This window comes from Stenella coeruleoalba (assembly GCF_951394435.1).
Source record: "Stenella coeruleoalba genome assembly, chromosome: 13".
Classification (NCBI taxonomy): Eukaryota; Metazoa; Chordata; class Mammalia; order Artiodactyla; family Delphinidae; genus Stenella; species Stenella coeruleoalba.
Genome location: NC_137159.1, coordinates 26,778,752 through 27,067,109, shown reverse-complemented (window position 1 = coordinate 27,067,109; position 288,358 = coordinate 26,778,752). Strand labels below are relative to the sequence as shown.

General features: G+C 38.2%; 2 protein-coding genes across 16 annotated transcripts; one reads left to right on the top strand and one right to left on the bottom strand.

Moving 5' to 3' along the window:
* Positions 1-48,373: 48,373 nt before the first annotated feature.
* LOC307195711 (uncharacterized protein) lies at positions 48,374-172,026 on the bottom strand. Of its 11 annotated transcripts, none has more exons than XR_013830929.1 (10): positions 171,836-172,021; positions 169,608-169,671; positions 167,237-167,478; positions 165,183-165,273; positions 99,535-100,123; positions 97,788-97,887; positions 76,555-76,698; positions 74,704-74,744; positions 73,099-73,908; positions 51,960-52,119 (listed from the first exon to the last, which is right to left on the bottom strand). XR_013830929.1 is itself a non-coding variant. In XM_079940073.1 (8 exons), the coding sequence occupies exons 5-7, from the start codon at positions 99,730-99,732 to the stop codon at positions 76,601-76,603; spliced, it is 396 nt and encodes a 131-aa protein (XP_079796199.1). In that variant the 5' UTR covers positions 99,733-100,123; positions 165,183-165,273; positions 167,237-167,478; positions 169,608-169,671; positions 171,836-172,021; the 3' UTR covers positions 70,172-73,232; positions 76,555-76,600. The 11 variants fall into 11 exon arrangements, 4 of the variants coding, with proteins under 4 accessions (XP_079796199.1, XP_079796198.1, XP_079796201.1 ...); XR_013830931.1 differs by lacking the exon at positions 51,960-52,119 and adding an exon at positions 70,172-71,670; XR_013830930.1 differs by lacking the exon at positions 51,960-52,119 and having other exon boundaries at positions 70,172-73,908.
* Positions 172,027-189,330: 17,304 nt separating this feature from the next.
* LOC307195715 (uncharacterized protein) lies at positions 189,331-287,706 on the top strand. 5 transcript variants are annotated; one of them, XR_013830936.1, is made up of 7 exons: positions 189,337-189,518; positions 191,683-191,746; positions 193,876-194,117; positions 196,081-196,171; positions 261,219-261,808; positions 263,456-263,555; positions 280,420-287,706. XR_013830936.1 is itself a non-coding variant. In XM_079940080.1 (7 exons), the coding sequence occupies exons 5-7, from the start codon at positions 261,611-261,613 to the stop codon at positions 271,014-271,016; spliced, it is 306 nt and encodes a 101-aa protein (XP_079796206.1). In that variant the 5' UTR covers positions 189,337-189,518; positions 191,683-191,746; positions 193,876-194,117; positions 196,081-196,171; positions 261,219-261,610; the 3' UTR covers positions 271,017-271,490. The 5 variants fall into 5 exon arrangements, 1 of the variants encoding a protein (XP_079796206.1); XM_079940080.1 differs by lacking the exon at positions 280,420-287,706 and adding an exon at positions 271,009-271,490; XR_013830934.1 differs by having other exon boundaries at positions 189,333-189,518; positions 261,219-263,555.
* Positions 287,707-288,358: the final 652 nt, after the last annotated feature.

The window sequence follows — 288,358 nt, the reverse complement described above, 5'->3', positions numbered from 1 at the left end:
AGGTGTCTTTTTTGTCCCCTATTTCTTGTCGGCGAGACTCCAGCCTCCTTGACCTTCCCTGAGTTCCAAAGGGCAGATTCAAACAGTTGCTAATCAAGGGAGGAGGAGCCAAAAAACCACTTGAGGCAAGATTAAAGGGAGCAGAGAAGCTCATCTAGATTAGAGACCCACCACTGAGACCCTGCACACACCCTAATCCTGTCAGCAACCGCACCCTTGGGAAGCATTGTTATAAAACTCCTTATCAAATCCTCCTGGGTGGGGACACACAGTTTTTTGAGGCAGAAGCCCCCTGTGTCCCCCTTTGCCTGACAAAGTTATAAAGCTGTCCTCTTCTATCTCATCCAAAGCTCTGTCTCCGAGGTTCGATTCAGCACTGGTGTACAGAGAAGCTGAGCTTTCGACATCACAGGTAACTGAAATGACCGTATCTAATTGTAAAACAACTTTAACTGCAGCATGAACATCTATGTATATATCCCTGGTAAAACAAACAAATAACAAAAATATCACTATGCATAACTTCTCCTATAACATAGCAATACATTTTGCATGGAATTTCTTGATCCTTCTCCCCTCCCTACCTCTAAACCCAAGGGTTGGTCCTACCATCTAAAATATCTCTTCTTGTTTATAAGTTTTTATATATACAAACAAAAACAGCAAACAACATGAACGTTCTTAAATGGTAAAAATGCTGAATAAATGATAGTACATATAAATACAGAAATATTACCGTTTTTATATGTGACTTGTATGTCCATCCTCACATGGTATCTTGATTGATGTTTAAGTGGGAAATGCGGGTTTCAGAGTACTGTGCATAGTTTGCTTCCATTCTTTATAGAAGTAAACAGCAAACACATCTACATATGTGTTTGTGTGTATGTATGTTTTTGTATGGGTGCGTGGTATTGAAGCCAAATCCAGCCTCTGTACCCTGACACCGAATTGAATCTCAGAGACAGAGTTTTGGGTGAAGTAGAAAAGAATAGCTTTATTAATTTGCCAGGCAAAGGGGGACACAGCGATATAATGTCCTCAAAACTGTGTGTCCAAAAAGGGAGGGGGTGTTGTGAAGAGTCTTATAGTCAAGGGGGCAGGGTTGCTGATAAGGATCGGGCTGTGCATTCCTTCAATCCAAATATCATCTGGCATCAGGTGGTGATGGGCAAACTGTTACCTTCTCTGGAATGAAGAGTGCTTCAAGTAGTTAACATATTCCATTTGGTGAGGGTTTTAGTTCTGCAGAAGAGCTCAAAGATATTGTTATGAATATCCTTTGAGCGGGTGGGGTGGGGGGGGACCAGGACCCTGCCCTCAAGGCTGTACTATTGTTTCTAGACTGCTCCTCCCTTGTCTCTGCATCCCCCACTCCCCCTCCTGATTAGCAACTGTTTGAACCTGGCCTTTGGAACTCAGAGAAGGGGATACAGAAAGGCTTTTGTGCCCAGGAGCCCCATAGGGTCCTGCTGGGTTTCAGTATCTTTTTTAATTCATGAGGAAAGATGCAATAAGTTATATATATTAAAAAAAAAACTCATTGCTTGAAGGAGCTAGAAAATGTTTTATGTCTGTGATTGCATTGAACTTGTATTATTTTGCAATACAAATATTTAGTACTTAAATTGCATTACATTCCAAAGTAGTGTTGTCAAAAAGTATTTATGTTTTAGTCAGTTTTCTCCAGAAAAACAGAGCCTGCAGCAGATATAAAGATATGCAGAGAGAATTTTTTTATGAAGGTGACGTGATTATGGAGGCTGAGAAGTTCCGCGATCTGCAGTTGGCTTGCTGGAGGCCCAGAACACTGGTGACGTAGTTCCTCTTCAAACCCAAAGGCTAAGTGGAGGGGAGCCAATGGCGTAGGTCCCAGTCTGAGTCTGAAGGCCTGAGGACCGAAATCATTGATATCTAAGGGCAGAAGAAGGACCTCCTGGCTCCAACAGAGAGTAAATTCACCCTTCCTCTGCCTTCTTGTTCTATTCAGACCCTCAGTGGATTGCGTGATGCCCCCCTCCATTGGTGAGCGCCATCTTCTTGACTCAGTCTACTGATTCAGATGCTAATCTCTTCCAGAAACACCCTCACAGACATACCCAGAAATAATGTTTCACAAGGTATCTGGGCATCCCTCAGCCCAGTCAAGCAAGTTGACACATAAAATTATCTATCACAATTTAGCATAAGCTGTGTTTTGCTATTTACGTATATATGTACATACATATATAGTTTTTTTATATATAAATTTATTTTCCGTTTTACTGACCTTATCTGTGTGATTAATTTTCTTTTTCTGAAAAAAAATGTATGTACTTTATTTTTTAATTTTTATATTTCTTCAATATATTTGTTTTTTTATACTTGCATAATTAGTTACAGAGTTGTGTGGGACTCGAGGGACATTGTTCCAGCTAATGATTAAGAACTCTCCAGACAATAGGGGCTTCTTAGACAATGGGTGAATTTCCAGGATGTCCGGCCCCCTTCCGAGAAGGAGGGAGATAAACAAAATGTAAAAAAGGTATCTGTCAAAGAACCAATCAGGAAGCCTGGGACAGGTTCCCTCTCTGGTCCGAACAGAAGTTAAGAACCTATCATTAAAAATCACAATTGAATCCACACTTTGCATAACAGGAAGTTGAGACCTATAAAAATGCATGTTCACGCCCTGGGGGGATTCCTTCTTCGACCTCCTGCGTGAGGACCAAGGAACCCCGGTGCACCGGCCTTCAATAAACCTCTTGCGTTTTGCATCGACTTCCGACTCTTGTTGTTTCCTGGGCGAGTCGAAACTCCTAGGAGACCGCGAAGGTCTAACATTTGGGGGCTTGTCCGGGATTCCACTCGCCCTGGACCACAAGAACATCGGGAGTTGGAGGTACCAGGTAAGCTCGAGCTTGATTGTCTGTTTGTCCCTTGTTCTTTGTGGGCCATTATCAGAGGAAAGTTGTAAGAATCGGCTTATTATGGAATCTGTATCGGACCTCTGGCTAGGCAGACGTGCTAATAGCCGGCGTCCATGAGCCCTAGGGGACGCCCTGGTGGCTCATCTGGAAGGAGAGGCAAACTCTGTCTCCCCTTCACTCGGTTTCGGCAGTTCCCTTTGTGATAACTGCCATCTGAAGAGGTTTCGGTTTTGAAGCGAGCTCGCGGCAGCCCATACGTATATGTGTTTCATGGAGTTTTAACTGTTTCTGTATTGTGGTCTATTCTTCTTCTCTGACGGACGACAATGGGACAAACTATGACGACTCCTCTTTCCCTTACCCTAAGCCATTGGACCAAAGTTCGGGCCAGAGCCCATAATTTTTCAGTAGAGGTAAAGAAAGGAAAGTGGCAGACTTTGTGTGCCTCTGAATGGCCAACATTTCAGATAGGATGGCCCCCTGAAGGATCCTATTCATTAGACAAGATTAGGCTGCTGAAGTCTAAGATATTTAATATAGGACCCCACGGACATCCAGACCAAGTACCATACGTCTTGGTCTGGGAAGATTTAATTCTCTCCCCACCTCCGTGGGTCCGGCCCTTTGTTTCCTCAACAGGTACATCCGTGCACACATCAGCAGCGTCGGAGATATTAGCCCTAAAGAAAAACCCCAACACGGAAAAGCTACCCGGTGCCCCAGATCCACCGAAAGCGATTTATCCTGACCCGCAGTCCGATTTGCTTCTTTTGGATTCCCCACCCCCTTATCCTCCGGCCCCAAATCCCCTACCACCTAGAGGACCCCCAGCTCCACTGCCCTCGGCACCAAGGGGACCATCCATGATGGAAGAAGAAAGGGGTCCCTCAGCGGGCACTAGGAGCCGGAGGGCTATCTCCCCGGACTCCACTGCCCTACCTCTTAGAGAATATGGCCCCCCCCGACGGCCAAGGGAATAGACCTCTCCAATATTGGCCCTTTTCCTCTGCAGATCTTTATAATTGGAAAATGCATAACCCAACTTTTTCCGAAAATCCACAGGCCCTTACTGCTTTAATAGAATCTCTTGTTTTCTCCCACCAGCCCACATGGGATGATTGTCAGCAGCTGCTTCAGACTCTCCTAACGACTGAGGAGAGGCAATGGGTTCTTTTAGAAGCCAGAAAAAATGTATTAGGTGCCAATGGGCAACCTACCCAGCTGCCTAACGAGATTGATGTTGGTTTCCCACTCGTCAGGCCAAACTGGGATTTCAATGCCCCGGAAGGTAGGGAGCGCCTGAAAATGTATCGCCAGGCTCTGGTGGCGGGTCTCCATGGAGCGGCCAGACGGCCCACTAATTTGGCTAAGGTAAGGGAAGTCACTCAGGGGCCCCAGGAATCGCCAACTGTGTTCCTGGAACATTTAATGGAAGCCTTTAGACGCTTTACCCCTTATGATCCAACTTCGGAGGAACATAGAGCTACTATAGCAATGGCTTTCATAGATCAAGCGGCCCCTGATATTAAAAAAAAATTACAGAGGCTAGATGGCTTGCAGGGATTTTCACTTCAGGAGTTAGTAAAAGAGGCAGATAAAGTATATAACAAAAGAGAAACAGAGGAAGAGAAGGAAGAAAGAAAGCAGAAAGAGCAGGAAACCCGTGAAATAAGACGGGATAAGAGACAGGAGAGGAATTTAAGTAAGATACTGGCCACTGTGGTTGGAGGAAGAAATATAGGGGATAGAAATAGGCAGGAAGGGCGAATGGCAGACAGAAGGCGGCCATTAGACAAGGACCAGTGTGCCTACTGTAAAGAAAAAGGACATTGGGTGAGAGAATGCCCTAAGAAAAAGAATGGAGGAAGGCCAACCAGAAACAAAATCTTAACATTGGAAGAAGAAGACTAGGAAAGTCAGGGCTCGAACCCTCTCCCCGAGCCCCGGGTAACTCTTAAAGTGGAGGGGGAACCTGTTCAATTTTTGGTAGATACCAGAGCCCAGCACTCCATCCTTCTCCACTCAAAAGGTCCTATCTCAGCTAAAAGGTCATGGGTACAAGGAGCCACTGGGAATAAACAATATTCATGGACCACACGAAGGACAGTAGATCTTGGGATTGGACGAGTAACCCATTCATTTTTGATTATTCCGGAATGCCCCTATCCTTTGCTGGGAAGAGACTTGCTCTCCAAAGTGGGGGCTCAAATTCACTTCCAACCAGAAGGTCCCACCATAACTGACAATAAGGGAAGATTACTCCAAATATTGACTATGAGATTGGAAGATGAATATAAATTATATGAAAAACGTTCATCTCTACGGGTTAATGTCACAGATTGGGTAACTCGGTTCCCGCAAGCCTGGACAGAAACCGCTGGTATGGGGATGGCTAAAAATCGGCCCCCAGTACTAGTGGAACTCAAGGCAACTGCCACCCCAATAATGGTTCGTCAATACCCCATGAGTAAGGAAGCCAAAGACGGCATCCGTCCTCACATACAGAGGTTGCTGGAATTGGGCATTCTGGTAAGATGTCAATCCGCGTGGAATACCCCTCTTTTGCCAGTTAAGAAACTGGGAACTAATGATTACCAACCAGTGCAAGACCTGCGTGAGGTAAATAAACGAGTGGCGGACCTCCACCCCACAGTACCAAATCCTTATAATCTCTTAAGCACTCTTCCGCCCCAACATACATGGTATACTGTTTTGGACCTTAAAGATGCTTTTTTCTGTCTAAGACTTTCTCCCCTCAGCCAGCCCTACTTTGCCTTCGAATGGAAGGACCCAGCATCAGGAATATCTGGCCAACTGACATGGACTTGTTTACCTCAGGAATTTAAGAACTCCCCTACCATCTTCGATGAAGCTCTTCATCAGGACTTAGCGTTATATAGAGAATCAAATCCACAGGTAACGCTACTTCAATATGTTGATGACATCTTATTAGCTGCTGAAACCCAGGAAGATTGTATCAAGGGAACTGAAAAACTGTTAACAGAGCTCAGAACCCTGGGATATAGAGCTTCAGCCAAGAAAGCACAAATATGCCAACAACAGGTCAGTTACCTGGGGTACCTGTTAAAAGGGGGACAAAGGTGGCTCACAGAGAGCAGAAAGGATACGGTGGCCCAAATTCTGGCTCCCAAAAACGCCAGGCAGGTTAGAGAATTTTTGGGGATGGCCGGATTCTGTAGACTATGGATTCCAGGGTTTGCCGAGCTGACAGCCCCATTGTACCCCCTAACCAAAAACAGCACTCCTTTCGTTTAGGGCAATAAGGAACAACGGGCTTTTGACCAAATCAAACGAGCTTTACTTTCAGCTCCAGCCCTAGGACTGCCAGATGTAACCAAACCTTTTCATTTATATGTGGCCGAAAATAAGGGCATTGCAAAAGGAGTATTGACTCAGAAATTGGGTCCCTGGAATCGCCCAGTTGCTTATTTGTCAAAAAAAATGGACCCTGTGGCATCAGGATGGCCCACCTGTTTAAAGATAATCGCTGCAGTAGCCGTTCTGGTCAAAGATGCTGACAAACTAACTTTAGGACAAAATCTAACGATAACAGCTCCTCATGCCCTGGAGAATGTAATCCGTCAACCACCGGATAGGTGGCTAACTAATGCCAGGATGACCCATTACCAAACCCTGTTGCTAAACTCAGATCGCATCAAGTTTGCTCCAGCCACAGGACTCAATCCAGCTACCTTGCTAACTGATCCCGATTTAGAAGGCTCCACCATCATCCATGATTGTCAGGAAGTGTTGGCTGCAGCACACGGTAGTAGACCAGATCTGACGGACCTACCCCTTCCTGATGCTGATTTTACTTGGTTTACTGATGGGAGCAGTTTCCTGGAAGGAGGTAAGCGTCGGGCTGGGGCAGCCGTGGTAGACGGAAAACAAGTCATCTGGGCAGCTGCGCTACCACAAGGGACCTCAGCCCAACAAGCTGAATTAATTGCCATGACAAGGGCACTGGAGATGGCAGAGAATAAAAAGGTAAACATCTACACGGACAGTAGATATGCATTTGCTACCGCTCATATCCACGGTACCATCTACCAACAGAGAGGGTTGCTAACCTCAAGTGGCAGAGAAATTAAAAACAAAGACGAAATTGTGGCTCTATTGGTTGCACTTATGCTTCCCACTAAAGTTAGCATCATTCACTGCCCTGGACACCAGAAAGACAATACCCCAATAACTAGGGGTAATAATATGGCTGACAAGGTGGCCCGAGAAATGGCATCGGGAGAAGTCATTTTAGGACTGTCAGATAAAGTTCCTGAAAAACCAGGCAGCGACGAGGAAATCATCCCGACCACAACCAAAGGAACTTTGTCCCCTCAGCAAGTAGAATCCATGTTACAACAGATTCATAGATGGACACACCTGGGGACTAAAAAAATGATATCCCTGTTACATAAAACCGGGTACGGAACCCCTGGATTGACAAAATTAGCTGAACAAATTGTACAGGAATGTGTTCCATGTCAACAGGTAAATGCTCACAGGGGAAAACTTGAAACTGGAAAAAGGCTCAGGGGAGACCACCCAGGAACTTACTGGGAGGTGGACTTTACCGAAGTACGTCCTGGAAGGTACGGTAATAAATACCTCCTGGTTTTTATAGATACTTTTTCAGGATGGATAGAAGCCTTCCCAACGAAGAAAGAAACAGCTGCTGTCGTAGCCAAAAAGATCCTAGAAGAAATTTTTCCTCGATTTGGGGCGTCAAAGGTAATAGGGTCCGACAATGGTCCGGCCTTTGTCGCCCAGGTAAGTCAGGATGTGGCCAGATATTTGGGGACTGATTGGAAATAACATTGTGCATATAGACCCCAGAGTTCAGGTCAGGTAGAAAGAATGAATAGAACTCTAAAAGAGACCCTAACTAAATTGTCCTTGGAGACTGGCGGTACAGATTGGACGGTGCTCCTTCCTTTAGCCCTGTTCCGGGTTAGGAATACACCTTCCCGGTACCATCTTACTCCTTTTGAGGTGCTATACGGGGCCCCACCTCCCCTTCTCACCTTAGGAGAAGAAATAAAACCAGACTGTCAAAATAACACTGACTTGTATGCTAGGCTATTGGGACTCCAACTGGTCCAAAAGGAGATATGGTCCCAACTCGCCGAGGCCTACCAACCGGGAACACCGGGAGAAACTCATCTTTTCCAAGTCGGAGACTCCGTATACGTCCGTCGGCATCGAACCCAGACGTTGGAACCTCGATGGAAAGGACCATACACCGTCCTCCTCACCACCCCAATGGCCATAAAAGTGGATGGCATCGCTGCCTGGATTCATGCTTCACACGTGAAAGCTGCACCAGCAACGGCATCATCAGGATGGCGGGCCCAAAGAACCGACAACCCGCTCAAACTCAAGCTTCTACGAACCTAAGACTTATAATTTTGATTTTACTGCCTTTATTGACTGTAAGTGATTTTAGCCCTCACCTGCCCCAACGTCTAACTTGGCAGGTAATTTCTCAAACTGGAGATGTAACTTGGTCCATTAGCCATACTGCACCTCCCTGGACCTGGTGGCCAGACCTTTTTCCTGATGTCTGTAAACTGGCCATAGGAGCTCCCTATTGGGATCTAGAGGGTTATTATGATCAGCATAATGCTCCGTCCGAACTTCTAACTAGAGCTGATTACTCTGGAGAGGGTTGTAAAAATCAGGTCCGAAGAAGTTGGCTCAGAACCCTCTCCTTCTATGTATGCCCCGGGTTCCATCGCCCCCGATCCCTGAATTATAAATGTGGGGGAACTGAAAATTTTTATTGCCAAAACTGGGGATGTGAAACCACAGGAGATACTTATTGGAGACCCACCTCAACTTGGGATTTTATTACAGTAACAGCCAACTATACTCATACTTCTTATAGGGGTCCCCAACCCGTCGCCCCCGAATGTTCAGGATGGTGCCACCCCCTCAAAATTTCCTTTAGTAATCCTGGAAAAAGGGATAAAGAATGGATAAATGGCCATTCATGGGGCATTAGATTTTACAAGAATGGATATGATTTGGGAATATTGATGACCCTTAAGCTAAAAATTGAGACTCCCGCTCCTGTGTCGATAGGCCCAAACCCTGTACTTGGCCCCCCCATTACCCCCAAACCCTGTACTTGGCCCCCCCTGTTACCCCCAGCCCCTAAAAATAACGGGACCTCTGGGCTGAAAGAGACAACGATTAAGCCCGGAACCCCCCAGGATAGAATGCTTTCTTTGGTGCAGGCAGCATTTACAGTCCTTAATGCTACAAACCCGGAGGCTACAAAATCATGTTGGCTCTGTTATGCTGCCCCTCCCCCTTATTATGATGCTATAGGATATAGTTCTAATTATACTAATGTCAGCTCCCCGGACCATTGTCGATGGAAACAGGAAGGGAACAGTAAATTAACTCTGTCTTCGGTTTTTGGAAATGGTACTTGTGTAGGAACACCTCCCCAGTCCCATCGACACCTTTGTCATGATTTTAGCCTCCCTTCAGGCTCAGGATATCTTGTACCTCCCCAAGATGGATGGTGGGCATGTAACACGGGGCTAACCCCTTGTGTTTCTCTAGAAGTTCTCAACACTTCAGCTGATTTTTGTGTACTAGTGCAATTAGTTCTTAGACTTATCTATCATTCAGATTCGTCCTTTCTGGATGAATATGAGGGAAGAAAAAGATGGAAAAGAGAACCTATAACCCTCACGTTGGCCATGCTCCTAGGACTAGGAATAACTGCTGGGATAGGAACAGGAATCACAGCCCTCATACAACAACCCCAGTATTATGCAAGTTTAAGACAGGCTGTAGACATCGACCTTCGAGCATTAGAAAGTTCCATAACTCAACTAAAGGAATCACTCACCTCACTTTCAGAAGTGGTGTTGCAGAATAGAAGAGGCCTAGATTTGCTGTTTCTTAAGGAAGGGGGATTATGTGCCGCTCTAAAAGAAGAATGTTGCTTTTATATTGATCATTCAGGAACCATTACCAAAACCATGGATAAACTCAGGGAACGCTTAGATAAAAGGCAAAGGGAGAGAGAAAACGAAAAAGGATGGTTTCAATCATGGTTTGATAAATCCCCCTGATTTACCACCTTAATCTCTACTCTGTTGGGACCTCTTATTGTTTTATTGTTGATTTTAACTTTTGGACCATGTATTCTAAATCACTTGATAACATTTATTAGAGAACGTATCAGTACTGTACAAGTTCTAATGCTAAGACAACAGTACCAAAGTTTACGAACAGAAGATTGAAATTCCATGATTGGAATCAATAGTCACAAGAAAAAGGGGGAAATGTGGGACTCGAGGGACATTGTTCCAGCTAATGATTAAGAACTCTCCAGACAATAGGGGCTTCTTAGACAATGGGTGAATTTCCAGGATGTCCGGCCCCCTTCCGAGAAGGAGGGAGATAAACAAAATGTAAAAAAGGTATCTGTCAAAGAACCAATCAGGAAGCCTGGGACAGGTTCCCTCTCTGGTCCGAACAAAAGCTAAGAACCTATCATTAAAAATCACAATTGAATCCACACTTTGCATAACAGGAAATTGAGACCTATAAAAATGCATGTTCACGCCCTGGGGGGGTTCCTTCTTCGACCTCCTGTGTGAGGACCAAGGAACCCCGGTGCACCGGCCTTCAATAAACCTCTTGCGTTTTGCATCGGCTTCCGACTCTTGTTGTTTCCTGGGCGAGTCGAAACTCCTAGGAGACCGCGAAGGTCTAACAGTTGTTTTTGCAATATCTTTTTTTTGACCACACTTGCACACATCGCTATATTGTTTTGGAGAATGGGGTCATCTCTCAGTACATGTTTTATTACCTCATCAAATAATAAAGAAAATGTGACTTTTAAAGTGTAAATATTCCTTTTCTCTAGGAGTTTGTAGCAATTTATTATTATTTTGTTTGTTCATTAATTTTGTCTGAATGTTTCAGATGAAAGCATCATCAATCTTAACAGGGTTTTGGGGGTTGTTTTTAATTCAGTGATATGTTGTACTATTTATTTATCTAAATACCTTTTTCTCTTATATTCTCTCTATCCCTTAGTAGGATATATGTTACTGAGGTTGCATATGCACTTATTTTAAATTCCTAAGCTCCCTTAAAGAAAAGTTTCATATTCATATTTTGCAGGAATGCTATCTTCTCAAACATTACTAAGCATATTTATTAAGTTATTTGTGTTTATTTTCCCATTAATTTCTTTCCTTAATAGATAGTTCTTTCATTAGCTCCAGTTCTTTCATTAGCTCAACTATGTCCAAGTGTTCCTCTTCTATGTTCCCCTCAGATATTTGGTCATTATGGATTTTTCTGTGTAAATTTATAACAGTAGTTAGCATTGATCAATAGTAGTTGTTTAAGTGGCTTCTTTTTATTCACTCAGCACAACACTAAACATTTTTCTTTTCCAAACAGCAGATGCACTTTTACTTTATGTGATTTCTAGCTGTGGTTGTAATTATGAACTTGAGTCTGGTCTGGTTTTTCTGTTGAACAGGAAGAAATAGCCTTTTCTATGGTGATGACCAGAAGTTTTCCTCAGCACACCTCTCAGCTTCTCCTTCCAGCTTCAACACTTTGGGAACCTGCCATACTTGATCTCTTTGGAGACGTATTCTGGGACAAATCCTCTAGATACAGAAAATGTTAAGAGGTAACTGGCACAGAATTAACAGCTTTCATACTTGGCTACAAGACAGTCTTCTCTAGTTTCCCATATATTTCTTGACCTGATGTATTTAAGGACGTTTGAAATCACATTATTTTGAAGTGTCTTAATTTTGCTTATATTGGGTTGTGGAAGTTTCAGATTAGGTTTATCCTCTCAAGGCAATCTGATCTTATTGGCTCTGTATCCTTCAGAAATAACTGAACAATTGATTCTTACTAGGGACTTTTCTTGGTTTTTCAGGACCTCCAAGTCTTTAACTGTTTATTTACTATATTTTGTGATTTCTATAATCTCAATGGGATTTTTGAAGGAAGAAGAGATTAAAACATGCCCTTAGTCAGCCATTTTGAAACCCCAAGTCTCTCTTTTTTTTAGATAATATCACAGTGAGGGAACAGAAAAAACAGTTAATAACAATCAGAGTTTAATACAGAGTATGGTTCTATGAGTTATACATGGACATATAAACAGCAGTTGAAATCTAATCCCTATTAGAAGGAAATGCACATTCTTAAATGTGATTATTTTAACTTCATTATGATTAATTTTAATAAAATTACATACAGTTTTCTGGAATCCAGTTTATCATTAATTAAAATGAAAGGTATGATTAATACATCCACATTAAAAGTGTTTTTAAAAATTAAGCAAGAAAAAATACACTAATAAAGTAAATGTGAATTTTATTAGTAAATAAGGAAAGTTAATTGGTTTGAAATAATTAGAAATAGACATATCCTAGATTTAAATTGGGTGTAGAATAGAAATCCCACAGAGAATGTAACTTTAATTCAAAAGGTAATACAGTGAGTTTTACAAATCATAACTTGAGTGTGGGTGGAAAGTCACCTCAGTTTCTTTTTTTGTTTTTGTTCTTTTTTTGCGATACACGGGCCTCTCACTGTTGTGGCCTCTCCCGTTGCGGAGCACAGGCTCTGGACGCACAGGCTCAGCGGCCATGGCTCACGGGCCCAGCCGCTCCACGGCATGTGGGATCTTCCCGGACCGGGGCACGAACCCGTGTCCCCTGCATCGGCAGGCGGGCTCTCAACCACTGCGCCATCAGGGAAGCCCTCGGTTTCTTTTTAAAGTGTGCATTCCTGGTGCTCATTTCCAAATATCCTAATGAGATTCACAAGAAACTAAATTCCTAACAAGAATCCCCAGGTAATTCTAATGAGGGACACTGTTCCAAGAGAGTATGTACTCATTTTACCACTCAATAAAAGAACTCAACAGAAATAGTTAATCAGATTTGATAATGCTGCAGCAATGCTAACCATGAGAGTAATAGTAATAATAACAATTACAAGAGCAAACAAATAGCTTTATAGTTGTCAGTCTGCTATGAACTTTCTTTTAATGGTTTCTACTAATCCTTATAAAAATCTGTTCCTACAAATTAAGTTTATACTTCTGATAAAGAATTTAGTCTAAGAAAAGAGAAGCTATTTGTCTATGTCCTGTAAGTAGCAAGCATCAGCACTCTCTGACAGCAGAGACTTCTCCCATAATCCTCCCTGCTAGACACTTCTATTTAAAATCATAATTTTAATAGTGCAAGTTGAAAACAACATATATTTATATAATTACTATGTACCATGTTAATGTATCACATGACTAATAGAAAGACACCTTTCTGATGTTGATTCTTCCCATACAAGAACAAGGTATTTACTTCCATTAGTCATATCTTTTTTGAAGACTCTCCAAAATGCTTCACTATTTTATCTATTGAATTTCTAAAATGTATTGAATGAGTTATTTCTAAATATGTAAATTTTTGTTCTATTGCAACAGAGTTTTTTTTTTTCTTTCTATGATGTTTCTTATCAATTTTTATTAGGAGAAGTAATTTTGGTATATGATTAGATCACCAATTTAACACATTGCTTATTTTAATTTTTTGTTACATTACTAAAATTTTCTAGGTAATGTATCTGTAAATTGTTAAAATTTTATACCACTTATGCCTCTCATATAATCATATGATAATTGAAAAAATGTATATTAATCAAGAACTCTGTCAAGCACTGCATTGAGTGTTGGAGTGAAAAAAACAAAAAGCAAAACCTTGCCTCATCAAACTTACAATTTACTGGTAATCTCAGGCATTTGCCAAATAATCATACAGAAATATAATTCCAAATTGGATAGGTTCCATTAAGAAAATACAGAAAGTTTTTTTTTCAATAAATTTATTATTTTATTTATTTATTTTTGGCTGCATTGGATATTCGTTGCTGCACACAGGCTTTCTCTAGTTGCACGCAGGCTTTCTGTAGTTGTGGCGAGCGGGGAATACTCTTTGTTGCGGTGCGAGGGTTTCTCATTGCAGTGGCTTCTCTTGTTGTGGAGCACAGGCTCTAGGAACGTGGGCTTCAGTAGTTGTGGCTTGCGGGCTCTAGAACGCAGCCTCAGTAGTTGTGGTCTACAGGTTTATTTGCTCCGCATGTGGGATCTTCCCGAACCACGGCTCAAACCCGTGTCCCCTGTATTGGCAGGCAGACTCTTAACCACTGCGCCACCAGGGAAGCCCAAGAAAATACAGAAAGCTTTTAATGTATGCCACGGGGCATGTGATTGGCAGTTCAGATTTTAGAGAAATGCTGCAGTTAACTAGAAGTGTTACGGAATATTATTTTACATGGGTGGCACTATTTGAAAGCTCCAGGCATGAGGGAAAACAGGGCACAATGGAGAGCCTAGGGCCTGGTGACTGAGGCAGAGACCACAAAGGGGAATGAGATAGGAGAGTGTATTATCTACTGCTGTGTAAGAAATTACCTAATTTTAATGGTTTCTAACAATAAAAATGTATTTTCTAACAGTTTTTGGGAGTCAGGGATCAGAGTGTGACTTAGTTAAGTGCCTTTGTCTAACATCAATACTGAAATTATAGTCCGTAGGCCACCTGGGGCTCTGGTCACACCTATAGACTCAAAGTGAGGAGGGATAAATCCAGTTACAAGTCCATTCATGTGGTTGTTGGCAAGTCTCTGTCCCTTGACACATGAGTCTCCTACAGGGCTGCTCGACAAGGTGGCCTAACATGGTGATCAAATCCAAGAAAGCATGAGAGAAAGCAGCCAAGATGGAAGCCAGTCTTTTTACAGCCTAATCTTGGAAATGACAAGTCACCCCTTCTGCTGTTCTATGTTACAAAGGACTCCATAAGTCCAGCCTCCACCACCCACAGCCCCTCCCTCCGCGACCCACACCACCACACACACACATGCACGCTCCATCCTTCCGATCTTCTCCATCTCACTGTCTATTGTTTCTGTTCCCAGGGTGACCATAAGCTGGGGCTGAACCATAAAAATCTTCACGTACGCACAAGCTGACAGTGCTTTGCAAAACTCCCATACTGTGCCCCTCTTACTCCCTGTCTGATGACTTCTTTGTTTGAGCTGTTACAGGACCTCTTGGCACATTCCTTTGCACAACCTGAAAGTACGTGGGAGTTAATGTCCCAAGGGATAAACTTTGAACAGTAGGATTCAGTAATTTGTGGGTAAATTCAGTCCTATTTATCCCTTCCAATAGAGGGACCCAAAATGAAGCTAGTATGGATTTTTGAGAGTAATCATGGTATTCTGCAATTTGTCTTACTTAGTGGTAGGCAGTTCAATAATCTATACTTGTATCATCTCTCCCTTCCTCCTTGCCACTTTGTCTTTCACTTCTGCTCCCTAGAAATGAACATAACTCCTCTGCCTCAGGCTCAGCTTTCTGGAAAGACTAAGCTACCAGTTTGTACTTAGAATGCTAATCTTCAAGGTGGAATTTCGGAACTGAATTTTACCCTCAACTGAAAGCAATAAGAACACCATGTAACAGCACAATCACTAAAGATTTTATGTGTCATTTGGATGAGGTATAGGTGGAAGGTGAAGAGTTCAGATTTATAATGGCTAAGGCACTTGAGCAGTATGACAGCAAAAAATAATTATAAGAACTGTGAAGTGGGTTGGCTTTTTATAAACTGCTAACCATAAGAATGTACTGTAAACCGTTGTTATTTTTAACCCAAATTTTAATATAAAAATATGTGACCTTCAAAAATTAGAAGTTTGCATTCCTATATCCCTTACCTAGAGTTTCCAGGTTTCATTATTTGCTATATATCCTTTATCTCTCACCCTCGGTCTACCTAAACATACACTCACAACAATACACATTTTGATTACATATTTATCAATTATTTAAAACTAAGTTTCTGATACTTCACACAAATATTTTAGCTTGTATTTCATTTTTTTAAAAGATATTTTATCTAACTGTAATGTAATTATCACATCCAGAAAATTTAAGCCTGATATACAAAATGTTCTTTAATATTTATGTCATGTGTTCAATATAACAATTTCCCCCAAATATGCCACTGAATATTTTTCTAGTTGTTTTTATTTCTTAGTTCTGATCCAAGATCTAATAAAAGATCACATATTGAATTTTCTGGTCATCTAGAACAACCCATATTCCTTTTATTTTTATAACAACGTCTTCACAGTTGTGACTGAGAATTATCTTCACTTACTTCCAAATACCAGGAATGAACTTGACTAACGGCTCCAAATCCACCACTCTGAAATCCAACTCTGTGATAACACTGAGGTCACAGGCTATCTACGGGACTCCTCTTAGAGCTGATGTTGCCAGTAACAATGTCCCTTTATTTTCCATTCTTGATATTGAAATTTTTCATTCTTATAGGAAGCTCTTCTCCCTTTTTTCTTGGTCACTGTAACTAGAAGTTTGTCAATTTTATTGAACTTTTCAAAGAATATGCTTTTATTTGCATTGATTTTTTTATTTTTCTATTTTCAATTTCATTAATTTCTTCTCCATGCTTTATTACTTCTTTCTACTTGCTTTGGGTTTAGTTTTCTCTATTTTTCTTTAAAAATTTCTTAAGATGGGGCTTCCCTGGTGGCGCAGTGGTTGAGAGTCTGCCTGCCGATGCAGGGGACACGGGTTCATGCCCTGGTCCGGGAAGATCCCACATGCCGCAGAGCGGCTGGGCCCGTGAGCCATGGCCACTGAGCCTGTGCGTCCAGAGCCTGTGCTCTGCAACGGGAGAGGCCACAACAGGGAGAGGCCCGTGTACCACAAAAAAAAAAAAAAAATTCTTAAGATGAAAAATTAAATTATTGATCTGAGTCACTTCTTCTTTCCTAATATAAGTTTTCAATACTATGAATGACCCTGAAAGCACTGCTATAGCTGTATCCCTCATATTTTGATGTGTTGTATTTTTATCTGTATTTCATACAGACTTTTTTCATTGGTTTTAGACTTCCCCTTTAACCCTGGGTTACTTAGAAATCGGATGTTTAATATCTAAAGATTTGAGAATTTTTTAGATTTATTCCTGTTTGACTTATAGCTAAATTCTATTATGCTATTAAAATGTAGCTATGATTTCTACTCTTTTAAATTGTTTGAGATATTTTTATTGGCTTATTATATGGTCTATCTTGTTGAATATTCATATGTCTTTGAAAATAACGTGTATTCTACTGTTGGGTGAATTGTTCTATAAATGTCAATTAGGACTATTTGGTTGATAGTGTTCCAATCTTCTGTACTCTTACTGTCTTTCTGCCTATTTGTTCTATCAATTACTGGGAAAGGATTTTTGATGTCTCAATTATAATTTTAGAACTGCCAACTTGTTTTACTAACTTCCATTTTTGTCTCATTTATTTTGATGCTCTGTTATCAGTAATATATATATACATACATTTATGGTCATTATGTCTTATTGGAGAATTGACCCTTAATGATGATATACTGTCCCATTTTATTCTGGATAGTATTCCTTGTTCCAAAGCTGGCTTTTTCTGATATTAACATAGCTATTCAAGGTTTTGGGGGCTATTTTCATGGCATATCTTTCTCCATCCTTTTACTTATCTTTATCAGTATATATTAACTGCATTTCTAATAGACACAGTAGAATTGGATTTGCTGTCTGATCCAATCTGACAATTGCATTCTTAAGAAAGTTATATTTAAGCCATTCATAAGTGACGTGATTATGGATGTCGTTGGATAAAAACTTTACTAAATTGCTAGCTGTTTTGTATTTATTTAATTTATTATATACTCTTGCTCTGCCTTCTTTTGCATTAAATAAACATTATATAGTATATCATTTTACCTCCACTATTGACTTATTACTTATACATCTCTTATAAAGTTTGTAGTAATTTCCTGCTAATTTGAAATATACATTGTTATATTTTTAATGAACATAACTTTAATTAATCAGGTTCTACCCTCAAATGATTGTTTCACCTATCATGTAAGCTCGTTAAACCTGGCCTTAATATACCCTAAAGCCAGTAGTGTCACTGTTCTTTCTGATTAAAACTTTTGTCTTATGGAAATAAAGAGGAAGCATCAGGATGCATATACTTGTCCCACCCACATGACTGTGTTCCCCTCTCCAGTCTGTATCACCATAGGCACTTCTTAGTTGATTTTTCAGACCCTTTGCTGTGAGAGGCCAATGGGGTTCATGAAGAAAGAGTCCTTCAGGGCATGCAGACTCCTCCAGTTTCTTCAGTGCAGTGTTGTTTCACATGGCATTGCCAGCCTGCAATCATCCTTCTTCAAGTATCTGCTCTTCTAGCATCCTACCAATTTTGTTTTGTTTTGTGTTGTTTTAAGAACGTGTTTTTTTCTGTATATAGCAGTACTATTGTATTATTTGGAACATTAGTCTTCTCTTAGATGTCACTTTCTAAGAAAGACAACTTCACATCTGACTCTGACAAACTGTAAATTCTTAAGTATGTATTACCTGCTTGAATTGTCACGTAATAGTAAATGTTACACTGAAAATATTTTATGATGAAAGACCTTTGGAATAAAATACTCTTGGAATATTGTAAACAAAGTTTTAACATATTAAACAGGGAAATTTTTAAACAGAAGTACTTAGTAAGTTTCTCACAACTTGACATAACCTTAAATACATACCTGACTTAGAATGATTGCTTCTATCATAGAACAGTCCTATGCTGAGATCTATACCATTATTGAAATAGCTGAAAATCAATGTGTTATTGGGAGATATATAGCCAGGTGTATATTCACATTGTCAGTATGCTTTATAATAAATGCTCAAGGACTTAAAATTATTATAGCTAAGTGATTTGCCCTTGACATTCAGGGATTACTGTTATGTATTTTGATTCTTGTATTTTATATAATAGTAAGTTCATTTGGTTCAGAGCCCTAAATGTTTCCAAATGACTACAATTTTTTCAATGCCAGCAGTTTGGAAAATAATTGCTTTGAATCTCATTTTTTTTTTATTACCCATCATCTACACTATGCCACCCGGACAAGAGAACAGTGAAGTAAAAACACATTGTTGATTTTTTTGTTACATTACAAAGTCTTCCCATTAACGTATATTGATATGGAGTTTTTTTAAGTGCAAGGACTAAGATCACTGAAAGTACAAAATAACATGCCTTAAATTTTGTTGTTTCTGGTAGATAGGCTCTGCTATAGAAATGCTGATTTGAAGGATAGTCACAAAAAGTCACAAAATCAGATATGTAAATTTTACATGGATTAGAATATACGAGCTCAAATTTAACTTAATCCTAATTTTAGAAAAGCTACAGAACTTAACAGATAGTCAAGTTAAAAGCTTATTATAATTTGTGATAAGACAAAAGATCATATATTCATACCATTCCACACTTCACAATATATAGGGCATGGAATTTCTAACACTCTTGATGTCTTTGGCTTAATCCCATAAAGTTAACATTAAAAACTTCAATATTTTTTGAGAAAGATTAACAATTTAAACAAATATTACATATGGTTTAGGATCTACTAAATGAAAATTGAAATTCCATTCTGAAATTTAGTGATTATTGATTTCTTCAATCCACATAAAATTAATTTCAGGACACCAAGGCACAGTTCGGTCAGATGAGCACAAATTTCCTTATTTTCTCTGTTCAATGTTAGACAAGAAATATTCAAATATAAACCATACTATCCTCTGTCTGATGATAGTGTGTCAGATACAATGGTGTTCATCAACCCAATCTATTCAGCCCCACTGTTTTCCTAGTCTTCTTTCATCTAAGGAAAGCAATGTAGCATGGTTCCAACAATTAGATGGAAACAAGTCACTGAGTTGAGCTTTTGGGAATGTTTTGAAGAATGGTGAGGCTCCATAGGCAGGCAGTTATGCTTTTACCCTTAGGCACTTTATGTTTTTTCCACCCTTCTTCTTTATGCTTGGAATAATGGCAGGTTGTTAGAAGATTATCAACCATACTATGAATGGGAGAATGGAATCCACATGCTAAAAATGGCAAAGCAGGAAGATAGAATGTATCTGGGCCTTCAATGGCATTGGTCAGAAGCTGCATGTTTAAGAAAAACTTATAACAGCAACAAAACAACTAAGAGAGAAGAGGAGGATGAGAGAGAATGAGAGAGAGAGAGAGACTCAGAATGAAGAATGTTCTTTTATGTTTTTCTCCCTTGTTTGTACTCTTTCTTTGAAAAAGAAAACCATCATAGGATAAAGTGCTAAAAACGTTCTCACTATTTACTTAGTTAACTTATTCAATATACTTTCCAGAAGAAAAAAAAATCATTACATGAAGTGGTTGACAGAATTGTAAAAATATCTCCCCAAGATTTTTTGTTTCCTAGCTGTTCAGTAAAGCACTGATACAGGTACTGCTGAGAAGAGTCTTTCACATGGAATTAAGGTTACTAATCAATTGCTTTATATTAGGAAGGTTATCCTGGATTACCTGAGTGGACCTAATGTAATCATATGAGCCCTTAAAAGCTAAAGAGGAAGACAGAATCATCAGTCAAAGAGATGAAGCTTGAGTGACTTGAGGCATGAAAGGGACTTGACCCACTCTTGGTTTGAAGATGGAGGAATGGGGCCAGGAGCCAAGGAAGGCTAGCAGCCTCTAGAAGCTGAGAAAGATCCCTGATGTCTAGCCAACCGGCAATACCAGCAAGAAAACAGGGACTTTAGCCCTACAACCACAAGGAAGTGAATTCTACCAATCACTCACAAAAGCCAGGATGTGGATTCTGCCTTAAAGCATCAAGAAAGGAACACAGCCATGTAGACACCTTGATTTTAGCCTTCTGAGACCCAAGGAAGCTAGACTTCAGACTGTGAAGGCACTGTGAGATAATGCCTGTGTTAAGTCTCTGAATTTGTGGCAATTTGTTATGACAACACTATGAAACTAATAATCATAGTAATACAAGAGAACCTGTTTAGGACATTTGCAAAAAATGTCCTGACATATTAACCTTTCAAAAATTACTTTCATCAAATTATAAGGCACAGATCAGAATTACTACTCAGAACTCAGTGTTTTAGTGGAGGCAGGGAAGTAAGGATCATGAGATGCAATCAGGGTAGATAGTGTGTGGCTCTGTGGATGGTCCTTTGTGATTGAGTTGCCAGTTGGAAGTTTGAAAAATAAATGCCAAAAAACTACACTACTTCAGAGTTTTCACTAGTGTCAGTTTCTAAAAAATCTTACATGAATTACTATAATTTCAACAAAACATTGATTTTACTAACATTTTATATTGTTGTAACTCTAAGATTTGAACAATAATGTTTACTGTGAAATATAGGAAATTTATAATTATGTGTTTTTAACTTTTTTGCATGTAAAAAGTAGGTTGATTGAGACTATGCAATCCCATCTATTCACTCTTTGTGATTATGCTGAAGTGCCATTCTCTTCAAAAAAGAAGAAAATATAGAGAGCTCAGCTGAAATGAAAGGATTATAGTAGTATGAATTACTCATTCATATTAGTGATATATTCAACCAATCCAAAATATTAATTGAATAACCATTATATCCAATGCTTTTTATACATAAATTTACCTATATTGCCACAACACAATGCATATTTTGAATGCATTTAAATTATTTTACACACATATACAAAATAAGACTGCTGATGATTAAATTTCACCTCGAAGTATCTTATTAGGTGATTAAATAGTAGGTGGCACAGAGTACAGTGAATAGTACCAACTATTATTTCATCACTCATTTATAATAAGAAAACATTGAATAAAGAGTCAGTGTTGTATTTATCTGAGTTTCCCAAGCAAACAACAAAATACCTAATACGTAGGAACATAAAAATGCTGTTGGAGTGAACTGTATGTTAATAGTTACACGATTTAAGCAAGAACATGACCAAGGATAAATGCATAACTGAATAGTTATGTTCTGTCATTTTGATAAAAAATTTCAAAATAACACAAAAATATCAAGTTTTATTCTCAATTATTTGCTATCGTTCATTCTCTAAACAAATATTACATGAGTACTTGCCATGTAGCAAGTATCCAAGACATTTAGGGAATGGAAACGAACAAAGAGAGTCTCTGGCTTTAAGAATTTCCTGGACATGTTAGAATGTTTGCCACATGCAATACCTGAAGATGTTTATCAGAGCTTTATTCGGTATGCAGCAAAGGGCAGAGGAGGAAGTGCTTAACTCAAGGTAAGTTGTTTATCTGCTGGGGGAAAATCAGTGAAATCAGCTGAGAAAAACTGTCACGTGATATTATGGTTTAGTTATTCTGAAATGGGAAATAAAAGAATATTTTATACAGAAATATTAAATTATTTTATGGTGTGCAAATTAAATTCTTTGCATTGAGGTTTTTTAAAATGGCAATGTTAATCATGAACTTAAGAAAAAATATAGGCGAAAAAAGAGAAATGAGTTCTATTTTTCAGGATTGGGCTGAGGGGAATATATTCCAGGCAGTGGCAACGGAAGATGCAACTTGCCGGGCTGTGAAAACTCATGGAACTTTTGAATGATGACAGGGAGTTCAGAGCCAGAGCAGAGAGGTTTTGTAGGCAGACAGGGATGAGTCTGAGAAGCAAGCAGGAGTAAGATCAAAAAAGTTCTCAAATATATTGCCAACAAGTATTTGACTTCAAGCTAGGCTCTGGGAACTCAATGACAGATGTGAATTGCAGAGGAATGACCATATTTCCATTTCAGAACAATCACACTGGCAACAATGTGGAGAGTCAGAAGGGAGGCCAGAATGTGAGCACTCAAATGAAGAAAAAATGAGCATGAGCCCAATGCCAGCAGAAATAGGGTGGAGGAGAGGGCTTCAAGAAAGGTTTAGGACGTAGAGTCTGTAAGACTTTCTGATTGATTTGAAATGAAGGGGAGGAACTGCCAAAGGAAGATTCAAGGACCACCCCAATTTACTGGTTAGCAAAACTTAACTTATCACACATACTTGTGATAACTATAAACTGAGATTTTAAACAATCTTATTTATACTTGAATTTCAGAGTTAACCTAAACATTTCCTAATAAAACTTGCCTATAATTATGATTCCTTCTATTTTTTTCCTAATACTCAAAAGCAGTGATTTTACATTTCATGTAATCATGGTATAAGTGGCATGAGAAATACTAATTGCAGAATATTTACTTCAATAAGCCTTTTTCTCATGTGTTTGAATATTTCAAAACATAGTTCGTGACATTAAAGAAAAAATAAAAAAGATATAGTTAATTCTAAAAGGCACCATGAAATGCAAAAGTGCAACCTATACTTAAAAAACATGAAAACATTGAGTATTTGTCCACATACACTGCCCACTGATTTGCAGCAGCAGTAATTCATGTAAAAGCTATCATGTAATATACATGAGGTTGCTTTTCTACAATCTTGCAGAAAGGATACTTGGAAGTATCCTTTTGTACCAAAACTGGAATCATTTTTCTGATGATAGGGTAAAGTAAGGTGAAGCTTTGCATTTCATGAGTAGTCAGTAAATGTAGGTGGGTGAAATCATTTATTCCTTTCAAACAGATCACAAAATGTGTTATTCTTGATGATTTCCAACAATATTGTAAGTCCTTGAAGTAGCACATGTATTTGCAGAAAAAAAAATAATATACACATAAGCAAAGCAGGGTGAAAGAAACAAAAATTTACCCATGATCCCAATAGCGATTATATATATATCTGAAAGAGAGAGAGAGAGGATGCTAGCTAACTGACTAGGTAATCAGACTCCCTAAGCAAAGTCTACCATTACAGGGATTCTAGGAATCTAGGGGTGGGCAGGAATATAGTGATTCTAGTACGTCATAGTGCTTAGTCACTGGGGAAGCAGTCTGGCAAGAACACATTGGCCAATCTTGGGGCAGCTGGAGGCTGTCAACCAGCTATCCTTCCTACAGAAGTCTTCCTTGAATAGAGATGTAAGCAAGACACCTCCCATCCATCCCTTGCTTCATACAGATTCTCTTCTCTGTGCATGAGGTTTGGAAAACAGCTCCTTCATCATTTTCTTTTTAAGCTTTGTATATGCATTTTTCTTTTGAACCAGAATCATTTTTTTAATTAATTTTTAAAAAATTTTGGCCGTGTCCAGTCTTTGTTGCTGTGTGCAGGCTTTCTCTAGATGCGGCGAGTGGGGGCTGCTCTTCATTGTGATGAGCGGGCTTCTCATTGCAGTGGCTTCTCTTGTTGTGGAGCACAGACTCTAGGCACACGGGCTTCAGTAGTTGAAGCATGAGGGCTCAGTAGCTGTCGCTCACGGGCTCTAGAATGCAGGCTCAGTAGTTGTGGCACACGGGCTTAGTTGCTCCGCGGCATGTGGGATCTTTCCGGACCAGGGCTCAAACCCGTGTACCCTGCATTGGTTGGCGGATTCTTAACCACTGTGCCACCAGGAAAGTCCCTCCTCCATAGTTCTTGTCTGTGTTTCTGAGGAGAAACTTATGAGAGGTTAGTGGGAAGAGGTACAGACACCATTGCTGCAGGTAGGTTCAGGGTACCATTAATACTCATCCTCTCCCTCCTCAAACACCTATACTAATTTCCTCCTACCCTGAATTATTACCACAGGATTTGGTAGCTTACCTGGCTTTATGACCCAGGATTAGCTATATAATTTTCTGTGTTCAGTGCAAAATGAAATGTAGGACTCCTTGTTCAAAAATTACTAAGAATTTCAAAACAGTGACAGCAGAGCAATAGACCAAGCATGAGGTTCTTTTAAGTTTGGGGCCCTTCATTTGACCTGTGGGACTGCCCAGGTCAAATGCCCATGAATCTGGTCCTGTTGTGGCCCAAACTTAAATTTCTAAAGGGACTGAGACCTTGGTAATCACCCCTCTGTCTGACTGGGGTTGCTGCATCCATCCACTCACAGGTACAACTGGGTAAGTTCCAAATTTCATAATGAGAATGCATAATCATTACTGAACTGAGCATGAGGAATTGGATTAATATCCAGATTTTAGGTGTGGAAATGGTAAATAGGAGCTTAGAATTCACTAAATTATAAAACTGAAGAATGTTTCAATGTTTATGCCAGTTGAATGGTATTCTTTTAACAATGTTACTTTGTTTTCATATGTGATGGGAACCTCCTAATTCCTGAAAAGACCTGTGACTTCTGAAAAAAATAAACAATATCTTGAAGTTTTGTGACTTCACACCTACTTTGTAAACTCATTGAGCTGAAGATTGGTGTTTAAAATTCTTGTGTTCTCGAGTGGACAGCTTGTGAAAAAAATTGAGGAAAAAATAATACTTACTGGAAAATAAGAAATTTATTTGGTAAAGTATAAAAATATTCTATTGGAGAAGTGAATATGGCCTGTGCATTACTTATTAATAATAATAAATATTTACAAAGCACCTTCTAGGCACTAGGAAAAGTTCTAATTGCTTTACATTTTTTTATTATATGATAAATGCCCCCATTTTATGGATAAGGAAACAGAATAAGTAAATATAGGTAAAAATTTAAGAGTTACAGTCTTAATCAGTTTTTAAAATTAATTACAAATTAATAAAATTCATGTTCTGGTATAAATTAAATTGTGTTTTGAATCATTTACTTTTAAAAATTTTGTTTTAATTTTACTCAAAGAGAAAAAATATACTCCTGAGTTTGATTAGAGAGAAAAGTGGTCACATTTCAGGAACTAGGTAATATATGATCTTTATATACAATGCCAGCACCCAGGAAGAGACTGCCTATCATAAGTTGTTTTTTCTCAAAATAACAGCTTTATGGAAATATAGTTTACTTACCATACATTTTACCACTTTAAAGTGTGCAATGTTTAGCATTAGTGGTTAAGTGTTCATTGTTTGGTGTATTCACAGAGTTCTGCAAGCATCACCACTATCTCATTTTGGAATATTTGCATCACCCCAGGAAGAAATCCTTTAGCAATCTCTCCCCTGTCCTTCCTCTTCTTAACTCCTATTAAACTCATAAGTTTTTCAAAATTGAAAAAAGTTACATTGAATCCTAACCTGAGGCCCCATTTTTTGTTTGTTTGTTTGTTTTTAAGCTGTGAGAGACTTATTTGTTTGAAGTTTATGATAATTTTGTTTTTAAGAGATTTACAATGCCAAATTACTGAGTGTTTGATAGTAATGTTAATTTAAATGTGTTACACTAGATATAAAAAATTCAGATTTTTCCTTATGTAGTATGTTTAAGATGGGTTGCTTGTATATTTTAACCCCTTAACATGACTCTGCATTGAATTTCTATGGCAACTGCATTTCTGCAAAAACATAAAAACATTCAGAGGCTGTGCCCTCTCTCTCCTTTTCCTGTTGCCTTTCAGATCAGGAGAACATGTCTCTCCAGAAGTCACTGGAATGCCCTACATACATTTATTATTATTGCTATTTCCATCCCCCAAATTAATATCAAAACTACCATGATAGATTTGTAAAGAAACCATTTAGGACTACTCATGAGAAAGAAAATTATCTTGGATAATGACAGAAAAGAAAAAAATACAGTTAGAAGATAGGAAGTCAAATTCAAACTGTTTGGCCTAATCCTGAATGTATCATTTTCATTATATAGTCAACTTCTGCTGTGCCCACTTGACTTTATGGCTTAATGATATGATTATGCCCAGTTGATGATGAGTAGCTCTGGTCACAGGATCACCCAAAATCCTAGTCATGTTTAAATAGAACATAGTGGTATGTGAGAAGCTCTTACTCAAACTAAGAGTAATTTACTGTCACAGCAACCAAGACTTTGTCCCCCAACTTCAATTAGGCTATGATGTTTTATCATAATATTTCATTCTTCTCAGATTTCCTATCTTTGGTTATAGGACCAGATGGTTTCACTGGTGAATTCTACCAAATATTATAAGAAGTCATACCATTCCCTCTCAAACTTCTCCAAAACACAGATGAGGAAAGAACACTTTGAAATTCATCTTACAAGGCCATCATTACCTGATACAAAAGCCAGACAAGGATATACAAAAAAATTAAATTACAGGTCAATATATGTGATGAACATAAATGCAAAATTACCCAATAAAATATCAGTAAATCAAATTCAACAGTACATTAAAAGGATCATACACCATGATCAAGTGGGCTTTGCTTCTGGGATGCAAGGATGGGTCAACACTTGCAAATTAATCAATGTGATTCACCACATTACAAAATAAAGGATGAAATCCTGTGATTATCTTGATAGATGCAGAAAAAGCATTTGACAAATTCAACATTTTTTCCTAATAAGAAACTCTTAACAAAATGGATATAGAAGAAATTTATCTCAACATAATAAAGGCCCTATATAACAAGCCCACAGCTAACATCATAATCAGTGATGAAAAGCTGAAAGCTATTGCTCTAAGATCAGGAACATGACAAGAATGCCTGTTCTCACTATTATTTAACACAATACTGGCAGTCCTAGTCAGAGCAATTAGTCAAGAAAAAGAAATAAAAAGCATTCAAATCAGAAAATAATAATTTAAATTGTCTCTGCTTGCAGATGATATGATATAATATTTATAATAGACTTCACCAAAAGACCGTTATAACTAATAAACAGTTTCAGTAAAGTTGCAAGATACAAAATCAATATACAAAGGTCAATTGTGTTTCTATACACTAATAATACCTATCAGAAAGAGAAATTAAGAAAACGATCTCATTTACAATTGCATTAAAAAGAATAAAATACTTGGTAATAAGTTTGATCAAGGAGGTGAAGGATTTGTACACTCAAGAATTGTTCCAGATTGAATGTTGAGCATCTTTTCATGTACCTGTTGGCCACTTGGGTGTCTTCTTAGGAAAATGTCTACTTAGTTCTTCTACCCATTTTTTAGTTGGATTATTTTGTATTGAGTTCCTTATATATTTTGGACATTAACCCTTTACTCTGTATATGGTTTGCAAAAATTTTCTCCCATTCTGTAGGTAGCCTTTGCATTTTGTTGATTGCTTCTTTAGCTGTGAAGAAGCTTTTTAGTTTGATATAGTCCCACTTGTTGATTTCTGCTTTTGTTGCTTGTGTTTTTGGTGTCAAATCCAAAAAATCATTGCCAAGATCAATGTTAAGGAGCTTTCCAAAGGAGAAACTAACGCACCTTTGTAAGCAATTATACTCCAATAAAGATGTTAAAAAGAAAAAAACCAAACAAACAAAAAAAGAAACATCCTCACAGATACACCCAGAGTAATGTTTGACCAAATATCTGGCCACCCTGTGGCCCAGTCAAGTTGAGGCATAAAATAAACCATCACACCTTCCATAAAACTCATTTCTTTGAAGAACAATTAGCAGAACAGGAATGTTTTTGAAACCCATATACACTGGCAGAAATATATAATAATAATTTATTCTAGTGACAAGACCAGTGATATTCTCAGGATGGAAGCTATTCAAAATAGTTAACTTGTTACCAGGTAGATAGTAAATCTCAAGAAATTATGTAATTTTGGAGCTTGGTTTTGGTCTCTTTTTCTTACAGGTTGGACGTTTGGCAGTAGCAGTAGCTAGATTAGCCTTAGTTAGTGAGAATCCATGCTGTTGGCCTCTCTCTCTGCCATCATGACCACTCCATCCTCTAAACAGGGTCTCATGAAGGCCTTCATAGTACTAACTATTTGAAGAGATTAACATGCTATCCTGAAAGCAATGGATTCATGTGCTGCGCTCTGCAATGTTTAGATAGTCCGAGATCCCTTTGGATTACATTAGAGCAGAGGAAAAGGAATTACAGCTCAACAGCAAAATTTGCAAGTGTTTATTACACATTTGAAGTGAGCAAAAACTCTCCCTGATCCTCTTTTCTTACTGAAATAGAAAAGAATGCACATGCCAAAACAGTGTCCATATACCAGAACCTGAGGCTCTATCTGTTCTAACAAAGTTACCACATCCATCATGGCAACTTCAATCAGGGCAACTACTGGGTTGAACTTGCAGCGGTCTACAGTCACCTTCCAGGATCCATCTGATTTTTGCAAGATCATTGCTAGGTAACTTAACTGGGGATGTGATAAGGACCACCATCCTTGCATCTGTTAGAAACTCATGGCTGATATAAATCTCCTAAATTCTATATAATACATATATGATACAATTTTTATTTATATATTTTTACTTACTTTCTCATGACAGGAACAGTTTCAGAGGCTTCCATGTGGCTTTCCCTATTTTGGTAGTTATCTACAACCAAGGACCCAATCTGGAAGTTGTACTAACTTCCAAGTATGTTAATACCAATTAAACATTCAGGGTCCAGGGAAAAGACCATCAGGTGGTCTATGTAAGTGATTTATTACCTGTCTCCCATATGCCCCCATACATATAGGAAGGCCACAATAATGTTTCAAAGTATTCGTAGTTCAATATCACAGAAAGCCTATAACCTATACCAACAGTGTTAAAAATATGAGTAATCCCCATCTCCCATTTTATAGTCAAGTGAGTAAATGGCCATAATTTTCTTGAGGAAAAATGCAGCAAATCATTGTTTTGTATACATGCTATGGTATTGCAATTGTTCCACTTGGAACCACTGTTTAGTGGGCTCTGATTCTGAACAATGGTCCCCAGTCTGAAACCTATGCAAGGAATCATGACATATTTATTAGGGTGGCTATCCTCAGACACCCAATCACCAAACCTTGATTTCTTCTGCTGGTTCAAGCTGAGTAGCGACTTTGTCAGCCACCAATCTATTTTGCCCCTAGGGAGGTCATATTCTATTAACCATCCTTGTAAGTCCCTGTGTATCTGGTTCCCAGGGCTATTACTCCAACTTTGCTAGTGATCACAACATATGTGGTTAAGTACCACCTGGTTACTGACAGTTAACTGCTGTCACCTAGACTCTACTATTTTAAAGTCCATTCATGGACATTGTCTTCAGCTAGATAAATTCTGTAACAGTATTTTCTATCTCCAGCCCTAAAATGAAAAGTAGAGACACTACTGAATTTTTTTTTTTCTGTACACGGGCCTCTCACTGTTGTGGCCTCTCCCGTTGTGGAGCACAGGCTCCGGACACACAGGCCCAGCGGCCATGGCTCACAGGCCCAGCTGCTCCGCGGCATGTGGGATCCTCCCAGACCGGGGCACGAACCCGTGTCCCCTGCATCGGCAGGCAGACTCTCAACCACTGCGCCACCAGGGAAACCCCTGAGCTTTTTAATGATGCTGCTTCCTGTCTCACCAGGCCATTCATATGGCCTTGATAAATTTTGTGTCCTTGGGCCTTCCCAAGGAACATAACCATCATGCTTATCTTCTGACTGTACATATTACATCCATTCTAACATGTCTACTTCTCTGAACTTTTTAATTTCTTTATCCATCATCTGACATTGCAGTTCATGCACTTCAATTTTGCTCAGCTTGGCCACTGTGTGTACCATGCCATGTACTGGGAGCCACCTTATTAGTTTGTACGATCTCCTGAGGTTCTTTCCAGGACACTAAATCTTTTATCTCCAAAGAATATTCTCAGGTAAATAAATTCTTCCCTTTCCAATTCTATGTTCCAGTCCCTTTGATAAAGAATCTTCTAACACAGTGCCACTCATACATCCCAGATGGCTACTGATACATGTCAGATAGGTTTGCAGCATCTTTAAATTACACTACTTTGTTTATGAAGCCAAGTGCATCCTCAGTTGCTTGATATTGTGACTTAAAACCTAGGTATAAGCCAAGTGGCCAGGAGGGAAAGTGAGGGCAGATCTTGAGTGGTATATCTGCTGCCTTTCAGGATTATTGAGATGACTGCTCTTAGCAAAAAGGAATGGAACACTTCTGCAGGCTTAGAAGGTTCAGAAGAGTCAGAGGAATCAAAATCTTCAGGAGCAATCATCCGCATGTCTAGATTCAGTGTGTTAAAGCTTCAGATTTTCCCAATGGGGGCAATGCCCTTGGTATAACAAATCTGCCAAGTTTAACCTCCTTTGAAGTTAGTTGCACAGACTAATAAATCTCAGGCCTCACATTTGGCTTTCTCTGCACTCCTGCTGCAAAACGAGGGCTTCTCTGCCTCTACCAAGGAGTCCCTTTGGCTTTCACATCTCATTTTTAATTCATTCTTATTTTCTTTATCATTCTGTAGAGAAATTATAGCCCATAAGAGTGTGACAGAGAGGGGACTGGAATTATAGAAATTGAGGAAGGTATTAATGGTCTCCTTGCTCCTGGATGAATTCATGTCCATGTTCATAAGAGTGCACTCTCACTTGTGAATCCCATCATATCACTTCCTTTCCCTAATCTCTTCAGGATAAACCATATATATATATAACAAGACTGTATTATCTATTCCCCACCGAAATAGTAAACTCATTTCCCATTGCTCCCTTTTGTGGCATTTTAAATTCTCAAAAAATATACAAATATAGAGAAGATCAATAATTATCAACATATGTCCAATCGTGTTTTGGCTCTGCCCAAAACACGATTACTTTAAGGTTACTTTAGGATTACTTCAGAGTTACTTTAACCCCTGAAAAATATACATGAAAATCCTAAACATAACATTTCATCGGGGAAAAAATAGCATAAGGACTAAAATAATACAAAATAAGACAAAAGCTTTTCCAGCTATCCACCCACAAATTTAACAATAAACCCTTAATATTAAAAACTCTAGTCAGTGTATATATCTGCATGATGTATCATAATTTATTTCCAAAGTTGTTTTATTGAAATCAGAATCCCAACAGGGCTCAGAATATTGATAGCTTGGTTGATTATTCTCATCTTTAAATCTATATGTTGTCCCTCTCTCTTTCTTCCATGAAGTTTATTCTTCCTTGTGGGTGGTCATTTGCCTTGTAGAGTTAATAAAATTTTGCATTTTTCTGTGTGTATTCCTGTTTTATTTTTAACATATTTCTCCGATTTTCATGTTTTTCTTTTTTAACAAATTAGTGATTGGGACCTACAGTTTTGATTCAGATTTGATTGGTAAGAGTTCTTCATAGTTGATGTGCTACACTTCTTATTTTTCACATTAGGGAGCACATAATAACTGGTTTTCTCAAGTTTTATGTTCTTAAAATTAATCACTAGGTTCATTCACTTAAAATCCCCCTTGATGTGTTATGATTCTTAAACACTAATACATTTAGATGTACTGTTTTCTCTATGGTTTTGAGTGCCCACAGCATACTTTACTTATATAGCATTATAATAATTATTTTAAAGAAATAAAGCAATTAACAAGGATTAATGTGCAAGAATGCTTATTATGGAATGTTTGGGGATAGAAGAAATTAGAAACACATTTAATATCAAGTAATAAAGGCACAGATAAATTATGTGGTACTTGCATAAGATGGAATGTTTTGTAGGTATTAACATGCTTTCAAAAAATATTTAATAACATGGAAAATGTTCTTAATGTAATGCTACATCAAAAAGTGCTGAAGACACAGATTGTTCCTTAAAAAAATACAAAAGCTTATCAAATGTAATTTCAAAAGCAAAGAAATAATATGTAATTTTAACTTCCTAGTGTTTCTGAACGTCTGTAAATATACTAAATTTTAATTTAGGATAATGGATAATAAGAACCAATATTACTAAATATCAACAAACTGATTTGTAATTATATATGGCTGAATAAAGTTGTTTCTTTTGCCCTTTTCTCAGTAATTTGGTGCCAACAACAAAAGTAAAAATTAATGAAAAATATTTTAAGTGCATCTTCAGTAAGAATAAAAAAATACTTTTTTACCTCTCAAAAGAAGATTTTGCTAGCATAAGGAAATATGACCAAACTGAGGAAGAACCGTGAGATCATAAGATTAACAATACAGATCTCAATAACACAAAACAAAGTTCTAAAATTAGGTGACTATCCTTGTGTTTCCTGAATTAAAGTTTGGGAAAAGGAGCAGGTTTCTTCAGGAGAATTAATGAGTGCTAAGAAAACACATCGAAACCAAATTGTATGGATAAGGTTTTCTTGTATAGAATTGCTGGCATAGCAACCAAGTGAGGACAACTTGAAATCCCCATAAGAATGACAAATAAATTATGAAGAATCCAGAATATGTGCTATGAAGGTATTTTGAAAAAGTTATAAATCTATAAACAGATATGAAAAAGTCTCTAAATCTTACCATCAAATAGAAAGCAAAATCCAAAACAATTCAGAATATTAGTCCAATGTTTATATTTCCATCAATTTAAATAGTTTACATTTAACAAATTTCATGAATTAAACATATAGACAAAACATTCATATTATTTTTATTTTAAATTTTGTTTTGTTGAACACTGGTTAGTTTGAGAATTTCGTTGTATTTATCACATTTTTTACATTTGCTTTCCTGAATTTCTTCTTCCTGGCATTTATTCAATATATTTACCTTTCTTTTTTAATGAAATCTCTTGCCCCTATATTGATTATTTTGCATTGCAGAAGTTATTTCTCTATTTTGAGATTTGTTTAAACTTTTTGAAGCTTTTGGTGTTTAACCAAATCATTATGTCTGCTTTTATTGTGTAGCTCAGAGTTTGTTATCTCCTGTATTATTTCAGTAATTTTATGCTCTATATATTTAAGTCCTTATTCCATCTGAATTTTATTTTGATTTGTATTTTAAAATCTATATAAGGAGACCAACCATCTGCTAACTAAAATGTACATATGTATTTTGCATTATCATATCATGATATCTGTGCCCTACAGAAATCTCTGAATAAAGCATACTACTGTAGTTGAGGGGACGGGCAGGGGGACAGCGTGTCCTTAAAGAGAATAACTTACCATCAAGAGAAGAGTAGGTCCTTCGAGAGAAAACAGAAACCTAACAGAAAATGTTAACTTCCTGGACAAGAGAAAACACGTTTCAAGTTTCTCCTTAACCACTATTCTACAGAATGCCAAGCACTTGAGAGTATTCACTTTTGACAGTAGGGGATAGAGTGTATTAAATAATTTTGATACTCACTAGCTGATCCCATGAAGATGGGCTGCTGCTTCGGTTGCTTTGGAAAACCATAAATATCTATTTAAAACTCAGTTTGTGAACATCTGTGGTTAAGTTAACCAAATATTATATCAACGTTTCTTCATGCATTCTCAGTCCCATGAGGTGAAAACGTCTTCATTTATCCCCCCTCAGTCCACCATTCCCCAGAGGAAAGTTCTCCTTCGTTTGCAGCATTATGTTTTTATCAGATCAAATATTGGGCAATTATCAGCTTCATCTTGACTTGTGTCTTCAGAAATGTTGAAAGGAATCTGAAACTAGTAACTGACAAATAACTATGTCACTTTCTGGATTAAAAAAAAATCTTGTAATTTGTAAAAGTGACTGTTTCATGAAGTTACAATTTTCTGTAGATTGGATTTTATTTTCCACCTTCTTTCACTTAACTATTTTCTCATCACACCTAGTTTCTATTATTTTCTTCTGAATTCTGAGAAAAATTGAGTATGTATATATGCCGAGTATGTATTTCATTGCATTGATTTTCTAAGGAATATAACTTGCTGCTTACTGCTATCACAATGATTTTAAATTTGATAATTCTGTTTTTAATCAGGAATAATAATTTCTTTATAATCTCTAGAATAATAAAGAGGCAATGATAGCTTTGAATCAGGTCGAAAATGGAGTGGTGGCTAGACTCTGGGTTTCTGGGGTTCTAGGTATGTCCCAACCACATCTGGGGCTTCCCATGTCTAGAGGTGCCTCAAGCAAGGAGGGCGTAGCTCACACTTGGAAGGCCCCTATTTACTTTGTCACGTTCCCCAGGGTGGGAGTCAGCTTGCTGAACGCCTTCCTGTTTGCACCAGAGAAAACATAAGAACCCAAGTTTTTGCCTATCCCCATCTCTGTGTCAGGTCCAAGCACTTTTCCTAGAGATATGGTAACCATTCTTTATTCCATAACCCTCATTTGAAGCCACTTCTGACCTGCAATGAAGATGAATAAAGAAAACCTGGACCATTGTTCTGCATCATGGGCCACAGCTCAGATTTGGACTATTCTTGCACATGGACCAGTAAAATGTATAGGACCTTAAGCTCATGTTCTTTATTTGCATCAAATGATGACCAGTAGACTGATTTTCCATCATTTTTCTTGTAGCAGGAGATGAATTAAATAAATAACTTAGGTAAAAAAAGAAAAGGAGAGAAAAAAAGGTAAAGTTAAGAGGAAGACAATGTATCACTCCCCCTTTTCTTGTTGCCCTAGATTCCATCCTTCCAAGCAAGGAATCATAACATTTATATATATATATATATACACACACACACACACACACATACACACACATATATATATATGTACACACACACATATATATATAACATATACATGCACATATATATACACACGTTATTTATGTTTTGTGCAAATAAACATTCTGCACACTATATAAAAGACAAAAATTGATCAGTTACAATTAAAGTTCCCACTACTCAGCACTGTGCAAAGAGAAAATTGGAAAAATCAGTTCAAGATTAGTTCTCACTTTGATGCAATGGTCTCAGCAGAGGTGGATCTAGAGGAAGTGTAAGGTGGCAGGTCTTCTATGATGAATGGCTTATTAGAGGAGAGTATGAATTGGTAATAAAAAACATGGGATTTCAGTTCACAATACTGATATAATTTGTGAGGTGAAAATAGCTAAGAATTTTTCAAAAATAATGACAGACACCAAACCATAGATCAAGGACGCAGAGGAGTCCAAGTGGGATAAATAATAAAAAAACTTTCACCTGGCATGTTGTGTTCAAACTACAGAAAATCAAAGAAAAAGTCTTGAAACACACACACAGAAAAACAACACCTTACCTATGAAGAAAGAAGTATAAGATTTATAGCAGACTTCTTGTCATCAACAATGCAAGCAAAAAGAGAGTGGAGAGAAATATTTAAAATGTTGAAATAAAGGAATCACCAAGCTAGAATTCTGTATTAAGGAAAATTGTTCCTCAAAAATGAAGGAGAAATAAAGACTTTCTCCAATGAACAAAAATGAGGAATTTTTCACCAGTAGATCTGCCTTTCAATTAAAGAAGTTTAATTTTTTTAAAGTTTAGAGAAAGAAAATGATGCAGGTTAGAAACTGAGATCTACATAAAGAAATGAAGGGCATTAGAGAGGGAACACATAAAGGTAAAATAAACCCTTTTCTTTTTCTTACTTGATTTAATATATAAGTGTTCAAACTAACAACAGCAACAATATATTGGATGAGTATAGCTTATTGATAAGTGAAATGAGTGACATCAATGTTAGAAGGGATGAATATGAAATATTTTAAGGTACCTACACACTCATAAAGTAATATAGACCTATTTAGAAGTGGACTTGTAAATACATGTTGTAAATACAGGTTTTAAATACATGTTGCCATCCTTAGGGCAACCACTAAAATCATTTTTTAAAAAGAAGTATAAGTGATTTGCTAAGAAATGAGAGAAAACAGAATCATATAAAATGCCTAATTAAACCAGATAAGGCAGAAAAGGGGTAGAATATTAAAAAATAAGAAATAAGAAGTGCAATGAATATAGAACAGTACAGAAAGGGGAGAAATTAATGCAACTATACACATAATCACTTTAAATGTGAATGGATTAAATGCAACTATAAAAATTAAAAACAGAAAATGACAGAGGGGATAAAAAAAACAACTGACTATATGTTGTCTTCAAGAAACCCACTTTAAAAAGAAAGACATAGATTATAAGTAAAGTGATGAAGAAAACTATACCACAGTAACACTAATGAAGGGAAAGCTGGAGTAGCTATATTAATGTCAGGCAAAGCAGCCTTCAAACAAGGAAAATTATCAGGGATAGAGAGAGGCATTACATAACGATAAGGGGGTCAATTTTCTAAGAAGACTTAATCCTTAATGTGTATGTGCATAACAGCAAAGTACCAAAATAAGTGAGGCAAAAACAGATAGAATGGCAAGATGAAATAAACAGCTCTATTATTATAGTTGGAGACCTCAACAGACCTCTATCAGTAATTGACAGATTCTGCTTACAGAAAATCAGTGAGCATACAGTTGAACTGAACCACCATCATTATCAACTGTATCTAATTGACATTTATAAAGTACTTATACAACAGCAGAAGATTACAGTCATCCCTTGGTATTTGAGGGGGACTGGTCCCAGGAGCCCCTGCATATACCAAAATCTGCTGATGCTCAAGTCCCTCATATAAAATGTAGTAGTAAAATGAATGGAAATTTCAATCCAAGTTGATTGAATCCACAGATGCGAAACCCAAGAATTTGAAGGGCTGACTATATATTTCTTAAAAACAATCCAGGTATAAGTGGACCTGCCCAGTTCAAACCCATGTTATTTAAGAGTCAACTGCACATTCCTCTCAAGCTCACATGGAACATTCACCAAGATACATCACATTCAGGGACATGAAACACACCTCAAACACATTTTAAAAGAATTGAAATCATCCAAAGTATGCTCTCAGAACACAATAGAAATAAACTAGAAATCAATAACAGAAAGTGGTTAGAGAATCCCAAAGTATTTGGAGATTAAACAAACAACACACTTGTAAATAACACATGGGTCAAAAAAGAAATGCCAAGAGATATTAAAAATAATTTGAACTTAGTGAAAATTGAAATAAAACCTATCAAAATTTATGAGATGCAGTGAAAGCAATGCTTAGAAGGAAATTATAGCATTGAATGCATATTTTTTAGAAAAATAAAGATCTAAAACCAAAAATGTAAGCTTTCACCTTAGGATACTAGAGAAAGAAGAGCAGTATAAACCAAAAGAAAGAAGAAGTAACAAACTTAAAGCAGATATTAATGAATCTTAAAATAAGAAATAGAGAAATATCAATAGAGAATGAGAAAATTAATGAAACAAAAAGGTGGTTCTTTGAAAACATTAATATAATCAATAAACTTCTAGCCAGGCTAAGAATAAATATAAAGACATAAGTTACCAACACCAGAAATGAAAGAGGGACCATCATTTAAAAATATAGTAGACTATTATGAAAAACTGTATGATCCCAAATTTGACAATTTGAATGAAATGGACTAATGCTTGAAAGACACATCATACCAAAACTGACACAAGGAGAAACAGATCATCTTAATAGGCCCATATCTATTACAGAAATTCAAACAATAATTATCCTTCCAGAAGAGAAAGCACCAGGCCCAGATTTTTTCACTGGTGAACTCTACCAATCATTTAAGAAAGAAATGATCCCAAATCTCTTTAGTATCCTCCAGAAAAGAGAAACAGAGGGCACACTTCCTCACTCATTCTTTGAGACCAGAATTATCCCCATAACAAAACCAGAAAAAGACAAGAAAACTACAGTCCGATATATCTCATGGGTAGCTGCAAAAATCCTAACCAAAATTATAGCTCACTGCATCCAAAGATGTATAGAAAGAATGTACTCCATAACCAACTAGGATTATCCCAGGTATTCAAAGCTGTCTAAACATTCAATAATCAGTGTAAATCCATTGCATCAAAAGGCTAAAGAAGAAAATTTTGCAGCAGTATTACCTCAGACATGTTACCTTGCATTCTCGTGTCTCATTTTTCACATTTGTAAAGTATGGTTTATAATAAGACACACCTCAAACAAGGCAGGCCGTGAGGAGTAACTGCTGATTCCTTTTTCTCATTCATTTTAGGAGGAGACCACCAAGCACTAGTCTGAGTCTAGCAGGGGAATCAGACATGGCTGTCATAGAGTTCAGGAAATGATGGTACAGAGATACAAATACAGGCCTGGAATACAGTAGGTAATTGCTAAGTGTTTGTTGAAGGAGTGACAAAATGAACACAATACTATGGGGACTCAGATGAGGGGCAGCTAACTCTTTCTGGTAGTTTCATGAAAGACTTCTTGGCAAAAGTGATTTTTGAGCAGGTCTTGAAGGATGCATAGGAAGCTATCCAAAGGAGGAGATGTATATACCAAATTTCATAGTCAAAGAGCAAGGGGAGTCCCAAGTGACAGCAAGCGAGGCAGTGAGGCCAGGAATAGCTGTAATGCCCCTCCCTCCCTCCTTCCTTCCTTCCTTCCTTTAGGTTTATGGCTGGTATAGATTTAGGGCTTTACAGTTGTTGAGATTATCTGGTCTGGGAAACTTGCATTGTATCTGTTTCTGTAACATAATTTTCTTCCCATTGTGTAACATAGCAAGACTTCAGGTACTCAATCTAAACGTTTTGTCTTTGGGCTGAGCTGACATTCTGTTTTAGAAATACCACTCTAATATTTAGGTGTTATATAGTTATGAGCACTGTTTACTACTGTCTCCTCTCATTTGCCAGGTCTGAGTTCTACCAGTTGTTACATATTTAGAAAATCACAAGATAAAAATACTAATTTTGATGCAAAATTTTGGCCAAGTGTAGACAACAGTATCCATTTGATATGACTTAAAAATCTTCTGCTTTTACTTTTATTTTCTTTTGCCTTTATTTTGACTGTGTAAATATTTCCAAAATTTTGATATTTTTACAAAGAAAAAATACATGTATAGTTCCATCCATTTTGTAAGTAGACTTTTAATTTTGTGTTTATTTCCAAGACTTCTTCTTTGAATACCACCAATTTGTCATTGAACTATCCAAACTATGTGAATTAAAAATTTTTTTGATTATATATTTATTAGTAAACTTTATTTTTTAGAACAGTTTTAGATTTACAGAAAAATTGTGACACTGGTACAGAAAGTTCCCAAATAGTTCATATTCAGTAGCCTCTATCAAAGCATCGTAATTAATATGGTACACTTGTCACAATTAATGAACCCAAATTGTTAATTATTAAATAATTATTAACAAGTTCCAAACTTTATTCAGATTTGCTTAATTTTTACTTAATGTCTTTTCTCTCTTCCAGGAACTCACTGAGGATACCACATTACATTTAGTTGTAATGTCACCTTAGGCTCCTCTTAGCTGTGACAGATTATCATACTTTTATTGACTTTTGATGACCCTGAAAGTTTATTTTTTAAAAATTTTATTGAAGTGTAGTTGATTTACAATGTCATGTTAGTTTCAGTATCTGAACAGTGATTCAGTTTATATATATACATAAACTGAAGTTTATATATATATATATATATATATATATATATATATATATATATTTCAGATTCTTTGGCCATATAGGTTATTACAAAATATTGAGTATAGTTCCCTGTGCTATACACTAGGTCTTTGTTGGTTATCTATTTTATATATAAAATATATAACTATGTATATGTTAATCCCAACCTCCTAATTTATTCCTCTTCCTCACCTTTCCCCTTTGGTAACCATAAATTTGTTTTCTATGTCTATGGGTCTATTTCTCATTTGTAAATAAGCTCAATTGTATCTTTGTTTTTCAGATTCCACATATAAACAATATCATATGATAACTGTCTTTCTCTGTCTGGCTTACTTCACTAAGTATGATGATATTTAATTCATCCATGTTGCTGCAAATGGTGTTATTTCATTCTTTTTATGGCTGAGTAATATTCCATTGTACATATACCATATCTTCTTTACCCATTCATCTGTCAGTGGACATTAGATTGCTCCTATGTCTTGATTACTGTAAATAGCTCTACAATGAACATCGGGGTGCTTGTTTCTTTTTGAATTATAGTTTACTCTGGATATATGCCCAGGAGTGGGATTGCAGGCTCATATGGTAACTCCAGTTTTAGTTTTTTAAGAAACCTCCATACTGTTCTCCATAGTGGCTGTACCAATTTACATTCCAAACAAGAGTGTAGAATGGTTCCTTTTTCTCCATACCCTCTCCAGCATTTATTGTTTGTAGAATTTTTGATGATGGCCATCCTGACTGGTGTGAGGTGATACCTCATTGTAGTTTTGATTTGCATTTCTCTGATAATTAGCAATGTTGAACATTTTTTCATGCACCTTTTGGCCATCTGTATGTCTTCTTTGGAGAAATTTTTATTTAGGTCTTCTGTCCATTTTTTGATTGGTTTTTTTTTTCTTTTTTGATATTGAGCTATGTGAGCTGTTTGTATATTTTGGAGACCTTGACAGATTTGAAAACTGTTCAGGTATTTTGTAGAATATTCCTAAATTGAGAGTTGACTGATGTTTTCTCATTAGACTGGAGTTTGGGATTTTGGGGAAGGAAAACTATAGAAGTAAAGTGACACTTTCATGTCATATCAAGGGTACATATTATGAACATGACTTAGCACTGTTGATGTTGACCTTGACCACCTGGCTGAGGTAGTGTTTGTCCAGTTTTTCCACTATAAAGGTTTTACTATTGAAAAACTTTTATTTTAACTGCCTCCTTTCCTTGCTCATCTGTAAACTGCCACTCCAATTACATTCTTACTTTTCAAAAATAACACATATAAAACATGGAGAATACAAATGTATCAAGAAAACTGAAATTACTAAAAACCTCCCCACAAACAATACATCAAAGTAGTCTCAATTTTTTTTTCTGAACATAAACAGCTAAGATTAAGTTATCAGTTTTCTAGGGTGATTACTATCATAATAGTAGTCATGGGAAATTTCCCATATCTAATGGAATGTTTGGTTTAAAAATAATTAATCCATGTTGTGAAATCTAAGAAACTTGCTCCAAATGGAAAAAAAAGCTCATCTTTTTGCCCCCTTCAACACATCTGCATTTTAGCAATAGTAATAGCTACCATGAATTTCAATGAATCTTACATACCAGGTATCATGTTAAGTACAATGCACATATTATCTTCTATAATACTCAGAGCCATCCTTTAATTATTTCTCTCATTTCACAAAGGAAACACCTGAGTTTTGTAGAGATAGAATACATTGTCTCATATCATAGTAAGTATGCAGCAGAAAACTGAGTCAAACAGAGCAAAAAACTCATTTCTTTACCACTCTTTTATATGACATCTTGCATTTTGGTCCTCTGTTCACCACTAGTACATTTAGAAACTACAACTGAACTGTATTGCTGATTATTTTAGTCATATAGAGTAGGTCAACATGATAGTGCCCTGAAATGTAGCAACAGTATGTACAATTATTGTATGTGAACTTTACAGTTCAGAGATTATAGATATACTTTTATACATTGAATACTTAAAAACTTCTGTCAGGGTCACTGGCTAGCTCTAAAGGGGAAACCCAAATTAAAGGAAGTGTTTGATTATTTTCTGTCTCTATGCTAGAATGAAGTTCTATGAGGGCAGGGAGTTTATTTTATTAAGAGATCTATTCCTAAGTCCTAGAAAAGTTCCTGGCATGAAGATACAACGTTAAACATTGCCAAATATTTGTGGGGAAGTATAAACTTAATATAGAGTTATTTTTCAATGTAATGCTACCAGATTTTGCTCCTATTTGTATAGATGAACAAAACCACAGCAACAAAATGCTGCCTTCATAGAGCTCAAATTTCAGGAACTCATAATCATTCCTTCTCATTTCACTGAGGATCCTTTCAATTTATTCATTTCTAGTGATATTTTAATGGAATTGGTTGATCTCAATAAAGTATAGTCTTAATTATGTTGAGCTCTTAAGAATACAATGGCCACTTCATTTCATAGTTGTGAATATCTTCACAACAAAAAAGAGTATTTAACATATTTTAATCCTGGTTGGAATAAATGAAATGAAATGTGCAATACAAAATCATTTACAAAGTTCTTTTAGGAACTAAAATTTTGTTTCCATTTTGGTTTTATTCAGCTAAGAAAGTTAATTTTCTATTCGGAAGTGCTGTGTGAAACAGGTTATAAATGAACTGAATTTCATAAGCCAAATGAACCTGCAATTCTTGTCCAAGTTTAAATAAAAATGTGGTATATAATACACATGCAATTAAAATAGTGAAATCGTGCAGGGCATATATTATTGGCTCTATATCTAAATACATATATCATACAAAATTGCAATCCAGAGGTACAGTGTACTTATAGATGGAATTATGTCTCCCCTAAATCCACACATTGATGTCCTAACATCCAATGTGCCTGCATTTGGAACTAGGGACTTTACGGAGGTAATTAAGGTTAAATGAGATCATAAGGATGGGGCCCTAATCCAATAAGACTGGTGTTCTTATTAGAAGAAGAGAAACCAAATAAAAGGTCATATGAAGACACAGAAGGCAGGAAGCCAAGGAGAGAGGTCTCAGGGAGAAGCCAAACTTGCCATCACCTTGACCTCTAGCCTCCAGAACTGTGAGAAAATACATTTCTGTTGTTTAAGTCATCCACTCTGTGGCATTTTGTTATGACATCCCTAGTTGCCTAATACCACTGCCTAAACCCTAAAGACACAAGGAAAAAATCCCCTAAGGAAAACTTGATAGTGCATGTAGAAAGCTTTTTTCATATATTTAATAGTTTTAGGGTTTATGTGTGCATGTGTGTGTGTGCGTGTGCTTGAAAATACAGCTCATGCAATATATACATTTCTATGTATATACACACACATATACCCCAAGCAACTTAAAATCGGCAATATGTATGCTTTTTTTGTATGCTTTTTTTATTTTGTATATTTAAGAATGAATAGATATTACTTTATAGGTGTTATACAAATGAGCCAAAGATGTTCTCTGTTTACTGTGGCCCCCATGTTTTTACTTCATCACAGCAGTCTAGACTGTTAGCTCAAAAGCCTACTGGTGCTAAATTCTTACACATCCAATTGCTTTAAATATAGCCCCAATAGGCCTATTTTTAGTCATTTAGAAGCCAGTCTTCTCTGCAAACCCCAAGAAACTGCACCCAACATCTACTAGCCATAAATAAGGTAAACCATGGCCCTTTAAAGATCCCAAGTCTCTGCTGGCTTTGAAAGCTCTCTGACCCAGGCATCACCTAGACACTTAAGCCTCCTCTCCAGCTCTCTTCCCCAGTCATTTATTTGTCCTCTCCCCTTTATGGATGGTGGACCTAGGCTGCTGTGTCTAAGAGGTCTCCTGCTGTGAGGGATCTCCCCTCACATGCATCCTGTCCAAGTGCTGCCCACAATGCAGCTCCTTGTGTGCTACTGCCACCCCCTAGCTTATGTCTTGTCCTTGATTAGCCACCCAAACCTTTAATTCAGTGCAATGGGTATGAGTATCTTAAATATGGATAAGCTTGTAGTCAAATTTAGAAATACATATGAATCAAATAGAAAGCAAACATTTATTAGAAGTGGCAAAGCTCTTATAAAGTACAACTATCTCAAAAGGGTGTTGGGAGGAGTAATTAATGTAAAATAGTTAGAATAAAGCTCGAAACACAGCAAGTACCTAATGATATTAAGCAAATATTAATAATCTTGTCAATCTAGGCTCAAAAATGTGGATTTAATTTATTCATCTGTTTTTACTCTGCTAACTTTTTATTATCATTTTATAACTTATTCAGCAAACATATTTGAGTACTTTCATTGTGCCAGGTCACTACATGGTAGGAATTTTCCATAATTGTTCCTCTTAATTTAAATAGAGTATTTCACATGGAACTTTTTTATTATATAAAGAGAATTTCCTGTCCAGATTAGTCAATTTTAATCATAAATCATTTAAGAGATTGTTCTATAATCACTGAAAAAAGCTGACTAAATACATGTAGATTAAATGAGTTTAAAGTCATTAAAGTTATAATGTAAGAGAAGATGATTCTAGGACAACTTATAAAAGCCTATGCTTTCCTTCCATATTATTTCCTTTTGTGATCATGTTTACTATTTCCTTTGGGTTTGAGGTTTCTAGGGTACTGAATACACTGGTTTCTTTGATTCTTCAATTTTTATCAAAACTTATCTATTATGTCTATTTGTCTATAATGTATTAAAAAACATCAAACCCAAAATGTATAAGAATTTTCATATGTTAAATTCCTTTGGAAATGAGAGTCAATGTAAAAGACACATGGATTCCAAGTTGTGTCAGCACCTTGTGTCCAGGAATGTGTTAAACTTTATCTCAATTAACAGAGATATTTATTAAAAAATTAATAGCAGTTAACACTGCTGTATGATATATCAGAGAGTTGTTAAAAGAGTAAATTATAAGAGTTCTTATCACAATGAGAATATGTTTTTCTTATTTCTTTTCTTTTTATTGTAGCTATGAGATGATGGATATCAGCTGAAACCACTGTGATAATCATTTCAGAATACATGTAACTCAGACCATCATGCTGTGTGCCTTAAACTTATACAGCAATATATGTCAATTATTTCTTAATAAAACTCGAAAAGAAAATAAGTGGTGGTTTTAAAAATTTACCAAAGTGAAATTTACTAATGGGAAACTAGAACAGCAAAATAATGAAATAAAAGTTCCCACATGGCAGTGTGAATTTTCTCTTTGCTACCTCTCTTCAAATATCAATATTTAAGCCTTTGAAGAGAAGCTTTATAAACAACTTAACTGTGTTTAAAAACATAGAACTATTGTGGTAGAAAGTCCTTTATATTTTGATTACATCATGTTCAGACTGAAAAACCAATAATTAAAGAATAGATAATTAGGAGGTTAAAAATCTTCAGGTTTGGGGGCTTTTACTGAATTGCAGTGCTTAAAAAGGAAGTTTACAAATAAGAAGATGCTGAAGTGTACCAGTATGAAAGTAAAGTAAGGAACAATCTATGTGACCTTGAACTTGGTGACACATTTTTAGATGCAATACCAAAAGCACATTCCATGAAAGAAAAACTTGGTAGGTTGGATTTTTAAAATTAAAAATTTCTAAGCTCTGAAGTAAACTTTTAAGGGAATAGAAAGACAAGCCATAGGTTGGGATAAGCTATTTGGAAAACCCATGTCTGATAAAGGTATTGTATGCAAAATACAGAAAGAAATTTTAAAACTCAACAATAAAAAAAAATTAAGGCAAAATATCTGGATACCTCACCAAAAAGGACATACAGATGGCAAATAAACAGGAATATGCTGAAAATTATTTGTCATTAGGGAACTGTAAATTAAAACAACAAAGAGATATCACTACACAACCATTAGAAAGATTTTAAATCCAAAATTTTAACAATACCAATTGCTGACATGGATGCAGAGCAACAGGAACTCTCATTCACTGACGGTGAGAATGCAAAAGGTTCAGCCACTTTGGAAGACAGTTGGCAGTTGCTTACAAAGGTAAACATACTCTTACCACACAATCCAGCAGTCATGTTCCTAGATGTTTACTCAACTTACTTTAAAACATATTCACAAAACCCCTGCAGACTTCAGGTTTTTGATCTACATGAAAGAAGCTTGTCCTAACAACCAGTAAAACGCTGAACAGACTGGAAAATCAACAACTCTTCTTGAATTCATAACAGAGGGGGAGGACACAGTGCAAACTGCTGTCTCCAGGACTGGAAAGTCAGACAAGTGAATACAGAGAGTCATGACTCACCTGAGCAGAGTCTGGCGGGCAGAAACTGGCAAGGGAACCAGTGCCGGAGCAGGAAAACCTGAACTGGAATTGTCTAATTGCTGGAGGCTCAGTGTGGACAATCCTGACGGTTAAAAACTCCAGGGGAGCCCAGTCATAGTGGAGCTCCCACACTCTAGTGAGTTTTACCTCCAGGAGCTCAACTGGATTCTCACAGTAAGTGTCAGAGAAAAATCCCCTTGTGCTGTCAGCAGCAGGAAGGGAAGAGGAACCATTTTGAAATACGCCAGAGAGCAGGATGTTCTACTTAACAAGGCCAGCGCTCAGGAGAAATTAATTAACCGGAGTCTAATTGGCTGCGACATTAGCAGAGCCTAGCTCACCTGGGAGAAGGGAAATACCCAACTCTAGTCAGCTGTAGCCTTCCACATAGGAGAGGGGGAATACACAGCTCTAGCCCACTTGAGCCATCCTCATTCACCTAAGGAGAGAGACAAAAACTGAAAAACACTCGTGAAGCTCCAGGGGCACTGGCCCACTAAACAACTGAAAGCTAGTTATTAGAGATTACAGAATTATAGGTATAGAATTATAGAACACTTCCCCTCCCCCCACACCTTACCACCACATTACTAACGGCCTGGTTACAGCAGTTCTTTGTTCAAATCTGGCTGTCAAGAAAAATTACAAGGCATAGTAAAAGGTAAAGAAAACACAAGAGATAGAAGGAACCACACATCGCAGGGATTGGGAATGATCATACCAGGATTTTGAAAGAACTATAATTAATATGTTAAGAGCTTTAATGGATAAACAGCATGCAAAAACAGATGGATAATGTCAGCAGAGAGATGGAAATCCTAAGAAAGAACCCAAAAGAAACACTAGAAATGCAAAACACTGCAACAGAGATGGGAAGAAAGCCTTTGATGGGATTATTGGTAGACTAGACATGACAGAAGAATCTCTAGAATATCCAAGGTCTGTGGGACAACTACAAAAGGTGTAACATACACGTATAAGAATACCACAAGGAGACAACTGAAAATAACAGAAGAAATATTTTAAACAATAATGACTGAGAATTTCCCCCAAATTAGTGTCAGTCGCCAAATCAGATCCAGGAAGCTCAGAGAACATCCAACAGAATAAATATCAAAAGATTACATGTAGGTGTATCATTTTCAAACTATAAAAAATCAAAGATAAAGATCCTAAAAGACAGCTTCATGCAAATATTTATAGCAGCTTTACTCATAATTGTCAAAAATCAGAGGCAACCAAGATCTCCTTTTAACAGGTGTGAATAAACAGTTGTGGTACATCCCAACAATGAGATATCATTCCATGAGAAGAAATGTGGTACCAAACATGAAAAGATATGGATAAATTATAGATGCATATTGCTAAGTGAAAGGATCCAATCTGAAAAGAATCATGAAAAATTGTATGACACTCTGGAAAAGGCAAATCTATAGAGATAATTTTAAAAAGTCAGTGGTTGCCAGGTGCTTGGGGACTGAGAAGTGTTAAATAGGTGAAGTACAGAGGATTGTTTAGGGTAGTGAAACTACCCTGTATGATACTGTAGTGGTGGATACATGATACTGTGCATCTGTTAAAACCCACAGAAATTTATAGCACGAAGAGTGAACGTTAATATACATAATTTAAAAAAACATTCATTTAGATATTCTGGAGAATCCACAATGGAACACAGAATGTGACAAAACATCTAACTGTATTAAAAGTAGGAAATAACTTCACTTAAGAAGTTTTGGGGAAAATGGTGTTGACCTAAGTAGCTGTGGAACTGAGTGGAGGCTGTAAAATGAAAGCCAAAATAAACTATATAAAAATGCTGTAAAAAATTAATGAATAGACACTTTGCTAAGAAAAAATAAATCAGATAATATATTTACTCAAATTAAAGCATAACATCATTGATATTCCCAGTCTCTGACTAAATTGGCACTGAATGACTTACCCTGGATTGTCACATCTGTTGCCTTTGAAGTCTGTGAAACACCAGTGTCTCAAGCACATGTTTAAGGCTTTACTTGAGATTTCACATACACTGATCTCAGGGACAAATTTACCTAAAATGGGATTTTAAAAATGTATAAATGTATTAAAGCCATGTAGGATCTTTACTTTGGTGCTGCCTGCACTCAAGTTGCAGATTCCCTTAAGACTCTAAATGTACACTTACCACAGCTGATGGGTTCAAGCAGACGTGTTGGTTGCAGAAGCTCAGAGACGAGAGAAGTTGAAGAAACCTGCAGAGATTTCTTGGAACCCAGCTCCTATTCACTAAAACTAATGACAAATGTAAAGCAAATAGGAGGTGACAAAGGTTGCAAAGACATTCCGTGTTTATGTTTTCTCTAGTGTGTGCTGATTGCCAGGAGTCCGTTCCCTCTGTCATCCATTCCCCAATGCGGCATGAGTTAGAAATTTTATCAGTAAATGTTTTCACTCTCAATATTCAACCTGTTCTAATAGACCGTTAAAGACAGTTTTTAGATTCACAGCTTGTCATCATTTGTCTATACCTGTGGCAAGGAATATGGAATAAGATGCTCTCAGCGCTTTTTGCACATTAAACTAAGGTGACAAACGCTGTGTATCAGAATGATCAGGTACATAAAATTCAGAGACCCAACTGGCATGCTGTAGATATTTGGATTTTATTTTTAAAATGTTCATGATAAAGGGTTATAAGTCCAATATTATAAAGTCAGGTATACATTATAATGAAATGAACTATATGAATTAGCAATATGCACAATACAACTTATTCTTTGATCCTGATTTTTAGAATTCATGTTATGTTTATCAATTTATACATTAGAGTTTTTCTATTTAAATACAGTTAAACAGAGCTGTAATAAAAAGCATGATGTTTTATAATTGGGATGAGCTTTCTCAGTAGGCAGAGGGAAGGAATGTGACTGACATCTTTATTTTCTTCTATGTGTAAAGGAAAATCACTTTATTTTGACATGCCTCAGTATTAAAATCAGCATTATAAAATATTCATTGTAATCCCTAATTTTCATACTGATAGTCAAGATTTAACAGAAGTTATAAAAATTGCACTGATATAGATTTATGGTACTCCAAATAAACATCAAATATGGGCTGTGAGCTAAAAGAGCCTATGTCATAATGCTTAGGTCAGCTTCAGAAAGACATAGATTTCCAGAATTCTTCAGCACTATAAAATATGCATTGTAATCCCTAATTACAATGCAGATACAAGTCTGTCGATGCCCTTTCACATAAAACTCCTTTAATCGCTGCTTCAGATATTGGCAAATCATGATTTACAATTAATGAAAATTTAAAATTACACAATTATTAATCAAATAGTGTACTATCAAGCAGGATGGATTAAATTATGATGTGATAATTTACAATCACAAAATCTCACTGGATTAACACAGTCACAATTTATTTCTTGCCAATTAAGCATATCTATTGTGGTACTGCAGCGGCTTTCTGCTTATAACTGTCACTCAGGAATCTAGGGTGATACAGACTCATTCTGGACACGTAATTCTACAACCACTGCAGTAGGCAAAAGGTTAGATGGCAAGTTGCACCTGTATTTCAATTTTTCCAATTGGAAATCCACATAATACTCTGTTCACATTTCACTGGCCAAAGCAAATCACATGGCAATTCTTAAGTTAAAGATAATGGAAGAGGAATAAACCTGGGATGATTCCAACACCAATCATAAGTGCTACAATTATTGAGGAGGCCTCCCAGTGCACTTTACAGGCATACCTATGTTAAATTTATTCTAGCCATTAGCTTCAGCTGAGTGCACAAAGAAAAGCTGGAGCTCTTGGCAATCAAACTACTACATGGTAAAGATTACAGTCAGCAAATTACCCAGGGCTGGCCCATGACTGTTCCTGTAGGTAAAGTTTTCTTGGAATCAGCCATGCCCACTCCTTTATGTATTGTTTATGGCTGCCTTTATACAACAACAGAAGAATTATGTAGTTACAAAAAACTCTGTATGGTCTGAAAAGTCTAAAATATTTACTCTTTGGAGTTTTAAAGAAAAATTTGCTGGCTACCAGTGTAAGTGCATACATGACAGATGATAAAGATTTTATTTTTGTTTCTTCCTCATTTTTTCTTTCAGTAGTGCTTGTTTCTGATGTAATACTGTACATGTGAAAATTCAAGGAGGTCCCCACAGGAGTCTACATTATTGATTAATGAGTGTGAAAAGCATCAATCCATACTTACCACCAGACATTACTGAGAAAGGTTGAGTTTGTAACTGTGAAAGGATAAATATGAAGTTATGCATGCCTTTTGATAAACACATTATTTTTATATATCTTGTGTATTTTTAATTAAATATTATTTCATTAATACTTTTTCATTTTTTTCTATCGTGGCAAAATCCACAATTCTTTTCACTTCAGCTCTGTGGCATTAAGTGTACCCACATTGCTGAGCAACCATCACCACCATCCATCTCTAGAACCTCTCCATGCTCCCCAACTGAAATTCTATACCCATTAGATACCAACTCCCAATTTCCTCCTCCCCACAGCCCCAAGTAACAGTATCTGTCTCCATGAACCTGAGCACCCTAGCTATTCCCTCACAAGTGGGATGTTGCAACATTTATCCTTCTGTGACTGGCCTACTTCTTCTAGCATAACATCTTCAAGGTTCATCCTTGCTGTAGCATATGCCAGGATTTCCTTCTCTTTCAAGTCTGAACAATAGTCAACAGTATGCATAAACTATATTCTGTTTATCCTTTCTTCCTTGGATAGACACCTAGGTTACCCCCACCTCCTGGCTACTGTTAAAAATGCTGCCAAAACATAGGTGTACAAGTGGCTGTTCAAGTCCCTACTCCAAACTCTTTTGGGTATATACCCAGAAGTGGAACTGCTGGATGACATGGCAATCGGTGTACAATTTTTGAGGACTAGACAGTCCTCCAGAGCCACTGCACCATTTCATATTCCCATCAGCAAAGCACAAGGGCTCCAATTTCTGCATATCTTTGCCAACACCTGCCATTGTGTTTTGTTTCAACAACAGCCATCCCAAGTGTGTGAGGTGACATGCCATCCTGCTCTCAGTCTGAATTTCCCTAAAGATTAGTGATATTTAGTATCCTCTCATATGCTCATGCACTACCCATACAACTTCTTTGGAGAAATGTCCACTCAATTCCCTTATATTTAATTGGACTGCCCTGTCTTTTTATTGCTGAGGTGTAGGACATCTTTTGGTATTTTTGGTATCAATCCCTTATGCAGTATATGATTTGTAAATATTTTCTCCTATTCTGTAGATTACATCTTCACTCTGTTGATAGTGTCCTTGGATGCACAAAAGTTTTAAATTTTGATGAAGTCCCACTGATCTATTTTTTCTCTTGCTGCCTGAGCTTTCAGTGTCATATCCAATAAAGCATGATCAAATCCAATGTCATGAAATTTTGCCATGTTTTCTTCTAAGAGTTTGATAGTTTTAGCTTTTACATTTAGGTCTTTGATCCATTTTCAGTTAACTTTTATATATGTTAAGAGCATAACTTCCTTTCTTAATGCATGTAGATCATCTACTTCTCCCAAAACCACTTGTTGAAAAGATGTTTCTTTCCCCATTGAATAGTCTTGGCATCCTTGTCAAAAACCAGTTGACTACTTGAGGTCCCTTTAAATTCCATGTTAACATTAGGATGGGTTTTTCTATTTCTGCAAAAAAAAAAATCATTGTGATTTTAATCGGTATTGCATTGAATCTGTAGTTTACTCTGGGTAGTGTTGACATTTTAACAATATTGAATATCCCAATCAATGAATATGGGACATCTCGCCATTTATTTGTGTCTTTTTAAAATTTGTTTCTCTAATTTCAGTGTAAATATTTTTTCTACTTGGTTAAGTTTATTCCTAAGTATTTTATTCTTTTTGACGCTATTGTAAATTGAATGGTTTTCTTAATTTCCTTTTTGATTGTTCATCATTAGCATACAGAAATGCAACTAATTTTCATTGTTGATTTTGTATCCTATAACTTTGCTGAGTTCATTTATTAGTTCCGTTTTTTCTCTTTTTGGGGGTGTAATTGTTTTGGTTTTCTACATATAATGTCATGTCATCTGTGAACAGAGATAAGATTAATTCTTCCTTTCTGATTTGGAATGTTTAAATTTCTGTTTCTTGTCTAACTGCCCAGGTTGACTTCCAGGACTATGTTGAATATAAGTGTTGAAGAAGAACATTCTTCTTTTGTTCTTGATATTAAGAGAAAAAGTTTTCCATCTTTTATCATTGAGTATGAAGTTAGCTATGAGTTTTTCATATATGGCCTTTATTATGTTGAGGTGATTTCCTTCTATTCCTAGCTTTTAGAGTGTCTTTATCATGAAATGTGTTAAATTTTGTCAAATGCTCTTTCTTAATCCATTGAGATGATCATGTGTTTTGTTCTGGTTTGGTTTGGTTTTTTCTGCTAATGTGATGTATGAATATTACATTGATTGATTTTCATATGCTGAACCACCCTTGCGTTCCAGGAATAAATCCCACTTGGTCATGGTGTAAGTAAACAGAGTGTTTATGGGGAAATTTAACAAATATTTTTAAATTATAAAAATTTTCAAATACTTACAAAAGAATAAAGGTCAATAAATCTTATGAACTCATCATGTAGCTTAAAAAAAAAACATGTTTTAAATCTATCCCCTAATATTTGTTCTTTAAACCAAACAACTTTAAAGTTAATATGAATCTCAAAAATAGTAATAAAAATATTTATTACATAAACACAATTACATTAGCACTTGTTACAAATTTAATTATTTATTAATGTCATGTAATAATATTCAATTCATAATCAATTTCCTTTACCTTCTAAAAAATGTATTTTCACAGTTTTTGATAACATCAGAATTTTAAAAAATCACGCAAAATCCTCCATTTTAATTTTTTTCAATTCTATTAAAATTTTAAAGAAATGTAGGCAATTATTCTATACTACACTCCAAATTTTGGATTTTATTGATTGCTTCCTCATGAGGTAGTTTAACTTTTTCCCTGTTCTCCATATTTTCTGAATATTTTAGTTAGATATAAAGGTTTGACTATATTAAACTTCAAAAATTTTGTCAAGAATACTGTGTAGGGCTTTCCTGGTGGTGCAGTGGTTGAGAATCTGCCTGCCAATGCAGGGGACACGGGTTTGAGCCCTGGTCTGGGAAGATCCCACATGCTGCGGAGCAACTAGGCCCGTGAGCCACAACTACTGAGCCTGCGCATCTGGAGCCTGTGCTCCACAACAAGAGAGGCTGCGATAGTGAGAGGCGCACACACCGCGATGAAGAGTGGCCCCTGCTTGCTGCAACTGGAGAAAGCCCTCGCACAGAAATGAAGACTCAACACAGCCAAAAATAGATAAATAATTATTTTAAAAAAAAGAATACTGTGTACATAATTTTGGGTGATTCAATTGCATAACATGGAGAAGCATAGTATGTTTGTTTGTCTCAGGACTAGTGATTCTAATCAGGAATAAGTCTAGATTAGTTAAGGCCTGAAACTTTTACAATTTGAAGTCTCTTCTTTAACAAAAAGCCTACAGAATTACAAAAAAGGTGACAAATATAAATGTTTAGTTAGAATAGTAGAGAAATTACAGACACAAAAATTAAAATTCATAAAACCTAACTAATTTCTTCAAACATCATACATTGTTCTGGCCCCTCCCAGAGCTTGGAAGTGACATAGGCAAATAAGGGAACCTGAAGCTGAAGCTTAGTTACCTTCATGGTAGCCTGCTTCTGATACTAAGATTGATTACTGCATTCCAGTCATGACATAACTCCTTCTTTATAATTCTTCCCATTAGCATTCCACCTTAGTACAATGGTAAGAGCCATCATACTGTTGCCTAAATCCATTATTTCAATATAGATTGCAAAAAGTTATTTAAATTTGATCATTTCTTCTCCATTTTTGAGATAGAATTCATTTTTAAGAACAGTGACCCTCAGAGCTATTTGACTATCTAAAATACAGTTCCTACCATAAAGATAGTAAAATGTGTATTTCCTTACCATTATCTATTTTGAGAGTAATTAGTTGATGTTTAAGCAAACTCTAATGCTTTTATCATTTTGATATGTTACTTTTTTCTTCTTTTTATCACTATATCTATGAACTCATTTTCTACATTTAGAGTTTTAATCAACTGTGAGGTCATTAAAAAATTTTTTTTAACTATCTTATCATTGGCTTAAAGATTCTATTCAAGCTGACTGACTGTTGGGTCCTCTTGACATGACCCCATTAGTTTGGAGTAGCCAATTTTTCTGGTGTTTTAATATGTGTTAGATTCATCTTATGCATTTCCTGCCTCAAACACAGAACCAGTCATTTCCCCCAAGCAAATCCCAGGCCCCCTTAATTGGGTACATTATATTACAGACAACAATCTTGTCATTGGGTATTATATCACTGTAAAAAGTGGCATCTCCTGCTTCTTTACAAAAATTACATTTCAAATTATATCACACCAGACCAAGTAAAATGATTGCCTGCAGTCTACTCTGATATAATTTTATTAGTAAATATAATTTGGATGTATTTTTCTTTTGACTCTCAGAAAACTTGCATTTCTAACCAGATACCCAACTCACTATTTTTATTTTTAAGAGCCAAGGATTACTACATTGGTTTACATGTACATCTTCTATAATAGGGTTACAAACAGAAAAATACCTTCTGAGTTTACTAAATATAGACAAATCATATGTGGTGATACATACAAATTATGTGTGTCTAATATTTTATACATAATTTACTTATGGCTGAATAAATAGATATTATCATGGCTTAGCTGCAAGTTACAGTTTCCTTATTTCTAATGACAAGTCCTATAACAAGAGAAAGTCAAGGATATTTCTGTACATAAAATGTGTAGCATTTTTCCAAAACTCTTCCCCTCCAGGGCTGCCTTATTCAGAGTATCCCAGTATCCATTATCAAATGAGCTCCTCAATTATCAATTCAGAGAAACGTAAATTTCACTTTCACTTGGTAAAAATAGAAAAGGATTGTCATAATCTTTGCTGAGAATGCATTCAGTATTCCCCACCCTTCATACCCATGCCTATTACTCAACAAGTTGACTGTCATAGGAACATGTGGTAGCAACACTGGTGCACAGCTTCTGCTTCATACACAGTAATTACTTCTACTTAGAATCTGTGGCATTGGAGAATGAGTGCCTGTCATGTCTGTCATCAAGCTTGCCCTTAATTGGAAAAAATGATGGACTGATGGATAGACAGGAGGCAGGAAGATGGACAGAAAGACGGAAGGCAGCAAATAATAACAGCACTGCACAGATTAAAATATGTTAAGCTTTGCAAGCACTGCAAGAGGCCCGACAGCTTGAAAGATGCTTATGTTCAGTTTACAGATTTATGACTTGCTCTCTCCAATATTCATGAACATGGAGAGTATTTGCCTAAGGCATGATACAGTGGCAAAGCATTAAAATTGACAATAATTGCCTAACACAATGAACAACATAATTATAGACTTTGGGCCATTTTATCCATGGAATTCAAGATACATTTACTAAACTTAAATGTATCTGTGTGTACATAAATGCATTCATCTGAAGCAGAGGTCAGTTGCCTACAAGATTTTAAAATCTTTTTCTCTTAATTAATGCTGCTTTTTCCCCTTTCATTTTGTTTACAGCATGTAAGTTGCAGTTTTACTTAATTCAACAGATCCTTGACTAACTGGCCGTCAGTTCCACTGTGAATGTTACATTCAATAAGCTACAATTATAAATCCTTAAGAGTCTTCTTATTATTCAAAGGAAGGTGAACACACACACAAAAAAACATTATATTTTTACATTTAACCAAGATTATTGGTTCTTTGCAGCAAGGTTTTCAGACAATAAAAACAACTGATGTCATTTATCTCCAAATATCTTTTACAGAGCAGGGGAACTAATGTTCTTTTGTTCTGCTGGCCAATTTCCTTGCTGTTGTGTAAACATTAGTTTACTTTTAAATAAAAAAGATTAAAAGAAAGAAAGAAGGAAACAATTCATATTGACTATATGTTCCTTTCCAGGTAGACTGTATTTTCTTCTACTCCACAGCCAAACTTATTGAAGGAACTATCTGCATACAATTTTTTTTTCAAAGGATCACCTAAACACTACTCAACTAATCAACTATAGTTTGGCATCGCTCCTCTTGCTGTATTAAAAGTGGTCTTTGGAGGACCCCACCAAACCCCACGTTGCCAAATCTAAGGATAACTTCACCATCAATGTCTTACCAGAAATGTCAGTACTTGATTTTTCTCAAATCCCACTCTGATTTCTAGTTCAACACAAGCCCTGGGCTGCCTTCTTCTTCCAATCCTTCACGATTGTGGTAATAAATACTTTTACGTCCTAATATTGGTAATCACATTCACCGTCTCTCCCTTTTCTTAAATAGTCATGTTAGGAGTCTATCAATTTTATTAACTTTTTTCAGGAAAAACAACTTTTGTCTCTATTAATTGTATTTATGTTGAGTAGTTTTTTTTATTTCACTGATTTCTTTTCTCACTATTTATTTATTTTGTATTGCCTGGGACAGTTATACCATATACTGTAATTATTTTGGCTTAATACAGATAGTTGTTCTTCAACTAAATTAAGAGCAGGAAAAATGCTGTTTTTTTTTTTAATAACAACAATTTCTGTTTTCATTTCGTCTATACATGAGTTCCAATGGGCGGTGTTTCCCTTCAGCCTGAAAAACATCCTTTAGTATTTCCTTTAATACCATTCTACTGGCCAGAAATTCTCTCAGCTTCAGTTTTCCTGATTTTGTCTTTCTTTATCCTCATTATGATTGGATATTTTCTCTGTAGATTCTGAGTTTGGTTTGTTATTTGTTTTACGCTATATTACACATTAAAATCTAGAAGATTCTCACATAACCATTCTCTGAATAATTTTGGTGGCTAGTTAAGGTGCTCTGACCCACCGCCAACATCCCGGGCTCAAAGACTGGAGGCTCCTTGTAATAAAATTACAGAGGGAGCTATGATTGAAAGTAGATCTCGGAGGGGGTTATGTCCCTACCACAGTGGATCAGACTCCACTGAAGGGACTCCACTGGAGTTAAACTTCTTGGCTTCTAGAACCAACCTTGTCTGTCCCCTTCCACATGGACTGTGTCCCAAAGCCTAGTTCCCATGAAGCATGTTTAGGAGTTGAGCTAGTTTTCAGAAAACTTCTCCTGATTCTTGGTGTATTGTCAGGCCCACTCTCCAGCCCCCACTTCCTTTGCCAGCACTGGACAGTTTCCCCCTTCTCCTCATGCCTTGTTTGTACATAAGTTTCTCCTCACAATCAATAAATAGTTCCAAGTTTGTAAACAAACAAACAAGGAAAACTTTCACATTGGCATAAAGGTCACAGCATAACACTAAAAATTGATTTTAAATTGGAATCACATTGAATTTTAATATAATTTTGGAAAAATAGACGATTTCATAAACATGTTATGTTTCCATCAAACAATACGGTACATTCCTTCCCTTTGTTCTGGTCTTGTTTTATGTCCTTCAATAAAACTGTATTACTTTCTTCATAAAAGTTGGGTACTTTCCCTTTAAGTTTATTCCAAAGTATCACAGCTTTTCTACTGTGTTGAATGGATTATTAAAAAATCCTATTACTACTTCTAATAGGAAAGACCTAATTATAAATTATATTTTACATCCCTTCAATTTTCCTAGATCCCTTAATAGTTTTTTTTAAGAATTGACTTGTCTCTTAGTTTTTGGTAGGTACAAAAATACATCATCAAAAAGATATATTTTGTCTCTTCATTTTTAAAATTTATAAAGATTATTTCATGTTATCTTATTGGTTGTAACTGAAAATTTATAATAATATTGCATAATAATGTGGATGCTATCCCTCTCTGTCTTAATCCTGGTTTCTCCATGTTGACGATTTAGAGACCTGTTATCTAAAGTGTTGCTTGCTATTAAAATTTGATAAACGATTTTGATTACAATTTCCATTTTGCTTGGAGATTTTATTAAAAACAAATTTCAAATGATACCAAGAAATTTGCCTGGATATTAGAGAAAATATTAATGTTTTATTTTATGAGATGTATTGATAGGATTACTGTTATTGAGCTAAATTATCAGTCTTGCAATATATTCTAGTTTATCATAATATTATGCTTTCAGAACACTGTTTATTATATTATTTATATTGTATATATAAACATATCAATTACATTTGATATAGAACTGGGCTTTAACATTAATCTTTTTATGTTGCTATATTTTTATTTTACAAAATGAATAAAAAAGTTTTACATCTTATTTCATGACTGAAATGGGTTCAATATCATAAAAGTTACTTATCATTTAAAGTTTGTAGACGGGGCTTCCCTGGTGGCCCAGTGGTTGAGAGTCTGCCTGCCGATGCAGGGGACACGGGTTCATGCCCCGGTCCGGGGAGATCCCACATGCCGCGGAGCGGCTGGGCCCGTGAGCCGTGGCCACTGAGCCTGCGCGTCCGGAGCCTGTGCTCCGCAAAGGGAGAGGCCACAACAGTGAGAGGCCCACGTACAGCAAATAAAAAAAATAAAGTTTGTAGACAAATTAACTGTCCAAATATCTTTACCTCATTTCTTTTCTGTTATTTTTTCCAGCTTTACTAAGGCATAATTGACAAATAAAAATTATTTATATTTAAAGTGTACAGCTTTGTTTTGATATATGTAAACATTGTGAAATAATCACTACACTTAAGCTAATTAACATATCTATCACCTTGCATAGTTATCATTTGCTTTTGTGTGTGTGCGCCTGGTATGAACCCTTAAGATTTACCCTCTCAGAAAATTTCAAGTATACAATACAATATTGTTAACTATAGTCACACTGCTGTTCATTAGAAATTATTCATCTTACATGACTAAAACTATGTACCCCTTGACCAACATCTCCCCCTTTCCTCCTCCCACCCTGCCTCCTGGAACTCACCATTATACTCTCTGTTTCCATGAGTTCCATGACTATTTTAGATTCCACATATTAAGTGAGATCACACAGTACTCGTCTTTCTGAATCTGGATTATTTTATTTAGCATAATATCCTCCAGGTTCCTCAATGTTGCCACAAGTGTCAGGATTTCATTCTTTTCTTAAGGCTGAATAATCTATTATATATCTACATTTTCTTTACCCATTCATCCATTGATGAGCATTTAGGTTGTTTCCTTATCTGGCTGTTGTGAATAATACTGCAACGAACATAGGAGTGCAGATCATCTTGAGATACTGATTTCATTTCTTTTGGATATACTGTATATGTAGAAGTGGGATTGCTAGATCATAAGGTACTTCCATTTTTAATCTTTTGAGGAACCTCCTTACTGTTTTCCATAATCGCTATATGAATTTAAATTCCTACATACAGTGGGCAAAGGTTCTTTTTCTCCATATCCTTCCAATACGTGTTATTCTTTGTCTTTTTTGATGACAGTCATTCTAACAGGTATGAGGTAATAACTCATTGAGGTTTAAATTTGAATTTCCTTGATTAGTGACATTGAGCAGCATTTAATGTAACTTTTGGCCATTCTGATGTCTTCTTTTGACAAAGGTCTATTCAGGCCCTTGGTCCATTTTTTAAATTGGTCTGTGTTTCTGCTATTGATTTGTATGAGTTCCTTACCTATTTTGGATATTAGCTCCTTATCAGATATAAGATTTGCAATATTTTCTCCCATTCTTAGGTTGCCAGTTCATTCTGGTGATTCTTTTGCTGTGCCAAAACTTTTTAGTTTGATGTAGTCCTGTTTGTCTATTTTGCTTTAGTTGCCTGGGCTTTTGGTGTCATATCCCAAAACTCATTGCCAAGACCCATTTCAGTAAGCTTTTTCCTTATGTTTTATTATTGTAATTTTATAGATTCAGGTTTACATTTAGTACTTTAATCTATTTTGAGTTGATTTTTGTATGTGGTATAAGTGTCCAATTTCATTCTCCAGCATGTTAATATTCAGCTTTATTAGCATTACATATTAAAGAAAACTATCATTTCCTCATTGTGGGTTCTTGGCAGCTTTGTTGAAGATCAGTTGTCCTTAGAAACCAGAAACCTGGATTTATTTCTGGCCTCTCTACTCTGTTCCTTTGTTCTACATGTCTGTTTTTATGCTAGTCCCATACTGTTTTTATTACTGTAGCTTTGTAATGTATTTTGAAATCAGGAAGTGTGATTCTTCCAGCTTTACACTTCTTGCTCAAGACTGCTTTGGCTATTTGGGGCTTTTTGTAGTTCCATATGAATTTTGGTATTGTTTTTTCTATTTCTACAAAGAGCGTCATTGGGATTTTGATAGGGATTGCATTGAATCTGTAGATCTCTTTGGGTAGTACAAACATTTCAACAGTACTAATTCTTCCAATCTACAAACACTGGATATCTTTCCATTTCACTGTGTCTCACCCCTTTGGTTAGGTTTATCCTCAAGTATTTTATCCTTTTGGTTGTTACTGTGAATGGGAAATTTTTCTTAATTTCCTTTTTGAACAGTTTATTGTTTATGTGTAGAAATATGACTGATTTTTTTCAGTTATGATAGACATATAACACTATATTAGTTTCAGGTGTACAATGTAATAATTCGATATTAGTATATATTGCAGAAAGCTCATCACCATAAGTCTAGTTAACAACCATCACCATACAAAGTTAAAAAATTTTTTTCTTGTGATTAGAACTTTTAAGATCTACTCTTAGCAACTTTTTTTTTTTTTTTTTTTTTTTTCCCGGTACGCGGGCCTCTCACTGTTGTGGCCTCTCCCATTGCGGAGCACAGGCTCCGGACGCGCAGGCTCAGCGGCCATGGCTCACAGGCCCAGCCGCTCCGCGGCATGTGGGATCTTCCCGGACCGGGGCACGAACCCGTGTCCCCTGCATCGGCAGGCGGACTCTCAACCACTGCGCCACCAGGGAAGCCCTCTTAGCAACTTTTAAATATGCAATACAGTATTATTGACTATGGAAAATGTGACTGATTTCTGTACAGTGATTTTGTACCCTGCAATTTACTGAATTTATTATACTAACAGATTTTTTTATTGAATCCTTAGATTTTTCTACAGATATGACTGTATTATCTGAAAACAGAGATTATTTTATTTTTTCTTTCTTATTTGGATGATTTTTATTCCTTTTTCTTATCTACTTTCTCTGGCTAGAAATTCCAGTACTATGTTAAATATAATTGGCAAGGGTGGGCATCCTTGCCATGTGACGGATGTTAGAATAAAAGCTTTCCATTTTCTGCCATTAATTATTATATTAGCTGTGGGCTTCTCATATACAACATTTATTGTGTTGAGGTAAGTTCCTTCTACACTTTGTTGAAAGGTTTTATTATGAATGAATGTTGAAAAAAAGGTGCAAAATCTTTTTCTGCATCTCTTTTCTAAGGTGATTGATCTATTCAAGTGTCCTAATTAATTTAAAATCAAGATTGGTATTTTACACATAAATCATTATTATGTTTTCAAATTTATTGAAATAGAGTTCCAGATAACACTTTGTAATTAAATTTCAATCCATCTGTGGAGTTTTGTCTCATTCTTTTACCTATATACTATGTCTACTTCAATTCTACAACGGTAGATTTCTAGAGTTGAGATAGAAGCCATATGGCTTCAAAACCTAAAATATTTATTTTCTAGGCCTTTATGAAAAATGTTTGCTATTATAAAGAAATACATAGAAAATCTAATCATTATTACTTTATTGTATTTTAGTTTCTTCACTTGGAATTTTCCAGTAGACCACTACTGTATCAACACACAAGGCTCTTCTGTTTTTCTCTATACTAAATATTATACCACATTTCATTTTCTTTCTTCAAAATCAAATGCTTAATTTCTTTGTTACAACCATTCCTCTGCTTTTCCTATCCAGTTATACACATCAGAAACCTGGGCTCCTTTTGGGTACATTCTCCTCCTACACACTGCAGCCAAACTATTATTTATAAATTTCTTAGACAAATAACGTTGAGTTACACTATGTCTTGGTAACTAAGAATAATACTGTGTAAAATTCTAATTCCCTACACCAGATATTTTTAAGTATGTAGAAGTTATTATATTAAGCAATCTGTAATTGGTACACCAGTATATTCCTCACATAATCTGAGATTTGCATATTCTAGCTCCTTCCAATTCTTCATCTTGTGTACTTTCTTGCCTCTTCAAGCACAGTATATTTCTTCAAGCTTCTCTAGTGCAGAAAGCTCTTTCCGACACTTAGACATCATTGAAAAATGTTTCTTCTCCCTGAAAAGCCCACTCTCAACAACGCACTCAAACTTCAGTAAAAACATTAGTCCCGCTCAAAGGATTTTTTTGTTACTTTTTATTTCATTTTATTTTTTTTACACTTTTATTGGAGTATAATTGCTTTACAATGTTGTGTTACTTTCTGCTGTATAACAAAGTGAATCAGCTATATGTATACATATATTCCCATATCCCCTCCCTCTTGTGCCTCCCTCCCAACCTCCCTATCCCAGCCCTCTAGGTGGTTACAAAGCACCGAGCTGATCTCCCTGTGTTATGCAGCTGCTTCCCACTAGCTATCTATTTTACATTTGGTAGTGTATATATGTCAAGGCCACTCTTTCACTTAATCCCCGCTTAACCTCCCCCCACCATGTCCTCAAGTCCATTCTCTATGTCTGCGTCTTTATTCCTGTCCTGATCCTAGGTTCAACAGAGCCATTTTTTTTTCTGATTCCATATATATGTGTTAGCATATGGTACTTGTTTTTCTATTTCTGACTTACTTCACTCTGTATGACACACTCTAATTGATCCATGTCACTACAAATAACTCAATTTCATTTCTTTTTATGGCCGAGTAATATTCCATTGTATATATGTGCCACATCTTCTTTAACCATTCATCTGTCGATGGACACTTAGGTTGCTACCATGTCCTGGCTATTGTAAATGGTGCTGCAATGAACACTGTGGTACATCTCTTTTTCTAAATTATGGGTTTTCAGGGTATATGCCTAGTAGTGGGATTGCTGGGTCATATGATAGTTCTATTTTTAGTTTTTTAAAGAACCTCCATACTGTTCTCCATAGTGACTGTATCAGTTTACATTCCCACCAACAGTTCAAAAGGGTTCCCTTTTCTCTACAGCCTCTCCAGGATTTGTTTGTAGATTTTTTGATGATGGCCATCCTGACGAGTGTGAGGTGATATCTCATTGTGGTTTTGATTTACATTTCTCTGATGAGTAGTGATGTTGAGCATCCTTTCATGTGTTTGTTGGCAATCTGTGTATCTTCTTTGGAGAAATGTCTATTTAGGTCTTCTACCCATTTTTGGATTGGGTTGTTTATTTTTCTGACATAGAGCTGCATGAGCTGATTGTACATTTTGGAGATTAATCCTTTGTCAGTTGCTTCGATTGTAAATATTTTCTCCCATTCTGAGGGTTGTCTTTCCATCTTGTTTATGGTATCCTGTGCTGTGCAAAAGCTCTTAAGTTTCATTTGGGTCCCATTTATTTTTATTGCTATTTCTCTAGGAGGTGGGTCCAAAAGGATCTTGCTGTGATTTATGTCACAGTGTTCTGCCTATGTTTTCCTCTAAGAGTTTTACAGTGTCTGGAATTACATTTAGGTATTTAATCCATTTTGAGTTTATTTTTGTGTATGGTGTTAAGAAGTGTTCTAATTTCATTCTTTTACATGTAGCTGTCCAGTTTTCCCAGCACCACTTATTGAAGAGGCTGTCTTTTCTCCATTGTCTATTCTTGCCTCCTTTATCAAAAATAAGGTGACCATATGTGAATGGGTTTATCTCTGGGCTTTCTATCCTGTTCCATTGATCTATATTTCTGTTTTTGTGCCAGTATCATAATGTCTTGATTACCGTAGCTTTGTAGTATAGTCTGAAGTCAGGGAGCCTGATTCCTCCAGCTCTGTTTTTCTTTCTCAAGATTGCTTTGGCTATTCAGGGTATTTGTGTTTCCATATAAACTGTAAAATTTTTGTTTCTACTTCTGTAAAAAATGCCATTGGTAGTTTCATAGGGATTGCATTAAATCTGTAGATTATTTTGGGTAGTATAGTCATTTTCACAATGTTGATTCTTCCAATCCAAGAACATGGTATATCTCTCCATGTGTTTGTATCATCTTTAATTTCTTTCAACAGTGTCTTACAGTTTTCTGCAAACAGGTCTTTTGTCTCCGTAGGTAGGCTTATTCCTAGTTATTTTATTCTTTTTGTTGCAATGGTAAATGGGAGTGTTTCCTTAATTTCTCTTTCAGATTTTCCATCATTAGTGTATAGGAATGCAAGAGATTTGTTTGCATTAATTTTGTATTCGCTACTTTACCAAATTCATTGATTAGCTCTAGTAGTTTTCTGGTAGCATCTTTAGGATTCTCTATGTATAGTATCATGTCATCTGCAAACGGTGACAGCTTTACTTCTTCTTTTCCAATTTGGATTCCTTTTATTTCTTTTTCTTTTCTGATGGCTGTGGCTAAAACTTCCAAAACCATGTTGAATAACAGTGGTGACAGTGGGCAACCTTGTCTTGTTCCTGATCTTAGAGGAAATGGTTTCAGTTTTTCACCATTGAGGATGATGTTGGCTGTGGGTCTGTCATATACGGTCTTTATTATGTTGAGGTAGGTTGCCTCTATGGCCACTTTCTGGAAAGTTTTTATCATAAATGGGTGTTGAATTTTGTCAAAAGCTTTTTCTGCATCTATTGAGATTATCATATGGTTTCTATGCTTCAATTTGTTAATATGATGCATCACATTGAGTGATTTGCATATATTGAAGAATCCTTGCATTCCTGGGATAAACCCCACTTGATCATGCTGCATGACCCTTTTAATGTGCTGTTGGGTTCTGTTTACTAGAATTTTGTTGAGTATTTTTGCATCTATGTTTATCAGTGATATTGGCATGTAGTTTTGTTTGTTTGTGACATCTTTTCTTGTTTTGGTAGCAGGCTGATGGTGGCCTCGTAGAATGAGTTTGGGAGTGTTCCTCCCTCTGCTATATTTTGGAAACGTTTGAGAGGGAGATGTGTTAGCTCTTCTCTAAATGTTTCCTAGAATTCACCTGTGAAGCCATCTAGTCATGGGCTTTTGTTTGTTGGAGGATTTTTAATCACAGTTTCAATTCCAGAGCTTGGTCTGTGATTGGTCTGTTCATTTTTTCTATATCTTCCTGGTTCAGTCTTGGAAGGTTGTACTTTTCTAAGAATTTTGTCCATTTCTTCCAGGTTGTCCATTTTATTGGCATAGAGTTGCTTGTAGTAATCTCTCATGATCCTTTGTTTCTACAGTGTCAGTTGTTATTTTTCCTTTTTCCTTTCTAATTCTGTAGATTTGAGTCTTCCCCCTTTTTTCCCTGATGAGTCTGGCTAATAGTTTATCAATTTTGTTTATCTTCTCAAAGAACCAGCTTCTAGTTTTATTGATCTTTGCTATTGTTTCCTTCATTTCTTTCTTATCTGATCTTTATGATTTATTTCCTTCTGCTAATTTTGGGTGGTTTTTTTTCCTCTTTCTCTAATTGCTTTAGGTGTAAGGTCAGGTTGTTTGGATTTTTCTTGTTTCTTAAGGTAGGATTGTATTGTTATAAACTTCCCTCTTAGAATTGATTTTGTTGCATCACATAGGTTTTCGGCCATCACGTTTTCATTGTCATTTGTCTCTAGGTATTTTTTTATTTCCTCTTTGATTTCTTCAGTGATTTCTTGGTTATTTAGTAGCGTATAATTTAGCTTCCATGCATTTGTATTTTTACAGATTTTTTTCCTGTAATTGATATCTAGTCTCAAAGTGTTGTGATAAGTAAAGATACCTGATACAATTTCAATTTCCTTAAATTTACCAATGCTTGATTTGTGACCCAAGATATGATCTATGCTGGAGAATGTTCCACGTGCACTTCAGAGGAAAGTGTATTCTGTTGTTTTTGGTTGGAATGTCTTATAAATATCAATTAAGTGTATCTGGTCTAATTTGTTATTTAAAGCTTGTGTTTCCTTATTTATTTTCATTTTGGATGATCTGTCCATTGGTGAAAGTGGGGTGTTAAAGTCCCCTACTGTTCCTGTGTTACTGTCGATTTCCCATTTTATGGCTGTTAGCATTTGCCTTATGTATTGAGGTGCTCCTATGTTGGGTGCATAAATATTTACAATTGTTATATCATCTTCTTGGATTGATCCCTTGATAGTCTTTATTTTAAAGTCTATTTTATCTGATTTGAGAATTGCTACTCCAGCTTTTATTTTTGATTTCTGTGTGCATGGTGTATCTTTTTCCATCCTCTCACTTTCAGTCTGTATGTGTCCCTAGGTCTGAAATGGGTCTCTTATAGACAGCACATATATTGGTCTTGTTTTTGTATCCATTCAGACAGTCTGTGTCTTTTGGTTGGACCATTTAATCCATTTACATTTAAGGTAATTATTGATATGTATGTTCCTATTCCCATTTTCTTAATTGTTTTGGGTTTGTTATTGTAGGTCTTTTCTTTTTCTTGTGTTTCCTGCCTAGAGAAGTTCCTTTAGCATTTGTTGTAAAGCTGGTTTGGTAATGCTGAATTTTCTTAACTATTGCTTGTCTGTAAATCTTTTAATTTCTCTGTCGAATCTGAATGAGATCCTTGCTGGGTAGAGGAATCTTGGTTTTGGTTTTTCCCTTCAGCACTTTAAATATGTCCTGTCACTCCCTTCTGCCTTGCAGTGTTTCTGCTGGAAGATTAGCTGTTAACCTTATGGGCATTCCCTTGTATGTTACTTCTTGCTTTTCCCTTGCTGCTTTTAATATTTTTTCTTTGTATTTAATTTTTGATAGTTTGATTAATATGTGTCTTGACATGTTTCTCCTTGAATTTATCCTGTATGGGACTCTTTGTGCTTCCTGGACTTGATTATTTCCTTTCACATGTCAGGGAAGTTTTCAACTGTAATCTCGTCATATATTTTCTCAGACACTTTCTTTTTCTCGTCTTCTGGGACCACTGTAATTTGAATGTTGGTGTGTTTAATGTCCCGGAGGTCTCTGAAACTGTCCTCAATTCTTTTCATTCTTTTCTCTTTATTCTGCTCTGTGGCAGTTATTTCCACTATTCTATGTTCCAGGTCACTTATCCATTCTTCTGCCTCAGTGATTCTGCTATTGATTCCTTGTAGAGAATTTTAAATTTCATTTCTTTGGTTGTTCATCATCGTTTGTTTGCTCTTTAGTTCTTCTAGGTCCTTGTTAAACGTTTCTTGTATTTTCTCCATTCTATTTCAGAGATTTTGGATCTTTACTATCATTACTCTGAATACTTTTTCAGGTAGACTATTTCCCTTTCATTTGTTTGGTCTGGTGGGTTTTTACCTTGCTCCTTCATCTGCTACATATTTCTCTGTCTTCTCGTTTTGTTTCAGTTACTCTGTTTGGGGTCTCCTTTGTGCAGGTTGCAGGTTCATCATTCCTGCTATTCTTGTGTTTATCTCCAGTGGGTGAGGGTGGTTCAGTGACTGTGTAGGCTTCCTGGTGGAGGGGACTGGAGCCTGTGTTCTGGTGGATGGGGCTGGATCTTGTCCTTCTGGTGGGCAGGGTTCCATCTGGTGGTGTGTTTTGTGGTGTCAGTGAACTTAGTATGACTTTAGGCAGCCTCTCTGTTAATGAGTGGGGTTGTGTTCCTGTCTTGCTAGTTGTTTGGCATGGGGCATCCAGCACTGGAGCTTGCTGGCCATTGGGTGGAGTTAGGTCTTAGTGTTGAGATGGAGATCTCTGGGAGAGCTCTCGCCAATACTACATGGGCCTGGGAGGTCTCTGGTTGTCCAATGTCCTGGACTCGGCTGTCCCTCCTCAGAAGCCCAGGCACAACACCTGGCTGTATCACTAAGACCCTGCCATCTGCATGCCTTGAAAGAAAAGGAAGAAAAAAACCAAACAGATAGAACCCCAAAACAAATGGTAAAAGCAAAACTAAACAGATAAAATCAAACAAAGAAACATACAGACACACACACTCATTAAAAGAAAAGACACACAAGCAAACAAAAAAAACAAAAGTAACAGAAAAACGAACAGACAGAACCCTAGGTTAAATGGTAAAAGTAAACCTAAACAGACAAAATCACACAAAGAAACACACACACACACACACAATCATTAAAAGAAAAAAAAAAGAGAGCAACCAAACCCATAAACAAATCCACCAATGATAACAAGCACTAAAAATTAAACTAAGTTAAACATAAAACCAAAAACAAATCAGATGCAGAAAGCAAACCCCAAATCTACAGTTGCTCCCAAAGTCCACCATCTCAATTTTGGGAACATTCATTGTCTATTCAGGTATTGCACAGATGCAGGGTTTATCAGGTCGATTGCAGGGATTTAATCCACTGCTCCTGAGGATGCACGGAGAAATTTCCCTTTCTAACCTCTGCTCGCACAGCTCCTGGGGTTCAGCTTTGGTTTTGGCCCTGCCTCTGTGTGTAGGCCACCCTCAGGCATCTGTTCCCCACCCAGACAGGAAAGGATTAAAGCAGCGGCTTATTAGGGCTCTCTTGATCACTCAGGTCGGAGAGGAGGAAAGGTATGATAGTAATAATTGGAATGCAGGGTGAGCCTGCAGGGGGGAGAAGCTGACGTGACATTGCAACAGCCTGAGGCATGCCCTGTGTTCTCCTGGAGAAGTTGTCCCTGGATCATGGGACACTGGCAGTGGCGGGCTACACAGGCTCCTGGGGGAGTGTGGTAGTGTCCTGTGCTTGCCCACAGGATTTTTGGTGGCAGTGGTGGCATTAGTGGTCCGTGCCTGACTCTGGGGTCTGAGATGATAGCTGCGGCTCATGCCCATCTCTGGAGCTTGCTTAGGCTGTGCTCTGCCGTCTGTGGGCACACAGAGCAGGAAGCGCCTCTCCTCGCGCATCCCGAAACAACGGTTTCTGGCCTCTTAGGCAGGTCCAGACATTTTCCTGGACTCCCTCCCGGCTAGCTGTGGTGCACTAACCACTTCACACTGTGTTCACGCCACCAACCCCAGTCCTCTCCCTGGAATCTGACCCCCAATCCTCAGCTCCCAGTCCTCAGCCCCCCAGCGGGTGAGCAAAGCGTCTCAGGCTGGTAAGTGCTGGTCAGCACCGAGCCTCTTTGCAGGAATCTCTCCGCTTTGCCCTCTGCACCCGTTGCTGCACTCTCCTCTGTGGCTCTGAAACTTCCCCCACACACACCCCACCCCCGTCTCCGCCAGTGAAGTGGCTTCCTAGTGTGTGGAAACTTTTCCTCCTTCACAGCTCCCTCCCAGATGTGCAGGTTCCACTGCTATTCTTTTGTCTCTGTTTTTTCTGTTTTCTTTGCCCTCTCCAGGTACATGGGGATTTTCTTTCCTTTTGGGAAGTCTGAGGTCTTCTGCCAGCGTTCAGTAGGTGTTCTGTAGGAGTTGTTCCACATGTAGAAGTACTTTTGATGTATTTGTGAAGAGGAAGGTGATCTCCACGTGTTACTCCTCTGCAATCTTGAAGGTCTCTCTCAGATTTTTTCTTAATGGAAAACACGTTTGTTCTTTCACTCTTAGTCTCATAAAATACTATACATTTTTTGGATAGTATTCACCACAGAAAAATATGTTATTGTGAGATTTTATTTTGCATCTCTCTCCTCAGTACTTTGTAAGCTCCATGATAACAAGAATCAAATTTCCTAATGAATACCTAGTACTAAATTTGAAATACATAAGCATCTTGCTAAAATAGGAATTCAAAAATAATTCTATTGAATAATACTGATTTTGTATGAAAATGTTTATAGAGGCATTACTTACAAAAGCAAAGGACAATAAAAAATGTAAGTATAAAAACTGGGGAAAGATGGAGTAAATTAAAGTTTACACCTAGGATTGAATTCCAGTCATTCACTACACATAGTGTTTCAGAAGAAATATTTAACAGCATTAGTATGCTCAAGCATGAGAAAACATTATACTGTTTTGGTTATCATTTTCCTCTGGGCACACAACCCTCCCTATTGACAAAACTAAAATGAAATAGAATATTCTTATCATGAGCTGTCCAGACACTGAAATAAATACCCAGTGTAATTTTTTGCTCTTCAAGGAAACCTGAAGTCACATGGCTAAGTACCTGAATAGTCCAGAAATGGAGTACAGACATATATAGACCATCCAGTTTTACAGGGGGTTATCATAAAAGAGGACAGAATGGAATAAAAAGCACTTAGTTTTCTGTAAAACTAGGCCACAGAGATGCTTGATGTATGGAATTACTGTGGATACCCCTGGAAAACTGTCCTATATAGAATCTCTTCACAAGCACCCTCTAGGTTTTCCAGAGGGAATAGATGGGGAATACGATTATATTATTTAGAATGCTTTTGGATTAATTAATAGGAATTCTATATAAACTTGCTAAAACAATGAGATCATCTATTGTCTCATAAAACTGGAAGTTGGAGCAGATTTCTAAGCTCACTGAATACACGACTTAATGAGGTCATCAGAGTCATTGGTTTTATCTGTCTTTTATCTCTTTTGTCCTCAGGTTGGCTTTATGCTAAGACTGGTTGCCCTCAGGGTTACAAGGTGACTGCCAGTAGCAATCAGTTTTAGAGGCTTATTCCTGTTCTTACGTTCTTGACTGAAGAGCAAAGAAGAACTTTCCCAGAAGCCCTTAGCTGACTTCCTAATTCTTTTAATTCTCAGTAAATTCCATTTCTATTTTCCAACCAATCACTGATAGGTGTAAAGATAAATATTGTGATTGGTTTAGACTAAACGGAGCCCACTCAGTCTCTACTAAGTTATATAAGCTTCATAGAATGAACTGGATATTTGGGGAAAATGAATTCAGTTTCTAGTAGGGAAATGAAGGGGGCATATGGAATATAACTGGATAAGCAACAATTAAAATCCAATATTACAAGCTCTTTGGCTATCCGAGAACTTATTCCACATACATATTTTCATTCCACACATTCTACAATACATTTAAAAAAAATTCATGCCCACTTGAAATATGTCTTAATTCCTTCCCAAAGGGAGAAAATCCAAAGTCAATTACTGCATTTATTCTGAAGTACAAGATCTCTGGGTAGTATTCAGTCCTCTGACATGGCTCCCAATGGTCCAGTGATTTATCTTCCTTAACTGTACACAAAGTGGTAAAAAGCATGATAATTACAATAAAAAAACTCCCTTTTGTAAAGGTGGACAACGGGAAAATATGCAGTTGTCTATAATATACTTTACTTGTTGGACAGGGTTACAAAAACTTCCTGTTCTGTCAGTGAAGTGATTTTCATAGCTTGTGAATCAGAGAGCTTTTATTCTCCTCTCTCAGAGTATAGCCATGCCTGTTGTCTCTGTGACCTTAGAGTGGACAGTGTAAAATTTCTTTTCTGGGTCTGCACCACTTTAGCAACGTACTTTCTGTAGGTGAAAATTCTTGGGACTAGTGTTTACTTTAGAAGATTTAGCAATCATATACTCTAACCAGGCTTGGGGTCACTTTGGTATACATTTCTTTTAAAACTAGTTATACAGCCTACTTGTTTTCAATTAACTGCACGACTACTAATACACAATCAGCAATTATTTGGGCCTATGAATCTGGAAGTTTCTGGTTTATGATAACAAGCTCTGTGCTCTGTCTGTGCCATGAGACCTTAATGTAACACTTTCCTTTCCTCTTGGTCTCAGTTACCAGGTGATTTAACCAACTGCCTCTGGCACGAATATCGCTGCTTTAGACAGCCGTATCTTCACAATAATCAGACTGTGCCCTTCATCAGTCACACAATGCTTTACAGGAGGTGCTTGGAAGAGGTTTGGAGGGACAAGTGTTTTGTTCTAATCTTATTTTCTCTCAAATTCCCAAACGTTTAGAGTAACGTTCTTACAAGTCTTAGCTTTCCTAAATCATCCAGGCCCATGATTACTAAACTTCCAAATGTTTTGATTGTAATCATAAGTGAAGATGACCTCTCTTAGCAGAGACATATTTTTCTCGCTCAGATTTCATGAGTCACTTGCAGACAAAAGTTTTCTCCATATCTTAAGGTGTTATGTAATGCCAAAGAAAAGATTCAACCTAGTTCAATCTCATAAATATTTCCTACTAGGATTCATGATGACTCAGCCATCATCAAAAGTTGATACATCACAATATACAATAGGCAATAGTTAAAAAGAACTTTTCTGTAGAATAACTAGTATTTTCAGATTCCTGTGACAGAAAAATATTATCCTTATTGCCTTGTATCAATTTTACTCAATTCCATATTTTAGAATGTTATTTCCAGATTTCCATTTCTAACACAAATATTTTATTCATTTAGGATGCTGACTCAAGGAACTCTGATTCAAACAGCTTAACTATGATTGCTATGAATAAGCTGATACAGAAGAAGTCTAGGAGAAAGACAATCTTCAGAATTTATCAATTTAGGAGCTCATTAGTATTATAAAGGCTCAAGTTTTACTATCTCTCAGCTCTCCTGGCCACAGTATTGATGCCACCCTAAAATTGGTTCTGTACATACTTGTAGAATTACTGCCAAGAATGATCATGATTACCTGCATTTTCCTTCACATCAGTGATAGAAGAAGAAATGTTTCTGGAAATCACTGCTAATTACACAGAACTGATTTTTCCAAAAGCAAATTTCTTTATGATTCTCTGTGATCTGAATTTCACTGCATTTCTATTCCTGAAAAAAAAAAAGATCACTGACAAGTAGAATGACAGCTTAACCAGAATGTTTGATGAATGGCACATTATTGGTTTCCAATGTGTCATCCACAGCCTATGGATATCCAAGCTGCCTGTGGGAAGGTTGATACCTAATCAAAATCAGAGTTGTAAGTAAAAGGAAGCAGTGCTGTGGCTTAAGCAAACAACCATATCTACTGTAAGGACACTAGGAAATTACTGGATTTTTTGATTAAAAAATGTATTAAGGCTTAGGACATGAAGACTGATAGAACTGATGGAAATATAAGAGCAGTACTACCCCATAGGTAAGTACAGTAATCATAGGGACTCCATATATAGTTTTTCATGATTACAAGACATTCGGGAAATTCAACTAACTTTAGATGTATTTTCTTTGGAGAACTATGTTGTATTTCTTCTTGCATTGTTTTACTATATTATTAACAGATATTGTTCCCAAGAACACACATTAATAGCTCTACTACATACAAATCTCATCTTCTTCGAGTCTGTTTCCAAGGGAATTCTATCTGCTACAGAATCTGATTGGGTCAATTAGATATTATCTCATTATCCAATACATGGTGTTTCTAATAGGATAAGTTTCTGATGATGAATAAACTCCTGGTCTTCCTTATGCCTGTCTGTACATGGTGGATTTTACCAAGGTGCTAAAAAGAAAAAAAATTGATATTAAGAATAAAAACATACCTTTTACAAAATATATAAATAAGTGTATTAGAGTAGGTCTTAAAAAGAATACCAGTCCACAGTATTACTAGAGAGAGGATAAAATAACATAACAGTTAATACATTGCTGAGATTGTAAGATGATAAGGCAGGCAATTAATTTCTCCCACCAAAGAAATAAAACACAAAACAATAAAAATAACAAAAGATGACTTGTAATCAGAGAAGTGATTTTAGTCAAAGAAATCTGAGACTGTCTTAGAGGCAAATTCAATATCAGTTTAGGAAAAACTGACTAAATCATGGACTTGTGCTAAGTTGGGGATGAATCTTACACCTGTATATTAAGTGCAGAGTCTCACTGGGGGCTAAAACAGGAGGGTACAAAAATGTGCCTATCACTAATGGAAGGCTGTAAGAAATCATATTTTTATGCTGTGGCTGGGGGTTAATAATAATATACCCTGCATGTTTGCAATTACAGATCTCACTTGGGTCTGAAGTTCAAATTAAAAGTAGATCTCTAATCATAAAAATCATATATCGATAAATTGAAGCTAAGCTCAAGATAGTTTCCCAGGTTAATAGTGTTCCTTGGAACCCAGAAGAAGCACATTTAAACCTATCTTAGAGGAAATTATTCTCTACTTAAGCCCTCAGAATTTCAACAAACTAAATTGAAAAAAAAAATGACCTCAATATCAAATATGAACTGTAGATGAAATGAAGTCAAACATAAATAAAAGTCAGCTTAAAAAAAGAACTGATATACATACCATGTCTTTCAATAAATCCAGTGATTTTTGAAAAATCAGTTCTAAATGTAAAGAAATTATATAAAATTATTTTATAAAATAAAGACAAAATCAAGAAAAAGTCTATATCTATTTGCAAAATATCCAATGCAGTTCTTAAGAAAAATGTTAAAATTAAAATTACAATAAATACATTAAACGTAAGATTTAATTTAGCTAAATAGACGATTATTATTATTTATTTATGACATACCCAATTTAACAGGACATAGAAAGTCTGAAGTATAAGTGACAGAAAGAATCTAAGGGGAGAATACTGATCAAAAAGAAATGGATTTAGTTATAATAATATCAGAAAAAGAAGTCAAAAATACTATCAGTGATTAAAAGATATTTACTATGATCAAATGTATGAATCATTAAGAAGACCTAGTAACTCCAGCTTCTCAAGTTTCTATAAATATAGCAACTCAGTCTTCACAAGGGAAAATTGAAAATCCACAAACTGGGAAATGTTCTCACACTTCTTTCACTTAATGCTATGTCAAAAAATATTTATAGATATAGATAGGTAGATGACAGATAGATGGATGAATGGATGTGTGTGTGTGTGTGCACAAGCATATGTGTATCTTATAAGAGTCTTGAATCAGCAACTGAATTATTGAATCTGACACTGACCTGGGGTAACATTCAGACACTTCAAAAACATCTAGATAAGTGGTCTGAGGTATCAATAACATCTATTAAACAGAAATGATACGCTCTCAAGTTGTTAGCATGAGAGAGATGGATGTCAGGTGATAAACTGAGTTCTGACCCAAGCCCAACTCACAGTGTGCTCACCGGTTCATAATGAAATTTGTGGATATTTGTCCCGTTCCTGATATATAAGTGGAAAAAACACAGTTAGTGATAGAACACCCCTTGTCTTGCTTTTCAAATTTGTGTAGGAAAGCCAAATGAAACTGAACTGAACTCGTCTCCCATTCCAACAAGCTTGAAATCAACAGCAATACTGCATTTCTGGAATTACTGAAGAGATGTGTATTACTGTCAAAGATATGAAAAATGTAGTAGTCGTGATTCCTAGATATCCCCATTTAATTTGCTTACATGGCTTTAGCACAACAGTGATGGATCATGGCACATAAACATGGACTCCTGTATATTTAACAGGTGGCAGCCTGATTTTGAATTGAAACTGCTATGTCTACATATGATACCCTGACTAAAAAAGCTTATCATAGACATTACCATTGGAGATTTAGGTGTGCATCTATTGGTTTGGAAAATAATAAATAAGTAAATTTTCAATCTCCATTAAGTGTGTGTGTGTCTATGTCTGTGTGTTTATATGGTAAGGACCAAGGACGATAGTTCCATCTTCACGGTTTTATATAAGTATTATATCAACTCTCTTGCTTTCTACATAATACTGTATATAGGGCATTTATAATCTCAATAATCCATAGAAGATACCAGTAATTTGCTATATTGATTACATCAGAGTGCTCATTTAACCCCTTTGGGCCCCCACGGGAGTGGAGGAAGACTGGACAGAGAGGGAGAAGGGGCCATTGAAGGTACAGTATTTACTATGGGATTTAACTCCTCAAAGGCCTCCCAGTAGCTTCAGATCTGCTCAAGAATCCTTCATGTCCTCCTGGTTTGCAGCGAGTGGCTCACAGCTTCAAGGCCTCCTCTGTCAGATGGAGAACTATTTCAAACATCCTTCCTCTATTTTGTACTGTAGCAATGCAGACAGGAAACCTGACCCCATTTTCAGGTTCTAAAGAGAAATTCTAAGTACCTGAAAGACTGAGGAACATGGTGGCTTTTATTTAAGATGTGGAGACAGAGAGCACATACCTGGACTTGGGCCTACAGCAGCACCAAATTGCACCAAGAGTTCCCTTTATTTTCTCTCGCATCTCTGTTCCTCCTTTTCTCTCTGTTGGATTAGCCACGGGGGCTCCAAGTTCTTCATTGTGTGGTCCTGGTACCAAGGTTCTCCTGGGAATTATAGAGATATTCACCTTCTACATCGAGCACTTCTTATTTTTTCCCCAGCAACATAAGTCATCCTTAAGAGGGGTCAGGGTGCTAGCTCTTAAATATATTTTAGTCATCCCTTTGTACATTAAATTTTCTTTCTTGGAGACTGCTCCTGACATGGTGTTCACTGTGCTCTCAGCCGGCCTCCTGAAGTTCTGCCCTGCCAAGGCATTCCCCACCAGGTACAGTTCAGGAGCTGCCTACCTCAGGGTGATAGGTTATCTTCTAGTTGCTTTATTCTTCTCCGTTTTACATTTAGAGAGTATAATTGGAATACATAAACTTCTCTGTGACCACAGCTTTATTTGCAACCCACAGGTTTTGTTATGGCATATTTTCATTATCATTCAATTAATAAAATTCTAATTCCCATTGCGGCTTCATCTTTGACCTACATAATGATCAGAAGTATCCAACTATTTGGTAAAATATTGGTTATATAGGTTTAAATTTCTTGCTTATTCAGTGCCTTGTTTTATAACCAGAATATAGTCAATTTTATAAATGTGCCATGTGCACCTAAAAATTTCTGCATAATATATATATTCCATCATTGTTGGTGCAGTGTTTTATGTAAATTTAGGCCAAAGTTTTTAATGATGGTACTCAGATCTTCTATAATCTGCTCATTTGTTGTTGTGGTTCTATGTTCCTGATCTAGGTAATTCAGATTTTTCTATTTCTACTTAGATTTTTGGAATTTCCCTTCATATATTGCATTGAAGTTTAGACTTATAATATATTCCTTGTAAAGTAACAGTGGGTTTTATTATCCTGCCTTATCACCAGTGATACTTTTTGCTTTCAAATCTATGTTAACATTAAAAAATCTTCTTCAATTTTATTGTTGTTATGACATAATTTTTTAATCCTTTCATTTTCAATCTGACTCTTGTCTCTCGTAGGTGGCACAGAATTAGGTTTTTGGTTTGTTTCAATAATCCTTGTCCTTTAATTTCAGTATTTACAGTTAATGTATTTTCTTATAGACCGTTTACTCCTTGTTTACTATTTGTCCCACCTTGTTACGTTCCTTTTGCTCTTCTTTCTTCCTTTGAGATTTCTTCAAATTCCATTTTCCCTTGTATTAGCTTGTTATTTTTACATAAGTAGCAGTTACACGTGTACCATGACTTATTAGCTCTTTTACTGCTTCTCAAGCAATGCTGAGATCTTAAATTTCTTTTACTACTTTTTCCTCTTCCATTTGTTTTAATGCATTCTAATTTTTGATATATTTTATTATTACTCTTGTGTGCTGTTAGATTTTACTTAGGTTTATCCACTTATTTATCCTTTCTGTTATACACAATTCTTTATAAAGTCCTTATTTTCATCTGTGATAATCTTCCTTCTGCCTGCAGGTCTCCCTTTAGAATTTAATTCAGTCAGTTCTGATGAGAACATATTTTCTAAATTTTGTTTGTCTGCAAATTTCCTTATTTCATCTTTCCTTCCAAACAACATTTTCTCTGCCTCTAGAATTCTCAATGGGCAGTTCTTTTCTTCAGCACTTAAAAATGTTATTCCATTATTTTCTAGTATCCAGTCAGTTTCACTGAGAAGTAAGCTGTAATCTTAATCCTATTGTTCCTTTGAAAGTAATCTCTCTCTTTTTCCTCGGGCTGCTTTTAAGATGTCATGTTTTTCTCTGCTGTTCATGAATTGTACTGTGGTGATCTTAGGTGTGGTTTTCTTTGTATTTGTTCTTGTTGCTTTTTTTTTTTTAGTGCTTATTGAATTTAAGGCTCCATATATTCTTTTTAGTTTTAGAGAACTCTCAGCTGTTAATATTTCTGAAATATTGTTTTCATCCCAATCTCTCTCTCCTTTTTTCTTTGGACTCCAGTTTACACATATGATAAAAATGTTTACTGTGGCCCATATGTCTCAAATGCGCTTTTGTGTACTTTTTATTCTTTTCGTTTCCCATGCTTTAGTCTTAATATTGTTACTACTCTATCTTCCAGTTCACTTACCTCTCTTTACCTGTGCCCAATCCACTACCGAGTTTTAAATTTCGTATAATTTTTAATTCTATGAGTTCAACTTCAATCAGTTTATAGTTTCTAGTTGTCAAGTTAAATTCTTCACCTATTTTCTTGAACTTGATAATATTTACCGAAATATGTATGAACTTGAACGTTTGGGTCATCTATGATTCTGATTCTTTTTTGTTTTTTATTCTAATTCTCCTTTTCTTGGTAGTCTTGGTGGTTCTTCAGTGAATACCAGACTTGGGATATGACAAGTTGTAGAGAATCTGAATGACATTACAGTTGTCCTTTGAACAACCTGGGTTTGAACTGCACAGATCCACTTATACATGGATTTTTTTCCAATAAGTAATACAGTACTACACGATCTGTGGTTGGTTGAATCCTCAGATTCAGAACCACAGATAAGAAGGACCGACCATAAAGTTATATGTGGATTTTTGACTGCACAGGGAGTCAGCGTCTCTAACCCCTACATTGTTCCAGGGTCAACTGTATTTTCTTGAGGAGAGAATTTCCTATTCTTAGGTAGGGAGCAGAGGGGAAGATCACCTCAGTCACTGGACCAACTTCATACTCATTTTCCTTCTTTATAAGATTCAATGTAGATGTTGCATCAACCTTCCTAACACATAGACACACAGACACACACACACACACACACATATGTAGAGAATTCCAATGTCCTAATTCATATCATTAGTTTTCCATTGGGCCACAAATCTTTCATAGGTTCTGAACCCCAATTTTGTCTCTTCAGCATTATGAGCCAACTAAGTCTTTGCTTTGACTTCAGTTAGCTTTTGTTTGACTTCTTAGCATCTTGTCTTGTCTACCTATTATACATGGAAAATACTGCAAGGGAACACTGTTGCTGAATCCAGCTCCGTTCTCTGAATCTTTACTCTCTCTGTGATTTTGGTCCTTAAAATTCTAGCTGCCTTGTTATTTCTCAATTCCAACTCTGGTTTCCTTAGTCCTATGACATTGTCCTAAGATCTACTGGCTTTTCTACCTCTTAGGAGCCACATTTGGTTTCTCAGACTTTTGCTCTTCATCAGTAGTTTCTAAATGACTGGGCTAGAAACGCATGTGCAGAATATTGTTCTCACTTCAGTGAGTTTCTTTCTCTATTTTACTTTTCCAGGTCATAGCTACCTCAGTAGCTTTCTAACACTCACAGTCAAATGTTTCTTATGATTTATCTGGCCTTTCTAGTTCTGGGGTAAACATTTTCATACCTTCCAATCCAATTTGAGTAATGTATTGTTTTTACAGTGCATTAGTGGAAATTAAATGGTAAATTCAGTCAGTCATTTCATACATCAGAAAGGAAAATCAGTCAACACAACTGTCTGACTGAAATGAATGAAGAAAACAATTCAAGGTAAACAACTGTCCCAGTAGACTTGTATAAATACAGTAGTGGTGTCAGGTGCAGAATTAATCTTTCCTCACCCTTAACTGCAGAACACTCTGCCAGCCAATTCAGTCACTCAAATGATACTGAATTATAATATTCCAGTTTCATTTACTCTCAGTTACTGGTGACTGCCCTTCCTTCTCCTTCATCTGTCCATCAGTGGAGAATGTCAGAGCAGGAGAATAGTAATATTGGCATATTGTAATGCACTGTCTTGAATTCTACCGCTTCAAAATTCTTAGGCTAACTCAATGATCTTAAAGAGCCTGGTGCAGAAAGGATATGTGAATTAAATCCCAGACCACTGGCTGACCCTTCCAGCACTGACATCCCTTATTCCTGGTTCTAATATATCACAGAATACTCAAGAGGAAAGTTTTGAGTGGTCAGCAGAAATATGGCTCCAAAGCAGGCAGATGGAAAAGAAATGTTGTCAACTGTGAACCACCTGAAAGTTGACTTGTCTTTTACTCATAAACCAGATTCAGTGTGAATTCTATTCTGCTAACTGTTAGAGAATCTGTTGGAGGAGTGTGGGCAATTCTTCTGAATTTTTTACTATCTAACTTTTTGGTTTTTTAACATCTTTATTGGAGTATAATTGCTTTACAATGCTGTGTTAGTTTCTGCTTTATAACAAAGTGAATCAGCTATACATATACATATATCCCCATATCTCTTCCCTCTTGCGTCTCCCTCCCTCCCACCCTCCCTACCCCACCCCTCTAGGTGGTCACAGAGCACGGAGCTGATCTCCCTGTGCTATGTGGCTGCTTCCCACTAGTATCTATTGTACATTTGGTAGTGTATATATGTCCAAGCCACTCTGTCACTTCATCCCAGCTTACCCTTCCCCCTCCCCGTGTCCTCAAGTCCATTCTCTATGTCTGCGTCTTTATTCCTGTCCTGCCCCTAGGTTCTTCAGAACAATTTTTTTTTTTAGATTCCATATATCTGTGTTAGCATACGGTATTTGTTTTTCTCTTTCTGACTTATTTCACTCTGTATGACAGTCTCTAGGCCCATCCACCTCACTGCAAATAACTCAATTTCATTTCTTTTTATGGCTGAGTAATATTCCATTGTATATATGTGCCACATCTTCTTCATCATTCATCTGTCGATGGACACTTAGGTTGCTTCCATGTCCTGGCGATTGTAGATAGTGCTGCAGTGAACATGGTGGTACATGTCTCTTTTCGAATTATGGTTTTTTTAGGGTATATGCCCAGTAGTGGGATTGCTGGGTCGTATGGTAGCTTTATTTTTAGTTTTTTAGGGAACCTCCACACTGTACTCCATAGTGGCTGTATCAATGTATATTCCCACCAACAGTGCAAGAGGGTTCCCTTTTCTCCACACCCTCTCCAGCATTTATTGTTTGTAGATTTTTTAATGATGGCCATTCTGACTGGTCACACAAAAAACTCTGGCATGGTGTTCACCATCTAGCTAATCCTAACATGCAGACATTTATGAGAGTAAAGTCAGGTCTTTGCCAGAGTGGGTTGCGTATTTGGGCAACTGGGTCAGATCAAGAAGGGCAAATGTAGGCTGCCAGAGTAAATAAGGAGAGGAAAAACAAAAAGAGCGAGACATATCATTCATCAGTGATTTCCCCCCCAATATTCTTAGCCTCCACCTATCTCCATCTTACTGGTAACACAGGAAATAGACTGAAGAATCAGGTAAAAGGTCTCTACAGAAACTGAGGTAATATAGAAAATAAAAAAATGAAACATAAAATTGTAAATTTTCTTCCTAGGGATAATTGAGATGATACTTCAATAATAACATAAGATCAGGTGAAGTCTAAAGAAATTTTAGAAAACCCGGATAAAGTAAGAAGACATCTCTTCGCCAGCATCCGAATGTTAGAGAGACACCGAGACATGTGGGCCAAGTTCTGGAGAGAAGGGAAACACAGACACAAGCTTGACATTTGGTGCAGCTTTTCTCCTTGGGGCATTTGCTGATTCAACTCATACAACCTAGGAGCTGAAAAGCCAAGGAGTTCAAAAGACTCTAACCACAGAAGCCAAACGGCAAGAGCTCAAGCTAAAGGCAACAACTAATGGAATGACAAGCTACACGTATCCTTAGTCTCACAGGGCTGGGGGAACCATTACATTTAAAGCCTAACAAATACAAGGGTAGTTGGGAATAGGGAGAATCTAAACATTCACATGCTAATCCCAAAGGGCAACACCCGTAGAGGAAGGACAAGACAGAAATAGAGCAACCTGCACACAGAGTGAAAAACGGTTTTGAATGAGCTCAAACTGAGAATGGACTAAGGTTTCCAGTCCCTATAGTAACTATCTGCCATGGGCAAAAGGAAATCTTTTCAAGAGAACGATAACAACATCCTGAATGTGGAGGTATCTTTATAGTTTCCTAAAATAAGCCCAATTTTAATATAAAAATAATTGGACATACCAGGAAAAAGACTAAATGATCAAAAGCTCAAAAAGAAAAAAAACAGAAAGAAGGAAAAGAGAAAATATAAATAGACACAGGAGGACAAGAGTTAATAGGCCTTGGTTAAAAAACAAAACAACTACGATTAAACAAAGAAAACAGACACATGGCAAATAAGTGTATGAAAAGATGCTACACATTCCATGTCATCAGGGAATTTTAAATTAGAACAATAATGAGATATCACTACACACCTATTCAAATGTCTAAAACCCAAATACTGAAATACCAAAGTTGTTGACAATGCAGAACAACTGGAATTCTCATTTGTTGCTAGGAAGATACTTGGCAGTTTCTTACAAAACTAAACATACTTTTACCATACAGTGATCTAGTAATCATGCTATTTGGTATTTACCCATAGGAACTGAAAAGTTACATCCACATAAAAACCTGCACATGGATGTTTATAACAGTTTCTTTCATAATTGCCAAAACTTGAAATCCACCAAGATGTTTGTCAATAGGTGAATGGATAAACGAACTATGGTATATCGGTACAAAGGAATAGCATTCAGCAATAAAGAGAAAAGGCTATGTAGCCATGAGAAGACATGGAAGAAGCTTAAATGCGTATTGCTAAGTGAAAAAAAGCCAATCTGCAAAGGCTACATGCATATTATATGATTGCAGGTATATGAAATTTAGGAAAAGGCAAAAGTGTGGACAGTCGAAAGATCAGTGGTTGCCAGAGGTTGTGGGGAGGGAGAAAAGGATGGGTGAAGCCCGGAATTTTAAAGGCAGAGAAACTCCTGTGTATGGTTCTGTAATGGTGGATACAGGCTATTGCACATTTGTCAAAAATCATATAATGTACAAAACAAAGAGTGAAGTCTAAAGTAAACCATGGACATTAGTTAGTAATAATGTGTCAATATTGGTTCATTAACTATAACAAATGTATTACGCTAATGTAAGATATTAATAATAGGGGAAACTGGGTAGAGAGGTAAGGAGGTATGAGAACTCTGTCCTTTCTGCTTAATTTTTCTGTAAACCAGAAACGGCTCCAAAATAGTCTGTTAATTTAAAAAACAAATCTAGACCTGCATACAAAACTTGCACGTAAATCCAACCACAGCAGCATTATTCATAAGCGCCCCAAAGTGGAAATACCCCAAATGGCCATTTACTGTGAATGGATAGATGAAACATAGTAATATCTAGACCATGGAATATTATTCAGCCATAAAAAGAAATCAAGTACTGATGCATGCTACAACATGGATGAACCTTGAAAACATGCTAAATAATTGTATGATTCCATTTGTATGCAACGTCCAGTCTAGACAAATCTGTAGAGACAAAGTATATTAGTGGCTGCCTAGGGTTTGGAGAAATGGGGGAGTGAGTGACCTATAATGGATTCTTTTTCTTTTGGGGGGTGGATGAAAGTTCTAAAATTGATTGTGGTGGTAGATGCATAACATATTAAATTGTACACTTTAAATAATATGGAAAGTAAATTATATCTCAATGAAACTATTATGTAAAATTATGATTAATGTATTAAAAAAGGAAAACATGTACAATTTAAGCAAAACTTGTCTGTGAAATGCAACCAAAAGAAACTTCTAGAATTAAAAATGCTGAAATTAAGCACTCAGAAGATCGGTTGAACAGTACTTTAGTCAAACAAAAGAAAGGATTACAAATGTCAATTAAAAAATAACTACACTAAAATGTGGAAGGAAAATGATGGAAAACAGAGAAATAAGTACTTAAGACATATAGAGTATATATAAAACACTGTGTCTAGCCAGCCCCAAGTCACACAGCCTAGGGAGGAGACACACAGCCTACCTGAATCACAAGGACTTCTCCAAAGGAAAAATGAGGTTCTGATGCCAGAAGTGGATGGAATGAATTGCAAAGAAAAAGAACAATGGTAAAGTATAATCTAGATATACATCGGTAAATACATAGGTTCCCTGGGGTTGTGATCTGATACAAACAATAAAAAAAAAAAAAAGATAAGACTCATAGTAGAGGCTGCTAGATTCTGCTGAGGAAAATGTCCAGGGAGGGAAGAGTTGATTTATTTCATTATTTTTTTAGAGTCCACATATAAGTGACATCACGCACTATTTGTCTTTGTCTTATTTCACTTAGCATAGTGTCCTCCAGTTTTTTCCATGTTGACTTAAATGATAGGATTCTTCTTTTTTAAGGTTGAATAATATTCCATTCTGTGTGTGTGTGTGTGTGTATATATATATATATATATATACCATATTTCCTTTATCCATTAATCTACTATGGACACTTAGGTTGTTTCCATACCTTGGCTCTTGTGAATAATGCTACAATGAACATGGGAGTACAGATATCTCTTCTAATAATGATGATGTTTCCTTTGGATATATACTCAGAAGTGGGAGTGAGGAAGAACTTATGACACAAATCGACCATGTGTAAAAGACGTTGTAGGAATGCAAAAGTCTGAACACCTAGCCAGAGTGTGGAGTATTTGGAAAGGTCATTGTTCAAGGTCATACATAGTTTAAAATTATGACATTTCAGTGAGCCTGTGTGCATGAAGGCTTGCTTATATTTTGGGATTTGAATATAGTGCAAAGAAGTGTTGCTAAATTTTCGATCAACATCAAAAACAGGGTGGAAATGTTTTTTCTTTTATTATGAAACTGCAGGAAAGGCAAGCCTAGAATCCTAGGCCCACTAGAGTCTTCCCTGATGATAGTGCTAATTTAGGAGAAGAAGAAGGATCCAAGGCCATAGAACAATTTTGAAAGCAAAATAAGACTGCTGAGCCTTCACCCAGTGTATGAGATTAAGTTTTAATGGCATATGATGAAGTGGCCATGACACAGCCAGCAGAGCTCGTTGAGTTGTTGAAAATGGCTCTTGAAGCTACAGGAAATGAACAGTAGACATAGAAAAAGAACAAGGTAAATCCCAAAGAGTGGAAGGACAAAATTAATCAAGAGAAAAGTCAAAAATAGAGAAGAAAAGCAGTAAACTTGACAAATAAAACCAAAAGCTTGTTCTTTAGAAAGACCAATAAAATAAGCAATATTTGGCAAATATGATAGTGATGGGACTAGCTATAAAACAGAGTTTTTTTTTAATTACAAAAGAATACCATGGTAGCTTTATACCAACACATTTGAAAATCTGGACAAAATGGCTGATTATTGATTAGTTATGTGCAGCCATTATTTACTCCTGTTTTGAGTAGAGAATACAAGTAGCTTTATGAAAATAGAAAATATAATCAAAGATATACACCTTAGAAAGACATCAGTTATTTTCCAATGTATTAAAAAATTAGAAGAGTCCTAATACAAAAATCAGATATGGAAAATTTACCCAAAAGTAACTAGAAGCACATTTCTTTTAAGATCTTAAGTTCTACCTCATATTAGCAAATAGATTCCAGCAACATATTTTTAAAAAGTCATTATGATCAAGAGGGATTTATCACCATAAAGCAGATTTTTTCCCTAATTGGGATCGGGCAGATGAGCTATGGGACTTTTCAAATCTCCAAAAATAATGACAAGAATAGTGACAGAAAAATAGGAGGCTGCAAGCAAAAACATTCAGGAAATGAGGAGAAATGAATGAGATTTAATAGATGATTATGACAGCCAGGATAGTACAGTTCGTTGGCACATACTTCATACAAGCTAAGGCTTTGGTTTTTTTGTTGTTGTTTTGTTTTTGTTTTTCTTAATTAGGAGAAATGTCTTAGAAGCAGCACTGTGGAGGGGAAGAGAATGACAATCTAGTCTCTAAGCTCTACAACAGTTGTCCTTCTCTGAGGAGACAGTAAGGAAAGTTGTGTCATCAGGGGAAGTCAGTTTTTTTTTTTTTTTTGGCGGTACGCGGGCTTCTCACTGTTGTGGCCTCTCCCGTTGCGGAGCACAGGCTCCGGACGCGCAGGCCCAGCGGCTATGGCTCACGGGCCCAGCCGCTCCGCGGCACGTGGGATCCTCCCGGACCGGGGCACGAACCCGCGTCCCCTGCATCGGCAGGCGGACTCTCAATCACTGCGCCACCAGGGAAGGCCGGAAATCAGTTTTTTATTCAAGTCAGAAGATAAAGGAAACATTAAAGGAAAATACTGAAGATTGGGAATTTTGGTAATGACAGACTATATATTCTAAAGGATACACAGAAACTATTTGGGGAGTGAGAGATTGGAAAGAGACGGGAGATTAGATCAGATCAAGAGATGTAAGAGGTTATGGGGATAAAAATTAGTATTTAAATATCTTGAATGCTTGGACTTTTGGTAGTTACAGAGTAAAATGGGAATAAAAGCATGATGAGATTAATCCTGCTGGTCTTCTGGGGGAAGGTAAGTGGTGAAAACAGAGATATGGAGACACGCTGACTGCACTGGTGAGGAGTACTGGTTATACACCATACTGGTGGGCTTTCAAAACGCTAAATGGAGGTGGGGTCCTGGCTAGGGAAGGGGAAGTCTATATCGACTTGGACAACAGAATTTGGGGGGGTGGTGATTTATTAAATCCAAGAGAGTAAAATATATCAAAAACAGTGGAGGTCGGGAATCAGACAATGTGAAGAAGTTGGGGAGAGAGGAGGAATTGATTGGGGGTGGGCTGTCCCTGAGTCATTACCTGGTAGTGAGCACTCCTTAAAAGACAGAGCTGGGGAGTAGAGGTTTACCTAATGCAGCACTGGAATTAATTAGTTGAGGTAAAATATGTTTAGGAACATAGGAGTCTATCACTCACAAGTGTGGAAAAAAATTTCATCTCCCAGTAGAGACACTGCATTTTACACTTGCCATCAGGAAGATGAGTGTTGATGGGGGTCTGTATGATCATGGGCTGATGATCCATAACACATATAGTCATAAAGATAAATGGGTTCTAAGTGGATCTGGTGATAGATTCTATTCACACTTCTGGTACTTCTTATTAAAATGACTACAAACTCATTCCAGGGATGTATGTTCTTTGCAATTAAAGATGAAAACCAGGCCCCTTAATGAGCCCGTATAGGGTAATACATTGTCTAGTATTAGCATCATGCTATTGCCACTTTTCAGGGAGCACTGTTCGCTAGAGTCTTTTCGTAATTTTACAGATAATCATGAAGTGTAATGTAATCATGGGAAAGCATTTACAGGAAAACTTCATTTATTTGGCATGACTGGGAAATAAATGTTCCTACCTTATTATTTTAGATAACTCAAACATCCCCCTGGAGAATCCAAAATTTAAAGAAAAAAATCTGTTCTCAATGAACTTCTTTTACAATTTGTTGTTTCTTTAAATACGGTAAAAGAACATAATTTAATCCTTTCTTGACTACTTAGACTAAGCAGGCTAGAGTCATATCTGAAAGCTAGGTAGCCAAGGCCAAGATATTTAACTTCTCTCAACTTTCCTTTTCTCTTCTATAAAGTCAATACCAATTTTATAGGGTCATTATGAGAATTTAATGAGATAATGCAAAGAGAGCTTAGCTCCATTTCTGTCACACAGAACACAATCAAGTGTACCTATGATTATCAGTAGCCTCATCAGATCAGCACCTTAATTAGTAACATCAAAATCTGCCTCCACTCCAATCAAATGATGGCATCAGATCATATGACCCTCGACAAAATGACCCTAGACTACTGAGGTTTTGAATTACAGTTCCGTGTTTTTCAGTATCTTCACTCTTTGCTGCAGTGTGTGTGCCTATATACAACTGCATTAATTTTTCTCTTCAACCACTGGATTTTCTGTTTCTAATATATTCTGGTATAACAAACTTGATACCTGAATTTACTAGGACTGTGTAGACTAAGTATAAAATTAATTTTGAATGAGAGCCAGAGGGCCTCTGTCATAAGCAAAGTCATGGATATTAGTGTATGAAATTGGTGACATCCACGTTGGTTATTGAGAAACATTTCTTGAATTCATCTCAACTTTTCAAATATTTGTCAGGCATCTGTTATATAAAGTCTAGCTCACTGTCATAGCCTTTTATTTCATGATCAAATGCATTAGAGCACTTAATATGTTCAAGATGTGCTGCTGTACTAGGTATTAGGAATGCAAAAGTGATAAGCTAGGCCCTACTTTCAATTAGGGAGGCTGACCAGAATCTTCGCCATTGTAATATCTTAAGATTGGTACGGAGGATCAGGCTTAAGTTATTTTACCTAGACCTGAGTTTTCTAGGGGAAATGATATTTAACTTGGTTAAGTAAGAGTCAGACAAATAAATGAAGAGAAAGGCAGGGACATTGGAAGTGTAAAGGTCCAGAGGTAATAAAGAACTTGGAAAAGTTGATGACCTGAATAAAGCTCACTGTAGGCGAAACATAAAATGGAACCGGAGGATAATACTGAGTTGTAACGCTGAGTACGTACATTAAGCAGGGACACGGATATGCAGACTGTGTAAACCATGGTAAAGATTTTGGGCTTTTTTCCAAGGATTATGAAGGGCTGTTTAAAGGTTTAATCTGTGAAGTGATATACTCAGGCTTATGCTGAGTATATCATGTTTCAAAGGTCATTTTATGTTAACCACAGATAATGGATGGAGAGTACAAGTCAAGGGATGGGGGACGGTGAGCATGCTGCCCAGTGGTCCGGCGGGGAGACTGCAGTGACCCACACTAGAGCGTGGGCAGTACAAATGGTAGGGATTTTCACGAGGGAAAAACGGTAGGACTTGAAGACCAATAGAATAAAGGGAGTGAAAGAGAGGTAGGTGTCAAGGCTGACTTTGTGTTGCCCAACTTCACAGATGGTGGTACAATTTACTGAACAAAGGAATACTGACAAGGGACCACACTTGAAAAAGAAGGTCGAGAACTGAGACTCAAAACTTGGCAAATTTGAGGTACCTTTGAAGTATATACTTATCCCCTGGGAAGGGACCAAAAGGTGCCCCAACTCTCCTCCTTCAAAGATTCATTACTATGTGTATTCCAACCTCTTATGCTGTTCCATCAGTCAAAAGTCCTGATAGTATGTCCCAGCAAGGCCACTTCTAAATTTTTACCAAGAGGAAATGAAAGTATATCATCCACACAAAGACTTGTAGACAAATATTCCTAACAGATTTAGTCATAAAAGACAAGACTGGAAACAACCCAAATGCCCATCAGGGAGTGCAAAGTTAATTTGTGGTATATTCTTGTAGTGGAATACTATTCAGCCATAAATAAGTAAGTGAATAAATGGAGTAAGCTATTGATACGTTCAACGACATGAATGAATCTCAAAATCATTATGCTGAGTAAAATAACCCAGACCAAGAAAAAAAAAAAGCATAATGCCATTTTTATAAAATTCTAGAAAATGTAAACTAATATATAGTGAGTAAAGCATAGAGAGAAGAAAGAATTGCAAAGCTGCACAAGAAAACACTGGGAATTATAACATATTTGGTATTTTGATTGGGATAATGGGTTTGTGGGTCTACGCATATATTAAAACTCACAGTATTTAGTATACTTTAAATATGAACAATGTATTGTGTGTAAATTGTACCTCAATAAAGTTATTAAAAAGTCAACCCCCTGATCACCTGCTTCTAACCAGGTGAGCTCTCATTCCCTGTTCTATGTCCCATCATAACAACCTGTTTGATAATTAGCAGCATACCTGTTTGCTCCTTCTCTCCCTGTGGATTTCCAGCTGGGCGCCAAAAGAGATTAAGCCCCTTTTGTTCCATGTGTCTCTTACAAACCTAACACAGTGAATGAAAGGATGAAGCATTGGTAGTCTCACTCATGCTGGTAAATATCTGAGAATGAACACCTTTTCCTATCAAATCAGGTCCTACGAGGACAGGGCAATAGGGGATGGATCAATGGTGGATACTAGGAAAGGTGTCTGCTTACTGTGCTCTCATATGCAAGTGAGGGACAGGAGGGTAAACAGGAGAGGGAGTGAGATAGTTAGGAAACAATGCTTTAACTTGAGACACATGTAGAAACCAGTAAAGAAAAATCTACGTGGAGGTGGAACACAATACAAAAACTATCCCATTTAATTTATGCTACCTAGGAGACACCAAAGAACAATGCTTACATTTTAGGAATGGTGTTGGAAGTGCCAATCGAGAGGGAGATTTTGTGCATATGTTAGATGCAGCCGTCGGGGAATACCCATTCTGGAATGAAGCGATGTCACGTCACTTGGGGTTTCACTGTCATTCAGCTTCACTCTGAGCTCACTGCCCTCAGGAAGCTAGCAGGTTAGACGCTTTAACTGAGAAGGCAAAGCTTTGAGTCCTGGGAGATATTCCTGTAGCTGAGAGTTTAATTTTAACTAAATGGAAACGGCTCATGACATAAAAGCAAGATTGAGCCTTTATGGAACATTTTAGGATTGTACATGGCGGCAGTCCCAAGATGAAAAACCAGGGTACAAAGGTAATCTTAAAAAGATGCCTGTAGGGTCACGTAAAGCATCTGAAATGACCTACCATGGAAAATAAAATCCTAATGGGCAAATCCTTGTGCTTTATCTATACATACAAATGGAAAGTTAAATACGTATCTAGCTGTTTTTAGATATTCAGTTTTATGCAAACGATGTTATTCTTAATGGCATTTTTGTAAGGCCCTCATTGCATACCATTTTAATTAAATTTTTATTTATTTAGCCACTGTGTTCACTGCCACGGAGCTGTAAATTCTAATTTAAGATATAATTATTTCCTGATTTCAAGGATTAGCCTCTCCCTGCGCTACTTAAATAATACTTAAATAATATGATAGAAATTCTGTGATTCAACACTCAACTGAAAGACAAGAACAGTGTTTCAAGGGGGTTGGAAGCAGAGAGATCTATGTAAGCAATATGGAACAAGTAACTTTGCAAAGAAGAGATGGGCTTTGAGGCTACTCTTGAAGGATTCTTGAACTGGGGAAGTGATATAAGATAGAGAAGGGCATCCACATAGGAGAACAGGAGGAGTACAAGAAGATACCACAGAAAGCTCTCAGGTTTCCCTCCGTGTTAAAAAAAAAAAAAATCTTATGGTGTCTGAGTTTGTTCAAAGTCTAAGGAAAATATTAGCATAGCAGGGCTTCTCTATAATGGTGTAATGATCGAACCTGAAATAGAAACCACCTCAGGACAGAGGGAGGGTAAAAAGGCGTCAATTTCTCATTGTCTCCCATCAACACCCACTGTAGACATAGTTCATAGATTAAAATCTTTTTTGACTGTGGACCTCAGATTGGACTGCCTGGGAATATGGTGTTCCACAGCACAGGCTAGTTTTATCTGTTTCTGGATTTATTTTTATGCTTATTTTAAACTTCTGTAGTGAGAGATACACTAGCAGGGTACTAAATATCAAAATGGAATTCGTCTTTACTAATGGCTTTAAAGTTAATCTGGGTTAGTGATTATAAAATTATAGATATTAGTATTTCCCTACTGTGTGATGAAAGCAACCCATGCTATACCATGCATTTAAGAAATGTCACCACACAAATCCCAAGATGGTCTTCCTCCACAATTCCAATGGCCAAATCCTTCAGGAACAGAATGCCATCCTCTTCTTAAATAATAATGTTAGATATAGTACTATTTTTAGAGTTGCTTGAGGGTTTGTTTTCTTGGTTTTTTTTTTTTGTTTTTTTTTTTGCCGTACGCGGGCCTCTCACTGTCGTGGCCTCTCCCATTGCGGAGCACAGGCTCCGGACGCACAGGCTCAGCAGCCATGGCTCACGGGCCCAGCCGCTCCACGGCATGTGGGATCTTCCCGGACCGGGGCACGAACCCGTGTCCCCTGCATCGGCAGGCAGACTCTCAGCCACTGTGCCACCAGGGAAACCCTGTTTTTTTTTTTTGATGTTAACTATAACAGGCCAAGTAGGAGGCATAACCAATATGAGAGGCAGATCAACTTGCCTAGGGCCACAGATACCGCAAATAAAAGAAAATAATTTTAACACGTATTTAATATTTTATAGGTTCTAGGCAAGATTCTATGAACTTTCACATACGTTAAGATCACCGTAACAACTGTGTGAAGAGAATATTATTAGCCCAATTTTATGGATGAGGAGACCGAGGCTCAGTAAGATTAAAAGCTACAGAACACAGATATAAACTCAGGTCATCTGACCCCAATCCCAATATTCTGTGTAATCATCATGATTAAAGTAACATGTATTAGGTACTTGCTCTATGCCATCTTCTCTGCTAAGTGTTTTATATAAATCATCTCATTCCCAGCATAATGTCCCTAGAAAGGAATATCACTGGCTAACATTCACAGATTCAGAAACAGGTTGATCAAGGTCACACAGCTGATAAGTAACCCAGCTAGAACTTGAAATCTGAGTTTAGAACTAACACTCTTTATTAATATATTTTGCTGCCTCTTAAAGGATAGTGCAATCCTAAAAGTGAATTCAGTTACAGGTATTAGGACCTTATTCAGGCAATATCTATGTGATAAAGTGAGGGAGAAAATCCATTCTCTTGGGGAATCAGACAGCAAGCACACATTGAAATCTCATTAGAAATTAGTTACAGCAAATAATACGTTTAAATGTTTCAGTATATCATCCTCCTCCACAAAAAGGACACTTCCACTTTCGCTTAATATCCTATCCTTAATTAGCAATGACAAGAGCCTCAATTATGGATTGCTTTCTATATGTGCCTAAAGCCATGCTTAGCAATTTATATAAAATATCTCATTTAATCCTCACAACCAGACTATTAAGTCTATGATTCCTTCCTGTCAATCAAGGGAACAGTATACAAAGCTCAAAGAACTCGAACAGGTACTAACCTACCTAGTTAAGGGAAGCAGAGCAATTCTGGCCCACAAACACCTTGGAAGCTAATCATCTCTGCCTTTCACATGGAAGCCACAGTTGTGAGATTATTCAGCAGTCACCTGGTGAGATGTAATGCATTTTATCTGATACGACTGTGGGAAATGTGCTATAAAAATAAACCCAGTGTGCCTTGCTTGTTGTGCCAAAGAAACCTCCCTGGACAGTGTGAGTGGATAAAATATTGAAGAAATATTGCTGCCCATGATTAGAGTTAGAGGGATGGAAAACAATGAAGCATATATTTGAGAAGGGGATAAACAGCCACAGACTTCCTTACTTTTGTCCAGAGAATGTGAGCAATTCAGCAAAGAGCTCCTAGCCTTCGTCTGTGTAAAACTATTGCTAGATGTTAACTTGCCAGGGCTGCAGGACCCAGCACCTCCTGCATGTATACCCTGTCAATGGAATGTGAGCAAAGGTAATGAATGTCACTTCTGGGATGGAGTGATTAAGAGCAGAGCCTCTACACCCTTTTCTCCTCTGTCTTCCAACTACATTCCAAAGGCTTTGAGGCCCTAGGAAATAGAGTCAGGACATAGAAGAAGCCTGGGCTCCTAATTCACTTCATGGAGAAAAGATCTCAGCAAATAAAAAATATCATGTTGGATTATGTCCTTAAAAGTACAAACTCTATTAGATAGATTTCCATCTTGGGCAGGTGAATACTCAAATACATAATAAGACTAAATAAAATATTTTTCTCCTGATATTCTGTTCATAAGACTATAATGATACTTGTCCAACTGTACAATAATTATGTGTTAACCTCTATGACTCCCCTCAAGACTGGGAGACCCTCCAAGGTATTGATAATGACTTTTTCACCTTTCCAGCTCAGCACCTAGATCAATACCAGGTATAGTATCCACAGTAACAAATATTTTGTGAATATATGAATGATGTGTAAATAGATGAATACAAGTATGAATAAATGAGTGGAGAGACTGGAGTATACAGAGAATAAAACTATTTTCATAACAAGACCACACAAATTACTTTCCATTTGACTTTAGAATGCATTTTTGAACTTATATTTAAATGTGGGTGTGTCCAAATCAATTCAAAATCATTCAAATAATAGAATTAAGTCAAACCATGAGAGGTTAAAAAAAAGAAAAGGAAAAAGCTTGTCTCTTTTGTTCTTCATCCTCAATTTCTCTCCCTAAACCTTTCTGGCTTAGGCAAAGCACCAACCTAACTTGAATTGTCCTTTTTCATTCAAAGTGTGTTACCTTCCTGCTGAGTGTCTGAAGTAAAAGATAAAGAATAAATATGTTCTCAGCTCCTGTGAGGCTGCAGGTTTAGTCTAGGTAAAGAAAGGGTAAAATAGAGAAGTTTGCCATTTTTTATATTACTTTCAAAGTTCTTCAAGGCTGTTTTAAGTCACATACCTGAATCAGAGGGTACCAAGCAGTCTGCTTAGGTATACAGTTCTGAATCTAATGTTTGTAAGTGGGACATGAGATAATGATCCCCTCAACACTTGGGGCTGCCTGGTACAGCCTGGGTTACCCAGAACCCTGGAACTATTCACATTCAGCCACAAATAGCCTCTCTAGGGTCTCCCAGGAAGGTTACCCAAGAGAGAGAGAGTCAGACAAAAGGTCAAAAGTGGTCTCGGATGGCAGACACAGTGAGAACCGCCACACCCATGGGTCCATCAAAGTTCTCTCGCCATTCAACCAGCGGGCATCAACTTGTGCAACAGCCAGCGGCGAGTATGCCAATGCTCATGGTGAACAAGAGATTGCTAGGACTGCTACAAGAACTAATGATCCAGAGCAAAGATACAGCAGGTCAGGGGCGGGAGTCCCAGGAGACCTTGTCAGCGTGGGTTTAGGTGGTTACCCGCCCATCTCTATCTTCATGTAAAGATGATATGACCGCCTAGTGGATGTGAAGGCTCTACCAGTCTGTGCCTTCTACCATCATTATTGGGACATACCTTACAAAAGCAACCACCAACTTGGAACGAAATCAGTCTCATACACATCATCAGATGATACTGCAATGAGTTTTTGTGTGCCAAAGAAAGAAGAAACTAGATTCTTTGAAAAACACTGGCTTAAAATTTTTGATCGTAAAAATGATTAAAATTTTGTCTAATGTGACGATCAAAAATAGAGAGATGTTATTAAAGCATTGATTAGAATTACAGTCACAACTTCAAGAATAAGACCTGGTAAACAAAACAAAACAAACAGAAAAACCAAAAAACACTTATGTTTGTGGAAGCAACTACAAGTTTCTCAGTAAAAATCCTGAAAAGCATTACTTGAAAATTATGTAAATCAAGTATTTGATATCTTTCCCAATACTTTATACTTTATTATGGCTTGTTATTTTAAATTTTTATTTATATTAGTTGTTTTACTTTATCATTGTTTAATATAAAGGCTATACAATTTTTACCAAGCTCCATTTAGATCCCCTCTAGTTTATTCTAGTATAGCATACAAGTATCATTTAATAAGTGTGCCATGAAGTGAAAACAGTAAGCAGTAGTACCTACCTATATAAGCAGCATATTAATATTCACAACTAGACAACGCGTTCTAGAGTCGAAGGGGGCAGAACCCAGAAGATACCCTTAGCCTACTGATTAGGTAAATATTCAATTTAAGATGATATATTCCCTAGACCACACAAAAAATAGATACCAGTGTAATCATAAGATTTGAGGTCTGTAATTTTATCTAGCAATGTAGCCCTTAAGGCAGCAATCGCTGGTGTTTCATGAATTAATTGCCTACCGTGGAGCTTTTCAACATAGAATACAAATTAATCCCACACACCTTACTATTATAAAATTTACTTACATTTTTCATGACACATGCAGAATCTAAAGATTTATAAATATGGAGTAGATAATGCTTTCCATTTAAATTTGGCATCAAGCCATCGCTCTGAGCCCAAAATAACAATGCAGACAACGCTGGTTTAAAAAAAATCCCAGATTTACTTAATTTTGGCTGTTTGTTCCTTTACCTAAGTGTTTGTTTTTTCTTGTTTTTTAATCTTACTCTCTAAAGCCAAGCCAAAGTTCTTTCTTCGAAGAATCAGATTTTTTGACTGATGGTGAAGCAGATGGATCACAAAATTAGGAGGTAGGACAACTGGATATTTCTGATTACAACTCTTTTACAGATTTGTTTGCTTGAGTATGGTTTTTTGCTTCTTATTTGAGCTAGAGTTTCCTCATCACTAGAATGAAGGTTTTCATTAAATATTTCTGAGTGTTCTTTTGAGCATCATGTGAATTTGTGATCCTGTCTAACTTGTTGCAGAAAAAATTTAAATGTATATAATCTTAGCAGTATTTATACTAGTTATAAATTCAAACAAAGTAGGGATTTTAAACGCTGAATTATCCTGATTTTATGCCATGCTGCCACTAATAAACAAACAGCAAGTTCCCTGATAGTGATTCTCTATTATGGGATATTGATATATTTTGGGATTTGGAGGTTGGATTGACCTCCCCCTGTTTACAAGACACAACTTTCTGATTTGCCACCTGCTACGTCTCCTATTCATCTTTTTGTAAGACTTTTTAAACATTCAGCAAAACCCTCATGGTACAGAATTTCCCCCAAGTGGCCCACATTTGAACAGTAGAATTCAACTGAGACTTGAAGATGGGCCACACGCAGCACACCCTGCTGACATGTTCCTCTACCCACGTCCCTCCTTTTCTCACTGCCTGGTAATTGAAGTGTATTTTTGTCAGTGGTGTCAAAGCCCGTCTCCTAGGCTGTCTTATTATTTTTAAATCCCCGACAAGTCCACCGCAGTGATCCAGCTCCTTGCACTTTACAGGTGCTCAAGATCTATTGGCCAAGCCAACATGTCTCTCTCAGTTTCTCTAGACTTGCAGGTCCTTAACTGCGGACCCTAGGGTGACTGGGAGACACAGCAGCTGGCCTGGAAGAAACTGTGCATAAACCACAGATTTTTACTTATGCAGCTTTGTGCATTAATTCTGGATAAGCACATGATAGAATGTCATATGTGTGAATTTTATTTTTCAGGTGTAGTGATGGTGGGAAAGAGGCTGGCAATAGCTATTGTAGACCACACTGCATTATAAAAAAATCTGATAAATCCAAGCAATTCAATTCAAAATGGTCAATTAAGGGGAAAAATGCAGTCATTTAACTTGATAATTCTACATGATACATTAAGTCTCTCACAGACTCCACCACAATGAAAGCGAAAAGAGTTGAATGAAGGTAGAGGAAGATTTTCTTTAAGGTCCACTACTTGATTTCTTTTAGCTCCTAAATATGTGGGAAGCAGTAAAGCATGGTGCTCAGGCCATTGTACTCACCTGATCTTGGAGTTGGGCAGTGTAATTTGTGCACTGGCTGAACAGATGGATAACTAATCATAGGCAAATTCTTAACTTTTCTCTTCCTCAGTGTCTTCATCTGTAAAATGGGGATATTATTGGTACTTACTTCTTAAGAGCTTTGTGAGGATTAACTACACTAATCCATGGACAAGAGACATGTTGTCTACATAACAGGTGCCCAATAAGTTACAGTGACTGTGTTGTGTTTTTGATACTGCCCATGACAACAATGATGGCATATGTCTATTTTTATCATTATAGTGTGATTACACGTCATATATGTTGTATCTCCTTGTTCTGAGATTAACATAGCCTCTTTTAGAAACCACCAAAAGGCTCAACAGTATTGGTGAGAAACATCTGTGAGCAACAAACATTCAGACACAAACATTCAATTAAGACGACCGCTTCCAGAAGCAGTCTCTGAAGCATGTCTGATCTAGAAGGGATGCCCCCATGCACTTCCTGCTGGGAGAGAATCTTCTATTGTTGCCAGTCAGGATCATTCCCTGTTGGTTTAAATTAACCTGAAAGAGCCTCAGCAGTTTAGGTACGTTTAGCTCAACATCGCAGATTGTTTATACCTGTGATGCAGACACGTCAAAAAAAACCACCACTGAGCCACTGGCTTAGGGTTTCCAGCTGAAGCTACAGCGGTTCTTTTCTGTAAACACAGGAAATCAGCCAAGCTCAGTTTGCTTAAGACATTCAGGTAAACCGTTTGCTTTGTCAGAGCGCTCTCCCAGGAACGACCAAGATACTCCGAATCATTTACTTCTTTCCCATTTGCCATTCTTTTCATGAGGTGGATTCCCCAATCGTAAACACAAAGAAAGTGTTTAATCAGAAGCAGCCAGAAGTGATTGGTGATAACTGGGATTTAATGGCTCAATCTCAAATCTAGTTTCAGTTGTGTTTCACCAGAGATTTTTCAGATTCTTGCTATGAGAGTTTGGCAGAAGACAATAAAAATCATGATTTCCTCACATTTTTCTGATGTTTTGCTATGGCGCTAAGTAATATGTTCAGTATTCCCCTGGAAATATATAAAGCACTTGACGTGGTGTGTTCATCACTTGCCTCTGACTAAAATGTCCAAATGACTGAGAATTAATGAAAATCATTACGGATAGGAGCAAAGGATGTGTACCAAGATGTTCACTAAAGCATTGTCTACAATTGTGAAAATGAAAAACATATATTATAAACTGTATAACAATAGGCATGAAGTATTTACTACTACATGGACTACTATGAAACCATTAAAATAATGATGTAGAAACAAAAAAATGTGAAAAATGGGTTTTAAAATTAAACAATAACACACTAATATTAGATTATTTAGTTATTATTCTGTCTCCAACCAGAAGAAAAACAAACAGTAATTTGAGCATGGAAAGTGTAATGAAAAAACTATTAATTATGAAAGACGATTAGAGTAAGGAAGGAATGGCCAGCGACAAGTAAAGAGAACGCCAAAACACACAGTTAGCAGAAATAAGGAGAGCCGCTAACCCTCCAGTTGAAAAGAAGACCTCCTCCTCCCTGCCCACAGGACTGAGGTCCAGACCCGGTTGAAAAGAGCATGACTGTGGCTCACTGGATGGTAAAGAAGCTGCTGTGGTGCCTCCTGGTGGAACTTTCTGGAAATATGCCCTCTGTAAGTTGCTGGAAATCCACATTCTAGGGTTCCAGTAAAACTATGCACGGGGAGATTTCTCACCTGAGGCGCTACTCCAAAACTGCTTGATAGAAGATGCTGACGGAAGCTGTCGTCCACTGCTCTCTCTGCGCACTGCTGAAGCCGACTACCGGAGAAGTTGTGAGCCCCGGGAGCAGGGCTGAGGACGCCCTCGGAGCTGCAGGAGTGAGTGGGTGCTGAAGACGCCACCAAGAGCCTTCCCAGCAAGCACCGGGGCATCACGAAGCAACACCTTCCTCAGGTGCCATCAATTAGGAAAGCCTAACATCACACGAGCTGGCCAAGGAAAAACTATTTAAAGGACCCATAGCACTTTTCACAGAGCAAGTAACAAAAGAGTGAATTTCGAGCTGAGAGGCGGTAACCAATGTTACCTCAAGAAAAATTAAAGTAAAACGGAGATTTCTTTTTTTTTTTTTGCGGTACACGGGCCTCTCACTGTTGTGGCCTCTCCCGTTGCGGAGCACAGGCTCCGGACGCGCAGGCTCAGCGGCCATGGCTCACGGGCCCAGCCGCTCCACGGCATGTGGGATCTTCCCGGACGGGGGCACGAATCCGCGTCCCCTGCATCGGCAGGCAGACTCTCAACCACTGCGCCACCAGGGAAGCCCTAAAAAGGAGTTTTTATCACATAATCAGTGAAATGCAAATTCAAGCAATAAGATGCCATTTTTGACTAAAAAACAGACACAAAGAGTATATAATATTAAAACGTTAACAATGGCTCTCTTTGGGTGGGAAATTACCAGTGAATTTCTCATTTTTCTTGGAGCATTGCCATATTCCTACAATATAAATGTACATAGATTTCCAATGCACAAAAATAAATTATCAACTCAGCTACCCAATAAACTTAATATTCACTCAATAACTTTTACTCTATTTAATTACAGCATAAAATGTAAGAACAAATGCAATATGGATGCTGCATATTAAAGGGACTCGATCAGTCTTACTCATTTTGTGGAATCAAGGAAAGGACCATTCAAGCGTTTCCATGAGTTTCTCTTCCATTCTACCTAAAACTCCCTCTTGCTGGAGGAATTCTGTCGATCAAATTCTAGTTATCCAAATCAACACATTTAATATATCTTACAGGAGTATTAGTGCTTTGTGGGGGGGGGGGGGTGGTGGGTACAGGTGAAATAAGTTTAGGAAATGATCAATGTACCAATGGTGAACAGGTTTACATATTACTGTTTCTATCTGTACATACCACACAGGTTTGTACAGAACTGCAATAGTGTTTGGATCTAGCTAGAGCCTGGATATGATTCTGCTTTACCAACCCAACAAGGAACTTCTTCTGTGCACATGATTGAATCAAGGTGAATGAACATGTTTGGGGGAAGTTTTAAAGGCTTACACAAAGAACTACAGCTCTGTCAAGTGATGTAATATAATTATAAAAGTTCTTTTAAAAAAATTTACTGTTGCCTTTCAGTCTACCTTCCTGTATTTTACTACACTCTACCTTATTTTAAATGTGATTTAAGGAAATGTTTTGCTCCATACTTTCTTAGTCTATCCCTCCCTTTCTTCCTCTTTGCCTTATAAAAGAATATATATATAATCGAGCCAAAAAAAAAACCCCTCCAGCTTATTTGTACAAAAAAGCTTCAACTAGCAACCTAACTGTCCATCGACGGATGAATGGATAAAGATGTGGCACATATATGCAATGGAATATTACTCAGCCATAAAAAGAAATGAAATTGCGTTATTTGTAGTGAGGTGGATGGACCTAGAGTCTGTCACACAGAGTGAAGTAAGTCAGAAAGAGAAAAACAAATACTGTATGCTAACACATATATATGGAATCTAAAAAAAAAAAGGCTCTGAAGAACCTAGGGGCAGGACAGGAATAAAGACGCAGATGTAGAGAATGGACTTGAGGACACGGGGAGGGGGAAGGGTAAGCTGGGACGCAGTGAGAGAGTGGCATGGACATATATACACTACCAAATGTAAAATAGATAGCTAGTGGGAAGCAGCTGCATAGCACAGGGAGATCAGCTCGGTGCTTTGTGACCACTTAGAGGGGTGGTATAGGGAGGGTGGGAGGGAGGGAGACGCAAGAGGGAGGAGATATGGGGATATATGTATGTGTATAGCTGATTCACTTTGTTATACAGCAGAAACTAACACACCATTGTAAAACAATTATACTCCAATAAAGATGTTAAAAAAAAATAAGCTTTAAAAAAAGCTTCAACTACAAAGGGACATGTTACCGCCTGCTACCATCAATATAATACCTAACAATTTATCATTGACGCTGTAAGAAAGTTAGTGGTGTACCTAAAACCATCTTTTATTTTAAATATCCCTTGTTGTGCTAGTAATGATTTTCCTTTATTATCCCCAAGTCATATATTTAAACCTAAAGGACAAACCCAATTTCACTTCTCTAAATTATTCTACTGTAACCACATGTACCCTAACTGTAGGAGATGCTTGAGCCATTTTCTACTTAAAATTCTGAAAGACTCGTGCTCACATAATCCCCACTGACGCTTTTGCAAATGACCAAAAATTTCATCAAGGCCACTGGATCAGAACAATTAGTGGGTACATCAAGTAAAAAGCAATATAAAGGGTTAACACTAAGAATACCTTGAGGGAAAAGCCTAATTGTGTGCCTCTGTAGGTAAGACATCCATATTTCTTTTAAAATGCTTTTAGGGCAATACTACAGATGCATGTTAATATACCCTGCTTGATTTAAAAAAAAAAACTTTAATGGTGGAACATATCAAATTCAAATTGCACAAGTTGCAGCGCTTGATTTTTCTTAAAAGGTCCATTTTTACTCCTTACTCTTCAATCTTGACATCACTTTTGGAATGCATCCCCAACACCTTCCCCCTGATCCAGGCAGCAGTGATATTTCCTTACATCTATGTTTCTTTTATCACATTGCATCATAATCATTTACTTAATCAACTTTCTGCTTCACTACAATATGAGTTCTGTGAAGCCAGGATCCATATTTTATTAAGTTTGAATCTCCAAAGTTTAGTGGATTTGCTGTTTCAACAAATATTTATTAAATGTCTACTCTTTCCCAGATGTGTGTGCCGGGTATAAATAAGGTGGCTTGTCAAAAAGAGAGATGCGGTTCTTGGGCTCATGGAATTTAGAGTTCAGTGAGGGAAACAGTAAATTAACAAGAAAACATTCTAACAAATGATTACAAATTCATACAAGTTCTATAGTATAAAATAGAAAGACGTTGCGACACGTATTAACCTGGGGGAATTTCTCGGGATAAACAGGACAAGGCCACCCTTGGAGGCCACTTGGAAGCCACTTGGAAGTATGTGAGGCTCAACATAAGGGAATAGAGTGTGTGAAGTTTCTGAGTCCAGGAGAACTCAGCAGGAATAAATGGAGGAGTGAAGAAATAAATGATTTGGAAATGAACACTGTGGCAACATGATGGAAAGTTGAAACATTACCTGTGTCTCTAAGAAGCTTATAAACAGCAAGGAAATTGAGCCCGAGAATCCCCATCCTTTCCGTCCTGCAAGTCACTCAACCTATTTCTATTCTTTTTTCTTTTAACCAAGGCAGACATTGCTAATCAATCACGGCATTCTTCCCCCCAAGGCTGGACAGAGCTTAAATTTTTTTCTTAATTCAGTGCTTCTGCCAACCATTACCACTCATTCAAAATGGGCACTCAAGATGATACCCTTTTGCCCTTCCTGATGTAAGTGGTTAATACCATTTTTACCTAATTAATAAACATTTGATATTGGCTTGAGGGGGACAAGAGGTAGCAAACTGAGCTAATATATATAAAAAACAGTGAAGATTGTAAATGGATAAGCAGCCTGGCTCATTACAGGTGCTGAACTGATAGGAGTGATTATAATGATGCTGGGAAAATATGGGGCATCCAGTAATTGATGGGAGCTAGCATTTGAGGCTACTCCTGAGGGTGAGAGAAATTACCAAGTGGGAAGCACTGAGTCACTGAAGTCACTCCTTCATAACGCCATAGTTTTTAGCTAACATAACGTCATATGTTAGCTTGGGACAGCCAAGCTAATATTTTCTCAAAAATACAGAGAAAAGAATATCTTTACACTCAAGCAAAAAAAAAAAAAAAAAAAAGATAATCATCAGAAAGGATATATGCAGTTGGAAACTAGCATCTTGACCTAGTCCTAGTACATTTAGAAATGAAACCTCATCAGCTTTACTGACTTCACCACTTAGTCCGTGTACCAGAACTTCAGCAAGCCAGAGTTAGCCAGTTTAAAACATTGTTTTCCCCCACCTGCACTGAGTGAACCATGCATCTTAGGTATAAAATGATAGCATTTATAATTCAGTAAGAGCTAAACCCAGAAGTACTCTAACATATTATTAAGGTTGAAAATTTCTTAGAAACCAAAGAAATACAGAGGTTTAGTTCTTATGATGATATTAATTGGAAATACGTTGCATCTACTACATGTTGAGAATCTCCTTGGATATGAATTGATGCACTGAGACCTAGCCATAGGATATAGCTACCCAATCCACTGCCTACTTATAAGTTCTTCTGAATAAGATTTTATTATATATTGTTTCACTTTAGAACTGCCTATGTTGGGCAGAGTAGTCTTCCTGAGTTATAGTAATAGTTACCACTTTGAGTGTCTGTTTTATGTCAGTGCCATGCTAGGCCTTTTATATATATTATTTATAATGCATACAATAACCCAGTAAAGACTGACCTGATTTCTACCTCACAGACAAGGCAACTGCAGTTCAGAGAATTTAAGGAACTTGTTCAATTTACGTAACTAAATCAATGTTAGGGATGGGATCTGGATGCAGTTCTGTCTCACTCCAGAGCTCATGTCATTTTCACTACCCTTTGTTTGCACGTTAGCTCTATCTCATTCCACAGCCACACACAGATTACGGAAAATTAGAGGACCACCCCAGACACCACATTTGTAAGGGCCTGCCTTTAGGAAGGGGGAAAGCGAGCTAGCTTGTGGGGGAGAGAGTTGTTCCCATCTGATGCTAGGGCTTGTATAGCCTCCATCAGCCCCGGAATCTCTCTGACAGCACCTGAGCAATGTATGTGATCAGCACTTTCCACCTTCCTTATGGTTACATATGCTGATTAATTTTTCCTGGTATAGATGCTCATTTTAACAAGTCACTCGTTGTAAACAAGGCCAGGTGTAGGGCCCATTTCCTGCTCCACCCACTTTATTGAAGCCAAATACTCCATCTATATCCTTCCCGAGTTGTATCTCACAGTTATAGACAATAGGCACTGTGAGTCTTAAGCATGAATAGATTGACATAAAAGCATTCTCTCTTCACTAAAAGGAAAAAAAAAAGTACACTTACTGGGTGATAATATGGCAGGAAGTCTGCTATATATCTTTATAAACAGGGTACCGAGGTATAATTATTCCACTTTAGCTCACAGATGCTTTCACTCGTTTCCTGATTTTTGTTTTGTTTTGTGCGGCTCACGACAGACCAATCCATTTTTGCAGAGATCAGGCCCTGCAGCTCAGGGCCGACTCTCATAGATACTCTGAATCAAGTACAGGGATGAGCAGCTGGGAAGATGGGGGAGGCGGTCAGGGAGGCAGGGAGACCTGAACAGATGAGTAACGGGGACCAGGAAGGAGGACAGAGCCTCCATACATGATTAAACATGAATATGGGCCCTCTTGCCAACCAGATGCATCATCTTTATGCAACTGGAATGACCCCTTTTCCCACACCTCCCTACGCTACACAGAATGCTTTGACTGTTTTTTTTTTTTTTTGGCGGAGCACAGGCTCAGCGGCCATGGCTCACGGGCCCAGCTGCTCCGAGGCATATGGGATCTTCCCAGACTGGGGCATGAACCGGTGTCCCCTGCATCCGCAGGCAGACTCTCAACCACTGCGCGACCAGGGAAGCCCCTTTGACTGATTTTTATTGACAGCTCAGCATGTGCTATAACAGCAGTAGCACACCGAGTAGAACAGGTTGACAGTGTGGCAGATACCGCCATCCCTTTCCAATGTTTGTAGGCTTTCTGAGCAGGCCGTGGGCGTCCCGTGCACCTCACTCCTCTTCTAGCAGAGGCCAAGCGATGCAGACATTAACTATGCACCTAAATGAGACTCCTAATGAGACAGAGCAGGACCCTATGATCCTTTCCCCTAACCATGTCCTCTGCCTGCTTTTTGTCTGTGGAAAAACTTTAGCCCAAAATTAAGTTTAATCAGAGAAGTGAGAAAATGCAGAAGCAAAAAATAAAAGCAAACAGGACAAAACAATAATAATTTATCAGTAAGCAAAGTTAAGGACATTTAGTTCCTCCTCAATGGCTATAGATAATATTCTGAGCCATATCCTGTGAGCTGTGTGAAACCCCACTAGGTGAAGAAGTTAAGTACATGATGACCAGACTGTAGGCATGACATAAGCTGCCACAATTCACAATTCTGAGAACTGGCCTCAAAGAAATGAGAACGAACCGACCCTGGAACTGAAGACTAACTGTACTTAAAACAATCAAGATGACACTGGTCAGACCACCGATGACCAATTTCAAGATGACGGTCAGAGCTGACTGTGCTGTTTCTGCGTGTAGCCCCCCTCCCTCCGTCTATAAAAGCTCTTGCCCCCTCATTGGGTGGGTGCGGGGAGTTGGCCTTCGGACAGGCGTCCTCCCTCCCACACCCCCTGGTCGCCGGCACCCAAAACAAAGTAAACGTTCCTTTCCACCAACCTTGCCTCTTTACTTGCTTTTGAGCGGCGAGCAGCTAGACCCCACCTCCGGTTACACTAACAGCAAAGGCAAAGAGAAAAAATCATTTAAAAACATGATGTAGAGAACACAGATGTAGAGAACAAATGTATGGACACCAAGGGGGGAAAGTGGCGAGGGGAGGGTGGTGGTGGGATGAATTGGGAGATTGGGATTGACATATATACACTAATATGTATAAAATGGATAACTAATGAGAACCTGCTGTATAAAATAATAAATTAAATTAAATTAAAAAAAAAACGTAAGTGGCATTTTATGCACCAGTTCAAATAAAGGGGAACCTAATCATTGTGAATGATAAACCAGTTTGTGAAAAACCCACTGCTTATTAGAACAGCACGCTCCATGTAAAAAGAAATTTTCTAATGGTAAATATAGCAGAAGGCTACAATTACAACCGTTCAATGATTGCAATCCACAGAAAAGCCATTTAGTGATCAATTGGAGAGCAAGAGGAGATTATCACCTGTTTAAGCTTCCACTGATTCTATCAAGTTGTTTGCCTGGCAGTAGCTAGGCTATGATGGAAAAGCTGAGAAAAACTCATTTTTCCCCTATCTAAATATTATTAATTGCAAGCATTCATTTTGAAAGATTTGTGGCTCTTTGGGAGAAAAGGATCTGCTTGACAACTACTAATTATACTTAATAATAAATAATACTTATCATTTACATAATTATTTTCATATTTAAATCCTTTCACAGATTTTGTTTCCTCATATGGAATATCAGTGCAACTTGACTGCATATAATGTTATGATATTTCTGTGAAACCAGCCCCAAGTAGTAAGCTTTCATAAGAAAATTGGGGCCTTAATCTTATCTATATTAACAAGTGTTAACAAATCATTAGAATTTCCTTTTTCAGCACCTGAAGAGGCGGGCAGTATTGAACAACTATCTGAGGAACACTGAACTGACTTTTTGGCAAAACACCCAGTTAACGCCAAAACTGTGCAAAAATATTTAGAAGAGGCAGAGACATGAGGCAACAAGATCAATGAGAGACGTATTAAATTAAAAGAAATGCCTCTCTCTCTCTCTATCTGCCTACCTATCTATCAACAGGGTGAAAACAAAAGAGCGAAACAAATGAAATCAATATACTTAATATAGTTGTGAATGTAAAGGTCTGAATATAGATTTTTAAAAAATTGTCTGCACGAGTTGGTTATTTGACCTAGTGAGTACATGTGTAGAAATTTATTCTAAGGATTTCACAGAAATCTAGGTACCATGGCATTAACTGGAATACTATTTGTAAAAAAGAAAAACTTGGAAATAATTTGTTTCCAACAATAGGGCATTGTTTAAATAAGTGATATCATATGTTGAAATATTAAATAATTTTTAAATTTTCTAAATGAGGAATATTAGATCATGTGGGAAATTGTCATGATAACATTAGGTGAAAAGGTACTGGAAATAAAAATTATATAAACAGTATATCTTATCCTTATTAAATAATGTATGTATAAAATATGTAAATATACATGTTTATATAAATATATATGCACATACAAGTGGGAAAATGCAAAAATGGAAAAGATAATATTTATCTCAGAGTTCTGCAAGTGTATTTATATTTTTCCTTTACATTTTTCTGTATTTTATAATTTTTCTACCATATTAATTTAATTACTATGTATTTTTGAACAACTATTTTTTAAAATTGTTTTTACATATAGAGTGGTCACGTGTTTGCTTAACAGAGTGCAAGTGAAAAATAAAGGCTGTTTTTGTGGTTCTCATGATGTCTAAAAGACTAAAACAAGTTCTGAGACCTCGAAGTCTACTTTGGCCACACAATTCCACATCTAGTCTGGGAGCTCATCATAAGACTATCAAGCAACTGGGTGAAAAAGATATACGCTGCAACACTATTTATAATAGGAGAAACAAGGAACCAACATTAAGGTCTACCGAAAGGGGATTTATGAAATGAATGGTGGTACAACCACTGCCTAGAGCTACAGCTATTAAAATGATCATGTTCCGGGAACACAAATTCACCCAGGAGGGGCTGTTCTTGCAGGCTGTTTGCATCAAACAGGAAACGCTGACGATGAAGCTCTCGTTGGAGAACACCTCCCAGGGCATCAGATGTACCTGCGCTTCAACTTCCCCCACATCCAGGTAAGGCTGCACACCAAGTATCACCAGACTGTCCACTTTTCAGGAGAAGCTGCAACATGCCTAGGCTTTTCAGATGTTGTGCAGGCCCGGGGGTGGGACTGGGGGGGTGGGAAATAAAATGTCTATGGGCTGAATTTAACTAGTCAGCCAAGAGTTTGCAAACTTTGATGCAGAATTAAATTTATAACTATGTAATAATGTCCAATGCTTACATTAAATTTTAAAACGGGTTTAAAACATTATGTTTTTATTTAGGTTAAACTATGTGTATATATTAGTATGTTTGTGTGATGTTCACACAAATGAACATACACACAATATAGGGAGATAAAAAGCAGAGATGAATGGATCTGAAAGTACTTTTCTTTGGGTAATGGGTTATTTTGAATGACTTCAGGGGGTTTTTTCCATACTACTCTATATCTATATTCTATTATATAAAATATTGTATATTTATACTATTCTGTATTTTTATTTTTGAAACAAACACATGCAGATTTTATGATATAAGAATTAGACAATTATACTTAATAGAAATATAGATTTCCTTTTTTGCATATGTTGTCTCATTCTGTCTCAAAAGGACCATGTCAGAAGCACTAGATCCAGTTCTGAGCATTGCCCTTTTGGGAGTATTTTAGAAAACAAAAGCAAGTACAAACATCAATAAACAAGATGGGGAAGGGCCTAGACATACTTTCACAGGATTTTTAGGAAAAAACATTAGATGGTTTCCTGAAGAAAAGTAGACTTCAGTTGTGTGATAATGGACTACAAAGATGTGAAGTGCAAACATGGGTATTTGAAACTCAAATATTTTTCTCTGTAGTTCCATCAGGTCAAGCTAAGACCAATGGGTGACATGCTTCAGGAAGGCAACTATAAGGAAGTACTTTGTAGAAATTATAGCTGTTCGTATGCTGGATGACTTAACTCACCAAGTAGAGCATTCAAGATACGAGGAGTGCTCAAACAGAGGCCAGATTACCAGTACTTTTATAGCATGAACTCTTACATTGGATGAGGTGATAAAACAGATGACGTCAACTTCTAAAATCGAGATCATATTTCCCTTTGAGTCCTAACACTATGATAATATAATCTCAGTTATGGTATAAAGCAGGTAACTGATTTGAGAAGGGTACTGAGTTTGAGGACATATTGACTGATTCATTCCACAGATACTTTACTAAGGGACTATGCTAAGGGCCTGGGATCCCATGAAACAAAATGCCAGCAGAAGTGAATCTCTTTAATGAAGCAAAGTATGTGGAAGACAAATCATTAAATGCTTACTTACAGTAAAGCATGCAATGTATCCTGAAATAGGATATATAAATGACTATATGTCCAGGGCTTGCCCCAAGAGCAAGTCTTCTCTAAATGGATTCTTTTCTTTTCTCTTTCTTTACCTTGTCTTCCCCACTTATACCTCTACTCTCTGCTTCAGTGAAAGATATTTCTCCTTTCCACTTCTAGCTGAAAAAAAAAAACAAGTCTCAGGTGTCAATTTACTATGTAACTGTGGGTCCCTCTCTGTATTACAAAACAAGACTCAGGGGACAGTGAGTCCTGATATCATGACCTCCAAAAGGGTCACAAGGGATCTCTGAAAATTTCAATCGTTTTAGAGTCTTTTCTACATCTTTTCCAATGATTCAGGTATGGAGGTTTCTATATCTTGGGCCTAGAATTCCTTCTACTGAGTGGCGAGTCGATGTGGTTTTAGTGCTTATATCCTGTAAGTTCTTTTAATTAGTGTCTTATAGCCTCCCAAAGTGTTTATATATATATGACTGGCCACCATTTAAAATGAAAAAAATAATTTACATTGCTACTTATCCTCCTTGAGTTGCCCATTTAAGAAGCAGAACTGCACTGTCAGGGCATCCACTTTTGTAATACCTTAGCCATAGTATTTTAACATATATAGTAGTTCTCAATATTTACAGTGTATTGGAAGCACCATATTAGTCAGGGTACTCCAGAGAAACAGAACCAATAGGAGATATATAATAAACATAATGTAATCTATGTAATTGCTTTAACATATGTAATTGATATTAAACATATTAAATATATTGTATATTAAATAGAAGCTGGAAACTAGGAAATCCAGGGGTGTAGTTTTCAGAACTGACGTAAGCCACAGTCAGAGGGCAGGGGATCAGATCAAACACTCAGGCAGAGAGAGCAAATTCTCCTTTCCTCTGACTTTTTATTCTTTTGGGGCCCTCAAGAGATTGGATGAGGCCCACCTACACTGGAGAGGGAAATCTGCTTTACTCCATCTACCAATTCAAATGCTAATCTCATCTGGGAACACCGTCACAGACCCACCCAGAAATAATGTTTAGCAAAATATCTGTGTATCTCAGGATATAGTTGAGAGTTGACACTTAAAATTAACCATTACATTCTGCAAACCTTAAAATATACCAATGCCTCAGTCCAACCTCCAGAAATTCATATTTAATTGGTAAAAATTACAGGCTGGGCTTTAAGATTATCAAAAGCTCCCCAGGAGATTTCAATGAATCACCAAAAGTTAAGAACCATTAACATCATAGAACATTTCTTTCTTGATGAGAAATCAAAATGCTTCTCACTTTTAGCGTTGATGCCCTGGGAGAGATATTATCTACCTGTGTAAGGTGCCTTCAGAGTATCCCACTGTACCCCATGTAGTCAGTATTTTCAAACAGGCCACTGCAAACATGTGCCTCCAAGTCTGGTCAAAGTCAATCCAAATATTTTTCCCCAATATGGTAGTAGATGGGTAGAATTTCTTTTATGATCACCACGTTGTATGGTAGGCAAAATTATCCCCATGTAGAGGGTGAACTGAGATTCAGAGAAAAATAGGGGTGCATATTGCCACAAAGCTAGCAAATGTAAAAAAAAGGAAAAGGTCAAGTTTTCTGATCTGAGTTAAATAAGTAGTAGGTATCATTATTTTATTTATTCCACAGATACTACTGTCAGGGGTGAGTAGAAAAAAAGCAAATGAATAAAAATGTAGTCAGCCTATGAACGGGAAGATTAGCTAGCATCCTTCACACAAAAGACCTGATATGTACTCGGCCACTAGGGAGGTTTAGTCAGCTGTATTTTACAGTCCCATACATGGAAAGAAGCATCATGACAAAAGGAAATGCACTATGTACATTTACACATGTACTATGAATCCAGGAAAAAACACATCAAATTAAATAAATAATTCACGGGCAGAGCAAAGATTACAGAGTTGGCTCTGATAACAAAGTATCTAAAATAAATGGTGATGTGTTTCTCCAACCACACAGGCTGCCAGTCCAGGTGCAAAGGAAAATAAATAAAACTATTATAGATCTAGTAAGAGTTAAACAGACAATAAAAACCAACAATGGAGATGAATTTTAAGTTGGTGATTCTTTGAACAATCTTCAAAAGATTTCATTTGCTCTGTTAACGCAATGTCAAGTCCATTTTAGAAATAAAAGAACATTTTTCTGCTTGCTAGAGTTTAGACATAAATCCTCAAACTGTATTAAATCAAGATGCTGCTAGAATCATAGCGCTAAAGATCATCAAGGATTATTAAAGAACTATAGTCACTCCCTCATTTTACAGGTGAGAAAACCAAGGTGGTAAATGACTGTGTGATGGGCTGAAAGTCCACATGATTCCCATCAGTGGCCAAAACAAGATTAGAATGCAGGTCTCCCATTTCCTCTTCACTTAATTAGTCATCATTCTTTAGTCATTTTGAGCACAACTAGTGCACTGCTGTTTGAAACCTGACCTTTCCAATGGCAGTCAAAATGCCATACTTTAATAGTGCTTCCATTGTCTTTGACCAGAATATTAAATAACTGGCAATCATGTTCTGAGCTTCTTTCCAGATGAATTATATGTTAAGCTCTATTTCAATATTGATTTGTAATATACTTTAAAGCATGTTGATCTTCCTCTGGTCTCTTCTTACAGTTCTGAGCTACATGAATGCTAGAGTTCCTAAAATTTGTGATTTTCTGAATGGCCATCTCTACTATGTCCACCAACCCAACAATAGTCACTGCTTGTTGCTAGACAGAAAAAGAAAAGTTAATAAATTTACAAGTGAAATCCTGTGTTCGTTTTTTTTTAAATGAAAAACAGAAACCTATTTGATTTAGAATCTAAACCCTAGAAGCATACACAGGGCTTAAAGAAATGTATGATTCTTCTATGGAATATTGGAGAATTCTTGTTTAATCAATGGAAGCACATCATTAGTTTACTCAGGTCCCTAAAAAGGTGGAGGACCTCACTTAAAAGAAACAAGTGACTATCTTAGTTAATGTAAATAGAAATGCATTTCCAGCTTATTTATGGTTGTTCATTTCTATACCATACAGTGGTCTGTTTCTCAGGACATCAGTATAAAAGGCAAATTGATAGGTGAGAAGGATAAGTCGTATAATAAAAAAGTTACAAGCATGGGCTACCTGACATGGACAAGTTACTCAGCCTTTCTAATCTTCCATATGCACATCTATAAAACAGGGAATAAAACATATTACAAAGAGATATGCTTCTCCTCCCACCATGCTTCGGCCTTCACATGTTTGGGAGGCATAGGAGATCCAGTGCCTTTCCCCTCCATCCTATTCTTGGAAGAGGAATTGTTAATGTTATTGGTCAGTAACCAGAACATCTATGGAGCAATGGGTAGAATTATTACATTTGAAAGTGACAAACGTGTCACATGGCTCTGTCCCAGTAGCTCAGCTTATGATTCACAGAATAAGGCATGTTAGCTTAAGCTTGTCCCATGACCTAGTCATCTGTGATTTGGGGGCAAGAGAAAGAGAGAAGGAAAGCCTCAATTAGAATTCCAAAATGAAGTAACAGCGGCTAGCTCACTAGTAATAAATAATACTTTGGTCTTTTCTGATTATCGTTTCTTGTGTATGGATCCCTTGGCAGGAAACTTAACCACCCACTTCAGAGGTCTGTTATGAAGTCCGATATGGTATAAAAAGTGCACAGTGCAGTGCCTCATATGCAATAAGCTGTCAAAGAATATTATCTAGATGACCTTGGATTTGCACTTAAATGTTTGTTATTAAGTCAGTTTGCATGGGACTAGTATCCAGAGCCTCAGGATAAAGTAGATTCATGTGAGTTAATAAATGAAAAGCTCTCTGAAATTCTAGATGGCAGGTCATGCTAACTCAGGTAAGTGGAAGCTGGTGGCTGGGCGTTCCCTCAGAACACGTGTTTTGATGGAATGAGGACTCAGGGTGAAGAAACCAGCTTGGCAGTGGATGGTAAACCACTGCCCAGCACATGCTGCCTCCTGTTAAGCAGAAGGCTCTCATGCAAATTGCCTTCTGAATCATTAGCTGTCGGCAACCCTCATCTCTCCTCCTGCAGCTGTTCTTTCTGATTTTGCCTGCAAACTTTTCATATTGGGCAGGCTCCCAAGCCAAACAAGTTGCCCCTCTGCAGGCTTTGTTCCTGGGGGCGAGAAGTGAACCTCACAGATAAGTCAAAGTAAGGATGCACCATGGACTAATACACACTGAAGGAACAGACTCCTGCAAGCTAAGGTGATGAATGCCTTTGAAAGTAATTTTCATGCGGCTTCCTATGAGAATGTCAGCCAGGCTCCAGAAGTTATATGCTGCAATTTAAAAATTATCTGCCTCTGTAGACTTCTAAAGCTTCTATCAGCTAAGAAGTATCTTTTTAAAAAAAGAAAATATTTTTATACAATTTTAAAGACTACTTTCCATTTATTACAAAATATTGGCTATATTCCCCCTGTTGTACAATACATCCTGGAGCCTACTTTACACCAAATAGTTTGTACTTCCCACTTCCCAATTCCAACTCTTAAATTGCCTTCCCCCCCTCCCCCACTGGCAATTACTAGTTTGTTCTCTATATCTGTGAGTCTGCTTCTTTTATGTTATATTCACTAGTTTGTTTTATTTCTTAGATTCCACATATAAGCGATATCATACAGTATTTATCTTCCTCTGTCTGACTTGTTTCTCTTAGAATAATGCCCTCCAAGTCCATCCATGTTGCTGCAAATGGCAAAATTAATTTCATTCTTTTTTATGGCTGAGTAGTATTTATATATATGTATGCAAATATATAAATTTAAATTATATATATTTTATATATATATATATATATATATATATATATATATATATATATATAAAATCTTCTTTATCCATTGATCTGTTGATGGACACAGGTTGTTTCCACGTCTTGGCAATCGTAAATAACGCCTCTATGATGCTGCGAACATTGGGGTGCATGTATCTTTTTGAATTATAGTTTTTGTCTGGATATATGCCCTGGAGTGGGATTGCTGGATCATATGGTAATTCTATTTTTAGCTTTTGAGGGACCTCCGTACTGTTTTCCACAGTGGCTGTACCAATTTATTACATTCCCACCAGAGGAATGTGTGGGAAATCTCTGTACCTTGTGCTCAATTTTACTGTGAACCTAAAACTTAATTAATTAATTCCCAGCAGCATTAGCAAATAAGACCATGCATTTTTTTTAAAAATCTTTTTTGAAGGCATAGTAAATATTTGCTGAATAAAATGAGAAACTCTATCTCGATTGGGTGGATTAAATCAGCAGAAACTAAGCTTCACCTGTGATTTTAGCAGCTGAACTGGTTGAGAAATTCAAAGCAGAACAGGCACAAGTCCTCTCTGAACAAGGTAAGGTACAAGAAAAGGAAGGATGGATGTTGTAGGCAAATCATAACACTCTACCATGGCTAAATATAATATCAGGAATTAAATAACTTGAAATCATATAAAAGTTTCCTTTACTCGTATGCCCCCTCCCACATAAAGTGGAAGGTGAGCATAAATGTAAATCAAGCAGGCAGAGGCTCCCACTATCTTATATATGAAATCAAAAATTTAAAGTGTTTTCTTCAGAATCCCTTTTGCCTGGGTGCAGAAGAAAAAGTAGCTGATCAGTGCACCCAAAGGTAAAATGAAAAATAGTAAAAGAAAGTTTTTCTACATTTTTGAATTTAAAATCTGAAATACATTTCTTTAACACTCTTCTTATTTATACCCATGTACCTTAAAAACCAAAATTAAAATTAAATTGTATTAGAGCAGAGGAGCAAAAATTTCCAGCCAATCCAAAGGTTAAGTGGTGCCTGATACACTGTTTGAATAAAGTTACGAATCCATATCCAGACTCAGCTAGAAAATTAAAGCGTGCTGTGATCACTCGGTACGAAGAGGGGTCATGGCAATTGATTTTATTTATACACACTTTCATACATAATAATTTATCAAATTTGTCCTATGCCACTTTCCATGCTTATTTAATCCTCATTTAATCTCTACCAAATGAATACTGTGAAACATGTTTAATCATTATTCCCATTTCCAAGATGTGGAAACTGAGGCAGGAAGTATGGTACATCAAAATTCAGAAATTTTGTCACTCCAAATATCTCCAGGTCTAGCTCTTTAACCTGTATAATAGTCTTTTTCTCTTTTCCTTGCTGTGTGAACCTTTCATCTTCTCCCACTGTCAAATTCAAATGTTAACTCTAACCTCTCTTGACCTCCGCTATCCACTGGAGGATGCCTTCTGGCTTCCTAGAAAAGCCTCACCATTCTTAGCAGAGTACTTGAGATCTAGCAGGTGCTTTGTTAAGTAAATGAGTTAATAAACATATGAGAGAGCATTCAAATTGCCATTTAAGGGATGGAGAAACAGGCTCTGAAAGATTAAGTAACTTCCTTCATGGAAGGGGTCAAGCTGGAATTCAGATTCTGAAGCCCAAGTGATCATCCTCAGAATAATCTAAGTTATCTTCATTGGGATGGAATATGCTCAGTCTATATCCCTCACTAGACTCTAAGGAACAAGAAGGCAGTACTAGGTACCTAATGCACTTCATTTTGGGTAAATTTTTCATTTATGCAAAACTACTTGTGTAAAGATAGACTAAAGCCTTAAACTTTCCCTGCTGGATTCCCTGCTCAACTGTGAGTACTCCTGTGATGAAAACTCGCCTAATGCACTGAATGACCTTGACCAAGCAGCTTTCCTTTACAGCCTCCATTTTCTTTTCTGTAAAATACTGTTGACAGGACATGTTCCACCTGCCTCATAGAAATGCGTTTATAAAGCACTTTGGAAAGCATGAAGCTTTCTTCTTTTTTTTTTTTTTTCGGTACGTGGGCCTCTCACTGTTGTGGCCTCTCCTGTTGCGGAGCACAGGCTCTGGATGCGCAGGCTCAGCAGCCAGGGCTCACGGGCCCAGCCGCTCCACGGCATGTGGGACCTTCCCGGACCGGGGCACGACCCTGTGTCCCCTGCATCGGCAGGCGGACTCTCAACCACTGCACCACCAGGGAAGCCCAAGCATGAAGCTTTCTTCAAAAGCAAGCAAGTATTTTAAATGTCATTATTATAGGACTCCTTAAAAGGAGCCTTTTTATGGTGAAAAGAAACCTTAGCTTATCAATTGTGCAACTCAACCACAGAAAAGTTAAGGCAGAACATGCATGACACAATAATAATTCCAAATAAATCCTTCTAATAGTTAAGTAAAGAGAAGTCAAAATTCTTCTCTGGACTATTTTGATTTCATACAAAGGGCATCCCTTTAGAAGTTACGGAAGTTCAGATACAGAGCCTCAAACTCTAGACTGCAATGTGACATTTGTTTCTGAACTTCTGCTGCCAGTCTTGCTAACAGTTCACTTGCAATGTAATATATTACTGCACTTCATTTCTAGGCAAGAACATTATTTACTCACAGGAGAAATACTTTCCTGAGGAAAGACTGTCTTTGGAAACTTTCAAGGACATTTGAGAAATGCTTCAGCCCAAGCCACAAAATTATGAGCATGCTTTTGTGCCTCTCTGTTCCCAGGGCACCATTTTTAAAAATCTTTCATTTAAGTTTATTGCAAGCATCCATCTTCCCTTTCCAGAAAAAATAGCAATTAACACAACTTCATTGATTTCCAGTTTTCCTAGGTGTCATTTCATAATGCATCTATTGTAAGCAGTTCACATCATCATTTTCATCGCTTTCAACATTTTCCATGTTGTCTCCCTACCTGAATTGTGACTTTTTGTATGGAAAGTTTTATTTATCACTTGCATCTTACTTTGAATAAGTCTGAAATCAACATTCCGTATTACTTAATTATTTTTATTTTCTTCAGTATGTTTCTAACTTAGCAAACTATGGGTAAAAATGCCATGTAACAACAATATGTAATATTTACATAGAGCCCATGTAGTGAACATAGTCCTAAACTCTTACCAAATCCTCACCAGACCCTATAAAGTAGGTACTATTAACCTTGTCATTTGATAGATGAGAAAACTGATGCATAAACTGGTTAAGTAACCTGTCTGAGGTCAGATAGCTAGTGATTACTTTCCCCATCAGCGCCACTGCTTAGTTAATGCGTCCTTCCCATCTCAGTTCAAATGGCACTGACACAAAAAAGCCTTTCTTTGACCTCCTGAAAATACTGGGTCTCGTTGCTTTTACAGCATCATATGTTTATTATTCATTTCACATATTTGTGTGATTATCTAATTATATTTGAACGTATTTTTCCTAAGGGTAACTCTAGTCCAGCTGTGCTTTCCAAATTATGAAATCCGGGACTACGTGGGCTATGTCTGTTTTGCTTATTACTGTAGTTTCAGTATTTGGTGCATGGTAAGTATTCAGGAAATGTGCTGGATGGATGAATACAGGACTTTGTAAGAACAAATAAATAAATGACTGGATCAATAAATTTGGTTGATCATAACATAAACAACAGTGCCATGTTAAAATTTTTCTCTGGGTCTATACACAAACTCTTCTCAGACAGGGTTCCTGTTTGCTGTCTACACCACCAGTTGGGAGAGAAAAAAGCCAATCAAGGTCTGACTGTCATTATGTGTACAGGCTGAAGCTGATGCATTAGGTTGAGAGACAGGGTGATTTAGGAATAATTTTACTTCTGGCTGAACTATATATAGAACCAAGTCTTACGTAATAAAAAAAAATCTACTTTTAATATGTTTGTGTGAAGAATGAAATAGGAGCATCAAGCCCATTAATTGTGATATTTAATTATATCGTCCCATTTCCACATTCATTTCCATGAATTTGGATGCCTTTAGGTCAAGCTAACCCAAGCATTTACACCACCATGATAAATAGTGAAATATCAATGGATACACAGAAAGAAAATTTCCCAAATTTAGCAGAGAACACATTAGCATGAACTTGTAAATTTAACATTCAAGTTCATTGGCGCGCAGAGAACCAAGTGACTTTTGTTAAAGTAGGAAACTTTATGACTATGTGAGGAGATGAACATTGAGAAAGTGCTCCCTATCTTAAAACCAGGACATTAGAATTATTTTAATGAATTTATTTTTTGCATATCTGCCATCTAGGTGACAGTAAAACTCAATATTTATACATCAGATTTTTAAAACATTGTGCATATATACTGTATACTGCCACAGAATATAAGTTGCCCCCAAATCTCCAAGATACAATATGGGATCAAACAAACAAACAGAATGACAAGAAAAACCAACTGTAATATTTTGACACCTCTTAATTATTAAATAATTATGTTTCGAGAAATAGAAGTTTAAAAATTGTGCTCTGAAGAGTATTTAAAATATGAATGAACCTTCAAGATGGCAGAGGAGTAAGACGTGGAGATCACCTTCCTCTCCACAAACACATCAGAAATACATCTACATGTGGAACAACTACAGAACACCTACTGAACACTGGCAGAAGACCTCAGACTTCCCAAAAGGCAAGAAACTCCCCACGTACTTGGGTAGGGCAAAAGAAAAAAGAAAAAACAGAGACAAAAGAATAGGGATGGGACCTGCACTTTGGAAGGGAGCTGTGAAGGAGGAAAAGTTTCCACACACTATGAAGCCCCTTCACTGGTAGAGACAGGGAGCAGTGGGTGGGGGGAAGCTTTGGAGACACGGAGGAGAGCACAGCAACAGGGGTGCGAAAGGCAAAGCGGACAGCATCCCGCACAGATCGGTGCTGACCAGCACTCACCAGCCTCAGAGGTTTCTCTGCTCACCTGCCAGGGCAGGTGGGGGCTGGGAGCTGAGGCTCGGGCTTCAGAGGTGAGATCCCAGGTAGAGGACTGGGGTTGGCTGTGTGAACACAGCCTGAAGGGGGCTAGTGTGCCACAGCTAGCTGGGAGAGAGTCCAGGAAAATGTCTGGATCTGCCTAAGAGGCAAGACACCACTGTTTCAGGGTGCACAAGGAGAGGGGATTAATAAAGCACTGCCGAAACGAGCTCCAGAGATGGGCGCGAGCCGCGGCTATCAGCGCGGACCCCAGAAACAGGCATAAGATGCTAAGGCTGCTGCTGCAGCCACCAAGAATCCTGTGTGAAAGCACAAGCCACTGTCCACACTTCCCCTCCCGGGAGCTTTTGCAGCCCGCCATTGCCAGGGTCCCGAATTCCAGGGACAACTTCCGCAGGAGAACGCACGGCGCGCCTCAGGCTGGTGCAACATCACGCTGGCCTCTGCTGCAGCAGGCTCGCCCCACACTCCGTACCCCACCCTCCCCCCGGCCTGAGTGAGCCAGAGCCCCCGAAGCAGCTGCTCCTTTAACCCTGTACTGTCTGGGTGAAGAAAAGACGCCCTCAGGTGACCTACACGCAGAGGCGGGGCCAAATCCAAAGCTGAGCCCCAGGAGCTGTGTGAACAAAGAAGAAAAAGGGAAATCTATCCCAGCAGTGGAATACCTGAATAGACAATGAATCATCCCAAAATTGAGGCGGTGGACTTTCTGTGATTTTGTCTGTATAGCTTTGCTTATACCATTTGTCCTATGGTTCTGTCTGTACGTCTTTTGTTTTTTAGTATAGTTTATAGGGCTTGTTATCATTGGTGGATTTTTTTTGGTTTGGTTGCTCTCTTCTTTCTTTCTTTCTTTTTTTAAATTACTTTTTAATTTTTTTAAATTTTTAATATTTTTTTATTTTAATAACTTTATTTTATTTATTTTTTACTTTCTTTCTTTCTTTTTTTCTCCCTTTTGTTCTGAGCCGTGTGGCTGACAGGGTCTGGGTGCTCTGAAGGGTGTCAGGCCTGTGCCTCTGAGGCAGGAGAGCCAAGTTCAGGACATAGGTCCACGAGAGACACCCCCCCCGGCACCACGTAATATCAAAAGGCGAAAGCTCTCCCAGAGATCTCCATCTAAACGCTAACACCCAGCTCCACTCAACGACCAGCAAGCTACAGTGCTGGAAACCCTATGCCAAACAACTAGCAAGAGAGGAACATAACTCCACCCATTAGCACACAGGCTGCCTAAAATCATAATAAGGTCACAGACACCCCAAAACACACCACAGGATGTGGTCCTGCCCACCTGAAAGACAAGATGCAGCCTCATCCACCAGAACACAGGCACCACTCCCATCCACCAGGAAGCCTACACAACCCACTGAACCTGCCTTAGCCATTGGGGGCAGACACCAAAAACAGCAGGAACTACGAACCTGCAGCCTGCAAAAAGGAGACCCCAAACACAGTAAGTTAAGCAAAATGAGAATACAGAGAAATACACAGCAGATGAAGGAACAAGGAAAAAACCCACCAGACCAAACAAATGAGGAGGAAATAGGCAGTCCACCTGAAAAAGAACTCAGAGTAATCATAGTAAACATGAGCCAAAAGCTTGGAAATAGAATGGAGAAAATACAATAAACGTTTAACAAGGACCTAGAAGAACTAAGGAGCAAACAAATAATGATGAAGAACACAATAAATGAAATTAAAAATTCTCTGTAAGGAATCAATAGCAGACTAACTGAGGCAGAAGAACAGAAAAGTGACCTGGAAGATAAAATAGTAGAAATAACTACTGCAGAGCAGAATAAAGAAAAAACAATAAAAAGAATTGAGGACAGTCTCAGAGACCTCTGGGACAACACTAAACACACCAACATTCGAATTATAGGGGTCGCAGAAGAAGAAGAGAAAAAGAAAGGGACTGAGAAAATATTTGAGGAGAATACAGTTGGAAACTTCCCTTATATGGGAAAGGAAATAGGCAATCAAGTCCAGGAAGCGCAGACAGTGCCATACAGGAAATATCCAAGGAGAAACATGCCAAGACACATATTAATCAAACTATCAACAATTAAATACAAAGAAAAAATATTAAAAGCAGCAAGGGAAAACAACAAATAACATACAAGGGAATCCCCATAAGGTTAACAACTGACCTTTCCGCAGAAACTCTGCAAGCCAGAAGGGAGTGGCAAGACATATTCAAAGTGATGAAAGGGAAAAACCTACAACCAAGATAATTCTACCCAGCAAGGATCTCATTCAGATTTGACAGAGAAATTAAAACCTTTACAGACAAGCCAAGGCTAAGAGAATTCAGCACCACAAAACCAGCTTTACTACAAATGCTAAAGGAAATTCTCTAGATAGGAAACACAAGAGAAGGAAAAAACCTCCAATAACAAACCCAAAAGAATTAAGAAAATGAGAATAGGAACATACATATCAATAACTATCTTAATGTAAATGAATTAAATGCTCCAACCAAAGGACATAGACTGGCTGAATGGACACAAAAACAAAACCCCTGTATATGCTGTCTACAAAGGAACCACTTCAGACACATACTAGGGACACATACAGACTGAAAGTGAGGGGATGGAAAAAGATATTCCATGCAAATGGATATCAAAAGAAAGCTGGAATAGCAATTCTCATATCAGACAAAATAGACTTTAAGATAAAGACTATTACAAGAGACAAAGAAGGACACTACATAATGATCAAGGGATCGATCCAAGAAGAAGATATAACAATTATAAATATTTACGCACCTAAAATAGGGGCACCTCAATACATAAGGCAAATGCTAACAGCCATAGAAGGGGAAATCAACAGTAACACAATCATAGGAGGGGACTTTAACACCCCACTTTCACCAAAGGACAGATCATCCAAAATGAAAATAAATAAGGAAACACAAGCTTTAAATGACACATTAAACAAGATGGACTTAATTGATATTTATAGAACATTCCAGCCATAAAGAACAGAATACACTTTCTTCTCAAGTGCTCATGGAACATTCTCCAGGATAGATCATATATTGACTTGCAACAAGTCAAGCCCTGGTAAATGTAAGAAAATTAAAATCGTATCAAGTAACTATTCTGACCATAATGCTACAAGACTAGATATCAATTACAGGAAAAAAACTGTAAAAACTACAAAAACATGGAGGCTAAACAATATGTTACTAAATTACCAAGAGATCACTGAAGAAATCAAAAAACACCTAGAAACGAATGACAATGAAAACACGAGGACGCAAAACCTATGGGATGCTGCAAAAGCAGTTGTAAGAGGGCAGTTTATAGCAATACAAGCCTACCTCAAGAAGGAAGAAACAACTCAAATAAACAATCTAATCTTACACTTAAAGCAAATAGGGAAAGAAGAACAAAAAAACCCCCAAAGTTAGCAGAAGGAAAGAAATCATAAAAATCAGATCAGAAATAAATGAAAAACAAATGAAGGAAACGAGAGCAAAAATCAATAAAATTAAAAGCTGGTTCTTTGAGAAGATAAACAAAATTGATAAACCATTAGCCAGACTCATTAAGAAAAAAAGGAAGAAGACTCAAATCAATAGAATTAGAAATGAAAAAGGAGAAGCAACAACAGACACTGCAGAAATACAATGGATCATGAGAGATCACTACAAGCAACGCCATGCCAATAAAATGGACAACCTGGAAGAAACACACAAATTCTTAGAAATGCACAACCTTCGGAGACTGAACCAGGAAGAAATAGAAAATATAAAGACACCAATCAGAAGCACTGAAATAGAGACTGTGATTAAAAATCTTCCAACAAACAAAAGCCCAGGACCAGATGGTTTCTCAGGCGAGTTCTAGCAAACATTTAGAGAAGAGCTAATACCTATCCGTCTCAAACTCTTCCAAAATATAGCAGAGGGAGAACCATTCCCAAACTCATTCTACGAGGCCACCATCACCCTGATACCAAAACCAGACAAAGATGTCACAAAGAAAGAAAACTACAGACCAATATCACTGATGAACATAGATGCAAAAATCCTCAACAAAATACTAGCAAACAGGGGCTTCCCTGGTGGCACAGTGGTTGAGAGTCCGCCTGCCGATGTAGGGGACACGGGTTCGTGCCCCGGTCCGGGAAGGTCCCACATGCCGCGGAGTGGCTGGGCCCGTGAGCCATGGCCGCTGAGCCTGCGCGTCCAGAGCCTGTGCTCTGCAACGGGAGAGGCCACAACAGTGAGAGGCCCGCATACCTCACACACACAAAAAAATACTAGCAAACAGAATCCAACAGCACATTAAAAGGATCCTACACCATGATCAAGTGGGGTTTATCCCAGGAATGAAAGCATTCTTCAATATATGCAAATCAATCAATGTGATAAACCATATTAACAAATAGAAGGAGAAAAACCATATGATCATCTCAATAGATGCAGGAAAAGCTTTCCACAAAATTCAACACCCATTTACGATAAAAACCCTCCAGAAAGTAGGCATAGAGGGAACTTGCCTCAACATAATAAAGGCCATATATGACAAACCCACAGCCAACACCGTTTTCAATGGTGAAAAACTGAAACCATTTCCTCTAAGATGAGGAACAAGACAAGGTTGTTCACTCTCACCACTATTATTCAACATAGTTTTGCAAGTTCTAGCCACAGAAATCAGAGAAGAAAAAGAAATAAAAGGAATCCGAATTGGAAAAGAAGAAGTAAAGCTGTCACTGTTTGCAGATGACATGATACTATACATAGAGAATCCTAAAGATGCTACCAGAACATTACTAGAGCTAATCAATGAATTTGGTTATATAGCAGGATACAAAATAAATGAACAGAAATCTCTTGCATTCCTATACACGAATAATGAAAAATCTGAAACACAAATTAAGGAAACACTCCCATTTACCACTGTAACAAAAAGAATAAAATACCTAGGAATAAACCTACCTAAGGAGACAAAAGACCTTTATGCAGAAAATGGTAAGACACTGAGGAAAGAAATTAAACATGATACAAACAGATGGAGAGATATACCATGTTCTTGGATTGGAAGAATCAACATTGTGAAAATGACAATACTACCCACAGCAATCTACAGATTCAATGCAATACCTATCCAACTACCAACAGCATTTTTCACAGAATTAGAACAAAAAATTTCACAATTTGTATGGAAACACAAAGGACCCTGAATACCAAAAGCAACCTTGAGAAAGAAAAACAGAGCTAGAGGAATTACGCTCCCAGGCCTCAGACTATATTACAAAGGTACAGTAACCAAGGCAGTATGGTACTGGCACAAAGACAGAAATACACATCAATGGAACAGGATAGAAAGCCCAGAGAGAAACCCACGCACATATGGTCACCTTATTTTTCATAAAGGAGGCAAGAATAGACAATGGAGAAAAGACAGCCTCTTCAATAATGGTGCTGGGAAAACTGGACAGCTACATGTAAAAGAATGAAATTAGAACACTCCCTAACACCATACACAAAAATAAACTCAAAATGGATTAAAGACCTAAATGTAAGACCAGACGCTATAAAACTCTTAGAGGAAAACATAGGCAGAATACTCTATGACATAAATCACAGCAAGATCCTTTTTGACCCACCTCCTAGAGAAATGGAAATAAAAACAAAAATAAACAAATGGGACCTAATGAAACTTAAAAGCTTTTGCACAGCAAAGCAAACCATAAACAAGATGAAAAGACAATCCTGAGAATGGGAGAAAATATTTGCAAATGAAGAAACCGACAAAGGATTAATCTCAAAATACACAAGCAGCTCATGCAGCTCAACATCAAAAACATAAACAAGCCAATCCCAAAATGGGCAGAAGCCCTAAACAGACATTTCTCCAAAGAAAATATACAGATTGACAACAAACCCATGAAAGGATGTTCAACATCACTAATCATTAGAGAAATGCAAATCAAAAGTGCAATGAGGTATCACCTCACACCGGTCAGAATGGCCATGATCAAAAAAAATCTACAAACAATAAATGCTGGAGAGGGTGTGGAGAAAAGGGAACACTCTTGTACTGTTGGTGGGAATATAAATTGATACAGTCACTATGGAGAACCGTATGTCGGGTCCTTAAAAAACTAAAAATAGAACTACCATACGACCCAGCAATCCCACTGCTGGGCATATACCCTGAGAAAATCATCATTCAAAAAGAGACATGTACCAGAATGTTCTTTGAAGCTCTGTTTACAATAGCCAGGACATGGAAGCAGCCTAAGTGTCCAGCGACAGATGAATGGATAATGAAGATGTGGCACATATATACAATGGAATATTACTCAGCTGTAAAGAGAAACGAAATTGAGTTATTCATAGTGAGGTGGATTGACCTAGAGTCTGTCATACAAAGTGAAGTAAGTCAGAAAGAGAAAAACAAATCCCATATGCTAACACATATATATGGAATCTAAAAAAAAAAAGAAAGAAAGAAAGAAAAAATCGTTCTGAAGAACCTAGGGGCAGGACAGGAATCAATACGCAGACATAGAGAATGGACTTGAGGACATAGGAAGGGGGAAGGGTAAGCTGGGACAAAGAGAGAGTGGCATGGACATATATACACTACCAAATGTAAAATAGACAGCTAGTGGGAAGTAGCCACAAAGCACAGGGAGATCAGCTCAGTGCTTTTGACCACCTAGAGGGGTGGGATAGGGAGGGTGGGAGGGAGATGCAAGAGGGAGGAGATGTGGGGATATATGTATATGTAGAGCTGATTCACTTTGTTATAAAGCAGAAACTAACACACCATTGTAAAGCAATTATACTCCAATAAAGATATTTTAAAATAATAATAAATAAATAAATAAATAAAATGTGAATGACTGTTTTACATGTGATTCATCACAAAATCATAAAAGTGCAATTCTCCATTGTATATGTTTAAAAATATATTCATGATGCTGACTAAGGTCCTCATATGACTGTGGCTTTGGTCTTGAAACATGTAGAAATTTTTTCTTGAATTTCTATCAAACACAACTACCCAGCTGCCATTAACAAGTGATGTGCAAAGTCAGAGAGGGTCAACGCTTGTAGGATTTGGGAAAATTTTCTCCATTCTGTGAAGTGTCGAAGTCATTTATTGAACACCCACTAAGTGTAAAACAGGGCAGGACACTAAAATACTGAAAAAATGGACAACATATACTTTAAGTCTTCAAAGAGGTGATACTGACATTAAAATATGTGAAAATAACCAACAAAATGAAGAGTGCTACACTATCATTTTAGATAACAAATATGTGAGTTAAAATACATTTCTATGTGATCAAATATAAGCTGTTATTATTAAGGATTGACAACTATATTTGTATTGAGGAGAACTGTATTGAAGCAGCCTATGAACTTATTAATGGTTTATTGACTGATTGACTTATAGATCTTGGAAAGCAAAAATTTTTTTAAGGTCAAGTTGTAAAGGTAGGAAAGTAAAGACCATGTAGGATTTAAGATTGTGAAGAAGTTGAAAGACTTCCTAGGCAGATGAAATAGGGATATATTGGAATATAAGGAAAAGAACTTGCACTCCAGATAAGTGAATGCAGTTGGGTGAATGGATATTTGCTGTATGAAAGAAGTGGGGAGAACTACTGGAAGTGGATTTTGGTGGATTAGAGTATGAGTATCTTGAATGCCAAGCTAGGGGATTGAGAGTCCATCTGGCAGGCTGTTTTTGAAGGATGGCATGCCCAGGAAGCCAGGGCTGAGTAGTTCATTGCTAGTCCTAGTCAGGGACTCAATCATTCAGCCTGGTTGTCTAATTTTTCTACTGCAGGAAATTCATATGAAGAAAGGTTGGGTGGAAGACTGTGACGGGCTGAAGACCACTTATCCTTACCCTTACTACTAAAATCACTAAAATGCTAAACCTTTAATGGAACAGCCTTCTGGCTTGACTAGGAACACTACTTCACAAATAAAGGATGAAACCAAAAGGTTTATCAAACTCAGACCCAGAAGTGGGGAGAATGGTGGGATGGCTGCAAATAGTCAATCATTTAATACTGAATGGAGAATTAAGGACTCTAGAACTAACCTTTGGAGAAAAGTAAGAACAGAAAAGATAAGATTTGGAACACTCATTATTATTCCTGTTTTCATATAACAGGGTTTCTTGTCATCCAACTATTCGTTATCTACATCCTAATTTTAAGGTGTCTATAGATTCCAGCCCTTCTAAGTCAGCAAACTGCTCATCCTGTTTCAGGAAATTACTTACTGATGGATTCATAACATAAACATAATACCGTATAATAGAAATAAAATTCAAATCAACTTTAAAGTGAAATTCTGAATTTTAAAGATATAATATCCTGAAGCCATTGTAAATAATACCAGAGATCTGCTGGGTTAAACATACAAAGCCATTGATAAATGAGGATGTGTAGTTAACAATTTAAAAAAGAGATACAATAGAAGTAAAAGAAAAAACAATTGAGTATCAAATAATTAAGAGAAGGCCTTGGAAAACTGTTGAATTTTTACCAGAATTAGCCTGTTTGAGCTGCTAACATTGAACATGCAGTGAAGGACAGTTTACTGTCCCATAAGCCAGTTTTGCTGAAATAATCACTCGAAACAGAATGTAATTCTTTTTTTTAATTGTAGCACTTGTGCTTAATTAAAATTTAACCTAAATTTTACTGGCTATAAGAGAAAATATACTGGATTCGTTTATATAATAACATATTTTGACATAAATTTCAAATGAAAATTATTTTCAAATGTATTTTCAATTACTCTTCAGTCACTATTTACAGATGATTTTAAGTATATGGATTTTTTTTTTCATGTACAAATCATCCTTGAAAAATAAAGATTCTTTTACTTGAGTAGGACTTATCTTAATCCAGAGATCAGATCTAGGTCCAATAGACAAAATTTTAAAACTTAAAATTTTCTAATAGTAAAAGGCACTTAAAAAGTTAAAACCTCCTAACAGACCAGCATTCCAACTATAGAATCAGTTGATTTATGGGTAGTGAGCATTTTGTTATCAAAATACTCATCCACAGCTGAGTGAGCCTATAGCATGGATACATGGTAGATTTCTGTACCAGAAATTGGTTGAGCTTGTGTGTGGATCTCCTTCCAAATGCTAAGATTTCAAGGGCTTAACTGAGACCAGAACAACATTTTCCAAAGTTGCTAGAAACAAAGAGTCCTTTAAAATGTTCCACTGACAAAGGGTTGTAGAGCCAAATAAAGTTTAAAAACACTTCAGACAAAACTCTACTTAAGAGTGAAATTCACAGAGCACATTATAGCTCATTCCACATCTCAAAAGTCCTCCAGTCACGAAACATGTTTAAATTTACTGAACCCAGGATTTCTCAAGTTTATTTTACTACAAAATCCTTTTTCTTACTTTTTTTTTCTTTTTTGTTGACTTCACATTCACTAATGTCCCATGGGAGCATAGGTGATCGTCAAAATATTTAACAAACTTCAAGTGAAGGCACTAAACAATCAGAAGGCTGTCTGACTAATTAGAATGACCGTAAAACTAGTGTTCTTTGGATCACTATTTAGAGGAAAAATCTGGTTTAAAACTGAGATCCTAATTGATAATCTAATGCCATCAATCTGCAAAGTTGCCTTAATTAGTAGGGTTTTTTCTTTCTTTTTTTTGGTTACAGTTGCTGGACTTAAAATGTAGCTGATATAATGTAAACCATTTCAAAAAGGTCAAATGTATGATGTCACATGTTCTCTAGCATCAAATCCATTTCACTAAGTCTAAAATAATCTCTTTCAAGAGACGCAATATTTTTTTAACCCTGGAAGGTTCGGTTCTAACCTTAAAATAACTTAAAGACACTTTTCAAAACTAAACTAAAAATTGAAAAAATAAATAATAAGTAGAAAAAGGCAAGAGCTAAAGTAAGAGACATTTTCACTGGCCATTAAAAAAATTCTCTTCTTAAATCTGATTTTTAAAAATTAATAGAAAAGACTGGCAATTAACTTATTTTCCCTGGTGACTACTGCCTGTTTGGGGTGATACAAACATTTACCTAGATAACTGTGATTTAGGAGTAATAAGAATTATATTTTTGGTCTCTGTCCCAGTTTCTGCCACAGAGTTTCTAAAACCCTTGGGATTTCCTATGTGACGAGATGATAATGGTGTCTTTTGTTATGTTAACAAGGTGATCTTCCAAAAGCACCTAAGGATGGGAGCAGGCAGCCTTGTGATTAGAGGTTGGAACTTTCAGTCCCACCCCCTTGCCCCCAGGGCAGGGAAGAGCCACCCAAGATTGAGCTCAATCGCCCATGGCCAATGAGTTATTCAGTCACACCTGTGTACTGAAGCCTCCATAAACCCCCAACGACAGGGTTCAGGGAGCTTCCCAGTTGGTGAGCACATGGAGATTTGGGGAGAGTGGGCTTCCATGCTTTCTCCCCATACCTCATCCTATACATGTTTTCTATCTGGCTGTTGCTGAGTTTTATCATTTTATAATACACCGGTTAATCTAGTTAATAGAATATTTCTGTGAGTTCTATGAGTCACTTGAGCAAATTAATTAAAGCTAAGAAGGGGTTCGTTGGAACCTCTGATCTGTGGTACAAGGGTCAGAAGCACAGGTGACAACATATACTTGGTGACTGGCACCTGAAGTGTGTGTGTGTGCATTCCTGCTGGACTGAGCCCTTAACATGTGAGATCTGATGCTATCTACAGGTAGATAGTGCCAGAATTGAGTTGAATTATAGGACACCCAGCCGTTTGAGCACTGCTACGCTCTCTCATTGGAAATGGGGTGCTCAGGACCACTTAATGCTTTCCAGGCTCTGGCTTCTGTGAATTCATGACAACAGCAACCTCTGAAACATACACATGTACCTTTGCCACAAAAAACTTCTGATAGACACATAAGAAATTAATAAAAGTTGCTAAGAAAAGGGGTAAGGGACCTAACGTTGGTTGGACGAGGGGCAAAAATATTCCAGAAGGAATTACTACTACTATTTATCTTTTGATAGTATGTGATTTTTAAATATGTGATCTCATTAGATTTTCCAAATACAAATAAACAAGATAATTATCATTTTTTTAAAAAAGGGCTGAAGAAAATGTAGTTTTATATACTTCAGAAAAAAGAAAATTGAGGGAGGATTTGATTATAGCGTTCAGTAGGCCAAGAAATGTGAATAAATAAAGAATTACTATAAAGGGGCCAGAAAAATGATTTAGGAGACAAGACTTTAGGAGACACTTTCTGATAAGCAGAGCAGTAACTCTTGCCCATTTCCTTTGTTTTTGGCCACGAATGGTTAAAGGCTCCTGTGAGAGGGCTGCAAGGGGACGAGTGTCCACAACAAGTGGATAGCTTAGATCCTGATACCAGCTACTGGAAATTATCCAGGGCCCAGGAAAGAAGTACTGGTAAGCGGCAGTTGCCAGCACGGTGCTTGGTAGATGTAAATATTTGTGGGTCTGCTAAATTAACGGTAAGACTATAATTCATAATATCTTGCACACAAACTAGATTGGTAAGTTTTCAGTGGATGACTTTATTACCATTCCGAACTCAGTTAGATGGAACAGTACTCCTCAATGACTGAGAAATCAATCTTCCTCAATCTTCATGTATCACCATCTGCAAACATTGCTCTCTCTCACAGATTACCTGCCTTCAGCTATGGATGACACAGTGAGATGCATTTCATTCTCCTCTTCCTGGACACACAGAACAATGACCTTTTCTAACCTCCCTTGGAGCCAGGCAGAGGTCAAGTTTTTGCATTCTTGTTGAAAGGGTATGGGTCTACCACTTTCAGGCCCAGCCAGGAGATATTATGCATGATTGCCCATGTTCCCTTCTGCTGTCGTTTAGGTAGTCATGCATTTAAGACAACACCTCAAGGTGGAGGGGGCATGGGTTCCTGATTCACTACTTGAAAGCAATCTGCTAAGAATGAACCACCTAATTCACACTGGTCTCTGACAAGAGAAATAAACATTTATTAAGTTAAGACACTTGGCTTTCAGGAGTGTTTGTTAGACTACCTAACATCAACTACCTTGAGTAATTCATTGCTAAACTGGTACACTGGTAAAAACCATGGACTAGTGATGAGTCTACTTAATTCCAATCCTCTCCATTTCTCATTGCTGATTTACTCTATACTCACCAGAAATTATTTTTCATAGGACTTCTTGATGACCATGTCAGTCTAGAATTATCCATAGTACCTCTATGTCTATCTCTTCCTCCAATTCAACTTCCCCGTAGGGGACCTGGCATTACCCCTCTGTGTAGATACAACCATGGAGGATCAGGTCCTAACGAGATCGTATCTAGAAGGGCCCTGTTCTGCAAGGTTTATGGTTTATTTTGCTATACCTTGGATTCATATGTTGGTTTAAAATAAAAAGTGACATGATTTTTGAAGGTTGAAGCTGAGTGGCTGAACCAAATTTCTATAATCAAGTTAACATATATTTTCCCCCTGAGTCTGTACTAGGTCATTTCTTAAAAATTATTTTTTCTATCCTATGAATCTATATGTTTACATAAGCATTAGCTATTATTCCCAACGTCTATGTTATGGACGGAAAATAGGATTCTTCTCGTGTCCCAACTCAAATCAAACAGTAAAGCATTGTTTACATTATACAAGGTTTACATTGCACAGGACTGTTTATATTCTACAAGCATCCTGAGGTCATATCTAGACCCAATGGGAAAAAATGTCATAATAGATTAGTAAGGACTGTAATGAAGATGGAAGGGGAAGAAAGTGGTGGCATATGTGCTAGGCATTTATTTCCCCAACTGAGGTCATTTCCTTGTCATGTACAGTAAAAAATCACAATGTTACTGTAGTTGCTCATGTGCTGTAATCCACTGCCCACCCATCCACGCATCTAACATTTTTGAGGACTTAATCTGTGCCAAGGACTCTACTCTCTGCCTGAAAGGCAAGTGAAAAATACAACCCAGGTCTTTCCTGAAAGAGCACATAAAGGAAGACTCATCTCTGAATAGTGACACAAGATAATGGCTGAATGGGTGCTTTCTTTTATCGTGCACTTGCAGGATAGAAAGCAGAGAGAAAAATAGCTCCAAAGAGTTGGACAGTTATATTATCATTGATTTTCGAGTGACCACCAATTAAAGGGCATGCTTAGCAGCTAGAAATGAGGACCTCATTAGATGACTACAAGAGCCAGACACTTTCAAAACTTTCCCCTAAACTCTCAGTTCCATTTTCATTTCATGAAGAGACAGCTTGGGAAGTCGGAGGTCACGCTCTTGTATGTCCACAACAGGGATGATTTAAGGCACCGGTAAGCTCCTGCTGAGCTGCCACCTAAGGTCATACGACTGTGAATCATGGCGGGATATAATGACTTGGGCAACATTCTTTCCTGCAAATACGTACAAGATGGATGGTGAATAGTATTGAAGTATAATATATGGTGCCGATCATGAATTTAAATTCCCTCAGAAATGGAGGAGAAACAATTAGCAAAGGGCATTCTTGACTTCGTTGAGCAGCGATGCCTCTCTGACTCCCGAGACACTCATTTTCAGCAGTCAGGCCACAAGGTGTGTCTTCAATTTCTGCAAAATCTAGTTCTAGCTAGATTTTGGGAACTAATGGGAACATGATCTTAATGGATGTCTCATGTTTCTCATGCAGTGTGGCTGTGGAAGTTTATGGGATGGAGTCAACAAAAAAGACAGGTCCTTTTTTACAGCATTCTTTATATCTGTTCAATCTTGTCACTACTATAGTGTCCTACTAAAAGGACGTTTCAGGGATTGTGTGAGGCCTGGTACAGTGTGTTTTTATAGTGAGAGTGGGTCAGCGGATGGAGAATCACATGAGAGAAAACGAGAGGATGAGGTGCTATTCCTGGCTCCGGCTTCACCTCAGAGAATGACCTTGGCAGAAGCACTTAACCTCACTTTGAATCTTTGAACCTCAGTTTTCTCATCTGTGAAATGAGGAAAGAACATCTGCCCCTTTGCTCCCTCTCAGGATTGTTGGAGGATTAAACAGATCAGGGCTATAACCTGAACTACGGTGAACCCATGAGGAAAAAAATCAGACATCGCTTAACTATATAATATTCTTTTTAATCATTACTAATTTCCAAAGGTGAAGAAAACCTTGTTAAAAAAATATGTAAGCTGATTGTTTTTCTGGAAACAAAATAAAGGCTCAACTAGCAACCCTGCATTAAAAAAGAGAACCTGAAATTCACATTCCAAATCTACTTCGAGACAGAAAGACCCCCAAATTCCTTCCAGTTTCCTAAGATTTTTCCACTATATATTTTTTTCGTTATTGTCTTCTTCATAAAACGTTAGTTATATTTTGGGGTTTTGCTATTGCATAGTTTAGCATATATAAGGAAATCGTCTTTCCAATTCACAAATAAAAAAGGGAGTACAGGAGAGAAGAAGGAAGAGAGGGAAGGAGGAAGGAATAAACAGAGAACAAACCCACGTGGCTAAAAGAAACTGACCTGAGAAGACAAAACAATTCATAATTTAAAATACTATATAATACAAATGAAGTTGAAGATGTGTTTGCCCAGAAGAGGACTGACTGGAAGTAAACTGATATGATTTTCTGGATAACCCCCTGTATTTCCCTGCTTTAGTGAAACAGTCAGTCATAGAAGAGCTCTATCTACAGGGAAATTATGAAAGAAATAATCTTCATTTCTCCATGATTCTTTAAAACCAAACTGGACTTTATTCCTTCTTATTTCTCTCTCAAACTCCACTCCTCGACATAGAAAATAGCATTCTGGAATGACTTAGAATTAGAGATCAGTCAATATTTCATGATTTTAAGGTTCTTCATTAGGAACAATGTGAATTCGAGCCCAATAATCCTAATCCTAGCTTTTTCTTTAGTTCTATAGTTCTATTAGGCCATGTTGTTAGAGCACTGTTTACACTTATTGCCAATAGTCTCTGGATTGGAGGTCAAACTGTTACTTACCTTCTTCAGCATACCCTTCAACGATTAAATGCCCCCAAGGACTTTTAAGAATCATTTTCATCTTGTAAATATTTTTTAATTGACATCTTAACTTTATAGTTGCTTCCCCTGTGAGGGAAAGAGACTAGGGTGATGGAGGGGTTTTGCTTCTTACTTTGTATTTTTTCAAGGACTTATTACTTTTTAAATTAAAATCAAGGAACCAGCACAAGAATGCTAGTAAGGTATAAGTGAGATGTAATGCTTGGTGTGCATAAGGGTTCAATAGTCCACTGTGAGAGTGCAGCCTGTTGAACAACCTCAGTGATAAGTGGGAACCACTTGTCCAAGACTATTTTATTTAAGATGCAATACTCATTTCTATCCCCTTCAATACATTTTAAGTACCCCAAGCTAGAATAATGGGGCTAGAGGTGCAAGAAGAATATTATACCAAACAGGGGCAATATAAAAAAAACATTACAATCAAATTTTCCTTGTTAAAAATATAAGTTAAAAACCTAAATACAATATTATTCCACAGAGTTTTAAGGTATATTAAAAACATTGTGATAGGATGTTTCAAAAATTATGGCACAATCCCCTTCTGACACCCTCATTCCTGAGTCACCACTTCAGCAGGACTGGGCTTTGGCATACTCAACCCACATGATGAGACAATAGCAAAAGAGCTTGATGGCTCAGTTGCCGAGGACTAGCCCACTAGGTTCTGAAGACAAGTGGACCAGGTGCTCCCACTGCCCATGCCAACCACCAAACCTGTGAGTGAGGCTGTCTCAGACCAGCTCTCACTCAGCTGATCCATCAGTTGACTAAAACTGCATGAAGGAGCCCAGATAAAACCAAAAGTAAAACACTACCCAGATGAATCCAGTCCCAAATTGCCAAGTAATTGCTATTTTAAGCCACTAAGTTTTTTGTTGTTGTTGTTTTGTTTTGTATATCTTTATTGGAGTATAATTTCTTTACAATGGTGTGTTAGTTTCTGCTTTATAACAAAGTGAATCAGTTATACATATACATATGTTCCCATATCTCTTCCCTCTTGTGTCTCCCTCCCTCCCACCCGCCCTATCCCACCCCTCTAGGTGGTCACAAAGCACCAAGCTGATCTCCCTAAGCCACTAAGTTTTGAGGTGGTTTGTAATACAGCAAAAGCTAATCTATACTATAATACGATTTGGTCAAGTGGGTTTATCCTTGAGAATGCAAGGTTGGTTCAGTATCAGCCAGTCAAATCATGTGATTCACTGTATTAGTTAAATAAAAGGAGAAAATCATATCATCATTCTTTTTAGATAGAAGAGATAAAAAGCATCCCATGAGGTTCAAACTCTATTGGGTAGGGTAAATTTTATAAAACTAGATCCAAATAATAACTATCTTTCCTTGATAAAGGCTATATGCCAAAAATACATGGCACATGTATACACTAACAAAAATTATTATACAACTAATTTTTTTAAAAAATTAGCATTTCCTTTAAGGAGAGAATTGAGATAAAGATTTCTAACATTACTGGTCTATTGGAACTGACCTTTTTGGAGCTGTGTATTGAGAGAAATAGAAAGAGAGAGAAGGTTTAGAAGAATATAGATAAAAATGTCATATTTATAGATTGTTTTGATTATGTATTTCATTGGAAACACAGGAAAATCAATAAGCTATTAAATCTAAGAAAAGAGCTCAACATAGGGGCTGGAAAAAAATTAATGCACCAAAATCAATTGTGTTCCTCCATACCATCAATATCTAGATACAATACAAGATGAATTTACCATACTAACAAAACCTATAGAGAGTATGGGGTTTCACCTAATAAATTATGCAGAAAATCTTCATAATGAAAACTTTATTAGAGGACACATGAGTAAAAGAAATATATATCACAGGTATGGATGAGATGACTTACTATAATAATATAAATGTCCTTATATTAATCTATAAAATTAAATGCAACTGTAATAAAAGGCCAAGCTCTCTTTTTTGAGGGACAGCATAAAAAAGTGATTCTAAAATGTATCTGGGGGACTTCCCTGGTGGTGCAGTGGTTGAGAATCTGCCTGCCAATGGAGGGAACATGGGTTCAATCCCTGGTCCAGGAAGATCCCACATGCCACGGAGCAACTAAGCTGGTGCAACACAACTGCTGAGCCTGCACTCTAGAGCCCACGAGCCACAACTACTGAAGCCCACGAGCCTGGAGCCTGTGCTCCGCAACGAGGGAAGCCACTGCAATGAGAAGCCTGTGCACCACAACAAAGAGTAGCCTCCTGCCCCACCCCTCGCTGCAACTAGACAAAGCTCACACGCAGCAAGGAAGACCCAACGCAGCCAAAAAAAAAGAAAAAAGAAAAAAAAGAGTAGATTGCTCTATCTCCTATAAAGACATTAAAATAAAATAAAATGTATCTGGAAGAATAAAGTTCTCCATACAGCTAAGGTAGTTTTGAAAAATAAGCTCAAAATGGAGAATGTGCCCTACACATTAAGATATATTGGGAAGTCATGATAGATAAGAACTGTGTGATGCCCTTGGAAGAAACAGCAAACAAGAAAACAAATCAAACAGGTGGCCTAGAAATAGAGCTATATACAGAGAGGAAGTTGGCACATGAAAGAGATGGAATCATAGTCCAATGGAGGAAGTTGAATTACAGCTTTTGGGGAAACAGTCTCATTGTCAAAAGAGATATGAGACTGGATCTTAACCTAGTGATATCACTTATGTTGTACCCAGTCCTATATAGCTCACCTAATCTTCACAAAAAAATCCACAAGGCATAAACTATTATCCTCATTTTACAGGTGGAAAAACTGAGGTATGAGAGATAAAATGACTAGCCTAAGAAGTACATGGTGGAGCTGGAACTTAAACCCCACAGAAATCATTCTATTAACCATTATGTTATATAATTCCACCTAATGTACAAAACTAAAATACAATAGTTTTAATATCTAAATGTGAAAAATAAAATCTAGAGAGAACAAAAGAAATTGCAAGGGAATATATTTGTGATTTCAGGGTAAGAGATGAAATAGATCTTTGAAAAATAAAGAAACATACATTGTATGAAGCAAAAGTGATGAATTTAACTATATTAAAATTATAAATCTATTAATATAAAAAATCTGATTTTAAAAAATGGGCAGAAGAGCTGAATAGACATTTTTCCAAAGAAAACATACAGATGGCCAACAGGCACATGAAAAGATGCTCAACATCACTAGCCATCAGGGAAATGCAAATCAAAACAACAATGAGAGATCACCTCACACATGTCAGAATGGCTATCATAAAAAAGAACAAAACGAACAAGCCTTGGCGAGGATGTGGAGAAAAGGGAACCCTGGTACACTGTTGGTGGGAATGTTAACTGATGTAGCCACTAGAGGGGTGGGATAGGGAGGGTGCGAGGGAGACACAAGAGGAAGAAGATATGGGGACATATGTATATGTATAGCTGACTCACTTTGTTATAAAGCAGAAACTAACACACCATTGTAAAGCAACTATACTCCAATAAAGATGTTAATAAAAACAAAAACAGAACAACCATATAATCCAGTAATTCCACTCCTGGGTATATATCTGAAGAAAACAGAAACACTGATTTGAAAAGATGCATGCACCCACATCCAGTGTTTATAACAGCATTGTTTACAATAGCCAAGATATGGAAGCAACCTAAGTGTCCATCAACAGATGAACGAACAAAGAATACGTGCCATATATACACAATGGAACACTGCTCAGCCATAAAAAATGATTAAATTGTGCCATTTGCAACAACATAGATGGACCTGGAGGGTATTATGCTTAGTGAAATAAGTCAGACGAAGACAAATACTGTAATGATATCACTTATAAGTAGAATCTAAAAAATAAGACAAATGAATGAATACAACAAAACAGAAACAGATTCACAGATATAGAAAACAATCTAGTGGTTACCAGTGGGGAGAGGGAAGCGAGAGGGACAAGATACAGACTGGGAATTAGGAAGTGCAGACAACTATGTATAAAATAAATGAGATACAAGGATATATTGTAGGCCATGGGGAATATAGCCAATATTTTATAATAACTTTCAATGGAGCCTAATCTATAAGAATATTGAATCACCATGTTGTACACCTGAAATTAACATAATACTGTAAATCAATTATACTTTAATAAAAAATTAGAATTTTATGTACAATAAAGGATACCAAAGTCAGACTGAAAAACAGTTGATGGGTAGAAGACATGTACATTATCTAAAACCCAATAAAGGACTCAACATCTGAATACAAAAACTTCTACATCTCTAAAGACACAGAATACTCAATAGAAAAATGAGCGAAGGTCATGATAGGCAATTCACAGAATGGAAAACATGAATAGCAAGAAAGTATATGAAGACCTAACTTTTCTAGAATCAGAGCAATGCAGAATTAAAACACCTTACTTCATATGAATCCACACATGCCAAATTTCCAGAAGTTAAAATGCAAATTATGCCGTGGAGCAACTACGCTTGTGCATCACAACTACTGAGCCTGCGCTCTAGAGCCTGGGAGCCACAACTACTGAGCCCGCGCGCCTAGAGCCTGTGCTCCGCAACAAGAGAAGCCACTGCAATGAGAAGCCTGCTCACCGCAACGAAGAGTAGACCCCGCTTGCTGCAACTAGAGAGAGGCTGAGTGTAGCAACGAAGACCCAATGCAGCCAAAAATAAATAAATAAATTTTTTAAAATGCAGATTAACAGCATGTGGTGACAAAGGATATGGCAAGAGAGAAATTCCAAGTATTGCTGGTGAGGGGAAAATGGTACAGCTATTCTGGGGAGGAATCTGTGAAATAAGGCATATATATGACTTCTACCTCAGCCATTCCACGGCTGCACTGTTACTCTGCACTGTTACTCAACGGGACATGTGGAAAGAGTGTATTAATGCTTTATGGTGGACATAAAGTGTTGAAAATAGCCTAAGTATGTATCACCAGGGTAATGGATAAGCAAAACATGGTATTAACATATGGTGGAATATTAGACAGTGGCCAGAAGCAATAATTTCTATGGAGCAACACAGACAAATTTTAAAACAATAATTTTGTGTAGAAAAAAATAAAAGAATAGGATGTGATTTTTAGTCGATACTACTTTTGCAAAAATTAGAAAATACAAAACAATTCGGTATTTCAAATATATACACATGTTTAAAATAACTATGAAAGGTGAGTTGGGAAATTACATATTAAATGGCTCAAATGGTGCTATACAGGGGAAAATAAAGGAAATAAATCTGGCAGAGGAACGTCGGGGCCAAAACCAATCTTAAAAGTATTAGAAAATAGAGTGACCGTACACACTGATGGTAGAGTAACATGAACTGAGGCGTATGGTCCCTTTTGAGTAAATGCCTTAAATACAAACTAAAAATATAATGTCGTAAGATTTACAAGCACTATAAAAATATTTAGCATTATTGCAGTAGATAGTAGAAATATATAACCTTTCAACTTAAATAAAAACAAGACTGATGAAATACCATCTTTGTTCCCATGTCACCCATGCTAAGGAAGAAATAATAAATCAGCTTTTAAGATAGAATTTTTTACAATGAGAGATAAAAAACAAACAAAAAGAAACCCTAACTGTTTATCCCATGAAGGGAGAAAAAAACAATTTGAAAAGTCAGAGTAGAACTCTCTGAGGACAATATTTAACATCAATTTTTGTAAAACAATTTTAAGAAGCTGGTTTTGAATTGTTTATAGAGTTTCTAATTAGCATGCTGAGGAAATACAGGGTCCATCTTAATCCAGAAGCAAATAAAAAGTTCTGACTCTTAAAATTCTAGGCTCTAGAGTAGGTGCGTGCGGGTGTGCTGGTGTGTATGTGTGTGTGTGTGCACATCTGCTGTGTGTTTTCAATAAACTCAAGAGTACATAAGCGTGTATGTTATTACATTGTAACAATTCTTGAGCAAGTCTAACTGAAGGTCAGTAGCAAACAAGTAGATGCCGCTTGGGTGGCCCCCCAAACTCTCAGGTAATGCGCAGATCTGGCTTGGCAATCATGTTCTGCTTTTAGACATAATGCAGTTTTATGTTCTTGTTAGCATTGAAAGACTAACTTGAATATTCTGCAACTGATGAAATGGACAACAGAGCAGTAACCTAGAGTTTACAAGTATTTGGGGCAGTAAAACTTTAGTTCTAGATTTAACTTGGATTTTAGTCCTAATTTAACTTGGATTTTCTACAACGCATTTTTTTCCTATAAACTGGAGGTATATACCACCATAATCCTAAAAAACCTGTGACTTTGGGCTTCTGGGGTCTAAGCCTTCTCTCTAAGTGACTGAAAGGTACAACTGGATATTAGACCTGTCTAAAAATTGTCCTTTTCTGTCCTCACATACAAGGGTTCAGCTTGATTTTTGGATAGCTGTCATTAAAAAAAAAAAAAAAAGTGCAAAGAGCTAATGCCTTTTGCTACAAGACAAAACAATTTCTCCTGGACATGCAGTAATAGGAGGCAATGCCATGTGTTGGAAGCATGCACATATTTTATGATAGATATTAATCTGGAGGTTAACAGCTAGATGCTCTGGTTGAAGTAGTTTATTTCAAACATACATATAATGTTAACCCACTTTGTAACAAAGTCTTCAACATTTCATATGCAAATTCGTTTTTCTTTCTAGTTTAAGCCCAAGGAAATCCCTATAAATCTTGTCTCTAAAGAGAAAATATAAAGAATTCATAAGATTAAAGAATTCTTATCAATTGTATAAAAAACTAGAGCTGTACTAACTAGACAAAAATGTAGACGTCTAAGAGAACGTCCAACAAATAGAAAAGTAGAGGACTGCACTGAGATTGCAATCCTGAGAAAAATACATTATTTCTAAATGAAAAAGTAAAAGGAGATAGTATAAATTAAAGCCAGAAGAAAAATTTTAAACCTACAAAAATACGAGTCAGTACAAAGTTAAAAACCCATTAATTTTACTATATACCCAAAAGATTCACAAAAGATCTCATGAATATCACAAATTAAAATAAAACAAACAAAAGCCAGAAATATTGTTTTCCCCAAATTGTACTACTACCTGCTTATTGCTTCAGTGGTAAGAAGAAAAATTATCTTCAAATAGTTAAATTGTATACCTACTTATATTTTAACTCTTAGGTGGATCTTGCTATATAATATATAAGATCTTTAAAGAAAACTTGTTGATTGTTTATTTTGGCATCTCTTAGGAAATTCCTATTTAATAAGATAAATCTCCTTAGATAACTCTTAAATAAAAATAGATGCAAATATAGTATGTTTCATATCATTCATTTTAGACCTCTAAGAGTTGGAAAAGCTCAACCTGGAGAAGAAACTAGTTTTATTGAGGGAAAAAACTACTTTCCAGTTTAGAAGAGGAGGGATTATCCCATTTCTGTAGAGGAAGCAATCAGGAAGATACAAAAAGAATGATCCTTGCCTAGTGCTAAGGCCAGAACTACTGTGAATATTGTACCAGATCTTGTAAAAACAGCCACTGTGCTGGCACTCACAGGCCTGGGTCATGGTGTGTTCAACGATAAAACTTTGTTCCAAAGGATGGAACTCCTTTGGGCCAAAAAGCTTTCACCTGCATTATTCCATTAACCTCACTGTTTTGTTATGGGAAGTGTGTTTATTTTTTGAAATGACATTGAAATATATCCTTAAAAGAACACTTTAGGTCTCAACAAGATCCTCTGCTCTTTCAGCCAACACATTACCTTTTAGAAATCAACAGTCTACTTCTTTCTTTAAATCGTCACATTTCAAAGCTGTAGCAGCTAATAAATGTTAATATAATTTTTCCAAAACTGCAATCTCCCTAAATTTCTATGCTGTCTTCTTTATCCTGTCTTTTCAAGGTAAAGGTATCTTTCCAGTTTTCTTAGCATTATCAGGATTATGGATTTTGTTCATTGTTAAAGTTCATTATTTATGGACATAAGTTAATGTAAATGCAAAAATATCTCGTATTATTCACAAGCTGGCTGACTTAAATCACTCACTCTTAAAGCAACTTCACTGCTCTCCAATCTGTTCAAATGCACGGAAATATAAATTCAGGGTGATGTGGCTTTTCTGCAATGCTTTCTTTTCAGGCTGCAGTCTACATGACAGCGTTATACCTTACCCTTGCTGCGGTTGTTGTTCAATCTATAAAATCTCTCTTGAAGACCCCCAAAACAGCTTGTAATTTAAACTTTTACTCTTGGTGACTCACTGTTTTCAAATTGCCATCTCTGACCATATCCCCCTTCCAGGGGAATTTATGCAGACTCTTAACCCATAATTGCTTTACTCTTTACCTCTATTTCTGGGTTCTTAAATTAACTGTTACATCAGTGTTCTTCATTACTCAAATTATTTTTTCTTAAGAACTTCTCCTGGAAGTAAGTTCATGCTATTTTTGACAAGCAAACATTTGACTTCTGAAGGAATTCTTATGGAAATGGGTTTATATCCCAAATGCACCACCAAAAATCTTTGTGACCTTGCATAAACGTCCCATACCATTTCAGGTGCTATCTTGGCTTGACTCCAAAGTGAACTGATCAAAACTATGAGCATCTAGCTGTTATGTACTTTTGTCTCAGTTTGGTCAATGAAACTCTCAAAAATCCATCAGATTTTCATTATCTTTATCATTAGCCTGTTTGTGTAAAATAAGTTACCATTTATGGAGCCAGTGTTCTCCTTTATTCCGGCATCCAATCATTGTAAATATTTCTCATGGACACATTCTTAGAAGGCCTATGAATAACCTGGCCTCTTACTGATTCTCCCTTTTGGAGTCTTACTAGCCAGACTTCCCCAATAACTTTCAGAGAGAGTTTTCCCCCTTTCCGGGTCTTCTTTTTGACTTCTATACGCCATAGAACTTTCAAAAGTCATCACACCAATACTAATATTACCACATACCCTCCAAAAAGCTCCAAGCTGTTTATGCCTATTCATTAAGTTAATACTTTATCAAAACTTGTCCAATTGAGTAGTTTTAGCACAGATATTTTACACGTTTTAGCACAGACATGCTCTGTTTAAGGCTGACAGATCCATTAGGAATTAACTTTCTGGTACATTTTCCCTCTGACATTTTCCTCACAACTGCGTTTCCTCATAAGTGAGCCATCAGTTATCACTTGCCTATAGAAAGGCAGATAAGAGAAAAGAAAGCTAAGTGAGAAAAGATATGTAAATAGACTAGCACAATATTGGACACATAGTAAGTATTCAATAAATGATAGCAAGTATTCTTACCCTTATCCTCACATTAGTTTATATGTATTAAAAACAGATTACTGGACTCAACCCTTACTTCCATTTCTCATTAGATCCTCACAGAAACCTTGGAGGAAGTGAGGTTTTATCCCCATTTTACAGGTTGGGAGACTGCAGCCTCGAGGGCTTAAGTACCTTAACTGAAGTCATATAGTCAAGAAATAAGCCTATATTTGTCACAATCACTTGCCCATGCTTTGACGTGACACCACCACCCATCATTTACCCAGCTTCACCAAGGTACTACTAAATTTTTTACTCTTATTCTCCTCTCTTTGCTTCATACTGCCATTGCCACCAACCCAGTCAAATTCACTTTTAATTTTCCAATGTTAGTGAAGGGAGTAGAAGGTGGAAATTGAAGTTAAAGGAGGAAACTTTAATATTATTCAAGGATGACTTCATCTTAACTTCCAGCCTTAGTCTACCCATTCTCTGCTCCAGTCACATGCAGAGTATTTGCTATCTCTTCCATAAGTCTTGACTTTTCTTGTCTTTATGCCACTTTTCTTTTCTCCATTTGCAATGAATCTCCCTTTCCTTTGGTTCGTCACCATTTCTTACTCTATACTCTCCATTAAAATTCAAATCTACCTTTAAAGCCCAACTCATATACCAGTGCTGTCCTGCAGTCTCCTGGATCTGCCAAGTCAGAACTAACCACTTGCTCCTCCGTGCTCCTGCAATGGCAATGATGTCAGAAGGGCGAGTGATTTTACAGCTCGCTCACCACCTGCGGGAAATATGTCCTATTTGCCCTTCCACATCGTTTCTCCACTCAACTCTATATGGATGGCTTGCATGGCCTGTCTTAGTAAGTGTCCTTGCTCTGGCTTCTGTTTGGCTCACCAATGAAGAGAACCAATAGAAGATTGTAGGGAATGAAGGAGGGGAGTGAAGTTAGGGTATTAATTCTTGCCAAATTGCTGGGAGTTGGCTGCATCCCCCAACTAACGTATAGTGCTTCTCTGTGGGGCATCACAGCAGCTTTGGGGAGGACTCTCCCTCCAGCAAGGCTTCCTTTCTCTTTCATCTCCTGTAAAGTAGCCACACTTTTACTGAACACAGGGCACTACACTATCTCTTGATTCTCTACATTGGGCTCAATTTATCCTTATTGATGTACCCCTGATTTCCTGCTGAGACCCTGTCTGATGAACTTTGTAATATGCTCTTCTAAGCTGTTAATTTTACAAACCACATTATTACACTTATGAGAAGAATGTCTTCAGGATGTGTCAGTAAGCTCTGACTGATGATAATGGTAAACAGCTAGAATCTATGGAACATAAAGCATGCTTTGGTTACTCTCTTGAGTACACCGTGTGCATTATTCTAATTAATTTAAATCACTATTAGCTAAGCAAGGCACACAGATGCTAAGAGGTTCCCAGAAGTAACTTGCTCATGGTCACTCCAGTGTCTCAGTAGTGTTTAGGACTCAGATCTGTCCAAAGCCTAAACCTTAAGTTCTAGGTCTAAGCAGTGGGTCTCAAACTTGAGTATGCATCAGCATCACCAAGAGAGCTTGCTGAAACAGGTAGTGGGCCCCACCCCCAGAGTGTCCGAGTCTGTAGGTCTGGAGCAGGGCCCAAGACTTTCACTTCTAAAAATTCCTACGTGCAGCTGATGTGCTGGTCTGGGTACCAGACTTTGAGAACCACTAGTCCAGGCATTTTAGGTCCAGAATTTCAGGTGTTAGAATAATTTTCTGGTGATAAATTGTCGGAAAAAAAAAAAGCACTGCATTTTCCTGTTTGTAAGGAGGTAATACATTCAATCTTAAAGAGTCAATAATGGGGCTAAGTATGTAAGAAAGAAGAGTTATTCTCCAGGAAGATGGGAGGAGATGGACATTCTAAGGACAGGAATGCCCTTTCAGGAAACTTGCAAAGGGAACAGAAAAATAACATAGTAAGATTCTGCTATCCAGTGTTCACAGAACATGAGTAGGATACTCTTGACTGTAAAATGGGAAGCCAACTTTTGTTGACCATATACATACCTTATTCAGTACAAATGTTTATTAAGAATCTCCAAAAGCTAGACACTAGGCATCAGGGCTACACTGATAGAGCAGATAAAGTGCCTGGCCTCAGGGAGCTTGTGCTTCAGATGATGTCCATCCGCTAGATAGACTGAATGATGGATACTATGTTGGGTTCACACTTCGTCTCAAGAAAAAAATATATCCATAGACGTGATCCAGGAGTCAAATGGCAAAAGACCTAGCCTCAAAGTGAGTGTTAATTTCATTAAATGGTAGGTAAAAATTATTTTATATGCCGAGATAGGCCCTGCTTAAAAGACACACTATTCCTCCAAACGAATTATACAAGCCAGCTTATGAACCTGTGACTTTTTCTAGGAGAAATGTTGCCTTCTTTCCCAAGAAGGGAGTGGTAGTGGTCGGGGTGGAAATAGTTTCATCATCAGAGGCACAGTCTCACTACTACTGCTCAGCTCCAATTCGCAACCTTCTGAATGGTTTCCAGACTAAGTCATTTAGCAAAGTGACGAAGAAAAAATGGCCCATTAATCTTATGATGCGTGTTATAACTTAACTCTGGGTTTAGCATAGGAAAAATATTATTTGCATTGATTAGAAATATGCTTTATGGCTGCATATATTATTCACTCTGAACATTCTAAAATTATTAGCTGGGTTGACATGATGAACTGCACAGGAGTACTTCTAGATGACATCTCAATGTCATCTGTTACTCACATCATATAGGTCTACGAATCAATATGTATTTTACTCAATATGAGATCTTATTCCAAACACCAAAATATGCCTGTTTTTATTCGATGGTTATCATCATGAAACTACCAGCTAAACATCATTTAGAAAATTCAAAGCAAGTAAATTACTGTATTAACTGTCCAACTATGATTATGACTTTCCTCCACTTATAGCTGAACCTAATATAATGATCTGGTCAGTCTGACTAGGAGGATTTATTCATTAATTTACTCAAATGTTCTGAGGTATATTTTGAAGGACTTAAATTATGGTCTGCTTTGTAGGATCCAACAGTAAGGGTGCAGGTTTATCTCCTACAAGCTCTGTGACCTTGCCCAAGTGACTTAGCATCTCTGAGCCTCACTTTCCTAATTTGTAAAATGGAAACAATAATAGAACCCAAGTTGTAAAGCTGAAGGAACAAAAAGTAATATGGTAATGTATTTTGGCACAAAAGAGCAGTTACGCTGATGGTCATTATTTGTGAATACTGTTGCTAAGATTATTGAAAACCTGTTGTGTGTTAGGTGCTGTTCAAGGACTAGAATTTTAAGACTGTTCTTCACCTTTATCCCAGTTTTACCTGCAAAGTTCTGCCATGCACTGGAAAAACATACTGGTATTTCTAGGGAAGGGGACCACTCAGGTGACATTTTTGTTTCACCAGGTATATAAAGTATACAAAGGTTATAGTGTATCTTTTAAGTCCTTTGGACGTCTAGTTACCTTTCACTAGAATGATTCTAGTAGATCCTGATAGATACCTGAGACAAGGTCAGGTCAGTGATGTTGGTACCTTTTCGGGCTTAAGAGCATAGGGCAGAAACACAGGAAGAGAGGTCTTCCTTTTCCACTCCTGTTACTAAGAACCCTCTCGAATAATGACAATCTGAAACAGATCACTACATTGTTGCATGTTGTAGAATCAAAGCAGTGTACAAAGCAAAGAGCACTGGCCTCCATTATACTTGCATTTCACTCGAGATTCACTTTTCTAGACCGTGGAGAAAGCAGATGTTCCAACACTTTCCAGGTACTGGAATATTACAATCTGGCAATCTCCACCACTGCATGTTTGATCACACTATTCCCTGCAAATGGAATGCTGTTCCATCAAGGTCAGATTGACCAGTGCAGATACCTGATTTTATCGTACGGTCAGAACCAAATTAACTTACTGAAATTCTGCCCAGCTCAGGGTCTACCTTCTCTGTGAAACCTCCTGTGAGATCCCAAGTTACAAACAACTCTGTCTTCTTCAGAAGACAGTGTATACTATATAAATAGTAATTTACATACAAATATATGTATATGTGTGTGTATTTCTTTGTTACATTAAGTTACAGCTCCTGTGGTCTCTCTTCTTAACTAAACTGGACGCCCTTATCATCACAGTGGCCATGTACATCATTGTATCCTCCAAAAAAATCCAGATAATAATATCATGGATTCGGTATATAGTTGTTTAATAGAAAACAATTAACTAACCACTGCAGAATACTAGTGTCTCTCAAGGTGTGTTCAGTGGATCATAAATCCTATGAGACAGTCCATGAAGGAAAAGATTTCAAATAAATTTGGGATCTGTTGTCCACTACATCTCCTTATCAGAGACTCATAATTCACAAGACTCGTAAAAAGCTCTGTAGCAAAGAAACTGTTTGACCCAGTATTTCTCTTACAAGAGTATCAGTTCTGGAAGTCAAGGACATTTTCCACCTCTAATACAACATCTCTACTGCCTAGTAGAGTGCCTGGCACTTAGTAGACACCTAATAAATATTTGAATAAGTTTCAACATACATTCCCCTTTTAAGCTATAGAAGAAAAACACAGTATATAGTAGATTTTGATTTACTTGGGGAGAATAATAATATGAATAGATAAATTTACACAAATCATTTTGAAGTATATATATTTGATAATACTTTTTTCCACAAATCTACACAATTGCACATTTAGTGGTGATAGTAAATGAACTACATTTGCTTCTGAAAACTTGCTAAGAAGGATGGCTACTAAAAACTACAACTTGAACCCAAAACAATTGATTTAGTTCATTGGTCCCCACTCCTTAGCAGTTTTAATATAGAAGAAAATAGACGCATATATTTCTTTTCTGCCATAATATGACATCATATAAGGAATGTGATTTTATTCGCTAGAAATAAGATTTGCTTTTGTTATTTTAGTACATTTGATCACATAAGAATAATTCTAGATTTTTTCCCCTCCTGTGACTCTCATAGCATCCCCATCTAAAATAGACTTTGGAGATTTAGATCAAATGTCTTATCAATTGTCCTAGACTGCTTACTATGTGCTTTCACTATAGATTTTAATGTCAATAGAGAAAGGAGAAGGAAAAGTCAGAGGGAAATGAAACAGGTGTATGCAACACCCCTCTCTACTACAGACATTTCTCAGAATTCTGGGGGAAGTTGCATCTATAAGTGGAAAGTTTTTCACCATGGAACTCACGGTGGTTGAACTTCTCATGAAGAATTTTTGTTTCACTACTGAAGAAAAATATGTTTGATTTTACCATAACTGAAAAGTTCTCCTGTTTCTACTTCTGAGGTTTGCCCTCAAGACTACTGTTTACCTAATGGAAGGGACTCCTATGCATGGAGGAAAAAGTGCACCATTTGAAGGAAAAGCTAAAGGAGTGATATTCAGGTAGCTCCTCATTCCACCAATGAAAACATACACATAGATTTTCCACTTTACACCTCATTTTCCACCTTATTTTCATGATTTTGAAATGAATATGTAGGGTCTGATGAGTTTGTCAATAGTCTATAATTATTAGTGTTATTCAAATAGAATACAAATGATAAGCCATATGTAAAAATGCTGTGTGAATAAACTGCTATACCCCAAATAATACAAATGAGTGAATGGCAGTAAATGCTAAGAGGGATTAACAACATAAAGGATATTAAAAAAATGATGACCGTATTTCATATTTATGTGTCTTTTTCTCTCTCACTCTTTTTTTTTTTTTTTTTTTTTTTTTTTTTTGTGGTCCGCGGGCCTCTCACTGTTGTGGCCTCTCCCGTTGCGGAGCACAGGCTCCGGACGCGCAAGCTCAGTGGCCATGGCTCACGGGCCCAGCCGCTCCGCGGCATGTGGGATCTTCCCGGAACGGGGCACGAACCTGCGTCCCCTGCATCGGCAGGCAGAACACTCAACCACTGCGCCACCAGGGAAGCCCTTCTCTCTCACTCTTACTCAACTCCTAAATAACTAAGAGGATATGCTCACAAATGGTAAGCATGTTTTGGATATTCGATGTGTGTTTGTGGGAAAGAACAAAAAAAAAAACTGCCTCAATTAGGTCAAATATCATACAAGAGATGAATGAGATTAGAGATGGGATTGGGATTTGTGTTAGTTACTCAATAGCTAACCAGTCACAGATATGACAGTGTAGTGCAATATGCAAATATACTTTTAAACAACTTCTCTTAAGTTATCTACTGTCTGTAAAGACAATCACACTCAACTGCTCTGCACTTAACCCCAGAGCTTCTGAGTTAGAATCTGTTAGAAATAGGTACAGGTTTCATTGCTTTGGCAACATTTACATGGCTCTGCATCAGGCAATACAACTGCTAAGGTCACACTCTGGGAATTCAGGAAAGGCTAGTGTCCAGTTCTGGTCGTTCTACCACCCAACTGTGTTCTAGGGTAAATTCCTGATGAAAAAAAAAAGAAAAAGAAAAACCCTGAAGACGCTGCAACAGTATTTCCTACTTCACAGGGTCATCATGGGGATAAAAGGTCATTAGGATAAAGTGCCTCTCAACCAGGAAACACTGATAAATGCTACTGATGCTACCATCATCATCATCACGACCGATCAAGAACATATTGCCACATGGAAATTCAACATTCCCTGGGCCATTCACAACTTTCCTTTAAAGGACTCATATTCTATGTGGGGTCTTAACACCTTCAAATAACAGAAAATACATGTCTTTACGCCTTTTTTTCTGTAGCTAATTTTGGCATCTTTCACCTCTGTCCACTTAAGTGTTGGTTTAGCATATTCTTGTCACACAAAGAAGCTACTTCCCAAAGAGAGGAACAATGTGTCAAGTGACAAAGACATTGAGTGAAGTCTTTCACATCCTAGATTGTCCACGGTACAGCTCAGCTGGTCTCTGGGTCGGAAGGCCTGGGTCTACTTTGCTCGTCTGTTACAGGCGAAGGGACATGGTCCTTAGCATGTGGTCTGTGAAACAGAGGCAGCTGAGGGTAGAATTATAACACAAGCAGAACTGGCTTCAATTCTTCCTTCTTAGGTCTTTTTCTTCTTGTTCACCTGTTCAAGGACCTTGCCTGCCCTCTGTCCCTGCCAGGACGATGTTACATCTGCCTGGATAAGTAGGTCACCATTGTATATCAGGAAAGGTCTTATTTGTAATCATCAGGAACCAGATATGGCTAATTTGAGCAGAAAAGGAAACTTTTGGAAGTTTATGGTTAGGTCTCAGTAACTAGAAGCAGACTAAACAACCAAAAGCCAAGGCTATGCTACTGCAATTATAGGATCAGCCCAAAGTGATGTTATAAGTCCTAGCTGGCCTTGCTACCAAGCAGGAACAGGAAACAGGAGGTTGACCCAGCACTGCTGGTCTTGCTTCTTTACATCATTTATTTGTAATTCAAAATCCAAGAGAGGGGTGCAGTTGGCCAACTTGAGGTTGCCCGACTGTTTTCCATCTGTAAGGGAGACTGAGCATGTGAGTAAACAGTGTATCTGACATGTTCAGCTTGTATAACGAGAGGAAGGCTCTGTTTCTCACCAAGACCCACAAAGTGGAAAATTCCCCAAAGAGAAAGGAATTTCAGATCAGATGCTTGGAAAGTTAAAAACAACAACAACAAACAAATGCAGATGTGGAATTAAAGACATGGAGTCATTAAGAACCTATATGTGGAGTGATTCAGACCTGAGTTCACATCTGGAGCAAGCTACTTAATCTTGCCGAGCTTCAATTTTCTTTAAAGGAAACAACGTGGAAGATGATATCCACATGTAACTTGTGGTACACATGAAGGAGGGTAGTACAGTATATGATGCCTGGCACATCCTATGCATTTTCTAAAACTACTAGTAGTACTATTATTATTGTTACTTATTATACAATTTATTGTAGAAATTAACAGGGAGAGTATTAATAAATGTTAATACAGTGCTAAGTGTCACATTTATGATCTCAACTAATTATTTGTTGATTCAACAAACATTCCACATATCAGAAAGTAACCTGTTAGTGCATGTGTGTATATATATATATATATATATATATATATATATATATATATTTTTTTTTTTTAACAGAAGAAAAGAAACCCTGAGGCTTAGAAAGTGTAAACAATGTACCAGAAGTCACTCATTTAAGAGGTAATGGAATATTATTCAGCCTTAAAAAAATGAAGGAAATCCTTTCATTTGTGACAATATAGATGAAACAGGAGTACATTATGCTGACGAAATAAGCCAGACAGGATAAATACGAATGATATCATTTATATATGGAATCTAAAAAGAAAAAAAGCCACACTCATAGAAACAGAGTAGAAAACTGGTTGCCAGGGGCTGGGGCGTGGGTGGGGAAAAGAGGGGAAGACTGGTAAAAGGGTACAAACTTTCAGCTGCAGGATGAATAAGGTCTGAGGATCTACTGTATAACATAGTTACTACAGTCAATAATACTGTATTGTATAACTAACATTTTCTGAGAGAATAGAACTTAAGTGTTCTCACCAAAAAAAGAAAAAAAGGAAAAAGGTGTCATGAGCTGTTAGATGTATTAATTAACGTGATGGGAAGGATCCTTTTACAACAGATATGTGTATCAAATCATCATGATATACTCTTTGACTATCTTACAATTTTGTCAATTATACCTCAAGAAAACAGAAAAAAAAAGAGGTAATAAAGATGAGACTCCAATCCAGGATTATCCAGCTCAAAAAACTACACTTTTAACCATTACAATATAGTATCCATCCATATGTTGTAACTGTTAAATGCTTAACACAAAGGAAACGTTAAATAAATGGTATTTATTCTAACTCTAATGCTTACTAGATATTAGTTATGTGGTATGCTTTGCTTCTAACTACAAGGGTATAAGGTGCAAATTCTTGCTACAGAACATAAAAGCCCCCGTGGTACCCTGTAGGATAAACACAGTACCTGTAAATCTCTCATCTCTCAACCCAGAGTCTCCTCAAGTTGGAGGTCTTTACCCCCTTTATAATGTGGGAATAATGCCTTTCCCACATTTGCACTGGGCATGAAAATCCATACTTCCAGGTGTATACTGAACCTCCACTTAGCTCTTCGTCACCTTGGAATCACCAGACCAAAGATCATTTATTCCATTAATATAAATGATGTAGGGATAGAAGTACAGAATATACAGAGAGTGTTGGAGGAATCCAAACAACAAGTCCTCCACTCTCAAAACAAATTTTAGAGTTCCAAAAGTAAAGAGCAATGTTTGGAAATGAAACTAAAAATGAAACTAACATCTACAATTAGCCAAGTATTTATTATGGGCCAGGCTACTTACTTGGCACTTGATAAACATTACAGCTCATCTTCCTGCAGTCCTTCAAAGCATATAATATTGTTTCTATTTCATAGAGAAGAAAATTGTATCTAAGCGGGTTAGTGATTAGCCCAAGACCACAGGGCTAGGCTGTAAGAAAAGAAGGCCAAGTTTCAGTGGTCAAAATGGTGATGGATGTTATAACTAGAAGATTACAGCTAATCAAATAAAAATATTCAAAACGGTCCTAATGTATTATTAGGATTTCTTTAGAATAACTTGGGTGCCTTAGTGAATACAGTAGTGGTAGGCACTACAGTCTCTTTAATTTGCTAATCATACAAATCTACTTTAATATTCTTGGTGACAAGGAGCTAACTACTGATAAGACAGCTTCTTCAGTTTTGGGGCTACTCCAGGGTGAAATGCCGGAACATCTTACTGCCTGCAATGTCACCTAGTTCTACCAGGGGGAATAAAGCAGAACAAGTAGCCACTGTTCTTGACAAATGGATACAGTTTCAGTTTTTCAAAATATGAGTGTCAGATTCATTCATTGTATCAGATAGATCTGTCAAATGGCTTTGCCCATTTACTAATGGATGGCACACTGCAGACACACGTTGGGTCAAAGGACTCAATGTCACCTCATTGATACTGTCATCAATATAATTTGTATTGGCATTTTGTCTCACCCTGACTTTAAGGACTATGTGAGGAGATCCAAGTCTCCAGACCATGGACTGATCACCTCTGCTTGACACGGTATTCTCTGCTCATTTCCAGAGGGGACCAAGGATGAGCTCTTGTACTTCTGAGTCTACTCACCCTACCTGGCAACACATACTAGCTGGGCTGATTGGATCAAGCAGGAGCCCCAGAGTTTAAATTTCCAGCTGCATTGGAGGAAACAGAGGCTATGCCCCAATCCCATAACCCCTCACTTCTTACTGCTAGCCTATCCTAGGCTGTTCTTGCTGATAGGAGTACTTCATGCTAAAAATTAATTTTGCTTACCTGATGGCAGTCACACAACCTCAAATGCCATTTTTATAAATAAGGCAACCACCAATGGAGTGTGATTTAGGGTTTTTTCTTCTGTAGACCCTGCCTACCCTATAAAATCTCCCATTACTGCATCATGGAGACTATAATCCCTTTCCGAGGGAATAGATTCTTTCCAACCATAAGATGAAATAAGAACTTACATTTCCATACTGCCCAAAAGGAAATAAATTGATTACAAAATGCAGGAGAATGACTGATTTTCCACATTTGTTGTGTTCATTAAAGGGTTTTTGAATGGACTTGACAGTATTAAAGAAGTTCAACACACACAAAATAAAAATTAATAAATGAAGAGAAAAAAATTGCATTTACAACAAACAACAAAATAAACACATTGATATATAAAAGGCTGTTATACATCGATGAAAAATGGATGTCATAAAGTCACAAACTAAAAAGTATTAACAGCCAATAAAGATATGCAAATATGTTCAACCTTGCTATTATTAATCAAAGAAATACAAATAAAATAATTCAGGTGTCATATTTTACTGACTAGAATGACAAAGTTTTAAAAAACTTGATAATACTGGTATTGATAGTGATAATACTGGTACTGATGAGTGTGTGTAAGAAACCACACTGGATGTTAAATTCTTGGTAGAAATAAAAAGCACGGTAACCTTTCTGGAAGACAATATGTCAGTATGTACCAGAACTGACAACCAGCCATTCAAGTTCTAGAAGTCCATTTTAAGGAAATAAACAAATGCTCAAAGACATATGAACAAGGATGCTTGTCTCATTGTTTAGCAAAGCAAAACAGGAATAATCTAAATGTTGAACAGTAGGGACTGGTTAAATAAATAATAGAATGCTGTTCAACCATTAAAAATGATGCTGCAGGGCTTCCCTGGTGGCGCAGTGGTTGAGAGTCCGCCTGTTGATGCAGGGGACGCGGGTTCGTGCCCCGGTCTGGGAGGATCCCACGTGCCGCGGAGTGGCTGGGCCCGTGGGCCATGGCCGCTGAGCCTGCGCGACCGGAGCCTATGCTCCGCAACGGGAAAGGCCACAACAGTGAGAGGCCCGCGTACAGAAAAAAAAAAAAAAAGAAGATGCTGCAGATTTTTATTAGGTGATGAGTAATCATACTTATATTACTAAATAAAAATGTTATAGAACTGTTTTGTAGTTTGATACAATAATTAAAGGTATTTTATACTTGCATTGTATTTATATGCACCCCGTCACAAAAAAGTTTCCAAAGATACTCTCAAAAATGTTACAGAGATGATTTATCAGAAATGGGATTTTGAGTTATTTTTCCTTTAAGTCCTTTCAATTTTGGAGTTTCTGCAATGAGCCTGTATTATTTTTACAATTAAAAATATTTAAATTTACAACAAAAGGATCTAAATTCCTCCAGTTTTCCATTTATTTTCCACCCTGGCTCAGGGCATTTGTGTAAAAAAAAAATCAGCTTATTTTCTCTTTTGTATCAATCTAAATTTACTTTTCATAAGTTAACTATTTTAGTCTGGCAAAAGTTTCACACAGGAAAATTGTTAAGGTCTGAGTATTCTATTACCTTTAAAAGCACTGGAAACTTTGAAATTCTTTCTTTCAGAATTTTCATATAATACTGAAAGGCGGGGGGGAGGTAGCAAAATGAAGGGAAATAGATAGTAGTAGTCAACTTCAATTAAGAAAAAGCAACAAGAGGCAGTTTGTACTCTTTTGATACGGCAGAAGCCCCATGTGTCAACTCATGCTAAAAAATGTATATATACACACACATATATATGTTTGTGTGTATTATATGTATATGTGACACACACACATAATTAATCCACAGTCTTAGGCTAATCACTCATTGTGGCAGAAACAACGAGCTGTTGACTACACTTTAATTAGCTCCTCCAGCCTGTAGAGGCATCACTAGGACCAAGATAGGAGCAACATTCTCCATCTCCGCTCGCATCTGGGTATGGTTCTATCCCAAAGAATGTGACCAGAGGTGACCTGAAGAGTTTATGTCTGAAGGATAACGAGTTGATAATTGTAGCTCGCAGCTTCCTCTCTCCTTTCCTTTTTAGGACAAACGTAGAGCCACTTGATGAAGGTGGTGGGTCCCTGAATAACTGAGCAGAAAACTGACCCTCAGACCACCAAAGTCCATACTACACTCCTGAGTGAGTGAGAAATGAACTGTCCATGTGTTGCTCCACTGAGGTTTAAGGTTTATTATTTAGTGTTTAACTAACGCATTTTTTCTTTAAACCTCAGTTGCCTTCTCTGTAAAATAAAGTCTTTGCAAAGGATCCACTGTAAGTTTTTTCCATTGCTTATGTTTTTATCTTAGTTTTTAATTCTCAGAAACATTGCGCGCATTTTACCTTTTAAGTTAGTAAGTCTACTTTTTTCCCCACAAAGACGGGTTCTTCAAGCTATGGAGAAGTCATAGCAGACTGTTGCTTCAGTTTAAGATACGCATTCACATATGAGATGAGAAGGGTGAGGACCCAGAGAAACGCCTTTGACAGAGGGGAGTGAGAGCATACTGAAGAATGTTTAGTAATAAAGAATTCAGATGGGAGAAACGGATGGGTTACATTGAACAGATTTGCTCAAAGGAATTCTGGAAAGGCAAATATGTGAAAATGTATAGCAAAGACATGAAATGCCTTTTGGTCCCTAAATGGATTTCATTTCAAAGACGTGCATATTGCAAATACATGTACCATAACACTTCTCTGTCCACTTCTAGAATTTTCTAAAGCCTGACAGAACATCTGCAGAGAGAGGATGTCATTCCAAGGTAATCGACTGCAAGTTACTAAATTAAGATAAAAATGTCCTTAACCTTGAACAGTTTTTAAAGAGATTTTAGAAGAAAGGAGCCCTCCAGGGGGTTGTATAACTATATAGTTGTACCCTTTCTAAAAGGCTATTTACAGATACATAATGTTTCACCTCCATTCTTTAAAGTAAAATATAAGATAAAAAAAAATAGTTTGGGGATAATATTTGTTTGGGGCAGCAGGCACTGCTAAGCAGTACCACTCTCTCCTTATTCCTTACTATCAGAGCCCTGGTTTAGGAGACCCCATTATCCTTACGGCTAAGGTGGCCAGTTTAAAATCCGAGCTGATGAGATCTAAGTGCAAGTCTGTTGACCATCTGTGGTAAAATATTTGCTCTCTGAGTTAGACACTGCCTTTTTTTTCTTACTTAATTTCTTTTTTTTTTTTTCCTTTTCTTTCTTCCTGCCCAAATTGTTGGAACACTATTGGAGATTCTGGGGTCACTTTGAAGCTATGTGGACATGCTAGAGATGTGGAAGCTGGAAGAGCGAAGCAACCCAGTCCCCTGGTGATGCCCTTCAGCAGCTGGACTAACGCTAGAGGGTCTATCTCCAAACTTCCTGCTACCCGTGGAAAGTAAGGTAAATCACTCATTCACTTTCTGTTACCTACTAACTGATCCAGAACTCTAACCTCAGGGTTCTAGAACCCTTCTCAGTATCCCATAGTCATACTCATGTTCCGGACTCCTGATCATCAGACTTGCTTATAGCAGATGCATGGGGAGGGCGGGCTCTTCTGGAAGCCCTCATACTTCCTCCCCTACCCCCACCACACACAAATAATGATCTTTATGTCCACTCATCCTTCTATCTACACTCAGAGGCCAGGGCCCCCAGGAAGGCTTCACTGACAACCCTTTACTCCTCTCTACAGGCAGAAAGGGTAGAGGTGTGGGCTCTGGAATCAGACTTCCTAGACTTGAATTCTTAATCTGTTACTTACCAGTTTAGGATGTGGGCAAAGTAGTTACCTTCTCTGGACACCCCTGTAAAAGAGGAACACTAAGTAGCACCTATGTACCTTACTGAAAGGATTAAATGAGCAAATGCAGGTAAAGTTCTTATAATTTTTTCTTGGGTCAATCAATTCTAGCTGCTATTGTTACCTTTGACTAATTTAGGGCAGAGTCCCTTTGCCCTCCTTTGGTTCTCTGGGCCCGTCTCATTCACAACACACACAACCGCATACTGCAGAGTTTTGAAAGGTGGTTCTCAAAATGTGGTCCCTGGGCCAGCAATATCAGCCACACCTGGGAACTGGTTAGAACTCTGGCACTGGAGCCCAGCAATCTGTGTTTTAACAATATTCTCAGGCAAATCTGATGCACACTAAAGGTCGACGACAACTGAGAACATCTGTCTCAGACTCTCCTGGAGGCATTCACCAAAAATAGAGTTACAGGACCTTACACCGGACCAGCTGGAGAAGGGCTCTAGTAATTGCCCTGGTTATCATGCTTGTCATGATTTTTCAGCACATAAATGTTTGAGAATCACTGCCATTTCGAATGTGTGTTTCACTTGTCTGTTTTTCCAGTGGACTTTACTTCCTTGCAAGGAAGGTTTGTGAAGATTTGTTGCTGTTGTTTGCATTATTAGTTTTATTATGCTAATTCTAGAATCTCTGGTGCATAGTGCAATCTCAGGCAGGAAGTAGTGGCTCATTAAAACAGGTATCCCAAAAGTCTTAGTAGAACTTCAAGATTAATTCCTTCAGGAAGAGGTAAAATTGTCATTAGATGCAGATGATACGATACTATATATAGAAAACCCTAAAGACTCTACATGAAAACTACTACAACTGATAAACGAATTCAGCAAGGTAGCAGAATACAAGATTAACATACAGAAATTGGTTGCATTTCTTTATACCAACAATGAAATATCGGAAAGGGAATGTAAAAAAAACAATGCCTTTTAAAATCACAACCCCAAAAATAAAATACTTAGGAATAAACCTCACCAAGAAGGCAAAAGACTTATATGCTGAGAACTGTAAGACATTAATAAAGGAAAGTGAAGATGATTCAAAGAAATGGAAAGACATCTCATGTTCTTGGGTTGGAGGAATTAACATCGCTAAAATGCTCATACTACCCAAAGCAATCTACAGATTTAATGCGATCCCTATCAAATCATCCATGACATTTTTCACGCAATTAGAACAAATAATCCTAAAATTCATACAGAACCATAAAAGACCCAGAATTGCCAAAGCAATCCTGAAGAAAAAGAACAACGTTGGAGGCATAGCCACCCCAGACTCAGACAGTACTCCAAAGTCACGGTAATCAAAACAGCATGGTATTGGCACAAAAACAGAAAGATGGATCAATGGAACAGAATACAGAGCCCAGGAATAAACCCACACACCTCAGTTAATCTTTGACAACTAATCTTTGACAAAGGAGGCAAGAATATATAATGGGAAAGAGACAGGCTCTTCCGCAAGTGGTGTTGGTAAAGTTGGATAGCCTTATATAAACCAGTGAAGTTAGAACACATCCTTTCACCATACACGAAAATAAACTCAAAACGTCTTAAAGACTTAAACATAAGACATGACACCATAAAACTTCTAGAAGAGAACACAGGCAAAATATTCTCTGACATAAATCATACCAAAGTTTTCTTAGGTCAGTCTCCCAAGACAATAGAAATAAAAATGAAAATAAACAAAGGGGACTGAATCAAACTTACAAGCTTTTGCACAGCAAAGGAAACCATAAACAAAATGAAAAGACAACCTACAGAATGGGAGAAAATATGTGCAAATGATGCGACCAGCAAGGGCTTAATTTCCAAAATATACAAACAGCTCATACAACTTGATGACAATAAAAGCAAACAACCCAATCAAAAAAATAGGCAGAAGACTTAAAGAGACATTTCTCCAAAGAAGAAATACAGATGGCCAATAGGCACATGAAAAGATGGTCAACACTGCCAATTACTAAAGAAATGCAAATCAAAACTACCATGAGGTACCACCTCACACCAGTCAGAATGGCCATCATTAAAAAGTCTACAAATAACATATGCCGGAGAGGGTGTGGAGAAAAGGGAACCCTCCTACAACACTGTTGGTGGGAATGTAAGTTGGTGCAGCCACTGTGGAAAACAGTGTGGAGGTTCCTCAGAAAACTAAAAATAGACCTACCATATGATCCAGCAATCCCACTCCTGGGCGTATATCCAGACCAAACTATAATTCAAAAAGACACATTCACCCTGATCTTCACAGCAGCAATATTCACAATAGCCAAGACATGGAAACAACCTAAATGTCCATCAACAGATGAATGGATAAAGACGATGTGGTACATATATACAATGAAATACTACTCAGCCATAAAAAAAAGAATGAAATAATGCCATTTGCAGCAGCAACATGGATGCAACTAGAGATTATCATACTAAGCAAAGTAAGCCAGAAAGAGAAAGACAAATACCATGATACCACTTATATGTGGAATCTAAAATATGACACAAATGAACCTATCTATGAAACAGAAACAGAATCAGAGACATAGAGAATAGACTGGTGGCTGCCAAGGGGGAAGCAGGTGGGAGAGGGATGAACTGGGAGTTTGGGATTAGCAGATGCAAACTGGTATATATAGATTGGCTAAACAACAAGGTCCTACTATATAGCACAGGGAACTATATTCAATATCCTGTGATAAACCATAATGGAAAAGAATATGAAAAACAATGTATATACATATGTAGAACAGAGTCACTTTGCTGTACAGCAGTAATTAACACAACGCTGTAAACCAAGTATACTTCAATAAAAAATAAGTTAATTAAATTTTTAAGAAGATTAATTCCTTCAGAAGAACAAGTACTACACATTCACAAAAAAAGCACCCTTTGAAAGTTTAAATTTTTGAATTTCTTTGCCACTTCCTTAGTTTTGATCATCTTGGACAATATATTTTTAATATTGACTTTTAAAAAGAATTGTGTTTCAGTGTTTGCTATCCTTAGAGAGACAGAAACAGATAAGTACAACTAAATACTTATTTTTCAAAAGTCTCAAAAGTATAAGGGAAACGAAAGTAATTATATCTTCAAATGATTTTGGGGTATGTTTCTAATTTCATACTTCTGATGCGATTAAAGATTAAAACTGTATTAAGACATTTGAGACATGCCGCATTGGTATTAAATGAATTTAATTTTGTGTAAAGTGGTAGAAATATTTTCTTCAGCAAACATACCTGCAGATATAAAATCACAACCATAAATCTACAAAAAAGCAAGCTATTGAATGAAATCTGATTGGTTATTTCCCTGCAGTATGGATCTGCTAATAATTTAATTTACTACTTGCTAACAGAAGCCAAAATTTAAATATACATACATATATATGTGTGTGTATATATATATATATCTCTTCAATTTTAAATCATTCATATACATGAACGAGTATACATACACATATATAACAACTGTTCACATATATATATATATATATATATATATATATATATATATATAAACAATTTAAATTAAAGAAAGTACAGCTGGTGGCCTATTTTTTCCCCCCAATTTCTAAAGAAAACCATATTCTATTCTAGGCAGTGGAATGTCAATCCACCTTAAGGGCTGTTCAATGAGCATATCTGAGAAACCACTGGTTTAGCCAATGATGTACTTATTGAGGGAGGCCCTAGTGCCACTGTCAAGAGCTTATCCACAGGAGAGATAAGATGGTACTTGTTTGGTTTGTGAAAAGAAGGAGTAGTGAGGAACGGCAGGTAGCTGCAGGCTGATGACACGTGATGTCCATATATATGTAGAACCAACACACCCATAATTGCACCCATTTTCCATACCCAAATCCAAAGCCTTTATATCATTAATCCCAGGCAAAAATGGTAAGATTCATGTGTGTTACTATCCCACGGCTTCAAGATGCCTATAAACTCATATGAGTATGTCTTAGTTTTATCAGTGGAGGACAAACCAGGCTTCTATCACCAAGCCCCATTCCATAACAGGCAAACCAGTCCAAGACTTCTCTGAGTGCTGCAGGAGAGTCTATGGAAGGGGCGCTCACTCCACTGTGATGCCTAAAATGCCTTTGCACAGAGCAAACATTCAATACATGCTGAGTGAATGAATGAGTGAACTGGTGTCATAAAACAGGCTTATTTCAGGGAAATTCCATTCAACAGGCTGGCATTCCTTCCTACCCATCTTAACTGTTAAGCTTGCCATCAGACAAAAATTTAATTATAAAACGTTAGAGCTGAGGAGATTTTAGAAACTGTCTACTCTCCAGAGGTATACAACTTTAATTTAGTGATAAAAATCACTAGGAGTGACTTAGGAGTCTATCAGACCTGAGTCCAAATTCCACATCTACCATATTTTCATGAGCAAATAACTACCTCTGAGGCTCTGTTCCATGTATGCATTATGGGATATCATAATAATACATACATTAATTGTAGGACTATCAGGGGATGAAATGACACAATCCATTTGCCATGGTCGGCTAAGTAATTTGCACCAAGTAAGCACTCAAGACATTAGCCAATATTAATAGCGGAGAGATGAAAACAAAACTCTGGGACTGATGCCTACCCTAGTGGCCCCAGTGGTCATAATGACTTTCTTCCATTCAGCCTGCTCTCTTCTCACTACGACTAAGGAAGAGAAGATGAACAAATTAGGAATAACAATTTGAAAATGGTTTTATACTCCCTGAATGAATGGAATTATAATAAAATGATTCATGAGTTCTGCAGAAATATGATGAGACTTTAGATCTTTATGTTAGTTCTCTACAAAACCAATTTATGGCCCTAAGATGTACCTTCCCACCCAGCCCCATCCTTACCAGTATCAAATATCATTGTAAATGGAAAAGTCAACAACACATAATCAACAAGCTAAGTTACAAGCCAGTGAAGTCTCGGAGGTCTGATAGAGAAAATTCAGATTTATCATTATATGTAAAAATAAGATGATATGAAGAACTCAATCTAAAAAATATTACCTGGAGATCTATAATCTCTACAATAGTGCTATAAAAAGTAAAGAGCTAGAAATCTATTTAGATGGTTTTCCTTATAAGAAAGCACTTTCTGTATAACTTTTAATGTACTATTGATGAGAACAATTCAACAAAATTCAAATAAATATCTGCAGATGTCCTACAAGAAGAAAAGAACAGAGTTAGATGTGACAGGGGATAACTGGACTTCAGGATGAGTAAGACCCTATACTTGACCTCAATAAATTAACATGAAATACAGTGGATGAGTCATGTACAGAATGTCAGAATTCTAAAAGGCCAAGCTAAGTACCAAAAGGAACATGTGCGGACTCTTAAGAAGGAAACAAAATATTGGTTAGTTGATTACGAAAAGGCAGAAGGGAGTAGGTTCCCTTTGGCTGCTCTTTGAAGAGATCACTTCCTTTCCCCCCTAGTCCTGAGGCTAGGGTGGCATGGGCAATAGAGGAATGTGGGGACTGAGAATCACTTCTACTCTCACCAGAGTGGCTGGAAGCAGATTTTCTTACCAGGATGTAGTAGTAAGCTAATATTTAAGGGTTCTTGAGGTCAGAGAGAAGGGTTTGAATACTCCGGCTCCATCTCTTGCTGTGGGTCAAGTTTCTTACCTTTCCAGCACCTCGGCGTCTTTATCTGAAAGTTGGGGATGATGATAATGTCTCCCACCTGAGTGTGAGAGCTATATGCTATAGTGCATACGCAGGGCTAAATTTGGTGCCTGGCAAACAGAAAGTGCTCAGTACGGCAGGCGAGTGTGGTGACAATAAAGGCAAAGATGACGGGGGTAGTGCCGGTGTTGCTTCTGCCCCCAGAACAGGCTCTGACTGGGAGAGAGTTAAAGCACCTTTGGGTTCATGGGGGTTTATATATAAGCAACGGTTGATCAATGTGAGCTGGTTGTCCAAATGATTATGTGCAATCTAAGAAAAAAATGGGCCTCGGATCTGCTCAGCTACTTAATAATATTAGCAGCGGTAGTAGTCAAAGAAGCTAAATTTTATTAAGTGTTTATATGCCAAACAACGTGCTGAACATTTTAAAAGGATTTACTCACTTATTACAACGAGGCTATACGCTAGGTCCTGATAATGTTATTCGTCTCTTTCAGATGTTGACTGAGCCTCAGACGGGTTACAAAAGCATCTAAGATCCCGTTGTCAGTACATGACGGAAATGAGTTCAAATCCAGCCTGTCTGACTTGTTCTTAATCACTAAGGTATGAAATTAAGCATGTTGCCCTTTGCCTGATTCTCCTTCTGAGGCCTGAATATTTCACTTAGCTCTCTGAGTGCAGAAGAGAGAAAATTCTCTCTCCTTGACCCAACTTGGCATCAATATCCAACTCCCCTTCTCAAAATGGGTTGCTTCAACGAGCAGCAATGAACGCCGGGTCGTGGACCAGTCACCTTGATGACTAAGAGTCAGACACTAGGGAAAGAAAATGCTCTGTGACAAACCTACCCTTGTACAGAAACAAGACAGAAATGGGGAGACAGGGCAGAAGATAATGGAATAAGGCATAGGAAAAATAGCACCTGGCATCGTGATAGTAATAATAATAATAGTAGTAGTAATAGTAATAATAGTAGACTTTACTATGCTCTAGGCATTGTATTAAGTGCTTGGTGTAAGTGACTTCGTTTTAACATTGAAAACAAGTCTATGGGGATGAAATATTATTAACATCATTTTATAGGCAGGAGTATTGAGGTTCAGGTAATCAGGTAAATTGCCCAAGCTCATAATGGTTAGCAAGTGGAAAGCAGAGATTTGAACCAGCACCTACACTCCTAACCATTATGCTATAACCATTATGCTGAAGACATAAGAATTCCAATGGTCTTTCCCCATAACCCACTCCTGCACTCCAGACTTAAATAGTCCAAGATCAAGAGAGAGCAAGCTTGGAGTTGCCACTCTTCAGTGAGTGTCAATCATTTCAAAACAGTGTATTTGCTAACAAGATGCAGTTCCTGTGATAATCTTCTCAACCAGGTATCAAGAAACAGGAAGCAAAGATTCAAGTAACAGTATGTTCCTACTTACGAGGAAGGTGGGACAGCATAGTTGACACTGGGCTTAACTGTTCTGGAAAACGTGGTCCCAGTAGGCATACACGCTGGTACATTTTCCCCACCTACCAAACACAAAAGAAGTATTTCATTTCCATGTTGCTCTTCAAAGTTCTACCTCATTCGTGCCTGTCATTCATCCTCTGGCCTCTTCCTGTCTCCATTTCTGTACAGAAAGGTGCTGAGTCTCTGCTCTCAGATACGAAAAGGGTGTGTTAGGAGAGGGAGCCATGGTACCTCAATGTCTTTTTTTTTTTCATCTTAATTCTATTATGCCAACTCCACTGAACTTAATTAGAGTGAATACCGAATTACACAATTACCCTCTGTTCTATTCTTCAGATGTTATATTTTGATAAAATTTACGACATGCTGCTCTCCCCTTGAACACCAGATGAACACTAGAAATGGATGTGTGTTGACATAAAATCTGTTATAATTACAATTAAAGTATAGCTTACATAATGATAGTGTTAACATAAAATTATAGATGTGTAGAGACAACGTGGTCATGCATTTTTTAGTATAAGTACATGCTTAGACCAATATCTGTTAGCGGAATGAAGATGGAAGAGAATTTTGGTTAAGCCACAAAGGCTGTTTAAGGACTTGCAGATAGCTAAGGGGAACTCAAAGACCAGTAAGGTAATATTTCCCCTGCCATGTTTTCGATTGCAAAGTGAAGGGAAGATGTGAAAGTAAGTACCCCTATGGAAATTACAAGACAAGTACATTTTTTTCCTTGAATACCTGGGCAAATGCTTAAATTCTAATGTATATCAGTGATGCAAATTTTCAACTGAGTTTGATAAATCATAAAATAATAATTATACATATATGTATATAAAACTGCATGGAACTAGACAGTTCAGAATTACTTCTAATTAAAGAGGTACCCTATGACAACTAACTTAAACCTTACAAAATATGGTTCCAAGTACCCTATCAGAGTGAAAAGTAGGAGACTGAAAGGTTTATTGTAAATGTTTGTAGTCATGGTGTCTTAACTAAAACTACTGTGTCACAAATACTATTAAAATAATTGTGACATTTTCTTCACTTTTACTGCAAACAACAAAACAAACTATAGGTATTTTTTCATTTCAGGTAATTATTTTAGCTAACAGTTATTAAATGTTTTGAGAAGACAGAGTGCTAATTGCATTACTTCATTTTATCTTTAAAATAGCGCTTCCATGTAATTATTCTTAATATCTCCATTGTATTAAAGTGTATCTCTAGTTTAGACCTTTCTTCAGAACTGCAGACTTGTGTATCCAACTGTGTACTCAGCATCTCTACTTGGACGTCACGAAAACAACTCAAATCTTATACCTCCAAAACTGGTCTTTAATGCCCCAAACATGCTCTACCCCAAACTTTTTCCATCTTAGGTGACAGTAACCACACCTTTCCAGTTCCCCAGGCCCTAAATCTCGAATTCACCCTTGACCCCCTCTTCCTTCCCATTCTTGCATTCAATCTACCACGAAATGCTGTCACAACCTTCGCAATGTGCCACTTCTGAGAATTACCAGCCGCTAGCAGCCTGGTGCAGGCCACCAACATAGACCTCGAGGATCCTGTAGTCGCCTCCCGAGATTCTCCCTGACTCCACTCTCTCCCCACATCCTCAAGGCCACAGATAGAGTTATGCTTTTCAAACAAGAGACAGTTCATGCCACACCTCGGCTAAAATCCTGCCCCTGGCTGCCTACATTTAGAGTAAAAGACACAATGCATGTGATGGCCTCCCAGGACTTACCCAATCCATCCCATCACATATCCGACCTCCAGCCGTCCTGCTGTCTCTTCCTCCCCACTGACTAAGTCAGCCAGGGTGGCCTCCTTGATATTCCTCCAAGCTGCCCGGCATATTTCTGCCTTAGAGTTTTGGGACTGGTTATTCTTGCTCCCAGGGAGTGGTCTCCCCATCATACATTCTGACAACTCCCTCACTTCAAGTCTTTGCTCAAATGTCAACTTATAAAATCCACCCTGACTACCCTATTTAAAATCAGAACCTACCTGTACACTCCTCCAGCACTCCCAACCCAAGCCTCTTCAGTGAGCTTCACATCCTTTTCCTTATCCCGTAGCGCCCATCAACTTGTGACAAAGCACAGAATTTATTTATAACATCCGTTTCCACACGAGAGTGTAAGGAGGGAGAAAGCACACAAGAAGGAGCACGCAGGCAAAGGCTCTTGTCTAATTTATTCATTGATACGTCCAAGCATAGAGAACAGGAAGATCCTTGATAAATAGTCCTGAAAAAGATACAGATGAGGAAACTAGTAGTAAAGCTCAGAAAGTTTAAGTAACTTCCTCAAGGTTCTAGAGCTAGAAGAGGGTCACAGTAGAATTCACACTTGGGGATGTCTAACTTCAAATCTCTTAGCCTCTCTGCTATCGTTTTTTTCTTCTTTGCGGTACGCGGGCCTCTCACTGTTGCAGCCTCTCCCGTTGCGGCGCACAGGCTCCGGACGCGCAGGCTCAGCAGCCATGGCTCACAGGCCCAGCCGCTCCGCAGCATGTGGGATCTTCCCGGATCGGGTCACGAACTCTCAACCACTGCGCCACCAGGGAAGCCCCTCTCTGCTATCTTAAGTCCATGCAATTCAGGATTTGTTTTAATCAGTGCCATGGAAATTCTCACTCCACTGAATAGGATCACTAAAGTGTTCTCTGTCTAGATTTATATACATATTTTCCATTTAAACAAAGGAAACAGAAGAGGGGAATTCATCATGGGTTATTGCGGTAGTTTTACAGCAATTTAAGCAATAATGACATTTAAGTAATAGTGATATTTAATGATAGCATAATAATAATAAAATAATAGCTCTTAAATGTATTGAAGATGAATTGCATGCTGAACTCGGTGCTAAAATATTTCCATGTATATTTTGTGCAAAATCCTTATGAATATTCTATCAGATGAGCTTTATGTGTAACTCCACCAGGCATACTTCTCTTATTCCGCTTTCAAAGATAAGGAAATTGATGAGAAGTGTGGTAACCGTTTGATCAAGATGAGACTGGTAATAAGTTGTGAGTATGAATTTAAATTCAGGTCTAACTCCAGAATTTGATTCTCAATCCATACATGAAAATTCTGATAATTCCTTTGATAAGGGTATGGTCTATGTTCTCTCCTGGAAAACATCCCCCATTATGTCTGCCTGTGCTCATACCTTCAGAACACAGTCAAGTTTGAAACATGATAAAAATGTTTAAATAGTGTGCTTTAATAAATGGAAATATCTTCATCTAAACAATAACACAAAAAGGCAGGCTGAGCCCTTTGAAGTGGCTTCGTTGCTATCTTCCATCCAGAACAAGAGAAGGAATCAACAGCTGCTGCAGAGTAAAGAAAGCATGAAACCCAGAGATGGAGGATTCTGTAAATGACCAATTACAAGACTATTAAGCCACACTTTCATAGCAAGAGGCAAAATATTCCATTAAACTGAAAATTCTTCTACCCCTCACTCCAAGGCCCACACAAACATTAATGTTGCATTTATTAGGATGTATTTCCTGTGCTCTATCAACTTGACTTTCAGCAACTGTATTAATACAGTCCTTTCGCTTTGCACATATATCTGAATGATGGATTCCATGACTGGAGTTTTGTACAAAGAGTGGAGTGAATGAAGTAAAGTTTGGGACGAGCCATCATAATCCATAATGATGGGCACTGAATCAGGACAAGAAGAAACCTCTCTTCTCATTTATTTGAATGAAAATTCTACTATATGTTTATTGCCTCTGTACAGGGCCATCTGTTGAATAGTGGAAAACAAGCATCTTTCATTTGGAGGTAGGATTTGTGTGCTCAAGTTTCTATGGGCCTGCAGAATTAATCTTGTTTTAGAAATGAAATAAAATGTAATTTCTTACTGTAAGTAGATGTGGTTAAGCAACTGGCAACTTTGATGTCTTTAAATCACTGCAGTTTCAGGGTAGGCAAATCTATAATTATTTCAAGCACTTCTTTATTGGTGCAACAATTGAGCAGTGTACATAGTGGTCAACAACCTGGGCATTGTCAGACGACTCTAAGTTTGAATCTAGACTTTGCCACTCACCAGCTATGTGACTTTCAGCTATGAGAAGCACTTTCTTCAGCTTTACAGTGTGGATTATTACATGCCCTTTGCAGAACTACTGTAAGAACTAAATGTATATGGGCACAGTGGCTCATAGTAAGGGCTCAAATTAGTACTGTGGTCACTACTAGTAGTATTGAAAAGAAATTAGAACTTCTATTCTCATAAAGTGGGATATGTGTCCCTTTATCATTGTAATTTCATACCATTTTACTTTTGACCTTATAATTTAATAGCTTGATCCAAGAAACATTTAGCAGTAAATATAATTGAAAGAAGATTACCTGTCAAACATGAAATACTGTAGCATCAAGTGTGCTGGCACAATACTCTTCTCCGATAATCAACCTGTAAAAATATGTTATTGTCTTCTTTTTAATTAAGCACATTGAACATACATATTTACTGTGCCAATTGGCGAAAGGTCCATTAATTAATCAGTCTAACTATATGTTGCATAAACGTCTTCTAAACATAATCGTATATGTATTTTATTTGTTGGGAAAATGTGTTTGAGATTGTTCTTTTCTGCCTATTTAAAGTAAAAGAGGGTGAGAAGTAGAGTTAGGCTTAATGTACTTTGTACTCCATTATGCCATGAAAATGCTTCTGTGCCCCGGAGACAACAACAAAAGATTTGCTTTAATAACAAGAATCAAGTATGTTCTAAAGCTTCCAGGTAGGAGGCGTATAGGTTGCAGTTTATATCAGAAGTCTTTGCTCTCTCTCTCAACTGCGTCTAGATGGGAAAGATGTGGTCACAAATGCTTCAAGGTGATATAGTAAATGTTGGAAAAGAGGGGGGTAGGAGGCAGAGTTTTGAATATCTCAAACCTGAGCTAGAAGGATTTTATTTAAAGAAAATAGCGGATATTATTTTTCACTTAAGGAATGCCACTCAGCAAACCTGACATTAATGTAGGAAATTAGCTCTTTTAGCTATGATGCTTTCAAATGCACATGGCTGAAAACAAATTCAAAATAGTCAAAGGAAATTTAAAAACAAAAACCAAACAACAACAACCACCTCAACAAACAAGTACTAGAAATTCAGGGATGCAGCCATATTCAGATACAGTTGGATCTGGAAGTTCCAGAGTATCAGCAGGGTTCCAGCTCTCTCTCCATCGCTCAGCCCTGCTTACCTCTGCAAGACTTTATTTTACAGAAAGTCTCTTCTTGTGCTGGATGGTAACTGGGAGTCCCAGAGTCGTATCTCCCCAGCTTAGAAATTCCAGAGAGAAAAGACAATTCTTCCATTTTTCTCTGAGAGAAAAGTCCTGGGGAGGAATCTGATAGACTTAGCCGAGGTCAGATGCCTACCCATGAGCCAATCACCTGCTTTACTGGAGTTCAGTCCCTGGAGACTCATGGGGGGGGGGGGGGCCGTGAGGAGGCAGGATGGCATTATCTGGCAGTTCTCCAAGAAAAGCCTGCTGTTTTTGTAAGATGAAAGGGGAGAGGACATGGATAATGAAACCTGTATCTGCTTCTGTAAAATCCACAGAATCTTACTCCCTGCCCTGTGTCGATGACCATGCAGTAAGCTGACCCAGGAGGTCATTTTTCCCACAACAGTCTTCATATATATGACTAAGGAACACACTGGTAAAAGAATATGGGAGAAAGTCTGAGTATGACAAGTCAGCTAGACTGATATTAACTAAAAAAGCTGTGTGAAAATATCCTTAAAAAGTTGCCCCCAACTCACTCAAAGTCCAAAGTTGGAGCTGGAAATACAATGTCATGGAGTTTGGATAAGAACAGGTTTTCTCCAAGCTGAACTATGACACAGAGATTAGAGACTTCTAGAAACTATACTTTTTCAAAGAAAAAACATCACATGAGAAAAATGAGGCCTAGAAAAATTAAACGACTTAAGGTAACATAGCTAATTAATGGCAGGACAGAGACTAGAGTATACTTTGTGTAATTGGCTATGGTCTTTTTTGTTTGTTTTTGTTATCACTTCAAAACGAGACAAACTTAAAGAAAGGAAACACAACCAAGGCTCAGTGGTTGGAAAAGAGATGGATGTGAACGCCCACTTGTTTCTTACGTATAAAGTTACCCCTCGCAGTGTTTTGGAGGAGAAAACGCTGGCTCTTCCCAACGTTGGTTACATACACAAAGATTCCAAAGACAAGACAAGTGCTTTGCAAACAAAGTAACTAGCACCAGCTCAGGCTTCCCCGCGCCGGGTCCTACGTTCCACGGTCAGAACCACCAACTGTATCCTCCCGGGGAACAAAGTGATTCAGAAAACCTAGCGTCTTCAGAGAAGGGAGAAAACTTAGCCGGGAAGAGAGTCAGGAGGAAACTTGCTCAGCTTCTTGCTGGGGTCTGAAACGATCCCAACAGAGTCCTTAAACCCCTCAGGTTTCCCCAGTCAAGCACCCTCGCCTCCAACCTGGGCCACCCCAGATCTGACTATCAGAGGAAAGAAGTCTGCGGACGCACGGAGAGCTGACCACCCCACGAGAAGGACCTACGCGCGGCCGCGTCCACTCACCCGCCGCTCCCCGGGAGACTGGAGACCAGCCCGGGGTCCAAGTCCTGGGCGTGGCAGACTCGTCGCTCTCCGGGCCCAGCTCCAGCTCACCTCGGCGCGGCCCGCCTGGGCGCCGCCATCTTGACCAGAAAGGGGGCCTCGCGCCGGAGGCCCCTGAGCGGGCGCCCTGAGCGGAGCCGGAGCGCCGGGGAGCCCCAGGTCGGCGCCCTACGTCCGCCGCGCGCTCGCGCCCCGTCCACGAGCGACGAGAGTCCCGCACGCAGCGCCCTACCCAGGCTTCCGCGGAACCGACGCCCCGCGCAGCCCGCACCACGGCTCAGGCAGCGCCGAGGGCGGCCCGGGCGGAAGAGCGGGCGCGGGGCACGCGCTCGGTAACCTGGCAACGCGGAGCAACCCGGCGTCTCCGGCGAACCCCAGCCCTCCACCAGGAGGAAGCACGGACCCCCGCACCCGCCGCCCAGCCCGCGCCGCCCCTCGGTCGTTCCGCCCGCCGCTGCCCGCTGGCTATGGTCTTTTAAATCCATGATACAACGTCTATATGTAACAAATCTGTTAAACCCTAAATGTTTATGATATTCAAGTAATCCATTATCTGAATTATTCTTGAAGATAAAACATCCAAAGACTTCTTAATTGTATGGGTATACATACATAAAATACACGTGGAGGTAACTTCAAATATAGTATGTGCCTGTCTCTAATTCCTTCCCTCTCCGCTCTTTTAAAAAATGCCCCTTTAAAAATTGCCCACTCACCATTTGTTAGGTAAATTTGCTGAAACACAGTAAATGTGGAGACAGAAATTGTTATAGAGACTATTCCAAATGGCACCGACACCTGTATTTATGAAATTTTTAAAAGGGTAAGTTAGAGTTGATTTTTTTTTAAATCCCACTATAGTAACACCACATCATCCTAGGTGCCCAGTTCTATCCAATTACATAAGATGGAGAAAGAGAGAGAGAGAAACAGAGAGAGAGAGGAGAAAGAGAAAGAAGAAAGGAAGAAAACCAAGTACTTATGTATAAAGTGTTGCTCCCAAAGTTTGAGATTATACTCAAGCATCAATGAACAGAAGGAAAACACTTACAAATTTACAAATGTATTTCATTTATGGTATGAGGGACACAGGTTTAGATTTGCAACACGCTCCCACAAGGGTCAAATTGACCACTTTTTTCTATCTAGTTGCTCTTGAGAGAACAAAACAATTGAAACAGATGCCATTCGATTCCAAGTCTATAGCTTAGACCATGTCGCTGCACATGAAATATTGTTCATTCAGAGTCAGCACATAGCAAGAGTAATTTATACTCTCAGAGTGTTTGCTCTCAAGCCAATAGCAGAGAAGCCTTGACTAAAAACGTTCCCATTAATTTCCATTGTAATATATCTTACTTATAGCCCATGAAACAGTGGTCAGGGGAGATTTATTCTTTGGACACCATATTATATAATCTCTCCACTTTAAGCCATCCCCCACTCGGCGATTATTTTTTAAATAAGTTACTCGTAGTCAATATTAATTTACATTTAATCTTTCTTAGCATTAGGAGAGTATTATTTTGTACAGGCTCAGAAACAAATCTCCCGAAATTCCTCCCTGATGCTCCCTTCAGGCTGAAAATGCATTGCAGGGTGGCTGCAGTGACTTAATTCTAGTTGGCAGAGCCCTGGCCACACACTAATTTCATTAGCCTCAAACTCCTGGATTTGAAAGATCCACTGAATATGATTCCTGTCCTCTGACATGTCACTTACTAACCAATTCAGCGTGCATACAGAGGAGAGAAAGGACTCAGCTCTCGCCCACCGGCAGGCAGATGAGAATGCCCAGTCAGAGACACTGTTTACATCTGAGTGGTCATTCTTGCCCGGGTCCTCATTTTCAGGAAGGAAGTTCAATCCAGGCTTTGCTGGCAGCTGCAGCATTTGTTACATCCATTACTATCTCCTTGTTCCTTCTTGCCCCCCAGTGCTTAGCATCCCCCATTTCAGTCACTAAGTCTTCCTTCCCCCAGCCTAGAAGCTTACCTCACCATAAATTTTTATCTCAAATGATAGGTTTGGCACATTCCCCACAGCAACCCACAGGGACTGGGGAAAAGAAAATTCAGATCTCTGGAGAGCTAAGAATTCAACCATTTAGAGGAGTTTCTTTTATACAGGACAGTCTTCATTGAGCTGAACCCTGCAATCCCAGAGAAGATTCACCTACCCGTTCTTTTCTTCTTTCCCTAAAGTGACTGTGTCTTTGAACAATGGGTCTGTGTTCCCCTATTCTCTCTATTCATTTTGCAGGTTTACAGAGGCTGGGAAACTGGGGACTGGACTTACATGCCAGGAGCTTCTAAGATCACACGCAAAAATAAGGCTACGGGAAGAGATTGTTGGAATCTATCTCTGTATATTTGAACATGGGCAGTGGTTAACCAGGATGCTCACACCAAGCTTATATCCAGCTTGCAGCACAAGCTACAAGTTGGTGCATCCCTCCTACTACCAGCCTCTTCTCAATAAATGCAGGTGAAAACTGGGGGCTCTTTTCCCTCAGCTGTTCAATCCAACATGAATAGCTGCAATTTGCAAATTAGAGGAAAATGACAGTGTTTTCTCTGAATGGTTTTGGTCCCAACCCACACTGCTAATGTTGGCATTCAGTTCCTTTCCTTCCCAGCCCAGGGAACGGGGGAACTAAGCGTAAGGCAAGCGTTCTCTTTTGTTGCAAGTGCCTCAGATCCACACACCAGAGAAGGAATCTGCTCCCCCTGGAATCTTTTTCAGCAAACACAAGCCTTCAGCCTAGTCGGCAAGCTCTCTCTTGACTCTATAAGATTTCACTCTTTTTTCGACAGGCAGGTCCCTCTGCAGTACTGCCCAAGCTCCAAGTGAAGGCACCAAAATAATTTTTAAAATGTCAAAGAGCAAATGCGCCTTCAACCCCCAGAGCTCCAGTAAAAATACTGTGAGTTGCCCCTGTGGTTCTCAGGTGACCTCTGGCCTCATCCTCCCTGCAGTGCTGCCTCCTCAGGTTCTCTAGTTTAAGCTCAGAGGTAAAGGAAGTGCTTCTGGGTTTTGCTTACAACAACCCAGGCTCTTCCTGAAAGCATTACCTCAAAGTGAAGGCTGCCCAGAAGCACTTTTGGCCTTGCAAACATCTAGAGATCTCCATGGTGGCATACTCAAGAGGTGCTAGAGATGCTCAGAGGCTCAGAGGGGCCATACCAGGCTGCAGCTTTAGACAGGCACCCCTCCTTCTGGCACAAACACAAACTTCATACTCCTGGGTGCTGATGTAGTGACAGCTTGAATCACAAGGAGTCCCCTCCAGAAACCCAACATGCTTCAGGAAAGGCACTTGAGAGGGAGCCAACTTTTTAGCTACGGGGAGCATAAGGGTCAGCCAGAACATCTGGAGAAGGGACTAACTGAGCTTGGGTCCTACCAGGCAGGGAGAGAGCTATGCATTAGGAAAGGATCACTTCAAGACAGAGATGAACAAAAAACTTGGATATAGGGGTAGAGAAGGAAAAGACAGGCAGAAATTGAAAGGGAGAACATAAAAACAGAGAGACAAAAAAAAAACAGCAGGGAGAAAGAGACACAAGGAGAGAGACACACAGGAAGAAAGACAGAGAAACAAGAGAACCCATAGTCACGCAGACCCTGAAACTCAATTTCTTCATCCAGAAGCCATCCATCTATACCCAGGGCGGCACAGGAGCTGTGGGGCCGAGGCTGCGGGAGCAGGCGGTGAGAGAGCACTGCAGCACCGCCCACGGCTCAGCTGGCCCGATCCGCCGTCCTCGCATCTTCCGCCGTTGCCCGCCTGCACCCGGAGCTAGAGGACCGCCCGGCCTTGCTCGGCGCACCCTACTGCCTCCCTCCAGGCGCCTTCTTGTCTGGCTCTGAGAATCGTCCTCAAAACCCAGGACTGGGGTTGGGGGCTGCGTTAGGGAGGTCGTGGGAAAGGATGGGCACAGGGTGGGTGCAGAGAAAGCGATTGTGTTTCGCAGTTAGCATGAGCTCACCTCCGGGCTCTGAGCTGGCAGGAGTAGAAAGCTGATCGCCCGGCTCCTGCCAGTGGCCGGATCGCAAAGGCAGTTTAGACGGTGCAAACAACTGCCCAGAGCAAATCACCTGGGGGCACGTCTGCCGGTGGCTTCTCCCCGCTTGAGGACAGTCCCCACGCCTTCCGCCCCATGCCCTCGCAGAGACAGGTTACAGGTCGGGAAATCCAACCCGAGCGAAATGGGCAATTCACGTCCAAATGTAGGTGAAGACCTAGCCTTCGGTTTAAGAACTGCCTCCCTAAGCTCTTCTCGAAATTTTCCAAGGCAGCTGCTGCTTGTCGGGCGGCTTGGGGCAGGGTAGCTGGGGGGTTGAGAAATGCCTAGTTTCTAGGCGTCTTCTCATCTTTCATATTCCTTGCGCCTAGGTGGCTCTCACAGGAGCCCGCCCGGCACTTTTACAAGCCTGTTTTGGAACCATATTTCACTCGAATGCAAACCCATTTAAATCATCGCCTTGTTTTTCGGAGACTGTTTCTTGTCAATGGGGCCATAAATCCAGAATGTCAAGCCGGATGGAGCGGAGCGCGGACAGGGGAGAGATGGAAGGGAAATGAATCAAGCAGGGAAAGTACCTCCTCGGGTGAGGTGGGAGGGATTCGGCAGGATCTCCAGGGTGGAAATGAGCGAAGGCTGACCAGACCCCGCACCCCTGGAGTCCAAGCCAGCCTTCAGGATAAAGAGCGCGGGGAGCTACGGCGCGCTCTGCCCCGGAGGGAGCGCCCCCCTACCTGGAAAAGCCTCAGGATGTTGGCTACCACGGTGGAGACCAAACTCCCCGAAGCCCCAATCACTCCAACTACTTTCTCGGGCTTGACGAAAACCGGAGGCTCGCCGTTGGTGCAGCGCACTTCGGAGGTGTCCTTCTGGATGAGCGCCTGGACGAAAGTGAGCGACTGTTCGAGCGCATAAGTGTCCCTGGAACAAGTGTCCAGGATCCGCGCTCCCAGCGTCACGTTGGGCAGCAGGTTGGGATCGCTGCTGATCTGGTCCAGGGCGTAGAGCATCGCTTCCAGCCTGTGGATCCCGTTCTCCCTCTTGATGTCGCCGCAGGGCGACTGAAAATGAAAAATTTCTATTTGTCCATGTCCTGGCCCTTACATAATAATGTGTTTGTTTATCTATTTCATATTTATTGACTACATCTTAGACACCGTGTTAACTGCTGGTTCTAGATGTTAGTAAAATATAGACCTTCCTGCTCAAAGGGTCACAGTATTTGTGGGAAAACAAAAAAACGAACAACCTATGTCTCTAAGAGCTTTGTACTTCCCAAAGAGAACACACCTCGTAGGTACAATAAATACATGTATCATACATAAATGTATAAATAGTTAATGGGACTATACACCTGAGATAACTGCTTTTCGATTCTGAGGAAATGATGATTATATTTCACCAGGAGCTCAATACCACTCTGAGAATGAGGGCTTAACCCCCGACTTGACTCACTGCATCGCTTTCCTATATAAAAATAGACAAGTCTGTACATACGCTCTAGAAAAAGGCTTATCTGGCATGCATTTCAGATAGCAAGAAGAAAACTTCAAGAGGTTCAGAGAAGCATCCAGAAGCTCAGATGACTGTCTGGCACTAATACAACTTGCTTGACAGGAAAATAGAGCTGTAAATCTCACAAAACTAGATGATCTTTTAAGAATTTCAAAACCTCCTGCTATTAATCGGAAATCCTAGAAGAATAGCTTCTTTTAAAATGTACTGATAATATGCTTTACAGCTTAATATTCAGAAGCCTATGTTTTGGCTAAGCGAGCTTCAGGAAGGAAGGAAATTTGTGGTTTACCTCCACTTACTTTGGAACCGCTGGTTCCAAACATCTACTTCTATGCACAGTCATCATCTGTAAAATGGAGGCAACTCTAAGACAACAGAGTTACAGAGATGTTGCACAGCTCCATGTGTCAATGTCTTCATTTGTTTCAGAATACCAATAACATCTAAGCTACTACTGATAGAGTGCTATATTATTTGGGGTCATCTAGTGCAACTCTGTCAAAGTAAAGAAAAGGGACCTAGAATGACTATAATTTTCCCAAGAGGACACAATTATTTTATGGTAAATCTGGGACAAGAACCCTGATCTCTTTGATCCCATTCCATTGTTCTTTCATTGGGTTCTGAACAGCCCAGAGAAATAAAGAGAAATAAAACTCCTGTGTGCTGTGTCACTGGTACAGGACATGGCAAGATTGGAATTGGAGCATTACATATTAAGAGGTATCTGAGAAATTCTTCAAACTAATTGAGATATATACCAGGTACATAGAACACAGTATGTTTTATGAAGATGATTCTGTGCAATGAACAGAACTGGTAACACACACTGGAAGGTGAATTCTCATTTTCTGGCCCCTTGAAAACTCCACCTCAACATACACATTAAAATAAACATTTGAACTGGGTCATATTTAATTCTGCATGCTCTTGTAAGTCAGCAAAATATTCCATATATCATTTAAGTTGTCACTCACTTTTTAACTTGACTTTCAATTTCTAAAATTCTTTCCAAACATAAAACAGAGGTGGGAAAATGGTATATGGGAAGCTGCAGAGATGAAATAAGCTTACTTCATTCGGCATAAAGATGAATATCCAAACAACTTCTTCATGGCTGAAAGTGTCCAAATCTACTGTCTTCATTTTGTAGTCAAGGCTTCCGGAAAAATATGCTAATGGATTCCTTATTACCCGAATGCCCCATATCAGTTTCAGTAGGTATCATTACATATTATGGAAATTTTTCTCAGTGACGGTGAAAGACATCCTGGCTGAACATCCCCCTGCCCATGACACAGAGATGATGGTCTCAAGCTATCTTGAAGGCACTGGAGCCCACACTATCCGTTACTAATATTAATGGAGGATAAAACTTCATATTCTGTTTGCTCTATATTTGTTAAATCACTTCTTCCCTTCATTAAACTGGATGGCCCATAATTGAGTCTGTAGTGTGTCTATCATTGGAAACTGAACAAATTTTTGTTGGTTTTATTAACGTCATACGTTTCTAGGGAGGGTCTATTCAATAACTAAGTCTAGTTTCACAGTTAAAAATAAATTATGATGTAACTTTGAATAAATTAAGCTCATCATAAAGGAAGGATACTGAGAGTTGCTACTACCTCTTCCTTGAGGGGCTCTTGTAAAGCACTAAGTAAAGTAACACAGGTGTATATGTATGCATATATTTTCAATGATATTTGTACAGACTTAAAAAGAACTCTACAGAATGCATTATAAAAACCTTAATGCTGTGTGTCCCTAGTTCCCAGCTCTCTCATTAAAACTACTTAAATGAACACAATCTTATCTGTTAGGATACTACTTCTTGCAGTACCCTGTCCCAACCATTTGCCATCCTCTTCCCATTAGTCCTCAAGTCAGAAGCCCCGAAGATCTGTTCATTAATTTATGAACACATTTCTTCATCCAGCCAAGAAAATTGATTGATCCCTTACCAAATTTCAGGCACCCTTCTTCAGTATGATTTATAGGCATATTCAGGAAACACAGCAGTGATTAACACAGATGAATATAGTCTCTCTTGAGCTGAGGGGGGAGACAAAAGTAAATAAGCAAATATAAAAACATAAGTATAGTGCTTCCCTGGTGGCGCAGTGGTTGAAAGTCCCCCTGCCGATGCAGGGGATACGGGTTCGTGCCCCTGTCCGGGAAGATCCCACATGCCGCGGAGCGGCTGGGCCCGTGAGCCATGGCCGCTGAGCCTGCGCATCCGGAGCCTGTGCTCCGCGTCGGGAGAGGCCACAACAGTGAGAGGCCCGCGTACCGCCAAAAAAAAAAAAAAGCTATGAAAACAAAACCTATGGATGGAGACCTACATGAAAGATGGAAGAGTATAATAATGGCCAGAGTACATTACTGTGGCAGAAGCAGCAGCCCTTAAGGAGGACAACTTTATAAATTACAAATTGGATTTAAATAGACAGGGAATTGAAAGTGGAGACATTATTTTCTGCAGAAGATGATGGACAGGGGAGAGCAAAGAAAATAAAACTGAGATTGTTAACAAAATACAATGCTAAGCATATAAGTTAGGACTGAGTCCTTAACTTTCATTTTTATTAATGACTGGGTGAGTATAGATTACTGACTACACAGAACCAAGCCTGGGAACACATTTTATATTTATGATCTTTGTGCCTAAAACTAGATTCTCCTGCAATTTAATATGACACTAGGACAATGACTGGCCAAGTTTTAGATTAATCACTCTTACACAAAGATTTTTCATTCATATAATCTCAAACAAATACTGCGTCACCAATTAAGTTCCAGATCCTATGCTCTCTGGCTGAAGATATAAATATCTTGCAAGCCCAGCGTCACTTTCCTCCTTCTCTGGTAACAAATCACACTTTCTATTATGACAATGGCTCCAGTTATCGGCCCAGGAATAAACACTTGACTCAGGAAGAGCCAATTAAAGCCCTCCTTTAGAGTTGATCGAGAGCTTTAAGGTTAGAGTATTTCAATCTTATGAAATTTTTGTAAAACAAAATTATTTCAAAATCTACTAATTATTCTTTAAGTTCTAGAAACTGCATTCTGTGACTAAGAGGACAATTTATTTGCCGTCGTTTCTGCTCTGCCCACTTTATGTTTCTGGTATTGTGAGATAAAGGCAGTGGGGAATGGCAAACCAATTCTGATTCATTCAACACATGAGTGCTTCTTAGGTACAAAACACCATTCTGAACATTGTCCGAGGTAAAAAGATAAATAATACCTAGCCCCTTAAAATACCTAGCCCCTTACCCTCAAGGATCTTCCAGCTTAGCAAGGGAAATAAAACATGCACACAGATGACTGCAACAAAAAGAAGATAATGATTGCTGCCAGATGTTTGGGGAGAATGAGTAGAGCAAAGAGAGAACACAGAATAAGGCAACATTCAACAGTCAGCCAAGAACTATTTGTTGAGCAGTTGCAAGCTGTGACCTGGAAATGGAAGAGGAGAGCATAAATCTTCACATGGGCAGGTGAAAAATCAAGTGTTATTACTTGTAACACAGCTCTTCAAATATATTTTTTGGCACCAAGTGCCTACTAAATAGCCTTAAATTAAAAACTAAATAAGGATACAGTCTCTATCAAATATAGCCTGAGGTACTGATGCCTAAATACTAGGATCACAGTATTTGTGTCCCCAAGGATGCCTTTCTATTGCTTTGCTTTTTTCCCCTTTCCAAATTGCTTTTTTCCCCTTTCCAAAAAAGCAAAGTAATAGAAAGGCATCCTTGGGAACACAAATTAGCTAATGCTGCCTTAACAGGATATCTATTGCACTTGTTCCAGCCTTTTTGATCCAATGTATTGAATAGCAGAATAGGTGAGTTACAAGAGGATATTTTGACTTCAAACAACAGAAATAAAATACTATATAATTGAAAAAAAAAAAAAAACAGAGGCAATCTTTCAGGCACATGTGGATCCAGGAGTTCACATGCTTTAACCAGGTCCCTTTCTCTCTTCCCCACCCCTTCTTCTCTCTGCCTTTTCTCCTCTCTGGTATCTCTCATTATGGGATTCAAATATTTCCCTGTTTATGTGGGAGCTTCTGGCACAGCTGCAGGCTTATACCCTCGCAGCTCCAGGGCTGCCTGGAAGGGGCGGCGCATCACAGCATAAGGTTGCACAAGGTGTGCACTTATATAGCAGGGCATCACATCTATGAGTGATGGATGATCACATTGTATGCAGGGGTAGCTTCGCATAGTGTTTTTTTTTTTTTGTTTGTTTGTTTGTTTGTTTTTTTTTGCGGTAGGCGTGCCTCTCACCGCTGCGGCCTCCCCCGCTGCGGAGCACAGGCTCCGGACGCGCAGGCCCAGCGGCCATGGCCCACGGGGACAGCCGCTCCGCGGCACGTGGGATCCTCCCAGACCGGGGCACGAACCCGCGTCCCCTGCATCAGCAGGCAGACTCCCAACCACTGCACCACCAGGGAAGCCCTTCGCATAGTTTTTACATCACTTTTCTTGAAGATGGCAGTAAAATGGTATGTTTTTACAAAATCAAATAGTGTAACATTGTCCAAAAGATATACATAAAGCATTTAGAGGAAGGAGGCTCCTTTTTCTTTTAACTCCGGCCCGGATTGTCTATTGGACAGTGGTAACCCTATGTCATCACCCTCGTTACTCCAGCAGAAGTCCAGGGATTAGCCCTGCATAGCTCTTGTTAGCCTCTATTCCCTTCCTTGAACACTGTAGCCAGAAGGTTTTTTTCCTCCTCAAACCTTAAGTATTGAAACCTGGAGGAGGGGCATGTCTGAAAAGAAAATGATGGACTGGACTCTCCCTAGAAGGACGGTAAATGGGTGGTCAACAAGAAAAAAAATATCCTCTGTACCAGGAAATGTTTGAAGTGTTGTTTGGGTATCAAAAAACGGGTGCCCTACACATAAAGCAACAAAGGATATTGGTCTAAAAAGAACACCATGGCCAAAGGTGCATGGCCTATTTCAACAGAGGATTTGAAAGTTAAAAGTTAACCTGTAAAACATTCAATTCAATTTCATCATTTTACAGATGGGCAAAGTAAAACTCAGGCACAGGAACAGAAGTGCCAAGGTCATACAGGTGGTTGGTGGAAGACACAACCAACTTCCCAACTTCTGACTTTTTAGGGGTGTGTGTGTGTGTGTGTGTGTTGTTTTATTTATGTGCAAGGACATTTTTCTTTAGTACACTAACATTACAACAGAAAGTATAGTCTTGTTTTGGTTTTCTCTGCGCCCTCAATTCTGTATAAGACAGTTTCGCTGCACTCCAACAGAAAGGCTCAGCAAGAGTAGAGACCACCATAAGCAGTACACGTGGGCACCAAGGGCAGATACATTGCCCTTCCTTGTGTAGCAACTAGGGCCACTTGTTGCTTTACTGGGCCAAGTTTGGGCTGGACCTGCAGGATGGGACACCTTTGAAAAACAGCTTCCTAACTGCACTACAACCTGCTCTGGCATCCTGATTCCATTCCCCAACCCCCCCAAATCTTCAGCCAGAAAAAAAAAAAAAGAATGGATCACTGGATCACTGGATCAATAGGGAGATTTCTGTCTGCTCCTCCTACTGTCACCTGTTTCTTGCTATTTCCTGCCCGAGGAAACCTGACATCAGCCCAAAAGCATCTCTGGAAATGGGTAGGAGGGAGCCTTACACCTGTCAGCGCCAGAGAAGAAAGTGCGCTCTGCAGAGTTCTCAGTTGTTCCATCTCTTGCGATGAAAGGAAGAAAAGGAGCGAATCCGCCACAGATTTACTGGAGACCAGGGTTACTTCATCCGGCTCCGGCCACGGTAACCCCTGAAGACCAAAGATGCATTTCCATTCCCAGCAGTTCTTGTTGGCGTCTTTCCCTACAGGCTAGCCCAGTGCCTGGCCCCGGAGAAGTCTCTGCGTAAAGGTTCTTTAGATCATAAATCAGGCTCCTGTGTGTTTTTCTTAGGAAAAACTGGCACAGACGAATTAGCAGTAGAGACTGGGCTCTCCCTACTACCCTGCATGCTTGGCGGCATCACTTTCGACTACCTCGCATTCTCCCGGCGCTGACAGCCCCGGCTCCGGACCTCAGGGTTGGAAGCAGTCAGCCCCAGCTAGAACCGCCCTGTCCGGGGCTGATGCCACCCTGTGCCTAGAATGTGCGTGTGGGTGCAGGCGGGCGAGCGAGCGGCTTCTACAGTGAGACCGAAGCAGGAGCTCAGCCTTCGCCTGCGACCTGCAATCCCCAGATTCCCTGGGGATCTCGAAACTCCCAATCGGAGGTACTCCCCCCGCCCCACAGCCGCCCACCCATTCCCTCCCCCCCTTACCTCAGCACGCAGCCCCTCCCTGCGTGATGTTGCAAAACCGTGGGGAGGGTAGGCGCTGGGAAGGGTGGGGAGAGCCTGAGAGCGAGCGAGGGTGGGAGGGAGTGGGCGGAGGAGGAGAGGGAGCCGAACGCGCATTTAAAGCGATAGCCATCCTCGCTCTCTCCCCAGTGCTGGGCTGTTGGAGAGCTCGAGCTGCAAGCCACCGAGCGCGAGCTCGAGCGCGGCGCGCTGGCCAGGGAACCCGAGAGCGCACGGCGCCCCAAGCTGGCAGGCGCCGCGGGACCCCCCATCCTCGCCGGCTGCCCTTCCCCGGGCGCCCCTACCCTCCTCGCCCGCAGGAGACCCTGGGCTTCACCGGAGGAGCTCACCCCAAGGGGCCAGGACTCCGGCGGGCCCGCCACCGTCCCCTCCAGTGCCGCCGCCACCGCCGCAGCCGCGGGAGCAGCATGGTCCAGCTGGGGAAGCTGCTCCGCGCCCTGACTTTGATGAAGTTTCCCTGCTGCGTGCTGGAGGTGCTTCTGTGCGCGCTGGCGGCGGCGGCGCGCGGCCAGGAGATGTAAGCCTCGCACTCCATTCGGATCGAGGGGGACGTCACCCTCGGGGGGCTGTTCCCGGTGCACGCGAAGGGTCCCAGCGGAGTGCCCTGCGGCGACATCAAGAGGGAGAACGGGATCCACAGGCTGGAAGCGATGCTCTACGCCCTGGACCAGATCAGCAGCGATCCCAACCTGCTGCCCAACGTGACGCTGGGAGCGCGGATCCTGGACACTTGTTCCAGGGACACTTATGCGCTCGAACAGTCGCTCACTTTCGTCCAGGCGCTCATCCAGAAGGACACCTCCGAAGTGCGCTGCACCAACGGCGAGCCTCCGGTTTTCGTCAAGCCCGAGAAAGTAGTTGGAGTGATTGGGGCTTCGGGGAGTTTGGTCTCCACCGTGGTAGCCAACATCCTGAGGCTTTTCCAGGTAGGGGGGCGCTCCCTCCGGGGCAGAGCGCGCCGTAGCTCCCCGCGCTCTTTATCCTGAAGGCTGGCTTGGACTCCAGGGGTGCGGGGTCTGGTCAGCCTTCGCTCATTTCCACCCTGGAGATCCTGCCGAATCCCTCCCACCTCACCCGAGGAGGTACTTTCCCTGCTTGATTCATTTCCCTTCCATCTCTCCCCTGTCCGCGCTCCGCTCCATCCGGCTTGACATTCTGGATTTATGGCCCCATTGACAAGAAACAGTCTCCGAAAAACAAGGCGATGATTTAAATGGGTTTGCATTCGAGTGAAATATGGTTCCAAAACAGGCTTGTAAAAGTGCCGGGCGGGCTCCTGTGAGAGCCACCTAGGCGCAAGGAATATGAAAGATGAGAAGACGCCTAGAAACTAGGCATTTCTCAACCCCCCAGCTACCCTGCCCCAAGCCGCCCGACAAGCAGCAGCTGCCTTGGAAAATTTCGAGAAGAGCTTAGGGAGGCAGTTCTTAAACCGAAGGCTAGGTCTTCACCTACATTTGGACGTGAATTGCCCATTTCGCTCGGGTTGGATTTCCCGACCTGTAACCTGTCTCTGCGAGGGCATGGGGCGGAAGGCGTGGGGACTGTCCTCAAGCGGGGAGAAGCCACCGGCAGACGTGCCCCCAGGTGATTTGCTCTGGGCAGTTGTTTGCACCGTCTAAACTGCCTTTGCGATCCGGCCACTGGCAGGAGCCGGGCGATCAGCTTTCTACTCCTGCCAGCTCAGAGCCCGGAGGTGAGCTCATGCTAACTGCGAAACACAATCGCTTTCTCTGCACCCACCCTGTGCCCATCCTTTCCCACGACCTCCCTAACGCAGCCCCCAACCCCAGTCCTGGGTTTTGAGGACGATTCTCAGAGCCAGACAAGAAGGCGCCTGGAGGGAGGCAGTAGGGTGCGCCGAGCAAGGCCGGGCGGTCCTCTAGCTCCGGGTGCAGGCGGGCAACGGCGGAAGATGCGAGGACGGCGGATCGGGCCAGCTGAGCCGTGGGCGGTGCTGCAGTGCTCTCTCACCGCCTGCTCCCGCAGCCTCGGCCCCACAGCTCCTGTGCCGCCCTGGGTATAGATGGATGGCTTCTGGATGAAGAAATTGAGTTTCAGGGTCTGCGTGACTATGGGTTCTCTTGTTTCTCTGTCTTTCTTCCTGTGTGTCTCTCTCCTTGTGTCTCTTTCTCCCTGCTGTTTTTTTTTTGTCTCTCTGTTTTTATGTTCTCCCTTTCAATTTCTGCCTGTCTTTTCCTTCTCTACCCCTATATCCAAGTTTTTTGTTCATCTCTGTCTTGAAGTGATCCTTTCCTAATGCATAGCTCTCTCCCTGCCTGGTAGGACCCAAGCTCAGTTAGTCCCTTCTCCAGATGTTCTGGCTGACCCTTATGCTCCCCGTAGCTAAAAAGTTGGCTCCCTCTCAAGTGCCTTTCCTGAAGCATGTTGGGTTTCTGGAGGGGACTCCTTGTGATTCAAGCTGTCACTACATCAGCACCCAGGAGTATGAAGTTTGTGTTTGTGCCAGAAGGAGGGGTGCCTGTCTAAAGCTGCAGCCTGGTATGGCCCCTCTGAGCCTCTGAGCATCTCTAGCACCTCTTGAGTATGCCACCATGGAGATCTCTAGATGTTTGCAAGGCCAAAAGTGCTTCTGGGCAGCCTTCACTTTGAGGTAATGCTTTCAGGAAGAGCCTGGGTTGTTGTAAGCAAAACCCAGAAGCACTTCCTTTACCTCTGAGCTTAAACTAGAGAACCTGAGGAGGCAGCACTGCAGGGAGGATGAGGCCAGAGGTCACCTGAGAACCACAGGGGCAACTCACAGTATTTTTACTGGAGCTCTGGGGGTTGAAGGCGCATTTGCTCTTTGACATTTTAAAAATTATTTTGGTGCCTTCACTTGGAGCTTGGGCAGTACTGCAGAGGGACCTGCCTGTCGAAAAAAGAGTGAAATCTTATAGAGTCAAGAGAGAGCTTGCCGACTAGGCTGAAGGCTTGTGTTTGCTGAAAAAGATTCCAGGGGGAGCAGATTCCTTCTCTGGTGTGTGGATCTGAGGCACTTGCAACAAAAGAGAACGCTTGCCTTACGCTTAGTTCCCCCGTTCCCTGGGCTGGGAAGGAAAGGAACTGAATGCCAACATTAGCAGTGTGGGTTGGGACCAAAACCATTCAGAGAAAACACTGTCATTTTCCTCTAATTTGCAAATTGCAGCTATTCATGTTGGATTGAACAGCTGAGGGAAAAGAGCCCCCAGTTTTCACCTGCATTTATTGAGAAGAGGCTGGTAGTAGGAGGGATGCACCAACTTGTAGCTTGTGCTGCAAGCTGGATATAAGCTTGGTGTGAGCATCCTGGTTAACCACTGCCCATGTTCAAATATACAGAGATAGATTCCAACAATCTCTTCCCGTAGCCTTATTTTTGCGTGTGATCTTAGAAGCTCCTGGCATGTAAGTCCAGTCCCCAGTTTCCCAGCCTCTGTAAACCTGCAAAATGAATAGAGAGAATAGGGGAACACAGACCCATTGTTCAAAGACACAGTCACTTTAGGGAAAGAAGAAAAGAACGGGTAGGTGAATCTTCTCTGGGATTGCAGGGTTCAGCTCAATGAAGACTGTCCTGTATAAAAGAAACTCCTCTAAATGGTTGAATTCTTAGCTCTCCAGAGATCTGAATTTTCTTTTCCCCAGTCCCTGTGGGTTGCTGTGGGGAATGTGCCAAACCTATCATTTGAGATAAAAATTTATGGTGAGGTAAGCTTCTAGGCTGGGGGAAGGAAGACTTAGTGACTGAAATGGGGGATGCTAAGCACTGGGGGGCAAGAAGGAACAAGGAGATAGTAATGGATGTAACAAATGCTGCAGCTGCCAGCAAAGCCTGGATTGAACTTCCTTCCTGAAAATGAGGACCCGGGCAAGAATGACCACTCAGATGTAAACAGTGTCTCTGACTGGGCATTCTCATCTGCCTGCCGGTGGGCGAGAGCTGAGTCCTTTCTCTCCTCTGTATGCACGCTGAATTGGTTAGTAAGTGACATGTCAGAGGACAGGAATCATATTCAGTGGATCTTTCAAATCCAGGAGTTTGAGGCTAATGAAATTAGTGTGTGGCCAGGGCTCTGCCAACTAGAATTAAGTCACTGCAGCCACCCTGCAATGCATTTTCAGCCTGAAGGGAGCATCAGGGAGGAATTTCGGGAGATTTGTTTCTGAGCCTGTACAAAATAATACTCTCCTAATGCTAAGAAAGATTAAATGTAAATTAATATTGACTACGAGTAACTTATTTAAAAAATAATCGCCGAGTGGGGGATGGCTTAAAGTGGAGAGATTATATAATATGGTGTCCAAAGAATAAATCTCCCCTGACCACTGTTTCATGGGCTATAAGTAAGATATATTACAATGGAAATTAATGGGAACGTTTTTAGTCAAGGCTTCTCTGCTATTGGCTTGAGAGCAAACACTCTGAGAGTATAAATTACTCTTGCTATGTGCTGACTCTGAATGAACAATATTTCATGTGCAGCGACATGGTCTAAGCTATAGACTTGGAATCGAATGGCATCTGTTTCAATTGTTTTGTTCTCTCAAGAGCAACTAGATAGAAAAAAGTGGTCAATTTGACCCTTGTGGGAGCGTGTTGCAAATCTAAACCTGTGTCCCTCATACCATAAATGAAATACATTTGTAAATTTGTAAGTGTTTTCCTTCTGTTCATTGATGCTTGAGTATAATCTCAAACTTTGGGAGCAACACTTTATACATAAGTACTTGGTTTTCTTCCTTTCTTCTTTCTCTTTCTCCTCTCTCTCTCTGTTTCTCTCTCTCTCTTTCTCCATCTTATGTAATTGGATAGAACTGGGCACCTAGGATGATGTGGTGTTACTATAGTGGGATTTAAAAAAAAATCAACTCTAACTTACCCTTTTAAAAATTTCATAAATACAGGTGTCGGTGCCATTTGGAATAGTCTCTATAACAATTTCTGTCTCCACATTTACTGTGTTTCAGCAAATTTACCTAACAAATGGTGAGTGGGCAATTTTTAAAGGGGCATTTTTTAAAAGAGCGGAGAGGGAAGGAATTAGAGACAGGCACATACTATATTTGAAGTTACCTCCACGTGTATTTTATGTATGTATACCCATACAATTAAGAAGTCTTTGGATGTTTTATCTTCAAGAATAATTCAGATAATGGATTACTTGAATATCATAAACATTTAGGGTTTAACAGATTTGTTACATATAGACGTTGTATCATGGATTTAAAAGACCATAGCCAGCGGGCAGCGGCGGGCGGAACGACCGAGGGGCGGCGCGGGCTGGGCGGCGGGTGCGGGGGTCCGTGCTTCCTCCTGGTGGAGGGCTGGGGTTCGCCGGAGACGCCGGGTTGCTCCGCGTTGCCAGGTTACCGAGCGCGTGCCCCGCGCCCGCTCTTCCGCCCGGGCCGCCCTCGGCGCTGCCTGAGCCGTGGTGCGGGCTGCGCGGGGCGTCGGTTCCGCGGAAGCCTGGGTAGGGCGCTGCGTGCGGGACTCTCGTCGCTCGTGGACGGGGCGCGAGCGCGCGGCGGACGTAGGGCGCCGACCTGGGGCTCCCCGGCGCTCCGGCTCCGCTCAGGGCGCCCGCTCAGGGGCCTCCGGCGCGAGGCCCCCTTTCTGGTCAAGATGGCGGCGCCCAGGCGGGCCGCGCCGAGGTGAGCTGGAGCTGGGCCCGGAGAGCGACGAGTCTGCCACGCCCAGGACTTGGACCCCGGGCTGGTCTCCAGTCTCCCGGGGAGCGGCGGGTGAGTGGACGCGGCCGCGCGTAGGTCCTTCTCGTGGGGTGGTCAGCTCTCCGTGCGTCCGCAGACTTCTTTCCTCTGATAGTCAGATCTGGGGTGGCCCAGGTTGGAGGCGAGGGTGCTTGACTGGGGAAACCTGAGGGGTTTAAGGACTCTGTTGGGATCGTTTCAGACCCCAGCAAGAAGCTGAGCAAGTTTCCTCCTGACTCTCTTCCCGGCTAAGTTTTCTCCCTTCTCTGAAGACGCTAGGTTTTCTGAATCACTTTGTTCCCCGGGAGGATACAGTTGGTGGTTCTGACCGTGGAACGTAGGACCCGGCGCGGGGAAGCCTGAGCTGGTGCTAGTTACTTTGTTTGCAAAGCACTTGTCTTGTCTTTGGAATCTTTGTGTATGTAACCAACGTTGGGAAGAGCCAGCGTTTTCTCCTCCAAAACACTGCGAGGGGTAACTTTATACGTAAGAAACAAGTGGGCGTTCACATCCATCTCTTTTCCAACCACTGAGCCTTGGTTGTGTTTCCTTTCTTTAAGTTTGTCTCGTTTTGAAGTGATAACAAAAACAAACAAAAAAGACCATAGCCAATTACACAAAGTATACTCTAGTCTCTGTCCTGCCATTAATTAGCTATGTTACCTTAAGTCGTTTAATTTTTCTAGGCCTCATTTTTCTCATGTGATGTTTTTTCTTTGAAAAAGTATAGTTTCTAGAAGTCTCTAATCTCTGTGTCATAGTTCAGCTTGGAGAAAACCTGTTCTTATCCAAACTCCATGACATTGTATTTCCAGCTCCAACTTTGGACTTTGAGTGAGTTGGGGGCAACTTTTTAAGGATATTTTCACACAGCTTTTTTAGTTAATATCAGTCTAGCTGACTTGTCATACTCAGACTTTCTCCCATATTCTTTTACCAGTGTGTTCCTTAGTCATATATATGAAGACTGTTGTGGGAAAAATGACCTCCTGGGTCAGCTTACTGCATGGTCATCGACACAGGGCAGGGAGTAAGATTCTGTGGATTTTACAGAAGCAGATACAGGTTTCATTATCCATGTCCTCTCCCCTTTCATCTTACAAAAACAGCAGGCTTTTCTTGGAGAACTGCCAGATAATGCCATCCTGCCTCCTCACGGCCCCCCCCCCCCCCATGAGTCTCCAGGGACTGAACTCCAGTAAAGCAGGTGATTGGCTCATGGGTAGGCATCTGACCTCGGCTAAGTCTATCAGATTCCTCCCCAGGACTTTTCTCTCAGAGAAAAATGGAAGAATTGTCTTTTCTCTCTGGAATTTCTAAGCTGGGGAGATACGACTCTGGGACTCCCAGTTACCATCCAGCACAAGAAGAGACTTTCTGTAAAATAAAGTCTTGCAGAGGTAAGCAGGGCTGAGCGATGGAGAGAGAGCTGGAACCCTGCTGATACTCTGGAACTTCCAGATCCAACTGTATCTGAATATGGCTGCATCCCTGAATTTCTAGTACTTGTTTGTTGAGGTGGTTGTTGTTGTTTGGTTTTTGTTTTTAAATTTCCTTTGACTATTTTGAATTTGTTTTCAGCCATGTGCATTTGAAAGCATCATAGCTAAAAGAGCTAATTTCCTACATTAATGTCAGGTTTGCTGAGTGGCATTCCTTAAGTGAAAAATAATATCCGCTATTTTCTTTAAATAAAATCCTTCTAGCTCAGGTTTGAGATATTCAAAACTCTGCCTCCTACCCCCCTCTTTTCCAACATTTACTATATCACCTTGAAGCATTTGTGACCACATCTTTCCCATCTAGACGCAGTTGAGAGAGAGAGCAAAGACTTCTGATATAAACTGCAACCTATACGCCTCCTACCTGGAAGCTTTAGAACATACTTGATTCTTGTTATTAAAGCAAATCTTTTGTTGTTGTCTCCGGGGCACAGAAGCATTTTCATGGCATAATGGAGTACAAAGTACATTAAGCCTAACTCTACTTCTCACCCTCTTTTACTTTAAATAGGCAGAAAAGAACAATCTCAAACACATTTTCCCAACAAATAAAATACATATACGATTATGTTTAGAAGACGTTTATGCAACATATAGTTAGACTGATTAATTAATGGACCTTTCGCCAATTGGCACAGTAAATATGTATGTTCAATGTGCTTAATTAAAAAGAAGACAATAACATATTTTTACAGGTTGATTATCGGAGAAGAGTATTGTGCCAGCACACTTGATGCTACAGTATTTCATGTTTGACAGGTAATCTTCTTTCAATTATATTTACTGCTAAATGTTTCTTGGATCAAGCTATTAAATTATAAGGTCAAAAGTAAAATGGTATGAAATTACAATGATAAAGGGACACATATCCCACTTTATGAGAATAGAAGTTCTAATTTCTTTTCAATACTACTAGTAGTGACCACAGTACTAATTTGAGCCCTTACTATGAGCCACTGTGCCCATATACATTTAGTTCTTACAGTAGTTCTGCAAAGGGCATGTAATAATCCACACTGTAAAGCTGAAGAAAGTGCTTCTCATAGCTGAAAGTCACATAGCTGGTGAGTGGCAAAGTCTAGATTCAAACTTAGAGTCGTCTGACAATGCCCAGGTTGTTGACCACTATGTACACTGCTCAATTGTTGCACCAATAAAGAAGTGCTTGAAATAATTATAGATTTGCCTACCCTGAAACTGCAGTGATTTAAAGACATCAAAGTTGCCAGTTGCTTAACCACATCTACTTACAGTAAGAAATTACATTTTATTTCATTTCTAAAACAAGATTAATTCTGCAGGCCCATAGAAACTTGAGCACACAAATCCTACCTCCAAATGAAAGATGCTTGTTTTCCACTATTCAACAGATGGCCCTGTACAGAGGCAATAAACATATAGTAGAATTTTCATTCAAATAAATGAGAAGAGAGGTTTCTTCTTGTCCTGATTCAGTGCCCATCATTATGGATTATGATGGCTCGTCCCAAACTTTACTTCATTCACTCCACTCTTTGTACAAAACTCCAGTCATGGAATCCATCATTCAGATATATGTGCAAAGCGAAAGGACTGTATTAATACAGTTGCTGAAAGTCAAGTTGATAGAGCACAGGAAATACATCCTAATAAATGCAACATTAATGTTTGTGTGGGCCTTGGAGTGAGGGGTAGAAGAATTTTCAGTTTAATGGAATATTTTGCCTCTTGCTATGAAAGTGTGGCTTAATAGTCTTGTAATTGGTCATTTACAGAATCCTCCATCTCTGGGTTTCATGCTTTCTTTACTCTGCAGCAGCTGTTGATTCCTTCTCTTGTTCTGGATGGAAGATAGCAACGAAGCCACTTCAAAGGGCTCAGCCTGCCTTTTTGTGTTATTGTTTAGATGAAGATATTTCCATTTATTAAAGCACACTATTTAAACATTTTTATCATGTTTCAAACTTGACTGTGTTCTGAAGGTATGAGCACAGGCAGACATAATGGGGGATGTTTTCCAGGAGAGAACATAGACCATACCCTTATCAAAGGAATTATCAGAATTTTCATGTATGGATTGAGAATCAAATTCTGGAGTTAGACCTGAATTTAAATTCATACTCACAACTTATTACCAGTCTCATCTTGATCAAACGGTTACCACACTTCTCATCAATTTCCTTATCTTTGAAAGCGGAATAAGAGAAGTATGCCTGGTGGAGTTACACATAAAGCTCATCTGATAGAATATTCATAAGGATTTTGCACAAAATATACATGGAAATATTTTAGCACCGAGTTCAGCATGCAATTCATCTTCAATACATTTAAGAGCTATTATTTTATTATTATTATGCTATCATTAAATATCACTATTACTTAAATGTCATTATTGCTTAAATTGCTGTAAAACTACCGCAATAACCCATGATGAATTCCCCTCTTCTGTTTCCTTTGTTTAAATGGAAAATATGTATATAAATCTAGACAGAGAACACTTTAGTGATCCTATTCAGTGGAGTGAGAATTTCCATGGCACTGATTAAAACAAATCCTGAATTGCATGGACTTAAGATAGCAGAGAGGGGCTTCCCTGGTGGCGCAGTGGTTGAGAGTTCGTGACCCGATCCGGGAAGATCCCACATGCTGCGGAGCGGCTGGGCCTGTGAGCCATGGCTGCTGAGCCTGCGCGTCCGGAGCCTGTGCGCCGCAACGGGAGAGGCTGCAACAGTGAGAGGCCCGCGTACCGCAAAGAAGAAAAAAACGATAGCAGAGAGGCTAAGAGATTTGAAGTTAGACATCCCCAAGTGTGAATTCTACTGTGACCCTCTTCTAGCTCTAGAACCTTGAGGAAGTTACTTAAACTTTCTGAGCTTTACTACTAGTTTCCTCATCTGTATCTTTTTCAGGACTATTTATCAAGGATCTTCCTGTTCTCTATGCTTGGACGTATCAATGAATAAATTAGACAAGAGCCTTTGCCTGCGTGCTCCTTCTTGTGTGCTTTCTCCCTCCTTACACTCTCGTGTGGAAACGGATGTTATAAATAAATTCTGTGCTTTGTCACAAGTTGATGGGCGCTACGGGATAAGGAAAAGGATGTGAAGCTCACTGAAGAGGCTTGGGTTGGGAGTGCTGGAGGAGTGTACAGGTAGGTTCTGATTTTAAATAGGGTAGTCAGGGTGGATTTTATAAGTTGACATTTGAGCAAAGACTTGAAGTGAGGGAGTTGTCAGAATGTATGATGGGGAGACCACTCCCTGGGAGCAAGAATAACCAGTCCCAAAACTCTAAGGCAGAAATATGCCGGGCAGCTTGGAGGAATATCAAGGAGGCCACCCTGGCTGACTTAGTCAGTGGGGAGGAAGAGACAGCAGGACGGCTGGAGGTCGGATATGTGATGGGATGGATTGGGTAAGTCCTGGGAGGCCATCACATGCATTGTGTCTTTTACTCTAAATGTAGGCAGCCAGGGGCAGGATTTTAGCCGAGGTGTGGCATGAACTGTCTCTTGTTTGAAAAGCATAACTCTATCTGTGGCCTTGAGGATGTGGGGAGAGAGTGGAGTCAGGGAGAATCTCGGGAGGCGACTACAGGATCCTCGAGGTCTATGTTGGTGGCCTGCACCAGGCTGCTAGCGGCTGGTAATTCTCAGAAGTGGCACATTGCGAAGGTTGTGACAGCATTTCGTGGTAGATTGAATGCAAGAATGGGAAGGAAGAGGGGGTCAAGGGTGAATTCGAGATTTAGGGCCTGGGGAACTGGAAAGGTGTGGTTACTGTCACCTAAGATGGAAAAAGTTTGGGGTAGAGCATGTTTGGGGCATTAAAGACCAGTTTTGGAGGTATAAGATTTGAGTTGTTTTCGTGACGTCCAAGTAGAGATGCTGAGTACACAGTTGGATACACAAGTCTGCAGTTCTGAAGAAAGGTCTAAACTAGAGATACACTTTAATACAATGGAGATATTAAGAATAATTACATGGAAGCGCTATTTTAAAGATAAAATGAAGTAATGCAATTAGCACTCTGTCTTCTCAAAACATTTAATAACTGTTAGCTAAAATAATTACCTGAAATGAAAAAATACCTATAGTTTGTTTTGTTGTTTGCAGTAAAAGTGAAGAAAATGTCACAATTATTTTAATAGTATTTGTGACACAGTAGTTTTAGTTAAGACACCATGACTACAAACATTTACAATAAACCTTTCAGTCTCCTACTTTTCACTCTGATAGGGTACTTGGAACCATATTTTGTAAGGTTTAAGTTAGTTGTCATAGGGTACCTCTTTAATTAGAAGTAATTCTGAACTGTCTAGTTCCATGCAGTTTTATATACATATATGTATAATTATTATTTTATGATTTATCAAACTCAGTTGAAAATTTGCATCACTGATATACATTAGAATTTAAGCATTTGCCCAGGTATTCAAGGAAAAAAATGTACTTGTCTTGTAATTTCCATAGGGGTACTTACTTTCACATCTTCCCTTCACTTTGCAATCGAAAACATGGCAGGGGAAATATTACCTTACTGGTCTTTGAGTTCCCCTTAGCTATCTGCAAGTCCTTAAACAGCCTTTGTGGCTTAACCAAAATTCTCTTCCATCTTCATTCCGCTAACAGATATTGGTCTAAGCATGTACTTATACTAAAAAATGCATGACCACGTTGTCTCTACACATCTATAATTTTATGTTAACACTATCATTATGTAAGCTATACTTTAATTGTAATTATAACAGATTTTATGTCAACACACATCCATTTCTAGTGTTCATCTGGTGTTCAAGGGGAGAGCAGCATGTCGTAAATTTTATCAAAATATAACATCTGAAGAATAGAACAGAGGGTAATTGTGTAATTCGGTATTCACTCTAATTAAGTTCAGTGGAGTTGGCATAATAGAATTAAGATGAAAAAAAAAAAGACATTGAGGTACCATGGCTCCCTCTCCTAACACACCCTTTTCGTATCTGAGAGCAGAGACTCAGCACCTTTCTGTACAGAAATGGAGACAGGAAGAGGCCAGAGGATGAATGACAGGCACGAATGAGGTGGAACTTTGAAGAGCAACATGGAAATGAAATACTTCTTTTGTGTTTGGTAGGTGGGGAAAATGTACCAGCGTGTATGCCTACTGGGACCACGTTTTCCAGAACAGTTAAGCCCAGTGTCAACTATGCTGTCCCACCTTCCTCGTAAGTAGGAACATACTGTTACTTGAATCTTTGCTTCCTGTTTCTTGATACCTGGTTGAGAAGATTATCACAGGAACTGCATCTTGTTAGCAAATACACTGTTTTGAAATGATTGACACTCACTGAAGAGTGGCAACTCCAAGCTTGCTCTCTCTTGATCTTGGACTATTTAAGTCTGGAGTGCAGGAGTGGGTTATGGGGAAAGACCATTGGAATTCTTATGTCTTCAGCATAATGGTTATAGCATAATGGTTAGGAGTGTAGGTGCTGGTTCAAATCTCTGCTTTCCACTTGCTAACCATTATGAGCTTGGGCAATTTACCTGATTACCTGAACCTCAATACTCCTGCCTATAAAATGATGTTAATAATATTTCATCCCCATAGACTTGTTTTCAATGTTAAAACGAAGTCACTTACACCAAGCACTTAATACAATGCCTAGAGCATAGTAAAGTCTACTATTATTACTATTACTACTACTATTATTATTATTACTATCACGATGCCAGGTGCTATTTTTCCTATGCCTTATTCCATTATCTTCTGCCCTGTCTCCCCATTTCTGTCTTGTTTCTGTACAAGGGTAGGTTTGTCACAGAGCATTTTCTTTCCCTAGTGTCTGACTCTTAGTCATCAAGGTGACTGGTCCACGACCCGGCGTTCATTGCTGCTCGTTGAAGCAACCCATTTTGAGAAGGGGAGTTGGATATTGATGCCAAGTTGGGTCAAGGAGAGAGAATTTTCTCTCTTCTGCACTCAGAGAGCTAAGTGAAATATTCAGGCCTCAGAAGGAGAATCAGGCAAAGGGCAACATGCTTAATTTCATACCTTAGTGATTAAGAACAAGTCAGACAGGCTGGATTTGAACTCATTTCCGTCATGTACTGACAACGGGATCTTAGATGCTTTTGTAACCCGTCTGAGGCTCAGTCAACATCTGAAAGAGACGAATAACATTATCAGGACCTAGCGTATAGCCTCGTTGTAATAAGTGAGTAAATCCTTTTAAAATGTTCAGCACGTTGTTTGGCATATAAACACTTAATAAAATTTAGCTTCTTTGACTACTACCGCTGCTAATATTATTAAGTAGCTGAGCAGATCCGAGGCCCATTTTTTTCTTAGATTGCACATAATCATTTGGACAACCAGCTCACATTGATCAACCGTTGCTTATATATAAACCCCCATGAACCCAAAGGTGCTTTAACTCTCTCCCAGTCAGAGCCTGTTCTGGGGGCAGAAGCAACACCGGCACTACCCCCGTCATCTTTGCCTTTATTGTCACCACACTCGCCTGCCGTACTGAGCACTTTCTGTTTGCCAGGCACCAAATTTAGCCCTGCGTATGCACTATAGCATATAGCTCTCACACTCAGGTGGGAGACATTATCATCATCCCCAACTTTCAGATAAAGACGCCGAGGTGCTGGAAAGGTAAGAAACTTGACCCACAGCAAGAGATGGAGCCGGAGTATTCAAACCCTTCTCTCTGACCTCAAGAACCCTTAAATATTAGCTTACTACTACATCCTGGTAAGAAAATCTGCTTCCAGCCACTCTGGTGAGAGTAGAAGTGATTCTCAGTCCCCACATTCCTCTATTGCCCATGCCACCCTAGCCTCAGGACTAGGGGGGAAAGGAAGTGATCTCTTCAAAGAGCAGCCAAAGGGAACCTACTCCCTTCTGCCTTTTCGTAATCAACTAACCAATATTTTGTTTCCTTCTTAAGAGTCCGCACATGTTCCTTTTGGTACTTAGCTTGGCCTTTTAGAATTCTGACATTCTGTACATGACTCATCCACTGTATTTCATGTTAATTTATTGAGGTCAAGTATAGGGTCTTACTCATCCTGAAGTCCAGTTATCCCCTGTCACATCTAACTCTGTTCTTTTCTTCTTGTAGGACATCTGCAGATATTTATTTGAATTTTGTTGAATTGTTCTCATCAATAGTACATTAAAAGTTATACAGAAAGTGCTTTCTTATAAGGAAAACCATCTAAATAGATTTCTAGCTCTTTACTTTTTATAGCACTATTGTAGAGATTATAGATCTCCAGGTAATATTTTTTAGATTGAGTTCTTCATATCATCTTATTTTTACATATAATGATAAATCTGAATTTTCTCTATCAGACCTCCGAGACTTCACTGGCTTGTAACTTAGCTTGTTGATTATGTGTTGTTGACTTTTCCATTTACAATGATATTTGATACTGGTAAGGATGGGGCTGGGTGGGAAGGTACATCTTAGGGCCATAAATTGGTTTTGTAGAGAACTAACATAAAGATCTAAAGTCTCATCATATTTCTGCAGAACTCATGAATCATTTTATTATAATTCCATTCATTCAGGGAGTATAAAACCATTTTCAAATTGTTATTCCTAATTTGTTCATCTTCTCTTCCTTAGTCGTAGTGAGAAGAGAGCAGGCTGAATGGAAGAAAGTCATTATGACCACTGGGGCCACTAGGGTAGGCATCAGTCCCAGAGTTTTGTTTTCATCTCTCCGCTATTAATATTGGCTAATGTCTTGAGTGCTTACTTGGTGCAAATTACTTAGCCGACCATGGCAAATGGATTGTGTCATTTCATCCCCTGATAGTCCTACAATTAATGTATGTATTATTATGATATCCCATAATGCATACATGGAACAGAGCCTCAGAGGTAGTTATTTGCTCATGAAAATATGGTAGATGTGGAATTTGGACTCAGGTCTGATAGACTCCTAAGTCACTCCTAGTGATTTTTATCACTAAATTAAAGTTGTATACCTCTGGAGAGTAGACAGTTTCTAAAATCTCCTCAGCTCTAACGTTTTATAATTAAATTTTTGTCTGATGGCAAGCTTAACAGTTAAGATGGGTAGGAAGGAATGCCAGCCTGTTGAATGGAATTTCCCTGAAATAAGCCTGTTTTATGACACCAGTTCACTCATTCATTCACTCAGCATGTATTGAATGTTTGCTCTGTGCAAAGGCATTTTAGGCATCACAGTGGAGTGAGCGCCCCTTCCATAGACTCTCCTGCAGCACTCAGAGAAGTCTTGGACTGGTTTGCCTGTTATGGAATGGGGCTTGGTGATAGAAGCCTGGTTTGTCCTCCACTGATAAAACTAAGACATACTCATATGAGTTTATAGGCATCTTGAAGCCGTGGGATAGTAACACACATGAATCTTACCATTTTTGCCTGGGATTAATGATATAAAGGCTTTGGATTTGGGTATGGAAAATGGGTGCAATTATGGGTGTGTTGGTTCTACATATATATGGACATCACGTGTCATCAGCCTGCAGCTACCTGCCGTTCCTCACTACTCCTTCTTTTCACAAACCAAACAAGTACCATCTTATCTCTCCTGTGGATAAGCTCTTGACAGTGGCACTAGGGCCTCCCTCAATAAGTACATCATTGGCTAAACCAGTGGTTTCTCAGATATGCTCATTGAACAGCCCTTAAGGTGGATTGACATTCCACTGCCTAGAATAGAATATGGTTTTCTTTAGAAATCGGGGGGAAAAAATAGGCCACCAGCTGTACTTTCTTTAATTTAAATTGTTTATATATATATATATATATATATATATATATATATGTGAACAGTTGTTATATATGTGTATGTATACTCGTTCATGTATATGAATGATTTAAAATTGAAGAGATATATATATATATACACACACATATATATGTATGTATATTTAAATTTTGGCTTCTGTTAGCAAGTAGTAAATTAAATTATTAGCAGATCCATACTGCAGGGAAATAACCAATCAGATTTCATTCAATAGCTTGCTTTTTTGTAGATTTATGGTTGTGATTTTATATCTGCAGGTATGTTTGCTGAAGAAAATATTTCTACCACTTTACACAAAATTAAATTCATTTAATACCAATGCGGCATGTCTCAAATGTCTTAATACAGTTTTAATCTTTAATCGCATCAGAAGTATGAAATTAGAAACATACCCCAAAATCATTTGAAGATATAATTACTTTCGTTTCCCTTATACTTTTGAGACTTTTGAAAAATAAGTATTTAGTTGTACTTATCTGTTTCTGTCTCTCTAAGGATAGCAAACACTGAAACACAATTCTTTTTAAAAGTCAATATTAAAAATATATTGTCCAAGATGATCAAAACTAAGGAAGTGGCAAAGAAATTCAAAAATTTAAACTTTCAAAGGGTGCTTTTTTTGTGAATGTGTAGTACTTGTTCTTCTGAAGGAATTAATCTTCTTAAAAATTTAATTAACTTATTTTTTATTGAAGTATACTTGGTTTACAGCGTTGTGTTAATTACTGCTGTACAGCAAAGTGACTCTGTTCTACATATGTATATACATTGTTTTTCATATTCTTTTCCATTATGGTTTATCACAGGATATTGAATATAGTTCCCTGTGCTATATAGTAGGACCTTGTTGTTTAGCCAATCTATATATACCAGTTTGCATCTGCTAATCCCAAACTCCCAGTTCATCCCTCTCCCACCTGCTTCCCCCTTGGCAGCCACCAGTCTATTCTCTATGTCTCTGATTCTGTTTCTGTTTCATAGATAGGTTCATTTGTGTCATATTTTAGATTCCACATATAAGTGGTATCATGGTATTTGTCTTTCTCTTTCTGGCTTACTTTGCTTAGTATGATAATCTCTAGTTGCATCCATGTTGCTGCTGCAAATGGCATTATTTCATTCTTTTTTTTATGGCTGAGTAGTATTTCATTGTATATATGTACCACATCGTCTTTATCCATTCATCTGTTGATGGACATTTAGGTTGTTTCCATGTCTTGGCTATTGTGAATATTGCTGCTGTGAAGATCAGGGTGAATGTGTCTTTTTGAATTATAGTTTGGTCTGGATATACGCCCAGGAGTGGGATTGCTGGATCATATGGTAGGTCTATTTTTAGTTTTCTGAGGAACCTCCACACTGTTTTCCACAGTGGCTGCACCAACTTACATTCCCACCAACAGTGTTGTAGGAGGGTTCCCTTTTCTCCACACCCTCTCCGGCATATGTTATTTGTAGACTTTTTAATGATGGCCATTCTGACTGGTGTGAGGTGGTACCTCATGGTAGTTTTGATTTGCATTTCTTTAGTAATTGGCAGTGTTGACCATCTTTTCATGTGCCTATTGGCCATCTGTATTTCTTCTTTGGAGAAATGTCTCTTTAAGTCTTCTGCCTATTTTTTTGATTGGGTTGTTTGCTTTTATTGTCATCAAGTTGTATGAGCTGTTTGTATATTTTGGAAATTAAGCCCTTGCTGGTCGCATCATTTGCACATATTTTCTCCCATTCTGTAGGTTGTCTTTTCATTTTGTTTATGGTTTCCTTTGCTGTGCAAAAGCTTGTAAGTTTGATTCAGTCCCCTTTGTTTATTTTCATTTTTATTTCTATTGTCTTGGGAGACTGACCTAAGAAAACTTTGGTATGATTTATGTCAGAGAATATTTTGCCTGTGTTCTCTTCTAGAAGTTTTATGGTGTCATGTCTTATGTTTAAGTCTTTAAGACGTTTTGAGTTTATTTTCGTGTATGGTGAAAGGATGTGTTCTAACTTCACTGGTTTATATAAGGCTATCCAACTTTACCAACACCACTTGCGGAAGAGCCTGTCTCTTTCCCATTATATATTCTTGCCTCCTTTGTCAAAGATTAGTTGTCAAAGATTAACTGAGGTGTGTGGGTTTATTCCTGGGCTCTGTATTCTGTTCCATTGATCCATCTTTCTGTTTTTGTGCCAATACCATGCTGTTTTGATTACCGTGACTTTGGAGTACTGTCTGAGTCTGGGGTGGCTATGCCTCCAACGTTGTTCTTTTTCTTCAGGATTGCTTTGGCAATTCTGGGTCTTTTATGGTTCTGTATGAATTTTAGGATTATTTGTTCTAATTGCGTGAAAAATGTCATGGATGATTTGATAGGGATCGCATTAAATCTGTAGATTGCTTTGGGTAGTATGAGCATTTTAGCGATGTTAATTCCTCCAACCCAAGAACATGAGATGTCTTTCCATTTCTTTGAATCATCTTCACTTTCCTTTATTAATGTCTTACAGTTCTCAGCATATAAGTCTTTTGCCTTCTTGGTGAGGTTTATTCCTAAGTATTTTATTTTTGGGGTTGTGATTTTAAAAGGCATTGTTTTTTTTACATTCCCTTTCCGATATTTCATTGTTGGTATAAAGAAATGCAACCAATTTCTGTATGTTAATCTTGTATTCTGCTACCTTGCTGAATTCGTTTATCAGTTGTAGTAGTTTTCATGTAGAGTCTTTAGGGTTTTCTATATATAGTATCGTATCATCTGCATCTAATGACAATTTTACCTCTTCCTGAAGGAATTAATCTTGAAGTTCTACTAAGACTTTTGGGATACCTGTTTTAATGAGCCACTACTTCCTGCCTGAGATTGCACTATGCACCAGAGATTCTAGAATTAGCATAATAAAACTAATAATGCAAACAACAGCAACAAATCTTCACAAACCTTCCTTGCAAGGAAGTAAAGTCCACTGGAAAAACAGACAAGTGAAACACACATTCGAAATGGCAGTGATTCTCAAACATTTATGTGCTGAAAAATCATGACAAGCATGATAACCAGGGCAATTACTAGAGCCCTTCTCCAGCTGGTCCGGTGTAAGGTCCTGTAACTCTATTTTTGGTGAATGCCTCCAGGAGAGTCTGAGACAGATGTTCTCAGTTGTCGTCGACCTTTAGTGTGCATCAGATTTGCCTGAGAATATTGTTAAAACACAGATTGCTGGGCTCCAGTGCCAGAGTTCTAACCAGTTCCCAGGTGTGGCTGATATTGCTGGCCCAGGGACCACATTTTGAGAACCACCTTTCAAAACTCTGCAGTATGCGGTTGTGTGTGTTGTGAATGAGACGGGCCCAGAGAACCAAAGGAGGGCAAAGGGACTCTGCCCTAAATTAGTCAAAGGTAACAATAGCAGCTAGAATTGATTGACCCAAGAAAAAATTATAAGAACTTTACCTGCATTTGCTCATTTAATCCTTTCAGTAAGGTACATAGGTGCTACTTAGTGTTCCTCTTTTACAGGGGTGTCCAGAGAAGGTAACTACTTTGCCCACATCCTAAACTGGTAAGTAACAGATTAAGAATTCAAGTCTAGGAAGTCTGATTCCAGAGCCCACACCTCTACCCTTTCTGCCTGTAGAGAGGAGTAAAGGGTTGTCAGTGAAGCCTTCCTGGGGGCCCTGGCCTCTGAGTGTAGATAGAAGGATGAGTGGACATAAAGATCATTATTTGTGTGTGGTGGGGGTAGGGGAGGAAGTATGAGGGCTTCCAGAAGAGCCCGCCCTCCCCATGCATCTGCTATAAGCAAGTCTGATGATCAGGAGTCCGGAACATGAGTATGACTATGGGATACTGAGAAGGGTTCTAGAACCCTGAGGTTAGAGTTCTGGATCAGTTAGTAGGTAACAGAAAGTGAATGAGTGATTTACCTTACTTTCCACGGGTAGCAGGAAGTTTGGAGATAGACCCTCTAGCGTTAGTCCAGCTGCTGAAGGGCATCACCAGGGGACTGGGTTGCTTCGCTCTTCCAGCTTCCACATCTCTAGCATGTCCACATAGCTTCAAAGTGACCCCAGAATCTCCAATAGTGTTCCAACAATTTGGGCAGGAAGAAAGAAAAGGAAAAAAAAAAAAAGAAATTAAGTAAGAAAAAAAAGGCAGTGTCTAACTCAGAGAGCAAATATTTTACCACAGATGGTCAACAGACTTGCACTTAGATCTCATCAGCTCGGATTTTAAACTGGCCACCTTAGCCGTAAGGATAATGGGGTCTCCTAAACCAGGGCTCTGATAGTAAGGAATAAGGAGAGAGTGGTACTGCTTAGCAGTGCCTGCTGCCCCAAACAAATATTATCCCCAAACTATTTTTTTTTATCTTATATTTTACTTTAAAGAATGGAGGTGAAACATTATGTATCTGTAAATAGCCTTTTAGAAAGGGTACAACTATATAGTTATACAACCCCCTGGAGGGCTCCTTTCTTCTAAAATCTCTTTAAAAACTGTTCAAGGTTAAGGACATTTTTATCTTAATTTAGTAACTTGCAGTCGATTACCTTGGAATGACATCCTCTCTCTGCAGATGTTCTGTCAGGCTTTAGAAAATTCTAGAAGTGGACAGAGAAGTGTTATGGTACATGTATTTGCAATATGCACGTCTTTGAAATGAAATCCATTTAGGGACCAAAAGGCATTTCATGTCTTTGCTATACATTTTCACATATTTGCCTTTCCAGAATTCCTTTGAGCAAATCTGTTCAATGTAACCCATCCGTTTCTCCCATCTGAATTCTTTATTACTAAACATTCTTCAGTATGCTCTCACTCCCCTCTGTCAAAGGCGTTTCTCTGGGTCCTCACCCTTCTCATCTCATATGTGAATGCGTATCTTAAACTGAAGCAACAGTCTGCTATGACTTCTCCATAGCTTGAAGAACCCGTCTTTGTGGGGAAAAAAGTAGACTTACTAACTTAAAAGGTAAAATGCGCGCAATGTTTCTGAGAATTAAAAACTAAGATAAAAACATAAGCAATGGAAAAAACTTACAGTGGATCCTTTGCAAAGACTTTATTTTACAGAGAAGGCAACTGAGGTTTAAAGAAAAAATGCGTTAGTTAAACACTAAATAATAAACCTTAAACCTCAGTGGAGCAACACATGGACAGTTCATTTCTCACTCACTCAGGAGTGTAGTATGGACTTTGGTGGTCTGAGGGTCAGTTTTCTGCTCAGTTATTCAGGGACCCACCACCTTCATCAAGTGGCTCTACGTTTGTCCTAAAAAGGAAAGGAGAGAGGAAGCTGCGAGCTACAATTATCAACTCGTTATCCTTCAGACATAAACTCTTCAGGTCACCTCTGGTCACATTCTTTGGGATAGAACCATACCCAGATGCGAGCGGAGATGGAGAATGTTGCTCCTATCTTGGTCCTAGTGATGCCTCTACAGGCTGGAGGAGCTAATTAAAGTGTAGTCAACAGCTCGTTGTTTCTGCCACAATGAGTGATTAGCCTAAGACTGTGGATTAATTATGTGTGTGTGTCACATATACATATAATACACACAAACATATATATGTGTGTGTATATATACATTTTTTAGCATGAGTTGACACATGGGGCTTCTGCCGTATCAAAAGAGTACAAACTGCCTCTTGTTGCTTTTTCTTAATTGAAGTTGACTACTACTATCTATTTCCCTTCATTTTGCTACCTCCCCCCCGCCTTTCAGTATTATATGAAAATTCTGAAAGAAAGAATTTCAAAGTTTCCAGTGCTTTTAAAGGTAATAGAATACTCAGACCTTAACAATTTTCCTGTGTGAAACTTTTGCCAGACTAAAATAGTTAACTTATGAAAAGTAAATTTAGATTGATACAAAAGAGAAAATAAGCTGATTTTTTTTTTACACAAATGCCCTGAGCCAGGGTGGAAAATAAATGGAAAACTGGAGGAATTTAGATCCTTTTGTTGTAAATTTAAATATTTTTAATTGTAAAAATAATACAGGCTCATTGCAGAAACTCCAAAATTGAAAGGACTTAAAGGAAAAATAACTCAAAATCCCATTTCTGATAAATCATCTCTGTAACATTTTTGAGAGTATCTTTGGAAACTTTTTTGTGACGGGGTGCATATAAATACAATGCAAGTATAAAATACCTTTAATTATTGTATCAAACTACAAAACAGTTCTATAACATTTTTATTTAGTAATATAAGTATGATTACTCATCACCTAATAAAAATCTGCAGCATCTTCTTTTTTTTTTTTTTTCTGTACGCGGGCCTCTCACTGTTGTGGCCTTTCCCGTTGCGGAGCATAGGCTCCGGTCGCGCAGGCTCAGCGGCCATGGCCCACGGGCCCAGCCACTCCGCGGCACGTGGGATCCTCCCAGACCGGGGCACGAACCCGCGTCCCCTGCATCAACAGGCGGACTCTCAACCACTGCGCCACCAGGGAAGCCCTGCAGCATCATTTTTAATGGTTGAACAGCATTCTATTATTTATTTAACCAGTCCCTACTGTTCAACATTTAGATTATTCCTGTTTTGCTTTGCTAAACAATGAGACAAGCATCCTTGTTCATATGTCTTTGAGCATTTGTTTATTTCCTTAAAATGGACTTCTAGAACTTGAATGGCTGGTTGTCAGTTCTGGTACATACTGACATATTGTCTTCCAGAAAGGTTACCGTGCTTTTTATTTCTACCAAGAATTTAACATCCAGTGTGGTTTCTTACACACACTCATCAGTACCAGTATTATCACTATCAATACCAGTATTATCAAGTTTTTTAAAACTTTGTCATTCTAGTCAGTAAAATATGACACCTGAATTATTTTATTTGTATTTCTTTGATTAATAATAGCAAGGTTGAACATATTTGCATATCTTTATTGGCTGTTAATACTTTTTAGTTTGTGACTTTATGACATCCATTTTTCATCGATGTATAACAGCCTTTTATATATCAATGTGTTTATTTTGTTGTTTGTTGTAAATGCAATTTTTTTCTCTTCATTTATTAATTTTTATTTTGTGTGTGTTGAACTTCTTTAATACTGTCAAGTCCATTCAAAAACCCTTTAATGAACACAACAAATGTGGAAAATCAGTCATTCTCCTGCATTTTGTAATCAATTTATTTCCTTTTGGGCAGTATGGAAATGTAAGTTCTTATTTCATCTTATGGTTGGAAAGAATCTATTCCCTCGGAAAGGGATTATAGTCTCCATGATGCAGTAATGGGAGATTTTATAGGGTAGGCAGGGTCTACAGAAGAAAAAACCCTAAATCACACTCCATTGGTGGTTGCCTTATTTATAAAAATGGCATTTGAGGTTGTGTGACTGCCATCAGGTAAGCAAAATTAATTTTTAGCATGAAGTACTCCTATCAGCAAGAACAGCCTAGGATAGGCTAGCAGTAAGAAGTGAGGGGTTATGGGATTGGGGCATAGCCTCTGTTTCCTCCAATGCAGCTGGAAATTTAAACTCTGGGGCTCCTGCTTGATCCAATCAGCCCAGCTAGTATGTGTTGCCAGGTAGGGTGAGTAGACTCAGAAGTACAAGAGCTCATCCTTGGTCCCCTCTGGAAATGAGCAGAGAATACCGTGTCAAGCAGAGGTGATCAGTCCATGGTCTGGAGACTTGGATCTCCTCACATAGTCCTTAAAGTCAGGGTGAGACAAAATGCCAATACAAATTATATTGATGACAGTATCAATGAGGTGACATTGAGTCCTTTGACCCAACGTGTGTCTGCAGTGTGCCATCCATTAGTAAATGGGCAAAGCCATTTGACAGATCTATCTGATACAATGAATGAATCTGACACTCATATTTTGAAAAACTGAAACTGTATCCATTTGTCAAGAACAGTGGCTACTTGTTCTGCTTTATTCCCCCTGGTAGAACTAGGTGACATTGCAGGCAGTAAGATGTTCCGGCATTTCACCCTGGAGTAGCCCCAAAACTGAAGAAGCTGTCTTATCAGTAGTTAGCTCCTTGTCACCAAGAATATTAAAGTAGATTTGTATGATTAGCAAATTAAAGAGACTGTAGTGCCTACCACTACTGTATTCACTAAGGCACCCAAGTTATTCTAAAGAAATCCTAATAATACATTAGGACCGTTTTGAATATTTTTATTTGATTAGCTGTAATCTTCTAGTTATAACATCCATCACCATTTTGACCACTGAAACTTGGCCTTCTTTTCTTACAGCCTAGCCCTGTGGTCTTGGGCTAATCACTAACCCGCTTAGATACAATTTTCTTCTCTATGAAATAGAAACAATATTATATGCTTTGAAGGACTGCAGGAAGATGAGCTGTAATGTTTATCAAGTGCCAAGTAAGTAGCCTGGCCCATAATAAATACTTGGCTAATTGTAGATGTTAGTTTCATTTTTAGTTTCATTTCCAAACATTGCTCTTTACTTTTGGAACTCTAAAATTTGTTTTGAGAGTGGAGGACTTGTTGTTTGGATTCCTCCAACACTCTCTGTATATTCTGTACTTCTATCCCTACATCATTTATATTAATGGAATAAATGATCTTTGGTCTGGTGATTCCAAGGTGACGAAGAGCTAAGTGGAGGTTCAGTATACACCTGGAAGTATGGATTTTCATGCCCAGTGCAAATGTGGGAAAGGCATTATTCCCACATTATAAAGGGGGTAAAGACCTCCAACTTGAGGAGACTCTGGGTTGAGAGATGAGAGATTTACAGGTACTGTGTTTATCCTACAGGGTACCACGGGGGCTTTTATGTTCTGTAGCAAGAATTTGCACCTTATACCCTTGTAGTTAGAAGCAAAGCATACCACATAACTAATATCTAGTAAGCATTAGAGTTAGAATAAATACCATTTATTTAACGTTTCCTTTGTGTTAAGCATTTAACAGTTACAACATATGGATGGATACTATATTGTAATGGTTAAAAGTGTAGTTTTTTGAGCTGGATAATCCTGGATTGGAGTCTCATCTTTATTACCTCTTTTTTTTTCTGTTTTCTTGAGGTATAATTGACAAAATTGTAAGATAGTCAAAGAGTATATCATGATGATTTGATACACATATCTGTTGTAAAAGGATCCTTCCCATCACGTTAATTAATACATCTAACAGCTCATGACACCTTTTTCCTTTTTTTCTTTTTTTGGTGAGAACACTTAAGTTCTATTCTCTCAGAAAATGTTAGTTATACAATACAGTATTATTGACTGTAGTAACTATGTTATACAGTAGATCCTCAGACCTTATTCATCCTGCAGCTGAAAGTTTGTACCCTTTTACCAGTCTTCCCCTCTTTTCCCCACCCACGCCCCAGCCCCTGGCAACCAGTTTTCTACTCTGTTTCTATGAGTGTGGCTTTTTTTCTTTTTAGATTCCATATATAAATGATATCATTCGTATTTATCCTGTCTGGCTTATTTCGTCAGCATAATGTACTCCTGTTTCATCTATATTGTCACAAATGAAAGGATTTCCTTCATTTTTTTAAGGCTGAATAATATTCCATTACCTCTTAAATGAGTGACTTCTGGTACATTGTTTACACTTTCTAAGCCTCAGGGTTTCTTTTCTTCTGTTAAAAAAAAAAAATATATATATATATATATATATATATATATATATATATATACACACATGCACTAACAGGTTACTTTCTGATATGTGGAATGTTTGTTGAATCAACAAATAATTAGTTGAGATCATAAATGTGACACTTAGCACTGTATTAACATTTATTAATACTCTCCCTGTTAATTTCTACAATAAATTGTATAATAAGTAACAATAATAATAGTACTACTAGTAGTTTTAGAAAATGCATAGGATGTGCCAGGCATCATATACTGTACTACCCTCCTTCATGTGTACCACAAGTTACATGTGGATATCATCTTCCACGTTGTTTCCTTTAAAGAAAATTGAAGCTCGGCAAGATTAAGTAGCTTGCTCCAGATGTGAACTCAGGTCTGAATCACTCCACATATAGGTTCTTAATGACTCCATGTCTTTAATTCCACATCTGCATTTGTTTGTTGTTGTTGTTTTTAACTTTCCAAGCATCTGATCTGAAATTCCTTTCTCTTTGGGGAATTTTCCACTTTGTGGGTCTTGGTGAGAAACAGAGCCTTCCTCTCGTTATACAAGCTGAACATGTCAGATACACTGTTTACTCACATGCTCAGTCTCCCTTACAGATGGAAAACAGTCGGGCAACCTCAAGTTGGCCAACTGCACCCCTCTCTTGGATTTTGAATTACAAATAAATGATGTAAAGAAGCAAGACCAGCAGTGCTGGGTCAACCTCCTGTTTCCTGTTCCTGCTTGGTAGCAAGGCCAGCTAGGACTTATAACATCACTTTGGGCTGATCCTATAATTGCAGTAGCATAGCCTTGGCTTTTGGTTGTTTAGTCTGCTTCTAGTTACTGAGACCTAACCATAAACTTCCAAAAGTTTCCTTTTCTGCTCAAATTAGCCATATCTGGTTCCTGATGATTACAAATAAGACCTTTCCTGATATACAATGGTGACCTACTTATCCAGGCAGATGTAACATCGTCCTGGCAGGGACAGAGGGCAGGCAAGGTCCTTGAACAGGTGAACAAGAAGAAAAAGACCTAAGAAGGAAGAATTGAAGCCAGTTCTGCTTGTGTTATAATTCTACCCTCAGCTGCCTCTGTTTCACAGACCACATGCTAAGGACCATGTCCCTTCGCCTGTAACAGACGAGCAAAGTAGACCCAGGCCTTCCGACCCAGAGACCAGCTGAGCTGTACCGTGGACAATCTAGGATGTGAAAGACTTCACTCAATGTCTTTGTCACTTGACACATTGTTCCTCTCTTTGGGAAGTAGCTTCTTTGTGTGACAAGAATATGCTAAACCAACACTTAAGTGGACAGAGGTGAAAGATGCCAAAATTAGCTACAGAAAAAAAGGCGTAAAGACATGTATTTTCTGTTATTTGAAGGTGTTAAGACCCCACATAGAATATGAGTCCTTTAAAGGAAAGTTGTGAATGGCCCAGGGAATGTTGAATTTCCATGTGGCAATATGTTCTTGATCGGTCGTGATGATGATGATGGTAGCATCAGTAGCATTTATCAGTGTTTCCTGGTTGAGAGGCACTTTATCCTAATGACCTTTTATCCCCATGATGACCCTGTGAAGTAGGAAATACTGTTGCAGCGTCTTCAGGGTTTTTCTTTTTCTTTTTTTTTTCATCAGGAATTTACCCTAGAACACAGTTGGGTGGTAGAACGACCAGAACTGGACACTAGCCTTTCCTGAATTCCCAGAGTGTGACCTTAGCAGTTGTATTGCCTGATGCAGAGCCATGTAAATGTTGCCAAAGCAATGAAACCTGTACCTATTTCTAACAGATTCTAACTCAGAAGCTCTGGGGTTAAGTGCAGAGCAGTTGAGTGTGATTGTCTTTACAGACAGTAGATAACTTAAGAGAAGTTGTTTAAAAGTATATTTGCATATTGCACTACACTGTCATATCTGTGACTGGTTAGCTATTGAGTAACTAACACAAATCCCAATCCCATCTCTAATCTCATTCATCTCTTGTATGATATTTGACCTAATTGAGGCAGTTTTTTTTTTTGTTCTTTCCCACAAACACACATCGAATATCCAAAACATGCTTACCATTTGTGAGCATATCCTCTTAGTTATTTAGGAGTTGAGTAAGAGTGAGAGAGAAGGGCTTCCCTGGTGGCGCAGTGGTTGAGTGTTCTGCCTGCCGATGCAGGGGACGCAGGTTCGTGCCCCGTTCCGGGAAGATCCCACATGCCGCGGAGCGGCTGGGCCCGTGAGCCATGGCCACTGAGCTTGCGCGTCCGGAGCCTGTGCTCCGCAACGGGAGAGGCCACAACAGTGAGAGGCCCGCGGACCACAAAAAAAAAAAAAAAAAAAAAAAAAAAAAAGAGTGAGAGAGAAAAAGACACATAAATATGAAATACGGTCATCATTTTTTTAATATCCTTTATGTTGTTAATCCCTCTTAGCATTTACTGCCATTCACTCATTTGTATTATTTGGGGTATAGCAGTTTATTCACACAGCATTTTTACATATGGCTTATCATTTGTATTCTATTTGAATAACACTAATAATTATAGACTATTGACAAACTCATCAGACCCTACATATTCATTTCAAAATCATGAAAATAAGGTGGAAAATGAGGTGTAAAGTGGAAAATCTATGTGTATGTTTTCATTGGTGGAATGAGGAGCTACCTGAATATCACTCCTTTAGCTTTTCCTTCAAATGGTGCACTTTTTCCTCCATGCATAGGAGTCCCTTCCATTAGGTAAACAGTAGTCTTGAGGGCAAACCTCAGAAGTAGAAACAGGAGAACTTTTCAGTTATGGTAAAATCAAACATATTTTTCTTCAGTAGTGAAACAAAAATTCTTCATGAGAAGTTCAACCACCGTGAGTTCCATGGTGAAAAACTTTCCACTTATAGATGCAACTTCCCCCAGAATTCTGAGAAATGTCTGTAGTAGAGAGGGGTGTTGCATACACCTGTTTCATTTCCCTCTGACTTTTCCTTCTCCTTTCTCTATTGACATTAAAATCTATAGTGAAAGCACATAGTAAGCAGTCTAGGACAATTGATAAGACATTTGATCTAAATCTCCAAAGTCTATTTTAGATGGGGATGCTATGAGAGTCACAGGAGGGGAAAAAATCTAGAATTATTCTTATGTGATCAAATGTACTAAAATAACAAAAGCAAATCTTATTTCTAGCGAATAAAATCACATTCCTTATATGATGTCATATTATGGCAGAAAAGAAATATATGCGTCTATTTTCTTCTATATTAAAACTGCTAAGGAGTGGGGACCAATGAACTAAATCAATTGTTTTGGGTTCAAGTTGTAGTTTTTAGTAGCCATCCTTCTTAGCAAGTTTTCAGAAGCAAATGTAGTTCATTTACTATCACCACTAAATGTGCAATTGTGTAGATTTGTGGAAAAAAGTATTATCAAATATATATACTTCAAAATGATTTGTGTAAATTTATCTATTCATATTATTATTCTCCCCAAGTAAATCAAAATCTACTATATACTGTGTTTTTCTTCTATAGCTTAAAAGGGGAATGTATGTTGAAACTTATTCAAATATTTATTAGGTGTCTACTAAGTGCCAGGCACTCTACTAGGCAGTAGAGATGTTGTATTAGAGGTGGAAAATGTCCTTGACTTCCAGAACTGATACTCTTGTAAGAGAAATACTGGGTCAAACAGTTTCTTTGCTACAGAGCTTTTTACGAGTCTTGTGAATTATGAGTCTCTGATAAGGAGATGTAGTGGACAACAGATCCCAAATTTATTTGAAATCTTTTCCTTCATGGACTGTCTCATAGGATTTATGATCCACTGAACACACCTTGAGAGACACTAGTATTCTGCAGTGGTTAGTTAATTGTTTTCTATTAAACAACTATATACCGAATCCATGATATTATTATCTGGATTTTTTTGGAGGATACAATGATGTACATGGCCACTGTGATGATAAGGGCGTCCAGTTTAGTTAAGAAGAGAGACCACAGGAGCTGTAACTTAATGTAACAAAGAAATACACACACATATACATATATTTGTATGTAAATTACTATTTATATAGTATACACTGTCTTCTGAAGAAGACAGAGTTGTTTGTAACTTGGGATCTCACAGGAGGTTTCACAGAGAAGGTAGACCCTGAGCTGGGCAGAATTTCAGTAAGTTAATTTGGTTCTGACCGTACGATAAAATCAGGTATCTGCACTGGTCAATCTGACCTTGATGGAACAGCATTCCATTTGCAGGGAATAGTGTGATCAAACATGCAGTGGTGGAGATTGCCAGATTGTAATATTCCAGTACCTGGAAAGTGTTGGAACATCTGCTTTCTCCACGGTCTAGAAAAGTGAATCTCGAGTGAAATGCAAGTATAATGGAGGCCAGTGCTCTTTGCTTTGTACACTGCTTTGATTCTACAACATGCAACAATGTAGTGATCTGTTTCAGATTGTCATTATTCGAGAGGGTTCTTAGTAACAGGAGTGGAAAAGGAAGACCTCTCTTCCTGTGTTTCTGCCCTATGCTCTTAAGCCCGAAAAGGTACCAACATCACTGACCTGACCTTGTCTCAGGTATCTATCAGGATCTACTAGAATCATTCTAGTGAAAGGTAACTAGACGTCCAAAGGACTTAAAAGATACACTATAACCTTTGTATACTTTATATACCTGGTGAAACAAAAATGTCACCTGAGTGGTCCCCTTCCCTAGAAATACCAGTATGTTTTTCCAGTGCATGGCAGAACTTTGCAGGTAAAACTGGGATAAAGGTGAAGAACAGTCTTAAAATTCTAGTCCTTGAACAGCACCTAACACACAACAGGTTTTCAATAATCTTAGCAACAGTATTCACAAATAATGACCATCAGCGTAACTGCTCTTTTGTGCCAAAATACATTACCATATTACTTTTTGTTCCTTCAGCTTTACAACTTGGGTTCTATTATTGTTTCCATTTTACAAATTAGGAAAGTGAGGCTCAGAGATGCTAAGTCACTTGGGCAAGGTCACAGAGCTTGTAGGAGATAAACCTGCACCCTTACTGTTGGATCCTACAAAGCAGACCATAATTTAAGTCCTTCAAAATATACCTCAGAACATTTGAGTAAATTAATGAATAAATCCTCCTAGTCAGACTGACCAGATCATTATATTAGGTTCAGCTATAAGTGGAGGAAAGTCATAATCATAGTTGGACAGTTAATACAGTAATTTACTTGCTTTGAATTTTCTAAATGATGTTTAGCTGGTAGTTTCATGATGATAACCATCGAATAAAAACAGGCATATTTTGGTGTTTGGAATAAGATCTCATATTGAGTAAAATACATATTGATTCGTAGACCTATATGATGTGAGTAACAGATGACATTGAGATGTCATCTAGAAGTACTCCTGTGCAGTTCATCATGTCAACCCAGCTAATAATTTTAGAATGTTCAGAGTGAATAATATATGCAGCCATAAAGCATATTTCTAATCAATGCAAATAATATTTTTCCTATGCTAAACCCAGAGTTAAGTTATAACACGCATCATAAGATTAATGGGCCATTTTTTCTTCGTCACTTTGCTAAATGACTTAGTCTGGAAACCATTCAGAAGGTTGCGAATTGGAGCTGAGCAGTAGTAGTGAGACTGTGCCTCTGATGATGAAACTATTTCCACCCCGACCACTACCACTCCCTTCTTGGGAAAGAAGGCAACATTTCTCCTAGAAAAAGTCACAGGTTCATAAGCTGGCTTGTATAATTCGTTTGGAGGAATAGTGTGTCTTTTAAGCAGGGCCTATCTCGGCATATAAAATAATTTTTACCTACCATTTAATGAAATTAACACTCACTTTGAGGCTAGGTCTTTTGCCATTTGACTCCTGGATCACGTCTATGGATATATTTTTTTCTTGAGACGAAGTGTGAACCCAACATAGTATCCATCATTCAGTCTATCTAGCGGATGGACATCATCTGAAGCACAAGCTCCCTGAGGCCAGGCACTTTATCTGCTCTATCAGTGTAGCCCTGATGCCTAGTGTCTAGCTTTTGGAGATTCTTAATAAACATTTGTACTGAATAAGGTATGTATATGGTCAACAAAAGTTGGCTTCCCATTTTACAGTCAAGAGTATCCTACTCATGTTCTGTGAACACTGGATAGCAGAATCTTACTATGTTATTTTTCTGTTCCCTTTGCAAGTTTCCTGAAAGGGCATTCCTGTCCTTAGAATGTCCATCTCCTCCCATCTTCCTGGAGAATAACTCTTCTTTCTTACATACTTAGCCCCATTATTGACTCTTTAAGATTGAATGTATTACCTCCTTACAAACAGGAAAATGCAGTGCTTTTTTTTTTTCCGACAATTTATCACCAGAAAATTATTCTAACACCTGAAATTCTGGACCTAAAATGCCTGGACTAGTGGTTCTCAAAGTCTGGTACCCAGACCAGCACATCAGCTGCACGTAGGAATTTTTAGAAGTGAAAGTCTTGGGCCCTGCTCCAGACCTACAGACTCGGACACTCTGGGGGTGGGGCCCACTACCTGTTTCAGCAAGCTCTCTTGGTGATGCTGATGCATACTCAAGTTTGAGACCCACTGCTTAGACCTAGAACTTAAGGTTTAGGCTTTGGACAGATCTGAGTCCTAAACACTACTGAGACACTGGAGTGACCATGAGCAAGTTACTTCTGGGAACCTCTTAGCATCTGTGTGCCTTGCTTAGCTAATAGTGATTTAAATTAATTAGAATAATGCACACGGTGTACTCAAGAGAGTAACCAAAGCATGCTTTATGTTCCATAGATTCTAGCTGTTTACCATTATCATCAGTCAGAGCTTACTGACACATCCTGAAGACATTCTTCTCATAAGTGTAATAATGTGGTTTGTAAAATTAACAGCTTAGAAGAGCATATTACAAAGTTCATCAGACAGGGTCTCAGCAGGAAATCAGGGGTACATCAATAAGGATAAATTGAGCCCAATGTAGAGAATCAAGAGATAGTGTAGTGCCCTGTGTTCAGTAAAAGTGTGGCTACTTTACAGGAGATGAAAGAGAAAGGAAGCCTTGCTGGAGGGAGAGTCCTCCCCAAAGCTGCTGTGATGCCCCACAGAGAAGCACTATACGTTAGTTGGGGGATGCAGCCAACTCCCAGCAATTTGGCAAGAATTAATACCCTAACTTCACTCCCCTCCTTCATTCCCTACAATCTTCTATTGGTTCTCTTCATTGGTGAGCCAAACAGAAGCCAGAGCAAGGACACTTACTAAGACAGGCCATGCAAGCCATCCATATAGAGTTGAGTGGAGAAACGATGTGGAAGGGCAAATAGGACATATTTCCCGCAGGTGGTGAGCGAGCTGTAAAATCACTCGCCCTTCTGACATCATTGCCATTGCAGGAGCACGGAGGAGCAAGTGGTTAGTTCTGACTTGGCAGATCCAGGAGACTGCAGGACAGCACTGGTATATGAGTTGGGCTTTAAAGGTAGATTTGAATTTTAATGGAGAGTATAGAGTAAGAAATGGTGACGAACCAAAGGAAAGGGAGATTCATTGCAAATGGAGAAAAGAAAAGTGGCATAAAGACAAGAAAAGTCAAGACTTATGGAAGAGATAGCAAATACTCTGCATGTGACTGGAGCAGAGAATGGGTAGACTAAGGCTGGAAGTTAAGATGAAGTCATCCTTGAATAATATTAAAGTTTCCTCCTTTAACTTCAATTTCCACCTTCTACTCCCTTCACTAACATTGGAAAATTAAAAGTGAATTTGACTGGGTTGGTGGCAATGGCAGTATGAAGCAAAGAGAGGAGAATAAGAGTAAAAAATTTAGTAGTACCTTGGTGAAGCTGGGTAAATGATGGGTGGTGGTGTCACGTCAAAGCATGGGCAAGTGATTGTGACAAATATAGGCTTATTTCTTGACTATATGACTTCAGTTAAGGTACTTAAGCCCTCGAGGCTGCAGTCTCCCAACCTGTAAAATGGGGATAAAACCTCACTTCCTCCAAGGTTTCTGTGAGGATCTAATGAGAAATGGAAGTAAGGGTTGAGTCCAGTAATCTGTTTTTAATACATATAAACTAATGTGAGGATAAGGGTAAGAATACTTGCTATCATTTATTGAATACTTACTATGTGTCCAATATTGTGCTAGTCTATTTACATATCTTTTCTCACTTAGCTTTCTTTTCTCTTATCTGCCTTTCTATAGGCAAGTGATAACTGATGGCTCACTTATGAGGAAACGCAGTTGTGAGGAAAATGTCAGAGGGAAAATGTACCAGAAAGTTAATTCCTAATGGATCTGTCAGCCTTAAACAGAGCATGTCTGTGCTAAAACGTGTAAAATATCTGTGCTAAAACTACTCAATTGGACAAGTTTTGATAAAGTATTAACTTAATGAATAGGCATAAACAGCTTGGAGCTTTTTGGAGGGTATGTGGTAATATTAGTATTGGTGTGATGACTTTTGAAAGTTCTATGGCGTATAGAAGTCAAAAAGAAGACCCGGAAAGGGGGAAAACTCTCTCTGAAAGTTATTGGGGAAGTCTGGCTAGTAAGACTCCAAAAGGGAGAATCAGTAAGAGGCCAGGTTATTCATAGGCCTTCTAAGAATGTGTCCATGAGAAATATTTACAATGATTGGATGCCGGAATAAAGGAGAACACTGGCTCCATAAATGGTAACTTATTTTACACAAACAGGCTAATGATAAAGATAATGAAAATCTGATGGATTTTTGAGAGTTTCATTGACCAAACTGAGACAAAAGTACATAACAGCTAGATGCTCATAGTTTTGATCAGTTCACTTTGGAGTCAAGCCAAGATAGCACCTGAAATGGTATGGGACGTTTATGCAAGGTCACAAAGATTTTTGGTGGTGCATTTGGGATATAAACCCATTTCCATAAGAATTCCTTCAGAAGTCAAATGTTTGCTTGTCAAAAATAGCATGAACTTACTTCCAGGAGAAGTTCTTAAGAAAAAATAATTTGAGTAATGAAGAACACTGATGTAACAGTTAATTTAAGAACCCAGAAATAGAGGTAAAGAGTAAAGCAATTATGGGTTAAGAGTCTGCATAAATTCCCCTGGAAGGGGGATATGGTCAGAGATGGCAATTTGAAAACAGTGAGTCACCAAGAGTAAAAGTTTAAATTACAAGCTGTTTTGGGGGTCTTCAAGAGAGATTTTATAGATTGAACAACAACCGCAGCAAGGGTAAGGTATAACGCTGTCATGTAGACTGCAGCCTGAAAAGAAAGCATTGCAGAAAAGCCACATCACCCTGAATTTATATTTCCGTGCATTTGAACAGATTGGAGAGCAGTGAAGTTGCTTTAAGAGTGAGTGATTTAAGTCAGCCAGCTTGTGAATAATACGAGATATTTTTGCATTTACATTAACTTATGTCCATAAATAATGAACTTTAACAATGAACAAAATCCATAATCCTGATAATGCTAAGAAAACTGGAAAGATACCTTTACCTTGAAAAGACAGGATAAAGAAGACAGCATAGAAATTTAGGGAGATTGCAGTTTTGGAAAAATTATATTAACATTTATTAGCTGCTACAGCTTTGAAATGTGACGATTTAAAGAAAGAAGTAGACTGTTGATTTCTAAAAGGTAATGTGTTGGCTGAAAGAGCAGAGGATCTTGTTGAGACCTAAAGTGTTCTTTTAAGGATATATTTCAATGTCATTTCAAAAAATAAACACACTTCCCATAACAAAACAGTGAGGTTAATGGAATAATGCAGGTGAAAGCTTTTTGGCCCAAAGGAGTTCCATCCTTTGGAACAAAGTTTTATCGTTGAACACACCATGACCCAGGCCTGTGAGTGCCAGCACAGTGGCTGTTTTTACAAGATCTGGTACAATATTCACAGTAGTTCTGGCCTTAGCACTAGGCAAGGATCATTCTTTTTGTATCTTCCTGATTGCTTCCTCTACAGAAATGGGATAATCCCTCCTCTTCTAAACTGGAAAGTAGTTTTTTCCCTCAATAAAACTAGTTTCTTCTCCAGGTTGAGCTTTTCCAACTCTTAGAGGTCTAAAATGAATGATATGAAACATACTATATTTGCATCTATTTTTATTTAAGAGTTATCTAAGGAGATTTATCTTATTAAATAGGAATTTCCTAAGAGATGCCAAAATAAACAATCAACAAGTTTTCTTTAAAGATCTTATATATTATATAGCAAGATCCACCTAAGAGTTAAAATATAAGTAGGTATACAATTTAACTATTTGAAGATAATTTTTCTTCTTACCACTGAAGCAATAAGCAGGTAGTAGTACAATTTGGGGAAAACAATATTTCTGGCTTTTGTTTGTTTTATTTTAATTTGTGATATTCATGAGATCTTTTGTGAATCTTTTGGGTATATAGTAAAATTAATGGGTTTTTAACTTTGTACTGACTCGTATTTTTGTAGGTTTAAAATTTTTCTTCTGGCTTTAATTTATACTATCTCCTTTTACTTTTTCATTTAGAAATAATGTATTTTTCTCAGGATTGCAATCTCAGTGCAGTCCTCTACTTTTCTATTTGTTGGACGTTCTCTTAGACGTCTACATTTTTGTCTAGTTAGTACAGCTCTAGTTTTTTATACAATTGATAAGAATTCTTTAATCTTATGAATTCTTTATATTTTCTCTTTAGAGACAAGATTTATAGGGATTTCCTTGGGCTTAAACTAGAAAGAAAAACGAATTTGCATATGAAATGTTGAAGACTTTGTTACAAAGTGGGTTAACATTATATGTATGTTTGAAATAAACTACTTCAACCAGAGCATCTAGCTGTTAACCTCCAGATTAATATCTATCATAAAATATGTGCATGCTTCCAACACATGGCATTGCCTCCTATTACTGCATGTCCAGGAGAAATTGTTTTGTCTTGTAGCAAAAGGCATTAGCTCTTTGCACTTTTTTTTTTTTTTTTAATGACAGCTATCCAAAAATCAAGCTGAACCCTTGTATGTGAGGACAGAAAAGGACAATTTTTAGACAGGTCTAATATCCAGTTGTACCTTTCAGTCACTTAGAGAGAAGGCTTAGACCCCAGAAGCCCAAAGTCACAGGTTTTTTAGGATTATGGTGGTATATACCTCCAGTTTATAGGAAAAAAATGCGTTGTAGAAAATCCAAGTTAAATTAGGACTAAAATCCAAGTTAAATCTAGAACTAAAGTTTTACTGCCCCAAATACTTGTAAACTCTAGGTTACTGCTCTGTTGTCCATTTCATCAGTTGCAGAATATTCAAGTTAGTCTTTCAATGCTAACAAGAACATAAAACTGCATTATGTCTAAAAGCAGAACATGATTGCCAAGCCAGATCTGCGCATTACCTGAGAGTTTGGGGGGCCACCCAAGCGGCATCTACTTGTTTGCTACTGACCTTCAGTTAGACTTGCTCAAGAATTGTTACAATGTAATAACATACACGCTTATGTACTCTTGAGTTTATTGAAAACACACAGCAGATGTGCACACACACACACATACACACCAGCACACCCGCACGCACCTACTCTAGAGCCTAGAATTTTAAGAGTCAGAACTTTTTATTTGCTTCTGGATTAAGATGGACCCTGTATTTCCTCAGCATGCTAATTAGAAACTCTATAAACAATTCAAAACCAGCTTCTTAAAATTGTTTTACAAAAATTGATGTTAAATATTGTCCTCAGAGAGTTCTACTCTGACTTTTCAAATTGTTTTTTTCTCCCTTCATGGGATAAACAGTTAGGGTTTCTTTTTGTTTGTTTTTTATCTCTCATTGTAAAAAATTCTATCTTAAAAGCTGATTTATTATTTCTTCCTTAGCATGGGTGACATGGGAACAAAGATGGTATTTCATCAGTCTTGTTTTTATTTAAGTTGAAAGGTTATATATTTCTACTATCTACTGCAATAATGCTAAATATTTTTATAGTGCTTGTAAATCTTACGACATTATATTTTTAGTTTGTATTTAAGGCATTTACTCAAAAGGGACCATACGCCTCAGTTCATGTTACTCTACCATCAGTGTGTACGGTCACTCTATTTTCTAATACTTTTAAGATTGGTTTTGGCCCCGACGTTCCTCTGCCAGATTTATTTCCTTTATTTTCCCCTGTATAGCACCATTTGAGCCATTTAATATGTAATTTCCCAACTCACCTTTCATAGTTATTTTAAACATGTGTATATATTTGAAATACCGAATTGTTTTGTATTTTCTAATTTTTGCAAAAGTAGTATCGACTAAAAATCACATCCTATTCTTTTATTTTTTTCTACACAAAATTATTGTTTTAAAATTTGTCTGTGTTGCTCCATAGAAATTATTGCTTCTGGCCACTGTCTAATATTCCACCATATGTTAATACCATGTTTTGCTTATCCATTACCCTGGTGATACATACTTAGGCTATTTTCAACACTTTATGTCCACCATAAAGCATTAATACACTCTTTCCACATGTCCCGTTGAGTAACAGTGCAGAGTAACAGTGCAGCCGTGGAATGGCTGAGGTAGAAGTCATATATATGCCTTATTTCACAGATTCCTCCCCAGAATAGCTGTACCATTTTCCCCTCACCAGCAATACTTGGAATTTCTCTCTTGCCATATCCTTTGTCACCACATGCTGTTAATCTGCATTTTAAAAAATTTATTTATTTATTTTTGGCTGCATTGGGTCTTCGTTGCTACACTCAGCCTCTCTCTAGTTGCAGCAAGCGGGGTCTACTCTTCGTTGCGGTGAGCAGGCTTCTCATTGCAGTGGCTTCTCTTGTTGCGGAGCACAGGCTCTAGGCGCGCGGGCTCAGTAGTTGTGGCTCCCAGGCTCTAGAGCGCAGGCTCAGTAGTTGTGATGCACAAGCGTAGTTGCTCCACGGCATAATTTGCATTTTAACTTCTGGAAATTTGGCATGTGTGGATTCATATGAAGTAAGGTGTTTTAATTCTGCATTGCTCTGATTCTAGAAAAGTTAGGTCTTCATATACTTTCTTGCTATTCATGTTTTCCATTCTGTGAATTGCCTATCATGACCTTCGCTCATTTTTCTATTGAGTATTCTGTGTCTTTAGAGATGTAGAAGTTTTTGTATTCAGATGTTGAGTCCTTTATTGGGTTTTAGATAATGTACATGTCTTCTACCCATCAACTGTTTTTCAGTCTGACTTTGGTATCCTTTATTGTACATAAAATTCTAATTTTTTATTAAAGTATAATTGATTTACAGTATTATGTTAATTTCAGGTGTACAACATGGTGATTCAATATTCTTATAGATTAGGCTCCATTGAAAGTTATTATAAAATATTGGCTATATTCCCCATGGCCTACAATATATCCTTGTATCTCATTTATTTTATACATAGTTGTCTGCACTTCCTAATTCCCAGTCTGTATCTTGTCCCTCTCGCTTCCCTCTCCCCACTGGTAACCACTAGATTGTTTTCTATATCTGTGAATCTGTTTCTGTTTTGTTGTATTCATTCATTTGTCTTATTTTTTAGATTCTACTTATAAGTGATATCATTACAGTATTTGTCTTCGTCTGACTTATTTCACTAAGCATAATACCCTCCAGGTCCATCTATGTTGTTGCAAATGGCACAATTTAATCATTTTTTATGGCTGAGCAGTGTTCCATTGTGTATATATGGCACGTATTCTTTGTTCGTTCATCTGTTGATGGACACTTAGGTTGCTTCCATATCTTGGCTATTGTAAACAATGCTGTTATAAACACTGGATGTGGGTGCATGCATCTTTTCAAATCAGTGTTTCTGTTTTCTTCAGATATATACCCAGGAGTGGAATTACTGGATTATATGGTTGTTCTGTTTTTGTTTTTATTAACATCTTTATTGGAGTATAGTTGCTTTACAATGGTGTGTTAGTTTCTGCTTTATAACAAAGTGAGTCAGCTATACATATACATATGTCCCCATATCTTCTTCCTCTTGTGTCTCCCTCGCACCCTCCCTATCCCACCCCTCTAGTGGCTACATCAGTTAACATTCCCACCAACAGTGTACCAGGGTTCCCTTTTCTCCACATCCTCGCCAAGGCTTGTTCGTTTTGTTCTTTTTTATGATAGCCATTCTGACATGTGTGAGGTGATCTCTCATTGTTGTTTTGATTTGCATTTCCCTGATGGCTAGTGATGTTGAGCATCTTTTCATGTGCCTGTTGGCCATCTGTATGTTTTCTTTGGAAAAATGTCTATTCAGCTCTTCTGCCCATTTTTTAAAATCAGATTTTTTATATTAATAGATTTATAATTTTAATATAGTTAAATTCATCACTTTTGCTTCATACAATGTATGTTTCTTTATTTTTCAAAGATCTATTTCATCTCTTACCCTGAAATCACAAATATATTCCCTTGCAATTTCTTTTGTTCTCTCTAGATTTTATTTTTCACATTTAGATATTAAAACTATTGTATTTTAGTTTTGTACATTAGGTGGAATTATATAACATAATGGTTAATAGAATGATTTCTGTGGGGTTTAAGTTCCAGCTCCACCATGTACTTCTTAGGCTAGTCATTTTATCTCTCATACCTCAGTTTTTCCACCTGTAAAATGAGGATAATAGTTTATGCCTTGTGGATTTTTTTGTGAAGATTAGGTGAGCTATATAGGACTGGGTACAACATAAGTGATATCACTAGGTTAAGATCCAGTCTCATATCTCTTTTGACAATGAGACTGTTTCCCCAAAAGCTGTAATTCAACTTCCTCCATTGGACTATGATTCCATCTCTTTCATGTGCCAACTTCCTCTCTGTATATAGCTCTATTTCTAGGCCACCTGTTTGATTTGTTTTCTTGTTTGCTGTTTCTTCCAAGGGCATCACACAGTTCTTATCTATCATGACTTCCCAATATATCTTAATGTGTAGGGCACATTCTCCATTTTGAGCTTATTTTTCAAAACTACCTTAGCTGTATGGAGAACTTTATTCTTCCAGATACATTTTATTTTATTTTAATGTCTTTATAGGAGATAGAGCAATCTACTCTTTTTTTTCTTTTTTCTTTTTTTTTGGCTGCGTTGGGTCTTCCTTGCTGCGTGTGAGCTTTGTCTAGTTGCAGCGAGGGGTGGGGCAGGAGGCTACTCTTTGTTGTGGTGCACAGGCTTCTCATTGCAGTGGCTTCCCTCGTTGCGGAGCACAGGCTCCAGGCTCGTGGGCTTCAGTAGTTGTGGCTCGTGGGCTCTAGAGTGCAGGCTCAGCAGTTGTGTTGCACCAGCTTAGTTGCTCCGTGGCATGTGGGATCTTCCTGGACCAGGGATTGAACCCATGTTCCCTCCATTGGCAGGCAGATTCTCAACCACTGCACCACCAGGGAAGTCCCCCAGATACATTTTAGAATCACTTTTTTATGCTGTCCCTCAAAAAAGAGAGCTTGGCCTTTTATTACAGTTGCATTTAATTTTATAGATTAATATAAGGACATTTATATTATTATAGTAAGTCATCTCATCCATACCTGTGATATATATTTCTTTTACTCATGTGTCCTCTAATAAAGTTTTCATTATGAAGATTTTCTGCATAATTTATTAGGTGAAACCCCATACTCTCTATAGGTTTTGTTAGTATGGTAAATTCATCTTGTATTGTATCTAGATATTGATGGTATGGAGGAACACAATTGATTTTGGTGCATTAATTTTTTTCCAGCCCCTATGTTGAGCTCTTTTCTTAGATTTAATAGCTTATTGATTTTCCTGTGTTTCCAATGAAATACATAATCAAAACAATCTATAAATATGACATTTTTATCTATATTCTTCTAAACCTTCTCTCTCTTTCTATTTCTCTCAATACACAGCTCCAAAAAGGTCAGTTCCAATAGACCAGTAATGTTAGAAATCTTTATCTCAATTCTCTCCTTAAAGGAAATGCTAATTTTTTAAAAAAATTAGTTGTATAATAATTTTTGTTAGTGTATACATGTGCCATGTATTTTTGGCATATAGCCTTTATCAAGGAAAGATAGTTATTATTTGGATCTAGTTTTATAAAATTTACCCTACCCAATAGAGTTTGAACCTCATGGGATGCTTTTTATCTCTTCTATCTAAAAAGAATGATGATATGATTTTCTCCTTTTATTTAACTAATACAGTGAATCACATGATTTGACTGGCTGATACTGAACCAACCTTGCATTCTCAAGGATAAACCCACTTGACCAAATCGTATTATAGTATAGATTAGCTTTTGCTGTATTACAAACCACCTCAAAACTTAGTGGCTTAGGGAGATCAGCTTGGTGCTTTGTGACCACCTAGAGGGGTGGGATAGGGCGGGTGGGAGGGAGGGAGACACAAGAGGGAAGAGATATGGGAACATATGTATATGTATAACTGATTCACTTTGTTATAAAGCAGAAACTAACACACCATTGTAAAGAAATTATACTCCAATAAAGATATACAAAACAAAACAACAACAACAAAAAACTTAGTGGCTTAAAATAGCAATTACTTGGCAATTTGGGACTGGATTCATCTGGGTAGTGTTTTACTTTTGGTTTTATCTGGGCTCCTTCATGCAGTTTTAGTCAACTGATGGATCAGCTGAGTGAGAGCTGGTCTGAGACAGCCTCACTCACAGGTTTGGTGGTTGGCATGGGCAGTGGGAGCACCTGGTCCACTTGTCTTCAGAACCTAGTGGGCTAGTCCTCGGCAACTGAGCCATCAAGCTCTTTTGCTATTGTCTCATCATGTGGGTTGAGTATGCCAAAGCCCAGTCCTGCTGAAGTGGTGACTCAGGAATGAGGGTGTCAGAAGGGGATTGTGCCATAATTTTTGAAACATCCTATCACAATGTTTTTAATATACCTTAAAACTCTGTGGAATAATATTGTATTTAGGTTTTTAACTTATATTTTTAACAAGGAAAATTTGATTGTAATGTTTTTTTTATATTGCCCCTGTTTGGTATAATATTCTTCTTGCACCTCTAGCCCCATTATTCTAGCTTGGGGTACTTAAAATGTATTGAAGGGGATAGAAATGAGTATTGCATCTTAAATAAAATAGTCTTGGACAAGTGGTTCCCACTTATCACTGAGGTTGTTCAACAGGCTGCACTCTCACAGTGGACTATTGAACCCTTATGCACACCAAGCATTACATCTCACTTATACCTTACTAGCATTCTTGTGCTGGTTCCTTGATTTTAATTTAAAAAGTAATAAGTCCTTGAAAAAATACAAAGTAAGAAGCAAAACCCCTCCATCACCCTAGTCTCTTTCCCTCACAGGGGAAGCAACTATAAAGTTAAGATGTCAATTAAAAAATATTTACAAGATGAAAATGATTCTTAAAAGTCCTTGGGGGCATTTAATCGTTGAAGGGTATGCTGAAGAAGGTAAGTAACAGTTTGACCTCCAATCCAGAGACTATTGGCAATAAGTGTAAACAGTGCTCTAACAACATGGCCTAATAGAACTATAGAACTAAAGAAAAAGCTAGGATTAGGATTATTGGGCTCGAATTCACATTGTTCCTAATGAAGAACCTTAAAATCATGAAATATTGACTGATCTCTAATTCTAAGTCATTCCAGAATGCTATTTTCTATGTCGAGGAGTGGAGTTTGAGAGAGAAATAAGAAGGAATAAAGTCCAGTTTGGTTTTAAAGAATCATGGAGAAATGAAGATTATTTCTTTCATAATTTCCCTGTAGATAGAGCTCTTCTATGACTGACTGTTTCACTAAAGCAGGGAAATACAGGGGGTTATCCAGAAAATCATATCAGTTTACTTCCAGTCAGTCCTCTTCTGGGCAAACACATCTTCAACTTCATTTGTATTATATAGTATTTTAAATTATGAATTGTTTTGTCTTCTCAGGTCAGTTTCTTTTAGCCACGTGGGTTTGTTCTCTGTTTATTCCTTCCTCCTTCCCTCTCTTCCTTCTTCTCTCCTGTACTCCCTTTTTTATTTGTGAATTGGAAAGACGATTTCCTTATATATGCTAAACTATGCAATAGCAAAACCCCAAAATATAACTAACGTTTTATGAAGAAGACAATAACGAAAAAAATATATAGTGGAAAAATCTTAGGAAACTGGAAGGAATTTGGGGGTCTTTCTGTCTCGAAGTAGATTTGGAATGTGAATTTCAGGTTCTCTTTTTTAATGCAGGGTTGCTAGTTGAGCCTTTATTTTGTTTCCAGAAAAACAATCAGCTTACATATTTTTTTAACAAGGTTTTCTTCACCTTTGGAAATTAGTAATGATTAAAAAGAATATTATATAGTTAAGCGATGTCTGATTTTTTTCCTCATGGGTTCACCGTAGTTCAGGTTATAGCCCTGATCTGTTTAATCCTCCAACAATCCTGAGAGGGAGCAAAGGGGCAGATGTTCTTTCCTCATTTCACAGATGAGAAAACTGAGGTTCAAAGATTCAAAGTGAGGTTAAGTGCTTCTGCCAAGGTCATTCTCTGAGGTGAAGCCGGAGCCAGGAATAGCACCTCATCCTCTCGTTTTCTCTCATGTGATTCTCCATCCGCTGACCCACTCTCACTATAAAAACACACTGTACCAGGCCTCACACAATCCCTGAAACGTCCTTTTAGTAGGACACTATAGTAGTGACAAGATTGAACAGATATAAAGAATGCTGTAAAAAAGGACCTGTCTTTTTTGTTGACTCCATCCCATAAACTTCCACAGCCACACTGCATGAGAAACATGAGACATCCATTAAGATCATGTTCCCATTAGTTCCCAAAATCTAGCTAGAACTAGATTTTGCAGAAATTGAAGACACACCTTGTGGCCTGACTGCTGAAAATGAGTGTCTCGGGAGTCAGAGAGGCATCGCTGCTCAACGAAGTCAAGAATGCCCTTTGCTAATTGTTTCTCCTCCATTTCTGAGGGAATTTAAATTCATGATCGGCACCATATATTATACTTCAATACTATTCACCATCCATCTTGTACGTATTTGCAGGAAAGAATGTTGCCCAAGTCATTATATCCCGCCATGATTCACAGTCGTATGACCTTAGGTGGCAGCTCAGCAGGAGCTTACCGGTGCCTTAAATCATCCCTGTTGTGGACATACAAGAGCGTGACCTCCGACTTCCCAAGCTGTCTCTTCATGAAATGAAAATGGAACTGAGAGTTTAGGGGAAAGTTTTGAAAGTGTCTGGCTCTTGTAGTCATCTAATGAGGTCCTCATTTCTAGCTGCTAAGCATGCCCTTTAATTGGTGGTCACTCGAAAATCAATGATAATATAACTGTCCAACTCTTTGGAGCTATTTTTCTCTCTGCTTTCTATCCTGCAAGTGCACGATAAAAGAAAGCACCCATTCAGCCATTATCTTGTGTCACTATTCAGAGATGAGTCTTCCTTTATGTGCTCTTTCAGGAAAGACCTGGGTTGTATTTTTCACTTGCCTTTCAGGCAGAGAGTAGAGTCCTTGGCACAGATTAAGTCCTCAAAAATGTTAGATGCGTGGATGGGTGGGCAGTGGATTACAGCACATGAGCAACTACAGTAACATTGTGATTTTTTACTGTACATGACAAGGAAATGACCTCAGTTGGGGAAATAAATGCCTAGCACATATGCCACCACTTTCTTCCCCTTCCATCTTCATTACAGTCCTTACTAATCTATTATGACATTTTTTCCCATTGGGTCTAGATATGACCTCAGGATGCTTGTAGAATATAAACAGTCCTGTGCAATGTAAACCTTGTATAATGTAAACAATGCTTTACTGTTTGATTTGAGTTGGGACACGAGAAGAATCCTATTTTCCGTCCATAACATAGACGTTGGGAATAATAGCTAATGCTTATGTAAACATATAGATTCATAGGATAGAAAAAATAATTTTTAAGAAATGACCTAGTACAGACTCAGGGGGAAAATATATGTTAACTTGATTATAGAAATTTGGTTCAGCCACTCAGCTTCAACCTTCAAAAATCATGTCACTTTTTATTTTAAACCAACATATGAATCCAAGGTATAGCAAAATAAACCATAAACCTTGCAGAACAGGGCCCTTCTAGATACGATCTCGTTAGGACCTGATCCTCCATGGTTGTATCTACACAGAGGGGTAATGCCAGGTCCCCTACGGGGAAGTTGAATTGGAGGAAGAGATAGACATAGAGGTACTATGGATAATTCTAGACTGACATGGTCATCAAGAAGTCCTATGAAAAATAATTTCTGGTGAGTATAGAGTAAATCAGCAATGAGAAATGGAGAGGATTGGAATTAAGTAGACTCATCACTAGTCCATGGTTTTTACCAGTGTACCAGTTTAGCAATGAATTACTCAAGGTAGTTGATGTTAGGTAGTCTAACAAACACTCCTGAAAGCCAAGTGTCTTAACTTAATAAATGTTTATTTCTCTTGTCAGAGACCAGTGTGAATTAGGTGGTTCATTCTTAGCAGATTGCTTTCAAGTAGTGAATCAGGAACCCATGCCCCCTCCACCTTGAGGTGTTGTCTTAAATGCATGACTACCTAAACGACAGCAGAAGGGAACATGGGCAATCATGCATAATATCTCCTGGCTGGGCCTGAAAGTGGTAGACCCATACCCTTTCAACAAGAATGCAAAAACTTGACCTCTGCCTGGCTCCAAGGGAGGTTAGAAAAGGTCATTGTTCTGTGTGTCCAGGAAGAGGAGAATGAAATGCATCTCACTGTGTCATCCATAGCTGAAGGCAGGTAATCTGTGAGAGAGAGCAATGTTTGCAGATGGTGATACATGAAGATTGAGGAAGATTGATTTCTCAGTCATTGAGGAGTACTGTTCCATCTAACTGAGTTCGGAATGGTAATAAAGTCATCCACTGAAAACTTACCAATCTAGTTTGTGTGCAAGATATTATGAATTATAGTCTTACCGTTAATTTAGCAGACCCACAAATATTTACATCTACCAAGCACCGTGCTGGCAACTGCCGCTTACCAGTACTTCTTTCCTGGGCCCTGGATAATTTCCAGTAGCTGGTATCAGGATCTAAGCTATCCACTTGTTGTGGACACTCGTCCCCTTGCAGCCCTCTCACAGGAGCCTTTAACCATTCGTGGCCAAAAACAAAGGAAATGGGCAAGAGTTACTGCTCTGCTTATCAGAAAGTGTCTCCTAAAGTCTTGTCTCCTAAATCATTTTTCTGGCCCCTTTATAGTAATTCTTTATTTATTCACATTTCTTGGCCTACTGAACGCTATAATCAAATCCTCCCTCAATTTTCTTTTTTCTGAAGTATATAAAACTACATTTTCTTCAGCCCTTTTTTAAAAAAATGATAATTATCTTGTTTATTTGTATTTGGAAAATCTAATGAGATCACATATTTAAAAATCACATACTATCAAAAGATAAATAGTAGTAGTAATTCCTTCTGGAATATTTTTGCCCCTCGTCCAACCAACGTTAGGTCCCTTACCCCTTTTCTTAGCAACTTTTATTAATTTCTTATGTGTCTATCAGAAGTTTTTTGTGGCAAAGGTACATGTGTATGTTTCAGAGGTTGCTGTTGTCATGAATTCACAGAAGCCAGAGCCTGGAAAGCATTAAGTGGTCCTGAGCACCCCATTTCCAATGAGAGAGCGTAGCAGTGCTCAAACGGCTGGGTGTCCTATAATTCAACTCAATTCTGGCACTATCTACCTGTAGATAGCATCAGATCTCACATGTTAAGGGCTCAGTCCAGCAGGAATGCACACACACACACTTCAGGTGCCAGTCACCAAGTATATGTTGTCACCTGTGCTTCTGACCCTTGTACCACAGATCAGAGGTTCCAACGAACCCCTTCTTAGCTTTAATTAATTTGCTCAAGTGACTCATAGAACTCACAGAAATATTCTATTAACTAGATTAACCGGTGTATTATAAAATGATAAAACTCAGCAACAGCCAGATAGAAAACATGTATAGGATGAGGTATGGGGAGAAAGCATGGAAGCCCACTCTCCCCAAATCTCCATGTGCTCACCAACTGGGAAGCTCCCTGAACCCTGTCGTTGGGGGTTTATGGAGGCTTCAGTACACAGGTGTGACTGAATAACTCATTGGCCATGGGCGATTGAGCTCAATCTTGGGTGGCTCTTCCCTGCCCTGGGGGCAAGGGGGTGGGACTGAAAGTTCCAACCTCTAATCACAAGGCTGCCTGCTCCCATCCTTAGGTGCTTTTGGAAGATCACCTTGTTAACATAACAAAAGACACCATTATCATCTCGTCACATAGGAAATCCCAAGGGTTTTAGAAACTCTGTGGCAGAAACTGGGACAGAGACCAAAAATATAATTCTTATTACTCCTAAATCACAGTTATCTAGGTAAATGTTTGTATCACCCCAAACAGGCAGTAGTCACCAGGGAAAATAAGTTAATTGCCAGTCTTTTCTATTAATTTTTAAAAATCAGATTTAAGAAGAGAATTTTTTTAATGGCCAGTGAAAATGTCTCTTACTTTAGCTCTTGCCTTTTTCTACTTATTATTTATTTTTTCAATTTTTAGTTTAGTTTTGAAAAGTGTCTTTAAGTTATTTTAAGGTTAGAACCGAACCTTCCAGGGTTAAAAAAATATTGCGTCTCTTGAAAGAGATTATTTTAGACTTAGTGAAATGGATTTGATGCTAGAGAACATGTGACATCATACATTTGACCTTTTTGAAATGGTTTACATTATATCAGCTACATTTTAAGTCCAGCAACTGTAACCAAAAAAAAGAAAGAAAAAACCCTACTAATTAAGGCAACTTTGCAGATTGATGGCATTAGATTATCAATTAGGATCTCAGTTTTAAACCAGATTTTTCCTCTAAATAGTGATCCAAAGAACACTAGTTTTACGGTCATTCTAATTAGTCAGACAGCCTTCTGATTGTTTAGTGCCTTCACTTGAAGTTTGTTAAATATTTTGACGATCACCTATGCTCCCATGGGACATTAGTGAATGTGAAGTCAACAAAAAAGAAAAAAAAAGTAAGAAAAAGGATTTTGTAGTAAAATAAACTTGAGAAATCCTGGGTTCAGTAAATTTAAACATGTTTCGTGACTGGAGGACTTTTGAGATGTGGAATGAGCTATAATGTGCTCTGTGAATTTCACTCTTAAGTAGAGTTTTGTCTGAAGTGTTTTTAAACTTTATTTGGCTCTACAACCCTTTGTCAGTGGAACATTTTAAAGGACTCTTTGTTTCTAGCAACTTTGGAAAATGTTGTTCTGGTCTCAGTTAAGCCCTTGAAATCTTAGCATTTGGAAGGAGATCCACACACAAGCTCAACCAATTTCTGGTACAGAAATCTACCATGTATCCATGCTATAGGCTCACTCAGCTGTGGATGAGTATTTTGATAACAAAATGCTCACTACCCATAAATCAACTGATTCTATAGTTGGAATGCTGGTCTGTTAGGAGGTTTTAACTTTTTAAGTGCCTTTTACTATTAGAAAATTTTAAGTTTTAAAATTTTGTCTATTGGACCTAGATCTGATCTCTGGATTAAGATAAGTCCTACTCAAGTAAAAGAATCTTTATTTTTCAAGGATGATTTGTACATGAAAAAAAAAATCCATATACTTAAAATCATCTGTAAATAGTGACTGAAGAGTAATTGAAAATACATTTGAAAATAATTTTCATTTGAAATTTATGTCAAAATATGTTATTATATAAACGAATCCAGTATATTTTCTCTTATAGCCAGTAAAATTTAGGTTAAATTTTAATTAAGCACAAGTGCTACAATTAAAAAAAAGAATTACATTCTGTTTCGAGTGATTATTTCAGCAAAACTGGCTTATGGGACAGTAAACTGTCCTTCACTGCATGTTCAATGTTAGCAGCTCAAACAGGCTAATTCTGGTAAAAATTCAACAGTTTTCCAAGGCCTTCTCTTAATTATTTGATACTCAATTGTTTTTTCTTTTACTTCTATTGTATCTCTTTTTTAAATTGTTAACTACACATCCTCATTTATCAATGGCTTTGTATGTTTAACCCAGCAGATCTCTGGTATTATTTACAATGGCTTCAGGATATTATATCTTTAAAATTCAGAATTTCACTTTAAAGTTGATTTGAATTTTATTTCTATTATACGGTATTATGTTTATGTTATGAATCCATCAGTAAGTAATTTCCTGAAACAGGATGAGCAGTTTGCTGACTTAGAAGGGCTGGAATCTATAGACACCTTAAAATTAGGATGTAGATAACGAATAGTTGGATGACAAGAAACCCTGTTATATGAAAACAGGAATAATAATGAGTGTTCCAAATCTTATCTTTTCTGTTCTTACTTTTCTCCAAAGGTTAGTTCTAGAGTCCTTAATTCTCCATTCAGTATTAAATGATTGACTATTTGCAGCCATCCCACCATTCTCCCCACTTCTGGGTCTGAGTTTGATAAACCTTTTGGTTTCATCCTTTATTTGTGAAGTAGTGTTCCTAGTCAAGCCAGAAGGCTGTTCCATTAAAGGTTTAGCATTTTAGTGATTTTAGTAGTAAGGGTAAGGATAAGTGGTCTTCAGCCCGTCACAGTCTTCCACCCAACCTTTCTTCATATGAATTTCCTGCAGTAGAAAAATTAGACAACCAGGCTGAATGATTGAGTCCCTGACTAGGACTAGCAATGAACTACTCAGCCCTGGCTTCCTGGGCATGCCATCCTTCAAAAACAGCCTGCCAGATGGACTCTCAATCCCCTAGCTTGGCATTCAAGATACTCATACTCTAATCCACCAAAATCCACTTCCAGTAGTTCTCCCCACTTCTTTCATACAGCAAATATCCATTCACCCAACTGCATTCACTTATCTGGAGTGCAAGTTCTTTTCCTTATATTCCAATATATCCCTATTTCATCTGCCTAGGAAGTCTTTCAACTTCTTCACAATCTTAAATCCTACATGGTCTTTACTTTCCTACCTTTACAACTTGACCTTAAAAAAATTTTTGCTTTCCAAGATCTATAAGTCAATCAGTCAATAAACCATTAATAAGTTCATAGGCTGCTTCAATACAGTTCTCCTCAATACAAATATAGTTGTCAATCCTTAATAATAACAGCTTATATTTGATCACATAGAAATGTATTTTAACTCACATATTTGTTATCTAAAATGATAGTGTAGCACTCTTCATTTTGTTGGTTATTTTCACATATTTTAATGTCAGTATCACCTCTTTGAAGACTTAAAGTATATGTTGTCCATTTTTTCAGTATTTTAGTGTCCTGCCCTGTTTTACACTTAGTGGGTGTTCAATAAATGACTTCGACACTTCACAGAATGGAGAAAATTTTCCCAAATCCTACAAGCGTTGACCCTCTCTGACTTTGCACATCACTTGTTAATGGCAGCTGGGTAGTTGTGTTTGATAGAAATTCAAGAAAAAATTTCTACATGTTTCAAGACCAAAGCCACAGTCATATGAGGACCTTAGTCAGCATCATGAATATATTTTTAAACATATACAATGGAGAATTGCACTTTTATGATTTTGTGATGAATCACATGTAAAACAGTCATTCACATTTTATTTATTTATTTATTTATTATTATTTTAAAATATCTTTATTGGAGTATAATTGCTTTACAATGGTGTGTTAGTTTCTGCTTTATAACAAAGTGAATCAGCTCTACATATACATATATCCCCACATCTCCTCCCTCTTGCATCTCCCTCCCACCCTCCCTATCCCACCCCTCTAGGTGGTCAAAAGCACTGAGCTGATCTCCCTGTGCTTTGTGGCTACTTCCCACTAGCTGTCTATTTTACATTTGGTAGTGTATATATGTCCATGCCACTCTCTCTTTGTCCCAGCTTACCCTTCCCCCTTCCTATGTCCTCAAGTCCATTCTCTATGTCTGCGTATTGATTCCTGTCCTGCCCCTAGGTTCTTCAGAACGATTTTTTCTTTCTTTCTTTCTTTTTTTTTTTAGATTCCATATATATGTGTTAGCATATGGGATTTGTTTTTCTCTTTCTGACTTACTTCACTTTGTATGACAGACTCTAGGTCAATCCACCTCACTATGAATAACTCAATTTCGTTTCTCTTTACAGCTGAGTAATATTCCATTGTATATATGTGCCACATCTTCATTATCCATTCATCTGTCGCTGGACACTTAGGCTGCTTCCATGTCCTGGCTATTGTAAACAGAGCTTCAAAGAACATTCTGGTACATGTCTCTTTTTGAATGATGATTTTCTCAGGGTATATGCCCAGCAGTGGGATTGCTGGGTCGTATGGTAGTTCTATTTTTAGTTTTTTAAGGACCCGACATACGGTTCTCCATAGTGACTGTATCAATTTATATTCCCACCAACAGTACAAGAGTGTTCCCTTTTCTCCACACCCTCTCCAGCATTTATTGTTTGTAGATTTTTTTTGATCATGGCCATTCTGACCGGTGTGAGGTGATACCTCATTGCACTTTTGATTTGCATTTCTCTAATGATTAGTGATGTTGAACATCCTTTCATGGGTTTGTTGTCAATCTGTATATTTTCTTTGGAGAAATGTCTGTTTAGGGCTTCTGCCCATTTTGGGATTGGCTTGTTTATGTTTTTGATGTTGAGCTGCATGAGCTGCTTGTGTATTTTGAGATTAATCCTTTGTCGGTTTCTTCATTTGCAAATATTTTCTCCCATTCTCAGGATTGTCTTTTCATCTTGTTTATGGTTTGCTTTGCTGTGCAAAAGCTTTTAAGTTTCATTAGGTCCCATTTGTTTATTTTTGTTTTTATTTCCATTTCTCTAGGAGGTGGGTCAAAAAGGATCTTGCTGTGATTTATGTCATAGAGTATTCTGCCTATGTTTTCCTCTAAGAGTTTTATAGCGTCTGGTCTTACATTTAGGTCTTTAATCCATTTTGAGTTTATTTTTGTGTATGGTGTTAGGGAGTGTTCTAATTTCATTCTTTTACATGTAGCTGTCCAGTTTTCCCAGCACCATTATTGAAGAGGCTGTCTTTTCTCCATTGTCTATTCTTGCCTCCTTTATGAAAAATAAGGTGACCATATGTGCGTGGGTTTCTCTCTGGGCTTTCTATCCTGTTCCATTGATGTGTATTTCTGTCTTTGTGCCAGTACCATACTGCCTTGGTTACTGTACCTTTGTAATATAGTCTGAGGCCTGGGAGCGTAATTCCTCTAGCTCTGTTTTTCTTTCTCAAGGTTGCTTTTGGTATTCAGGGTCCTTTGTGTTTCCATACAAATTGTGAAATTTTTTGTTCTAATTCTGTGAAAAATGCTGTTGGTAGTTGGATAGGTATTGCATTGAATCTGTAGATTGCTGTGGGTAGTATTGTCATTTTCACAATGTTGATTCTTCCAATCCAAGAACATGGTATATCTCTCCATCTGTTTGTATCATGTTTAATTTCTTTCCTCAGTGTCTTACCATTTTCTGCATAAAGGTCTTTTGTCTCCTTAGGTAGGTTTATTCCTAGGTATTTTATTCTTTTTGTTACAGTGGTAAATGGGAGTGTTTCCTTAATTTGTGTTTCAGATTTTTCATTATTCGTGTATAGGAATGCAAGAGATTTCTGTTCATTTATTTTGTATCCTGCTATATAACCAAATTCATTGATTAGCTCTAGTAATGTTCTGGTAGCATCTTTAGGATTCTCTATGTATAGTATCATGTCATCTGCAAACAGTGACAGCTTTACTTCTTCTTTTCCAATTCGGATTCCTTTTATTTCTTTTTCTTCTCTGATTTCTGTGGCTAGAACTTGCAAAACTATGTTGAATAATAGTGGTGAGAGTGAACAACCTTGTCTTGTTCCTCATCTTAGAGGAAATGGTTTCAGTTTTTCACCATTGAAAACGGTGTTGGCTGTGGGTTTGTCATATATGGCCTTTATTATGTTGAGGCAAGTTCCCTCTATGCCTACTTTCTGGAGGGTTTTTATCGTAAATGGGTGTTGAATTTTGTGGAAAGCTTTTCCTGCATCTATTGAGATGATCATATGGTTTTTCTCCTTCTATTTGTTAATATGGTTTATCACATTGATTGATTTGCATATATTGAAGAATGCTTTCATTCCTGGGATAAACCCCACTTGATCATGGTGTAGGATCCTTTTAATGTGCTGTTGGATTCTGTTTGCTAGTATTTTTTTGTGTGTGTGAGGTATGCGGGCCTCTCACTGTTGTGGCCTCTCCCGTTGCAGAGCACAGGCTCTGGACGCGCAGGCTCAGCGGCCATGGCTCACGGGCCCAGCCACTCCGCGGCATGTGGGACCTTCCCGGACCGGGGCACGAACCCGTGTCCCCTACATCGGCAGGCGGACTCTCAACCACTGTGCCACCAGGGAAGCCCCTGTTTGCTAGTATTTTGTTGAGGATTTTTGCATCTATGTTCATCAGTGATATTGGTCTGTAGTTTTCTTTCTTTGTGACATCTTTGTCTGGTTTTGGTATCAGGGTGATGGTGGCCTCGTAGAATGAGTTTGGGAATGGTTCTCCCTCTGCTATATTTTGGAAGAGTTTGAGACGGATAGGTATTAGCTCTTCTCTAAATGTTTGCTAGAACTCGCCTGAGAAACCATCTGGTCCTGGGCTTTTGTTTGTTGGAAGATTTTTAATCACAGTCTCTATTTCAGTGCTTCTGATTGGTGTCTTTATATTTTCTATTTCTTCCTGGTTCAGTCTCCGAAGGTTGTGCATTTCTAAGAATTTGTGTGTTTCTTCCAGGTTGTCCATTTTATTGGCATGGCGTTGCTTGTAGTGATCTCTCATGATCCATTGTATTTCTGCAGTGTCTGTTGTTGCTTCTCCTTTTTCATTTCTAATTCTATTGATTTGAGTCTTCTTCCTTTTTTTCTTAATGAGTCTGGCTAATGGTTTATCAATTTTGTTTATCTTCTCAAAGAACCAGCTTTTAATTTTATTGATTTTTGCTCTCGTTTCCTTCATTTGTTTTTCATTTATTTCTGATCTGATTTTTATGATTTCTTTCCTTCTGCTAACTTTGGGGGTTTTTTTGTTCTTCTTTCCCTATTTGCTTTAAGTGTAAGATTAGATTGTTTATTTGAGTTGTTTCTTCCTTCTTGAGGTAGGCTTGTATTGCTATAAACTGCCCTCTTACAACTGCTTTTGCAGCATCCCATAGGTTTTGCGTCCTCGTGTTTTCATTGTCATTCGTTTCTAGGTGTTTTTTGATTTCTTCAGTGATCTCTTGGTAATTTAGTAACATATTGTTTAGCCTCCATGTTTTTGTAGTTTTTACAGTTTTTTTCCTGTAATTGATATCTAGTCTTGTAGCATTATGGTCAGAATAGTTACTTGATACGATTTTAATTTTCTTACATTTACCAGGGCTTGACTTGTTGCAAGTCAATATATGATCTATCCTGGAGAATGTTCCATGAGCACTTGAGAAGAAAGTGTATTCTGTTCTTTATGGCTGGAATGTTCTATAAATATCAATTAAGTCCATCTTGTTTAATGTGTCATTTAAAGCTTGTGTTTCCTTATTTATTTTCATTTTGGATGATCTGTCCTTTGGTGAAAGTGGGGTGTTAAAGTCCCCTCCTATGATTGTGTTACTGTTGATTTCCCCTTCTATGGCTGTTAGCATTTGCCTTATGTATTGAGGTGCCCCTATTTTAGGTGCGTAAATATTTATAATTGTTATATCTTCTTCTTGGATCGATCCCTTGATCATTATGTAGTGTCCTTCTTTGTCTCTTGTAATAGTCTTTATCTTAAAGTCTATTTTGTCTGATATGAGAATTGCTATTCCAGCTTTCTTTTGATATCCATTTGCATGGAATATCTTTTTCCATCCCCTCACTTTCAGTCTGTATGTGTCCCTAGTATGTGTCTGAAGTGGTTCCTTTGTAGACAGCATATACAGGGGTTTTGTTTTTGTGTCCATTCAGCCAGTCTATGTCCTTTGGTTGGAGCATTTAATTCATTTACATTAAGATAGTTATTGATATGTATGTTCCTATTCTCATTTTCTTAATTCTTTTGGGTTTGTTATTGGAGGTTTTTTCCTTCTCTTGTGTTTCCTATCTAGAGAATTTCCTTTAGCATTTGTAGTAAAGCTGGTTTTGTGGTGCTGAATTCTCTTAGCCTTGGCTTGTCTGTAAAGGTTTTAATTTCTCTGTCAAATCTGAATGAGATCCTTGCTGGGTAGAATTATCTTGGTTGTAGGTTTTTCCCTTTCATCACTTTGAATATGTCTTGCCACTCCCTTCTGGCTTGCAGAGTTTCTGCGGAAAGGTCAGTTGTTAACCTTATGGGGATTCCCTTGTATGTTATTTGTTGTTTTCCCTTGCTGCTTTTAATATTTTTTCTTTGTATTTAATTGTTGATAGTTTGATTAATATGTGTCTTGGCATGTTTCTCCTTGGATATTTCCTGTATGGCACTGTCTGCGCTTCCTGGACTTGATTGCCTATTTCCTTTCCCATATAAGGGAAGTTTCCAACTGTATTCTCCTCAAATATTTTCTCAGTCCCTTTCTTTTTCTCTTCTTCTTCTGCGACCCCTATAATTCGAATGTTGGTGTGTTTAGTGTTGTCCCAGAGGTCTCTGAGACTGTCCTCAATTCTTTTTATTGTTTTTTCTTTATTCTGCTCTGCAGTAGTTATTTCTACTATTTTATCTTCCAGGTCACTTTTCTGTTCTTCTGCCTCAGTTAGTCTGCTATTGATTCCTTACAGAGAATTTTTAATTTCATTTATTGTGTTCTTCATCATTATTTGTTTGCTCCTTAGTTCTTCTAGGTCCTTGTTAAACGTTTATTGTATTTTCTCCATTCTATTTCCAAGCTTTTGGCTCATGTTTACTATGATTACTCTGAGTTCTTTTTCAGGTGGACTGCCTATTTCCTCCTCATTTGTTTGGTCTGGTGGGTTTTTTCCTTGTTCCTTCATCTGCTGTGTATTTCTCTGTATTCTCATTTTGCTTAACTTACTGTGTTTGGGGTCTCCTTTTTGCAGGCTGCAGGTTCGTAGTTCCTGCTGTTTTTGGTGTCTGCCCCCAATGGCTAAGGCAGGTTCAGTGGGTTGTGTAGGCTTCCTGGTGGATGGGAGTGGTGCCTGTGTTCTGGTGGATGAGGCTGCATCTTGTCTTTCAGGTGGGCAGGACCACATCCTGTGGTGTGTTTTGGGGTGTCTGTGACCTTATTATGATTTTAGGCAGCCTGTGTGCTAATGGGTGGAGTTATGTTCCTCTCTTGCTAGTTGTTTGGCATAGGGTTTCCAGCACTGTAGCTTGCTGGTCGTTGAGTGGAGCTGGGTGTTAGCGTTTAGATGGAGATCTCTGGGAGAGCTTTCGCCTTTTGATATTACGTGGTGCCGGGGGGGGTGTCTCTCGTGGACCTATGTCCTGAACTTGGCTCTCCTGCCTCAGAGGCACAGGCCTGACACCCTTCAGAGCACCCAGACCCTGTCAGCCACACGGCTCAGAACAAAAGGGAGAAAAAAAGAAAGAAAGAAAGTAAAAAATAAATAAAATAAAGTTATTAAAATAAAAAAATATTAAAAATTTAAAAAAATTAAAAAGTAATTTAAAAAAAGAAAGAAAGAAAGAAGAGAGCAACCAAACCAAAAAAAATCCACCAATGATAACAAGCCCTATAAACTATACTAAAAAACAAAAGACGTACAGACAGAACCATAGGACAAATGGTATAAGCAAAGCTATACAGACAAAATCACAGAAAGTCCACCGCCTCAATTTTGGGATGATTCATTGTCTATTCAGGTATTCCACTGCTGGGATAGATTTCCCTTTTTCTTCTTTGTTCACACAGCTCCTGGGGCTCAGCTTTGGATTTGGCCCCGCCTCTGCGTGTAGGTCACCTGAGGGCGTCTTTTCTTCACCCAGACAGTACAGGGTTAAAGGAGCAGCTGCTTCGGGGGCTCTGGCTCACTCAGGCCGGGGGGAGGGTGGGGTACGGAGTGTGGGGCGAGCCTGCTGCAGCAGAGGCCAGCGTGATGTTGCACCAGCCTGAGGCGCGCCGTGCGTTCTCCTGCGGAAGTTGTCCCTGGAATTCGGGACCCTGGCAATGGCGGGCTGCAAAAGCTCCCGGGAGGGGAAGTGTGGACAGTGGCTTGTGCTTTCACACAGGATTCTTGGTGGCTGCAGCAGCAGCCTTAGCATCTTATGCCTGTTTCTGGGGTCCGCGCTGATAGCCGCGGCTCGCGCCCATCTCTGGAGCTCGTTTCGGCAGTGCTTTATTAATCCCCTCTCCTTGTGCACCCTGAAACAGTGGTGTCTTGCCTCTTAGGCAGATCCAGACATTTTCCTGGACTCTCTCCCAGCTAGCTGTGGCACACTAGCCCCCTTCAGGCTGTGTTCACACAGCCAACCCCAGTCCTCTACCTGGGATCTCACCTCTGAAGCCCGAGCCTCAGCTCCCAGCCCCCACCTGCCCTGGCAGGTGAGCAGAGAAACCTCTGAGGCTGGTGAGTGCTGGTCAGCACCGATCTGTGCGGGATGCTGTCCGCTTTGCCTTTCGCACCCCTGTTGCTGTGCTCTCCTCCGTGTCTCCAAAGCTTCCCCCCACCCACTGCTCCCTGTCTCTACCAGTGAAGGGGCTTCATAGTGTGTGGAAACTTTTCCTCCTTCACAGCTCCCTTCCAAAGTGCAGGTCCCATCCCTATTCTTTTGTCTCTGTTTTTTCTTTTTTCTTTTGCCCTACCCAAGTACGTGGGGAGTTTCTTGCCTTTTGGGAAGTCTGAGGTCTTCTGCCAGTGTTCAGTAGGTGTTCTGTAGTTGTTCCACATGTAGATGTATTTCTGATGTGTTTGTGGAGAGGAAGGTGATCTCCACGTCTTACTCCTCTGCCATCTTGAAGGTTCATTCATATTTTAAATACTCTTCAGAGCACAATTTTTAAACTTCTATTTCTCGAAACATAATTATTTAATAATTAAGAGGTGTCAAAATATTACAGTTGGTTTTTCTTGTCATTCTGTTTGTTTGTTTGATCCCATATTGTATCTTGGAGATTTGGGGGCAACTTATATTCTGTGGCAGTATACAGTATATATGCACAATGTTTTAAAAATCTGATGTATAAATATTGAGTTTTACTGTCACCTAGATGGCAGATATGCAAAAAATAAATTCATTAAAATAATTCTAATGTCCTGGTTTTAAGATAGGGAGCACTTTCTCAATGTTCATCTCCTCACATAGTCATAAAGTTTCCTACTTTAACAAAAGTCACTTGGTTCTCTGCGCGCCAATGAACTTGAATGTTAAATTTACAAGTTCATGCTAATGTGTTCTCTGCTAAATTTGGGAAATTTTCTTTCTGTGTATCCATTGATATTTCACTATTTATCATGGTGGTGTAAATGCTTGGGTTAGCTTGACCTAAAGGCATCCAAATTCATGGAAATGAATGTGGAAATGGGACGATATAATTAAATATCACAATTAATGGGCTTGATGCTCCTATTTCATTCTTCACACAAACATATTAAAAGTAGATTTTTTTTTATTACGTAAGACTTGGTTCTATATATAGTTCAGCCAGAAGTAAAATTATTCCTAAATCACCCTGTCTCTCAACCTAATTCATCAGCTTCAGCCTGTACACATAATGACAGTCAGACCTTGATTGGCTTTTTTCTCTCCCAACTGGTGGTGTAGACAGGAAACAGGATCCCTGTCTGAGAAGAGTTTGTGTATAGACCCAGAGAAAAATTTTAACATGGCACTGTTGTTTATGTTATGATCAACCAAATTTATTGATCCAGTCATTTATTTATTTGTTCTTACAAAGTCCTGTATTCATCCATCCAGCACATTTCCTGAATACTTACCATGCACCAAATACTGAAACTACAGTAATAAGCAAAACAGACATAGCCCACGTAGTCCCGGATTTCATAATTTGGAAAGCACAGCTGGACTAGAGTTACCCTTAGGAAAAATACGTTCAAATATAATTAGATAATCACACAAATATGTGAAATGAATAATAAACATATGATGCTGTAAAAGCAACGAGACCCAGTATTTTCAGGAGGTCAAAGAAAGGCTTTTTTGTGTCAGTGCCATTTGAACTGAGATGGGAAGGACGCATTAACTAAGCAGTGGCGCTGATGGGGAAAGTAATCACTAGCTATCTGACCTCAGACAGGTTACTTAACCAGTTTATGCATCAGTTTTCTCATCTATCAAATGACAAGGTTAATAGTACCTACTTTATAGGGTCTGGTGAGGATTTGGTAAGAGTTTAGGACTATGTTCACTACATGGGCTCTATGTAAATATTACATATTGTTGTTACATGGCATTTTTACCCATAGTTTGCTAAGTTAGAAACATACTGAAGAAAATAAAAATAATTAAGTAATACGGAATGTTGATTTCAGACTTATTCAAAGTAAGATGCAAGTGATAAATAAAACTTTCCATACAAAAAGTCACAATTCAGGTAGGGAGACAACATGGAAAATGTTGAAAGCGATGAAAATGATGATGTGAACTGCTTACAATAGATGCATTATGAAATGACACCTAGGAAAACTGGAAATCAATGAAGTTGTGTTAATTGCTATTTTTTCTGGAAAGGGAAGATGGATGCTTGCAATAAACTTAAATGAAAGATTTTTAAAAATGGTGCCCTGGGAACAGAGAGGCACAAAAGCATGCTCATAATTTTGTGGCTTGGGCTGAAGCATTTCTCAAATGTCCTTGAAAGTTTCCAAAGACAGTCTTTCCTCAGGAAAGTATTTCTCCTGTGAGTAAATAATGTTCTTGCCTAGAAATGAAGTGCAGTAATATATTACATTGCAAGTGAACTGTTAGCAAGACTGGCAGCAGAAGTTCAGAAACAAATGTCACATTGCAGTCTAGAGTTTGAGGCTCTGTATCTGAACTTCCGTAACTTCTAAAGGGATGCCCTTTGTATGAAATCAAAATAGTCCAGAGAAGAATTTTGACTTCTCTTTACTTAACTATTAGAAGGATTTATTTGGAATTATTATTGTGTCATGCATGTTCTGCCTTAACTTTTCTGTGGTTGAGTTGCACAATTGATAAGCTAAGGTTTCTTTTCACCATAAAAAGGCTCCTTTTAAGGAGTCCTATAATAATGACATTTAAAATACTTGCTTGCTTTTGAAGAAAGCTTCATGCTTGGGCTTCCCTGGTGGTGCAGTGGTTGAGAGTCCGCCTGCCGATGCAGGGGACACAGGGTCGTGCCCCGGTCCGGGAAGGTCCCACATGCCGTGGAGCGGCTGGGCCCGTGAGCCCTGGCTGCTGAGCCTGCGCATCCAGAGCCTGTGCTCCGCAACAGGAGAGGCCACAACAGTGAGAGGCCCACGTACCGAAAAAAAAAAAAAAAGAAGAAAGCTTCATGCTTTCCAAAGTGCTTTATAAACGCATTTCTATGAGGCAGGTGGAACATGTCCTGTCAACAGTATTTTACAGAAAAGAAAATGGAGGCTGTAAAGGAAAGCTGCTTGGTCAAGGTCATTCAGTGCATTAGGCGAGTTTTCATCACAGGAGTACTCACAGTTGAGCAGGGAATCCAGCAGGGAAAGCTTAAGGCTTTAGTCTATCTTTACACAAGTAGTTTTGCATAAATGAAAAATTTACCCAAAATGAAGTGCATTAGGTACCTAGTACTGCCTTCTTGTTCCTTAGAGTCTAGTGAGGGATATAGACTGAGCATATTCTATCCCAATGAAGATAACTTAGATTATTCTGAGGATGATCACTTGGGCTTCAGAATCTGAATTCCAGCTTGACCCCTTCCATGAAGGAAGTTACTTAATCTTTCAGAGCCTGTTTCTCCATCCCTTAAATGGCAATTTGAATGCTCTCTCATATGTTTATTAACTCATTTACTTAACAAAGCACCTGCTAGATCTCAAGTACTCTGCTAAGAATGGTGAGGCTTTTCTAGGAAGCCAGAAGGCATCCTCCAGTGGATAGCGGAGGTCAAGAGAGGTTAGAGTTAACATTTGAATTTGACAGTGGGAGAAGATGAAAGGTTCACACAGCAAGGAAAAGAGAAAAAGACTATTATACAGGTTAAAGAGCTAGACCTGGAGATATTTGGAGTGACAAAATTTCTGAATTTTGATGTACCATACTTCCTGCCTCAGTTTCCACATCTTGGAAATGGGAATAATGATTAAACATGTTTCACAGTATTCATTTGGTAGAGATTAAATGAGGATTAAATAAGCATGGAAAGTGGCATAGGACAAATTTGATAAATTATTATGTATGAAAGTGTGTATAAATAAAATCAATTGCCATGACCCCTCTTCGTACCGAGTGATCACAGCACGCTTTAATTTTCTAGCTGAGTCTGGATATGGATTCGTAACTTTATTCAAACAGTGTATCAGGCACCACTTAACCTTTGGATTGGCTGGAAATTTTTGCTCCTCTGCTCTAATACAATTTAATTTTAATTTTGGTTTTTAAGGTACATGGGTATAAATAAGAAGAGTGTTAAAGAAATGTATTTCAGATTTTAAATTCAAAAATGTAGAAAAACTTTCTTTTACTATTTTTCATTTTACCTTTGGGTGCACTGATCAGCTACTTTTTCTTCTGCACCCAGGCAAAAGGGATTCTGAAGAAAACACTTTAAATTTTTGATTTCATATATAAGATAGTGGGAGCCTCTGCCTGCTTGATTTACATTTATGCTCACCTTCCACTTTATGTGGGAGGGGGCATACGAGTAAAGGAAACTTTTATATGATTTCAAGTTATTTAATTCCTGATATTATATTTAGCCATGGTAGAGTGTTATGATTTGCCTACAACATCCATCCTTCCTTTTCTTGTACCTTACCTTGTTCAGAGAGGACTTGTGCCTGTTCTGCTTTGAATTTCTCAACCAGTTCAGCTGCTAAAATCACAGGTGAAGCTTAGTTTCTGCTGATTTAATCCACCCAATCGAGATAGAGTTTCTCATTTTATTCAGCAAATATTTACTATGCCTTCAAAAAAGATTTTTAAAAAAAATGCATGGTCTTATTTGCTAATGCTGCTGGGAATTAATTAATTAAGTTTTAGGTTCACAGTAAAATTGAGCACAAGGTACAGAGATTTCCCACACATTCCTCTGGTGGGAATGTAATAAATTGGTACAGCCACTGTGGAAAACAGTACGGAGGTCCCTCAAAAGCTAAAAATAGAATTACCATATGATCCAGCAATCCCACTCCTGGGCATATATCCAGACAAAAACTATAATTCAAAAAGATACATGCACCCCAATGTTCGCAGCATCATAGAGGCGTTATTTACGATTGCCAAGACGTGGAAACAACCTGTGTCCATCAACAGATCAATGGATAAAGAAGATTTTATATATATATATATATATATATATATATATATATATAAAATATATATAATTTAAATTTATATATTTGCATACATATATATAAATACTACTCAGCCATAAAAAAGAATGAAATTAATTTTGCCATTTGCAGCAACATGGATGGACTTGGAGGGCATTATTCTAAGAGAAACAAGTCAGACAGAGGAAGATAAATACTGTATGATATCGCTTATATGTGGAATCTAAGAAATAAAACAAACTAGTGAATATAACATAAAAGAAGCAGACTCACAGATATAGAGAACAAACTAGTAATTGCCAGTGGGGGAGGGGGGGAAGGCAATTTAAGAGTTGGAATTGGGAAGTGGGAAGTACAAACTATTTGGTGTAAAGTAGGCTCCAGGATGTATTGTACAACAGGGGGAATATAGCCAATATTTTGTAATAAATGGAAAGTAGTCTTTAAAATTGTATAAAAATATTTTCTTTTTTTAAAAAGATACTTCTTAGCTGATAGAAGCTTTAGAAGTCTACAGAGGCAGATAATTTTTAAATTGCAGCATATAACTTCTGGAGCCTGGCTGACATTCTCATAGGAAGCCGCATGAAAATTACTTTCAAAGGCATTCATCACCTTAGCTTGCAGGAGTCTGTTCCTTCAGTGTGTATTAGTCCATGGTGCATCCTTACTTTGACTTATCTGTGAGGTTCACTTCTCGCCCCCAGGAACAAAGCCTGCAGAGGGGCAACTTGTTTGGCTTGGGAGCCTGCCCAATATGAAAAGTTTGCAGGCAAAATCAGAAAGAACAGCTGCAGGAGGAGAGATGAGGGTTGCCGACAGCTAATGATTCAGAAGGCAATTTGCATGAGAGCCTTCTGCTTAACAGGAGGCAGCATGTGCTGGGCAGTGGTTTACCATCCACTGCCAAGCTGGTTTCTTCACCCTGAGTCCTCATTCCATCAAAACACGTGTCCTGAGGGAACGCCCAGCCACCAGCTTCCACTTACCTGAGTTAGCATGACCTGCCATCTAGAATTTCAGAGAGCTTTTCATTTATTAACTCACATGAATCTACTTTATCCTGAGGCTCTGGATACTAGTCCCATGCAAACTGACTTAATAACAAACATTTAAGTGCAAATCCAAGGTCATCTAGATAATATTCTTTGACAGCTTATTGCATATGAGGCACTGCACTGTGCACTTTTTATACCATATCGGACTTCATAACAGACCTCTGAAGTGGGTGGTTAAGTTTCCTGCCAAGGGATCCATACACAAGAAACGATAATCAGAAAAGACCAAAGTATTATTTATTACTAGTGAGCTAGCCGCTGTTACTTCATTTTGGAATTCTAATTGAGGCTTTCCTTCTCTCTTTCTCTTGCCCCCAAATCACAGATGACTAGGTCATGGGACAAGCTTAAGCTAACATGCCTTATTCTGTGAATCATAAGCTGAGCTACTGGGACAGAGCCATGTGACACGTTTGTCACTTTCAAATGTAATAATTCTACCCATTGCTCCATAGATGTTCTGGTTACTGACCAATAACATTAACAATTCCTCTTCCAAGAATAGGATGGAGGGGAAAGGCACTGGATCTCCTATGCCTCCCAAACATGTGAAGGCCGAAGCATGGTGGGAGGAGAAGCATATCTCTTTGTAATATGTTTTATTCCCTGTTTTATAGATGTGCATATGGAAGATTAGAAAGGCTGAGTAACTTGTCCATGTCAGGTAGCCCATGCTTGTAACTTTTTTATTATACGACTTATCCTTCTCACCTATCAATTTGCCTTTTATACTGATGTCCTGAGAAACAGACCACTGTATGGTATAGAAATGAACAACCATAAATAAGCTGGAAATGCATTTCTATTTACATTAACTAAGATAGTCACTTGTTTCTTTTAAGTGAGGTCCTCCACCTTTTTAGGGACCTGAGTAAACTAATGATGTGCTTCCATTGATTAAACAAGAATTCTCCAATATTCCATAGAAGAATCATACATTTCTTTAAGCCCTGTGTATGCTTCTAGGGTTTAGATTCTAAATCAAATAGGTTTCTGTTTTTCATTTAAAAAAAAACGAACACAGGATTTCACTTGTAAATTTATTAACTTTTCTTTTTCTGTCTAGCAACAAGCAGTGACTATTGTTGGGTTGGTGGACATAGTAGAGATGGCCATTCAGAAAATCACAAATTTTAGGAACTCTAGCATTCATGTAGCTCAGAACTGTAAGAAGAGACCAGAGGAAGATCAACATGCTTTAAAGTATATTACAAATCAATATTGAAATAGAGCTTAACATATAATTCATCTGGAAAGAAGCTCAGAACATGATTGCCAGTTATTTAATATTCTGGTCAAAGACAATGGAAGCACTATTAAAGTATGGCATTTTGACTGCCATTGGAAAGGTCAGGTTTCAAACAGCAGTGCACTAGTTGTGCTCAAAATGACTAAAGAATGATGACTAATTAAGTGAAGAGGAAATGGGAGACCTGCATTCTAATCTTGTTTTGGCCACTGATGGGAATCATGTGGACTTTCAGCCCATCACACAGTCATTTACCACCTTGGTTTTCTCACCTGTAAAATGAGGGAGTGACTATAGTTCTTTAATAATCCTTGATGATCTTTAGCGCTATGATTCTAGCAGCATCTTGATTTAATACAGTTTGAGGATTTATGTCTAAACTCTAGCAAGCAGAAAAATGTTCTTTTATTTCTAAAATGGACTTGACATTGCGTTAACAGAGCAAATGAAATCTTTTGAAGATTGTTCAAAGAATCACCAACTTAAAATTCATCTCCATTGTTGGTTTTTATTGTCTGTTTAACTCTTACTAGATCTATAATAGTTTTATTTATTTTCCTTTGCACCTGGACTGGCAGCCTGTGTGGTTGGAGAAACACATCACCATTTATTTTAGATACTTTGTTATCAGAGCCAACTCTGTAATCTTTGCTCTGCCCGTGAATTATTTATTTAATTTGATGTGTTTTTTCCTGGATTCATAGTACATGTGTAAATGTACATAGTGCATTTCCTTTTGTCATGATGCTTCTTTCCATGTATGGGACTGTAAAATACAGCTGACTAAACCTCCCTAGTGGCCGAGTACATATCAGGTCTTTTGTGTGAAGGATGCTAGCTAATCTTCCCGTTCATAGGCTGACTACATTTTTATTCATTTGCTTTTTTTCTACTCACCCCTGACAGTAGTATCTGTGGAATAAATAAAATAATGATACCTACTACTTATTTAACTCAGATCAGAAAACTTGACCTTTTCCTTTTTTTTACATTTGCTAGCTTTGTGGCAATATGCACCCCTATTTTTCTCTGAATCTCAGTTCACCCTCTACATGGGGATAATTTTGCCTACCATACAACGTGGTGATCATAAAAGAAATTCTACCCATCTACTACCATATTGGGGAAAAATATTTGGATTGACTTTGACCAGACTTGGAGGCACATGTTTGCAGTGGCCTGTTTGAAAATACTGACTACATGGGGTACAGTGGGATACTCTGAAGGCACCTTACACAGGTAGATAATATCTCTCCCAGGGCATCAACGCTAAAAGTGAGAAGCATTTTGATTTCTCATCAAGAAAGAAATGTTCTATGATGTTAATGGTTCTTAACTTTTGGTGATTCATTGAAATCTCCTGGGGAGCTTTTGATAATCTTAAAGCCCAGCCTGTAATTTTTACCAATTAAATATGAATTTCTGGAGGTTGGACTGAGGCATTGGTATATTTTAAGGTTTGCAGAATGTAATGGTTAATTTTAAGTGTCAACTCTCAACTATATCCTGAGATACACAGATATTTTGCTAAACATTATTTCTGGGTGGGTCTGTGACGGTGTTCCCAGATGAGATTAGCATTTGAATTGGTAGATGGAGTAAAGCAGATTTCCCTCTCCAGTGTAGGTGGGCCTCATCCAATCTCTTGAGGGCCCCAAAAGAATAAAAAGTCAGAGGAAAGGAGAATTTGCTCTCTCTGCCTGAGTGTTTGATCTGATCCCCTGCCCTCTGACTGTGGCTTACGTCAGTTCTGAAAACTACACCCCTGGATTTCCTAGTTTCCAGCTTCTATTTAATATACAATATATTTAATATGTTTAATATCAATTACATATGTTAAAGCAATTACATAGATTACATTATGTTTATTATATGTCTCCTATTGGTTCTGTTTCTCTGGAGTACCCTGACTAATATGGTGCTTCCAATACACTGTAAATATTGAGAACTACTATATATGTTAAAATACTATGGCTAAGGTATTACAAAAGTGGATGCCCTGACAGTGCAGTTCTGCTTCTTAAATGGGCAACTCAAGGAGGATAAGTAGCAATGTAAATTATTTTTTTCATTTTAAATGGTGGCCAGTCATATATATATAAACACTTTGGGAGGCTATAAGACACTAATTAAAAGAACTTATAGGATATAAGCACTAAAACCACATCGACTCGCCACTCAGTAGAAGGAATTCTAGGCCCAAGATATAGAAACCTCCATACCTGAATCATTGGAAAAGATGTAGAAAAGACTCTAAAACGATTGAAATTTTCAGAGATCCCTTGTGACCCTTTTGGAGGTCATGATATCAGGACTCACTGTCCCCTGAGTCTTGTTTTGTAATACAGAGAGGGACCCACAGTTACATAGTAAATTGACACCTGAGACTTGTTTTTTTTTTTCAGCTAGAAGTGGAAAGGAGAAATATCTTTCACTGAAGCAGAGAGTAGAGGTATAAGTGAGGAAGACAAGGTAAAGAAAGAGAAAAGAAAAGAATCCATTTAGAGAAGACTTGCTCTTGGGGCAAGCCCTGGACATATAGTCATTTATATATCCTATTTCAGGATACATTGCATGCTTTACTGTAAGTAAGCATTTAATGATTTGTCTTCCACATACTTTGCTTCATTAAAGAGATTCACTTCTGCTGGCATTTTGTTTCATGGGATCCCAGGCCCTTAGCATAGTCCCTTAGTAAAGTATCTGTGGAATGAATCAGTCAATATGTCCTCAAACTCAGTACCCTTCTCAAATCAGTTACCTGCTTTATACCATAACTGAGATTATATTATCATAGTGTTAGGACTCAAAGGGAAATATGATCTCGATTTTAGAAGTTGACGTCATCTGTTTTATCACCTCATCCAATGTAAGAGTTCATGCTATAAAAGTACTGGTAATCTGGCCTCTGTTTGAGCACTCCTCGTATCTTGAATGCTCTACTTGGTGAGTTAAGTCATCCAGCATACGAACAGCTATAATTTCTACAAAGTACTTCCTTATAGTTGCCTTCCTGAAGCATGTCACCCATTGGTCTTAGCTTGACCTGATGGAACTACAGAGAAAAATATTTGAGTTTCAAATACCCATGTTTGCACTTCACATCTTTGTAGTCCATTATCACACAACTGAAGTCTACTTTTCTTCAGGAAACCATCTAATGTTTTTTCCTAAAAATCCTGTGAAAGTATGTCTAGGCCCTTCCCCATCTTGTTTATTGATGTTTGTACTTGCTTTTGTTTTCTAAAATACTCCCAAAAGGGCAATGCTCAGAACTGGATCTAGTGCTTCTGACATGGTCCTTTTGAGACAGAATGAGACAACATATGCAAAAAAGGAAATCTATATTTCTATTAAGTATAATTGTCTAATTCTTATATCATAAAATCTGCATGTGTTTGTTTCAAAAATAAAAATACAGAATAGTATAAATATACAATATTTTATATAATAGAATATAGATATAGAGTAGTATGGAAAAAACCCCCTGAAGTCATTCAAAATAACCCATTACCCAAAGAAAAGTACTTTCAGATCCATTCATCTCTGCTTTTTATCTCCCTATATTGTGTGTATGTTCATTTGTGTGAACATCACACAAACATACTAATATATACACATAGTTTAACCTAAATAAAAACATAATGTTTTAAACCCGTTTTAAAATTTAATGTAAGCATTGGACATTATTACATAGTTATAAATTTAATTCTGCATCAAAGTTTGCAAACTCTTGGCTGACTAGTTAAATTCAGCCCATAGACATTTTATTTCCCACCCCCCCAGTCCCACCCCCGGGCCTGCACAACATCTGAAAAGCCTAGGCATGTTGCAGCTTCTCCTGAAAAGTGGACAGTCTGGTGATACTTGGTGTGCAGCCTTACCTGGATGTGGGGGAAGTTGAAGCGCAGGTACATCTGATGCCCTGGGAGGTGTTCTCCAACGAGAGCTTCATCGTCAGCGTTTCCTGTTTGATGCAAACAGCCTGCAAGAACAGCCCCTCCTGGGTGAATTTGTGTTCCCGGAACATGATCATTTTAATAGCTGTAGCTCTAGGCAGTGGTTGTACCACCATTCATTTCATAAATCCCCTTTCGGTAGACCTTAATGTTGGTTCCTTGTTTCTCCTATTATAAATAGTGTTGCAGCGTATATCTTTTTCACCCAGTTGCTTGATAGTCTTATGATGAGCTCCCAGACTAGATGTGGAATTGTGTGGCCAAAGTAGACTTCGAGGTCTCAGAACTTGTTTTAGTCTTTTAGACATCATGAGAACCACAAAATCAGCCTTTATTTTTCACTTGCACTCTGTTAAGCAAACACGTGACCACTCTATATGTAAAAACAATTTTAAAAAATAGTTGTTCAAAAATACATAGTAATTAAATTAATATGGTAGAAAAATTATAAAATACAGAAAAATGTAAAGGAAAAATATAAATACACTTGCAGAACTCTGAGATAAATATTATCTTTTCCATTTTTGCATTTTCCCACTTGTATGTGCATATATATTTATATAAACATGTATATTTACATATTTTATACATACATTATTTAATAAGGATAAGATATACTGTTTATATAATTTTTATTTCCAGTACCTTTTCACCTAATGTTATCATGACAATTTCCCACATGATCTAATATTCCTCATTTAGAAAATTTAAAAATTATTTAATATTTCAACATATGATATCACTTATTTAAACAATGCCCTATTGTTGGAAACAAATTATTTCCAAGTTTTTCTTTTTTACAAATAGTATTCCAGTTAATGCCATGGTACCTAGATTTCTGTGAAATCCTTAGAATAAATTTCTACACATGTACTCACTAGGTCAAATAACCAACTCGTGCAGACAATTTTTTAAAAATCTATATTCAGACCTTTACATTCACAACTATATTAAGTATATTGATTTCATTTGTTTCGCTCTTTTGTTTTCACCCTGTTGATAGATAGGTAGGCAGATAGAGAGAGAGAGAGGCATTTCTTTTAATTTAATACGTCTCTCATTGATCTTGTTGCCTCATGTCTCTGCCTCTTCTAAATATTTTTGCACAGTTTTGGCGTTAACTGGGTGTTTTGCCAAAAAGTCAGTTCAGTGTTCCTCAGATAGTTGTTCAATACTGCCCGCCTCTTCAGGTGCTGAAAAAGGAAATTCTAATGATTTGTTAACACTTGTTAATATAGATAAGATTAAGGCCCCAATTTTCTTATGAAAGCTTACTACTTGGGGCTGGTTTCACAGAAATATCATAACATTATATGCAGTCAAGTTGCACTGATATTCCATATGAGGAAACAAAATCTGTGAAAGGATTTAAATATGAAAATAATTATGTAAATGATAAGTATTATTTATTATTAAGTATAATTAGTAGTTGTCAAGCAGATCCTTTTCTCCCAAAGAGCCACAAATCTTTCAAAATGAATGCTTGCAATTAATAATATTTAGATAGGGGAAAAATGAGTTTTTCTCAGCTTTTCCATCATAGCCTAGCTACTGCCAGGCAAACAACTTGATAGAATCAGTGGAAGCTTAAACAGGTGATAATCTCCTCTTGCTCTCCAATTGATCACTAAATGGCTTTTCTGTGGATTGCAATCATTGAACGGTTGTAATTGTAGCCTTCTGCTATATTTACCATTAGAAAATTTCTTTTTACATGGAGCGTGCTGTTCTAATAAGCAGTGGGTTTTTCACAAAATGGTTTATCATTCACAATGATTAGGTTCCCCTTTATTTGAACTGGTGCATAAAATGCCACTTACGTTTTTTTTTTAATTTAATTTAATTTATTATTTTATACAGCAGGTTCTCATTAGTTATCCATTTTATACATATTAGTGTATATATGTCAATCCCAATCTCCCAATTCATCCCACCACCACCCTCCCCTCGCCACTTTCCCCCCTTGGTGTCCATACATTTGTTCTCTACATCTGTGTTCTCTACATCATGTTTTTAAATGATTTTTTCTCTTTGCCTTTGCTGTTAGTGTAACCGGAGGTGGGGTCTAGCTGCTCGCCGCTCAAAAGCAAGTAAAGAGGCAAGGTTGGTGGAAAGGAACGTTTACTTTGTTTTGGGTGCCGGCGACCAGGGGGTGTGGGAGGGAGGACGCCTGTCCGAAGGCCAACTCCCCGCACCCACCCAATGAGGGGGCAAGAGCTTTTATAGACGGAGGGAGGGGGGCTACACGCAGAAACAGCACAGTCAGCTCTGACCGTCATCTTGAAATTGGTCATCGGTGGTCTGACCAGTGTCATCTTGATTGTTTTAAGTACAGTTAGTCTTCAGTTCCAGGGTCGGTTCGTTCTCATTTCTTTGAGGCCAGTTCTCAGAATTGTGAATTGTGGCAGCTTATGTCATGCCTACAGTCTGGTCATCATGTACTTAACTTCTTCACCTAGTGGGGTTTCACACAGCTCACAGGATATGGCTCAGAGTATTATCTATAGCCATTGAGGAGGAACTAAATGTCCTTAACTTTGCTTACTGATAAATTATTATTGTTTTGTCCTGTTTGCTTTTATTTTTTGCTTCTGCATTTTCTCACTTCTCTGATTAAACTTAATTTTGGGCTAAAGTTTTTCCACAGACAAAAAGCAGGCAGAGGACATGGTTAGGGGAAAGGATCATAGGGTCCTGCTCTGTCTCATTAGGAGTCTCATTTAGGTGCATAGTTAATGTCTGCATCGCTTGGCCTCTGCTAGAAGAGGAGTGAGGTGCACGGGACGCCCACGGCCTGCTCAGAAAGCCTACAAACATTGGAAAGGGATGGCGGTATCTGCCACACTGTCAACCTGTTCTACTCGGTGTGCTACTGCTGTTATAGCACATGCTGAGCTGTCAATAAAAATCAGTCAAAGGGGCTTCCCTGGTCGCGCAGTGGTTGAGAGTCTGCCTGCGGATGCAGGGGACACCGGTTCATGCCCCAGTCTGGGAAGATCCCATATGCCTCGGAGCAGCTGGGCCCGTGAGCCATGGCCGCTGAGCCTGTGCTCCGCCAAAAAAAAAAAAAAAAATCAGTCAAAGCATTCTGTGTAGCGTAGGGAGGTGTGGGAAAAGGGGTCATTCCAGTTGCATAAAGATGATGCATCTGGTTGGCAAGAGGGCCCATATTCATGTTTAATCATGTATGGAGGCTCTGTCCTCCTTCCTGGTCCCCGTTACTCATCTGTTCAGGTCTCCCTGCCTCCCTGACCGCCTCCCCCATCTTCCCAGCTGCTCATCCCTGTACTTGATTCAGAGTATCTATGAGAGTCGGCCCTGAGCTGCAGGGCCTGATCTCTGCAAAAATGGATTGGTCTGTCGTGAGCCGCACAAAACAAAACAAAAATCAGGAAACGAGTGAAAGCATCTGTGAGCTAAAGTGGAATAATTATACCTCGGTACCCTGTTTATAAAGATATATAGCAGACTTCCTGCCATATTATCACCCAGTAAGTGTACTTTTTTTTTTCCTTTTAGTGAAGAGAGAATGCTTTTATGTCAATCTATTCATGCTTAAGACTCACAGTGCCTATTGTCTATAACTGTGAGATACAACTCGGGAAGGATATAGATGGAGTATTTGGCTTCAATAAAGTGGGTGGAGCAGGAAATGGGCCCTACACCTGGCCTTGTTTACAACGAGTGACTTGTTAAAATGAGCATCTATACCAGGAAAAATTAATCAGCATATGTAACCATAAGGAAGGTGGAAAGTGCTGATCACATACATTGCTCAGGTGCTGTCAGAGAGATTCCGGGGCTGATGGAGGCTATACAAGCCCTAGCATCAGATGGGAACAACTCTCTCCCCCACAAGCTAGCTCGCTTTCCCCCTTCCTAAAGGCAGGCCCTTACAAATGTGGTGTCTGGGGTGGTCCTCTAATTTTCCGTAATCTGTGTGTGGCTGTGGAATGAGATAGAGCTAACGTGCAAACAAAGGGTAGTGAAAATGACATGAGCTCTGGAGTGAGACAGAACTGCATCCAGATCCCATCCCTAACATTGATTTAGTTACGTAAATTGAACAAGTTCCTTAAATTCTCTGAACTGCAGTTGCCTTGTCTGTGAGGTAGAAATCAGGTCAGTCTTTACTGGGTTATTGTATGCATTATAAATAATATATATAAAAGGCCTAGCATGGCACTGACATAAAACAGACACTCAAAGTGGTAACTATTACTATAACTCAGGAAGACTACTCTGCCCAACATAGGCAGTTCTAAAGTGAAACAATATATAATAAAATCTTATTCAGAAGAACTTATAAGTAGGCAGTGGATTGGGTAGCTATATCCTATGGCTAGGTCTCAGTGCATCAATTCATATCCAAGGAGATTCTCAACATGTAGTAGATGCAACGTATTTCCAATTAATATCATCATAAGAACTAAACCTCTGTATTTCTTTGGTTTCTAAGAAATTTTCAACCTTAATAATATGTTAGAGTACTTCTGGGTTTAGCTCTTACTGAATTATAAATGCTATCATTTTATACCTAAGATGCATGGTTCACTCAGTGCAGGTGGGGGAAAACAATGTTTTAAACTGGCTAACTCTGGCTTGCTGAAGTTCTGGTACACGGACTAAGTGGTGAAGTCAGTAAAGCTGATGAGGTTTCATTTCTAAATGTACTAGGACTAGGTCAAGATGCTAGTTTCCAACTGCATATATCCTTTCTGATGATTATCTTTTTTTTTTTTTTTTTTTTGCTTGAGTGTAAAGATATTCTTTTCTCTGTATTTTTGAGAAAATATTAGCTTGGCTGTCCCAAGCTAACATATGACGTTATGTTAGCTAAAAACTATGGCGTTATGAAGGAGTGACTTCAGTGACTCAGTGCTTCCCACTTGGTAATTTCTCTCACCCTCAGGAGTAGCCTCAAATGCTAGCTCCCATCAATTACTGGATGCCCCATATTTTCCCAGCATCATTATAATCACTCCTATCAGTTCAGCACCTGTAATGAGCCAGGCTGCTTATCCATTTACAATCTTCACTGTTTTTTATATATATTAGCTCAGTTTGCTACCTCTTGTCCCCCTCAAGCCAATATCAAATGTTTATTAATTAGGTAAAAATGGTATTAACCACTTACATCAGGAAGGGCAAAAGGGTATCATCTTGAGTGCCCATTTTGAATGAGTGGTAATGGTTGGCAGAAGCACTGAATTAAGAAAAAAATTTAAGCTCTGTCCAGCCTTGGGGGGAAGAATGCCGTGATTGATTAGCAATGTCTGCCTTGGTTAAAAGAAAAAAGAATAGAAATAGGTTGAGTGACTTGCAGGACGGAAAGGATGGGGATTCTCGGGCTCAATTTCCTTGCTGTTTATAAGCTTCTTAGAGACACAGGTAATGTTTCAACTTTCCATCATGTTGCCACAGTGTTCATTTCCAAATCATTTATTTCTTCACTCCTCCATTTATTCCTGCTGAGTTCTCCTGGACTCAGAAACTTCACACACTCTATTCCCTTATGTTGAGCCTCACATACTTCCAAGTGGCTTCCAAGTGGCCTCCAAGGGTGGCCTTGTCCTGTTTATCCCGAGAAATTCCCCCAGGTTAATACGTGTCGCAACGTCTTTCTATTTTATACTATAGAACTTGTATGAATTTGTAATCATTTGTTAGAATGTTTTCTTGTTAATTTACTGTTTCCCTCACTGAACTCTAAATTCCATGAGCCCAAGAACCGCATCTCTCTTTTTGACAAGCCACCTTATTTATACCCGGCACACACATCTGGGAAAGAGTAGACATTTAATAAATATTTGTTGAAACAGCAAATCCACTAAACTTTGGAGATTCAAACTTAATAAAATATGGATCCTGGCTTCACAGAACTCATATTGTAGTGAAGCAGAAAGTTGATTAAGTAAATGATTATGATGCAATGTGATAAAAGAAACATAGATGTAAGGAAATATCACTGCTGCCTGGATCAGGGGGAAGGTGTTGGGGATGCATTCCAAAAGTGATGTCAAGATTGAAGAGTAAGGAGTAAAAATGGACCTTTTAAGAAAAATCAAGCGCTGCAACTTGTGCAATTTGAATTTGATATGTTCCACCATTAAAGTTTTTTTTTTTAAATCAAGCAGGGTATATTAACATGCATCTGTAGTATTGCCCTAAAAGCATTTTAAAAGAAATATGGATGTCTTACCTACAGAGGCACACAATTAGGCTTTTCCCTCAAGGTATTCTTAGTGTTAACCCTTTATATTGCTTTTTACTTGATGTACCCACTAATTGTTCTGATCCAGTGGCCTTGATGAAATTTTTGGTCATTTGCAAAAGCGTCAGTGGGGATTATGTGAGCACGAGTCTTTCAGAATTTTAAGTAGAAAATGGCTCAAGCATCTCCTACAGTTAGGGTACATGTGGTTACAGTAGAATAATTTAGAGAAGTGAAATTGGGTTTGTCCTTTAGGTTTAAATATATGACTTGGGGATAATAAAGGAAAATCATTACTAGCACAACAAGGGATATTTAAAATAAAAGATGGTTTTAGGTACACCACTAACTTTCTTACAGCGTCAATGATAAATTGTTAGGTATTATATTGATGGTAGCAGGCGGTAACATGTCCCTTTGTAGTTGAAGCTTTTTTTAAAGCTTATTTTTTTTTAACATCTTTATTGGAGTATAATTGTTTTACAATGGTGTGTTAGTTTCTGCTGTATAACAAAGTGAATCAGCTATACACATACATATATCCCCATATCTCCTCCCTCTTGCGTCTCCCTCCCTCCCACCCTCCCTATACCACCCCTCTAAGTGGTCACAAAGCACCGAGCTGATCTCCCTGTGCTATGCAGCTGCTTCCCACTAGCTATCTATTTTACATTTGGTAGTGTATATATGTCCATGCCACTCTCTCACTGCGTCCCAGCTTACCCTTCCCCCTCCCCGTGTCCTCAAGTCCATTCTCTACATCTGCGTCTTTATTCCTGTCCTGCCCCTAGGTTCTTCAGAGCCTTTTTTTTTTTAGATTCCATATATATGTGTTAGCATACAGTATTTGTTTTTCTCTTTCTGACTTACTTCACTCTGTGTGACAGACTCTAGGTCCATCCACCTCACTACAAATAACGCAATTTCATTTCTTTTTATGGCTGAGTAATATTCCATTGCATATATGTGCCACATCTTTATCCATTCATCCGTCGATGGACAGTTAGGTTGCTAGTTGAAGCTTTTTTGTACAAATAAGCTGGAGGGGTTTTTTTTTTGGCTCGATTATATATATATTCTTTTATAAGGCAAAGAGGAAGAAAGGGAGGGATAGACTAAGAAAGTATGGAGCAAAACATTTCCTTAAATCACATTTAAAATAAGGTAGAGTGTAGTAAAATACAGGAAGGTAGACTGAAAGGCAACAGTAAATTTTTTTAAAAGAACTTTTATAATTATATTACATCACTTGACAGAGCTGTAGTTCTTTGTGTAAGCCTTTAAAACTTCCCCCAAACATGTTCATTCACCTTGATTCAATCATGTGCACAGAAGAAGTTCCTTGTTGGGTTGGTAAAGCAGAATCATATCCAGGCTCTAGCTAGATCCAAACACTATTGCAGTTCTGTACAAACCTGTGTGGTATGTACAGATAGAAACAGTAATATGTAAACCTGTTCACCATTGGTACATTGATCATTTCCTAAACTTATTTCACCTGTACCCACCACCCCCCCCCCCCACAAAGCACTAATACTCCTGTAAGATATATTAAATGTGTTGATTTGGATAACTAGAATTTGATCGACAGAATTCCTCCAGCAAGAGGGAGTTTTAGGTAGAATGGAAGAGAAACTCATGGAAACGCTTGAATGGTCCTTTCCTTGATTCCACAAAATGAGTAAGACTGATCGAGTCCCTTTAATATGCAGCATCCATATTGCATTTGTTCTTACATTTTATGCTGTAATTAAATAGAGTAAAAGTTATTGAGTGAATATTAAGTTTATTGGGTAGCTGAGTTGATAATTTATTTTTGTGCATTGGAAATCTATGTACATTTATATTGTAGGAATATGGCAATGCTCCAAGAAAAATGAGAAATTCACTGGTAATTTCCCACCCAAAGAGAGCCATTGTTAACGTTTTAATATTATATACTCTTTGTGTCTGTTTTTTAGTCAAAAATGGCATCTTATTGCTTGAATTTGCATTTCACTGATTATGTGATAAAAACTCCTTTTTAGGGCTTCCCTGGTGGCGCAGTGGTTGAGAGTCTGCCTGCCGATGCAGGGGACGCGGATTCGTGCCCCCGTCCGGGAAGATCCCACATGCCGTGGAGCGGCTGGGCCCGTGAGCCATGGCCGCTGAGCCTGCGCGTCCGGAGCCTGTGCTCCGCAACGGGAGAGGCCACAACAGTGAGAGGCCCGTGTACCGCAAAAAAAAAAAAAAGAAATCTCCGTTTTACTTTAATTTTTCTTGAGGTAACATTGGTTACCGCCTCTCAGCTCGAAATTCACTCTTTTGTTACTTGCTCTGTGAAAAGTGCTATGGGTCCTTTAAATAGTTTTTCCTTGGCCAGCTCGTGTGATGTTAGGCTTTCCTAATTGATGGCACCTGAGGAAGGTGTTGCTTCGTGATGCCCCGGTGCTTGCTGGGAAGGCTCTTGGTGGCGTCTTCAGCACCCACTCACTCCTGCAGCTCCGAGGGCGTCCTCAGCCCTGCTCCCGGGGCTCACAACTTCTCCGGTAGTCGGCTTCAGCAGTGCGCAGAGAGAGCAGTGGACGACAGCTTCCGTCAGCATCTTCTATCAAGCAGTTTTGGAGTAGCGCCTCAGGTGAGAAATCTCCCCGTGCATAGTTTTACTGGAACCCTAGAATGTGGATTTCCAGCAACTTACAGAGGGCATATTTCCAGAAAGTTCCACCAGGAGGCACCACAGCAGCTTCTTTACCATCCAGTGAGCCACAGTCATGCTCTTTTCAACCGGGTCTGGACCTCAGTCCTGTGGGCAGGGAGGAGGAGGTCTTCTTTTCAACTGGAGGGTTAGCGGCTCTCCTTATTTCTGCTAACTGTGTGTTTTGGCGTTCTCTTTACTTGTCGCTGGCCATTCCTTCCTTACTCTAATCGTCTTTCATAATTAATAGTTTTTTCATTACACTTTCCATGCTCAAATTACTGTTTGTTTTTCTTCTGGTTGGAGACAGAATAATAACTAAATAATCTAATATTAGTGTGTTATTGTTTAATTTTAAAACCCATTTTTCACATTTTTTTGTTTCTACATCATTATTTTAATGGTTTCATAGTAGTCCATGTAGTAGTAAATACTTCATGCCTATTGTTATACAGTTTATAATATATGTTTTTCATTTTCACAATTGTAGACAATGCTTTAGTGAACATCTTGGTACACATCCTTTGCTCCTATCCGTAATGATTTTCATTAATTCTCAGTCATTTGGACATTTTAGTCAGAGGCAAGTGATGAACACACCACGTCAAGTGCTTTATATATTTCCAGGGGAATACTGAACATATTACTTAGCGCCATAGCAAAACATCAGAAAAATGTGAGGAAATCATGATTTTTATTGTCTTCTGCCAAACTCTCATAGCAAGAATCTGAAAAATCTCTGGTGAAACACAACTGAAACTAGATTTGAGATTGAGCCATTAAATCCCAGTTATCACCAATCACTTCTGGCTGCTTCTGATTAAACACTTTCTTTGTGTTTACGATTGGGGAATCCACCTCATGAAAAGAATGGCAAATGGGAAAGAAGTAAATGATTCGGAGTATCTTGGTCGTTCCTGGGAGAGCGCTCTGACAAAGCAAACGGTTTACCTGAATGTCTTAAGCAAACTGAGCTTGGCTGATTTCCTGTGTTTACAGAAAAGAACCGCTGTAGCTTCAGCTGGAAACCCTAAGCCAGTGGCTCAGTGGTGGTTTTTTTTGACGTGCCTGCATCACAGGTATAAACAATCTGCGATGTTGAGCTAAACGTACCTAAACTGCTGAGGCTCTTTCAGGTTAATTTAAACCAACAGGGAATGATCCTGACTGGCAACAATAGAAGATTCTCTCCCAGCAGGAAGTGCATGGGGGCATCCCTTCTAGATCAGACATGCTTCAGAGACTGCTTCTGGAAGCGGTCGTCTTAATTGAATGTTTGTGTCTGAATGTTTGTTGCTCACAGATGTTTCTCACCAATACTGTTGAGCCTTTTGGTGGTTTCTAAAAGAGGCTATGTTAATCTCAGAACAAGGAGATACAACATATATGACGTGTAATCACACTATAATGATAAAAATAGACATATGCCATCATTGTTGTCATGGGCAGTATCAAAAACACAACACAGTCACTGTAACTTATTGGGCACCTGTTATGTAGACAACATGTCTCTTGTCCATGGATTAGTGTAGTTAATCCTCACAAAGCTCTTAAGAAGTAAGTACCAATAATATCCCCATTTTACAGATGAAGACACTGAGGAAGAGAAAAGTTAAGAATTTGCCTATGATTAGTTATCCATCTGTTCAGCCAGTGCACAAATTACACTGCCCAACTCCAAGATCAGGTGAGTACAATGGCCTGAGCACCATGCTTTACTGCTTCCCACATATTTAGGAGCTAAAAGAAATCAAGTAGTGGACCTTAAAGAAAATCTTCCTCTACCTTCATTCAACTCTTTTCGCTTTCATTGTGGTGGAGTCTGTGAGAGACTTAATGTATCATGTAGAATTATCAAGTTAAATGACTGCATTTTTCCCCTTAATTGACCATTTTGAATTGAATTGCTTGGATTTATCAGATTTTTTTATAATGCAGTGTGGTCTACAATAGCTATTGCCAGCCTCTTTCCCACCATCACTACACCTGAAAAATAAAATTCACACATATGACATTCTATCATGTGCTTATCCAGAATTAATGCACAAAGCTGCATAAGTAAAAATCTGTGGTTTATGCACAGTTTCTTCCAGGCCAGCTGCTGTGTCTCCCAGTCACCCTAGGGTCCGCAGTTAAGGACCTGCAAGTCTAGAGAAACTGAGAGAGACATGTTGGCTTGGCCAATAGATCTTGAGCACCTGTAAAGTGCAAGGAGCTGGATCACTGCGGTGGACTTGTCGGGGATTTAAAAATAATAAGACAGCCTAGGAGACGGGCTTTGACACCACTGACAAAAATACACTTCAATTACCAGGCAGTGAGAAAAGGAGGGACGTGGGTAGAGGAACATGTCAGCAGGGTGTGCTGCGTGTGGCCCATCTTCAAGTCTCAGTTGAATTCTACTGTTCAAATGTGGGCCACTTGGGGGAAATTCTGTACCATGAGGGTTTTGCTGAATGTTTAAAAAGTCTTACAAAAAGATGAATAGGAGACGTAGCAGGTGGCAAATCAGAAAGTTGTGTCTTGTAAACAGGGGGAGGTCAATCCAACCTCCAAATCCCAAAATATATCAATATCCCATAATAGAGAATCACTATCAGGGAACTTGCTGTTTGTTTATTAGTGGCAGCATGGCATAAAATCAGGATAATTCAGCGTTTAAAATCCCTACTTTGTTTGAATTTATAACTAGTATAAATACTGCTAAGATTATATACATTTAAATTTTTTCTGCAACAAGTTAGACAGGATCACAAATTCACATGATGCTCAAAAGAACACTCAGAAATATTTAATGAAAACCTTCATTCTAGTGATGAGGAAACTCTAGCTCAAATAAGAAGCAAAAAACCATACTCAAGCAAACAAATCTGTAAAAGAGTTGTAATCAGAAATATCCAGTTGTCCTACCTCCTAATTTTGTGATCCATCTGCTTCACCATCAGTCAAAAAATCTGATTCTTCGAAGAAAGAACTTTGGCTTGGCTTTAGAGAGTAAGATTAAAAAACAAGAAAAAACAAACACTTAGGTAAAGGAACAAACAGCCAAAATTAAGTAAATCTGGGATTTTTTTTAAACCAGCGTTGTCTGCATTGTTATTTTGGGCTCAGAGCGATGGCTTGATGCCAAATTTAAATGGAAAGCATTATCTACTCCATATTTATAAATCTTTAGATTCTGCATGTGTCATGAAAAATGTAAGTAAATTTTATAATAGTAAGGTGTGTGGGATTAATTTGTATTCTATGTTGAAAAGCTCCACGGTAGGCAATTAATTCATGAAACACCAGCGATTGCTGCCTTAAGGGCTACATTGCTAGATAAAATTACAGACCTCAAATCTTATGATTACACTGGTATCTATTTTTTGTGTGGTCTAGGGAATATATCATCTTAAATTGAATATTTACCTAATCAGTAGGCTAAGGGTATCTTCTGGGTTCTGCCCCCTTCGACTCTAGAACGCGTTGTCTAGTTGTGAATATTAATATGCTGCTTATATAGGTAGGTACTACTGCTTACTGTTTTCACTTCATGGCACACTTATTAAATGATACTTGTATGCTATACTAGAATAAACTAGAGGGGATCTAAATGGAGCTTGGTAAAAATTGTATAGCCTTTATATTAAACAATGATAAAGTAAAACAACTAATATAAATAAAAATTTAAAATAACAAGCCATAATAAAGTATAAAGTATTGGGAAAGATATCAAATACTTGATTTACATAATTTTCAAGTAATGCTTTTCAGGATTTTTACTGAGAAACTTGTAGTTGCTTCCACAAACATAAGTGTTTTTTGGTTTTTCTGTTTGTTTTGTTTTGTTTACCAGGTCTTATTCTTGAAGTTGTGACTGTAATTCTAATCAATGCTTTAATAACATCTCTCTATTTTTGATCGTCACATTAGACAAAATTTTAATCATTTTTACGATCAAAAATTTTAAGCCAGTGTTTTTCAAAGAATCTAGTTTCTTCTTTCTTTGGCACACAAAAACTCATTGCAGTATCATCTGATGATGTGTATGAGACTGATTTCGTTCCAAGTTGGTGGTTGCTTTTGTAAGGTATGTCCCAATAATGATGGTAGAAGGCACAGACTGGTAGAGCCTTCACATCCACTAGGCGGTCATATCATCTTTACATGAAGATAGAGATGGGCGGGCAACCACCTAAACCCACGCTGACAAGGTCTCCTGGGACTCCCGCCCCTGACCTGCTGTATCTTTGCTCTGGATCATTAGTTCTTGTAGCAGTCCTAGCAATCTCTTGTTCACCATGAGCATTGGCATACTCGCCGCTGGCTGTTGCACAAGTTGATGCCCGCTGGTTGAATGGCGAGAGAACTTTGATGGACCCATGGGTGTGGCGGTTCTCACTGTGTCTGCCATCCGAGACCACTTTTGACCTTTTGTCTGACTCTCTCTCTCTTGGGTAACCTTCCTGGGAGACCCTAGAGAGGCTATTTGTGGCTGAATGTGAATAGTTCCAGGGTTCTGGGTAACCCAGGCTGTACCAGGCAGCCCCAAGTGTTGAGGGGATCATTATCTCATGTCCCACTTACAAACATTAGATTCAGAACTGTATACCTAAGCAGACTGCTTGGTACCCTCTGATTCAGGTATGTGACTTAAAACAGCCTTGAAGAACTTTGAAAGTAATATAAAAAATGGCAAACTTCTCTATTTTACCCTTTCTTTACCTAGACTAAACCTGCAGCCTCACAGGAGCTGAGAACATATTTATTCTTTATCTTTTACTTCAGACACTCAGCAGGAAGGTAACACACTTTGAATGAAAAAGGACAATTCAAGTTAGGTTGGTGCTTTGCCTAAGCCAGAAAGGTTTAGGGAGAGAAATTGAGGATGAAGAACAAAAGAGACAAGCTTTTTCCTTTTCTTTTTTTTAACCTCTCATGGTTTGACTTAATTCTATTATTTGAATGATTTTGAATTGATTTGGACACACCCACATTTAAATATAAGTTCAAAAATGCATTCTAAAGTCAAATGGAAAGTAATTTGTGTGGTCTTGTTATGAAAATAGTTTTATTCTCTGTATACTCCAGTCTCTCCACTCATTTATTCATACTTGTATTCATCTATTTACACATCATTCATATATTCACAAAATATTTGTTACTGTGGATACTATACCTGGTATTGATCTAGGTGCTGAGCTGGAAAGGTGAAAAAGTCATTATCAATACCTTGGAGGGTCTCCCAGTCTTGAGGGGAGTCATAGAGGTTAACACATAATTATTGTACAGTTGGACAAGTATCATTATAGTCTTATGAACAGAATATCAGGAGAAAAATATTTTATTTAGTCTTATTATGTATTTGAGTATTCACCTGCCCAAGATGGAAATCTATCTAATAGAGTTTGTACTTTTAAGGACATAATCCAACATGATATTTTTTATTTGCTGAGATCTTTTCTCCATGAAGTGAATTAGGAGCCCAGGCTTCTTCTATGTCCTGACTCTATTTCCTAGGGCCTCAAAGCCTTTGGAATGTAGTTGGAAGACAGAGGAGAAAAGGGTGTAGAGGCTCTGCTCTTAATCACTCCATCCCAGAAGTGACATTCATTACCTTTGCTCACATTCCATTGACAGGGTATACATGCAGGAGGTGCTGGGTCCTGCAGCCCTGGCAAGTTAACATCTAGCAATAGTTTTACACAGACGAAGGCTAGGAGCTCTTTGCTGAATTGCTCACATTCTCTGGACAAAAGTAAGGAAGTCTGTGGCTGTTTATCCCCTTCTCAAATATATGCTTCATTGTTTTCCATCCCTCTAACTCTAATCATGGGCAGCAATATTTCTTCAATATTTTATCCACTCACACTGTCCAGGGAGGTTTCTTTGGCACAACAAGCAAGGCACACTGGGTTTATTTTTATAGCACATTTCCCACAGTCGTATCAGATAAAATGCATTACATCTCACCAGGTGACTGCTGAATAATCTCACAACTGTGGCTTCCATGTGAAAGGCAGAGATGATTAGCTTCCAAGGTGTTTGTGGGCCAGAATTGCTCTGCTTCCCTTAACTAGGTAGGTTAGTACCTGTTCGAGTTCTTTGAGCTTTGTATACTGTTCCCTTGATTGACAGGAAGGAATCATAGACTTAATAGTCTGGTTGTGAGGATTAAATGAGATATTTTATATAAATTGCTAAGCATGGCTTTAGGCACATATAGAAAGCAATCCATAATTGAGGCTCTTGTCATTGCTAATTAAGGATAGGATATTAAGCAAAAGTGGAAGTGTCCTTTTTGTGGAGGAGGATGATATACTGAAACATTTAAACGTATTATTTGCTGTAACTAATTTCTAATGAGATTTCAATGTGTGCTTGCTGTCTGATTCCCCAAGAGAATGGATTTTCTCCCTCACTTTATCACATAGATATTGCCTGAATAAGGTCCTAATACCTGTAACTGAATTCACTTTTAGGATTGCACTATCCTTTAAGAGGCAGCAAAATATATTAATAAAGAGTGTTAGTTCTAAACTCAGATTTCAAGTTCTAGCTGGGTTACTTATCAGCTGTGTGACCTTGATCAACCTGTTTCTGAATCTGTGAATGTTAGCCAGTGATATTCCTTTCTAGGGACATTATGCTGGGAATGAGATGATTTATATAAAACACTTAGCAGAGAAGATGGCATAGAGCAAGTACCTAATACATGTTACTTTAATCATGATGATTACACAGAATATTGGGATTGGGGTCAGATGACCTGAGTTTATATCTGTGTTCTGTAGCTTTTAATCTTACTGAGCCTCGGTCTCCTCATCCATAAAATTGGGCTAATAATATTCTCTTCACACAGTTGTTACGGTGATCTTAACGTATGTGAAAGTTCATAGAATCTTGCCTAGAACCTATAAAATATTAAATACGTGTTAAAATTATTTTCTTTTATTTGCGGTATCTGTGGCCCTAGGCAAGTTGATCTGCCTCTCATATTGGTTATGCCTCCTACTTGGCCTGTTATAGTTAACATCAAAAAAAAAAAACAGGGTTTCCCTGGTGGCACAGTGGCTGAGAGTCTGCCTGCCGATGCAGGGGACACGGGTTCGTGCCCCGGTCCGGGAAGATCCCACATGCCGTGGAGCGGCTGGGCCCGTGAGCCATGGCTGCTGAGCCTGTGCGTCCGGAGCCTGTGCTCCGCAATGGGAGAGGCCACGACAGTGAGAGGCCCGCGTACGGCAAAAAAAAAAAACAAAAAAAAAAAACCAAGAAAACAAACCCTCAAGCAACTCTAAAAATAGTACTATATCTAACATTATTATTTAAGAAGAGGATGGCATTCTGTTCCTGAAGGATTTGGCCATTGGAATTGTGGAGGAAGACCATCTTGGGATTTGTGTGGTGACATTTCTTAAATGCATGGTATAGCATGGGTTGCTTTCATCACACAGTAGGGAAATACTAATATCTATAATTTTATAATCACTAACCCAGATTAACTTTAAAGCCATTAGTAAAGACGAATTCCATTTTGATATTTAGTACCCTGCTAGTGTATCTCTCACTACAGAAGTTTAAAATAAGCATAAAAATAAATCCAGAAACAGATAAAACTAGCCTGTGCTGTGGAACACCATATTCCCAGGCAGTCCAATCTGAGGTCCACAGTCAAAAAAGATTTTAATCTATGAACTATGTCTACAGTGGGTGTTGATGGGAGACAATGAGAAATTGACGCCTTTTTACCCTCCCTCTGTCCTGAGGTGGTTTCTATTTCAGGTTCGATCATTACACCATTATAGAGAAGCCCTGCTATGCTAATATTTTCCTTAGACTTTGAACAAACTCAGACACCATAAGATTTTTTTTTTTTTTAACACGGAGGGAAACCTGAGAGCTTTCTGTGGTATCTCTCTTGTACTCCTCCTGTTCTCCTATGTGGATGCCCTTCTCTATCTTATATCACTTCCCCAGTTCAAGAATCCTTCAAGAGTAGCCTCAAAGCCCATCTCTTCTTTGCAAAGTTACTTGTTCCATATTGCTTACATAGATCTCTCTGCTTCCAACCCCCTTGAAACACTGTTCTTGTCTTTCAGTTGAGTGTTGAATCACAGAATTTCTATCATATTATTTAAGTATTATTTAAGTAGCGCAGGGAGAGGCTAATCCTTGAAATCAGGAAATAATTATATCTTAAATTAGAATTTACAGCTCCGTGGCAGTGAACACAGTGGCTAAATAAATAAAAATTTAATTAAAATGGTATGCAATGAGGGCCTTACAAAAATGCCATTAAGAATAACATCGTTTGCATAAAACTGAATATCTAAAAACAGCTAGATACGTATTTAACTTTCCATTTGTATGTATAGATAAAGCACAAGGATTTGCCCATTAGGATTTTATTTTCCATGGTAGGTCATTTCAGATGCTTTACGTGACCCTACAGGCATCTTTTTAAGATTACCTTTGTACCCTGGTTTTTCATCTTGGGACTGCCGCCATGTACAATCCTAAAATGTTCCATAAAGGCTCAATCTTGCTTTTATGTCATGAGCCGTTTCCATTTAGTTAAAATTAAACTCTCAGCTACAGGAATATCTCCCAGGACTCAAAGCTTTGCCTTCTCAGTTAAGGCGTCTAACCTGCTAGCTTCCTGAGGGCAGTGAGCTCAGAGTGAAGCTGAATGACAGTGAAACCCCAAGTGACGTGACATCGCTTCATTCCAGAATGGGTGTTCCCCGACGGCTGCATCTAACATATGCACAAAATCTCCCTCTCGATTGGCACTTCCAACACCATTCCTAAAATGTAAGCATTGTTCTTTGGTGTCTCCTAGGTAGCATAAATTAAATGGGATAGTTTTTGTATTGTGTTCCACCTCCACGTAGATTTTTCTTTACTGGTTTCTACATGTGTCTCAAGTTAAAGCATTGTTTCCTAACTATCTCACTCCCTCTCCTGTTTACCCTCCTGTCCCTCACTTGCATATGAGAGCACAGTAAGCAGACACCTTTCCTAGTATCCACCATTGATCCATCCCCTATTGCCCTGTCCTCGTAGGACCTGATTTGATAGGAAAAGGTGTTCATTCTCAGATATTTACCAGCATGAGTGAGACTACCAATGCTTCATCCTTTCATTCACTGTGTTAGGTTTGTAAGAGACACATGGAACAAAAGGGGCTTAATCTCTTTTGGCGCCCAGCTGGAAATCCACAGGGAGAGAAGGAGCAAACAGGTATGCTGCTAATTATCAAACAGGTTGTTATGATGGGACATAGAACAGGGAATGAGAGCTCACCTGGTTAGAAGCAGGTGATCAGGGGGTTGACTTTTTAATAACTTTATTGAGGTACAATTTACACACAATACATTGTTCATATTTAAAGTATACTAAATACTGTGAGTTTTAATATATGCGTAGACCCACAAACCCATTATCCCAATCAAAATACCAAATATGTTATAATTCCCAGTGTTTTCTTGTGCAGCTTTGCAATTCTTTCTTCTCTCTATGCTTTACTCACTATATATTAGTTTACATTTTCTAGAATTTTATAAAAATGGCATTATGCTTTTTTTTTTCTTGGTCTGGGTTATTTTACTCAGCATAATGATTTTGAGATTCATTCATGTCGTTGAACGTATCAATAGCTTACTTCATTTATTCACTTACTTATTTATGGCTGAATAGTATTCCACTACAAGAATATACCACAAATTAACTTTGCACTCCCTGATGGGCATTTGGGTTGTTTCCAGTCTTGTCTTTTATGACTAAATCTGTTAGGAATATTTGTCTACAAGTCTTTGTGTGGATGATATACTTTCATTTCCTCTTGGTAAAAATTTAGAAGTGGCCTTGCTGGGACATACTATCAGGACTTTTGACTGATGGAACAGCATAAGAGGTTGGAATACACATAGTAATGAATCTTTGAAGGAGGAGAGTTGGGGCACCTTTTGGTCCCTTCCCAGGGGATAAGTATATACTTCAAAGGTACCTCAAATTTGCCAAGTTTTGAGTCTCAGTTCTCGACCTTCTTTTTCAAGTGTGGTCCCTTGTCAGTATTCCTTTGTTCAGTAAATTGTACCACCATCTGTGAAGTTGGGCAACACAAAGTCAGCCTTGACACCTACCTCTCTTTCACTCCCTTTATTCTATTGGTCTTCAAGTCCTACCGTTTTTCCCTCGTGAAAATCCCTACCATTTGTACTGCCCACGCTCTAGTGTGGGTCACTGCAGTCTCCCCGCCGGACCACTGGGCAGCATGCTCACCGTCCCCCATCCCTTGACTTGTACTCTCCATCCATTATCTGTGGTTAACATAAAATGACCTTTGAAACATGATATACTCAGCATAAGCCTGAGTATATCACTTCACAGATTAAACCTTTAAACAGCCCTTCATAATCCTTGGAAAAAAGCCCAAAATCTTTACCATGGTTTACACAGTCTGCATATCCGTGTCCCTGCTTAATGTACGTACTCAGCGTTACAACTCAGTATTATCCTCCGGTTCCATTTTATGTTTCGCCTACAGTGAGCTTTATTCAGGTCATCAACTTTTCCAAGTTCTTTATTACCTCTGGACCTTTACACTTCCAATGTCCCTGCCTTTCTCTTCATTTATTTGTCTGACTCTTACTTAACCAAGTTAAATATCATTTCCCCTAGAAAACTCAGGTCTAGGTAAAATAACTTAAGCCTGATCCTCCGTACCAATCTTAAGATATTACAATGGCGAAGATTCTGGTCAGCCTCCCTAATTGAAAGTAGGGCCTAGCTTATCACTTTTGCATTCCTAATACCTAGTACAGCAGCACATCTTGAACATATTAAGTGCTCTAATGCATTTGATCATGAAATAAAAGGCTATGACAGTGAGCTAGACTTTATATAACAGATGCCTGACAAATATTTGAAAAGTTGAGATGAATTCAAGAAATGTTTCTCAATAACCAACGTGGATGTCACCAATTTCATACACTAATATCCATGACTTTGCTTATGACAGAGGCCCTCTGGCTCTCATTCAAAATTAATTTTATACTTAGTCTACACAGTCCTAGTAAATTCAGGTATCAAGTTTGTTATACCAGAATATATTAGAAACAGAAAATCCAGTGGTTGAAGAGAAAAATTAATGCAGTTGTATATAGGCACACACACTGCAGCAAAGAGTGAAGATACTGAAAAACACGGAACTGTAATTCAAAACCTCAGTAGTCTAGGGTCATTTTGTCGAGGGTCATATGATCTGATGCCATCATTTGATTGGAGTGGAGGCAGATTTTGATGTTACTAATTAAGGTGCTGATCTGATGAGGCTACTGATAATCATAGGTACGCTTGATTGTGTTCTGTGTGACAGAAATGGAGCTAAGCTCTCTTTGCATTATCTCATTAAATTCTCATAATGACCCTATAAAATTGGTATTGACTTTATAGAAGAGAAAAGGAAAGTTGAGAGAAGTTAAATATCTTGGCCTTGGCTACCTAGCTTTCAGATATGACTCTAGCCTGCTTAGTCTAAGTAGTCAAGAAAGGATTAAATTATGTTCTTTTACCGTATTTAAAGAAACAACAAATTGTAAAAGAAGTTCATTGAGAACAGATTTTTTTCTTTAAATTTTGGATTCTCCAGGGGGATGTTTGAGTTATCTAAAATAATAAGGTAGGAACATTTATTTCCCAGTCATGCCAAATAAATGAAGTTTTCCTGTAAATGCTTTCCCATGATTACATTACACTTCATGATTATCTGTAAAATTACGAAAAGACTCTAGCGAACAGTGCTCCCTGAAAAGTGGCAATAGCATGATGCTAATACTAGACAATGTATTACCCTATACGGGCTCATTAAGGGGCCTGGTTTTCATCTTTAATTGCAAAGAACATACATCCCTGGAATGAGTTTGTAGTCATTTTAATAAGAAGTACCAGAAGTGTGAATAGAATCTATCACCAGATCCACTTAGAACCCATTTATCTTTATGACTATATGTGTTATGGATCATCAGCCCATGATCATACAGACCCCCATCAACACTCATCTTCCTGATGGCAAGTGTAAAATGCAGTGTCTCTACTGGGAGATGAAATTTTTTTCCACACTTGTGAGTGATAGACTCCTATGTTCCTAAACATATTTTACCTCAACTAATTAATTCCAGTGCTGCATTAGGTAAACCTCTACTCCCCAGCTCTGTCTTTTAAGGAGTGCTCACTACCAGGTAATGACTCAGGGACAGCCCACCCCCAATCAATTCCTCCTCTCTCCCCAACTTCTTCACATTGTCTGATTCCCGACCTCCACTGTTTTTGATATATTTTACTCTCTTGGATTTAATAAATCACCACCCCCCCAAATTCTGTTGTCCAAGTCGATATAGACTTCCCCTTCCCTAGCCAGGACCCCACCTCCATTTAGCGTTTTGAAAGCCCACCAGTATGGTGTATAACCAGTACTCCTCACCAGTGCAGTCAGCGTGTCTCCATATCTCTGTTTTCACCACTTACCTTCCCCCAGAAGACCAGCAGGATTAATCTCATCATGCTTTTATTCCCATTTTACTCTGTAACTACCAAAAGTCCAAGCATTCAAGATATTTAAATACTAATTTTTATCCCCATAACCTCTTACATCTCTTGATCTGATCTAATCTCCCGTCTCTTTCCAATCTCTCACTCCCCAAATAGTTTCTGTGTATCCTTTAGAATATATAGTCTGTCATTACCAAAATTCCCAATCTTCAGTATTTTCCTTTAATGTTTCCTTTATCTTCTGACTTGAATAAAAAACTGATTTCCGGCCTTCCCTGGTGGCGCAGTGATTGAGAGTCCGCCTGCCGATGCAGGGGACGCGGGTTCGTGCCCCGGTCCGGGAGGATCCCACGTGCCGCGGAGCGGCTGGGCCCGTGAGCCATAGCCGCTGGGCCTGAGCGTCCGGAGCCTGTGCTCCGCAACGGGAGAGGCCACAACAGTGAGAGGCCCGTGTACAGAAAAAAAAAAAAAAAAAATTCAGTAGTGTCTCTACTTTTCATTTTAGGGCTGGAGATAGAAAATACTGTTACAGAATTTATCTAGCTGAAAACAATGTCCATGAATGGACTTTAAAATAGTAGAGTCTAGGTGGCAGCAGTTAACTGTCAGTAACCAGGTGGTACTTAACCACATATGTTGTGATCACTAGCAAAGTTGGAGTAATAGCCCTGGGAACCAGATACACAGGGACTTACAAGGATGGTTAATAGAATATGACCTCCCTAGGGGCAAAATAGATTGGTGGCTGACAAAGTCACTACTCAGCTTGAACCAGCAGAAGAAATCAAGGTTTGGTGATTGGGCGTCTGAGGATAGCCACCCTAATAAATATGTCATGATTCCTTGCATAGGTTTCAGACTGGGGACCATTGTTCAGAATCAGAGCCCACTAAACAGTGGTTCCAAGTGGAACAATTGCAATACCACAGCATGTATACAAAGCAATGATTTGCTGCATTTTTCCTCAAGAAAATTATGGCCATTTACTCACTTGACTATAAATTGGGAGATGGGGATTACTCATATTTTTAGCACTGTTGGTATAGGTTATAGGGTTTCTGTGATATTGAACTACGAATACTTTGAAACATTATTGTGGCCTTCCTATATGTATGGGGGCATATGGGAGACAGGTAATAAATCACTTACATAGACCACCTGATGGTCATTTCCCTGGACCCTGAATGTTTAATTGGTATTAACATACTTGGAAGTTAGTACAACTTCCAGATTGGGCCCTTGGTTGTGTATAACTACCAAAATAGGGAAAGCCACATGGAAGCCTCTGAAAGTGTTCCTGTCATGAGAAAGTAAGTAAAAATATATAAATAAAAATTGTATCATATATGTATTATATAGAGTTTAGGAGATTTATATCAGCCATGAGTTTCTAACAGATGCAAGGATGGTGGTCCTTATCACATCCCCAGTTAAGTTACCTAGCAATGATCTTGCAAAAACCAGATGGATCCTGGAAGGTGACTGTAGACCGCTGCAAGCTCAGCCCAATAGTTGCCCTGATTGAAGTTGCCATGATGGATGTGGTAACTTTGTTAGAACAGATAGAGCCTCAGGTTCTGGTATATGGACACTGTTTTGGCATGTGCATTCTTTTCTATTTCAGTAAGAAAAGAGGATCAGGGAGAGTTTTTGCTCACTTCAAATGTGTAATAAACACTTGCAAATTTTGCTGTTGAGCTGTAATTCCTTTTCCTCTGCTATAACGTAATCCAAAGGGATCTCGGACTATCTAAACAGTGCAGAGCGCAGCACATGAATCCATTGCTTTCAGGATAGCATGTTAATCTCTTCAAATAGTTAGTACTATGAAGGCCTTCATGAGACCCTGTTTAGAGGATGGAGTGGTCATGATGGCAGAGAGAGAGGCCAACAGCATGGATTCTCACTAACTAAGGCTAATCTAGCTACTGCTACTGCCAAACGTCCAACCTGTAAGAAAAAGAGACCAAAACCAAGCTCCAAAATTACATAATTTCTTGAGATTTACTATCTACCTGGTAACAAGTTAACTATTTTGAATAGCTTCCATCCTGAGAATATTACTGGTCTTGTCACTAGAATAAATTATTATTATATATTTCTGCCAGTGTATATGGGTTTCAAAAACATTCCTGTTCTGCTAATTGTTTTTCAAAGAAATGAGTTTTATGGAAGGTGTAATGGTTTATTTTATGCCTCAACTTGACTGGGCCACAGGGTGGCCAGATATTTGGTCAAACATTACTCTGGGTGTATCTGTGAGGATGTTTCTTTTTTTGTTTGTTTGGTTTTTTTCTTTTTAACATCTTTATTGGAGTATAATTGCTTACAAAGGTGCGTTAGTTTCTCCTTTGGAAAGCTCCTTAACATTGATCTTGGCAATGATTTTTTGGATTTGACACCAAAAACACAAGCAACAAAAGCAGAAATCAACAAGTGGGACTATATCAAACTAAAAAGCTTCTTCACAGCTAAAGAAGCAATCAACAAAATGCAAAGGCTACCTACAGAATGGGAGAAAATTTTTGCAAACCATATACAGAGTAAAGGGTTAATGTCCAAAATATATAAGGAACTCATACAACTCAATACAAAATAATCCAACTAAAAAATGGGTAGAAGAACTAAGTAGACATTTTCCTAAGAAGACACCCAAGTGGCCAACAGGTACATGAAAAGATGCTCAACATTCAATCTGGAACAATTCTTGAGTGTACAAATCCTTCACCTCCTTGATCAAACTTATTACCAAGTATTTTATTCTTTTTAATGCAATTGTAAATGAGATCGTTTTCTTAATTTCTCTGATAGGTATTATTAGTGTATAGAAACACAATTGACCTTTGTATATTGATTTTGTATCTTGCAACTTTACTGAAACTGTTTATTAGTTATAACAGTCTTTTGGTGAAGTCTATTATAAATATTATATCATATCATCTGCAAGCAGAGACAATTTAAATTATTATTTTCTGATTTGAATGCTTTTTATTTCTTTTTCTTGACTAATTGCTCTGACTAGGACTGCCAGTATTGTGTTAAATAATAGTGAGAACAGGCATTCTTGTCATGTTCCTGATCTTAGAGCAATAGCTTTCAGCTTTTCATCACTGATTATGATGTTAGCTGTGGGCTTGTTATATAGGGCCTTTATTGTGTTGAGATAAATTTCTTCTATATCCACTTTGTTAAGAGTTTTTTATTAGGAAAAGATGTTGAATTTGTCAAATGCTTTTTCTGCATCTATCAAGATAATCACAGGATTTTATCCTTTATTTTGTAATGTGGTGAATCACATTGATTAATTTGCAAGTGTTGACCCATCCTTGCATCCCAGAGCAAAGCCCACTTGATCATGGTGTATGATCCTTTTAATGTACTGTTGAATTTGATTTACTGATATTTTATTGGGTAATTTTGCATTTATGTTCATCACATATATTGACCTGTAATTTAATTTTTTTGTATATCCTTGTCTGGCTTTTGTATCAGGTAATGATGGCCTTGTAAGATGAATTTCAAAGTGTTCTTTCCTCATCTGTGTTTTGGAGAAGTTTGAGAGGGAATGGTATGACTTCTTATAATATTTGGTAGAATTCACCAGTGAAACCATCTGGTCCTATAACCAAAGATAGGAAATCTGAGAAGAATGAAATATTATGATAAAACATCATAGCCTAATTGAAGTTGGGGGACAAAGTCTTGGTTGCTGTGACAGTAAATTACTCTTAGTTTGAGTAAGAGCTTCTCACATACCACTATGTTCTATTTAAACATGACTAGGATTTTGGGTGATCCTGTGACCAGAGCTACTCATCATCAACTGGGCATAATCATATCATTAAGCCATAAAGTCAAGTGGGTACAGCAGAAGTTGACTATATAATGAAAATGATACATTCAGGATTAGGCCAAACAGTTTGAATTTGACTTCCTATCTTCTAACTGTACTTTTTTTTTTCTTTTCTGTCATTATCCAAGATAATTTTCTTTCTCATGAGTAGTCCTAAATGGTTTCTTTACAAATCTATCATGGTAGTTTTGATATTAATTTGGGGGATGGAAATAGCAATAATAATAAATGTATGTAGGGCATTCCAGTGACTTCTGGAGAGACATGTTCTCCTGATCTGAAAGGCAACAGGAAAAGGAGAGAGAGGGCACAGCCTCTGAATGTTTTTATGTTTTTGCAGAAATGCAGTTGCCATAGAAATTCAATGCAGAGTCATGTTAAGGGGTTAAAATATACAAGCAACCCATCTTAAACATACTACATAAGGAAAAATCTGAATTTTGTTATATCTAGTGTAACACATTTAAATTAACATTACTATCAAACACTCAGTAATTTGGCATTGTAAATCTCTTAAAAACAAAATTATCATAAACTTCAAACAAATAAGTCTCTCACAGCTTAAAAACAAACAAACAAACAAAAAATGGGGCCTCAGGTTAGGATTCAATGTAACTTTTTTCAATTTTGAAAAACTTATGAGTTTAATAGGAGTTAAGAAGAGGAAGGACAGGGGAGAGATTGCTAAAGGATTTCTTCCTGGGGTGATGCAAATATTCCAAAATGAGATAGTGGTGATGCTTGCAGAACTCTGTGAATACACCAAACAATGAACACTTAACCACTAATGCTAAACATTGCACACTTTAAAGTGGTAAAATGTATGGTAAGTAAACTATATTTCCATAAAGCTGTTATTTTGAGAAAAAACAACTTATGATAGGCAGTCTCTTCCTGGGTGCTGGCATTGTATATAAAGATCATATATTACCTAGTTCCTGAAATGTGACCACTTTTCTCGCTAATCAAACTCAGGAGTATATTTTTTCTCTTTGAGTAAAATTAAAACAAAATTTTTAAAAGTAAATGATTCAAAACACAATTTAATTTATACCAGAACATGAATTTTATTAATTTGTAATTAATTTTAAAAACTGATTAAGACTGTAACTCTTAAATTTTTACCTATATTTACTTATTCTGTTTCCTTATCCATAAAATGGGGGCATTTATCATATAATAAAAAAATGTAAAGCAATTAGAACTTTTCCTAGTGCCTAGAAGGTGCTTTGTAAATATTTGTTATTATTAATAAGTAATGCACAGGCCATATTCACTTCTCCAATAGAATATTTTTATACTTTACCAAATAAATTTCTTATTTTCCAGTAAGTATTATTTTTTCCTCAATTTTTTTCACAAGCTGTCCACTCGAGAACACAAGAATTTTAAACACCAATCTTCAGCTCAATGAGTTTACAAAGTAGGTGTGAAGTCACAAAACTTCAAGATATTGTTTATTTTTTTCAGAAGTCACAGGTCTTTTCAGGAATTAGGAGGTTCCCATCACATATGAAAACAAAGTAACATTGTTAAAAGAATACCATTCAACTGGCATAAACATTGAAACATTCTTCAGTTTTATAATTTAGTGAATTCTAAGCTCCTATTTACCATTTCCACACCTAAAATCTTGATATTAATCCAATTCCTCATGCTCAGTTCAGTAATGATTATGCATTCTCATTATGAAATTTGGAACTTACCCAGTTGTACCTGTGAGTGGATGGAGGCAGCAAGACCAGCCAGACAGAGGGGTGATTACCAAGGTCTCAGTCCCTTTAGAAATTTAAGTTTGGGCCACAACAGGGCCAGATTCATGGGCATTTGACCTGGGCAGTCCCACAGGTCAAATGAAGGGCCCCAAACTTAAAAGAACCTCATGCTTGGTCTATTGCTCTGCTGTCACTGTTTTGAAATTCTTAGTAATTTTTGAACAAGGAGTCCTACATTTCATTTTGCACTGAACACAGAAAATTATATAGCTAATCCTGGGTCATAAAGCCAGGTAAGCTACCAAATCCTGTGGTAATAATTCAGGGTAGGAGGAAATTAGTATAGGTGTTTGAGGAGGGAGAGGATGAGTATTAATGGTACCCTGAACCTACCTGCAGCAATGGTGTCTGTACCTCTTCCCACTAACCTCTCATAAGTTTCTCCTCAGAAACACGGACAAGAACTACGGAGGAGGGACTTTCCTGGTGGCACAGTGGTTAAGAATCCGCCAGCCAATGCAGGGTACACGGGTTTGAGCCCTGGTCCGGAAAGATCCCACATGCCGCGGAGCAACTAAGCCCGTGTGCCACAACTACTGAGCCTGCATTCTAGAGCCCGTGAGCGACAGCTACTGAGCCCTCATGCCTCAACTACTGAAGCCCGTGTGCCTAGAGTCTGTGCTCCACAACAAGAGAAGCCACTGCAATGAGAAGCCCGCTCATCACAATGAAGAGCAGCCCCCACTCGCCGCATCTAGAGAAAGCCTGCACAGAGCAACAAAGACTGGACACGGCCAAAAATTTTTAAAAATTAATTAAAAAAATTCTGGTTCAAAAGAAAAATGCATATACAAAGCTTAAAAAGAAAATGATGAAGGAGCTGTTTTCCAAACCTCATGCACAGAGAAGAGAATCTGTATGAAGCAAGGGATGGATGGGAGGTGTCTTGCTTACATCTCTATTCAAGGAAGACTTCTGCAGGAAGGATAGCTGGTTGACAGCCTCCAGCTGCCCCAAGATTGGCCAATGTGTTCTTGCCAGACTGCTTCCCCAGTGACTAAGCACTATGATGTACTAGAATCACTATATTCCTGCCCACCCCTAGATTCCTAGAATCCCTGTAATGGTAGACTTTGCTTAGGGAGTCTGATTACCTAGTCAGTTAGCTAGCATCCTCTCTCTCTCTCTTTCAGATATATATATAATCGCTATTGGGATCATGGGTAAATTTTTGTTTCTTTCACCCTGCTTTGCTTATGTGTATATTTTTTTTTTTCTGCAAATACATGTGCTACTTCAGGGACTTACAATATTGTTGGAAATCATCAAGAATAACACATTTTGTGATCTGTTTGAAAGGAATAAATGATTTCACCCACCTACATTTACTGACTACTCATGAAATGCAAAGCTTCACCTTACTTTACCCTAATCATCAGAAAAATGATTCCAGTTTTGGTACAAAAGGATACTTCCAAGTATCCTTTCTGCAAGATTGTAGAAAAGCAACCTCATGTATATTACATGATAGCTTTTACATGAATTACTGCTGCTGCAAATCAGTGGGCAGTGTATGTGGACAAATACTCAATGTTTTCATGTTTTTTTTAAGTATAGGTTGCACTTTTGCATTTCATGGTGCCTTTTAGAATTAACTATATCTTTTCTTTAATGTCACGAACTATGTTTTGAAATATTCAAACACATGAGAAAAAGGCTTATTGAAGTAAATATTCTGCAATTAGTATTTCTCATGCCACTTATACCATGATTACATGAAATGTAAAATCACTGCTTTTGAGTATTAGGAAAAAAATAGAAGGAATCATAATTATAGGCAAGTTTTATTAGGAAATGTTTAGGTTAACTCTGAAATTCAAGTATAAATAAGATTGTTTAAAATCTCAGTTTATAGTTATCACAAGTATGTGTGATAAGTTAAGTTTTGCTAACCAGTAAATTGGGGTGGTCCTTGAATCTTCCTTTGGCAGTTCCTCCCCTTCATTTCAAATCAATCAGAAAGTCTTACAGACTCTACGTCCTAAACCTTTCTTGAAGCCCTCTCCTCCACCCTATTTCTGCTGGCATTGGGCTCATGCTCATTTTTTCTTCATTTGAGTGCTCACATTCTGGCCTCCCTTCTGACTCTCCACATTGTTGCCAGTGTGATTGTTCTGAAATGGAAATATGGTCATTCCTCTGCAATTCACATCTGTCATTGAGTTCCCAGAGCCTAGCTTGAAGTCAAATACTTGTTGGCAATATATTTGAGAACTTTTTTGATCTTACTCCTGCTTGCTTCTCAGACTCATCCCTGTCTGCCTACAAAACCTCTCTGCTCTGGCTCTGAACTCCCTGTCATCATTCAAAAGTTCCATGAGTTTTCACAGCCCGGCAAGTTGCATCTTCCGTTGCCACTGCCTGGAATATATTCCCCTCAGCCCAATCCTGAAAAATAGAACTCATTTCTCTTTTTTCGCCTATATTTTTTCTTAAGTTCATGATTAACATTGCCATTTTAAAAAACCTCAATGCAAAGAATTTAATTTGCACATCATAAAATAATTTAATATTTCTGTATAAAATATTCTTTTATTTCCCATTTCAGAATAACTAAACCATAATATCACGTGACAGTTTTTCTCAGCTGATTTCACTGATTTTCCCCCAGCAGATAAACAACTTACCTTGAGTTAAGCACTTCCTCCTCTGCCCTTTGCTGCATACCGAATAAAGCTCTGATAAACATCTTCAGGTATTGCATGTGGCAAACATTCTAACATGTCCAGGAAATTCTTAAAGCCAGAGACTCTCTTTGTTCGTTTCCATTCCCTAAATGTCTTGGATACTTGCTACATGGCAAGTACTCATGTAATATTTGTTTAGAGAATGAACGATAGCAAATAATTGAGAATAAAACTTGATTTTTTAGTGTTATTTTGAAATTTTTTATCAAAATGACAGAACATAACTATTCAGTTATACATTTATCCTTGGTCATGTTCTTGCTTAAATCGTGTAACTATTAACATACAGTTCACTCCAACAGCATTTTTATGTTCCTACGTATTAGGTATTTTGTTGTTTGCTTGGGAAACTCAGATAAATACAACACTGACTCTTTATTCAATGTTTTCTTATTATAAGTGAGTGATGAAATAACAGTTGGTACTATTCACTGTACTCTGTGCCACCTACTATTTAATCACCTAATAAGATACTTCGAGGTGAAATTTAATCATCAGCAGTCTTATTTTGTATATGTGTGTAAAATAATTTAAATGCATTCAAAATATGCATTGTGTTGTGGCAATATAGGTAAATTTATGTATAAAAATCATTGGATATAATGGTTATTCAATTAATATTTTGGATTGGTTGAATATATCACTAATATGAATGAGTAATTCATACTACTATAATCCTTTCATTTCAGCTGAGCTCTCTATATTTTCTTCTTTTTTGAAGAGAATGGCACTTCAGTATAATCACAAAAAGAGTGAATAGATGGGATTGCATAGTCTCAATCAACCTACTTTTTACATGCAAAAAATTTAAAAACACATAATTATAAATTTCCTATATTTCACAGTAAACATTATTGTTCAAATCTTAGAGTTACAACAATATAAAATGTTAGTAAAATCAATGTTTTGTTGAAATTACAGTAATTCATGTAAGATTTTTTAGAAACTGACACTAGTGAAAACTCTGAAGTAGTGTAGTTTTTTGGCATTTATTTTTCAAACTTCCAATTGGAAACTCAATCACAAGGGACCATCCAGAGAGTCACACACTATCTACCCTGATTGCATCTCATGATCCTTACTTCCCTGCCTCCACTAAAACACTGAGTTCTGAGTAGTAATTTTTCAGGGTTTTGATCTCTGATCTGTGCCTTATAATTTGATGAAAGTAATTTTTGAAAGGTTAATATGTCAGGACATTTTTTGCAAATGTCCTAAACAGGTTCTCTTGTATTACTATGATTATTAGTTTCATAATGTTGCCATAACAAATTGCCACAAATTCAGAGACTTAACACAGGCATTATCTCACAGTGCCTTCACAGTCTGAAGTCTAGCTTCCTTGGGTCTCAGAAGGCTAAAATCAAGGTGTCTACATGGCTGTGTTCCTTTCTTGATGCTTTAAGGCAGAATCCACATCCTGGCTTGTGTGAGTGATTGGTAGGATTCACTTCCTTGTGGTTGTAGGGCTAAGGTCCCTGTTTTCTTGCTGGTATTGCCGGTTGGCTAGACATCAGGGATCTTTCTCAGCTTCTAGAGGCTGCTAGCCTTCCTTGGCTCCTGGCCCCATTCCTCCATCTTCAAACTAACAAGAGTGGGTCAAGTCCCTTTCATGCCTCAAGTCACTCAAGCTTCATCTCTTTGACTGATGATTCTGTCTTCCTCTTTAGCTTTTAAGGGCTCATATGATTACATTAGGTCCACTCAGGTAATCCAGGATAACCTTCCTAATATAAAGCAATTGATTAGTAACCTTAATTCCATGTGAAAGACTCTTCTCAGCAGTACCTGTATCAGTGCTTTACTGAACAGCTAGGAAACAAAAAATCTTGGGGAGATATTTTTACAATTCTGTCAACCACTTCATGTAATGATTTTTTTTTCTTCTGGAAAGCATATTGAATAAGTTAACTAAGTAAATAGTGAGAACGTTTTTAGCACTTTATCCTATGATGGTTTTCTTTTTCAAAGAAAGAGTACAAACAAGGGAGAAAAACATAAAAGAACATTCTTCATTCTGAGTCTCTCTCTCTCTCTCATTCTCTCTCATCCTCCTCTTCTCTCTTAGTTGTTTTGTTGCTGTTATAAGTTTTTCTTAAACATGCAGCTTCTGACCAATGCCATTGAAGGCCCAGGTACATTCTATCTTCCTGCTTTGCCATTTTTAGCATGTGGATTCCATTCTCCCATTCATAGTATGGTTGATAATCTTCTAACAACCTGCCATTATTCCAAGCATAAAGAAGAAGGGTGGAAAAAACATAAAGTGCCTAAGGGTAAAAGCATAACTGCCTGCCTATGGAGCCTCACCATTCTTCAAAACATTCCCAAAAGCTCAACTCAGTGACTTGTTTCCATCTAATTGTTGGAACCATGCTACATTGCTTTCCTTAGATGAAAGAAGACTAGGAAAACAGTGGGGCTGAATAGATTGGGTTGATGAACACCATTGCATCTGACACACTATCATCAGACAGAGGATAGTATGGTTTATATTTGAATATTTCTTGTCTAACATTGAACAGAGAAAATAAGGAAATTTGTGCTCATCTGACCGAACTGTGCCTTGGTGTCCTGAAATTAATTTTATGTGGATTGAAGAAATCAATAATCACTAAAGTTCAGAATGGAATTTCAATTTTCATTTAGTAAATCCTAAACCATATGTAATATTTGTTTAAATTGTTAATCTTTCTCAAAAAATATTGAAGTTTTTAATGTTAACTTTATGGGATTAAGCCAAAGACATCAAGAGTGTTAGAAATTCCATGCCCTATATATTGTGAAGTGTGGAATGGTATGAATATATGATCTTTTGTCTTATCACAAATTATAATAAGCTTTTAACTTGACTATCTGTTAAGTTCTGTAGCTTTTCTAAAATTAGGATTAAGTTAAATTTGAGCTCGTATATTCTAATCCATGTAAAATTTACATATCTGATTTTGTGACTTTTTGTGACTATCCTTCAAATCAGCATTTCTATAGCAGAGCCTATCTACCAGAAACAACAAAATTTAAGGCATGTTATTTTGTACTTTCAGTGATCTTAGTCCTTGCACTTAAAAAAACTCCATATCAATATACATTAATGGGAAGACATTGTAATGTAACAAAAAAATCAACAATGTGTTTTTACTTCACTGTTCTCTTGTCTGGGTGGCATAGTATAGATGATGGGTAATAAAAAAAAATGAGATTCAAAGCAATTATTTTCCAAACTGCTGGCATTGAAAAAATTGTAGTCATTTGGAAACATTTAGGGCTCTGAACCAAATGAACTTACTATTATATAAAATGCAAGAATCAAAATACATAACAGTAATCCCTGAATGTCAAGGGCAAATCACTTAGCTATAATAATTTTAAGTCCTTGAGCATTTATTATAAAGCATACTGACAATGTGAATATACACCTGGCTATATATCTCCCAATAACACATTGATTTTCAGCTATTTCAATAATGGTATAGATCTCAGCATAGGACTGTTCTATGATAGAAGCAATCATTCTAAGTAAGGTATGTATTTAAGGTTATGTCAAGTTGTGAGAAACTTACTAAGTACTTCTGTTTAAAAATTTCCCTGTTTAATATGTTAAAACTTTGTTTACAATATTCCAAGGGTATTTTATTCCAAAGGTCTTTCATCATAAAATATTTTCAGTGTAACATTTACTATTACGTGACAATTCAAGCAGGTAATACATACTTAAGAATTTACAGTTTGTCAGAGTCAGATGTGAAGTTGTCTTTCTTAGAAAGTGACATCTAAGAGAAGACGAATGTTCCAAATAATACAATAGTACTGCTATATACAGAAAAAAACACGTTCTTAAAACAACACAAAACAAAACAAAATTGGTAAGATGCTAGAAGAGCAGATACTTGAAGAAGGATGATTGCAGGCTGGCAATGCCATGTGAAACAACACTGCACTGAAGAAACTGGAGGAGTCTGCATGCCCTGAAGGACTCTTTCTTCATGAACCCCATTGGCCTCTCACAGCAAAGTGTCTGAAAAATCAACTAAGAAGTGTCTATGGTGATACAGACCGGAGAGGGGAACACAGTCATGTGGGTGGGACAAGTATATGCATCCTGATGCTTCCTCTTTATTTCCACAAGACAAAAGTTTTAATCAGAAAGAACAGTGACACTACTGGCCTTAGGGTATATTAAGGCCAGTTTTAACGAGCTTACATGATAGGTGAAACAATCATTTGAGGGTAGAACCTGATTAATTAAAGGTATATTCATTAAAGATATAACAATGTATATTTTAAATTAGCAGGAAATTACTACAAACTTTATGAGATGTATAAGTAATAAGTCAATAGTGGAGGTAAAATGATATACTATATGTTTATTTAATGCAAAAGAAGGCAGAGCAAGAGTATATAATAAATTAAATAAATACAAAACAGCTAGCAATTTAGTAAAGTTTTTATCCAACGACATCCGTAATCACGTTACTTATGAATGGCTTAAATATAACTTTCTTAAGAATGCAATTGTCAGATTGGATCAGACAGCAAGATCCAATTCTACTGTGTCTATTAGAAATGCAGTTAATATATACTGATAAAGATAAGTTAAAAGTAAAAAGATGGAGAAAGATATGCCATGAAAATAGCCCCCAAAACCTTGAATAGCTATGTTAATATCAGAAAAAGCCAGCTTCGGAACAAGGAACACTATCCAGAATAAAATGGGACAGTATATCATCATTAAGGGTCAATTCTCCAATAAGACATAATGACCATAAATATATATATATATATATTACTGATAACAGAGCATCAAAATAAATGAGACAAAAATGGAAGTTAGTAAAACAAGTTGGCAGTTCTAAAATTATAATTGAGACATCAAAAATCCTTTCCCAGTAATTGATAGAACAAATAGGCAGAAAGACAGTAAGAGTATAGAAGATTGGAACACTATCAACCAAATAGTCCTAATTGACATTTATAGAACAATTCACCCAACAGTAGAATACACGTTATTTTCAAAGACATATGAATATTCAACAAGATAGACCATAAAATAAGCCAATAAAAATATCTCAATTTAAAAGAGTAGAAATCATAGCTACATTTTAATAGCATAATAGAATTTAGCTATAAGTCAAACAGGAATAAATCTAAAAAATTCTCAAATCTTTAGATATTAAACATCCCATTTCTAAATAACCCAGGGTTAAAGGGGAAGTCTAAAACCAATGAAAAAACAGTCTGTATGAAATACAGATAAAAATACAACACATCAAAATATGAGGGATACAGCTATAGCAGTGCTTTCAGGGTCATTTATAGTATTGAATACTTATATTAGGAAAGAAGAAATGACTCAGATCAATAATTTAATTTTTCATCTTAAGAAATTTTTTCTTTTTTTTTTTTGTGGTACGCGGGCCTCTCACTGTTGTGGCCTCTCCCGTTGCAGAGCACAGGCTCTGGACGCGCAGGCTCAGTGGCCATGGCTCACGGGCCCAGCCGCTCCGCGGCATGTGGGATCTTCCCGGACCAGGGCACGAACCCGTGTCCCCTGCATCGGCAGGCAGACTCTCAACCACTGCGCCACCAGGGAAGCCCCATCTTAAGAAATTTTTAAAGAAAAATAGAGAAAACTAAACCCAAA

Excerpts from the sequence above, each read along its gene's own strand:
- LOC307195711 (XM_079940073.1), bottom strand. The coding sequence starts at position 99,732 with ATGCCCCGGTGCTTGCTGGGAAGGCTCTTGGTGGCGTCTTCAGCACCC. Across the intron at positions 97,888-99,534 it reads GTTTTGGAGTAGCGCCTCAG|ATGAAGACACTGAGGAAGAG; the intron begins GTGAGAAATCTC and ends CCCATTTTACAG. Across the intron at positions 76,699-97,787 it reads CTGCCCAACTCCAAGATCAG|GAGAACCTTGGTACCAGGAC; the intron begins GTGAGTACAATG and ends TATAATTCCCAG.
- LOC307195715 (XM_079940080.1), top strand. The coding sequence starts at position 261,611 with ATGCCCCGGTGCTTGCTGGGAAGGCTCTTGGTGGCGTCTTCAGCACCC. Across the intron at positions 261,809-263,455 it reads GTTTTGGAGTAGCGCCTCAG|ATGAAGACACTGAGGAAGAG; the intron begins GTGAGAAATCTC and ends CCCATTTTACAG.